Raw genomic sequence first — 220,231 nt, 5'->3', positions numbered from 1 at the left:
TTTTTATTCTCAACCCATGTTTTAGATAGGCTTTGCACTGGAAACGCCAAGACTATAGTGTTTGAGATCTGTCTGCAAGCTGGATTAATTTCCATGTTCTGCATCACTGCTGTTAACACACTTAATTATACTTTTACTTTTTAAAACTCTTGCAGCCTAATTCCTCTTGTGCGGTGGTAGCAGGTTTTTTTTCCCCCCCAATAGATTTGTTCATAAGGCCAAGAGTTTGCAACTTGTGAATCTGTAATGAGGTTCAGAGTCGTGTTTCCTTTGAGGTCAGTTGCTGGTAGGAGTCATCGCCCTGCCGTGTGTTTCCACTTCGAAATAAAGGAGCGTCCGAGTTCTGGACTTGTATTAAAAGAAAAAACCAAGACCCACCACACAAACAAACCCAAAGCTTTAGAGAGCATTTTAAAAGTTAAATGGCGCAGAGAGAGCAGGCGAGGTCTGAGTGGCGCTGCTGCAGCCGGTGCCCGCTTTGCCTCAGCGCCGGGAGGAAGCCGCGCCCGGCCCCCGCAGCCGCGGGTGCGCTGCCCCGCGAGAGGCCGCTCTGCCTGATGGCCCGCTGCCAGCGGAGAGCGCGGCGGCACTGCGGGGCCGCCCTGCCGCGGACAGCGCCGCCGCAGCGCCGAGGGGCGACGCGCCCTTCCAGGGAAGACGCCGCCGTTGCTCTCTCCCGCCCCCTCAGCGCTTCCCGCCGGCGCCGCTACGGCCGCGGCGCTTCCCGCGGCTGCTCAGGAGCCCCGGATCGAGCGCGGGAGATTGTTCCCCCTCCCGGCATCCCCCCGGCCGAGCGCAGCGCTCTCCCTGCGCAGTCCGGTGGGACGCGGCGGGAGCGCAGTGGCGCAGCGGCCGTCTGTGAATAGCGGCCTCCCGCCGCCCCGCGCCATCTTGAACGCCAGCTGGGGGCACCGTTCCCCCTCCCTCTTCAAGATGGCGCCGGCCGGGTGAGTGACATGTCCAGTCACGTGGGGCGCGATGAGCCCCTCTCTCCCCCCGCCTTAAGGGATCTCTATGGTTCAGCCGGACACAGAGGCGGCGGCGGCGCGGGACGAAGCGGCGGCGGGAGCGGGGGACGCGGCCGCGGCGCCCGCCCGCCCAGCGCCTCCTTTGTCCGCGGCCTCGGCAAGGCGAGCGCTTCCCTTCCCCCCCCACCTCGACTCGACCCCCAGGCTGCGCCCCGACGCCCTCGCCGGAGGGCTCGGCTCGTCTCCTCGCCAGGAGAGGCGGCGGAGGCTTCCCGCCGGGCCGGGCGGGGGTCCCTCCTTGGCTCCGGGCAGCGGCACGCCGCCTCCCCAGGCGACCGGGGCTGCACCCGGGGCGCCCCGGCCACTCGCCGCTGCCTCTCTAGGGAGCGGGCGGAGCGGCCTGCCCGGGGCCCGGCGGGCGGGGAAGGCGGGAGGTCAGCGGCGGGCTTGCGGCGGCGGCCTCCCGGCGGCGGCCTCCCCGCCCCGCACCCCCTTCCTGCCTCCCTGTCCGGGGCTGGCGCGGCGGCCGTGTTGCAGGGAGGGGCGGCACAGGGCGCGGGCAGGTCCTGTGCCGCCGCGGTTCCCGCGGAGGAGTGGGCAGGGAGGGCGGCTGAGGCGGGCTGGGGCGGGGGTCGTAGTGTGGGTATGTGTGGGGGGTGTCTGTCTGCTGTGTCTGTCTTCCTCCACCACCCCGTTTCTCTCCTTTCTTCCTTCCCTCCCTCCTTTTCCTCCCCGCCCCATCTGTTATAGGCTTGCGGAATTGTGGCTGTTTGAAATTAAACGTGATCTTTACAGTACCAGCTGGGGTCTGTAATGTATCTGATAAATGAAGCTCTTCCCGTCGGTTTCAGGTCATGCAAGGAAAAGGGCAAAGCTGGGGAGGGAGCTGGGCGGGGTTTCCCTTTGCTTTTCACAGTCAGGCGAGAGGAGTCTGGTTGATGTCTGCAGCAGATAAAGGAGACAAGAGGATCATCAAAAGACCCCAGAGCCCTTTTATCTTTCTGCCGTTTTTCCCTCTGATTTCATTTATCGTTGCTGTGTTGTCTGTCTGCTCGTTTCCCCCCTGGAGAAGGGATCGGGTGCACCAGGGCCCTGGCTGAGGTAGTAGTTTGTGCTGTTGGTCGGGTTGTGACATTGCCCGCTGTGGAGATAACTGCGCAAGCTACTGCCTTGCTAGTGCTGGTGATGATCAGCTGCAGATGAAGACAATGACAATGGGAATCCCCTTTGTTTTCCTGGTATTGCATGCTGCTGAGGTGGCAACAATTCCTTTTCCTCCTACTTCTGCAGAAGGAGTCTAGCCTTGGCCACTGAGATGAGTAGCGGGGTTTGACCCCATCAGTAGGATGCTGCTTCTTTCGCAGAGCTGGATGAAAAAACATTAAGTTTCACACTGTTTGGAGGGCACCTGAATTTGTGCTGAAGAGCAAGTGGCTGCATTTCTTCTCACGCTTAGACTTTACTGTTCACATGGCAGTTTTGAAAGAGGTGGATTTTCTGTTTAGCGAAGACAGAGATAAATGACAGACATGTGTTTTCTGTGTTGTGAATATGCAAAACATGTAAATGTGATACTAAGTGCCTTTCTTTGAATGGTAAAAAAATCTTGAATGCTTATCTAACAAAAGCAAAAATATGTATTGTATACTTACCACATTGGTGAGATAGTCTTTATAGTTGAATAATTGTACTGCTTGGTGCTAACAGTTTGTGAGGTGAACTTCTGAGATATTTTTCCTGTATGTTTTGACTGATTTACTGTGAGAAGCAAACCCAAGAATCCGCTTCTGTGAATGAATTAAAATTGCTGGTGGTGTGTTCATAGAGATGGCTAAGGGTGTCAGTTTTTATATGGATTTCAGTGTGTTGATCACTTATTACAATGGCTTAAACTTGGAATCTATTAAAATACTTACAATAAATGTGCATAACTGTCTCTTACGTTTTCAAAAATGAGTTTTCAGTCTTTGGAAGACCTAACTGAACAAGTTGTGGGTAATCTTTTGAGATTATAGTGAATGTTAAAACTCTAGCTTGAAAATAAGCTGGTACTTCAGGACTTCTGATCTACAGTTCTAATGTGTTTATAATACTTGGAGGAGTTGGGCAAACTTGCAAACTTTAACTATGCCTCTCTGATTTGCTTGAACTCGTGTTTTAGAAGCCATATAAGGGTTACTCTTTGCTCTTGCACCTCTGCTGCATGTAAAGTGCCTTGCAGAACACAGGCAACGTGGTACTTGCTGACAAGTTTAATCTGATGATACTCATTTCTACCCTGTGCAGTGCATTGTTGTGGTAACCCAACTGTGTCATAAACTAAACTTCTTAAAAGCTGGATATTATACTCCCCAACAAGCTGACACGTTCAGTGTTCTGACTAGTAGCTTTTCTTTGAAGTGAAATAGGGATCATGGTTGTTGACTGTCCACAAATTTAAAACATACCCTGTCTTTTTTTTTTTTTCCCTCCACCTTAATTGGAAGGAGCAAAAAAGATGCTATAGTTGCCTGCTTTTCACATCCTAACAATCCAAGCAGAGCCCCTTGAGGTTTGATCTGGAAGTTGGGGTAGTATTTTTACCATCTACCTTCAGGCATCTATTTTAGCTGGATAATCCACAAGTCTCCCTCTCTTCGCTGAAGACAGGCACAGATAGATCCCTGATTTACATCACACTTTTGAGTGCCTTAACATTATTTGATCAGAATTGCCCTTTCAAGAAGCTTGTCTCTGTGTGTTGACTGTTAGGGAGGTGAAGGAGCTTCAGCTAAGCGAAGTGCCTGTAGGTGGGTGGTGTGAAGTTGTCCTCCCTGTTGCTTTCCCTTCTTATGCTCAGGCAACTTGGGTAGAACTAGAACTTTTCTCCCTTTGTAGCTTTATGGGTTTGAGGGAGAGAATCTATGGGAGAAAATGCATTCAAGTGTGCTACTTGAAATGCCTAGCTGATTATCTCCTGTGTAAGATGTCTCCCTTCAACTTCACTTGCCACCTGAGCAATCAATTTTTTGTGCTGTGAACGAGGATTTCAGAGTTCAAGGAACATTAACAACCTGTACTGAAATATTGCAGGTGGGGGACTACTGGTGAGATGTATGAGATGGTTTGTCCTCTTAGGTCTCTGTTAGGTATTGTTGGGAGGTTTGAGGACAACAATTGTGAATTATTGCCTTGAGGAGCTGTGTTTCCACATGCCTGTCTTTCCTTTGGGGACATCCATACATTGCTTAGTTCAGAACACTTCTCAGTCTGGCATTCAAAGTATAGAAATTGGTCCAGACAGGTTCCATCGTTAGCATTGTCCTGGTCTCAACCCTTACTGCCTAACTGTCTAACGTACACAGCTCACTGACGTGAGGAAGGCAGCGACATCATGCTTGGAGGCAAAAAGATTAGTTATTCAGTGGAATGGGGAGCCTGATCTTGGTGATATGGTAAAAGTCAAAGCTGTGTTTCTGAAAATATTGGGAAAACCTAAAATGGAAAGAGTGGCTGATATCTTGCAGATTCAGTGATCCTATATTATGATTTGATGAATTGTTTTGGAAAGAAAAAATGCATCGTGCCAATTAAAAAGCTGTACCGCTGGCACGTTATTTCCATGGCATTGTCTCTTGCTAAAGTTTTTTTTTCCCTTTTGTTCTTCAGAGGTTTCAGTCAGACTTCTTGTGTGAATTTGTTACAGAAACGTAAAAATAGGCGCATGGCTGACTTGATGGAATTTCTGTGCAAAGTTATTTAGTTTATAGTACCCCTATTGTGTATTGTTTGCTGCGCTGGGTGAGAAAGTACTGCAAGAAATGTTCCTCTGTAGCTTTTCTGAGCACTTCTTTTGACTCGTGGAATAATAAAAATGCATTGAGATTCACAGCATAGTCGATTAAGCTTTAGATGCTCTTATTCCCTGGTTTGATGTCTTTTTGCGCTATTGTCTTACCTATTTTGTGAGGAACAGTCACCAGCTGCTCACCCCTCCAGCTACTGTCTGTCAATGCTGCTTCTAAAGATACTGGCACGCATCAACCTAAAATCTTAGATTCAGGGTAGTTGCTTCCCTGCAGGGTGCAGTTGCCCTCCCTGTCACCAAGGAGAGTGCTGTGTTCCCATGCTAGCAACATTGATACTTGAGAACTTGGCTTCACCAGGGACTGGCTTAGGTTGTTCTGTGTTCATAGATCCTGGGCCATGCACCTAACGAGTGAGACCTCCCGCTTACACTGAGAAGCAGCTCAAGACAGTAAGAGGAAGTGCCAGTTTCTACAAAATTAGGTCTATAAATACATAAGCACTTGCTTAAAATACATCAATGCATGTAACAAGTTATACGTGCAGCTTTTCACTGGGTGCCTTCTGTGCTAAATTAACATAAGGAAGTGCTTACAGTAGTAATTACAAACGAAAGTGAACCGCATTCTTTTCGTTCAGATCGTTTGCTTGCACCTTCCACTGTCTTGCACTCAAGTGTTACTCGGTGAAATAATAGAAATTGGGCTTAGAACTTTGCCTCTGGAGGAGGTTTTATATATATTCGTGGTGTATGTCTCTAGAGGGGTGCTTTCTGTAGCAGAAACAAAAGTGTCATTCAAAACAAAAGTGTGAATGTTTAGGAAACTGACTTAAGTATCCAGATTCTGGCTATCTAGAACACCTGGAATATGAGTCTTTTAATATTTATACGTGTTTATAAACTTATCCTTAAGAAAGTACTCTTATCTTTTTACTGAGAGTCAACTACATTAATGTACAGGCTTTTTGAATTTCTATCAAAAAAGAACATGTATCCTGCCACTAAAGGTGTTAAAGGTGGGGCAAGACTGGAAAATGTAACAGAGGGACCTTCACTGGGAATTCAGTGCAATAGCTGAAGCGAAAGCCTTGTGTTTAATGGGAAGGACCTGGAGTGTGCCCTTGGACATCAGTGAAAGCTGCTGTGTTTGGTCTGGGAAGTGAGTCTGAAGGCTGGAAGTGAACTTCTGTTTCTTCTCCCTGGCCAAAACTTTACCTGTGGGAAGGGCTCTTACCTGGCCTTCCAGTTTCCCTTCCCAAGTTTGCTTTTCTGCTGTCCTTCCATTTTTTCCTGTTTTTTTTGTAGCCAGAGTTCTCGCTCTTGCCCTGTTTGTGTACCCTGCTTGTCTCTGCAACCCCAGCAAAACTGCCTATGTCTTCGCAGGCAATGGTGTTTGAGGTTTCCCTGCCCGTTTTAGGCTTCTAGTGTTTTGTTCTAGGCCAGCTGAGAAAATAGCATCTATGATCCCTTCCTGGTCCTTCTTTCTACCCCTTCCACAGTAACTTTTGAAGCCACTTGAAAGGAAGTTGGAAGATTTAAGAGAAAATTACATTCTTCTGACTTCCATAAAAATAGACTTAAGCATCTCATTACTAAAGCGATGTGATATATCCCAATTCCTCTTTCACCTGAAGGGAACTCAGAGCATGCCTTATTCCCTTCTGGAGGGTGCTTTTTCTGCCCTCCGTTTCACCCTTTGCAAGAAGCAAGGATTTTGTCTTGCATTTGTCTTATTCCTTGGTCTTATTTTTGTGGGACAAGGCTTCGCTATGAAAATGCCAGCATTGAACGAGATATGGTCATACTTATCCCACCTTCTCTGTGCAGATTGGTTAGTGTTGTAAGGGAAAGGGGGATAATTTTCCTGTCGGTTAACTTTTGAAGTACCACCTGAGGAGGGATGGTTCAAGTGATGTCCCAGTGACCGAGTGCTGCCTGTGGCGGATATTCCTGGAGGGATGTGTTACTTTGGTGTGACAACTTGACTGGAAAGGTAAGAGCATCATTTGTATGCCACCTGCAAGGAAAAACAGTAGGTGTGGAACCAAAGAAAAAAGTACAGTGACAGACTTCTGGCAGCTTTGAAATGTATTTTTTTAGCTGGTTTCTGGTTTATCTGGTGGTTTGTGCGTACAGCTTATGCTGAGGCCTTGAATTTTGGTGTGAAGCTTGGTTTTCAGTCTAAAATGGATCTTGCTCACTCCCAGAGTTTCCACATGTTCTGGTTTAGCAAGGAGCAGCTTTTGGCTTAGTAACAGGGGGAGCGGGTTGCAGTGAAGACCCAGTAAAGAGTTTGCGGACTCTACCCCGGCTCCTGGGTTCACACCCACCTCTGGCCCGGCTGGGCCAATCTGGCGCCTCTGCCATCACTGTTTAGGGGACAGGAATTTGAAATGCGAGGCAGGAGGTGTATGGGTGATACAAGATGGAGGCGACCACGCGGACCCTTCAGCCAGAGAAGGAGGAAGGAAGGAGGAGCAGTAGACCGGAGACCCTTCTGCAAGCTGTGGCGAGAATGCAGCTGTGCCCCTGCAACCTATGGAGATTCGTGGCAGGACCGAGAGTTACCAGCAGCTCCATGTGAGTGAGCCCGGACGGGCGAGGGACTGTGTGGGGAGACGGCCATGGCCCAGGCCGTGCTGGAGAGCCTGTGTGCCGCAGAGCAGGCCCACACGAGAGGCAGAGAGGAGCTGCAGCCTTTGGAATAAGTGCACATGGGAGCAGCCCGTGCAGGGCTGCCATGCGTGTGAGTTACCCCACGGACTTGCAGGGAGGACTGATGTGGAGTTCACCCGTCCTGAGGAGGGACAAACGGCAGAAGCTATCGGGAACAGACTAACTGAAACCCCCACTGCCTGCCCCCCCGAACCGTTCAGGAGGGGACAGGGTAAAAACCCCGGGATCAGGGCTCTGAGCCCGGGAAGAGGGGAGGGGTGGCAAGAAGGTGTTCTTAAAAAGGCTGGTTGGACTCTTCATTGATGTATTACTCTGTGTTGTTTCGTTTTGGTTATGTTTTGGGTTTTTGGGGGTATGTTTTAGTTGATGTTGCATTAAATTATTTTCTGTTTTCTTCCCCAAACCGAGTAGCCTGGTCTGTTTTGTCCTGAACCTTAAGCGGCAATTAAGCCCTCCCTGCCCTCGAGCAATCCTCAGCCTCTTTGGTACTCGAGGCTAATCGTGGCCTTTGTTCCCTGATGGGCCTAAACCACGACACCACACCATGCCCTCAAAGGACAGGTTGGTCCATGGAGAAGCTTCCAGAAGACTGAAGTAAACCTAAAAGATAGTATGTTTCAATTATCTTTAAAAGCTTTGATTACAGTAGTGAACTATGTGTAAATGTTTGAAGTAGGAAGTGGTGCATATTTTGCTAGGAGGGTGTGAAAGCTCTATCGCTCTTGTCCAATAAAATGGTACTTGAGATGAATTGTGTTTTCTGTAGAGTACTGTGGGATTCATCAGGTGGCAGTGTGTGTAGCCATCTCAGACACGTTCATCTCTGACGGTGGTGGCAAGTGTGGAAGGGACAAAAGCCAGTTTAAAACCCGAGACACTTCTTTTAGAGCCTCTGTTGTGTTTCCACTCTTGATATTGGAGCATGAGATGTTCATAACCTTCTGAGAAATGTAGTGCTGTGTCAGTGACCTATGTAATAGGTACTAATTCAGGTAAGAAAGCCACCACCTGGATCTGTTTTACCATTCCTCTTATGGTTGCAACACAGATCCCACTACTGTGTCTTTCCTTGAATGATTTTTTTTTTTGCAGTGTTGTAGCTGAACCCTAAGTTGCACCAGGAGGAAGATGAGGCAAAGGAGGGAGATGTTTAATGGCATGGGTTCTTTTTCTTCTTCCTGTTCCTAAACTGAACACATGTATTAGAAGCTGAGGAAGGCGTAGGACCAAAGTACAGTCCTCTGTGAAACGCTGTGTTTGTGCAATAGATGCAGAAGCTAAGTGGTGCAGCCTGACACATGTTTGTGAAGCTGTGGGCTTCCTCCAGATTAACAGGTCACTTCTCTACTGCAGGTCAGCAGTTTCACTTTACAGTATGAAACCTATTGCTAAATTTCTTGGCAATGCAGGGTACTGTAGTAAGGAGACTGTTCAACTGCAACTGTTGATCTGTTGCATACCTAAGGGCTACCCCAACATGCACACCACTGTATATAAACTACAGCCCTTCAGCAGGTCTGGTAAAGTTGATTCGCTGCTGTACTGCATTCAGTTCTTGCTGTTTGCATCAGGCTTGGACTGCTGCAAGGCCATCTGTGTTACACAGAAGGGAACAGAGATGTCAAAAATGATCTGATTGGAGCTTACATTTTCTGTTATCCTCGCTTTCAAAAGCTTTTCTGTCTGGAAAGCTGCCTGTACCCCCTTACATAAAGGTCTAGGTCAAACTACAACTTGCCCCTCATTGAGAAGAGGTTTTGACTTAGGTGAACAAGGGAGTATCGATGGCAGATCCAGGATAACTGCACAAGTAGGCCTGTTTTCAGTATGGTGGGTGAAGAGCTGTCACTTTCCATACTGCATTAGTACGTCTCTTGACTAGAGGGCAGCTACCTTCTAGGGAGCCTTGCTGCATCCAATTCTGGTCACCCGCTGGACAATTGCTTTAGAATGGGTGAATCTAATGCCTGAATCCATGTTACTGGGTGGTTTGTGTCATGGTGATGCAAAAACTTACGGCTGCATGGTGTCTTCTCTAGAGTTCTCAGGCTAAGCAAAAATGAAATCACTTCCTGACCTCCACTTTAGCTGTCTGCTTTATCTCATATGGGACCAGTATCTACATACACAACAAGCTGTACTGGATGTGCCATATCTGTGCTTCCTGTGATCTTTTCTCCTGAGGTGATGATCATAACTGTTATCAGGATGTACACATGCATTGCCACTGTCCATACCCATCTCATGCTGCTCTGTGTCATGTAGCCCTATCAGATTTACACAGTGATTTCGGTCAGATGCTGAGATTTGACAGCCTGGAGATCTAGTGTCGCAGTGTAGCAGCTGTTCTTTGAGCTAGGCTTGTTGCTGGTGCCATCAGTATCGCAGTGGCCTTTCATGCTGCAAAACCTGAATGCAGACCCAAGAAGTGCTCCTGTCAGCAAGGATCCAAGAGGTTACTTGTGTGTAACTTCTTGTAGGTTTGGCTGGAGTGCCTAGGTCTGCTTAGGTCTAAGGCAGGTCTGAAATGGTACATGGAATGCACAATGAGAGAGCGAGCACCACTGTACACATTAAATGTTTATTGGTGTGCCAGTCTGCCAGCTACAATGCCATTATTTTCCAGGTCCCTCAGGCTTCTCCCCTCTCTTGTGACCTAGCTTTTCAGCTACTCCTCACCAGCACAAATGGCTTTCTCCTTTCCATAAAGAAGTAAATCTGAAAGATTGCTTCTGGTCCCTGATGTTGTACATGGTCTGTCATGCGTCCTGTACCAGCTGCTGTCTTTGCTGGTTTAGTACATGACTACAGGCTAGAGTAGAAAAGAAGATAGGGAAGGATGGCAAAGGATGGCAGTGCTTGAGTTTAACAGTCTTTTTTTAATGACTGAAAAGTTAAAAATGGTCTAACAAAGTGTAAGACTTAAAAAAAAATTATATAAACAGTAGGATGCTAATCAACCCCCAAGTGAAATGCTCAGTGCAGGATCTAGTGGGAGCAGAGGTCCTTAAATATTTATGCAATATGTTGTCTCCTCCCTTCCCCAGCCTTGTACTACCTACAGCCCTGCTGTTGTAGCAATGTGGTGGTGGAGTGCTCAGGATATCACCCAGCTCCAGACAGCCCCAGCAGGCTGTGGGTAGCTGAAGTCCAAGCTGCAGGCAGCATGCAAACAGCTCAGGTGCCATTAGCGTCTTCTCTAGGAAGCCCTAATGCAGGTGGCTCAGCTGTGTAAGCCTGGCCAGATGGCTGTGGTCAGCTCATGCCAAGGTTGGGCTTGGCATCTGCCCAGAAAATCCTTTATGGTAATTGTGAGGTCTTTGTGGTGCCCTCCATGCCTGCTGTTGAGTGGTGAGGCAGGAGGGGCTGCAGCCAGCTGTGGAGCAGCAGGGCCTGCCTTCAAGAATCGGCAGAGAGTGAACCACTGGAGCTGGGCCACGTACGGGGCTGCTGCCCAGCGCCTACTCCCTCTGGCACGTGCATCCTGAGGCCAAAATTTGCAGTTCTGTATATGGATGCCAGTATTGTTCAGTCCGACTATCAGTGCTCAAGAAGGCAAAGTACCATCCGGAGTGATAGCAATGGGTGGCATGGTGATTGATGGGAGAGCACACGTGGAGCATTTACCATTGGAAAGCAATCCGAGATGTTTCATTAAGTCACAGTCCAACAGATTTAATACTGTTAAATCATCAAGTACTCTATCTACTAGCAAAAAAGTAGGCTAGATCCGCAGGATGTGTTGTAGAGAGACCTAAAAGTAGTTTGAGGTAACAGATGGCAACTCTCGGTCTGTTATATAAAATTATTTGTAAACGTCAGGAAAAAAATAAAAATAGAATTAATTCGGTCAAAAATTCCTGCTGCTTTAAACAACACATTGAGATCGTGTCTGATGGGTGATAGGAGTGTGTGGCAGGAAAACAACTGAGGTGGACACGATGTTTTGACAATTAAGCCTAAGTGGTAGAAGAGGAGGGCTTCCCCGGGCTTCATCTCCTCTGGAATTCATCATTTGAGTAAAGAGATGTGTGGCTTTCAGCTGCTAAGTCAACTCCGTTGTGGGTCACCGCACTCACAGGCTTCTGGGTTCAGTTGTCATGCACTGAAATCCAAAAGTTCTCAGACTAAGCCAAGGCAACAAAGACTGAGGTAATCTTACCATCTCTACTTAAAAACACTGCTCTAGTCCTAACCATTGTCCAAAACACCAGGATTTGGCTACTTGTGATTACCCCTTTGTCTTCAGTTTCTCCCTCTTTTCTAGTCCTTCTCATTTTTGCTTTTTTGCTGATCAAGTCTTGTGTAATTAGTAAAAACCTTGTCTTCTGCAGCCTCGTGACCAGGTAAAAAGCAATGTCTTTGATATGACGACAGTTCTGGTAGAGCTTGAAGTGACTGCAAGATGACCAAACAGCGTGTTCTAATTTGTTTAGCATTTAGATTTTTTCCCCCTCCCTTCCTTTCTTGCTCTATTCGTACCTCCCTTTCAGCTTCATGACATCAATCCAGCTATTTTGATTTGTTTTCCCATCCCTAAAACCACCATTAACACTGTTATCAACATTTTGGTTTGTCAAGGCAGGAGTGGGTTTTTTTTTCTATTTTGTATATGTAAAGTAAGGGGAAAGGGATAAAAATGAAGATTTTGGTTTCCCTTCAAATAATTTGACTGGGTAGGATTTGCCACTGCCTCCCCCACGTTTCTTCATAAAGGGCTCACATGTTGCTGGTGTGGTTGTCTGTAACAGAACTAAGCAGGATGGCAGTGCTGGGCTTATAACCTTGACATTTCATACAGTGCAAGACAGCATTGTGTTAACCATTTTGTACTGATTTTGGCAGTGTATGTGGATCAAGGTAGTCAGCTCAGGGGCTACATCTCATTAAGCAAGGATTTAGAAAAGAGGCCCGTGTCATTGCATTCCCCTTGAAGTGGGCTTCAGCTAGAGAGCTTTAGTGCACAGAAAGCAAGCTATTAAGCTCAACAAAGTGATCTTCCCATCACGTAGCACTTGATTATTGTGTATTGATGGACTGGTCATCTCAATTCAGAAAGAAAATGGGTCTGTTGGAGAGAATTCAAAGAATGAAGTGTTTGGGGAAAAAGTCTCAAGACACAAGCTGTACCCATATTCAGCAGATGAAAGAAAAGGATGGAAAGCAACATAGCAATTCTATATTGCAAAGTAAACTAATTGTGGGGAGCTTTTAATAACCTGTAGAGGCACAGAAGACGCAGTTGTATCTTATGCCATTAATTTCTACAGTCTGAGTGCTGGGAGTGAATACACATTAGAACAGCTGACTGGGAAAACTGGTAGAGTTGAAACATGCTGTAGGTCTTACAGCTGCCTCTGTAAACAACACACGCCAGTCCAGGTTTGATGTTTATCCTTTGAACAAACTCTCTGGCTGTTGTGTAGACCAGGTGATGACAGTGATACTGCTGGGCTGAAGCGGTACCTGGGAACGGCGGTCTTCAGCATCAAACTCCATGGCTCCTCTCGGGCTAAGCCTTTGCAATGATTACACAGCAGATTCAAAGGGTGGTCATCAAAACAGTCATCCGTTTCTATTTGGTGCTATGAGCCCTGGGCCTCTCTTTCTTAGGAGTCAGTAGTCCTGCCATCCTTACTGTACTCCAATTCCTCGGCTGCACTGAGTCCAAAAGGACAATGACCATGGTAATGGTCCTTCTCCTCTTTTCTGTAGTGCAAAAAATTGCAGAATGCTTATAGCTATTAATTGAAAATTTGAAGCCACCGATTTCCTTACTGTTCACTCCCAATGGTGAAGAAAAACAGACTAATTAACAATGCACTGTTGAAGTATCATACACCACCATTTTCTCTATGAAATCCAGTTATTGCGTGCCTGTCACTGGTATTCACAGAATCACAGAAGGGTAGGGATTGGAAGAGACCTTTAGAGATCATCTAGTAGAACCCCCCTGCTCAAGCAGGTCTGCCTAGATCAGAACAAAACAACAAAATCCCTGCACTAGGGAAGTTATTAGTCTCAAATGCTTTTTTGGTTTTGTCTTATTCTCATCCATTCATTCCAGCAGGTTTTATTTTCCAAATTACTGAAAGTACTAGAAACATTCTTCATTCAGCAGTGTGTATTCCATTTAAGTCTCTTGGCTATAGAAAGCGACTGGGGAGTTGCTGGATCCACTGCTGGTATGGTCAGTATCCCTTGGAAGTAATGCAGATCATATGCTCCATTTACAGAAGCATCTGAGCTGCTGCTACAGAAAGAAACTATCACTTAACGTGGGCCATCGATCAGCCTGCATTATGGTCTGCTTCTCACCAATAAAAAAATCAGAAAGGCTGTGATAAAGGCTAGTTTCCTTAGCTTCCTCATTCTCTTTTACACTGATGATACACTTATTTGAAGCATCTGTGTTTGTGCCAACAGATTTTTCTCTTTATCTTAAGAAGTGCCAAGAAATTGCTCTTCCTCTCCAAGGACACTCCTCTGTGGCCTGCTGCGGCATAACCAGCTAAACTTAATCTCTACCGTGTTCAATGCTTTGAAAGGAGCCATTTACAGAGATTTTCAGGAAACACAGACTGAGATTTTTCCAACTGTCCCCAGTGAATTTGAGGAACCAGTGAGAGAACTAGGACTCAAAACCAATGGTATACAGATGAGCCTGGTGCTCTGAAAGAAGTAGGCCGAAACTGTGCCAAAAATGACTAACCTTTTCTGTTGGACCTGTAAGCGCTTGTCTGTGGCCACATGCCACGGTACTGTCACCTGCCCCACAGCCTGGTGCAGTGGCTGTATCCTTGAGGCATGCTGTCCTTATCCCGAACCTGACCCAGGACACGCCTTCCCGTTGGTAATTCAGGTGTGTTGCTGTGTAACGCACCTTGTCTGGCTGCCTTTGTACTTCCAAGGTAAGTGCCTGTAACGCTCTACTTGCCTTAGAACCTATGGGAGAAAAGGTAAAGGGGCAAACAGACTCTCTGTCTCGCTGTGCTATCTGAGGTTGTCAGAAATGCCTGTGCTTGGTAACTACAAAAACAAGCTACAAAAATAGGAACTGCTTGAAAAGCAACTTGTGTTATCGTTTTCTGCCCCTCTCACTTCCACACTCCTTCCCCCCTTTTTTTTTTAACCAATAGCACCTGAATTTGATGTTCTGGAGGATGGGTTGTATATCACAATCTTAATCACACAGAGTCTTAAGGCTTTATATCAAAAAGTATGTAAGTAAGCCAGTCTTTAGTAGTTGCACACACGTAATATGAAAGTATCATCATTTTTGCCAGCAATAATGCCACTTTGTTACTGAGTTTCCATTTTGTGCTGTTTTGTTGTAGTGACAAAGCAACTTCCATTCTCATTCAAGTGATTATGCAGCTTGAAAAAAGGACAGGTCTTTACATACATGTGGGAAATGTTTATTTTTCTTTAAACCAATACATCCCTTCAGGCATTTTTTCACAACTTTTTTTTTAAAAAAAAAGATATTATTTTGACCATTCCCACGGGACTGTTTTCATTACCTTTTTTCCAACAGTGCACCAAACTAGAGAGAATCCTGGGTCTGTGGCTGAAATCAGACCAGTTTCAAACATAATGACCTAATTTGTCTTGAATAAAATGCGTGTTTCTTATTTTTGTTGGAGCTGTATTACCTTACTGTGTAATGAGCGTAAAATATACCTCTTGATTCAGTGTTCCTGTAACTTTAACCCCTTCCTCCTTTTCCCAATTTGATTACTCCTTCCTATCAGGACTATTTCCTGTCTTCCAAGATGCTTTTGTTGATTTAAGGTGGCTTCTTTCTTTATTGACGTGGTACTGAATTTGTAGTGACTCAACTTCTGCTCTTCCCCATTTCAAATAGTGCTGCTGGTAAGAACTTTATTTTCCCTACAGCAGCCCACAGTTGTTAAATGAATACGCAGAGAAGCGTGTTGCAGGAATGGATTCTAGTAGAACACATTTCCAAATCTCCTTCCAGTTAATGCTAAAGACCAGTGCATTTCTTCTCTCCATTAAGCTCCTTTGCCCATCGAAGAAAGCGAGTTTCGTTAGTTGCACTTGAGTTCTGATGATCGGGTTGACTGCTACTTAATTATTGTCCTATTGGTGCTTGAAATCCTGGCAGTAAGCTTAGTATTTAATGAGAAATACTGAACTGTAAGCCTTTATGCACACAGTTTGAAAGAATTGATGTACTTGCCATTTCCCAAAGCTGTCTCTCCTCACCTAACCTGATTATGGAGAAATAATGGTGGATAATTCCAGTTAAATACTGCTATTTTCTGTACTTCTCTATAAGCACGGAGCTCTTCTAAGAGAAATTCTGCCTATGGCTTGTGAAAACAGCATAAGTGTCGATGGATGTTTGAAGACAACGGCAAGGTGGGGGGGAAGAAGATTAGATGGGTGATTAGCTGGGTGGTAGGTATTTACCAAAAGAGAACACTTTGAAAAAAAGGCAAGCAAATGGTAGAAGTGACCTTTTGAATAACTGATGCACAATTCAAATTGACAAGACAGGCTAGTGAAGGAAAAATAAAGTGATAGGTCCTTTCCTTGAGAGAAAAGAGAGAAAGAAAGAAGGAAGAAAGAGCAGCAGATAAGGAGAGAAGGCAAGATCAGTTGAAAAGAGTTAAAAATTCTGATGATAGTGTCTGTTTCCTAAGGAACAGTGAACATGGTAAATGGACTGTGAAAGAGAACAAATGACAGAATGGTTTGCAGACAGAAGAAAGAAAAGATGGGGAATTAAGGAAGGTGCAATTGGCTTCAGCAAGAGGAGATATATGTAGCCAGTACCCCCTCCTAGTAGCTTGTCATGAGAACAGATCCAGAAGTGTGTTTGCCAAGACAAGAACTAGAGATTAGAATCTGAAAACTATAATGATCCCAGTGAAGGAAGTGTACAGATTTTCTAGAAATTTCAGCAGATTTTCACCATTTCCGAGGAAGGAAGAGCAAAGGTGGGATGATCAACAAGAGTCAAGAGCTGGTGCTAAGACTGAGAACAGTACAGAAACAGAATATTTCTTAACAGATATGCGAGCAGTGTGGTTACTTTATGAGATTTGATTCGGACCCGTGCAGGGGTCAATTAAGTTAAGATACAGCTATATTTACATGCAATCTGTGGCTACGTGAACAGAAAGAGATGGGGATATGAAAGCTCATCATGGACTATGGCATGGAGAAAGACAGACATAGTGCTGTTAGAGCAATCATCACCCTAGACAGACTTCCAGGATCAGGATGAAAAAAAGGGGACCATTTTTAAGAAAGGGTTATGAGAGATAATTAGAAAACCAGCCAGGAGTAAAGTCTGTGTTTCCAAGAGCCTTTTCCTATTGTGTGCTCCTAAATGTTTACCTGGATGGTCTCTTAACTGTTTCTCCCGATCCTGTCTCATGACAAGTCTTTTGCTTAACCTTTGTGTTGTAGCATCATGCTGCTGTTACATGCTTAGCATTGCAGCCAAGTAGTTTTTAAGCATTTCAGTCTTCTCCTTGTCTCTTGAAAGAGGAGGGTAAAACAAATCCATAGTCACGTGCTCTTTTGTTCTTTCTTTCTCAAAAGCTTACTCTGCTTTTTTTTTACCAATTACTTTCCTGTGGCTGAGACTTCTAACCTGACTTTCTAAGAAAACGAGGTTGGTGTTATTGTGCACCTACTAATGTCCCCTTATGGACCTTCAGTCCATTTGCTTATTTCATACAGATTTGACCATCAGGAAGAAAAATTAGAAGTACTAAGTTTCTGAAGAAATGATGCCTTTATCTAGACAGCTAGAAGAGAGCCTGCTAGTGAAACAGTTGTAAGAGCTCACTCTTAGCAGTTACCTTAAAATCCACATGAGAAGTGATCTTACAGGAATCCAGAGGAAACCAAGCTTGATTGCTTCAGCTCCTCAGATCCTTCAAACTGCTTGCCACACAGTGGTGCCAGGTGGTAGCATTCATACAACTTCAGCCTAGGAGAACCAGTGTTCTCAAGACATGATTGAGAAACCTCAGCTGACAGCCTGACTCAACTATTACTGTAATGCTAGTGTAGATACTGTGCGGTGGTGGGACATTTAATGAAAATGGCTGGCATAAATGAAGTCTTTGTGGTTGTGCTTTTGAGTATCTGTTACCTTCTCCAGCTGTTCTACAGTTTCCATCCCTCTTGTCCTCCACTTCTGGTGGTTTTCATCTCCTGGTTTCAGAATTGTTGCTACTATAACAATACTCTTTTTTTTTTTTTAGTGTTCTTTTTTAGGGGTGTTTTTTTTTGTGTTCTTCTATTTCCTGGAAAATCCTGGTTTCACTGTTTTGTAGTTTCCAGATTTAATTAGTCTGATGGGGGAGAAAACACGATGAAGACACAAAGAGCATTGTAAGAAAAACATGTGGAACTCACCAGCTTTGCTAAAGTAATGGGATACATGCATGAATCATTCTTGGTCTCAGTTTTAAAGGGCTACTGCTCATTCCCACTGGAGAAAGTATCTACAGAAAGTGTGTTAAAAAGTACCGCAGGGTCAAAAATAAAAAATCCACTCTTAGCAGGAAAGAAAATATGGTGAGAACAAGAATGTTTCATGGTGGTTCTCTCACAAAGTGTAGTTTTTAAGAACATAGGGCAATTATGTTGAAGTTATGACTTGGGAATTTTATTCTTTGGGGTACTTTCTTGAAAACCCGAGTGTCTACCTTTGCTTGTCAGTGCAGATGACAAAAGTGGCCTAATGCTAACCACAAGAAATTACTGTGAATGCAATGATGGTACAAATAATGACATTACAGATGGAACATGTTTCCATTAAAGAGTGAAATTTAAGTTAAATAGCTCTGTCTGCATTTACCACTGATGATAACAAGCAATTAGTTCCTTTCCATAGAAAGGAAAGAGACTGAAAGCAGGAAATGCAGTACTCAGCTTTTTTTCTGTTACATGAATGTGTTCTGTGTATACCATCTATTTCCTTCTCCCCTTCTAAAAAACTGCTTTTATGCATAACTCACACATATATTCTGCAACACTTTTATACCTAATAGCTATAATCCAGCAGGTAGCTCTTTGTGTGTGAGGTGGAGTCCATGCTTTCATCCTGAAAGTAAATAAGATTGATCATACATCACTGATCTTGCAAACCCTTACTTTGTTTGAGAATCCCCAGCCAGTTGTGTACTGCTTTCCATCTGTTGCAACATCATCTGTTTCCCTACTAGCAACTGCTTACTTATAAACATTCTCTCCCAGTGACCTCACCTCTCCTGTTGCTGTTGATGGCATCACTCAACATTCAACACGGTTGCCAGTGACTTTGTGATGTGTTCCTTGGAAGCAAAACTGAGGTTTGTATATGACCTTCATTATTGTCGTCCTGCAGCTTCAAGATTCTGCTTCGAGGCTTTCTCTTACCTCTTAATTTAGGATGAGCATCCTGTACACCTGACTGTTAATTAACAGCTTTTTTTATGAGGGTCAAATCAGGCTGGGTATATTATTGAAATGGATCTTTATTCCAGATGGCAAGTGATGTTAAATCTTTTGCAAAGATAAACAAACAAAAAATTGCCCATCTTAATTCAGTTCTGTAAGCTTTGTTCTTGGGATTTTCCTGGCGCTGAAGCCAGCGTGAGCACAGTACTCATCTCAATTGCTGCTGCTGGCTCCAGAGCTCCATGCACGAGCAGCATGTCTCCAACCCATCAAAACAGGCAGCTGGGTTTGGGTTTGTGTGGCTTCTCTCTACCCAGTGCTCTGTTCCCACAGCCATGGGTGGGCTCACACCATGGCTTCTGTCCCTGTGGCCATGGGTAGGCCTGTGCCATGGCTCCCATCCCCATGTCCATGGGTGGGCCTGTGCCATGGCTCCCATCTCCATGGCTGTCGGTGGGCCTGTGCCATGGCTCCCATCCTCGTGGCTGTGGGTGGGCCTGTGCCATGGCTTCTGTCCCTATGGCCATGGGTAGGCCTGTGCCATGGCTCCTGGCCCCATGGCCGTGGGTGGGCCTGTGCCATATCTCCTGTCCCTGTGGCCATTGGGTGGGCCCATGCCAGAGCTGCCAGGCTACTCCCTGTAGCCATGAGTGTCCCTGAGTGCCACTGACTTCACTCCAAACACCGCCTCATGACCGTGGCACTCGCCAAAGTGGTGGGTGCCGTTACTTTCAGTTTGCATTTTAACTTTCACTTGCCTTTCCTGGGTTTCTGGGGACATGATACTTTGCTGTAAGATGTGTAGCATTTTGATAACAGGATTGCAGAGAGATACTTGCAAAGCCTACTCTATTTATGCCATTGCTCCTTGGGCAGAACTGGACTTTTCCTGGTCACACCACACAGCTTGAAGCCAGTGATGCTGCAAGCAATGTCCTTTCTTCAGCAATGGGTATATTTAAGAGACTTGCAACACTATTTTTTATTGTATTTTTAAATGTAAATATCTAAAAGCGGCTTTAATTGCAGCCTTGGGCAGTTGGTGACTTCCTTCTAGTGCTTTTCAAGAGAAGTCTGCATCTGGTCTCTTGTTGGGAGCCGACACACCATAAGCAGGAGTGGGAGGCTTGTGGGTTGAGCTAGATCTAGGAAGGGCAACACAGAATCAGAGGAAGGGGTTGTCTCTCTCCTTGTTTTAACGGCAAGCATGTTGGCACTTCAGGATCTTTGCAGATTGCTTTAGCAGGAATGAAAGACATCTTTTAATGCAAATGGTTCTTAGAAGTTTGACAAAAAGGAGGAGGACGTGTAAAAGATCACCTCATCGGGCTTGTCAGGATGTTTTTCAGTTTTGGTCATCTCAGATGGTCTCTCTGGCTCTTGCTAAAGCAGAAGTATTTTTGCAAACATAGTAACTTTTCAAAAAAAAAGCAGCTAAATGTTATTCTGTGCAGTCTAGTCCTGAACTGCTGGTGCTTCACTGCTAAACAAGTCACAAAGTTTGGACATGCCTGAAGTGCCAATTAAACTGTCCTCAGGAAATTTAAACAAGAGAACTCTGAGGTGAATAGTATTGCAGGACGGCGTGTGGAATAGAGGCCCTAAAAGAAAGTGCCCTTTAGGTTGTCGTTTCTGTGATGATACATGAAAAAAACCCATTCTTTTAACCTAACCTGTAAGTCTCATTTACATCTATGTATGCCATAGTGTCAAGGGCTAGAATGAAGTCAGTGGGAAACTGAGGGATGAAAAAAAACCCCAGAAAAGGCAATCCATTTGCTGAAAAGCAGTCATTCTGTTAGAAGTGTTTGTGACGTCTGTGCTGTTGAGGATGCTTATTTGTAATGTGCCAGAATTAGCTCTGAACCCATCCAGAATGGGCTTTCAGTGGGGAAAAAATATCTAGCGTTATTTTGGGAGGAACAAAGATGTGTTGGTATGCAGGTCAGTACTCACAGGAAGAAGCTGTATTTTATTTATTTAGGAGACTCTGGTCTTGAGTAAAAACAGTGAGCAGAAAGATTTTAGTGTGCTGCTCACCTTATTGATTAATTTTTGCTCCATAAATTTGAATTTAAGCAGAGCAATACCGCACATCATTTATCAGATTGTCCTAACGTCTCTGTAGTGTGCTACAGAGAGCAACACAAGATCGATGGCAACACAAGATGATGGCAAGGCTGACAAAGAGTGTTCTGTACTCCTCAGGCCCATGACATGGGCTTCAGCTTTGTCTCATTTGCGTGAGGCTTGGGGCTTGTTTTTATAGTTACCACTGGAAGTCTGAACCCAAACCTTTTAGTGAGATAGGTCGCTGTTTATGCATTTGTTTTTCAGTCTCTTGACAACACGTACAAGTTTGTGTTGGGGCTTTTCTACATAATTTTATTGTCTTATGTTGTCTTTTCACTTTCTAAAATAACTGTTATTACTTCACATTTTGGAGTGCTGAAATGTTGTTTTCTGCTTTTTTTCCCCCTATTGAAGGGAGACTAAGTGGTCTACCTTAGTTGGAGGTCAGATAGCATTTCATCAGGATAGAGAAATGACCGGAGGCATTCATCCCCCTGCCATAGATGAAATCCTAGCCTGCAGCATTTCAGTCTCCCACCTTGAAAAGTGGCAAGACAATTACTGAGATCCTTGAGATGGGCTTTAAAGGGTGGGCATAATCCAGCGCCGAATGAAATGCAGAACCATCCAAGTTGGAGACATTTAACCCAACCACACTGAGTCCAGGTGGCAAGATAAATTGATGCTTAACTGTTTCCAACCTGTTTTCCTGGTTAGTGCTTTAAAATACAAGAAGCAGTTTTGGTCCCTTGTGTGTTTTTTGTACACGTGCACGTGCTCGTGCAAACGCACTTTGTTCTTCATTCATATTTTCTGGTGTAAGTGAACTTTTAAAGCATCTGTGTTTCATTTCACACTTCTCTTAAAGACAGTTGTTCTTTCTGGAGAGAGATCACTCACCTTTCCCCTTGCCTTTCATCCTTTCTCCTCTTATTTCTGCGAAGGAATTGCATCACTCAGTTGTGACATTTCAGTAGTGGGTGCTACACTCATTTTAATCAAAAGCATATTCTTCTGAAATAAAACCTAGATGCATTTACTCGTCAACAGATATGCTTTATAACTTCCATCAAGAGGACTGAGTGATAAAAAAATATCAAAATATGTGAAGCATTTAGGTGTTTCTGAAATCTACCCTTAAAAAGGGCAAGAGCCAGCAGTCCCTTGCGCCAGCCTCTTTTATCTCTTCCAAAGCTATTTCTCATTTACTGTAATGATTAACAATTCCATTTCACAGCGTGCTTTAGATTCCCAACAACAGCAAAAAAAGGAAAAAAAAAAGATTACTTGAGAAAAAACAACTTGCAAATCCAAGACCAGGCGTCTGTTTGTGTGCAGTTCTAAATGAAGCCTTACCATTTCTTAACTAATGAGGATCTTTTCCATGTGGAATAAATTCTTAGTACTTAGCAGCATTAGTAATGCTTCAAAAAGAAGAAGAAGAAAAAAAAAAGTATTTAAAGTGGTTCAGTTGCCAACTGCTTTTGACTGTCTCAGTAAGACATTGAAACAGACCTTCTGCTCTAAATTAATAAGGCCAATCACAGCCACACAAAGCCCAGAATGACCGATCATTCTTCTGGTGTCCTCGCTATCTTTACTGAGGTCAGATAAATCACTTTCAAGCTGTTAAATCAATGATCATAAATTAGGGCTCTGTTTTTACAGCGCCTTGTGGGAAATTCTCATGGTTAAATTAATCTAACAGCTGCAGCGAAGAGCACCTCCCACAAGACCATGTCAAAAGTTCTCTTCCCCCCCCCACTTCTTTTTTTTTTTCTTTAAGGTGAAAAAGGGCTTGAATTTTTTGTTTTTACCTAGTGCACAAAATGGAATCCCTCCGTCAATCCCTGCTAATTCGTGTTTCAATTGTACCCAGCTGTTTAAATTGCACTGTGCAGAGATTGCCTTGATCCCCAGGTGCTGGTACTCCATCTGTGCTGCTCTGAGAGACTATTTACAGCAGAGGTTAGGCCAGCGATTGCTGGGATGGAAAACTCATTTCTCAGCCTGGCTTTTATTTACACTCTTATTAAAGATCCTTTCAGTCATGTTGGAATGGCAGCTAGTGGCTGCAGCGAGCGTTTGGCATCGAGCCAAGCAGCAAAATTACCATGTCGATGAAAGATAGCCTGCTTCCATTTTAACCTTTCACTGTTCCCCCCGTTCCATCTATATTTGCATGAAGAAGGATGATTATTAAAAGAGATAGGGGGACAAAGGGATGAGAGAATCCTTGTCAGCCGAGCTTTTCAAGGGATAAACCAATGGTTTGTGACCAATTTGGGAAAATCTTTACTGCCTTATTAATTTTCTATTCCCTTCCCTTAATTGTGATTAGAGTTTATTTTCACACGAAGCAACAGAGCTGCTCGTGCTCTGCTTGTGTCCTTCCCCCACTGCTTTCCCTCTGCCTCGTGAACGTGACCCTGGGATGTGTCTGCAATGTTGAGGTTTCTGTTTCATCCCAGATGCAGGTCACACTGAGCCACAGCAACACCCTCAAAGCACTTTTTTCCCGTACAGATATGCCTCTTAGAAATGAATCCCCTTCCTGGGAGCAAAAGGCTCGTCACACATAGCATGTTATGTTACTGGGGGAGGAGGGCAAGGGAGAGTATGAAGAGTTGCTGGGAGAGGCTGGCACACGCTCATCACCTTATGGCCCTAGGTGCGTTTAAAAAATAATAACTATTTCTCTGGAAACCTCAGCACATTTCTTTTTAGGAGCTATATGGGACTGGTGAAAAGCAACAACATCCCCCTCATCTGTTGTGAGACAGACACCAACATTGTTGAGTGTAGCTATAGCCCAGCACAGCAAGGAAGAGGGCCCAGAACCTCAAGCCTCATTACCAAGCCCCATTTGTGAGGCAGGCCGTGACCTTCAGAGCAGCAGCAGGGCAGGTACCCTGCTTGTTCTCTTCACCTGCTTCCAGGGCAGAAGGAGAGATGAGTCCATTTATTTTCCATTTTCCTGAATAGAGGAACAGGGACTCTACTGAGGGGTCTGCAAGAGTTCCTGGTCTTGCTCCTGAGCCATGTTTTGGGTAGCGTGCAAATACCAGCTGTCATGGTTTGGCCCTGCTAGCACAGCAGCACCACGACAGTCTCTTGCTAGAATGCAGGGGAGTCTCTGCTCCAGCAAACCTCCTCTTCTCTTTCATCACTGACCTTGGAGTCCGCATGGTTGTTTCTCTCACTGTTCCTACTCCTTGCCCCACCACCAGCCAGAAAAAGGGACAGAAGAGGGAAGAATCAGAAAGAAGTTTCCTCTTCCGGCTTCTTCTTAAAAAGTGGTTGTGGAGGCATCTAATTGGCTCAGCCCCAGAAGTGAATCTGGCTCAGAGCTGGGGAGAGTTGTGAGCAACTTCTTACAGGAGCCATCTTTACAGCCCCTTCCCCCTTACCAGAAAAGGCTGCCGTGTCAAACCATGACACCAGCTTTCATCAAAACAAAAAGGGATATATTCTGAAGGATCTAACCCTCTACTTTTAGGGGGTTGTGTCCTACCATCGTTTCAGCCCTGCTTAAGCCTGAAGGTCCCCAAGAACTGTTATCTCTACAACTCACCCAGAGGCTCAGATGGCTGCTGCTGACCAGGACGGGCAACTTCACGGGCCCCAGGCACTTGATGGTGCCTTCCCAGGACTCGCAGGTATGGGAAGCCTTTCAGTACAAAGGTAGCTGTTGACTCCTCCAAAGAACAATCATAGAATGGCAGGGGTTGGAAGGGACCTTTAGAGATCATCTAGTCCAACCCCCCTGCAGATAAACTGAGTTGTTCCCAGTTCAGTTTTCAAAACTCAGTTTTGTTCCCATTGAGACTAAGGCACCTGGAATAAAGGGATGCCTTGCTATTTCATCCCCACTAATCCTCCTAAAGGTTGGAGGGTTTGTTAACAAAGGCATATTTAGCTGTATTCTGAGAAACTGGCAGCTAAAATAGGTGTATTTACAGGCTGCTGCTTGCTCTCAGTTCCTGGAACAGGCACAAACAGATCATGTTTTCCAACATCTTAGTTGCTGTTCAAAGTTCCTTGCCAATTTTTTCCTATATACATGCATTTATTACGTTATAGATATATAAAGTTATAAATTCAATATTCTACAAGCTCTTATTTATCATAACTCAGTCTGTGCTGTATAGCTGCCTTCAGGACTTCAGGTTTGTTGGGCATTGCCTTCATTTCCTAGCTGACCGCCTACCTGAGTGCCATGCTGCCTGCTTTCCCAGTGAAGCCAGCACCAGGGAAATCTTGCAGGAGCAGTAACAGAGAAGCACTACTTGGAAACTTTATGTAAGTGTAAATAATATTTTTTCCCCTCTCCTTCCTTTTTTTTTTTTGTTGTTTTGATTTTGGCACTAAACAGACATTCCCTGAAACACCATTCTTAGAAAAACGTAACCACAGCAAGATTTATTGCCTGAGCATTGTATTTAATATTTTCCCCATTCATAAAATACTTGGATGTCTGGACATGAGACTTAGTTTGAAGGGTGTATTTTGATTCTCGTCTGGCTCATTTAAACTGCTTCTATGCTGGTGCTCGAGCAGACGAGGGGTAAGAATGATGTTCCAGCAATTCTAAATTCCCAGATGTAAAATTCAATTGTACGAGTGCTGGTGCAAAACAAGCACTAAAAGGGGGGCACAGAGACCAGCAAAGTAAATTTGTTTTTTTAATTGGGAGCAAAGCGAACTCAATCCTCAGAAAATGCAGCAGCAGAAGTTTGCATTAGGAGCTCGTGATGGTGTACCTTGATCTCAGCTAGATGAGATGCAGTTGACATTTGGCTGACAAAGCTCTAGGGAAAGCTGGAGGGCGGTAAGAAATAAGGCATTTGGTGCAATTAGCTGCCGTGCCAGCCCAGGAAGGAAAGCAAACAGACACAATGAGGGGATGGGAGGATCTTACAGAATCAAGGTCGAAACTGCTTGCAGAGGTAACAAGTCCCTGCTCTCTGTACATTCTTTAGCACTTCCCTGTTTAATTGGCTTGTCTGCTGCTAGATCCTGGACAACTGCAACTGTATTTGGCTGCTTCTTGTCCCTCCATCCCCATTCCAGTACGTGCTGTGACGCTGCACCGCGCCGGGAAACAGCTGCCTCAGCCCACACCCGCTGAGGCGCTCCAGCTGCAGCGGGATGACCCACTGAACATTACACCCATACATGTCTGAGAGAGCTGGATGGGCAGAGCCAGCCTCAGTTTTTGAAGAGACGGAAACAACTGCAGGTGTGTCAGTAGCTTTTACATCCCTGAGCTTTCCTGAATGTTATGCTGGGTGGAGAACTGGTCTCTGAGGAGGAACAGTTTGTGCTGTTTGATGAGGGAACTGCCCAGCCATTTGTCTTCAACAGGGACTCTCATGGAGAAACAGTCACTTTTCTTGTAATTTTACTCATGGATAGCTTGCAGAATTTCTACTGCAGACATTCTTAAGTGTTACCTTCCTACAGCAAAAACAACAAATTTTCAGGTTTCTTTGCTTAGTCCGTGAGAAATTGTAGCAATAATTACAGAAATAGGCAGTAACCATCACATCAGAAGCTAAATGCTGCATCTGAGCTTGTGTGATAACCTTCAGATCTTCCAGACAGCTCTCAAATTGCCACAGAAAAGTAGTTTCCCCAGAGAATAACGTTGGGGTAACAACGGTTAAAACCTTCTAAAAATCGTTAATGTTTCAAATAGAAGAGTTAGTTAACATTACATGCAGGCAAGTTTTTGTTTGAGGTAATGATCATTGTTTGTGTTAACGAAGAAAGCATTTTCCTTGGCCTGCCTTTGGCCACCCATGGCTCCTGCACTGCTGGGGATGGCGGCTCCACCAGCACCCGCAGGAAGTGAGTGGCGGTGGGGAGGAGGTGCATGGACCACAACTCAGTGACACATCTCAGCAGCTTGAGCAGCAACTCCAAGGAGGAAGGGAAGGGAAAGTATCACCCATAGCATAAATGAGGCACAAAGATGCTCTGTTGGAGTTCAGCCTGTTGGGAAAGGCCTTGATTTACCACAGACAAGAAAAAAAATAACAAACCAAAACCAGATTGGTAAGTCCAGGGATGACTGTGAAGCTCAGGGGGGATGCCAAGCTATTACAGCTGCTTGCAGTGCTGTCTTTACAGGGGAACACCCCTAAGGGATTGCCTTCCATTGTTTAAGAGAATATGTGCTCAGGGGTAAAGATGGGTGACATTTGGACTCTTTGGAGCCTGACAATCTATACACCAAAGAAAAATAAGTACTTTTAATCTAAGGCAGACCCAAATTCATCAGCTTCAGAGATCGTATCTATCTGTGCATCTAAATAATCAGTCTTAAATGAGCTGCGGTAAAGATGTAACTTTTTTTGCCCTACTGCAGCTTCCTCGTTTCTCCCCTTAGTGTTTTGTGGCAGAGTGCTGTATACTATTTTTTAGCTTCAACTTCATGATTAATTGTTCTTAAATGAGTTATTAAGAGTCTCCAAACTGCATGTTCTTTATCTACTTGTAGACACATTTTGTCTGCCTTGACCACACACCTATTAATTAACTCAGTCCTCCTCAATGCACAATTTCCCTTGAAATGATCTTATGTCCCTAAAAAGTTGTGGCATCTTTTGTTTTGCAAAGTGTAGGGTTTTTTTTTTTAAAAAAACCTTTGACTTTCCCCTCTAACAAGAACAGGATGTGCAGTAACTTTGGTTTATATAAGCCTTCCTGGAAAGCATGAGAGAAACTCTGGAATCAATAAACGCTGCAGTGTAACAGCAGAAAGTAGTAAACTTTTTGTGAAGGTACATTGCTCTACGAGGATACATTAAGAAGATGAAACTTCAGGCCTCGGTTTACAGAAACTGTACAAAATACCATAAATTACTGGGATTGTTCCCTTATGTCACTTTAGTTAACTGAGTACATTCAGCAGAATGCCATGAATATATTAGTTGGCCAAGAGCTGATTTAGTGCCGATGGGAATTACAGAAACTGATGTCCGAATCTAAAGAGTTGTATCTATTACCCAAAAAAATGAAAATAACAAGCCTTACTTGACTTGCAAGCTTGCAGAATTTAAGTCATAAGAGAAGTGAAAGCAATGGGATGATACGGAGCAAGCTCCTTGAGATTTGCTTGACGTGCAGCGGTTGTCTGTCACTGCACACTACCAACACTGAATTAGTGAGCTGCCGCCAGCCAGCCGGGTAAAGCTGTGCTCCTCTTTTATTTGCACAGCAATTTGAAACTCAGTGCAGTGGTCAGACTGCAGCAATAAACTGTGGGGCTTCATAGAAGAGTGAGAAGAACCCGAGTCAAAGTAACCCATCGCTTATCTTGGTGCGCTCCGTCGTGCTCAGTGAATACAACACTAGAACAAACGTTTTCACTGCTATTCTACAAAGTGTAAGGTAAAATAGGACTTAGGAGAACCCCTCATGCTGCTTCAATGCGGTATTTCAAAGATAAAAACAGTAAATGCATGACCAGCTCTCATTCTCTTGCTGGCAACCCAGATGGGCATGGCCCGTGGCTCTGTCCTGGCGCAATGCAAAGAGGCTGGTGTTAGTTCCCACGTCTCCAGCACCTTCAACATCTTTGGTTCCTAAATAATCATGGCAGCTTGCTTCAGTGGAATCCATTTGTCCTTGATTTTACTCTAACGTAAATTTAGAGCGGAATTTGAGATAGCAATTCCTAAGGAACTGGGGATGAGGGAAAACTTACCCCAACTATGCTGTCATTGCAAAAATGACACCCTCACGTCTCATGCCATAGAGAGCCGGTCACTTTGCATAGCTCTTCATTGAGTCAGAACATCACAACTGGCAGTCTGAGCAATGAATCATCATCTGATGGCAGCATGCAGCTCTCACAGCTATTCTCCAGCTGAACTCTCCCAGAGCACCTCATAGGGATTTACTCCACTGCATCAGGAGTGAGACCTTTTCTCAGTGAATCATCCACTCCCTGTAAAGCAGAGCATGCTACTTGCTTGTACTGCACAATTAGTAAATACACACAGAGACTTGTGGACGCTTCGGGCCAAAGGCAGAATAACAATGGTTATAGATATAGGTTATATAGTATATAATTTAAAATTTTATTTTAAAACTTTGCACATACAGCTCTTCAGCATCCTCCTCTTTTGTTCATTGCACTGAAAAGTTTCAAAAACCACAAAATATATCCTTTTACTAAACATTTTTTTGTTCTTAGGTTACAAAAAAGATTAACATTTCACAGTCACAAAGCAAAAGTACATTGGTCCGAAACATCTTCCTCCAGCAGGTCCTCCATTCTTCAGGATGTATAAAACCCAGACAGTTGTACAGATGTCAAGACAAGATGACTCGGCCAATGGAGAAAATAAAAAGGTGGCAGCTACTAAAAAAAAAAACCCATGAAATAAATCCCAAATGAACATAAGACATCTATGAAAGAATAAAAATGACAGTGGAGGTGGACAGGAGCATCCTCCTTCAAGTACATCACAGGTAGAAATACAGCAGCACAGTTACAGCATTGTTTGGTCACTCTCTCTATGGTAGCCACATCACTACATCTTCATCTAAGACATATGGAGGAAAACTATTTACACACCAAAAATGTTGGGGAGGAACAACAGTTGCACGCCGTTTGCAATTCATGTTTGAGACAAAAACGTTGGAAGTATCTGTACTGTAAATGCAAAACAAAAGCAAAACACTGAGGCAGGAAGAAACAGCAGATTTGCTTGCATCGTGTAGTGTTCTTTTAAAACTAGCAAAACTTCAGAACAAAATCTAACCAAACATCGAGTGCAGTTCTTCAAAAATACCCCGGAGGCATAGCCGGCCGTGCCTCACTCACAGACCTCTTGTCGTATTTTAACGTGGAAGTAACTTTAACATGGGAATCCACTGCTAACAGCAGACTCTGGCCACTTTTCCTTTAGCATGTTAGCTTTGTTCTTTAGAGTTTAAAAGTCCTCTCTTTCTCTCCTGCATGAGGCCACTGAACAACAGCCCTCTTGGACAAAGTACTTTTGTGTTCACAAAGGAAGCATCATTGCCTTCACGTACTAAAAGGTGGTTGTGTGCCTCAAGACGTGAGTGAAATTTCTACCTACCTTCTTCATCAAATTAAACAAAGATTTTAGGCTGCAGTGCAAGAGAAAAATGTCCAAAATGGCTGTACTACTATCTGCAACAGTATTCACAGGAGAGTGGCAGAAGCTTCTTGGTCTGAACTTCTAGAAAGTGGCCCAGGCAGCAGCCGGCAGCACTAGGCTGCCCTGCCAGCTAACTGCAGTGAACTCTGTGGCATACTGCTGCCGCTCCCTGCCCTCATCCAAGGACGGACAAGAACGTGCCTGGCTCCCTAAGCTGTGCCTATGGAACATGCCTGGCCCTGTGCAACAGCAGGATGAAGACAGGCCGAGCTCTGGACTGAGGCTTAAATGGTTTGGGACATGAAGGGAACTTCACTGGTAAAAAGCCACAGTGGCCTCAGGCAGCAGCTGATGTGCCAAGGCTCTAAATTTTGGACTTGGTGCCTAACTTGCTCCAATCTGAGGAGGTGATCTGTCTGCTTCTAACTGGGGGCTTCACTGAGTGCTGGAGCAGCTGAGAATCTGTGCCTGGCAATATCCATCCCCAGCCTATCTGAAAAATGGCGTGAAGTACCATGGATTCCCCCCCTGCCATCAGGGGTTGCTAGTGCAGTGGTTACCACAATAATGCAACCTATAAAGGGAACTGGAAAAGAGTTACAATATTCTTGCATCTCACACAATACCTTCCCAATAAATGGCTCCTTTTTCCTACTTATATGATGCTTTGGTGTGTCTCTGTATTTATGCTGTGCCTTGAAGCAGAGCACAGACCACAGTGCAGGCACACAAGAAGCTCCTATTGAAAGGAGATAGAAGTGAAAGCCCGAGTACAAGCGCAGTGTCCAGAGATGTACCACAGACACTCTAGGGAGCAAGCATGTAAATGTGTAACAGATAAATTGTACAAAAGCAAAACAAAATGCATCACAGCACAGTTTCAGTCACATACCTCTGAGTAGGAAGCTTTTCATTATCCTTTAAAGTCTTCAGAATTTATTAACTGATGCTAATTGACATTAATTGTTGATACTGTACTTTTGCCCTTTCTGGGAGAGGAACACAGCTCCACACAGGTACAGCCACTGCAGAGAAGCCGAAAAACAAACACAGCAGGGACTGATCCACGAGGCCAAGCTAGTGCCCACAAGACTCTGCTGTGACAAGTCACCAGCCAGTCTGCTCCCGCCAAATGATGCACTCTGCTAACCCATCTCTCCAGGGGTACGTTTAAGAACACTCCCTAAATGAGAAGGTGCATGTTCCATTGCCCTGAAATTTCACGTTTAAATTTTGGCAAATACCATAGGGGGAAATGATTTCCACCACATTGCACTCAGTGGTTTTATAATGTCTGGTACGTGTGTTGATACGACGTTACCAAATAATAAAGACTCACAACTCTTGGCCACTGAAACATTTGACTCAGGCTCATAGTTGGTACCATCAAGCACCAGCTTCTTTGCTGTTCAGACAACCCCACCAGAATTGCCAGCAATAGGTCTTCATGAAAAACTATCTGAATTGCTAGAGGATTACACAACTGCATTGGCAAAGAGACAACAGGAGTTACAAGAGCATGAAAAGCATGTTTACAAGTTTATTAGGCTGAGGGGAGGAAAAAAATAGTGCAAGAGATCTCTTGCTTAAACTTCAAAACATGTGAGGGGTCATGTGAAAAATATTTTAGACTCTAAACCTCTCTTTTCACCCAGCTGCACACAGAAAAAGAGGTAAAAGGAAAAAAAAAAGGAGGAAAGCATAGATAAAGCATGACAACACACAATCAGATATGCCATTGTTTTATGCTGAAGCTCTAGAATATAAAACATCCGTGTTCTGCACAGCTTTACCACATGCAGGCACTGGGGAATGCAGGGAACAGTTTTCAGGCTAAACTCATGCGTTGCACACTCTGCTCTGACCTGACACTCTTACCGGGTCTAGAGATTTCAAGCACGGGTAGTTTAAATCTGTGCGGTTCTGGGCGCCAGGCAGCAGAGCAGCAGCGGGGTGGCCGTAAGGCGCGGGTGCTGCGCCATGGGCCCGGGTGTCCCCAGGGCACGGCAGCCTCCCGTGCCTTTGGGCATTACACAACGCTCGGGAGCCGCCTGCTCAGCGCCCTACAACTGCCTCAGCTCCCTGTCTTTTGGCTCACCTGAGCAGCTCCAAAAGAATGTGGTCTGGGGGCAAATGAGGCTGAACTTGGCTCCCCAGCCAAAATAGCTGCCTACACGCTAGAACCTTCTGGTTGTGTTTTTTCTTCAACTCCTGCCAGCAAAGTAAGATAGTTGCCTGCTTGACGACCAGGCAGCCAGGTTAAGCTGCAGATTTGCTCACTCGTTTCCCTATGGAGACTATTGCTCCAGATGACGTTTTACTCAGATTTTCTTTATTTAAATCGATTTAGCACTGCTAAGAAAAAAAGCTGCTGAAACTAGCCAAGGGCTTGTGTCTGTCCGTGTGATCTTTTGATCCTTGACTCCAGCCCTCGACACCATGAGGACAGAAAGTGGTGAGCTGTCACTTTCTGACGAGCAAGTCAAGCAGGCAAAGGTATACTGAGTAATAAGCGAGGCAGGAAGAAGCGAAGCGACTCTGAAATAGATCACTATCTGGGTATCCAAATTGATAGCGAGAACAATATCACCACTTCAAGTAAACACAACTAAAAAGACACTCAGGAGCCCAAGTAAATTTACCAAACCCCAACAGATGGAAAAGCTGTATGGTCAGGGATCCTTTCAACAAGATAAAGCTGGCAGAACCACTCAATGAATGAAAATCTCTGATCCCAAGGAAACCATGGCCTCCAGGTAAACATCACGTGAAGCTGAGTTTGCGTGCTCTGTATAATCATGGTATACACACAACAGAGTATCTTGACAACTAACTCCTCACAGCAGAGAAAAATCTTACCATATAGGACTGTGACCTATTTTTCCTGAACAACTTTGCAGGTGGCTCTTTTAGCTGCAGTAAGCAGGCACTGTCACATTGAAAACGACTTCGTTTTTCCTACTAAAATACAGGAGTATAGTCTACTGAAGAAGAGAGAGGAGAAGAAAATGGGGGTCTGAAGGATTACACAAGTTTGAACTCGTCCATAGGTAAGTTGAGAATGCAACTCTTTGAAACAAGAAAACTCTTGAGTCTCGTCTATATGGGTACTTTTAAATGAGATGTGACCCAAGTCACCTTCTGGATATCCAGGAGTAGATTTCAGGAGCCTCCTTGGCTTCTGAGAGCCACTTCTACTTTCCCAACTGAAATGGCTCTTCCAAGCTACACGTAAACTGAGGAAAAAAAAAAAAGTAATTCCCTAAGTGGAGGGGCGATAGAATCTGTAAGATGCTAGCAGCATTTACATCCCATTCCTGATAAGCACCACAACCATTTCTATAGGGAAAATGTTATCTTAACTTATCTTTAATCATATACAGTATATGTGCAGAGCCCTACCTTTCGGGCAAAAAAATACCCCTCCAGCATTAGTTTGTAAATAGATTACATCAGTTCGAAGCGTCCTGATCAGATCACCGAAAAACATATTGTCTCTTTCAGGCCCTTCCCCAAAAGATCCCCGTCCTATAACCGCTCTTGATGCCCCCTTCATGACTGTTTGTTGCCATGTATCAAAGGGATGACGTAGACAGAGATGTCATCCCCGGAGCCCAGCCTGTCGTTGGAGATCCGCCAGCCCCGGTCCTTCAGCACGCCCCTGGCGCGCATCACCAGGTCCTGCGCCGCCAGCGTGTACCTGCGGGAAGGGCAGAGGACAGGCAGAGAGTGCTCATCTTGGACAAGAAAGTGGGTGTCACAGCCCGTCACATTTGCCATGCAGAGAGCTACCAGGACAAGCTCCCCAGTGCTTCAGAAGCGGGCAGGAGCAACACGAACCACGGCATACCCACCAGGCAACCCCCTTCCAGCTCATTGGCAGCTTCTGCGTCAGAATCTAAAGTTATCTTTGCAGGCACCGAGCCACCAAAACTCCACTGGTCATTGGGGGTGCCCAGCTCCACCAGTTTTCACAAAAACATTAACATGTCTTAAATTAGCTTTTTAGGAGGAGAGTGCAAAACTGAGGACCCCAAATACACTGCTTGCTGTTGAAAACTACACACTTGCCGACACACCTGAAGGTAAACATGGCTCCACTACTTCAGAGACAAACTGCAACAAAGAAAGTAATCTGAAATCAAATAATAGAGCACTAAAAATAAAGCCCAATTACACCTTAAACCAAGTAGACTAACTTGTCTGTTTTCTTCAGCCATAAGAATGATTTTTAAATCTCTCATTCTGAAAACGGGAAAGGAAACGTACAGTTAATGCAGCCAGATTAACAGAGTCCTACAGTTCTTTCACATTGAAGAGTTAAGTGAAAACTGTGTGAATGTGAGTTGTCAACTGCTTAATTTAGTGAAAAAAAAAAAACAAGCTTCATGTTGCTTCAACACTCCCAGCCAGTGCTGGGCTGACTGGCACTGGATTTATGGGACTTACTGTCTGCCCTGAAAAAGTAACAGATGTTGCTTGGGGGCAGAAGGATGTCAGAGTCCAAAAGGTGGTGCACAGTGTTCCATCATGTGCTTCATCGTGTTCTCCCTTATCATTTGCCTGCTGTTACTAGATCAACACATCTGTGTACTCAGAAGTTTCCTCTGAAAGAAATCTCATTATGAGTGAACAGCTACTGTCACATGTTTTTCTTCACCAGTCTAACAGCTGGCTGAGATGTTTTGAATTTGGTTGGGTGGAGGCAAGCTTTTCTATGAATTGATAATTAAAAATGAATCAGACAGTTAGAAGACTGACAAGAAAAAAACCCTAAACAGTTAAGTATTATGCCTGCCTGTGTCTTATTTGAAGCCTGAATATCAACCTCCAAAATGCCGTGGGGCTCTACAAAGCCAAACACGCAGGCCAGCAGAAGCAAAGCACCTCTGTAGTTTCAAAAAACCAGAAGGGACAGGATGGGTTTGCATTTTGTGACCCCCTTTTCTATGAAGGATGCTTGGCCAGAAGTGATCTCCCCAAATCCTCTTTGAGAAACAGGAAACAACGGTATCTCCATTGATTGGAAACAAGATGGGATGGGGTTTTATTAATTTTCACCAGAGAATGCATTGTTAAATTGCAATTCTATCAGTAGAGACTTTATTCACTGTCTGGGAATAAAAGAAAAGAAAAGAAAAGAAACCCAATTATGATCTATTTCTAGGAACAGATTTACTTCCTCCACGAGAAAGATTTCTTCAATGGAAATAAACCTACATTTGACTGTCCAAAAGGTTTGATGGTAAAAACAAGTAAGGTTGTAAAGAACCAATGCACTGCCTGCTCCTAATGGTACCGAGTGAGAAATTTTCCCTCCCTCTCTCATTTTGTTAATTTTGGCAGTTACTTTGAGCAGCAAGAGGAGGGCCCAGGGCGTGAACTCTGACACACGCGCTCGCATATGCGCTGTCCATGTGTTCCGAGGTGAGGCTGTACCAACGACTTCAAGCTGGAACAGCTGCATGGAACACGAAGCACTGCCTCTAACGCAACATGAAATTGCATTTTCTAAGGGGAAAAACCCAAAACCATACATACTCACACTCCCCAAATCAGATGCAGGGCTATGGAACAAAAGGACTCCACATGGCGAGCAAGAAACAGGAATATTTATTCACAGCATGTCTGATGTCGAGTGAATTTTGTCTAGAAAATCTTTTCCAAGGATTTCTCAGCTATTGTCAGAATTTGAGAAGAAAACACCCATCGTTCTGAGAGAAAACTTTGTCTTCTCCCTTTTTCTAATTAACAAGGGCTTCCCACATCTAAAGAGCGGAAAGAAATGAAGTATTGCCCTTGATTGTGTAAAGCTTTGGCTGCTTAATGCCTGGAGAGGGCAAGATTGGAAAAAAAAGAAGAAGGAATGTTAACAAACCAGAAATTTGCTTGTAGGCAGACTGAGAAACACACAAGAAAACTGGCAGGTCGGAGCAAAGGAAAAGGAACAGGTGAAGGCAGCAGTGAGGTAACGCATTCCTCTCCTTGTGCAGAGCTGAATTGAAGCGATGCTGTTCAACTCAGCGCTGGAGTAGAGAGGGTGAGTCTCTCGCACCCGGAGATGAATAGCGGCAGCAGTCCATTACTGAATACTTTATTCTCCAGCGCTTTGAACTTGGGATTCAGCTGTCGAGACAGCATTAGAGAATTGCTGAAGTAGTTTTAAAGTATCCACTTCCTCCTAATGAACAGCCTCACTGAAATACAACTTTTGTGTTTTAAGAATAAACATCTACAGGTTGGTTTTTTTTCCCCTTCTGCTGAAGTTGTCAGTATTGATCGGTGAGAGTACTGCAGGAGAAATGGTGACAGTGGGGGAAACGTGCTGCTGTCTGAGCAGTCTCTTATCTTCTCACACCCAGCAGAGGTGGAGTAACTCCCCAGCATCCTCATAAATCTCTACCTAGTGTGAGAGAGAGAGAGGGAACAAGAAATGACAGGAGGGAGGACAAGAAATGAAAGATTCCCAAGGTCAGTGGGTAAACCTGCATAAGTACAGCTGAAAGAACTGGGCAAGGAGTCCTGCCTCTCTGTCTTCATACCTCTTCAGAAAGATGATGTATGGAAAGCTGTAGTGTGTCTCTACCACCTGTTCTTCACTCATGGTCCCCTTCATGCTCTTGTCTGCCACAATACCCGTAAGAAACGAGTTGAGTAAGTAATCCAGCCCCACCCCAGCTTCTTCACTCCATCAAATCTGTGCCCATCACCCGCTGCCCAAATCCCCTGAGGCTGTGGCTGCATGGTTGGGTGAAGCCAGACCTGAGGACTTTGCTCTTCCTGAACTCTGAGATGCTCAGACACATGGTACATTTGACAGGATTCAAAGATGTTTTTCTGTGGGTAACAAACACTCAGTTCTGACAGTAAATATTAGCAGGAGAGAGTCCCAAGAGTGCTGCCGAGGGCTGTAAGCTCTTAGCCATCAGGCTATAAAACAACTTCTAATTCAAATGGGAGAGATACTGTTTCCACAAAGAGATAATTACGTAACAGGTAAGTACTCTGCAGCTCTCAAATCTTCCTCTCTAGCTTTTTCTCTCTCGTTTTTACCTATGCTGCTGTCAGGCAGTAAGTAGGCTGCTGGGTCAGGTGGATGCAGGGTCTGCTCCACAGGTAGGTTCTCCGGATGACCACAGCAAATTTACCCAAGGGGCAGATCTCTTATATTCTGACAAGTTTTCTACATCCCTAGAGATTTCATGTTTCCAGCTGATCACCTCACCACAGACTATGTCACTACACCCATCACAGCACCTGATGTTTTCTGGGATAACACCTCCTTTAAACATTAACACTGTAGTACGGCAAACAAGACTCTCCTGTCACCAAGTAGGGAGAGGAATGAATGCAGCTCCACAGTCTGAGCTGCTATACCATTGTAAATTCATTAGTTATACCTCATTTGGACCGCTGTGGAGTAATTACGTAAAACCTCTCAGACAGTACTTTAAACCCTTTAACTATTCTTTACAACCAAGCAGCAAGAGCAATTCCACAAAGGTAATTTTCATAAATATCATTGTAAACTATGTGAGGGACTTGCTCTAATTACCTTTTGCAAGCTGGCATGAGAAATGTCTTGCCACTGCTATTTGTAAGCCTCTAAATGACCTGGCACAAAGTTACTTAAAAGAACAAATTAATTTTCAATTCAGATGTCCATTCATAGACCAGTAGGTCAAACACTAATAAATGTGTTTGTTCTAACTCCATAATACAGCAGGTCAAATTTCAGAGCGTTGTACTCATGCCGGCACAAGGAGGAACGAATCGCCCACAATTACTGGGGCTAAACCAGCATGAACAAGTCTAAATGAAACAAAGAAAATACATTCTTTTTTTCCTTTACCATCTCTGAGTTCTATGAGGGTTTTAAAATGGATGAAAAATTACTCACCTAACAAGTCAAAAAGATCAAACAACGGATTCCAGTTCCTACTGCACCAAATGTGGTGGCCATCACCAGCTTTGGAAAGACCGAAAGGAAAAGGACACACAAGACACCCAGGCTGTATTCACAACACAGGACCAGCTAAGATGGTAGGAAAAGCGAGCATTTCACAGTTTGGAATGGGGGAGAATGGAGGCAGAAGGATCACATTTTACCGGGTGTCTTTGCAAGAGGAGATTTGGGAGTGCAGAAATGATGGCAAAAGTTCTCTATAGAACCTCTGAACAGTGCTAAGGAATAAGTGAAAGTAGATGAGGTGGGTCATCTCCTCTTACCTTAATGGCATCTCTGCATAGTACAGTGCCAGGTGCCCTGGAAGTGTTCCTCACTAATCCTGCCCGATCTCCTCCCAGAATGAGGGCAGAGACACTTCTGTGTCTTGCTGAAGCAGAGACAGCGCTGATTGTCATTTATAGCACGTCTCCTCTTTGGTGCAAGGAGGTGGGGAAGGTCACACTACTGCAGTTGCAGCTTCATGCTGATCACTCATCCTCCCGACGACTGAGTGACTGCAGTGAAACCTCTGTGTTCCATGTTTGTAAGTGTCAGGGCAAGAGAACATTGCTTGTGAGTTACTTTGGAGCTGCTCTCGCTTTAAAACCCAAGTGGCTGTCAGGGTGTCCACACCCAGTTACCTTCCTTGTTTACTGGCGGAGAACAGGGCTGACCCTGTGAAGATGACCACTTAGAAATACAAGAAACACCAATCATCTTGAGATGGGTTTCCCCGTGTCCTCAAGAGCTGCCACATCCTTGTAACTGTAACTTGAGCGCTCACACTGTTCCATGTGTTTTCACTTGCCTGCCAAGATGTGCCAAAGCTCATTTCTGAAGCTCTGCTTTCCACAGGCCAACTGGGGATGCGTAAAAGCTCTTTTCCCCACTCTCAGCCCAGAGCAAGGGCAGAAGACAGCAATGGCCAGGCCTGAATTCAGGAGCAACACACGCTTCCCTTCCCGAGCAGTCCCAAGGGAAGGATAAAGCTCTTTCCACTTTCACAGCCCTCCCTTTTACAAGCAGGAGGCCTCTGATCTCTAGCGTAATGTTTTAATTAATGGCAACACTGAGCTCGGCAGCAGACAGACTGACAGAAGGCAGACAGCGCTCTAGCTCGTTGTCTGGGAACTTGTTTGCTTGATGATGTGTCTTAAAAACAGAAATCGATCAAGTAAGAGGTAATAAAAAAAAAAAGAGGATGAGGTAGGAAAAAAAAGTCAAATGAAACAGGATCCAACTAAATGAAATAGAGTCAGACTTTCCACCTATTTTGTTATCACACCTGTCCTGCAGCTGGTAGCACTGAGCATCGCCTGCTGAAGGTGGGCTTCAAGGCCACAGCGTGACCAGGAATGAGTGGGAACCACGCTGGGCAGTACTTACATGTACATACACAGAGGGAGAGAGATGCTGATGACAGTCCTAGTGAGAAACAATCTTTAGTGCTAAAGGATTATCCAGAGGAGAGTTAAGTGGAAACCTGTGACTGCTGGCAACAGAGACCTGTTACTACCTTGTTCTAAGATCTCAGCCTCCTAGGGTTTCCACAAGACCAGCAAACAAAATGGATCCCTTGCCAAGATACTGTCAGCCCACAACTATTCCTTTGAGATCAGGCAATTCTTTGTTATAACAGACACTCCACACCCCCCAGCCAAGAACACCCACATTTGCAGTGGACGCTCCATCCAGTTTATAAAAATGTCTTCTTGTAAGTGTTCCCTATTTACTAAATGATCATACTTTCTACAAAAATACATTACCAGAAAGAGCTCTTCTGTGGAGAAGATAGAAAATCAGGGATGAGCACAAACCTGTGGGGATCATCAGGGTCACAGTTTGGTAGAAAGTTAGTGACAGCTTCTGCCACTTCTTCATTTAACAGCACATCCCAGAGTCCATCAGTAGCTAGAATCAGAACATCGTCTGGTCCATGCTCGTACTGCAGGAGGTCATAGACTCTCACCTAAAAACGAACAAATGAAAAAAGAGACATCTGTGAAGGAGAAGACTGTCAGACCTGTTTGTGAAACATTGCTGAGTTTGGCTGTGAGTTCACAGGTTGGGCCAGGGCACTAAAATACCTCTCCTGCAGCACTGCTGGGGTCTATGTTCAATTTAGCTCTGGAGATGGCAACCCTTCTTGCCCTGGCTCAGCACAGCTCAAGTGCTGAGCCCAGCTGGGATGGAGGCAAGCATTCCTAGGCAGGCACTGTGCCACCTGCTGCCAGGAGCAGCCTGGTTTTGGAGAGCAAAGCCCTTCCCCATCATTGGTGAGACCAGTCATATGGAAGCTGAATAATTTATTTGATGAATTTTTGATATTTTCTAACAAAATATTCACAAATAATTGTTTTCACTGTTTGTCCAGACGCATTTAACGCCACCAGATAAGTTGCACGTGTTTGGAAATGCTGGCATGGCAGAAGGCATTGCATTCCCTTTTCTGGACCTCAGGCAGCTGCTCAAGAATTGCAGTGAATAATTCCACAAAATGGAGAGAAACTCTTTACTTGCACGGCTGTGGATATCTGTAAGGAGTTCAGTGGGTACAAACCAGTCCAAGATGTGCACAGAAGTGAATGCCCGTGCTGGTCTACAGCTGCTGTCCATCTGACTGCTGCTTCTGCTGTGCTTCTGTGACACCCAGCCCTCAAAACAGCATCCTCTCCTCGGCAAGGCTGGGAGAGCCAGGACGGAAGGGGGCAGGCACAGAGAGTGCCGGGAGGTCTTTGGCCAAGCCAGAATATGAGCAAAGGCCACAGTGAGTGTTTTGAAATGAGCCTTGAGCTGGGTGTAACTTTCATGCGGCACACATTGTGCTCAGACTGGCGGTGCCCGTGAGCACCAGGCAGTGACCGAGAGCTGCTGCAAAGTGCTCGAGGGGAACGTGCAACTCCCGCAGCAACGACCACAGCTGGAAGAAGTGCGGCAACCCGGGCAAGGCAGAGGCAGGAGGAAACGGGCCTTTGTACTGAACTTGATGCACGGTGCAGCTCGTCACACTCCCTGCTCCAGCCTCGGGCTCTGCCAACAGCAGCAGCACTCGGGAAATTCGTTGGGACAAGCACTTGGCGTAACTAGAAAATATGAGCTGTTTTATTCTCCCTCCTGGTGCATTCTCCCCTTAGGAGCCATGGAGCAGGCCATGCACATAAAATGCCTGGACCTTTTAATGTAATTATGATTTTATGGGACTACAACCAGTACCGGAGGAAAAAAAATTGAAATCACCTAGAGCTGTCTGCTAATCCTCACTTGTTCGCCTTTCACTCAACAGCACAAGAAGGTCATTTGTAGAATGTAACCTTCGCTTCATTATCTAAGGTAGCAGCTGAATAAGGACTTTGGAGAGGATTAAAGTCAACGCAAGATACTCTCTTCATTAGAGCATATCTCCTTATTCAGACTGAGTGGGAATGCCGTTACAGAAAAGGTCCCTGCATGCAGCACAGCTCCCCTCTCAAGCCTGTCGCACAGAAGCCAGTAGCTGCTGTACCCAAAATTCAGTTCACCCTCTAACAGCACAGGGTTTCAACTCGGAAATTGTTGGCTGTCACAGCCATCAATAAGCAGCACATGCTTTGGCCAGATCTCTTGGGTACAGGCAAATGTTAGAGAGAGCATCGGCCTTAACACTGAGAGATGTGCTCAGCAGCAGGCCCCTCATAGGAATAACCAAAAATCAGCCCTATGAAAAACATATCTACCATAGCTCACTCTCCCACCCTGGCAAAGCACACATTATACCATTTTTTTTCAGTGTTGGTGGGGTAGAAAGCAGGAAACCAAGATTGTGCATCATTGATTTGAATCCTCCTGAAATGAACAATCTTGTCTGACTGGTGCAGCACTGGTGCAGATAAGAAACTTGTTAAAGATACCTGCAGCTGATTCACAGGTAAAAAGGTTTGAATCCTTGGCACAGCACAGTGCTGTAGCAACACCAGGAAGAGACAATTTTACCACAAACTTGTTTAGTTTTGGGAGAAAAGAAAAACAAACAAACATGCAATCGCTGATTTTTATGGGTAATGTGGGAACATGGTAGTCACTACCTAAAAGCAAACGCTGTGTGAACTGAGAACCTCCAGAAAGGAGTGCCACTGGGAAAGAACTAGATGGCAGAAGAGGTGCAGAGGAGGGTAGTGGGGTGAGCAATAACGGGTGCTTGGCTGGTACCCAGGCTAAGGAAGAGACTGCCAAAGTTACAGGAGGCAAGCTTCAGACAACTTCAGGTAAGATTCTTGTATACAAGGACAAGATGGACACGCAACACCATGTTCATCGAAATGCAGCTTTGTCTGCCTTCCAGTTACCACAGCAGCAACACATTAGGGCAGCCACATCCACATAATAGAATCATAGAATGGTAGGGGTTGGAAGGGACCTTTAGAGATCATCTAGTCCAATACTTTGTTTTTATTTAAGCTCTTTCTTTCTGTCTTTCCTCAGATTCCTAAAATACAGCTGTAGGTGCCTCTAGTGCACTGCTGACAAAAAAAGAGTTAATTTAGAGCTGTCCAGTCTATGGTAGGTTCAGTTTATGCTCACAGACCAGCTTGACCGGGTGCAGAAATGAATCAGGTCCTAACCCTTCACTTTCCTGCTTCTTACGGGGGTCAACAAGGTCTCCTGCAGCAGTGACACGTGCCCTCAGCTGGGCACGGAGCAGCGTGACAGCAGCGCTGCTGGAGGCACACAGCTGGGGCAGCAGCACTGTGGCACGTGAACGGATGCTCAAATCAGTAGAGTCGGCTCTACACGCACCCCACAGCACACTCCAAATACGCTGTACAGAAAAGGCCAGGGACTGTGATAGGTCAGAGTTCCAGAAAGATGAGGAGAAACCCAGGAAGTTATCCAAGTGCCTGCGGCAGCAAGCGGCCCTGCAGCCCTGTAAATCTCATGTGACCAAAAGCAGCTCATTGATTCCAATGTAAAGTATGAATTTAATTTGTTGTTTTTTAATCCCAGAGCCAACCCTGCCAATGACTGCTTTCCTTCCCGTAGCTGTACTTCAGGAAACTGAACAACAGTGAGGTTGAAGTGATGTTCTGTCTGTGGCATCAGTTTGCGCAAAGCTGCCCACACTGCACAAGGGCGACGATGGTTGGCCAGACACCAGCTGGCAGGACAGAGGTTTCCTTCACTGGTGCCGCACCCTTGACAAATTTCATAGCAATTTCACCCCTATCTTCAATCTTTCCCTCACGACTGATTGCTTCCACAGCCAGACATGAATCCTGAGTATGCCACAGAACTTGTGATCTCTGTCCCAAATGCCTTGAGCTACCTGTGCTCTGTCCTCTGCCTCGTGTGCTATCCTGAGGGCCCTGTCAACTTCCTCCAGCCTAGCAGCCTTTTCTGCCCTGCCCTGGCAATCTTTCTCACTCAATCATTCTATGATTCTATCATGTCTCTGGAGGCAGCCCTCAAAGGAGTCCAGTTTGGTCACCATACCTCTACCATCCACCGATGCCTTGACATAGAGCAGCTGACCTATTAACTAGCTAAACTTGACTTTAGTACCCAGAAAACATAAAAAGCCATCTATGGGGAAGGAGCGCCAGAACCTCAGGAGCACAGACACCCATGACAATAAATGTTGGGTTACACTGTATTTTACCCTGCCTGGTACTCCCAGAACCCAGCAGATAGACACCGCTAGAGCCCTCAGTCACACACAGCATCCTCCTGAACACGTGGTTTGTTACACAGTGCCTTCCTTCAATCCAGATATCTGTTCCTCACGTTGCTCACCTACACACAGCCAGGAGCGCTGAGGAAAAACGCTCTGGGCAAGTGACAAACAAATAGGTGGGCTGCTTTTGTATCTGCATTTCAAATGGATGTACCCACCAGCCAAGGCCTGTGTCTGGCCACTGCAAAGGCCCAAGGCAGCTCTGCATTTGCCAGCTCTGTTTCTAAGAGGCAGCCGAGGTGAGTCCCTGCGGCTCAAAAAGCTCTGGCGGAGCCACTCGCATGCCTGCAGCCATCTGAGGTGCTCCCCAGCAGCCGGCCCCCGGGGCATTCCAGCCAAACAACAGCCTGCAGTCACTCGCCTGCACTATTGATCAACTTGGCTACTTTCATAAATTAAGCCCTTTCTTAATTGTATCGAGTCCTTTTTATGCGCAGTGTTACCCGGCGCAGCTTCGCTGGCAAACGACGAGATCTTTCAATACCACCCTCCAAGTAATTTATATGTAAATAATAAAAAGCGGGTCCCAACACTGCTCCCTGCAGCACTCACCAATTAATCTCCTTTTAGCTTTTTACTGCCACCCTTTGTTTCCTGCCCTTTAGCCAATTTCCAGTAGACTGTGCCAACTTTCCACTTAGTCCATAGCTTCATATCTTTTATATTAATAACCTGTGAGGCAGAACAGTTTCTCAAACGTTTTCTGAGAAATCAAAGTGCTCATGCAAGACCATCGACTGAGTTTATGATTTTTTTTTAATTCTCTGGTAGACATAACCCTGAAGGACTTCAAGCTGCTAAAGTGTGACGTTTGCCTCTTGAAACCGCCTTGACTCTCTTTGATCACACTCTACTTGTCTAAATGTCCGCCCTGCTTGTTCCTTTCAATGGTGTAATCCCCAAAGATTTCTCCAGAAGGCAGATGTGAATCTCAACCGGTCTCCTTTGACGTATTTGTGGAGTTGTCAGTAAGATTTTACCAACGTAACGGAACGAGAGAAGTTCTCCCCCGTTCCCTTCTCAGGCTTTGCTGGTGGTGAGGGCCAAGTGCGGTGCCAGCGCCGCACACCTCTGCCCAGAAAACGGCCACGGTGTCCTTCCAAAAAGTTTTGGGTTGGGATCCTGCTTTTTAGCTGCAACAAGGTGGCTCTCGCTGAGCTTGAAAAAAAGCAGAATTTGCTGGCAAAAGCTTTCAAATGAACCGTTCCATTATGAAAAATAAATATTTAATTCCACGCCAGCGAGCCTCGGCCACGGCTTGCCTGCTTTGTGCTACTCCAGTTCATTATAAAAGGCTCAATTCTCTAGAGCTCTCCAACCTGCAGAAGTCCTCCAAATCTGGTCTCGTAACAGCTGAGCCACTGAATGCTGATTACATTTGTCAGTCTTGGCTACATGACTTCTCCTCTCACAGCCTGGCACACTATCAAAGTATCACTTCACACCCCCCTCAAATTACTCTTTATGACTATTTCTGGATGTAGTCCCAGGGACGCTTACCTTTCCTTCAGCTACATTTTGGTGAACATGGCACACTAGAACTTTGTCACGCGGGAAGTAAAATGTTGTGAACACTCACCACATTGCCCCAGCTTGGGAAAGGAGGCTGTAATTATGGCACAGAAACAGAAGCCTTGGAAGACAGAGGACTTGGATCCTCCTCTGTCACGACTCACTGTGTGCGCCTTAATTTCCTGCGCCTCCCCTTTTCCAGGCCTGGAAACAGACATTGTGTTTCCCTACCTCTGTATGAACAATCTGAAATCCAATTCTGCACAAGGGCCAAAGATGACTGCTGCCTGATGCCACTGCCTTTACTTCCAAGCACCAAGCTTCCCAGATGGCATCGTAAAGACGTTGCTCCTCAATGCTGGTTTCTGTGCAAGGTGCATTGTCCATGTATGGACAGAACAAGTCAGGGAAAAACATGAGGAGATAAAGCATTGGGGCTCTCTCTGGGAAGAGAAGGAAGAGATGATTAAGAGAAGGAGGTGCAACAGAAAGTAAGTTGGAGCATATGCTACTTCCTAATAAAATTCAAGGCTTTTTTTTTTTGCCAGTATCTCTAAGTTGAGGTGGCTGGTGCTCCATCTCTCCTCCTCCTGCCCTTGTATGTTTCTGCTGAATTTAGCTGTGAAGGGAACGTGGAAACAAAGCCAATTTTGCTTCCCTTTTCCAAAGCAGTTAAGAGATCCTGAAACGTGGATAGCATATGAACTGGATGTCATGTTCCAGAATTTGAACACGTACAGACACTCCACACACAAATCAGAAAAGCCCATGAGAAGCTTTAGTTTATACACACAGACAAATACTGCAGCAGCAATTGGCAGAGATGATACTGCTGAGACACTGTGCTGCAGCCATTACCTACCCCAGAAACACTGGGGCTCAGTATACCAGAAAGAAAAATAACTAGGTAGAATTGCATCATTTTGCTGGCACTAAACAAATCCATCACAGTGATGGGGGCAGAGATGCTGCCCGCCTGGCTGAGCAGAAGAGAAGCAGGTCCCAAGTGAGGGATACCACACATTCAAAGGGTGGGGAGAGGGAAGGTATTGGATTGACAGATTGTAGATATCTTCCCTTTCTTCAGGGCCAGAACCTCTCAGTACTTGTTCAAATTTCATTTTTAAAATCTGAAAGATGTTCTAAGCAAGGTTAATTTAATAATTTGGTTCCTTCCTGGCAGTATTACGTCATTTGTGTATTTTCATTCCCTCGCACTGGTACAGCCAGCAGTACATTCGAGGTCAAATACTGAATGTGGATAAAACTGCAGCAAGCCAGCTGATAGCTCTCAGTGTTTGGGCCATGGAAGCAAAGCTGCCTCTTTTTGTGCTGTCATCAGATGGTTTGCCCTTGTTTAATATTTTATGAAAAATATGTCATCTGTTCCTTGACAGAGGAACGGTAACGCAGCTACAGAGGGGAAAAAAGCGAGGTTTGCATGTTTCTTGTTAACAAATACATTCAAATCCCTTTGGAAAGCTGGATATCCTTCACAGCAAGGTCTCTGGTGGTCAAAGACTGGAATGGCTAGTGGAGAATGAAGTAAAAATGATGGAGGCATTTAAGCAACCTCGAACACAGCTACTGCACAAAACTCTCTGTGCCGTCATTTGGGAATGCATGCTGCCATTCCTGACATTATTCGGTGTTTACACAAAAGTGCCATCAAGAGTTAAGAACTGGAGGTGAAAAGGCAGACAGATGGAAGCACAAAATGCTCTTCCAATCGCTCTTGGCATTTTCCTGCTTGAGAGCTGATCTAGTATCCTCTGTGTAATGCAGGATACTACACCATGTGGAAGACATCCAGTGGTCTCTTCTGGAGAATCCAGATCTACATCAGCCTCTGCAAAGGAAGCTTGATATAGGCCTCGAGAGGAGTACATGAAGGTGGGGAGAGATGTGTGTCTGTCACACTGAATGGCAAGGCTACGGAATAACCATAGGCCAGGGAGGGAGAAAGGCATCAGTGCTCTGCCAGGCAAGTGGAGTAAACAGATGCAGGGCCCATAGCCAGGGAATCACAGACTCATAGAATCATAGAATAGTAAGAGTTGGAAGGGACCTTTAGAGATCATCTAGTCCATCTCCCCTGCAGAAGCAAGTACATCTAGATTAAGTCACACAGGAACACGTCCAGGTGGGTCTTGAAGACCTCCAAGGAAGGAGACTCCACAACCCCTCTGGGCAGCCTGTGCCAGGGCTCCCTCACCCTCATAATGAAATAACGTTTTCTTATGTTTAAATGGAACTTTTTGTGTTCCACCTTCATTCCATTACTCCTTGTCCTGTCACTAGATACAACAGAAAAAAAGGATGTCTCAACCTCCTGACACCCACCATTTAGATATTTGTAAATACTAATGAGATGTCCCAACAGTCTCTTCTTTTCTAGACTAATCAGCCCCAGTTCCCGCAGCCTTTCCTCATAAGGAAGATGCTCCAGTCCCTGATCATCTTGGTGGCCCTGCACTGGACTCTCTCCAGAAATTCCCTGTCCCTGTTGAGCTGGGGAGTCCAGAACTGGACACAGTACTCCAGATGAGGCTTACAATATTCCTGCTATGTGGATCTCATTCATGTGCTGTACCTTTGGGAAAGGCAACGTGTTACCTGGACCAGACCACAGTCAAAATGAACAATCTGGGAAGAACAAATAAGCACACTAAGTATATTTGTTTCTGTCCCACAAATCTGTTTTACCTCAGGAGATGAGGACAGGAAAGGTTTGATATATATGTTGGAGTCATGCACTTTCAGGTCATGGTCTCCCAGTCCTCGGGTCACTCCAATTGTTGCCATAACTCGAGCCTGGAAACGAAGAACAGCAATGGGATCAAATCTTCTTGTGTCAACGGGGAAAAAAGATAACGTTGCTACTGTGTAACTGCTACAGTCTGTGACGAATTTCCTTTTCTCTCCCTGAAACTCTAGGTTTAACACAGCTAGTCAACTTCAAAGCTTTTCACATTCATGTCATCTCCATTTTCCTCATTATTTCCAGCTTTGTGTCCACATCTCAGTCCCTGTACACACACCTTAATCTGTGACCATCTGTAAAGGACTGGGACTATGGAAATCTAACCCAGTAACTTCACTGTCCTATGCCACTCTCTACAAAAGCATTCCTTCAGCAAATTACACTGTTAGTAAACAGGTTTTATAAGAAGGCTGAGGGGTCTAATTACCCACCCAAGAAACCTGTGGCCTCTTTCTATTGACATACTGCCGTATATTCCCTCCAGCAAGAGAAGGTGCCCAAGGCCATCTTAAATTTCTGGACATACAAGTGACAGTGGCATTGAGCACAATGCCCTCCTCCTCTGTGGAGGAGTTACTGTCCAGGGCAGGTCTGCCGTTAACTCAGGCCTACCACTTCCTTCCCAATATGAGCTGTCTCCCAAGAGGTCCTGGGCTGCTCTTCATTAATGCTTCTCCAAAGGCTGACCAGGCAGACAGCCCGATGGGGAACCTCACGCTCTGCTGTCTCTGTATCCCTTCCCCCAAACTCTAGTTTAGCTGCAGCAGCTTCTGAACAAGAGAGCTCACAGCATCAGTAACAGCGAGCAACTGACTCAAAATTATTTTGCCTCACTAACCCCTGGCTCCATAAGGCAATAAGAAAGTAAATTAAAAAGATGCACATGAAACATTTTTCAAATAACTATAAACCTAACCAAATTCGAAGATAAGCTGCAGGTCTGAACCTTCAAAACTTAGACTAATTTTGAAGAGTGTGTATTTTTGCATTGAGATAAGAACCTAATGCAGCAGGGGAGCACTATTTAGAAACACAGCAAGCATACCAATATTGGCAAACTGACACCACTGCGTCCTTGTATTGATCCTATTGCTGCATCCAGCTAAGCTTGCTGGGATCAGCACTAATGATCTCACTGTTCTTAATAACAGAGCTGGAAACAAAGTACACCCAAACGGAACGGTTTGTTTCTGCCTTTCCACAAAAACTAACAGCGTTCACACATCAGAAAAATTCAACAGTGAGTTCACGTACACTAGCTGAAGACGAAGCAGTTAAGGGGTGTTATACTTCCCAAATCCTGCCCTGATCCTTCCCCGTCCTAAATTAGGGTTTTGCTTCTCAAAGCACTCTAAGATGTTATTAAATATCCTCCTGCCTTGTTTTCAGCAAACATGAGGTATTTTGCTACCTTCATCCGGCCTAGTTATATTTTACAATGAAGCCAGGAACACTGCAAGTCTATTATTTAAGACTGTCTCATTTTAGTCTTCTTACAACGAAAGAAAAACAAAAGCAAACTGAACAGCAAATTACTATGTTTGCTACAGAAATGCTTTTTATAGCATGCTGAGCTCCCCCCACCACCCCCCAGACATGAGACTGATTTGTGACAGAACCAAGATATTCTTTCAAGCTGTCAAAATGATAAAATAAAGAGATATTGAGTGGAAGACACTGCACTGCCACAGGCTAAACTGAGTGGTAAACAGCACAGAATTCCTTCTTCCTTTGGTCTCAGGAAAGCAAACGTGCCCACCTTTTTGCCTTCTCCGTATATAAGGGGAAACTTCAAGTCATCTTCCTCAATGGTTTTGTATGCCCTGTGGGAGGAGGACAAACAACATTTATAAAGCTTGCACTCAATTAGTGACCCAGTGCCCTGAAACAAGCAGCTGTGATTTAAAAAAAAAACAAGCCTCCAAATCAGTATTTTTCCTAGGGATTTGTTTTTGAAACAAGACCTAAACTTCTTTTTCTGTGGATTTTCCCTGAAGAATTGTCCATTTTACCAAAAAGGAAACGGAACATGAGGAAACATCTAACATCCCAAGCTGCTCTGATTGCTTGCAAGGAAAAAGAGATGCACCGGAATAACATTCTCATCAGGTAAGGTATTGTTGGCTATGGCAGCAGCTATACCATAATATAGTGTCATTAAAAAACCCCAAATCCACTAAGAAGCTAACCAATGACTAGATTTACCCTGTTAATATGAAATTGTGAGCAACAGCAGGGCATGTATGCAGCCAAAGTGTGAGATGGCTCTCCGGTCCTGTTCTCACCTTTCAGGACCGCTTAAACCAAGACAAGCTTCATGTGCTGAAGAGTCTTAGTAGGATATTTAGTGCTTATTTGACCTTGACTGCAACAGCCAAGGTTGTCAGAGATTTCATGTTTCACAGCAGCTTTCCCGTGGCCAAGAGACAAGAGAAGTAAATGTTTGTGCTCCGATTCTGTTTACCACATGCCTGCGTACTCTACCTTTTACATGTCCTGCTGTTGACACTGATGAGGTGAGAAGGTGAGCAATTTAGCCAGGGAGACAAACAAACAAGCAAATAAATAGACAGCTGTCATTCTCAGAAGCTGAAGAGTCCTGTGGTTTGTACAGCACACACTTGAGCCAGCCGAGATCTTGGGAAGCGTCTTTGGCTGTCACACCGGAGGGACACGTTCCCCTTCACACCACAAAACCATCCCTCTCCAGCCTTTCCTTGCACGTTGTCCTTCCCTCCCAGCCCATCCCTGCCTAAAATCTGTGTGGTAATACAAAAGTCAAAATACTGTTTCTCAGTAAATGCAGGTAGGGCCCCTATTAAGGTTTAGGGGTGAGAGGAAGGGGGAAGAAAAAAGGAAAAGCAACAGAAATGCACAGAAGAAACAGTAGTGGAGGACTCTGCTCCTGTACTACAAAATGTTATTTCATGTGAAATCCCAAAACAGAACCAGGTGAGTTTTGCAAAACATAGTGGGTGCTTTGTGGGAGACCACATAGTCAAGAACATCCCTGTTGCATAACCACTATACTTCAGCATCTCTACAGAGACACCACAGCGAGGGCATTTAAATGGTATTTTGTACTAGGCAGGGCAAACAGCTTGGCTCTTAAACCAAACAAAAAGGCACAAATTGCTACAAGTAACCAGTGTGGTAACACTTCTCCAACGTTTAAATCCTGGAATAGCATTTTGTCGGGAAGGATGACTCAGTCACGGACTTTGCTCTTGTTCCTTCCTTTATTTCCAACAGGGAATGGCTGATATCTCTGCCTTACTCACCAACTTTCATATCCTGGTTCGAACGTGGAGGAAGAATTTTACCATCTCTGACTGCTCAGGAACGTGTCTCAAAGCTTTCAGCTGTACCTACAGTGTAGGGAGCCCTAGTGAAAACTCCTTGAGGAGAAGTTTGAATTCTTTCCTATTCTTTGCACAGAGACACTTGTGTTTTGGCACCAAAATACATCTCAGTCTATGTTGGGCATCAGAGTCAAATGACAAATCAAACTACAACCCGGACACCAACAACCACTCCTGTATTTTCAAGTTGTTGTACATACTTGTTACAAATACCAAACAAGACTAAGTTGATGGGGCTTAACTATCTGCAATCCCTTTTTAAAGGAAAAATCAAACACATTCTTTATCAACAAAAGAATCTGCAGGATACCTAAAATACTTAAGACTAAAGTGCTCAATTTCCACTGTCCTGTAAGTAGCAGTAATCAGGGACTAAATTTCCTTCCCTCTCACCCCTCCTTCCTTAGTCTCCTGCATAGCACCTCACACTGACTGCACTTTAGAAAGAAGGAAAAAAAAGGGGTGAAAAAAGGCCTTTTGAAGTGTCCTTCAAAAGAATGATCCTCACTGTCAACTCCAGCATCTTTTATGGAACCACCATAAGGGCTATTGTCTCGAGGGCCTTCAACTGTGACAGGATGGTACAAGGATGCTGGAAGAGGCCGTGTTGCAAGGGCTGAAGCTAACTTGTTTCATCAGCAGATTAGGAAGGGCAGCTGGCTAGCCTATGACCTCCTGAAGCTACGTTACCAAGTGAAGGAAGGCCCAGGGGCTTACAGTCATTTGATTTGTGGTTTCTCACAGCAAATCCCCTCTTGGGCTCAGAACTTGGGTGTCAAGACTCATCTCAGACATGCTTTTTCTGTTGATGTTGCTATTGCCTGAAAAATTATCAGCACTTGAATAAAAAAAATCAATGCTCAGAACTGCAATGGCAGCAGGGTAGCTGGCACAGATGCCCTGAAAAGCAACCTGAGACACTCTAGAAAAGTACCTATGTCCTGCATTACTAGTGAAACAGAGCTAATAATATGAGTGTGTGGTTTGCTGCAACAGAAGGATGACGGACAGGTTTTCAGCTAACAGCTTGGCAACTGCACTGAGGAGAAAGAGGGAAGGAAGCTATGTAGTTCATTTTGATTTATGTCCTGTGAAACCTCCTGTACTTTGTATGTGTGTTACAATCTTCTGGACTATTTCTCTTGATTTTTTGTAATAAAGTTGCTTTTATATCTTCGTGTGCTGTTTAGAGTGTGCTGTATATAAAGGTATAATATGGCAGTAGGTATATCAAACACAGACATACAGAGAATTTGAGGGGGTTGTTTGGCGTTTTTAATGGCAACATGGCCTTATTCTGTCACCTATTTAACTCAGTTGAGCTCACTGTTTAACAAGCTACACAGCGTTTCAACTCTCCACTCTCCCCCATCTTCCTTGTCCACATCCTAGCAGGTCTCAGTGGCCACCAGGACACGACAAGACAGGTTATGAAGACAAAGGCTACGCTATTGCTTGCTGCTCTGAAAGAGTCTGAATGCTGTCAAGAGTTTGTGCCACGTAAATCTCTTTTTATCCAAATGGAAAAAAAAGGGGGGCAAAGGGAGGAGTAGAAAAGGCAAGCTTGTGCCCAGCTAGAGCTAGCTGCATTTTTTTTTTCAGTTAACTTTGTTTCTTCTTCTCATTTCAAAAGAATTATGAAATGCTACTGCTGTCCAAAAATACTGAAGTAGGGCTTGACATATGTACCACCCACAAAGTTACATTTGGACTCAGGATCAACATTTTCAAAAACCGGGCCAAATCGCACAGGGAGCCAAAAGAGATGTCAGAAAGAAAGAACTAGGACTGACATGATGTTACTCATATGCTAACTGGAATCTGCTCTAAATACATGGTGCAAAAATCACCAGAAGCTGCTAAATGCACAAGACAATCTACGGCAGAAGTTTCCTACAGCACTGAGGTCATTAGCAGTGCTTTTGGCATTCTTTAAATAAAAGATTATCAGAGTTACCTGCATGTTGCTGGGTCAGAACTTGAAAAACTGGTCAGCTGCCAAATACAGATTTTTGGAGCCAAAAATACTAGATAATTTCTTACATGTGTTATGCATTCTCCTGCCGTATAATTTGTTCTTAAACATCAGCTTTCTGAAAGCACATTGGAGAAGTTGTTGATGACCAAAACCCTAATCCATGTTATATTTTCCTTTACAGCAAACTGTGTAAGGTTACTGGTCATGAAAAGCATTGCCTTGGCATCCTCAGGCACAACAGATGGTGGCAAAAGCACAATGCACCCTGACCTGGAAGGCTCAGTTCTGTGAACAATGCGGGAATCCAGACTCTGTGCTTTGCTTTTCCACAGCACTGGGCTTTAGAAGGCTTGCCCATATTTTACACTTCTGCTAGTGACACCTGATAACAAACTGAGAATTAAACCTAAAGAAAAGCAAAAAAAAAAAAAAAAAAAATGTCTTTACCTTGAATCACAGAGCAAAACCTTCAGAAATATCCCAGTTCATATTAAGTGCAAAGATGAAGGCTATCCTTTGAGACAGGTCTGTGGATTTGGTGCACCTCTAGCATCGCTTTGCTACTACTCTGTAAGAAAACCCAAACCCAGAACCATTTTAAAATGCCTGCCTTCCCCCTCCCTTCCAAAAAAACCCATGCCACAAAATTAACTCAGCTAACTAACCAATCTCTTCCCAAGCTCAGCTTTATTCAGTTGTGTCAATAAAAATCTGTGTAAACCAGATTTTCATCCTTGAACAACACTAAATTTGACTGAAACTGGTTGGTTTTTTCCTTCCTTTCACTCAATGAAACAGTGGATTGGAGCTCACCCTTTGGATAACAGAGCTTAAATCACCAATCCAAAAGCAATTGTTTATCTGTACTACCTATTGAACTACAGGCACCAAACTGGGATAAATGTGTGCTTACTACCAAAACCAAGAGATGTGTAGCACAGGTTATGCACAGAGCCACTGAAAATTATGCAATTTATGTCTCTATCTAGTTGTAACTTTAAAAAAAAAAATGCCTTTACACATACGTGCTTCTGCATCAGGATCTCTAAATCCAAGCAACACTGTCTGATACAAAGTAGCCTCTAGGTAGGTTAGTGTTAATGTTCCAGTGCCTCAGTATCTTTTCCCCTATTATTCATCTGACATAGCTCAATGAGACAAAACTGAGATAAACAAACGTAATAAAAGCACAAAAACTACAGTAATGTTTGTTAAGAGAAAAGATGATGGCAGACTCAAATCTATCAAAGACAACTGATGCACGTGCACATATGCACAAAACAGTTTTTATGGAAAGATCTACTCTAAACCAAGATACTCTCGCAGGGTTCCTTTAGTTAAGAGGAGTCACAGAATGGTAAGGGCTGGAAGGGACAAAACATACAAGTCTTAAAACAGGTGTTTTTCCCAGAAAATTTAGAAATTCTTTCTTCTGAAACTGTGTAATGCTTCATTTTGCAAATCCCAGTTCTGACTACCCATCTACAAATGAAGAAAAAAACCCAAAGAAGTATCTCAGCATGACTTGTACACACAAATAATCTCTAGTGTGGTTAGATCACATTGGTATGTGAGCTCTGGACCTTCACTGTCGTGTACAGTCCTAAGACATAGTCTGGACTTTGGAGAGGATGTATCTCCCAGCACCATGTACTCCTACGAAGTAATTCCTAAGCAAAAGAAACTCCATCTATCTCTACCAGTCCATTTTAAAGATTCAAGCACCAGCATCTTCTCTCAGGCACTTGCTGGAGTGTTGCTGAGTTTTTTAATTCATTCATCTCTAACGGAGCATTAAAAGAAAGTGATGGAAGAAAAGTCAGTTAGAGGGTGGCGAATGATCTAGAGAGATCCTTGCCCACAAAAGAACAAACCAGGAAAAAAACCCCAAACCTGAGGGTATTTATAAGCACACTACCTTGCTGCTTTTGTGCTCAGGAGGCTGTGAGGGACAGAGCAAATGTACTGTGAGCACTTTCACTCACTGCTTGCAACTGGCTGAGCTTGCATTACAGATTCACAGAAACTGTCTGCAGCTGCACATCAAGTGGATTCGTGTTCCGCAACAGTCTCACCAGGCCAAGTGTTGGGGTTTTTTTTCCCCCAATGAATTTGCTATTTCAAGCACTTCTTAGAATTTACTTAATCTCTTCTACTTTTAAAGACAAACAAGAAGGTTTGTCAGCAACTTTCTCTGTAGACAGAGGGGTAATGGAAGTGGGCTGCTAACATCCCATAGGCTTAATGCACTGCAACGGACAGAAAAAACATTTGTAAATTCACATTTTGCTTTACTTCTTGCTAAAAGGATGCAGTGAAGCAGACAGGAGAAAGGCTACACGTTAACATTGCAGTGCCTGTTCCACACGTGCTAGCTGGGATCCTCTGGAAGAAAAACAGCTTGCTGTTAAGGAGTAATCATGAAGCAAACTCTTCTGGGAAAGATCACTGTAGCATAAGATGGAGCAAGCAGTGAGATACAGCAAGCAGAGACTGTACCAGTTCACAGCAATGCTGAAAAGTCCTACAAGGAACAAGAGATCTCCTCCCAGACAAGAGCAGAGATCTAAGTCAGTCCTGGGTGTCAACAGAAAGAAAGAGGATTTCCTCAGGACTCAGCTGATGTTGTGTCAGTTTCATGCAGCTGGGGAAGCTAGAGAAAGCAAGAACAGCGGAAAAGACTTTAGAGATGCTTTCTGTTGGTTTTATCAGATAGAAGATTACCTCATTTCATGCAGGGCCAGGCCTTAGATGGACCACTTCCCAAAGAAGATGCTTCTGCAGGACATGACTTGGCCCAACCCCATTCTCGTCACACTCACTCGGTCCCAGAGAGGGCATTTACAAAGAGCTTTACCATCGACTTTTCTTTCTAGTTGCAGCCCTATTACTTTCTGGTTTCTGCCTTCTCCCGCCCCAAAGACACTGGCTCAGCTCCTGTGGCATGTGTGCACTTGGGGAAAACAGAGCCATTCATCACTGTCACGAGACGTGCTGTACACAGCAGGTCAGCTCTCACCTCCCGCTGCTCCTGCAGCGAAGGCTGCAAATCTTGAAAAGATGCATAACATGCACATTGCAAACAGCCATTCATCACCACAGAGCTGTGCCCCTGACAGCCAGGCACGGCCCAGCAAGCTGCTCTGGCTGCGTACACTCAAGAGGCACGTCCCGTCCTGCTCCTGGCTACCTTGCAACGAGAGACAAGAGCAAAGACACTTTAAAAAGCAAGGCAAGTGGCTGTGGATTATGGTTTCTGCTGCAAAAAATGATAACTCATCTCTCTCTTCTCCAGAAAGGCCCAGTGCTGCAAAGGTGGACCATAATCATTAAATTATGAAAATGTAAGTTGCTGGGAGGAAATTAATACCAGGCATGACTGGGGAAAAGGCTGCTTTCTTGCAAAGTAATTATGAAATTAAAATTTGATCTCTCCCTGGTGATTGTACGAAGGATACGGCTGAGGTCTCGAACACAACAATACAGCCAGGATTTCAACAGAAGCAGCACAGAAGGTTTCACGAGACAAAAAAGCTCAATTAAAAAAGGGTGGGGGGAAAGAAAGGATGACTTTTTGTAAATTACATGAATTTGGCTAAAAGGCGCAATCAAGCAGGTTACGGCCCAGGGTTTGCAGACTTCCAATTACTTTTTACAAGTTGGAATCAAGCTGTTAGGAAATGCAGCTTATCTGAATAAGACTAATAATGCTAAGCTAATTAGACCCACAGGCATTAGCCAGCAGATAAATTCAGGCCGAAAAGAGGGACACTGTCACTTTAAATACTGCCTTGGGATCGGTGCAAAAGCTAATGAGGAGTGTCAGTTGGGGCTGTTTTATTAGGTGGTTCTCCAGAGAATATAGCCTGAGGTTTCTGTAGCAGGGCTTCTGTGCTTGATTCAATAAATCAATTTATATTAAAGGGGGGGTGCAGCGCGGGTGCCTCCTTCATAAAGCATTTCTGTGGCATTTCTCAATCTGCTCAGGCACTCCCTGGGCCAGCTACCTGAACGTGCTGTCAAAGGACATCCAGCCCGGCAATAAAGAATAAGATAGTGGCCGCGTTGGCAATATTTGTTCAAATCAGCTCACACATTACCAAGCAAAACATGTACGTTGGCTCTCACCGGGGTATTCTGGATCCCCAGTAAGTGATTAATGAGAGCCTGGTTTTTGTGAGCCAGTCTGAACCGCAGACGGCAAGGCGGGCTGCACAATGAAAGCAAAAGGCATCCATCCCAAACAAAATGAAATGGCTTGAAAAGTGAAGTTGCTTTTTTAATCAGATGCTTAGAGGCTGAAAGACATTCCCTGTTGGAAAGAAAAGGGTGAGCGCGGAGCAGGCTGGCGGCTGTCCAGGCAGTGGACAATATTGACTCTAAAATAAAATGGGCTTTGCTTAGCGCTCGCCCCAGGGCACTAGCCTCCCTGCTTTGGAATAAATCACGCGGGCGGGTGCTTCCCTGGCATGGGCCGCCCCTGGGGTGGCTATAACCGTATGCCACGGCAAGGCCTCGCCAGGCAGACGGGTAGGGAGCTGGCGAGGGCCCTGTCACCACAGTGTGTATGCGGGCACACTCAGGCACTCGATTCCTGCCTCGCTGCCATCCAGGCCTTCAGCCCATGAGGCGTGGTGGGCATCCTGTCGGCACGGACTGGTTCTGATGGGATGCAGCTCAATCTTGCACGCTCCTTGGAGGGCAAAGGAAGCCTCCAACAAATCAGGCCAAAAAATGGACTTGTGATCTAAGGCTTTTCTGCCACCCTAAAATCAAGTCAAATAGCTAAAGCTCTGGTCTGGAAATGAGCCTTTAAAGAATTCCATCTAAATTCCAAGCAGCAGAAAGGCAACTGGTTTTGTTCCAAGGAGGAGCACAGAATGAACGGAAACCACCAAAGCTGATCACAGAATCACTTTTGTTTGAAAAGATCTTTAAGATCATTGGGTCCAACCACTAACTTAACACTGCCAAGCCCACCACTAAACCATGTCCCTCAGCACTTCATCTACTACACATCTTAAATATCTACAAGGATGGTGACTCCACCACCTCCCCAGGCAGCCCGTTCCAGGGTCTAACAATACCTCTCTCAGTGAAAAAGCTCTTCCTAATCTCCAATCTAAACCTCCCCTTGTGCAACTTGAGGCCATTTTCTCTTGTCCTATCACTTGTTACTTGGGAGAAGAGATCTAACACCCTCGTCATTACAACCTCCTTTCAGAATGCCAGTTGGTAGTGCCTTCTGAATGCCTTTGTTTAAGTACAGCACTGTACAGCTCCCCTGGCACTGCAGGAGGCTGAGAAGGGAACCCTGACAGGACTCACTGTACCAGTGAGGGACACACTAAGGCAGAAAACCAGGTTTTGGAAAGGTATTTAGTACTTGTTCACAATGGATTTACCCACAAGTAAAGAAAATCTGACCCCAACTGAATCTTAACTTCCAAATAAAAGGTGGAGACAGAGAATACTAATTCTGTGCAGTTCTTTAAAGGAACAGTTATCAGGCCTGCTTCCCTTCTGTTCCCCCTATATTCCTACCTCAGGCTACCCACATCCCTTTTCAGCATGGGTAGCACTTTCCTTTCATGACCACTGAGTCTTCCCTGATGCTTCTGTTGCCAAGATTTGTCAAAGCCACCAAAACTACCCTTTCTCCAGTAAGTTTAACCTCTGCAGGCCATGGACCTGAAAACTCCAGCCCAGAGACCCAGCTGTGAAAGACTGTCAGTAACACAGATGTCTGCCAGCAAATTACGGTTCGAGACAGCTCAGAGGCTTGTGTAGCAGGAGACACAGCTTTTAAGATGCTTTGCCAGCTACAGTACACGTTTTGTGATGGTTGCTTGATCACAATACATGTCGGGCAAGGGTGCAGGAGGGGCAACTCCCATCTAAATTGGATTTATTTTAGATACATTTAATACAGTAGATTTCTCATTCCAACTGACACTGCAGTGAAAGGAGAAAGGGTGATAGAGCCGGAGGGAGAAGGGAAAGGCTAGTCTCAAAGCAGTTACAGGCAGTCTGGACTAGTGATGCGGTACACATTGCTAGATCAGTGGTTGTCCTAAAGCTGTGGGGAAACTTGGCAGCTCTGCTACCACTGTGAGCTGTTGAGACAAAGCCAGTGTGGAAACTTCACATGAAAAAAAAAAACCCAAACCAAAAACCCAGAGAAAAAGCAAAAAAAAAAAAAGGCCAAATGCATTATGACAGACCCAAAGACAATAACCTTTTGTAATCCAAACAAGCTGGGCAAGCCAAGCCATTGTTGAGAATCTGAAAAGCTCCAGAGCATAGGAGAAGGGCAAAAATGAAGAAAAACCCCAAATTATACAGCTTCTAATAGAAAACACAGAAAGTGTCCTGAATTTTTAAATAAAACAGTTCATTTTCCCAAGAAACCATCAGAGCAGAGAGAGTGTTAGAGTGGCTGTTTCTTCGTACCATCACCCATACCTCTCTACATGTACGTGCATTTGTCAACACCGTGAAGTCATTGGCCAAAGAAAGGTTCAGATAATTGATCTTCTGAATCATAAGCAATAAAAGTTTGGCAGTGTATTAGTATTATCAAGCTCTGGCTGGCCAAAGCTCCATCTGATGTTTTCTAGAAAAGGAATATATATGCTAATTTATTCTCCATGACAGATATTGTCCTTAGAAACAAATGCAGAACAGACATGTCCTCGGCTGCCGCATCCTGATGCATCAGTTAAATCTAGGAATTACAAAGGGAAGAAAACAGAAGCAAAATCCTTGAAGTAAAAAACAACCACTGTGAAACATCAGCCACCTCAAACCATCACCTCTAAGGGCCCACTAACATCTTGTCCACAATTTCAACCATTAAAACCGACTCAGGCTTTTAGATAAATAGAAACAGATTCCTTTTCCTCTGTTTAGGAGATCACTGCACGCAATTCAATGGAAAACAAGATTCCCTTGGGCAAACGCCCTGCAAAAGGAAATAGATCCTTATTTAGAGGGCTCCAATATAGACACATGTATTGCTATAGAGCAACTCCCTCGGTATTTTATTGTCATGAAGCAAACAAAGAAAGAGGTGATGTGCTAGCTTTGGGATATGGGGCAGCTAAAAGAATATGATTCTTTTATTCAGGACCAAAACCATATCCTGCATCTTCCACGTCCAGACAGAAGTCAAAAGAAATAGCAGGGAGAGGTAGCCTCATCACAGTCTCTACGTGCCTTTGCTTGGCACAGGTCACCCCTTTCTGAGACAACACTGATGTGAATTTAGACTTGAACTTTCAAGTCACAGTTTATGTGTTTATTCTGGAATAACTGCTTACAGCCAGGGATATTTGTTCTAAACTGGTGGTAATTTTTGCATTGACCATATTAGAATCTGTAACTGGATCAACATGTGTCCTACCCTTCAGGAAATTAAAAAAAATCACCAGGAAAATCAACTCTCTTCTCTCCCTTGCCATATGCTAGAGTTAACAGAGTTCACTCACCGGTACTGAAATACAACACATTGAATCAAATCTGCCATTCGTTCAGGGTTACCCAAGCTCTTCTACCTTACTCATTATTCCATATTAAAATTTTGTGTTCCCTCTGATTTATATTTCTTCCAATGCCAAACAGTATTACCTATGTAATAACCACTTAGAATAAGGTGAAGTGCTATGTACAGATTCATAAACAAGGCACAAACTGATATACAGAATTGTCTTTTGGTTTAATTTTTAACCATTACAGTTCTGTATGAATCCCAATATTCCACTGGTGATTTTGACTAGAATCGTTTTTTTTTGTTTTTAAAATAACAGCAAGTAGAACTTACACTCAGCTATTTAACATGGTTCTCAAATTCATTTAGAACCTCTAGAGTGCACAAATCGTTTTCCCTCTCCATGCTTTACTTGGTATTTATCACCACCAAATCTGATCACTGTAAGGCCCATTCATGTAAATCATTAAAGTTTTTGCAGTTCCTCAGAGCCCTCCTTGTTTATTAGGAAAGAAGCCGTGGTGTCACCTCCCAATGCTGCAACCTCAACCATTCCAACCTCATTTCCTTTCTAGACTGTTAACTAACTGGGGAAACACAAATGACTGCCACAAACCTGAAGAAACCCTCTTTGCCTTCCAACCATGATGAAAGAATCTTGCTTTCCCCCCTCCTCTTGGGAAGTTCTTGGCCCATAATACTTCTGTACCTCTCCCACAAAGTAGAAGGGGTTTTTTTGGGTTTTCTTTATTGTTTTCCTTTTTTTTTTTTTTCCAATAGCATCTCACAGCTTGAAAAAGAGCTTTTGGAAGTCTACACAAAGCCATTCTTCACTGATGCCTTCTGAGACATCCGGGAGTTTAATAGGAAAATTCTTTTTGTAGAAACTTGGAGACTATCTCATGATCTTACAAATGTTTTGCTGTTTAAGTCCTCAGTTGATCCAATGTTCTCATTCTGTTCCTATTCTTTTGCTCATGCCTGTAGGCTTTTTAAAATGTGCAGTCATCATTCTCAGGGTAATACTATATATTCTACTAGCAGCTGTTCAAGATGATGGACAATGATGGTTATCCCTCAATTAACACATTCTGCACAAACATTTCAGATTAATATTAAACTTAGCTCATTATTTTGCCATTAAAACATCATTGTATTTGTGATCTATAAAGTATGAGACAAGACAGAAGCATGCGGAGTTGTAGTTGCATGGGAGCATCCAAGCCTTCAAATCTACAAGAGTTCAGGCTTTTTATCTCCCTCCATTCTTTCCTTAAAGGACATTTGTTAAGGATGCCAAAACACAAACATCATGGAAGTGAAGGCCATTTGCATATACAGGGTTTTCGCCTTTATAGGTCATGCACAGATCCCACAACGGCAAGGATTAAGGCTTTTCTAAGTGAATGGGAGTCACTTGACAAGAAGCCCCTTGAAGGACACAAAACAATGAAGACATTTAGTCAGAGACAAAAAACTCATAGTTCTTTCTGTCTTCACTTCATTAAGTCAACACTGTTCATTCAAGTCTTTTCATTTTAGGCTGGCTGAAACTTCTGTTCAGACAGGCCCACCTCTAAAACAATTCCTCAAGGGTTATTCAAATCAGGGGTCATCTGCAATGGAGTATGGGAGGTAGCTCTTCCCTTCTGCAAGCATTCCTCAGCATGCAAAGGCATGACGGCACACTGATCCACATTCTATAAACAGCTACTTCCAAAGACAGGAAAGTTGTTTAGCTTTCAGATCCCCTGACACATCTTCCCCTTTGTGTGTTTGCACCACTTGGAGCACTCACACATTGAAATGAACCGAGGCCCCGGCTCTAGAGGGAGGTCAACTTATTTAAAACGTTAACTTCTAAAAGAAAAATCTATCTGAAAGAAGGAAATATCTTTCCTTTAGTACACAGGCACACACCTCCATGTTTGATGCCGTTTACACTAATCAGAGACACATCGAAAGCAGGCATTGGTTGGGGAGAGGGCTGACCCTGTGCTGTGAAGCACACGTTCTTACCAGCCAGTCATGTTGAAGTCACGGTAGAGCATCCTCTTTCCAACTTCCTTGCGCTGCACCCTCCGTGGAAACTCTAAATGTGTGAACTCATTTCCCAGCAAGTGCGGCTGCATGTAAGCCTGTGGGCAGAAACCAAGCCACAGATACCAAACAAACATCATAAAACAAGGCATCATCTATTTTTAATGAGGCAGCACTGCCATCCCTTCCTGCTCTCTTCCCACATTCATCCCCCCCACTTTTTTTTTTTTTTAAACAAGGACGATGGCAAGCTCCACTTCAGCAAACACCGTGCACAGACATAAGTTCTGATGCTATCTGGTGTCCAGCAGTAGTCTTACAGGGAGGAGACCTCTCGGCCTCAATATCCTTTCACTTCTACTCCCTGCTCCTCAACATTTGGGATCTCTAAGATGTGCCTCACTCATTGACCCTGAAGGAGACCTGCAGGGCTTTGTAAAACAGAATACATCTTTTGTAAGTCTGCGACCCCAGAGAAAAGAACAACCAAAGAATAAAGCCATGGAGCATGCAGAGGCTTAGAGGGGTGCACGTGGAGTGAAGCTCAAGCTTTATGACTCCCAGTTCAGCTTTGCCAACAACGCACACAACGTAATGACACCATGCTGTCTCAAGGCTTTGAGAAAAATCTTCCCTTTTACCTGTACAGTGTACAGCACCCCATCACACGACACTGTAGATAAACACGAGCTGAAGAGCACTACATTTTCTGATTTTCTAACTACTTCCTTCCTGCAGAGCATGTTTTAAGAAAAGCAGCAGTAGTTTTGCATCACAATTGCAAATAACATTTTAAATGGTGTTAATGTTGGAATGCTGCTGCTGCTGTACTTTCTGGAGTGCTGCCCTGCAGATGCTGGGAGGCCTCTGCAGAGCTGTGCTCAAGGCTCATGTTCTCCAGAGTTGACCATACTTGAGACCATCTTAGTCCACTGTGTAAATTTTTGGTTTGAATTCATACTCAGATCACTTGACAGTAGATCAATCCTAAACATACTGTACTTCTTTCCAAAACAAACTTCACTCATTTAAAAAAATAAAAATTGCAAAAACAAGCCTTTCTTCCCCCCTCCGCAAAGCCACGCCATGAGCAAGCTCCTCTGAAGACACAGTCAAATTGGCTAGGAAACTGAAAAAGGTTGTGTTTCTTTACCCTTCTGCAGATAACTCTTTTTCCTTATCCAGCCAGTTAAGGCAATAAAGTCTGTCTTATCTTCAGCAGCAGCTGCCATCAGGGCAGCCCAAATGAGATGGCTTTAGTTTGTGGGTTTGTCATAAATCTAGTGCTCATCAAAGGTGAGCGTCAGGAAGCAGTGGAAGTCCTTATTGATCTACCTGGCAGCTATCATGCAGATAGGTCACAATAAAATGTTTCCTGCATTTAAGACCCGAGCCTGCTCCCACTCAATTTAATAGAAGCTGGATCAAGCTCAGCACATTACAGCACCGACCTTCCATCAGCCCATCCCTGTCACAAGACATTCTTCCAGAAAACACCTCACGCTCAGCTGAAACAGGGCTGAGTGAGACTCCTGTGTGTAGCCAACAAGACTGGATTCTGCTTTCAAGAGGTGGCTTTCAAGCATACAAGTATGATCTTGACATTCTGATCTCTTCCTGGAACAGGAGCTCCATCAAATTCTCTGTGTACTGTTAAGTGAATTATATTTTTTCCTGCAGTCTATGGTCAGCCAAGGTCCCCATCCCAACTCAAATGTTGTTTTCAAGGACCCCCTAATTGGATCACTGTTCCTCATTACATAAATGGTTGAGAAGCACTAGTGACTTTTGAGAGGTCTAGCGGTGTTAGTCCAGGTGAGGCTTTCCACACTCTAGAACTCCGGATTCTTTACTTAAAAATAGAGGTAAAGAGCACTTTTACCATTTATTTTCATTCCAGTCACAAAAAAGATGAAACTTCACTAATGATCAATTTGACGTATTGCTACACGTTGGCAGCAGAGAGTCACACTTTTTTTTGGTACTTTTTAATTCATTCTAGTCTATGGTATTGTAAACCAGTCAGTCTGCTTTGAAAGTGCAATACAGTTCACTTTTAAAATGCACAGCCTATCCCGATTAAATCATTACAAAGCACTTCTAGCTAAAGACTACCGTCTCCTGCCTACAAAACAAGAAGCCTTTTTTTAAAGCAAAAAATCCTCATACCTGACACCAAAATGAAGTTATTTAACCTTTAAGATCAGGCTGGATCATAGATCCAGAAGAAAGAAAGTTACAGGCTTTTAGCTTTTTCCCCCTTGAAAATAAGAATCTCCTTTACTGAAAAAGTAAAGCGATTGGGAGAGACTGCATTTCATAAAGATTTACTTAGATGGAAAGTCTGAGGTCACAAGTGAAATAAGATTAATAAAGCTGGCAAGAGTTACCAGTGGACTGCTAATGTTCAAATAAGATTTCTCTTCTGCAGCCAAGCCTCAATGCTTGATTTACAATCCAGGGATCTTAACTTGATTCTAATATTTTTGGCGTCAGTGGAACAGAGGGAAAAGAGCAATTTGGAAGCTTCTGGTGCCTGCAAGCTGAATTCTTATGTGAAGAAATGGGGGTTTTTACTTGAGGTTAAAAAAAAAGAATTAAAAAGTTATTTCTCTTTTACCCTTTTCTCCCTAAGAGTTATTTTTGATGTTTCCCTGGTAATTCTACAGAGAAAATAATGTTCTATTATAAAACTCAGCTGTGACTTCCAGTTGTGTTTGTTAAGAACTATTCTCCATTTACTACAAGGCAGGACTCTTCTCATTCTAGATCTCAGTCAAACTGCTGGGCAGCAGAACCAGAAAATAAACGAAAAGCAACACTTCAAAAAAAAAAATCTACAGACCTTTCAAGTAGATATACAAGCAGATACCACAAAATTCCTTCAAGTGATCAAACGAGAAACAAAATGGTAAGTGAATTGACTACTAGAATTTCATCTGTGAGGAGGCACCATACTTTCCATTTTTTTTTTCAATTACTCAGTCTTGATTTTCAAGAACCTCAGACCAGAAATACTATTCCAAGAACTTAAAATTTAATAAAAAGAGCGACTATCAAACACTTTCTATATCCTTAGGAGCTATGTTCAGACAATATCGTTATTCCGTATTACGAAACTAGAATATTTTCCATAATTTTTCTTTCAGAAGCTATTACCTCTTCTTGGCATAAATCTGGCATAGTCTGCATTATGTGTTTTTGGTACTCTGCCATTTTATGGTGTGTTTTGTGACTGGATGTATTACATTCAACCTTAGTTGTTTAAAATGGAGTCCACTCAATGAAATAAGCCATTTACTTCCTGCTGTGTTTCCTGGTGATCAGCAAAGAAAACATGAAATAAAGAGACAAACCTAGATTTTACACAGTAGCCTGTCAGTTAATTAGAATCACTGAATCATTTTGGTTAGGAAAGACCTTTAAGATCACTGAGTCCAACCACTAATCTACCACTGCCACATCAGCCATGGCCCTCAGCACCTTATCTACACAGCTTTGAAATACCTCCAGGGACAGTGACTCCACCACCATCCTGGGCAGCCTGTGCCAGTGTTTAACAAACCTCTTAGTGAAGACTTCCTTCCTAATATCCAATCTAAATGTCCCCTGGCAGTGTACATATCTTATTGTACCTCGATAAAACCTGCTGATGCCTTTCCCAGTTCCTCCAATACACACTGCTCTGGGATATCACTGGCAACCAGCAGTTTCACTGTATTCACTGTATACAGTTTCACTGTATGTCAGGAGATTGGGACATCACCTTTTTTCTGTTGTGGAGTCTCCTTCTCTGGAGGTTTTCAAAACCCACCTGGACACATTCCTGTGCAACCTGATCAAGGTGGACCTGCTTTAGCAGGGGGGTTGGATTAGATGATCTCTAAAGGTCCCTTCCAACCCCTACCATTCTGTGATTCTACTCAGTTGTATTTTCAGAATTGCTGTTTTCCCTGCATCAACTATATCTTACAACTTTATCCTCTTACCACATTGTGCTGTTTTCTCCAATAGAATATTCCACTGTATGAGACTGCTGTTCACAGGAGCATGCACAGCACAATGCATCCAGAAGTTTTGCGAATTACTCAGCCGTTATGATATTGATGTGTTTAAGCCAGAGATTAAAACTAAAGGAGGTGGTGGCAGAAGGAAAGAGGGAAATGAGAGCCAAATCCATCCCTGGATCAGTCTCTCCTCTTGTGAAATGCCAAGACCCTTTTCATAAAACCACACACCTTTTTTTTTTTACCACACTAGAGTGCAATGTGTCAGACAGCCAAAGCAATTCTATGCTGGGTGATGCGGGAAGCCGCAAACTGTAAGAGAAGACACATCTCATTTGTAATTGAGGCACCGAACCGACATTTAGGTGATATAGGTTCATTTCCTCTTCAGGCTTAGGTTTCCCAAGCATCCTTCAGCAGGATCACTTAAGGATTATCACTTAATCCTCAACTGAACAATGAAATAACAGGTCCTCTTTGAACCCATGCCTGTTTGGGCTTATGAACCTTTTTCTGAATGGTGCCAAACACAAGGAGCTCCCATGTTCACTGTCACTGATGGCCACCCAGTCTCTGCTAGCAGTAAAGCCTGCCCTGGTAGCAGTAGTGCACCATCTTTGGTCTGAGCTATGGACTTCTAGGGCACTCCCTGGCTGTGCACATGGACACAAGGGCAACTTTGGTAACCAACACATCCATCTGTAATACACTCATTCATCATCATTCATTCAGACGGGTTGGACTAGATGATCTCTAAAGGTTCCTTCCAACCCTACCATTCTATGATTCTATGATGATCATTCTTTTTAAACATGTTTTCCAAGGGAATAAGTAACAAAATCTATGCCATTTACTGTTGCAATTTAGGCTATCATGACTAAAATTAATAGTCTCCTCAGAAGATGAAAGGAAAATTGCCTCTGGTAGTCACTGTCTGTACAACTGCTGAATGTGTCAGAGCAGTTTCTGGTCAATACCGGATTTTGTTTTCTCTCAAGATACATTGATATGGGAAGACAGACCTTTCCTGCAGCAGATGCTGTGTGGAGCTCTCCTGCCACAGTGCTAAAAAGAAAAGAAAGACACAAAAATTCCAAAGAAAAGGAGTCTGTGAATGCTCGCCAGTGGAAGGGAAGCACTATGGTATGCTGAGCCTCTACAGAAATCAATGGACAAAGGGAATACTGATGCAAGGTTTTCATGCCTTACATCTTTAAGAAGTGCTCTGTGATTGAAAGATCAGTTGCCTCCTTTAACACTCTCACAAGTCCCCCGACATAGAGATCGGTCTGTGTGTCAAACAGCATGCCTGAAATATGCAACTGTGTGCTGTCCTCCCATTGCAAAAAACAGAGGGAGCAGGTGGAGATGGAAGGATGACCATGCCCAGAGCTGCACAAAAGTCAGAATGACTGCATAGTCAACTTGTTCTTTGGAGGCTGCCATGCCAGAAACTTATGCCCAAGGTAACTCTTAGATACATGTCAATAAATCTGCATTAAAATAAGAGCTGGTTAGGGAAAAGTTTTTTTCCCCTCGCTCAGTTACTCAACCAGTACTAGCTGAAGCACCATTTCGTCTAAGGGTAGTCTGGAGGATTTCATACAGAGATGCTAATATGACCTGAACAACTTGTTATCCTGCAGATTTCTTTGTAAGAGGAAATTAGGGCCCAGGAAAAGAGGACCTAAACCAACATCCTGTGTTGCTGAAGCAATCAATAGGCACTGAAGCAGAAGAAAGCTCCTTTACCCTATTACTCTATTGCACAGGGAGCCAACACTTGGTCGCCTGCAGGCTGTAAATCCATACCTTCCCATTGCCTGTGTAGTAACTTCCCCACAGTGAAGAGTATCTTTGCACTTAGCAAGTAAAATATTAATGCTAAAATGATTAAGTGATTTTCATCCTATTGTGCAGGAAGAGCAGTGCAACATGTTCGAAACAAAGAAACTCAGTTTTAACTGCAAATTAGAACAGAAATACCAAGTAACTTTCAGGTAAGAACTGCAAAAGAGAGATGTTGACGATGCAATAGACTGATAGCAGAATCTGGGGACAACCAAGGTGAGTAAGCAGAATTGTTTGGGATCTAATCAGTAGGACAGCTGCAATCTTTGGAGTGTAATGTTTATGCCAACACTGTAAGAAATTTGAGGTCACCTTTGTTTGAAGTACTAGAGCAAAAATGTTACTTAGGGAATGTTATGTTTAAAATTATCTCTAATTCTGTTTCACGCTCTCACTGTCTTGCATGTGTTTCCTTTGAACACAATACCCACAGCCCTGGCATATTTGTTATATATAGAATTAAAATAAATAAACAAAGGTAAAGGAATTTTTCCAAAGGAAACGGCAGAAATGCTTTTCAGATCAGCTGCTGTTTGCAAATATAAGCCAGAGAGGACATCAAAAGAGAAAAAAAATCCCTTGTAGGCAACACTTTATCTCATATTTCCTACAGAAGTAGCAGACTCCTCTAGATATTAAAGATACCTTTTATTTTAAAGGCAAACAAATTATTTTTAAATGTAGCTGAACTGTAAATATTTATTAAGCATCTATTCCATCTGGTTCTCTGAATATGAGTATTCCTAAAGCCGTATTTCCTCTGAAATGTTCAGCTTCAAGCCAGTAAATCCAACTAAAAATCAAACGTGACAAGCGCGGAAAAATGTACAATTTTTCTTTAAAACCTTCCACCCCTATCTTCAACCACTGGCATGTTGCTTGCTTTCAAACCACAGCACTCAGGCAAAGCTAAAGATAAGAGACACCTTAGGACCAGGGAGCATCACTAGCTTTGGCCTGTTCACCTCCCATCAGGCAAAGCTGACAGACAGCCTGCCGTGGCTTAAGTGTATATTTCCAAGAGGAAAAAGCAGGAGGCCATAAGCAGCACAAAATAAATCTCTCGACTGTGTAAGGAATAGCGTTTTGACAAACTGCCAACCAACTTCAACCAACCACTGATGAAAAACTTAAGAAGTAACAGGATTGTTTGCATGAAAAAGAAAGCCCCGTGTTTTGACTTCCATTTCTTGGGTTACCTTATCAGCCAAGGCAATTTGATGTATAAAGCACCCTGCATGTTCTCAGCTAGTCCCCCTGTCCCAGCTTTATGGGTGCCTCTACACTAAGCTTTTTCCACCCATCCTATCCTGCAACTACTAGTGCTAACTAAGATTATTTGCTGTGTTGGTTATCTTTTCTCTGATTGAGATATTATTGGCATACTATTAGAGACATGAATAAAGCTCTGTAGTAGTGTTCACACACACACCAAGCATTCTGTGGTATTTTATACTGTCACCTAGTAAACACTGGGATGGATCGAAATACCTCTGTGGCTTGTTAGCCCTATGCCTGAGCTCTCATTATCCAACACCAACAGCTGCTGAAGGTCTGCAGCTGAACAAGGTACAGAAACACAGCCATGATAAATCAATGGCCTTCACAGAAGAGATAGAGTCCCTTCATTCAGATTTGCACCACCAGGCTTTTCTCTCCCCATTTGCTGATGTCAGAGAGACATACAGAGTCTGGCAGTGGTGTTCAGTGGACATGTGGTCTGTACCTCCACTGAGGTACAGTAACTCAGCAGCATGTATCTGAACCTTAGATATTAGTGTGCAATGCTTAACATCAGCAGCATCTGATTTGGTCCTTGGGTCTCTTACCAGATACTGAAGTCGTTGGCGTTCAGTCTCTGGAGTGAATTCTGAAGACATTGGAATGACTTCACCGTTTCGGATTATTATAGCCCTGTAATAGTAATAAAACATCATCAGTACAGAAAAAAAGGAAAAAATGAGTAAAAAATACCCAGAAAACTACAGAGTACAGTCCCACTCCCATTCTCTTTGGAGTCGCAGTAAAATAAAGCCATTTCTTTTCTACTGAAGTTTTCAGCAGAACAGGATAATAATTCCTGCCCTGCATCCTTTAGGCTGGATAACAAAGTATATTTGTATATGCCAAGTTCATTTCAGAGCTCACAAAAACATCCAACCAACAAAGGCTAGAGTTATTTCAGTTGATGTCTACAGGGTATCCTTATTATGTGAAATGCAGACACCCAGAGGAAATGCTGCAGAATCACTGATTGTAGAACAACTCTTTGCAGGTTTTAATCCCAGTTGTGGCTGACACTGTCTAAGCCACTGGCTTCAAATGACTCATGCAAGCACTTTCCAATTATTGATTGGTCATATGTCATGTCAGAACATTTCTACTCCAACAGCAAATGGAAACAGCAGAGCAAATCCTGTTTAACACAAATTTAACTAGTTACGTGCTGAAAGATGACAGGTAATGGAATGACTATAGATCAGCCAGGAGATTTCACATACGCTTCTGCAAATGGCAGAGAGGAAATTATTTCAAACACCTGCCTTTTGCCTCTTAACAATCTGTTACCCTGAATGCAAAATATGGTCTGATTCTCCCATGGTGTAATGCTGCTGGCTGAAACACAGACACAGGAGGGAAGAACTTACTCAGTCTTACTCCTGCATTCTGCAGACACGTAATCACTCACAGAACTGTGCTTTTATATCTTTCCATTATTTACACAGCTCTGTATGTGTAGTAATACTCGGCACTTTTGAAAAGCTGAATGAACTATGTATCATCCTAAAGATTTTAGTGCCCGTTTTGGAGCTGTTTCTCAACCTTCAGTAGATTAATTCAATGTTTGGAACAGTAGTAGCTTACCAGCTCTCCCCTTGAAATTGCACAGAATTTGGTGTAGACAAAACAAGCAACTGTTGCTTGGATTCCAGTTTCTTTATGTTTTAAATGGTCTCATTTCTGTAGTCTTTTCATCCTCTTTATGAGGTATTTATGGGCCAGCTTACTTCTCTTGATAATGTCATCAATTTGATGGCACTACTTCTATGCCAGCTCTTCTGACGGCACTGCAATGCAGCCAACAAATATGGCAGGTACATGAGAACTGAAAACTTAACCTCTATATCTGAAACACAAGCATCTTGAGAAAACCAGCCCAGGTACAAACCAGTTTCTAAAATTAATGGCATTGAATAACTTTCCAAGTATTCTGGATATTATATTCAACTAAAATTGTCTCTGAAGGATCATCTGCTGTTGTCTAGTATGAAAAAGGAGCTGTTCACGTTTCTGAGATTCACGTGGCAGAGAACGGACGGGTACAGCATGGCGCTACAATGGGAGAGGTGGGAAATGGCTCCAGTGATGAGGAGAAAACAGCTTTGCTTTGACAGATAAATTCTCTGCTCTGGACTTCCAGCACTCCCTTGCAAATAATCCTATGTAGAAAGTTGTGGTGGCAAGAATGCAACCTACATCCTGAAGGCTCCCATTGGTCCTCCACTGCTACAATTAAAACCAATATTGTGTGCTTGAAATGAGACAGCCACGGTGATTGCAATTTGTTATCTTCCTAAGAGAAATTTGTGCAGAATTTTTGATGCAATTTTTTTTTTCCTCTTTATAGAATTTGAATATGCTAAAGTCTTACAAAAATGCTGCTCCAATTAAATATAATAAAGGTTTGCTGAAAAGTTTTCTTTTGGATTTTTAAAAGAGTCATTAAAAAAACAGCCAACCAATCAAAAAAAACCAATCATGAATTCTGCTCCTTCTTCAACATCACCTTTGCTTTTATTTTTGCAATTCTTCTTTGAACCAGACTCATTTACCCAAAGACAGTGGACAGCTTTTATAACCTTTTCATATGTAATTTGACTCACTTGAGTAGGCTTCCATTTAAGGAGACTGTGGGTTTAGTACACAGTAAGTACTCTGGCAACAATCTAGACTAGGTTGATCAAAGGAGCTGATCAGACACTAACCAAATTTTACATATTCTTTTAAAACAGTCATAAGGAATCTACTGATCTTGTGCTTGTCTGAAAGAGCTGACATAAAACCACACATTGATAAAACTGTTAGTGTGTCAAGCTAATTTTCTAATTACCCTCTACTTCCCTTTTAATCACCATTTCACAGGAAATCCATATTTTAAGACCCATTCAGACCAGTCTGGGGTTCACCTTTTTCTTTGTGCACGCTGATATACTTCCTATATACGTTGATAGCTATCATTCTCACTTCTATGGGTAGAATTGGGCCCTGAGGGACTCACATCATATAAAAAGCAATTCAGAGGCGAGTGGGTCAACCTTTCATGGTTCAACTTATTTTCACTAGAAATTGTGGCCACCTGGGATGAAAAACACAATGCAGCACAAAAAATCCTCCATCTCTTTGGAGGGGGGAATTAAAGCAGTGCTCAGTTTTATCTTTTTCATTAACGTTTTCAGCAGTTGGACTTTATTCAACTTGAAAGTTACAGCTGCTCGTAAGAGTCAAATGATTTGATCCGAGGAATTAGACAGCTCTAGATATGAGTAACGGGAGGGACACAGACGTACATGCACAGGTCACTGGTCTGAATTCAGCTGTGGTGGGCTCATTATCCTCTTACTGGGCTCTTTACCTTTCTGCCCCAGCTGCTTAGCTGTTCCATGACAGCAAAGGGTACTTCTGACAGCCCAAGTGACAAAACCAGACACGTTTTTCAGCCATCTCACTGGAGAGGCTGGGTGCGAAAGCCTGGCCTGGGAGCCACTCTGCTTGGTGGCATTTTCCCCTGTGGTCAAAGAGGTGTTGAATCGAATCAGGCCCTAATTGGGTTTGGAGACTGAACTGCCCTTTCTGTGACCTCGCAGTGACAGAGCTGCCAAGCACCGACTGAAGGCTTTTCCCACTGAGCAACCTCCAGAGCCCTGAATTCAATAGCCCAAAGTCAATAACCACTCACAGGGAGGGAGCTTGGCTGACACAGCAGCCACAAACAGCCCAGCAACTGCTTTTAGAGACCTATTCTATACGGTCCTGCAGGACAATTAATTTTGACTTTACTCTTCCTAATGGACTAAGCAGCAACATGGTATTATGTGAGCATTATTGCTTTTGCCATGCATGAAAGATGTATGTATGCAATGAAATAGTGCTCTGAAATCATTTAGCTCCCTGTACATTGTGGAAATATGAATGCATTATTTTATACCAGAATACAGTTGTCCAATTAAACTGTCAGAAATGGCTACCTAGGAAGCAAGAAGAACTAAAAGAGATGCAGTGCCCAGAGAGTGTCTGATTCTGCCATGTTTAATAGTGACATTTTAATTTCAGCCACACTGGTGAAACACTTTATAGCAGAGCCACAGGGTGAGCCTGCCAAAGGCAGATGGGTGAGTCATGTTTGCAGGGAACAAGTATGTCAACACTAGCCAAATATTCTGACGACAAGACTGCTTCAGATGCCAATCATTACCTTACATCACCAATTAAGCAGTAATTAAAAAAACAAAAGATTTTTTTTTGACAATAGAAAATTGGGAGTCACAGACCTGCAGCCTCCTCTGTGCACTGCCCCCTGTCTCTGATGCCCTCTCCACACAGCAACATCCACAGAGAGCAAACAGGAGAAACTGCTCTTAAGTCTTGAGGCCACACAGGCCATTCAATCACTTATTTTGGTCCCTTCTAAAAACAAACTATAGATTTTCCTCTCCTAGCTTTTGATCTCAAGATACCTAACTTCCCCCTCCCCCCCAAACTACAGGATTGAACTTGCCCTCGCATTTTACAGCCACTTTCTTTGTCCTGCAGAACACACATGTTCACTAAAACAGAGCTCGTAAGTACAGAAAACTGGTATATATTGGGGGAAAAAAAGTATCCAAAACACACCTGAAAAGGCCTAAAATGAGAGAAACAAAAACCTGGTTTTGTATCTCTCTCTGGCCACTTTACTGAACATTTTCTGATCCAGAGAAGCCATGCCCTGTACAACCAAATGTGAAGCAAATGATGTGCCAACACTTTGGTGCTAAGGAGGGACTGGCAGTCACAGTAAATCCTGGAGCTGGTTCCATCCACTCATTCACATGCAAGTGAAAAGAAACACCAGGGGCTCAGATGGCCGCATGTAGATTCACAGAAACTACTACATTTGTCTTTTGGACCGACATAACCATGTAGCCCATGGTATCAGTTAAATGATCTTTCGAGTATTTCAGCATTCAAACAAAACCTTAAGTATATGGTTGTTTTCTATATTCAGATTCAATACTTTAAACCAGTATTTGGTGCTTTAGTATATATCCCCTTTTAAAATGTGGTGAATGAAGCAACAAAAGGGTAAAAATCCTCCACTGTGTTGTACTGCTGCTCACATACTCAGGAGGTAGCAACGACACTAGCTTAGGGAAAATATCAATACATCAATTGCATTTGCATTTTTAATATGGTTAAAACAGCCACTTCTCCTTGAATCAAACAGGGTTGGGCTTTTTTTTTTTTCTTTTCTCTTTTGTGAGGAACACAATCATCTGAGAATTGCACAGCATCCTCTCTGAGTTTCTTATGAGAAACAAACAGAGGGAACTCATACATTTTAGAGGAAGCTATTGTTGGTTACTCTCATTTAATCATACAGAGAAAGAAACACTTTAGTGAACAAGGTCAAAAGTGTAATTTCACTGCTGTCATGGGTCTACTGGGATTCTGGTGTTCAAAACAAAGAGGCATCTCCTACTGTTAAGAGTATTCAGGGGACACCCTGGTTCCATTACACACTTTTTCAGTCAAAGATGATCTGAAAAGCAACATTAAACTGCGCATTTCTACAACACAGGATAAAAAACTAGTAAAGGTGACAAAGAGAGACCATTCAGAAAACCCCTTTTGACAGCACATATCAATTCCAAGCCACAGGGAGGATGTATCCATTTTGTCAAAAGGTGTTAAGCATTGTGGATTTGGTACAGATGAAGCAGAAGTGTCTGGCCTGTCTGAAGAGGTATTAGAAATGTGTCAATGGAAAAGAAAGAGGGATTAAACTGACAGAAAGAGTAAGGCAGGGTTTTATTACATTCAAAGGGGAATCAAGCAGTACATTTTAATTAGGTGTGTCACAAAATAGCTGAGGAAAAAAAAAAAAGTAAATCCTAAAACTATGGAATAAGCCTAGTTGGGTACTTGTTTACTATGGTAACTAAATACATAAAGGAGCCAAGAAGGAGCAATGCTAATGTCTGGTGAGCTTCAAACCAGTTTTGCTTATTTGTCTTTTCTTAATTGTTAAGATGTGAAAGAAGAAGTGATTATAAAAAGAAAAAAAAGTTTCTCATGTCTTAAAACGAAGTCCTAGAACTTACAACTGTTACAATTACTAATGACTGTTAATACATTCAGCTCTGACACCTCCGTTTCACTTACTATGAACTGAATTACTCTCCCTTAGTCCCACAGTCTCATTTCTCAAGGTTGCTTTAGAAATCAGGTGAACAAACATCTCACTGCACAGGCAATAATCATGGAACTATAATGCAAAACCTTTAAATAATTTCCTTATTTTACAAATTAAGGCAGGCTGAGGATAGTGAAACAAACCAGTATATGATGTTTAGCTGGCATTAAGCCAGGTCCCAGCAATGACATATTCATCGTCATAAAACTCAGGGTGAAAGCAGCAACCCTCAGCAACAGAAACACAACCCCACATCTAGCTGCCTCCCACCCATAACACCCAAGAGATGTTTCAAAATGCCCCAACTCCTGCTTGGCACTGCTACCAAGAAGAAAACAAGCAACAAACCAGGGAAGGTTTAGAGACAACAAAATTGCCCTTGACCTCAACTTTCATCCACTGCCATTCAACAGTTCTGTCACCTGGCTTCTTCCCATTTTTCAGCATAAATGTCAGGCTGTTCACAGAAATACTGTCACAGAACAGAAACACCAGAGCATTTTTCAGGCAAACAAAGCAAACGTTAAGGGGGCACACGCTCTCTACTTGTGGTTCTTCCTCTGACAACGTAGTCTCATCATGTATGCAGTGGCTAAAGCAGGCTGCTCGGACACATTCACTCATCCCTTGGAGGAACTTCAGCTCCCTCAAGTCAATAAAAGGTGTCAGAACTTGCCTTGGTGAAGTATTGCACAAAGGCAGGGTTAAAGCAATTTCCTACAGGAGTATGCTTTGGTATTTCCTGCAGGAACAATGAAAAACCCTCCCAAACCTCTGCTAAGCCTTTCTGCAGACTGCCAGCTGCCCTGGCAATTCCAAGGGCTAACATCTCAGCACAGGAATCGCCAGGTATTTCATTCACAGGCTTCTCTTTCCATGTCCTCATACCAACACAGAGTCAAGCATGCTACATCTCTCCTGTGGCAACACAAGAACCTCCTCCTGTCTTTGAAAGGAGGCATAGAAATAAATTAAGAAATCGGGTCCCCCTGCAGGAAACCTTGAAAGTTGCCTTGCAGTGGCACCTATGAGCACACAAACTGTTTCTGTGCACACACATGTAGAGCTTTACATTGTTTCCAGTTACTCAACTCATTCATGTTTACATTTCTAACACTTATTTAGTGATTCCTGTGGAGAAGGCCTCTGGGCAAAATGAGGCTGCTGACACACTATAAAGCCACTATTCTGGTGGTTCGTTTTTACTAAATGAATTCTACTGTTTTTAAAGGATCACAGATGAGCAACTAGAAGCTGTTCCTCAAAGCAAAATAATATTTGTAGATTTCCATAGAAAGGCTTACTTCTCACCTACCCTAGCACCTGAAATTTTAGAACTGAACTCACATTCCATCCTGTGTATTCAACAAACAACTCAGCAAGCAGCAGCCTCCCTCTGCCCTATATATTGCATCCAATGCTGAGAGGCACTTGGCCACCCCCAACACTGTAACTAAATTATTTCGGCTGTTTCTACATCACTACTCAACTCTACAGTTTTAAATGAAAGATAATACTGAGCTTGCAAATTATCCACAGAGGAGACAGCTGGGAGAAGACACACTGGTCGCTTTTGACCCTGGAGCTGTATGCTTCTAGTTCTCAGTGCTCCTTTGGTTGGCTGCAGCTCCCTTCCCATGGGACTCTCCCATGAAGTCCCTGTTCTAGTTTAAGTCAAGTGTACTGTTTGTCTGATGTAATTTAGGTATGGAGTTACTATTAGTAACTTATTATCAGCAGCTGGCTTTATTAGCTGTTTCATTTTAGTACTAATTATACTCTTTTTTTGGTACTTCTATCCCATCATTAGTGGAATGGCACTGGATATCTGTGTGTGGGTTTTTTGCTTGTTTTTTTTTTAAATCATGAAAGCAAATTTTGTTATGCAAAGTGGTGATTTTGTATGTTTACCTATACACTTTGAATATTGTCTACTCTTGTTCCAGTAGCACTAAATCAAAAGTCGATGAATTGACCTCAAATACCTTATAATTAATTATGTTTGCTTCCATGTTGGTTTACATCTGAACTCACTGATCTCTCAGAGAGGACTTCAGCTGGCTGCCAGGAAGCTATTACAAGTCAGGTTCTGCTGACTTTATAGCCACACTGCTAGCACAAAAAAAGTGTCCACCGTTGCCTCCAGCATCCTTAGCTTGGAGATTTGCTGCCCTTATGGGATTCATTTTGCCCGTGATGATTTCAGTGTGTTCTTCATTTGAACAGCTTGGTCCAGAATTGCAATGATGACACACCACCACATTTCTGTATCACAGCTGAACAACATGCCACCAATTACTCAGGCTGTGCCAGGGAAATGAACAAAGAAGTGCAGTCACATCTCTGTGGCCAACTGAGCCTCAGGACTGGTATCTGTGGAATCAAAGTGTTTTTCCCTGCTGTCCAGGATATCAGATTCATCTCCAGGACAAGTTACTATGGCAACTAAACCTGGGCTTAGTGGATGAAGGCATTGCTGTAGAAATCAATGTTTATTTTGCCAGTAATATGGCTGGGATATGGCTGACCACGTAAGATGGAAGCAGCATGGATTTCTTTCCCCCCTCTGCTCTTCACTGTCTTACCATTGAGGAAGTCAGAAGGACTTTCAGCACCTAAAGCACCACATCTTTCATCTCAGCTTTTTTGCTTAATTTAGCAGCAGTTGCAGGATACTGGAACAAGCTGGACTGAGAAGTAAATGCACACTGAGAGTCGCACTCTCTGTTCACTCTGTGTCAGTGAATTTTTACCAAAGCCCTGCTTCATTCACCCCTGCAGAAGTGACACGGGAAGCCCTTGCTAAAAGCCCCAGGAGCAGGTCTCAAGCTGCATTGGGTAGCTGCCGCTGCAAATGAAAGCTCTGGGCTTTCCAACATAGCAAGAACCACAGCAGACTCAAAACATTCACCAAGCAAGCTTGGGGTGCTTCCTCTGGCCCTCCTCTCATAGCAGAGATGGGAGACAGATGTCCAAGGTGCCCAGCCTGCTTGGTGTGCCTTGGCCCTGGCTCTGTAACGCTGGAATGAAGAACCCGCAGGTGTCTCTGTGGTCAGCTTACAAAAGCAGAGATTAAAAACATGGCTTTCAGCATAATGCACTGCATTAAGAGATCTGGATTCTGGTATATTTGCTTACACCATGAGTTGCCTCTATTAAAGGTCACAGACTCTTTATGCATCAGTAAACTACTGGTACAAAAGTGATTAAAATTACAAACCAGTACGCTTTGCCCAACTCGCCTCAGACACTGTGAGCTCTACAGGCGGCACATGCAACATGCATGCAAAGAGGTTATTACAGTGGGATTTTTTCATTAATCAGTGCTTATATTCACCAATAAAAATAGGCAATAGAGGGATTTCTATTTGCAGTGGCAGCAACCAGCTTTTTTTTGCCTTGCTTGATTAGTTTGTTTGGGTCTTGTTGATTTGGAGGTTTTTTTCTTTCTTTTTTTAAAGGCTGAAAATCTATGAGAATTAAAGTTAATAGAATTCATCACTCCTGGAAACTAATACCAACGATCTGAAGCTTTCCAGTTTACTGATATTACTTGAATAGCCATAATTGAATAGTCAAAATTCCTCTCTCCTCATGTTCCTGGAACATAAGGATTTCATGGCTAGACAAAGTCTGTGTGGTTAGGACCAAAGACTTAACTGAATTTACTAAACATTGAAAATGTTTACAATGGCTTCAACACCTGCTAGAGATTGCCATAGATATTGCTAAGGCATATGTTCAACTCAGGAAAAACAAGAGTTTGGAAAAAGAGGTAGGACATTTGTCTTTCAAAAGCCTATGAACATTTACAGCCAAATTAATAATTTCTGCCAAGTCAGTGCTCGATATGATGTGCCAATGCCCTGGAACTTGTCATCCACTGGATTCCTAGAAAACACTCTTCCTCTTCTCTGCACTTTGAATGCAATGACTTATTTCTGATGCAACATCTTTTTTCCACACCTCACTTAAAGTGTTTCCTGAAGTGTCTCCAAAAGCTTTACCCAGCACACAGCCCTGCAATATCTGTGGTTGCTGCTATTCCCATGAATCCTGTGCTCTTTCCTTTTTCCTGGAAGGAGGCCAGGCAGGAGAAGGGATGCAGAAGTGCTTACTGCAGGCCTGCAATTCAGTCCTCTAAGGAAAAGATGCAGGGGAAACAGGGATGAGATTTGGTGATATCTCCTAAGTGTGACTAAGAGGTCACACTCTTTTCAAAGCATTTTTGGCTAGACAGGATGAGATCTCTCCACTTACCAAAGTGCAGTCAGTGAAGGAGAATGTGTGTGGAAGAGACTTGCTTTGTCTTAAACTCAGTCTCTCCTCACTACACAGGCTCCTAAGCAGACCAAGCTTAGGTTGTTTGTTGCCCTGAAATGATCAAACATTTATTATTTTCAAGTGATTCTGTCAAAGAATTAATAATAATCTAAAATGGAGATGTGCACATAGATTGGTCAAAATGTAATCCATAAGTGTTACTCTCGCCTCTTGGGAGGCATCTTTTGCTATGTGGAGGAATGAGAACTTCAGAGGACAAAGAAGAATCACCACAGATGGCATGGTCCGAGGTGAAAAGGCCCTGGGTGTAAAAAAAGGCCTCAATGGTAAAAAATAAAGCTTTTCCAAATATTGCAGACTGGGGAAGCTTAGTAACTGAGCCTTTCCTCTGGAGACCCCCAAGTACCAAGCATGAAGCACGTTTATTGCTGTTTATGCAGACACAGATGTAAGGAGATAGAGTGGGCTTAGGCAGATCATTCAAGGAAAACAAGGAAAGCATACACCATCGAGACTAAAAGATGGGTAGTTAAATAAAAAATAAATCAGAAAAGACAGTTTCTTTAAAGTACTGTAAACCAAAGACTTAAGCAAACTAGCTCTGCAGTAGTAATCTACTAGAACACTTTTTGGTGCCCATCCTTACACAGTGTTAATGCTTCTGGCAAAAACCACCCTGCTAGATTGCCTTGAGGAAGAGGATACCATGAACCACAAAAATGGGTCAAAATCACCAATTCTGACTTCTCAGAAGTTAAGCTCCATTGACAGCCAGCAGCTACATGGCTATTTCCACACCTCTCACATTTACTTCATGAAAGCAAATTAATCCTCCAAATTTGACTTCCTACAATGAGAGCTATGTGTGAGGGAAACAGCTGACAAGCACCATGACAGAGAAGAAGAGGAAGCATAAATGTAGTGAGATTCAACAAAAGCAGCAATTCCGGAAAGAACTGAAACAATAAACAAAGCTGTTTTAAATTCACTATTTTATTACACTGGGAGAGGTCAGTGTTGTAAACACTCTCCCACAACTAGGCACCTGAAGCATCAGTGAAGTTGCTTAACCTCCACCCACAGAGAAGTGCCACAAAAACATCCACTCAATGAGCGGCTATCATTTAACAATCCCAAATGCCTTATCATTAATTCTACACTTCCAAAAAGGAGGAGAAAATCTATTCTGCCCCTGAGGATATGTGTTCAAGCAGAGGGCGAATATGCCCTGAAAACATAAGCACAGGGGAGCAAAAGCAAGGAGACAAAAAGATGATAAAAAGCTGATGAAGCAAAGCAAAAAAAGAAAAAAAAAAGTCCAGTGACCCTGCAAGTCTGTGAAGCCTCCGAAACATCAGGCTCTTTGCTTTGATCCCATGTTCTGCCAATAAATCAAAAAAGCCCAAGAACCCATTTGCAGATTTAGTGAGCGTTTCAGGGCCTATGGAAGAGTCAAATCAACTTGTGGTGTTCTGCCTCTCGTATAATGATAAAAGCACAGCTACCCTACATGGCTTCAAGCACAGCACAAAATGGTAGTGCCTGCAGTCTCTGAGCAGCTACTTAGCCAGACAACATGAAAGCCAGAACACTCGCACCAAAGATAGTTAATATGATCATACTGCATTACAGTCATTGTAGTGATATTGGGCAAATGTTAGATTGCATGAGGCTATACAATAATTGGGCAGCAATCAGTAAAAACATTAAATCTCTGTTTTACTACTGCTTCATCACTAGCTATAAAACAACATTTTAATAAAAAGCATAAAACTAAAAAGAACTGAGATTAACAAGGCATGTTATGGCAGTTTAGAACTAAAAAGTCACTTTAGCAATATAACATGGAAAAATACTATTTAAGGAATGAGCAGAGATTTACTATCCTGCATTAAAAAGTGGCTATTCCAGGCCTAGTCTGGCCTAGTTACCATAATGTATATGTCAAACCAGTAAGCAAAGCACAGTGTCTCAGTGCTCTCCAGAAACACACTACGTATTGGATGGCTGACTCTAGCACTGTCAGTCCCCTAACTGGATAACCTTGCATGGGCAATGCTAACCACTGAGAGGAAGAAAGAAACAGATACACACATGAGGAAAAGCTTTTCCCGATATTCAGACATGAATTTTGACTGTGCTGGTAGGTATATCTATGGCAGAGTCTAAGAATGATCAGACAAGCCGTTACAGAATGAAAGCATCTCCCTCCAAGTTGTTTTTATCTGGCTCTGAATATATCACCTCATTTTTAGCAGGTTCTGGTATCATGTGCAGTTAACATATAATTATTAGAGGAACTGTGATTGCATCGTTAGCAGAAGTTTAATTATATCGTTGACATTAGTGATGCCATAACATCAAGCTCAATAATAGTTCATAACAAAACCTACAATTAGCACAATTTTTCCTCCCTTTTACACCAAGCAAAAGTGTTCAGCTTGGAGAAGCCTAATAGTCCATACAGAAGTGAGCTAGGGCTGAACCTGAAAGGATTGCTGGCTGGTAATTTAGTAATATGGTAATTAAAGTCTTTTCATGATGTAATTACACATCAACTACAAAAGGACAGCTGCTATACAACACTGCCAGGGTACGTGGCATGAAATGATTAGATTTGAGAAGCTTTGGTGGTTAAACTGAATACCACAGACATAAGTCTGAGGTATAGCTGACACTGCATAGCACATTATTATTCAAGTCTCACACTTGGCGTTTTCTTAATCTCATTGTGATAGTAACAGTTTGTTGCACACACCTTGGTCCAATGACAGCAGAAGCTGTTCAAAATCCACCTCTAAAAGCCTCTGCTGTTTTGAAGTTGCGTGGAATTAAAAGACCTAACCTTCTCCTGGACAGAGACAGAAAAAAAAAGAGGTCTGTGTGAACCCGTAACATTTGTTTCTCAAAACCTCTTCTCACAGAATCTAGTCTATGGGAAATGTATCTTGATTTATTTGTAGGCTTTTTCCAGTGGGGGAGTGGAGAGGGGTGAAGGAGGAGGATAGAGAAGAGGCACAAATGAGTAGGTGAACTCAAAGAAACTAAAGCTTGGCTTCAGACCAGAGTGTTTCAGCACCTAGTTCCAACAGCAACAAGCACAAGTCCCTTGCTCGGGTGAAAAAACAAACCCCACCCTTCTTCTCAAGAGCAGACAAACCCTTTTTTAAGTAGTTTCCTTATTGTATTTTTCACCACCCTCATTTGTATCTGTACAAACCACGGAGCTGACAACACAGGGCATGAGACAGCAAAAAGGAACATATTTTTCCAACTAACATGAATAAAACTTCTTGGCTACGTGACTGGGCTCTTAAAATACAGGAATGCAGTGTGCACTCTGGCAGTAGGCAGACAATCTCAGAGCTGCTTTCCCAGTCCTAAAATGTCCTTAGAAGCAACTTAGATGTTTTGAAATAGTTGGTTTTCTTCCTTTCTGAAACATGGGAAGTGGGGATTTGGTAGGAGAGAGGCCCAGATCAACTGATCTTCTGCATTTCAACGCTTTTATTTTCTTGAGCTATGAAAATCTAGAAGCAGACTTATTCAAAAGTGAAAGATTTTTGGGAATCAAGAGAATTCTCTGCGGAATGACGAAGGTTCCCATGAGGTTCATTTGGAAAGTACAAAACCAAACTATTTTGGATTTGGAGGGTCCCTGTAACCCTCCAAAGATATGAGGAATGAGTAGAAAATTTTGAGTCCTGGTTCAAACAAGACCCAACCTTGCCAATGGCTTCCTTTCTGCTTTTCTGAAGAGATGCTGTTTATGGGCTTGATGAACATTCCGAGCCTACTTAAGATACAATGGCTTTAACTACAGTGGGCTAATTCCAGATCTCCATTGATGAGTTTCTTCCCATTTGGTATCAGAGGCTGCAATGGAGCTGAGGCTGTTCTCAAGAAGCAGAGGAGGAATCCTGGTGGAACCAGAAGCAGTCAGTCATTTAAGAACAAAGATCTCTGCTACTCAGAAGTAGGTCCTGCATGGCCAGTTCTACACAGTACACTTTTAAGAGGCAATAAGGCAATTTAGCCAACCCAACAGAAAAGATTCAGTTGTATTTCAAATACAATAGGACAAGAAAACGTGATTACTTCTAATATGATAGCAAGAGAGCTAAAATTTTGGGTAGATGGTTCTGATGACTAGACAGGTGGTCTGCTTAAACATGTTTGCAGCTACCCTCTGTGAGGACTCATTTGACATTTGATGTGAAAAAAATCAAATATGTCACTTGTCAAGAGGAACTCAGTGAACGATTTGCAATATAAAGAGCAAATGCAGCATATTAAGAACAATCAACCGGAAAAGAATAGGAACTTTATGCACAAAAGATTAATCTCACTTCCTACACAGTTAAAAGCAGCAAGGGGCAATAAAAGTACTAGATTTAAACTACCAAACATTTTGGAGTTGACTGCTCTCTGTAAATACATTGTGTGCAGACAGTACAAATATGTACTGTGTGCACACAAACCCAAAACACATAGACATAACCTCAGCAGTCTTCACCTAAATACAAGGTGGTTCAGTATCTTTGCAGACTTCCATTTGTCAGCTGCTAACTAAGAGAACACAACAGCAGTCTGTATCAAGTGGGAAATTACTCTCCCTGGCCTGTTTATGCAGAGCACTGCCAAAAGAAATGTATGAAGTATATGAAGAAAATGTATGAAGTCTTGTAAGATCAGCCTCATTATCTCTCTCTGATGGTGGTATGGGCAGAGAAGGAGAGAGAGCAAAAGAATGCAAGTGAGAGATGTCCAGAACACACCTAGCTTTAGCTAAATCAGAAGAAAAAATTTCTCATCATGAGTCTTCAAGCATCCAGCTTTATACACATATAACAAAACAACAACTCCTGAATGACAGCATTCAGTTCTGAGAAACGGACAAGTACACGAGCTAGAATAGGACACAGTAAGAATTCTAACCAGTGATAGTCCCTCTCCCTCTACTCCATCCTATTGCATGAGTAGCAGTTATTTCCATGTAGATCATTATCTTTAATTATATCAACTATTCTGAGAACCAAGTGGCCTTCACAAGACTAATCTTGAGGACAGGAGCCACAGGACTTTTTCCTGAACCAGTTTAGCCCTACCAGCTGTTCCAGATGCATTCCCTTTGTCACCGTTCAACACACAATTCTACTGAACACCCAACACCTGTTTCACTGGTTCTTTATCGCCTTTCCACTTTTCTGCAGCCATCAAGTCATTCAGAAACTGCTGCAAGGTCAGAAGTGTCATCAATCTCTCTGACTGCAACCACCACTCCAGGAGATACTGGAAGCCTGTCTCTACTATTTGCATTTCCATTATGTCCAGCCAAGAAACAGAATTCTCTTGTGACACTATTTTCAACAAAGGAACTTGGTAACACCAGATCTGGCAAGTCTAGGGTGGAGAAATAATCGTGGAGACATCACACATACTCACCTGCTATCACCAGCGTTTGCCACGTAAAGCTTCCCCAATAAACACACCACAACAAGGGCTGTGCAGCCACCAGAAATATTATACACAGTCCTCTCTCGTTCTATTTGCAAATCCTATGGGAAAAGAGAACAACATTTATAAAGACAGCATGGCAATTAACATTTTAGAAAAATGAAGATTCCCCTAAAAAGAATAAATGGAGTCTTAAACTGCATGTCCCACTGGCTTTCTTTAGTGTTGCAGCTAAGGTAACATGGCCAGGGAGAATGGAAAGTTGAGGAGTACTTGTTATTTATGATATAAAGATGTTCAGGAAAAACTAAGTCAGGAGATTGTGAAAGAGGGATGCAAGGGAATTTGCTACGGAAAAAGCCCAATGAAGGCAAAGATAAATGTAGCTTAACAGTAGGTATCTGGTGGTATAATTGGACAGTGCTTTACATAGACAGCAAATAACTAATGAGACCTAGCTATGACATAAATAACTACTTGCTCTCCAAAGAGGATACTAGGATAGTGAAGCATATACCTTTACAAACAGCAGCAAGACATTCATACCACAAGGCTGTCCTTCAGAAACAGAGGGAATGGTTGGATGTAACTTGTTTTCAGCTGGGGGGGGGGAAGGCCAGTAGAACAGTATTTACCAAAAAATATTAGGCATTCACAGACTTTCCAGGATAAACCCTGTGTATTTAACCCTGTGTCTCATCTAACTGCTTTTATGAGGTCCTGAAAAGACACTTTTTATGCATTTGCACAGACACAAACTTTAGCAGGTACATACCTACTCAAATGGATCTTCCTGTGTTTAGCTTCCAGCTCATTCTGAATGTAAGAAATATTGTATGTAAAAAAGTCCTGCTGCTTAATATAAGTGGAGAACACAGGTCTCATCTGTCTTCAACAATCAATCAAGCCAAGGAATGAGAAAGTACATATATACGTAAATATATATAGATAGATAGATACAGCCCCAGGAAAGCTTGGAGACCATATGACACAAGTAAATGAACTGTTTTCCAGTATTCCATACGTTTAAACAAAAACCCAAGTATATGCCAATGTTCTGCTGCTGCTTCTTCGTTTAATTTGGGTTAATAACATAGCATCTTAGAAATTACCCTCCTCTCCTGTGTCCAGAATTAAATCCAATTTCAAACTGGTCTTTCCTTGTAATACCAGATTCAAACAGGGAGCATCATTTAGCATTGCTATTGCAAGTATTTGCAGATCTTTTCAGCTAAACCCTGCCTACTTGTATGTGTTTTTTATTATGAATATATTTGTTTGCCTCTGTGCCTGCGCATACACACACAGAGCTATACTTCAGACATTTTCATATTTGCACAGAGCACAAACAGCTCAAATTGTCCACGCCTTGGGGTATGGGATTTAAAGCTTTATTTTAGAGCTAAATTTATCTGAGGAAAAGCACCACAACAAATGCAAACCATGGCAGCTGCAATTTGATTGAAAATCTTCAGGGTTGGAGGAGCCAAGAGACCACGCTTTGTTTCCTACAAATTTCAGGAGAGGGAGGTGACCTGGAGCAGCATGAGGAAAGAGATGCAATGCTCAGCAGCTCTCAGCTGCTCTCCTTGAGCAGGCTGGGCAGAGGACTGAGTGATGCCCTTTGTGCCATGAATACAGTACCAAGGGGGGTGGTGTGGCAGGGGCAGCAAGAAACATGCAGCGCTACCCGACGAGGCCATTCCCAGCTGCACACCCGCACTGCACATGGCTGCCCAACAGACCTGGGGTTTTACTCCTGCTTCTTAATCCATGTGTTCATAGATTGTGGTGTTCCTTTTTCTTTCCTTTTGGGGAAGGAGGCTGTGGGGTGTGTAGATCAGGAGGAAAAACACCTCCAAGCTAAAAATCAAATCTCACAGAACCTTTGGTCACAGACATGGACCTGTTATAAATGCCTCTTTATCTAATCTTGCCATAGAGAAGCAGATTTTCCTCCCCATGGTTTCTATATATTTTTAAATTAAGCTGAAAAGAACAGTTCAAAGGAAGCAGACGTTTCTCACCATCAAAATAATTTAAACTTACAAATACTACAGTGGATTTTCCAGGCATTGCCAAGAATTTTAAAAAACCTTCATCTCCGCAGCTCAGAGTATCCTCTGAGACCTTCAAACAACATACAATTCTTCACCTGGTTTCAGCTCTGTCATAGGTACATTTTGCAAGTGCTGGAATGCCCAAATTAAAATTTATTTTTTTCAATAAGCAGAATCCAGGAGCATCTATTATAGGAGAGGAGACGGATAATCCTTAGGGCCTCATTTTCAGAGTTTCCTTGACTTAAACTACATCTGTGTACTCAATTTTTTCAAATCATTGCTGTTCACAGGCTCTTGCATCTAGCTGATGTTCAGAACTTGAATTTACTACCATGACTTGCCAGAGTACATTCAATGCCCTGTTTAATTTGATATTACATACTTTGTCCAACATTTTCTTTTTTAGGGGGAGGAAGGACTGAAAGGCTTTCCTACAGGTCAACAAGATCTGAGTGGAACAAAATAAACCAAAAGAAAATAGCACCCATCACTGTCATTAATTTTTTCTGATGCAGAAACGCTGGCTTTTGGTGAAATATTTTATAACAGAGCTGCTGGGAAGTAGTACAGCACAAACAGAGGCAGAAAGCCCCAAAAAGCCTCTGAAATCTTAGGAGTGTAAAAGGGTTAATTCCAGACAAAGTTGTATACAGAGCCTTCCTCACTTTCAATCTGGAGAAAGACTTTAGAGCAAGCTTTTTTTTTTTTTTTTTTTGGTCCTTTTCCTTTTTTTCCTCCTCTTTTCTGAACAATACTGGGTGGAATCAAACAATGCACCTTGCAGCCCAAAAGATTTCTGTATCCTCATTCAAAAGCTACAATTTCCTGCCAAGGAAGCAAGTAATCTAGCCTGTGCTCTGCTGCCCTTTTCAGGAGGCACACTGCAGTGGCAGGTAGAAGCAAGGTGCACACAGGGGTTGTCTAATGCCTAATCCTCCTGGTCTCCCTTCCTCGGGTGGAAGAGTGCAGGGAGAATGGTGCAAAGCCTGTAAAGGACATGACAAAGTGCCACAGGGTACATTTCCAAAGCAGGGGTTGCTTTTTCCCCCGATTACAGAAACAACCTAAGGATGTGGTGTCAGCCCTGGGGCAGACCGTCCCCACCATCCTGACTGGTCAGGTCTGAGCGCCCGCCTGGCCAAAGCTCGAGTCTGGGCTTTCCTGCTCAAAAGCACGAGTTCATCATGCTAATTAACAACCTCTTCCAAAAAAATAAAAAAAGAAACGGAGGAAGGCGACTCCGCAAAGCCATTGCCATCCACTGCGCTGCAGGCTCCTGGAGCTCAACGGCGGCTTGCTCATGCCACCTTGTGGAGGCCCTGCGGAGGCCGCAGGCACATGGCGGGCCGCGGGCCTCCCTGCCGCCTGTGCCACCCCTTGGTCCCACGGCCCACAGGTGCTGGGACGCCGAGCCAGGTGGGCTTGGGCCGCTGCAGAGGCAAGGGGGGGGCACAGCATAAACACAGCAAGCGAGGCAGCGGCACAAAATGTGAGTGCCAGCTGTACTCGATGCCATGTTTTAGAAATTGAGGCCCCTAAGGAATAGAAGTGGACACATACAAACTGCAGTATCAACATGACAACGTTGTCATCGTGCAGCAACTGATATAACTACTTTTCATCTATGAACATCCTCAGACTAGAGGCCTTTCTTGCAGGATCTCAATTTTGCCATAACAGAAAGCATCTTCACTCCCTACACACGCAGTATCAGGTATCTGCTTAAAAGAAAAAAAAAATCAAGTTTCAGAAGGCATAAAGACAGAATTAAGGCCTTACTGTGCTTTATCTCTATCAGAAAGACATTAAAATGCCTGTAACATTGGTTTAACCCTCCTCGTACTGGCTACTTAATCAAAAGGAAAACCATACAACATAGGTCGCTTTCTCAAGATTGTTCAAATTAAAACGGCACCAATCTTGCAAAAGCATCTGAGTAGATTTCATCCAAGTGAAAAAAACTCAATGAAGAAGAAAATCGTGATATAAATGTACAAAAACTTTCACCTTCCAATAAATCAGCCAGTTAGTTCTGTGCCATTTTCTCTCATTCCAAATTAAACAGGGTTCAGGGTCGAACAGGTGACCACTCTCCCCTTAATCTTTCTTTCAAATACATGCTATATCACACAGATGTACACAAGGTTAAATACAGGGAAGGGATTATAGTTTGATGCTTCTATCCACGACAGAACAGCACTTGGAAAAATCCTTCCTGACTCCATAGAACTGAATCTATAAATGTGCATCTTAAAACTCAATAGATGAAAATTAGAGGATTTAAGATTCCTTCAGAACTTGAGCTTATTGATTTCCTTTTAACGGGAATAATCGTGATGACTGGCAATTACTGACATTAAAAAATAAAGAGGTGCAAATGGGAGAGTAAATTACCTAAGAATATAACACAAACTTCCTAATCCAGTTCCAACACAACCAGAAAGGACAGTGTAGAAGTACTACAAAAGCAGGACAGCTTAATTGTTAAATTTGTTAAATTGTTAAGTTTGGCAATGATTTGGTCTGTGTCAGCTTTCCACAGTGCTCTACTGCATGGAGCTCTCAGACAAGTATTGTCCAAAGGAAGCCACACCTAATAAAGAAAAAATAATTTTAGAAAGCCTTTTGAAAGGGATGAATTGGATTTTGAGACCTGAGACAAAACCAGGGACAGCTTAACTAGAATTCAAAAGGCAGTTGGGGTAAAAAAGCAACGGTATGCTAAATGCTCCCAGGAAAAGAGGACAAAACCATCATTAAATAAACCTGTCATGTTGGACTGTTAAAAAAAAAGGTACCAGTATCTACTCAGCATTTTCACCAAGTTCAAAGGGCTCCTTTGCAGTGACAGGTGTTTGAGGAAACACCATCAAGAAGTCTGCCTATGTGTCCAGGAAACATGAGCTTTCACCAAGTGCCAGGCAAAAAGATACACTGCTGGCACAAAACCCTTGTATATTATGCACATCTTAACTGCACTGACCTAACTCAACAACATCCCTGATGTTCCAGTACAAAATAGGGATGAATGCACAATGTGCTGTGGAAAAGGCACAAAATCTTCACCTAAAGAGTACTAGGAGTATACACTAGCAGGAAGTTAGACTGAGGTAGAGGGAAGATCAATCATTGCAAGCATAGACGAGACTCAGGAGTGTTGATCTTATGAACTGCTTCCTTCTTTTTACAAGACTTCCTTTTTGATGTGAAACTTAAAACTGAAGTTACATTGCATTGTGGTAGACACAAAGTCATTTATACAGCAAAGACAGACAATCAACTTCAATCCTCTGACAAATAGTAGAAGTGGAACTTTAGGTATCTGACCTAAAGTTGATATGAAGAAAGCACATGAAGAAAGACATAGGGAGGAAAATAGAAAATTCTATGGACTTCAGTTTAGAAAAAGAGAGGAGATATTACTATGACCTATATACATGGAATACACAGACACCATAACTGTAGATAAACTGCATTTATCACTCTATCCATAAAAGTTCTCCCAAGCAGTCAGGTGTGTGCACATGAACTGAGATGGTCTTCTGTGTAAATACCTACCAGAGGTGTGAACTTATAACTAAACAGGGTAATAACACTCCTGCTTCCTAAGATGTGTTCAGGACAGAAGCAATGGGTAATGCACACGCTGCTTGAAAGGGTCCTTCTTTAGCTCTCTTACCTTCGCTTTCCAGTCCTGTGAAACTCCACTTTTCACCTCTCCTGCACTAGGAACCAATTTCAACAGGGGAGAGAAAGAGTGTCGTATCACACACTCAGAGCCTGACACTCTTTCGGCCTGAAAATCTCCCCAGTTGAAGCATGAAAATGGTGTTCCCCCTCTCAGGCATGCTCTGAACCCACTAGTGTGTAGTGCTTCTTTCTTGACAAAGAAGGGAGCAAGCTGGTCCCAGTTTTCTGAAAAGGACATGCTAAACTGACAGGAGACTTTCATGCATCCTCCTCTTTTCAGCTAGCAGAAACTGAGTCCCCTGTCTGTGGCACATAAATCTGCTGGCATGCCCCACGTTGAATGATGCCTAAGCCACAGTGGTGGGTCCTGCTCCTGAACCTACCCATCCTTTAAAATCCCAAACCCTGTTGGTGTCACCTGCACTTCCTTCAGGAGAAAGGGCAATCCAGAAAAAGAATTGCTACTCAAAGTTCAAAGTGAAGCATCACTTTGTTATAACATCTGTAGTCCCTAATTAGATGTATGTACTAACCAAAAATCACACATATAGGGAAAAACAATGATAGAATGGTTTTTTTTCAGACAACAAATAAAATCTCTGGGAAACACTCATTAGCTCAAAAAACTTCTGCTCAAACAAGACACTCTTCTAAAAACAAACGGAAGAGGAAGAGGAAGAGGAAGAGGAAGAGGAAGAGGAAGAGGAAGAGGAAGAGGAAGAGGAAGAGGAAGAGGAAGAAAAATAACATGAGGAGAGCTCCCAAGACATGATCTGTACATATTGGCAGGCCAGGCCTCTCCTCTGCCTGACGAGAATTATTTTTAATAATGTGAAGAAATGGAGAAGGAAGGTGTAGAGCAACTACATCAATTACAAAAGAGAAAAATCACAGTCTTTCACAGGGAAATTGATGCATATTTTGTTTCCATTGAGTCATGATCTCCTCCTAGTCGCTCATACCATACACAACTCAAGCCTCACTCGCCCACACCCAACCCGCCTCAGTCAAGAGCTGCACACACACTTTCTTGTCACTACTGTACTTTGAGAGCCACCCCAACACTAACATGAACTATGGGTCTTTGGATCAAGGATGCTGCTCCTCACCCGTGTCCCTGATGTGACCTTTTGTGACCCATTTGTACAGTTGTGGGCCACATGAACAACGGTCTGTGTTGTGAGGGATGCTGAGAGACTTTGCTGCTGTTCTGGTACAGCAATGAGACTTTGTAAAGTGCATGCCCATAAACACAATCTTACTATAACAGACAATGTCAAACTCTGCTATTGTGAGGCAATATTCAATTTTTATCATTAAAAAAGGAAGAAAAAAGTAAAACAAGAAAGAAAAAAAGAAAAGGGGTAACAAGCTCCTGAGAGTGGTGCCACCTGGGACTTAAGATGCATTTCCTGCCTCACAGGGATGTACTAGGTAAGCTGCTGAGGCTCTTAAATAATTCTGCTCACATACAGAGGGTGTTTAAGTAGAGGAAGAAAAAAAGTGAAGAAAAATCCCAAAATGTTCATCTTTTCCAGGCCATGAGACTCATTAATGTATGCAATAATGAGTTCAGAGCCCTGAGACATACATACCATTTCCTTGAATGCACTTTCTATGGCCCCAATAACCAGGCACTCGTGTGGGATTTTCTTCTCCGTGAAGAAGCGTGTTGGGGGAGTGCTGGGTGAGCCTGGGGCCCCCACACCACCACGCAGGGAGGCCGCCCGTGTCAGCGTCCTGCTGTTGCTGGTTGGGTTGTCAGGCTCCTCTCCGAGGCAGGTGGGTGGGAGCAGAGCTGTGTTCCTCAGGATGTCCACAATATCCTGCAGTTGCTCCAGGATATGGTGCTGCAGCAGTTTGGAAGCGACCACAGCTGCCCCTGACCCAGCATGTCCATCGAATAGCGACCAGTAGTACAGGTTGATCCCATCTGTGTCCTGTAGGAGAAGCAGGGGGAAGAAACAGAGAGAAAAGAAAAGAGATGGTCACCATTACACAGCCACAAGTGAGGTGACTGGTGGCACAGGGATGGCTGGTAAAACAGTTAACTTTCCCAGAGGTAACCTTCTTTCTGGAATGGAGAAATACTCACTCTGTTAATAAGCTCTGGTAGGAAGGAAAGATGGCTATTTTTGCCACACACCCCCATCATTAAAATTTATTTTTCTTTTCCTTAACCTCCTTGCAATTCCTGAACTTGCAATCTTTCTTACCTTACAGCCATCATAGGATGCACTGATGAAGCACAGCTACCACTGTGAGACTAAGTTAAGTTCCTAATGACTGTGTAGATCAGAAAAAAAACATGCAAAAATCATACCATTTATCAAATTATCATACCACCACAGAGACCAAAATTCTACACAAGACAGCATCTGGTAACTTTTATGATAGACTTCTTTTTTTTTAACTGGGCACGAGACAAAGGACCTCAGTTTGACATCTAATAACAAGACGTGATCCCCACCTTCGTGACTGGTAGATAGAGTCTATCCGTGTGGGCAGAAGAGACAGCTCAGGCTTTCCCTGCCTGTACCTTCTGATCAGAATAGCTATGCAAGTGTTTTGGTATAGCACTCAGCATTATTAGTATGCTTTCAGATCTTATATTTTAGCTCAATCCATAGCATGCCAGTCAGCACAACTGCTCTCATACAGGTTGAGTATCCAGGAAAAGTAAACTTTGTAGACTTCATCATTAAAATTAAGGTATATATCATAATGCTGTAATTGTTCAGCAGTTATCAATTACATGACTTTCAAATATTTCTCCCTTTATGCACCATACAGTGTTCTCTGACAGGTGTAAGTCAGCTCCAGTATTGCTCTGACATATGCAGAAACAATGTTTTGGTTGGGCTCCAAAGTAAGCCTCCATCAAAGACTGTATTAGAACTTTTCAGAAGATAAAAAGAGATTCACTGTCATTATTATGAGCACAACACTGGATATATCCTACACTGAACAAGCCTCAAGTGAACTTGGTAATCAAATAAGGTGTCATCACAGACTGGGAAGATTTAAAACAGACCAGAACAATGTTCCACAAAAAAAAAAAAAGAAACTGAAACATTACCGCTTATTTCATTCAAGCACAAGTTAGGACTGAGAAGTTCACATGGGCCTGAGTTGCATTCTTGGGCTGTCACTGACATGAACATGGCCATGTCAGCCATGGTGGTTCTTCTGGAGTTCACTGATCTGTTCCTTTTGGACTAGTAACTCAAACAAGATGGTATTGCTACTAGTTCAGACATTTACATTGCACACCTCCAAGATAGTTCTCTAATTTGCCCATATATTCAGAGAGAAAAAAACCCCAAACCCTGCATGTTCAGACTGCATTCCAAAGAAGATTTATTTATCCTTATTAACTTCAGAAGTACCCTAGATAACTGAGAAGTCTGTGTTATATGCATATTCAGTCAAGGGAGATGACTACCACAACACTGCTCTTACACACACGTTCTGTGTGAGATGCTCTAGGGCTTTGCTTTCAGTTAGGATCTGCAGGCATTACTATAACCTAAATATTAGTTTCTGAAACCTTGTATGTATTCTTATAAAGCTTCATTTACTTTTGAACTACCAAAGAGAGTATAACCACAAATAACCTATGTCCAGCTGTCTAAAAAGGAAAACAAAAATGGTTCCTCTATTTAAATGAATTCTCCCAAATCATACTAATTTGATGACAATAAATATATGGTGTAAATAAAGCATTGACTCAGAGAAACGAGCAAGGGCTGGCAGTCACGGCACACAAATGAGACAAAAGCCACAAAAAAGTCCCTGCTTTTCATCCCACAGCTGAGATGACCTCTGTAGCTACCAAGTGACTACCTGTTTTGGTGTGCATATGCACAGCTGTTCTCTCTTTCACATTTGAGAGCTTGAACTTCTTCCCAAAAGTACTGACATTCTGAAAATGAGAACAAGACATTTGTTTCTGCTGGCTCTGGCAGTATTCTGTCAAAAGGAGTCTTTCAAACATCAGTCTCCATTTGTTCTTTTAGCTGGACAGAGCCCTCAAGTGGGAGTATGATGGGTCAACAGAGTGATTTATTTTAGATTTTCTTTCAGAAGATTCAGATTTAACAACATTTTGAATAGCTACCAGACACATGAAGAGCAAACAGATCCTTCACTGCACTGACCTTACAATTTATTTCCAGAATGTACTAGGAAATTTAATAAGCTTCAGGCTTCTCAACTGCTGACCTCACTTTCAGGAAGGTTCAGCAGCCTCCTGGGTTTTGTAATTGTAAAATGTAATTAAGACATGCAAAGTTTTGGGTCAAGCAATGGATGAAAAATTATGAAAGAAAATGCATACAAAGAGACATGCAATCTGAGTTGAGTTATAAAAAAAAAAATGGGGAGCCTTGGCAATATATATTGATCAATTTGGAACAAATTTTTCAGGTAAGCTAGACAGTGTCCCACACTGCAAACCTTCAGATTTTTTTTAAACAAAGCTAATTCCAAATAGGCAAATAAATTTTAATTGCCAGTAAACATTTATTCTAAAAACCACAACACACCCCAACTATTATTATTACAAATAAGATCCACACTGACAAAATGCATTAGAGAGCATCTGGGTGGGCAATTGCCACCCTATCCTCAGGAAAAAGTCCTCCTTATGTTACCAACACATTCAGCTACCTGTGGCAAGCAATCAGACTTGTGTCACACAAATACTATGTCCCATCTTTGTGGCAAAGAAAGCTGCAGAATTAATAATTGTATATCCTCACATTACAGTGACAATTAATAATGCATTACATTAAGCTCTGCAACCTGATGGTCACTATGGCAATATCTTGGCATAAGATTCCCATTTCATCCACTGATAACTTTCAGTATTTATCAGCAAGGTACCCCATAGTTAAAGGCATTTTAAAAAAGTACCAGTGAAAATGCTGGAAAATTTAAAGTGAATGCTCCTGAATGGGGACAGAGGGCAATACGATTAGTCAAGCAGCACTGAAGTGAGGTGAGGGGAAGGGGAGAGAATTAATTTAGGGTTGAATTTACAGAGTCTTTCCCTTCACTGCTATACTCAGTCTATCACCTGCCTTTTCAAGAAGAGAATTGTATTTATGCTATGTAATAGGGTTCCTTGGATTTTTGGGTGTGGTGGGGGTAAACAAACATTCACTTCTCCATCTCCTCATTTGTGGCCTATCACCTTCTACTCCCTATCTCTGGAAGCTCTGCAGAGTCGACACACACAGTCAGGACCATGACAGCACTCAACTCGTGGATCTCCGACTCCCTTATGCTCCCTTGCCAAAGTGTGGGGCTGCCTTGGTGGGGTCAGCATTAAACAACAATAATCACACAATTTCAGATATAACCATCATTTAAGTTCATAAGCTTCCCAGAGAGCAGAGTAAAACAAAGATGGCATGTAGCCTCAAAGATTCTGAGGATGGTGAAATAGATTCTGTTAAATCAACAGACAGTTTTAAGTTCCAGTTCCTACTTCTCTTGTGCTCGACACTCAAAACAGCTAAACAAGAACAGAAGAAATCTTTCTTTTCATTGGACAAGTACTCAATAACAAACTGCTTCCCTCATCCCTTCTTCCTTCAATATTTCTACAAAGGCTCACCACTCGGAGACAATTTCAGATCACATGTTATGGTGGGATTTCCCTATGAGGCATTTACAGTACTCAGCTTCTGGCTTTCTTACTAAATACTTACTGGAACCACATTATACTGTTCATTGGAGTGTCTCAAGCCTGTATGTATACATCTTGTTGATACAGAGTAAGTTGCACCTTCATCACATTTAACACCAAACTCATACACTCATTAAAAAATATTTGCCAACAATGCTGTGAGGGCAAAACACTGTATTATACTTCACAGTGTAAAAATACAACACATTATAGAAATGTGTACATCTTCTCTTTCCTGTTTTAGATATATTCAGCCATTCACAAAAACATACCAAGGAAAAAATCCTACTAACTGCTAGTGTAAGACTGCCCTCTAGTAGAAAACTTTCTCCACAAATATGATACCTGTTTTAGGAAACTATACATTTAAATTCACAAGCTGTGTTCTAATAACATGGTAGAATAGGTTTTACACAGCTAAATAATGAGTGTGATAGCACTCATTCAAGTGTCATGTGGAAAACAGAAGTAAATCTGTAGACAAGATGAAAACATATAAAAAACACTGTAACAAGCAGCATGAAAAAACAGTATACTATATATTATACAGATCGGTTGGCTCCTCACTTCAGAAATCATGCTCATATGCCAGAAACAGAAGAAAGAACAGAAGATTTGAAATAAAAATGTTTCTCTCAAGAAGCTTGAAAGGGAGTGGCTGTTTCTTCCAAAACTAAGATGAAAGATACAGAATCAAAGTAGGAAACATACTAGCGAAGAGAGGAAATCAGCAAATTCGGTAAGATACTTTGCATAACACAAGGTAATTGGATATTTAATGAGGCTGACAATCATTAAGCTTAAAATGGATAAAAAGAATAGCTTTCAAAAATATGCAGCCAGTTTACAGACTGCCATTGTTATACCATAACAGTATGATGACCATAATGACAGATACCACCAAGAATGGTGAAAACATCTTTCCAGTAATGAAATAATTTTATATCCCTTGATTTTCACTGTAATCTAAACATGTACTACATTTGTTTGGACACAACTTCCTTCTGAGGAAGGGGATTAACCACACAGTATAGTATATACAACATAGCATGTCTTTTGCTCTTGAGAAGCATTTGATACCACTTGAAGCTGGAAGTTAACTGGACTTTGTGAAACAACACTACAAAGCTTTTTATGTCTCATGCATGCCCCCCAAAAACGAAAATGTAGGTAAATTCAGTACAGCAATATCCACCTACATTCCAGATGCAGAAGCCTCTAACCAGACATCTCATATGGTAGGCCTGGAACTTAAATGTAGTGTTAGACCAAAGTTAGTACCTCTGCACAGCACCTAAACATACCTACCCAGGCTGGTGTCTGCACTGGGGTCTTTGCAGTATGCTGTGTGCATGACAAAGCTATGCCCTTTGTGTTAAAGAAGTTATTAGCTGGACCAAGAACATTGTTGCTTATCCTAATGTATTTTATTTACAGGAATAAGTACTATGGTCAAATGCTTGCTTCATTAAACATATTTAATGCATACAAAAATTAAATACTCTCATGGAACCAAGCATCTGCATGAGCCAATAACAGACAGTTGTATGGACTTTCTAAGAAAGACTTTTTAAAGCATAGACAATTAAGTCAAAGTCTGTTTTGCCTTGCATGACTGTACAGAGAATTCCTAGTCCCAGCAAGTACACAGTGCACAAGCCTTTATCCAAGAGTTTACAAGTATGCACTTGAAAAACAAAATCATGGCTGAATACAACAAAGAACATCAGAAAACAGGAACTGGGATAAATTATTTAAGGGAAGATATGAAAGTGGAAAGAACAGGGCTATTTGCAAACCTGGAAAATCTGTCAGTCTGGAAATGTTACAGCAATAATGAAATATGAAACAGAACAGGAGGAACAAGAGTTGGTGATGGACACAGTCAAGAGGATGCTTGCTGCTCAGGACCCCTGCAATCATCAAGCATACCAAGCCATGGGGTTTTGGGAAAGACTGAAGCAGACTGCTAATAACAACCTGGTTTAAAATAAAAACAAAAAAAACACCAAAAGAGGGTACTTATAGTACCCTCTTTTATAGACTAATTAGCACTTAGAGAGAACTTATGTTCTCTCAGCAGCAGAAAGACTGCATATCCACATTGTCCATCTCCAACATTCAGATAGGGCATTTAGTGTTACATGGCTAAAATGCCTGAATCAAACAGACACTATCAATCATTGCTGGAGCCTGAGCTCATGCTTAAGGAGCAGCTGAAGTAATTAGCCAGTCAGGAAACAAGACAGATGAAGAATAGCAGATGATTGCTAGTAGATAAGTGCATGAAATACATCACTCCACACAAAGAGAGGAGCCATAGTCCACAAAAATCACTGAATTCACTGTGGTAGATGGCCTTACCTTTCCTGTATAAACCAGCCTTGCTACACACAATATTGCTTCAGTGAGAAAAACCCAAGTGACAGTCTAACCCTTTAATAAAATGGTATGACCGCCTAAACAATGATACTGCTATGCTTACAGTGACTGTCACTGGATGAGTCAACTGCAGCCATTAAACTCATAGTATTCTGCAGCAGTGAATTTCTCAGCATTATATTTTCAGAAACAAAACAAAAAGGAAAATTCAAGGAGTATTCCCCTCCCCATCTTTAAATTAAAATGTCTTTGATGCAAAGAGTATTTTTCAATGCAAGAAATAAAAAAAACCCACAAGTTGTAAAGCTAAGAAAAAGATAATTGTGTTCTGTATTTAAGCAGACATAACTAGAAGTAACTGAAAAGATATGAAACACTCAGTAAACATCTTTCAGTGTCATATTGCCACATCCTTTTTCTATTTATTTTGTGCTTCTCCACTGTCAAGATAGAGAAGTCTGCATACCGAATTATCTTTCAGCTGGAGACCTTCTCCATTGGGCAGTGATGACCTCCGTTTTGTTGAAGAGTTCTTGTTTGGTGTAGAAGTAGTGCCTCCAGCTTTCTTCTTGACAAAGAGGACTTCACAGCTGGCTTGATCTTCATTGTGCGTGCTCTTCCCTGCATTTATTACCCTAAGAAAAATAAGAAAATAAAAAAAGAAAGAAAATAAGAGACATATCCAAGTCAGAAAAGCACAGAAGCCTCTATTTGTATCTCATATGTGAATGAAGATGTATGAAACCATAGTCCAGAAAGTATTGCAAGTACCAACTGAATTAAAATACCTTCTCACACAAATATATACATTCACATACACATGATTATTTGTTTATTTCCATGTACCTACACATGTCATAACAAAACAAGCATTTTTCACAGAACTATATGAACAAGAACCAATGGTATCATGAGCATATTTTACCCTTAGGCATATCATACTCTTCTTTAAAGATGGTCAAGGCTGATAACACTTACATCTCCTGGTTGAAACATGAGATCTCCAGTTGCTTTTGTACTTGCCAGTCTCTCTGCTATTGTGAATAATGAACCTATTGGCTAAGGGTACGCATTCTATCAAGTTCCTAGACCTGCACAAACAAAACACCTGCTATAAATCTAAAAAGCTGTTACAGCTAAAGACACAGAAGTATATGCAATCGTTATTAGTCTGTTTAAAGGACATATGATATAAATGCTGTGACGGAAATAAAAAGGAAAGTTTTTTCCTTATATTCCAATATGCAAGTCAGGCTTGCTTGTACCACAGCAACACAAAGATGCATACTAAACACATCCCTCTAGCACTGCAGAACAACATAACCCTCCCTCTTCCCAAAACTCTAAACCCCTTACATCTCTGTTCCCCCTGCAGTGCAGAGAGCAGAAGATATGCATCAAGAGCTACAGGCATGCAGAAACCAGCACTAAGAACTCAGTACAAGCTTCAGACAGCCAAAGGCATCCTGAGACTTGCCCCACAACTGCTCATATTCCATCAGTGATAAAGCTGAAATAACAGTGATTCCAGTACCAACATTTTAAAACCCTAATCAGAAGTTTGCATTATCCAAGATACTACGGTTACTATAATTCATCTCAGCACAGCTAAGGTCAAACATGTTCTTCACTTTCTATATCACAAACTGACTAGTTTTGCATCAGTTGATAGAGTGTTCAGTAAGACATGTGCTTTGACAGTCCTGGGATCACTCTGGGAAAACCTGAGTCCATGTCTAGCTCTGACCAAGCAAAGGCATTGCCACTTTGATGTAAGGATGTCTTCTTCCAAAAACACTTCAAACCCACTCTTCTTTACAAGGTTTGAATCACCTAATAAGTTAACCACTAGTCAGAGACTGCATTTCCACTACTGGACAAACACTGAGTTTCACATCAAGCACATGATGTCTTTAAAAAACAACTGCTGCCTTCCCAGAAAGTAAAACAGTTTGAAGGCACATCATAATCCTCATGAAAAGTTTGAGACATATCTGACTTCTTAATCTCTAATGTTTTCATTACAGTAAAATTTTACATAATATGAAACACTTGCTAAAAGTTGTTGAAATGAAGACAAAACAAAAACCAAAGGAAGGCCTACAGGGGACTCTGCCCCTGCTTGCCTGCTCTTGCCATAAATGTAATTTCTGTGTCAGCCTTCCTTAAACGTAGTACATTCTTCTGCCTTTCTATAAGCAACATGATACTGTGACATGCAAATGAGTATTCTTCTCTTCTTCTAAAAGAATGTGTATCCAACTGTAATTAACTCCTTTCAGAAACTGAAAGTTTCCTTGTGGTGCCAAATGTCACACACTGAAGTTTGACATCTGTATCCCCAGTACTACTGGCTGTTTACAGGTATTTCTTGTAAATAAACACCAACTGTGGCTAAAATTATCTAGTGAAACACACAGAGAACAAAGATGAAGGAGCATCTGGTAGCGAGGCACCTGTGAGCAGTTTAAGCACTCACTCCCATAGTGCCTAACCTTTGAGCAACTGGAGATCAAATACTGAGATGCAATAACATTCCAGTCTGAAAACTCAATGTTTTCTGGATGTATTAGGAAAAATGGAAGCATATGTTCAGAAATAGGGTGGGGGTGAAGCACAAATACAAAAGAATATATATCAGCTGACCAACACTTCTTTAGTTTGAAATGCTGCAACCATGATTACAATATTGCAGCAACACAGAAAAAGTAGTTTTATCATATGAAGACCTAACTAATGCTCAGTTTAGCTGATCACTCTCCTCATTGATGCTAATTATCTGCAATCCCATTAAAAAAAAAAAAAACACAGAGCACAAGACAAATACAGACAAAAACAACTCTTTGCAAGAATCACTACCTTTCTCACCACCTTACCTTTCATCACTCAAGTATTGGAGCTGCTCAGGCTTCTAAGCCAGTGATGGGCTTCAGGGCTTGTATGGTAAGAGATATTCAGATATTTAAGTTATGCACAATATGGTTCAGTGCTAGGTTAGTGGTTGGACTTGATCATCTTAAAGGTCTTTTAGATGATTCTATGATCATTTTCTAAAGCTCTTGCCAAGAAAAATTATCAAGGCACTGAATACATCAGAAAGACTACAAGAACAAAGTGACACAACAGACTAGCTTGGCAGTCAGCTACCATGAAACGCCTGGAATGCATAAAATGCCTGTGTACTAAACACCCTGCTAGAAGACGATATAGGCAAAAGGAACCTGGCAAAACTGATACTGAGAAGACATGTGGGTTGGGGTTATATTCCCTCCCAGAATTCCACTTTATCTTCCTGTATTGGGTTTGTGGGGCATGGTTTTGGTAGTGTGTGGAGCTATGTGGGTGGCTTCTGTGACAAGCTGTGAGAAGCTTCCCCTGTGTCTGATAGCCGACGCCAGTTGGCTCAAAGATGGACTCACCACGGGCCAAGGCCAAGCCCATCAGCAACAATAGTAGCAATTCTGTGATAACATATTTAAGAAGGGAAAAAAAAAAACCTGCTGAAGGAACAATAGCAGCAGAGAGAGATGTGAGAATATGTGAAGGCAACAGCCCTGCAGACACCTGGGTCAGTGAGGGAGGAGAGGAGGTGCTCAAGGTGCTGGAGCAGAGATTACCCTGCAGCCTGTGGTGCGGCCCATGGTGAGGCAGGCCTTGCCCTTCCAGCCATGGGGGCCACAGGGGGAGCAGAGATCAATCTGCAGCCTGGGGAGGACCCCATGCTGGGTGAAGAAGGCTGTGATCCTATGGGAAGCTCACACTAGAGCAGGCTCCTGGAAGGACCTGCAGACCCATGGATAGAGGAGCCCACGTTGGAGTACATTTGCTGGCAGGACTTGTGATCTCATGGGTGATCCACGCTGGAGCAGCCTGTTCCTGAAGGACTGCACTCCATGAAGGAACCCACATGGGAGCATTTCACGAATAACTGTAGCCCATGAGAAGGACTCACATTGGAGAAGTTCATGGAGGACTGTCTTCTGTAAGAGGGACCCCATGTTGGATGAGGGGAAGAATGTGAGGAATCCTGTCCCTGTGAGGCAGAAAGAGTGGCAGAAACAATGGATGATGGACTGACCATAACACTCATTCCTTGTCCCCCTGTATGACTGAGGCAGGGACGTAGAGAACTCATGACTAAAGATGAGTCTCAGAAGAAGGGAGAGGTGGGGAGTAGGTCTTTTAAGATTTAGTTTTTATTTCTCATTGGTCTACTCTGATTGAATTTGTAATAAATTAAGCTAATTTCCCCAAGTAGAGTCTGTTTTGTCTCTGACAGTAATTGGTGAGTGATCTCTTCCCACTCTTAACCCGTGAGCTTTTCATTATATTTTCTCTCCCCTATTCAGCTGAGGAGAGAAGTGATAACAGTGGCTTTTGTGGGTGACACTCAACCAGGGTCAACTCACCACAGGCCTGAAAATCCAGATTTCTTCTCTCCAGCAGATGATTAATGTGGGCAGTCTTCTACACTCAAATCCCATCTCTTCCAGACTTTGGAAGAGGACTGCACTGAAGCCCTGAAGTTTTTAATCCTAAAGCTTGAGCTATGTACCTGATACCAACCAGCTAGTTACACCTTCTACTCAGCCTCAAACATCTGACTTTGCTGCCTTTTAAAATTCTTTGCTCTCTGCAGCTTCTTAAATGTCTCTGAGCCAATTCTTTCAACCAGCTGTCCAATGCTGATTTTACTGCTGTCTCTCCTCCTTGCTCTCACAGACTGTAAACACAGTTAAGCTGCTTATACAAATAACAAAGCAAAACTAATGAGATATTTTTATCTCCAAAAGGTAACCCTTAATTAGACCTCTGAAAATTTTAATTGAAAGCCTATCTCCCTCCTCCTTCCATACATAAAGTTCCTCAGCTTCCTAAGCCTTCAATTCCTCTTCATATATCTTTCTGTCTTCCTTGAAAAGTGAGTTATCCTCCAGTAAAGTGAACAAAATGAGATAAAGCACTACCTTCTCACAATACAAAAACACCCTCCCCACTAAAAAAGCTGTCCAATCATACAGTTGTCCTCACTACAATTTCACCATTGATACAAGTAATAATACTAAATTTTGGAGAAAAGGGAATTTAGGCCAAATTTTTAGGAATTTCGGAATTGAGGCCTATATAATCCTCCAGCTTTTACTCAGAGACATGTTTTCAAGGGAATTCTCATGTTTGTTTTCTCTCCCAATAACAACTCTTCAAGGAACTGTTTGATGAGACCTATTCATGATTAACTCCTTTCAATGTATTCCTTACTCTCCCCCATTACCAGTTTGTCTCCTATCCAATCTTTTACAAAGTTTAAGCCAAATAATTCTATCCAAATATCTCTAATTTGGATCAGAAGTTCCTCTTTTTACAGTATTAGCTGTCACTATTGTGTCAAACATACTATTCAGTAAAAAAAGAAATATTCATGAGGTTTAGTTCATGGTATAGTAGTGCTAGTAAAAATACATTCTACTTTGCAAACAGGAGTAACCTGAACAGTGAGGTGGTGGGGTTTGGTCACACCTGAAGATGTACTTGCATCAACCTTGATGATCAGTCCTTCCTGAGACTGATCTCAAATATGTCCTTAGCTGAAAGCAAATCTTCCAGATAAGAGCCAGCTAGTTTATTTGGTTCACAATTAGCGTTCTGCTGGTATCTTGTGAGACTCCAAATCCTATCTGACTGAATGGAAATGTAGGTCATGTTGTACTTCTGTTCTTCATTCAACAAGCAAAGATCAAACTCCTGTGCCAAGAGCACGGATTACAAAATACTACATTTATCTTAAGGAAAAAAAAAAGCAGACCAGACCAGATGAACAAATACAACCTGGGTTTTGATAGCAGTTTCCTGACCAAAAAAACCCCAACACACTTTACCAAAAACCCAACAGAACTGCTCAAGTCTTTTGAAGCTCTCTATTTTTCACATCTATATCAGTGCATATACTCTTTGGTTGTTTTACTCCTCCCTATATTGTGCTTGTTGAGATCATGTTATTTTGTATTTGCTTCAGCAAGAGTTGCAAGCTGTGCTGTAGGAAGAGAGTTTTACCCAGGTCTAAATCTCAAACTTAAAAAAAATTATAGCCATAATTAAGTTGTCCAAGTACTTGCATTTTTTTAAACTCAAAATCTAGCAAAATTTTGAATGTAATGTATCTTGATAAAAACAACAGGCAAATGCAAAGAGCTCAGCAGAAATTCTGAATGGTGCATGACAACAGCAGTGTGCACAAAAAATGCCTTTTGGAATATAAGGACTGAGAGTCCCAACTCCTATCTGCTTCTCCACCACCAAAGCACAGTTCCTCTGCAGTAATGGAGAGCATTCCCACCTCTGTTTTAAGACTTGTTGCAAGGGTCAAGACGTCCTACACAAGCACTTCCAGTGCAAGGGTCTGAGCAGCCTGGGTTTTTAATATGTAGGTTAAGGCTGAGGTTGTATTATGTGTGTAGACCTCTGTGTCTGGCACTGGAACATCAAAATGCCTGCATGTGTTTCAAAAAGGAAAATGTCTCTCCCCCTTACCAGCTTACAAGGGACCAAACGCTTTTGATAAAGCAACAGATAGCAAAGCCATAACCAAAACACCAGCTGATAGTCCCAAGTTGTTGCTTTCTTAGTTAAGATCTCTTACCAAAAGATGCTGCCAAATGCTTATCTCTGCAAACACCAAGCTGTGCCAGGTTTAGATTGGATATCAGGAAGAACTTCTTCCTGAGAGGGTTGTTAAACACTGGAACAAGCTTCCACTGGAGGTGGAGGAGTCATCATTCCTGGTAAAAGATGTGTAGATGAGGTGCCATGGGACATGGTTTATAGTGGTGAGCTTGGCAGCACTACGTTAGTAGTTGAGCCTGATAATTTTAAAGGTCTTTTCCAATCAAAACTATGATTCTATGTTAAAAAAACCCCCAAATCTGCTCCAAAGATGAAAGTCTCATAAGGTATTAAAAAAAATCTGTATCTTACAAAAATTCCTGAAAAATAATGCATGCCTTTCAGAAATTGGTTTTTTATAAAGAAAATGTCTCTACCACCAAACCAAAATTTTCTTTTAAACAACGTCTTTATCTTTCTTTCCCCAGGAAATTTCATGTGTTGAATCAGCAGACATATAATCTTAAAACATTTATTAAACTATACAACACTGAACACATTCCTTGTTTCTCTATTATTGTTTTTCAGGTTTCAAACAACATAGTAATACCACTCACTGGGGAAGTAAACAATTCTTTTGCTAGGAAACACAGGCTGTCTTAAATAATCATGAGAATTAAGAAATAATAACCAAGGGCTGTTTTTGAGGTGCTGCATTTATTTACTGTGAACAAAAGTGACTTTCTGCAATTCTTGCCTATACAAATTTCTGAAATAAATACATTAACGACATTCCCGCTGTTCACCAGGTATAAAGAGGATAATGGCAAAATGTCATGCTCTCATATTCCCAAAAAAACCCTAATCAAAAAACCCCAATGCAGTTGCCTTACATACTTGGAGGAAAACATAGCTCACGATAGAAGCTTAAAGCAGAGTCTATGAGCTGAGGTGATGGCTCACTGCTTGCAAGATGTCTTTACTATGGGAACCTGCTCTCATTTGAGCCACAAAAACTTCAGTTTGTTATCCCCAGGCAAATGCAAAAGCTCTTCATCTCCTCCTTAAAGCTTGGGAAAAGAGAGGTAGAAAAAGCACATATACCCATGTGCAGTTTGTTTATGGCAATTTTTTATTTAAGGCTGGGGGTTCAGTGTAGCAGTGGGCACCTGTAATTGTTTTGACAGTGAATAAATCAACTCATGAGGCAGCACAGAGCCCTTCCCTCCTGCTGCCTACCTGGCAGGCTCCAGCCGCACATAGGAGCCAAAGCCAGCCTCTCTTCTCATTGCAGCTGTAGTACACACGCACTGTCTGCAACCGTGATTGTGACACCAGCTTGCATCCAATCCAACCAACCACATAGAAGTAACCCTGATGAATGAACAACATAAACAACAGCCAATTTGCTCCTACAAGTTTCATAATTTCAACAGTCCTAGAACGATGATTAAAGATACCATTTCATACGAGTATTGGTGGCTTGTTTGCTCTCCCCCACCCCTTTTTTTTTCCCCCCTAATATATTAGCATGTGAGTGGATGCTACTGCCTTTTTCTGTGACATCCCATTTATAGTCTTAGATTTCCAGGTAGGTGGCTGTTTCCCCCCCACTGTTCACCCACACAAGATACGTTTCTTCACTGGGAACTGACTTTAAAGAGATTTCCTCCTGGCTGTTCATCTCCTCCCGCAGATGAAAGGCAGCTTTTCAAGCAGACTAAACAGTTTCACTCATTCATTACTTCAACTGTGATATTGCTCACATCAAAACCAAAACACCCGCTGCTATTGTCCACAGCGGGCAGAAAATAAAGTCATCCCTGAATCAATTCTCTAAATCTATAGGATTGAATAAAATCTTCGTTTTATTAACCAAGGAGGAATGTTTAGCCATAAAGATGAGCCTTGCAATGCTCCAGTGTGAAAATACAGGTTCTCATATCAGTAATCATACTGGTATACTGAGCCAAGTGCACTTTAAGACTCAAGTTGAAGCTGCTATGCCTGTCAAGCTGATACGGACTAAATAAGGGATTAAAATAGGCAAGACCCAAAAGTAGAATCCTATTTATGCTGTAAATACAAAATACATTAAAAAAGTCAAAAACAATGCAAGGAAAGAAGTTCTAAAATTTTCTGCCACATGTTCAGTGTAAATGAAGATAAATCAGTACCTTTGCTTGTCTTTGGAGCAAAGTCAATGGCATCTTGGAAGGGAAGCCCACTCTGATGTTATTTGTATGGGCTTCCCAAAATGCTATTGTGTGGCATATCATCTAGCTATACTTTCCAAAAAAGATGAAACACTAAGCCACTATAAGGAACAAGACTGTTCTAGGTCACAGTAGTAGAGCAAGCTCTGTGATTACTACACCAGGATGAGCAACTCTTTTTGGTAATTAGCATGCATGTATTACATGAGAAAAGTAATGGACAGTGAGACCAGAGCAGATGCTGAACCAGACTGGTGGGACAAAAATGTGGTTAAGCATGATTTCACTTCAGGGCTGAGCAACCTCATCCACAGCTGCCAATGCTAATTGCCAAATTTTCCTTCCTCACTCCTTCTGTACTATCAACATCAGGTGAGAAGAGGTTGCAAAAGCAAAGATGAACTTGACACTAAGAGACTCACCATTTCCTTCCCATAAAGCACAGTGAAATTGCAGATAGACAGCTCAGACTGTTCATTGTCCTATTTAAAGCAACTTTGTCTGGCTGTCTGCTCAAACCTTGCTGAAAAAGCTAAGCAAGAGACCCAGAAGCCAAAGAGGACAAACAGTGTTGACCAGTGTCCTTCTAGTCTAATTTCCACTGACATCCTGTCTTCCACCTTTTTCTTCTCCTCAACAAGAAATTTTGAAACCCTGATGATCTGGGAAAAATAGGTCTGCACTTATTTCCACAGTATAGAGGAAGAAGTTCCCTTGAAAGTTCTCCAAATAATGCTTCTTATGTGAACAAGGTACATTCAGACTGCTGGTCATCCTTCAGATGGGTATACTTGCACAAAAGCATTGACATTTTTACGCATCACTAGATTTTTCCAGATTTTTGTTGTTGATAAGGCAATATCAACAAAGAATGCTTACCAGCATTGACTGGTACGACAACTTTAGAGCTTCAGAATGAAACAGAGAGCATGATAAACAAAATAGGTGCAAAAAGGAACTTTTCTACAGAATATACTTTGTCATGGTTCATTAACCTGTGAATTGTCCTTTGACTTCACTTTACATTTTAGGACCAACAACTGTTGAAAACAAGGTACCTGGTTCAATCTTAAGAAAACACTTTATTCCCAGTCTTTTTGTCACACATATGACACTGCTGCCTTAGCCTTCAAGGGTGATCCTGAAAGTTCATTGATGAGCAATACTTGGCTATTGGCAGCACACTGAGATATCCACATCTATGGATAATGATTTTGAGCCGCTTTTTCATGAGAAACATCTTTGGGTCTATCCTTGAGCTCACATTCAAGACAAGAACTCAAGTTCTACCAGTCCTTTCCTTCTAACGCAGGGAAAGAGCAGTCAGTTCCATGCCTGTTCCCATGAGGTGTACACCTCCCCATGTAGAGGCTGAGGGTAGTCTCAAACACAATCACTCCTCATAAGGAGGACACAGCAGATATGCAAGTCTGATAGAAGAATGGTTGCATAAGAGGTCCAATTGTTCCCCACAGAGCTATGTGACAGAAATACACAGATCATACTAATTAAAATGATCAAAGTGCAGGGACAACAGTCTGCCCCTAATCTTTACAGCAAAGGGTATTTGGGACTCAGAAGTACTCACTGTGCCTACAAGCTCAATACTACTATTATTTCTACACCAACTGCTACTACTACTCCTCAAGAAAACCACAATCAAATGCTCAGTTTGAATTTAGAATATTTTAATTTTACTGTAGATACATAAATGAGTGTTTGTATGTGCCAAGGATTCATCATGAAAATACCACTCCCCCCACTCCAATTTCCTTCCCAAAGTTGTACTTTTGAAAGTAAACCCTTCCTTCCTTAGAATACCAACAATATGCAAATAAAAGCTCTCCTTATGCTTACAAGGAAGGAACTTACGTGTTTGAATTACTTCAGTAAATCTCATGCCATTAGGCTATGATGCTGTAGACTGCAGTCTCATCTCTCTCAGGTTTAAGAGAAAATAAGATAAACGGTTTATGCAAATCTGGTCCAATCTTTAAAGAGAAGAACCCACAAAACAACCCTTTCATATCTAGCATGTGTGAAAGTTAACCACAAGAGTTCGAGGGTGATGGTATTAATCCCTTTTATACAGTTGTCAACTTAAATTAGCCCGAAGATAATCTTTGCAAGTGTGACAGAGTGTACACATTTACGCAGATAAGCACTAATGCCCTATTCACAATATCCCCCTGCTGCAGCAGGTATTGTAAAACCCCTATAACCTGAAAGAAGTCAATTTGCTAACTAATTCTTAAAAAGTCATTAGAGCAAACTGTGTATGTATGAAAGCTGTCATATGCAAGACAAGGAAAAGAAAAAAATAAAGCATTATATACAGCTTTATTACCAAGAATCCACAAGTAAAAAATTAATTCAAAGCCATTCATATGTTGGTAATTTTTAAGAACAGCTTAAAGAAAAGCTACACCCTGCTGCTGTAGTTTTACATCCATCATTTTTCATCTGAGAGAACATTAAATATCAGATCTGCAGTAAGGGGCCACGGGCAAAAACCACTACATTGACTCTTTGCCATAGAAACGTGTCTCAAAACTCCAGCTTATACTTCTATGATTAAAATTACTTCTCTAGATCTTATCTTTGAAGCTGTTAAAATATAAGCTAAATATAATGCAAATGAAACACCAGCAATCCTGAGCCTGAAAAGAAAAAGGCTGTAGGAAAATGGCAGCTACCTTAATCTTGACAGATTCTGATCCATTAAAACATTCATATAACGTTTATTCATTCCACATGAGAGTAACAGCCAAGTCAAAAATTATCTTTCCCAAATTGAAGGCATTAAAAAGTCATAGTATTTAACACAAAACAGGATTAAGAAAATAATGCAGTACTTCTACTTATGTCTCACATGTATGTACATTCACACTTCTGTACGAAAGTCTATGGTTTTTCTCAGGCAAGCTATTCGAAGTTCAGTTAAATGTTTTGTCATTGCAAACATGTATTTTTTGTGCAAATTTAGGTCAAAGTGCTAAATATCTTTGCTCAATTGTTAAGGCATCAAGTGCAGTGATAATTTGGAGACAAAGTAAACAAACTCAGTTAAAAACAGAACCAGTAAAAGAAGAATCACAGCACATACAGCAGTGAGTGAAAAAGTGTCTGCACATGTGCATAGAGCTTGGAGACAAGGGTGTCCTTTCCAGCCCCAACTGCTACCTTTATCCAGAGGGAAGGCACTCGAGCTCTGGGGTTTACACACCACCTGTTACCACAGTATGCCACAACACGTCTTAGGGGTGTGCTGCAACCAGTCCCACTGTGCCTCAGATGGCAAGGATGTGAGCAGTGGGTTGGTACTGGGGCTGAACCTCAGGGCAAATAGTCCCTACAGGCTCCCACTGCCCTTGCAGAGGGGCTGGGATGGAAAGACATGCCCCCATCCAAGGGCAGAGAAAGCACAGCAGGGTTAGGGAGTAGTTTTGGAAGGTGCAATACCAGAGAGTCCCAGTGGTTGAGCTTGGAAAAGGAACTCTGGAGGTCATCTGGTCCAAACTCCCTGCTCGTGCAGGGTCATCTAGAGCTGGTTGTCCAGAATCATGTCCATATGGGAACTCAGAGACAGCAACAGGGATCTACCTTGCCTGGTGTGTGCACAGGATCTGGCACTGCACAGGAGCTGCTCACTGCCACTTTGCAGCTCTGAAGGGAGTGGGAGCAGCTGCACAGCTACTACCAGGTCATCCTTCTTCAGCACTACTGTTTCTTCTACTTGTGCTGCAAATCTGCCTCCATTATCAATCCTGCTCCTTCCAAAGTCAATAACAAAAGCACCACTGGCTCCTATAAAACCTCACTCCAAGTCTTTACTTGAATGCATCCAGGCACACTAGAAAACCTATAGACTGGCAAATACTTCATACAAACTTGTAAGCACAAATGCAAAATACACACTAAGGCAGTGACTGAAACTTAAAGTTTGAATTTCTTAACCCCTTGACAAGACTATAAATAAGCATTAAACAAAGCTATATGTGGACTGAAAAGAGAAACCTGCAGAACTGAACAGCTAAACAATTCAGAAAATAAGCAAGAGAGCTAACTTTGACATCCCTTTTTTCTATAGTAGCTAGCAACAGGACAAGGTTCCTATGCGACCTGATCTAGGTGAACCTGCTTCTGCAGGGGGGTTGGACTAGATGATCTCTAAAGGTCCCTTCCAACCCCTACCATTCTATGATTCTCTCTCTTGGCTTTCCCAGTGGAAGCAGCCTCCACTTGTCAGTGTGCTACCCCACATGGACACATGTGCAGCCAAATTAATTTTTTTTTAAACCCAAATAAACACATTGCCACAACAATATTCAGCAAAACTGAAGAGACAATATGGAAGCAGAAATAGCAGACAATAGGAAAGAGAGGTCCTGCTTCAACTAACTTAAAAAAAAAAAAGTTATTAAATTGCACCTTACAAGTCTAGGAAGCTAGTAATGAAAAAGAGATGGCGCACCACAGCGGAATGCTGCATCAAATACTGATCTGTCTCTTCCTTGGGAAAATTCACTCACTTTTGCCTTTGGCTTCAAGAAGTCAATCCCAGAGCACCTTCACCCTGGCACTTGCAGTGGCTCTCCATCAAGAAGCCAGGTATCACAGAGTCACAGAATGACAGGGGTTGGAAGAGACCTCTAGAGATCATCTAGTCCAACCCCCTGCTTTAGGTTAACTACTATTTCTAATCTTCTTAGATGTCTACATCTGCCTACAGTCACCTTCATATGACAGCTGCTACAAGTATGGTTCCCAGAAGTGAGACCTAGTCAGATGTCTATGGTGCAGACAGCTAAGTCTGAGATAATCATCCAGACTTTATAAGCAAAGAGAAAGAGGTCATTTGGAGACATGATTCATATGACCTGTTTTAGCTCTCTACATTAGCATGAAATGTCTGTTCCTCTTTGTGGACAATAAAGTTGAGCCTGGACACTTACACAGCTGACTACCAGCATGGGGTCAAATGATTGTCACCTTAAGTGCCAGAGCTTATGGGGGTGGAGAAAAAAAATCCACCCCTCCAACTTCTCTTTCAATAGATTTGCAGTGCATTTTCTTCACAATGTATCTTTGGTATAAAGTCCCTTGGTATGACTAATAATGCCACCCGGTGCAAAGAATCAAGGTGGAAAGGGAAGTAGAAGGAACAATTAAATGCAACAAAAACTATTTTTAAAACAATGGCCAAGGACAGATTACCAGGTAACTGAAATTTAGCATTATAAGATTGTGATGTTTAGCATGGTGCGGCAATTGAAATGCATCTAAAACAGCTGGTGAGATTCTCCCACAGAAAAGGAGATAATTGTCAACCTTATTCACAGCAATTAAATCTGTATGGGCTAAAATAGGATCTATTGTTCCCCCAAAATACTGGGATTGGAGCCAGAAGTAACTTCAGCGGAGCAGAAAGTTGGCAGTTTGGAAAGGGGCTGAAAACTGTGTAAATCTCTGGCATAACGTGGAAAAAATCCAATGCACAACCAGAAACAGAAGACAAGTTCAGAGATTTTTAGAAAAAATAATTTCTCCTCTTCTGAAAGTACTAAGGAAACATCAGAAATTAGTATTGAAATAGATGTCCAAATAGACTTATCACAGTGTGTACTTCACACAAACGGAAGTATATCCAGTAATTTCTTCTGCTGACTGAAGAGAAGAAAGCGAGGGATTATTATTGCTATATTTAGACATTTGCACATTACCCAGATATGTTCCTTTGGAGTCATCAGAACACATGATATTTAGACAAGCACAAGAAAGCTGGATAACTGTTATTAAGAGGCCAATGCTGCCACTAGGGAAACAATCATTAATCCACTCTCAATTCAAAATGATCAACAAGGGGCAGCAATGGATTTTCAGATCATTTGCCAAGGACAAAATACATCCAGAGCAGCATCGAGACATGGCTGTTAGACTGGGAAAAGCCACAAAGAAGTGGGGCCAGGATCCTCAAACCAGTGCACAAGCTGTCCTGCATTCATCAGCATCTTCTAAGGAGACCAGTGTTCATGCTAGCTGGGATGAAGGCAGTAAAGGCAGTACATGAGAAACCCGTTTTCAAGGTAGGAGGGGAAGAAATAAATCCCTTTAACTCGTCTGAGAACATGCTTCTCTCCTGACTGACAACCTGCAAAACCCAGATCAGGGGAGAGACAGAATATTGGGGTGCAACGAAAGATCTTCTGCTTGGTAATTCTGCATGCAGCTTCCATTCACTTCTTCACATAAAGTATATTAAAAAAAACTAAGACTTCACATCTTTTTAAGACTGACAGAATGGACTGATAGAAGAAATGCAAACTTCCCCTGACTGTAGGCTGGAAGATGTACAAAAGCTCCCTCTCCCACATTTACATTCATCCCTATGACTAGGCCATGCTGCAAAGATCTCCAAGGGCAGCTTGTGGACACATTTGGTCTCATCCTCTGCCTCAAGGTCCTGCCCTCGCCCTTTCCCGGCCGTTTCAGAAATTCAGTGAGCCCAGCAAAAGGCTGGAGACTTTGAGCTCAGTGAAGGAGAAGCACTATGGCTGCCACAGCCGGGCATCAGCAGACTTTACTCCACTGTGCAAGCCTGCTCCTGGGTTACACCTATAGTACTACAATACAACTGTCCTTTCTCCAGCCCAGAACTGAGTGTCTGTATCCAAACTGCCCAGTGCTGCCCAGGCTGCTCCTGGGTACCATCTGAAAAACTGACAGTTTTCAAAGGTACACCTGTGCTAGGCACCCACTAAGATGCAACATGCACAAATGCAAGACAAGCACTAAAGCCAACAGTTCCCTCACTAGTATTTTCTAATACTAGTATTTTCTAATGCTATCCTGGCAGCCAGAACAAAACCTGTAATGTAGGGCAGTTTATCCCAACCTGCAGACTTGGAAATTCCTGCATAGTCCTGTAAGGTCTCCAGTGCCAGACACTGTCAGATGGGATGTTTGACTGCCTTTCTAGTTGAGAAGTTCTCAGGAACCTCATAGAAACAAACAAGCAAAAAATTAACTCATTTTCCTACACACTTTATCCTGAAAAGGAAAACAAAATCCACTCTTACTTCACCACACGATTCACCTGGAATATAATTCTGTAATAAAAGATGAGTACAGATAGCTGCTCTTATGCACCACAAACACCATAATTAAAAATCATTCATCTTCAAAAGATCCTTCTCCAAACCTTCAAACGTGTTGCATTATTCATTGAAAAGACTTCTACTGCACTCAGGGAAAAAACAAACTTAACCATTCTTCCGCAGCACGGGTATTTGCTAATGCCAAGATTGTTTTGTGCTGCAGAAAAGCTCATGTAGTTTTTGAACTAGCTAACTGGGATGTTGGTTAACAACAAGTCCCACTGACTTGAAAATTTCAGGACAGCAAACTGGCAAGTCCTAATTCTGTGCAGAGACAACAGCACAGCATCAGCATTGCAGCAGTCATGGCAATAGCAGGGTGAGAGCCATTCTGTTCTGAACACCACCCTTTTGGATTGCCAAGGCACTAGCAGAGATTCTTGAAACACCTCTCGATCTTGGGCTGCTCTAAGTCCTGGTTGTTACCAACCCACTGCTGGCAGATGTTCTCCTAGCTGCTGTGTGGCTCTGCATGATCATGCTCCCAGTGCTGTGCCCACACTCTCTCCTCAGGGACATGCAGCACTAAGGTGTCCATGTAATTACCAACCCAGCCTAAGGGACTCTCCAAGCCTATTAGCTAAACCAAATCTGATAAAGCCTAACCCTGCCTCACATGCTCCAGGCCCCCAGCAAGTTCTCCAGGGTTGAAATGGATTCCTCTAGATATCTCTTCATCACTACATGTAACTACAATGCTATGTTGAGTATCTTTTTTCTTTTTTTTTTTTCTTTGAATTTTCTGTTTCAGGTTCCTCTGCTCCTGCCAGGCGCCTTGTTTAAAAGAGATAAAGTTTTACCCAAGCTTTCCATCAAGCTTTCTGACCCAATTCTTCAATCTTCCTTTTCTGGTTCTTGTCCTACCACCAAAAATCTTGGTTATCTTTTCTAATTACTATGAACTTTCTATTCCTGCACCACACCTCTTGAAGGGAAACTGAAGAAGATATTTCCCACTTTCAACCAACACTGCTTGAAGATGCTGACACTAAAAGAAAGAAAAACTCACAATCATATAGTTTGATAACCTACAATTAATAGAAACTTCATAACAAACTAATGCACACATTACTCTTCAATTGATTCTCAAAATTTTTCTCCAGTTCTACAAAATTGTCTCCTAGTATAAGAAAATACAGCAGCTTGTTATGTCCCGTCTTCAAATTTCTTAATGCTTGTACAATAGAGTAGAATGATACAACATCCAATAGTTCTTACATATATAGCAAACAAAACTTGGAAGCATCTACAAAGAGAACAAAAAGAAAACCGTTTAAGAAAGGCAACAGTTTAATAAAAATTAGTATCTTTATACAATATTGCATCTATGTATAACCAATGAGTTGCAATCTATCTTACATATAAATAAAAATATCTTTAACAAGTGAAACAGAACTTTCTGTATTTATATTGGATTTTTCACTTCTAACTGATGAGATCATGACAGTAATATAATTTTCCTTCCCTTTACACAGCACCTTAGAATATTCACCTTTTCCCATCAGACTGTGTATGTTGGGGGTAAGTGTAATATTTCAATGGAGAAGAAGATCTTTTACTCCACAGACTCAGATAGACACAAAATGTAGCCACTCAATCACCTACTGTACAAGTTTAAATATGTTTTTGGAAGCAGTTAAATCACCATAGTTCCTTTATCTCTGTCTTCTTTGGAGACAGATACACCCCTCCACGTATATTTCAAACATATAAACCTATCTGGTTAGGACCTATTTTATTTACCATGCAAAGATCAAGAAACCCCATCTTAGAGTGTTGAAATAAAATACCCTACAGAATACAGGAGTAATCACCATAGCAATTAGAAAAGAAAGATTTAAAACACAGAGGAGAAAAAAAAAAAAAGTCAAGCAAAACATTTCCCATTCCTCTTAAACACTGACTATATCAGTATGTACAAAATTCAATCTTACAAAGAAAAGATTTTGAGCAGTGCAATTCTGAACAGAAGAAAGAGGTCCTTCTGTAGCTGATAAATAGATGGTGGTTGCAGCAGGAGCAATGATGTCTCCTGACATGCTACCTGCTCTTACATACCACCCTCCTTTAATGAATAAATTAAAAATTGTGTGGTCTCACAGTGTCCAACAAGGGAAAGAAGCACACCTGAGATAAGGTGTGTTAATTGACCTCCTCCAGAGCTATTTTACCCTTTACTAACATTCCTTTCCCACTGCAGTTCTGCAGCCAGAGACCTCCGAGTAAATGCCAAAAGAATTTCCTGCTTCCTTCTTGACAGTCTTCTAATACATATGATTGTTGCTCCAATCTCAGTTAATCACATTTTATTACTTTAGCTGGGATAAACAGGGGTCCCACAAATGCAACTTCTTCCCTTCTTGTGAAAGTTATTTTGGATGTCACTTCTTGCCCTTTATGAAGCAGAGAGGTTTTTCCAGGAGGTTGGATACTGAAGGGAAATTGCCTTTTTTTTTTCCCCCCAAGCATTATTTCTGCTTATGAAGGTATTTTTTTCAATTACAGGAAAAAAAAGGTACTAAAATTTGCTTAATCCTCTTATTTCCATATGTGTGAAACTTTGCATGGTCTTCTGGATTTACTGTACTTTTGAGACCAGAACTACTCATTGAATATAAACTGCATTTCTGCCATAAAGACATCAATGGGAGGCCAAGAGATTAAGCCATATGCATCTCACCTTTCCTATTTATATAGACAAGCAAAAACTTCACTGCACTGTATTTTCTTATCTATTTGACAACAGTTCTGCTTTCCCCATCCCCAATTTTGCTCCTGCCTGCTGGCACAAACTGAACTATATGGAAGGAAAAAAAGATCTAAATGCCAAATTAAGACCATGAAATACTCCAGTTGGTAGTTGGCATCATTGTATATAATATTTTTTTGCATTTCCTTCTTCAGCTACCAGATCTTTGCTATAATGTGCTGTGAAGCATAGCAACTAATATCTACCATATTTTGACTGTGACCCAAACATTTAGTAGACATTTTCTCTAGAGATGAAACTTAGAGTCCAATTAACATTTTTAATAGCCTCAGTAACTACTGCAAAGAACACTGCGATGATAATTGCATCCATTAGACTTCTGTGCTTCAAGCATCTTTCTTTGTCTGCCTATGACTCCACAGTGGCCTTCAACTGGGCTTTAAATATCATGATAAAAAAAAATAAACAAGAACATCATTACAGTTAATTCACAATAGTACAGACTTTCAAAAATATCTTTGATTAAGGTAGGATTGATGATTTTTACCCTACAACAACACAGAAATGCATTGTTTAGGCATAGGAACCATACTCCTCAAATTGTTCAGTCATCTCAGACTTTGACCTTTACAAACTGTCTTCCAAATGTGAGGAGTGTTATCATCTGTAACAAAGGCACTATCACTTTATTAACAGCACAAGAAAGCATGGAGACAAGGATCACATTCAGTTTATTTGCTTCAGGAATATTCCTTGCATCATCACCTCTCTACAGGCATTTATGAGACTCAATGATTATAATACAGCTAAATTAAGACTCAGTTTCTGGGGCTGTTCTATATAACATTTAAATACGTCACACACTGAAAACTCAACTCAATCTATTTTGAGTCTCAAATATAACATTGAGGCTCTACTAAGCTTATCTACCTAATAATTGCTCTTTTAAAAATAAGGAGACTTTTGTTTTCATTCTATTTTATGATGTCTGTTTAAATCTTAAAGAAAGTATTTCTGTCACTGTAAGAGGAAAGAGACTATACTGACTATATCTTGTCAAGTGAAGGGGTGGGCATGTTTCTAAACACTATCACTTGGGTCAGAAGTTAATGGAAACAAGCAACAGCTCTGAGATAGGTACAGAGCTCGAGTCATCTCTGCATTGTGCTTATTCCTCACCTTCCTGGCAGTCTGCAACTCACAGCTCTTCATATCTTTAAGCAAAAAAAATAAACAAACCCAAACTGCACAGAAGCCTGAGATACCCTAATAAGACAAAAAGCTCTTCTTCCCAGACCTGGCAGATTACAAGAATAATGAAGTTTCCAAGCCTTTGGGCACTAAATAAAAATAATAAAACCTCACAAACTGTCTTGGGCAAGTATATATATAAATAGATGCACAAAAAAAGAGCTTATAAATAAAAACACAAATAAAATGTTTTCCTTCTGTGCTTCAATGAGTGCAGGCTGCAGGACTGCTGCTCATAGAATATGTCAATTTATTCCTAATTTCAGAATATATTCCAATGATCTGTCACATACAAAATCAGAGGAGAGCTTCACTTATATTTACTGCTGAAAGAAGGTGGTGAACACAAGAGAACACAGCTTGCAAGCACAGCCAACACCAAGATTCCTGCAGGAGCTCACAGCACAGCTCAGGGCCAGCAGCCCATCAGCTTGGTTTGTCCAACACAGACGAGCTTTACTGATAGTACACACATCTACAGGGGTTTCCATGGAAGCAATGGTTCAGTGGTAATATGCACAGTAACAAAAAGCTCCCAGTCAGCTACAATGCAGCAGAACACAGGCAAGTCCATTCTATAGTAAAACCAGCATCTATATAGAGCTTTCTGACATGAAGCTGGCACAGCAAAGAGGAAAAAAACGGTATGAGGAACGCAAGCCTGTAACACATGAATGGATCTGATAATGCATTAAGTGGAAGGTCAGAAAGTTAGAAAGGGCTTTTAATTTTTTTCCCCCCCACATATTACAGGTGTCTTTAAGTGGAAAGTAAGTTTTGCAGACTGGTGCCATCAATCAGCATTCACAGCAATTAAGAAGCATAGTACTCTCAGTGCTTAATTGCAGTTTTTGATTTAGAGTACATCTCTAAATCTGCAATTTTGCATTTAACTACTGTTAGTTTTGAAGTACATAGTATTAATCAGAAAATAATCCCTTCACATCTCTCGGAAGAGAGAGTATTGTAAAAACACATATTTCTTTCTGACTAAGTCTTCTTCATGCACACAGAGCTGTACAACATCTAGCCTAGGTGAAAAGACAGAAAAGTATGCCCCTATTCTAAACCTCCTGTCTCATCCCCACCTTATACAAAGCTAGTAAGGCTTCTTTACAGTACATGGAGTTTCCCTTGTCTGTGTTAAGGCCCCTAGGCAGGCAGTTTAGCCAAATATATTATTTCAGGAATGTCGCTTCTGAGGTCACTGCTCTTGTTCCCTGGGGGTTTGTTGGTGAAGCCAAGTTGGGAAAGGAGCTTAAGGGCAACTAGGGTTTTGCTCCCTGGTGGCTTAGGCCCCGAATTCTCTGGTGTTACACTCTGTAGGTGTCCCCAGCCTGAACAAGGATACATAGTGAGGGCAGTGACACTGAGCTTATGCTCAGCCCACAGCAGTTTCCGAAATACAGTTTCCTGCTTTCAAAACTGGAGAAACCAGTTCCACAGGTCTGCATTAAAGGATGATTCTGCCATCAAAGCTGCTAAGGGCTGAGAGGTAAATCTTCAACAGCTTCAAAAGCAGCAATTAAAAAGGCACAAAGAGAGGGATATGAGATACTTGATTTTAAATTTAGGACTTTTTCCCCCCACATAGTACCCTGGAAAAATCTTAGTTGCTTAGTCATTTACAAGAAGTTTCCTTCCTCACAGCTACCAGTAAAAATAATTAAAAATACAGCATTAAATAGAAATGGCTGATCCATTTTTATCCCATTTTGTAGCAAAAGTTCATCATCCCAGAAAAGAACACTTTCTGGCAAATAACTGACAGAATGAATCCCTGATCTCCAAAAGATCCCTAGTACCCAAACTGCACTTATTTCTGCAAGAAACTGGAAGACTAATTTAGAGCAAACCTTGAAAAGCAAGTGCTTTTCCTGAATGCAGTTCTACACACATCTGAGATGTGAACAGTTAACTGCTGTCCTACATCTATCCAGAGAGTTCATACAGCTCCCTGAGAAGAACACATGCTTGGTTTACGCAGTGCTTCTCCTTACCCTTTTCACCTCTGGCCCTCGGCTGCAGTAGTTAAGCCAAAGGAAGACTGGATGACATAAATATTGAGAAAGCTTGCTATCTGCCTACCTAGGACAAATTCCAATGCTGCAGAAACCAATATTAGCACTATTTTTTTAAAAAAGGAAAAGCTGGCTCCCATTCAGCATCTCATTTATTAGGAGATCACAGATGTTCTCAACATACATTGGCAAAACAGGATAAAATCAGCAAAATGCATATATAACTGCAAGCAGCGTGACATTGAAAAAGGCAACACCATTTTATGTCACATCAGTTAAACCTACAGAGGTTCACCAATCACAACCTGAAATCACACTGAATGTATTGGTTGCCTTAGGCAACTGCTGTTTTTGCCTCAGCAGAAGAGATAACCCAGGTATTGCATCAGATAAACTGTAATTTTGGTTGACAAAAGCCCAAACATCAAGCTTTTATCCTCTTGTCAAATCAAGAAATAATGGTGCTGAACCAAAGGCTTGGGGTTCAGCTAAAGCAATAAGCCCTTGTGAAGCCAGGCTGGTGAACCCAACTCGTCAGCCAAGCAAACAAGCAGCTGAGCCTTGACCACCCTCTGGGTGTCTTTACCATCTCTGCTGGGGTTTACTGCTCCTGCTGACTCTCCACAAGCTGCCTCCAGCTCTCTGCCTGCTCCCTTGCAGCCACATTGATCTCTTCCACTGACTGATGCCAAGCTGCCAGCCAACATGGCCAAGCTGCAGGCACAACATTATCCTAATGACTGTAACAAAACAGTTAATCTGGTGGACAGCACAGGCGGGCAGCTCAAAGCAGGCTACCTTAACACTGCATTAGTTGGATACACTAGCTGCTTGAAAGCTTTTCCTTGACTCACCAAAGCATGAAGCAGTACAATGCAGTAAAATGCTAGGTCAGGTTGAGAAGCCTACTCCCACTTTCAACTCCGTGATACGTTGGCTGTGAGATTTGGAGAAAGGTGCTTCCATTCAGGACAAATCTCCAATTTATAACTTTGGCAAAAATGGGCAAAAACTGTATCAGTAGGGCCTAGATAAGCCAGTCACAAGAAGAGTCTCAGTCCTAGTGTTGACTCTAAGATCTTTAAGTAGGAGTGTCAGCAGACCAAATACAAAGTCTCTATCACCTATAAATTCATGCTAAAATAACATAACAGCTTGCCATTTTGTCTTCTTTTTGGACAGTAATGTTTGTATGTACCACAGGAAGAGCGAGTTAAGGAAGAAATGTTTTAAAACTGTCATTCCTCCTTGAATTTCTGCCATAATGTGCTTTCAGGAGGTGAAACTACAAGTTTAGTCTCAAATGTCATTTCTCTATAGCTGAACTTGGTAACAAAAAGCACCTGTGTTATCTTGGTGAGATCTTGGAATGTGAGAAGGTGAACTAGATTGTTAATAATGTTAACTCAGTGTCTGATCAAAGACTCACAGAGGAGAGAGAGGCATGAAGAAAGAGGAACTAAAGATGATACAAAAGAAAAGGATGCTTCAGATTCGTGTTGGGGTTTTTTGTTGTTTTGTTGCTGGTTTTGTTTTAAGTTGAAACTTAAGGCATAGCTTTGTTGTACCTTTGTCCTGAATCCTATGCCATCTCCCACTTTGACATACATAAAAAACCAGAAAGCATTCTAGTCACATCCAGCTCAGTGTAGCTGGCTCATTAAGGTAAATTTACACTAGGATGTTTAAGCGTAAATCAGCACTGAAGACACAGGAGCTCTTTCCAGTTTGCTAGCAGTGCTTTGGGGTTTTATTCAAGTCAACAGCCACGTTCCGGCTTTGCAGGCAGGTTTTTCAGCTGGCACTGAGCCTCAGGCTGCCCTGACCACAAAGCATTTACCTGGGTAGCTTTCTGCCAGCTGCACTCTGCATGTGACCTACATGAACCTTGATATGGTTTCTCCACTCAGAGAAACACAGGGTGAAAATCTGAACTATGCAGCAGCATGGGGCAGATGCCGGACATGGATTTAAGAGAGCTATCTCATACCACACAAGATTTATCGTGTGCAACTTTGGTATCAATCAACTCTTGGAACATTTCAAGATAGAAGACTTCAATATGAACAGTAGAAAATAAGTTTGAGAGATAATATGCTGGTCAAAGTGCCTTTTTAGCTTCTTGGTCCTCACTTGAAGCAGCAGCTTCTTTCAGAGGGTACTGTTCAATTTTTAGAAAAAGCGATCAAGGAGAGGTCACATGGCAAGTGGCTTTGCCATTTTGCAAGCTAAGGAATTTGAACAATTCCTCAGAGTAAACCTGCAATTTTATTGTCTGGGGTCTTTCATAATAAGAGCCCGAGCAATAGTCTCTCCCCAAAAGGCTCTACTGATACCTAAAAAACCACAAATGCAAGTGCAATAGAAAGTCCAAAGTTGAAAGGTATGTGACATTTCCAGCACCTGATACCCAATAACCACTCCCTACACAGTCAGTATTTCATTTATTTTACATGTTTCTACAAAACACGTAGTAACTGACAAACTTGGTTTGAAGCCTATTGTACATTTTCAGCCAAGAAAGATGTACACAGAGCATTCACAGAGACCTTGCTTCCATAGAAAACACAGTAAATAATTAATCAGAACAATGACAAAGACTAAATAAAACAGAAGAGTAGTTAGTGCAGATGAAACTATAGATCTAAACAGGAATGGCAAGTTGGTTTCTTTGTGGTGGGTTTCGGGGTTTTTCTGTTTGTTAAAGAACTAGGGGAAAACTAAATGGAAACTAACCCAGCAGATAACACCAGTGCAGCGTTAATAGAGATAACATCCAAACCACTAAGTTTCAATGCTTTGCTTTTAGCTTCCTTTGAAGCTTAAAAAGGTTTCATCAGAAATCTGATATCCACATACATTTAGACACAACCAGTACCACAACAGATTCAGCATGATGCAATTTGTCTAAATTCCTGGTGCTCATTTGCACATTTCCTTGTTGAGGATATGCACCTAAACAATTATAGACTCTGTCTTGTACCTCAATTAAATGGAGCAAAAATATTGTCCAACCCAGAAGAAATTTATATAGCTCATTAAAGAAAAGCCACCTGAGAGTTGCACTCTTTTCTCACACTGTCACTTTTTACAAAATACTCTTAATGGTATCCCAGAAGGCCCTCCACCTCTTCTCAAAACTAACATTGCACATGGCAGGAAGAGGTTATTATTAACACTCAAATTTTGCTTTGTAGTAATCCATTTGGTTTTTAGATGCTGCTCATGAAGGAAACAGCTACAGGCATATTAAGTTGAACTCAACATATTCCAGACTGTTAAAATGGAGTATGGGATGACAAACATTAAATGCACAATGTGCCTTGTAAGTATCTGAGGTCCAGAATGTGAGATGTGCTAGGTGAGGTACTCAACTTTAATCAAAAGAGCCTCAGGAAATGGAGGGAAATTAATTCATCTCTCACCATGAAATATAAGGACAGTGTTTAGTGAAAGAAAGGAGGATGGGAAAGCCAGGACTTTAGTCAGTTCTAGGCAGGGAAGGGAAAATAGCTCAGAAAGACTCTTACAGTAAAACAAACAAACAAACAAAATTTATATATCAGCATAACTCTAAAAATACACTTTGATGTGTCATCTTTTTATGACTTTAAAAACAAACTTGTCCTGTAGTGGATTACATAAGCATATTTTTAACCCTAAATCTTTACTTAGAACTAGTCTGACCTCTGGACATCTGGTAAATGACAAGGCACACACTACTGAGGACATGAATGATTCTTATGATGCTCAAGTCCCAGCTGAGTTCAAGGGTTCTCAGAGGACAACAGTGTGCTCTTTTCCTAAACTGTTTGGGTCACATGGGGATTGCACGGGTCATTGCAGTGATCTGGGTGGAAAACAGCAGACCACCTCCTTAGTACTCAGCAGTTTACCCTAAGCACGTCTAAACCTCAAGAGTCCTCAAGGAATTCTGAAATGAACACGAAGTTGGCATATGAGTCATCAAAACACTGCACAGGAGCGAGCTCTTAAAATTCAGCTACAGACTGATTTCAACTGCCATTTTCCTTTGGTGACCATAGCAAGCTGAGAGATATATATATAGAGAGATATATATACACATACACACACTAAGATCTACATTGGTTTTACCATTAATAGCTTTATGTTTCTATCAGGTTGCTGCCATAGTCCAGAAATGACAGTCAGTTTAGAAAAAAATGAAAGGGAAATGAGAAGATTTTTGTTTTGAGGTAACATTTGTATTGTAGGAGAAAATCATCTCAGAGTCTATTCAGAAAAATGTACAGTAACATACACCGATGAGACAGAGGCAGATATGTCTGTCTTTAGTCATATTTAATCTTGTTTAGAATTACTCACTGAGCGGAAAGGCACAGCAATCACAACAGCAAGAAAAGTCAAAGTAGGATTTCCTACTCTTCCTCCAATGTTTTTTTACTGATGATCTGGATTAACTGTTGTCTTCAGCAACGAGTCCCTTTCCAGAATACAGAAAACAAGAACATACACTTTTCTCTACATTTCAGCTAAAAGACTATCTAGAGTAACAGGTGTTGGCATCAAATGTTCAAGTACTTTGCTGACATTAGAACACAATGTACTGTTTAATCTGTCAGATAAAAATATCCAAATTACATAGAATCACAGAATGATAGGGGTTGGAAGGGAGATCATCTAGTCCAACCTTCTGATAAAGCAGATTCACCTCAATCAAGTTGCATGTAAATGCATCCAGGAGGATTCTGAAAAACTCCAGAGAAGGAGACTCCACATCCTCCCTGGGCAGCCTGTGTCAGGGCCCTCTTACAGGAAAGTTTTTCCTCATGTTCAAGTGGAGCTTCCTGTGTTCTAGCTTGTGCCTGTTACCCCTTGTCCTGTCATTGGGCACTACAGAAAAAAGACTCATCCCATCCTCTCAATATCTGCCCTTCAGGTATTTATAATTTTTATATGGTTCCCTCTCAGTCTCCTCCAGGCTATACAGCCCCATCTGTCTCTCTTTCCTCATAAGAGAGATGTTCCAATCCCCTGTTCATCTTTGTAGTCCTCCACTGGACTCTCTACAAAAGGTCACTAACACGCTTGAGCTGGGGAGCCCAGAACTGGACACAGGACTCCAGATGAGGCCACACCAGGGCAGAGCAGAGGGGGAGGAGAACCTCCCTTGACCTGCTTGACACACTGTTCTTAAAGTACCTCAGGATGCCATTGGCCCTCTTGGCTGCGAGGGCCCATCACTGGCTCATGTTTAGCTTGCTGTCCACCAGCACTCCCAGGTCTCTCTGCGCAGTGCTGCTCTCCAGCAGGTCAATCCCCAGCCTGTACTGGTGCATAGGGTTGTTCCTCCTCCAAATTCTTGTGCTCTTGAAGTCCACATACCCACCAAACAGGAAGCCTGTTAGCACTCACTCAACACACTCACTGCTCATGAGCAGTGGTTGGTTAGTGATAGCAGATTCACATCCCAGCTTGAGAGGAGATATTTCCTCTCCCCAAGAATAATTCATCACTACTAGTCAAAACCTGATGCTTATACCTTGACGTGATAGAAGGCTTGTCCAATGACCTTGAAAACTATTTTCTTACGGAATTACAAAACCTGGAGTTAAGACAATGTATGTTGAATAAAGGGCAGAAATGCAAAAAAAGAAGAAATTCATTGATCATCAAAATAGGAGAGTGAAAGTTATGCTTCCAATAAATAAATAAATAAATTGGATGCTTCCAATAAATAAGACACTGCATATTATAGAACATAAAACAGAATTATGTTCACTTGCCAGCTAAGTGAACTTTCTGTTTATACTGCATTGTAATTCTGATGCATATACTCCATCTTAAAACCACATAAATATATCTGGCATTGGAATAAAAGGAAAAAAAAGTTTCAGCATTCACACTCATGTAATAATACCAATGATATCACATTAAAACAAACAACTCCCTGCCAGATAGATAAAGGAACCTATTAGCACTATTAGATCGAATCCTAATGGGTTGATTTGATAAGAAGCTAAGAACCTCAGGACTATCAAAGGCAATATATAACCATCCACACATCAAAAGTTCAGAACAGCATCTTCCCAGGCAAAATTCACAACATCAAACTCAGTGTTGAAACATACAGTTACTGTGGAGGTAACTATGAGCTCTGAGGAGCCGAAACTGTGCCCAGATGCAGAAGGACACGAGTCTAATTACAAATATTCCTCCACTTTCCTCCTCCCCTCCATTCCCTAATTAAATGAAACAAAGCAAACACAGCTTGAGATGGAGAGAAAGGAGCTATCAAGTTCCACAAAACCACCTGTCTGATAGCATGGATTACGGCAGCCATCTTTCCCAAACTGGTGGGACCGGCAGCAGATGCCGGTAGAGGAGCATAGATGAATATACCCTCCTGAACTTCAAACTTTTTAATTAAGTCCAAATTTTAGGATTTTGCACCACATTACCTTTTGCTTCTGCTATTGGAAACTGTTTTAAATTAAACACAGTAAATTTGGAAGCTGCAGTGCTACATGTCAAAGTCAGGTCAGTAAAAGACTAATCCTGTCCACAGTGAGATGACCTCCTCCCTGAAGAAAGACAGAAAAGTCATCTCCACTTCTAGAGTGAAAAATAGCCACTAGCAGAGGGTGCAGATGAGACAAAACTGGGCAGATTTATCATGAATCCCAACACAATTTTCACATTTCAGTAAGTATAGTATAGCTCTAAAATGTGTAAGACTGGTAAAACAGAATAAAATCAAATGACCGTGAGTTTAAAGTTAAGCAGTAGTATCAGTTGACCCTGATATAACTAGTATACTTCCACTTAAAAAACAGTAAGCAAATTTAATCAAGATTCAAGACTCCTGGAAAGCTTGATCTGCTCCTACAATATGCAGCAAACATAATTTGACAAGCTTACATGGAATCCGGTGTAAGACGACACATGAGATTTATCCTGTCAGTGAAAAGGCTATTTCATTGTAAAACTGTTAAAAGAGAGACAAGCAAATATAGCAGCACTGACATTACACTCAGTCCTGAAGATGAAGAATATGTATTACCTGATAGCATGCAAGAAAACTTTTAAGTCTGGGGGTGAAAAGGAAAGCCCATTCCCCAGTTTTCTCTGCCTCTCAAATTTTTAATATTAGGTGAAATGCGTGTTTCAAGCCCATTGTTTTAAAACAAAAAGGAGAATACAGCAATAAGCAAATGACTTTGCAAAATTATCTCAAAGAGTGTGGCTACGCAGTACGTAGACTGAGCTCAAGACATGTGGGAAGAGGGTGTGGGAGAGTGGGGAGGGGCAGAACTTACCTATTAATCATTTGTTCACAGCAGAAAAGTGAAATACAGAAATATTCTCCTTCACTTGGAGATTATTTTTAGACTTTTAAATTAGATTTCTGTTTAAAATATTCAGCCCAAATCTGTGCTGAACTAGGAGACACAAGTGGAGGCTTTCCACACATGGAACAGTCAGAAGCCTTCACACCTCTTCATAAAACTTCAAGTTGAAGAACCTGCTCCCATAATTTTCTCTTTAAATAATGCATTAAAGAAAAAAAATCCAGCTACCATTTATTTGCCAGTGATGAGCTGCCAAAATCCTTGGGCTGATTAATTTCTTTGCACTGAAGAGATGAACATTATAGGACAGAAAAACTAAGTTGACGCTGTGCACATACTTCATATTTATCTAATTGAATAGTGACAACCCTGCATAATTACCCTGTATTTCATTCCAAAACAAACTTCAAGCAAAGGATTGCAGGTAACAAGTGAACTCACGTTTTGCTACAAAACTCTCACAATGTTTCTCAAAGTAAATGACTCATCTCTATTCATGCTTTCATGATCCAGCACTTTCTAAGCAATTGCCCTTTTTAAACCTCGGAAGGATACAATCTTCAAGTGAGATCTCATGAAGCCCGTGATGGAGACAGACATATATACCCATTCAGATTGCACATGAAAATTAAATTGGCCCTTACAACTCTGCTGTTTCGTTTTTAGAACTGTAACTCTACAACCTAAACCTCAAGATTTTCACAGGAGCCATTTCTGATTGATTGCCTTTGAAAAGTTACAAACTACTCTATGAGCACACTTAATGGGCTGTCATTTTCATTTTGTCTTAACTGTGGAGCGTTGTTTGACTATATCAGTTTCATTTACCAAATTTGAAATTGAAGAAAACATTTAAGAGGTCACTGATCTGTGCCATCTCTTATAGTTTGAATTGTCCTCTTTACTTTGAAGGAGTAAAAAAAAAAACTCAAGGTGAAAAAAAATCAAGACAAAGCCTTTTGTCAGTAAATACAGACTTGCTAAAATCATAATGAGAAAAAATCCTAACAGCTAAATAAATTTTACACAGAGAAGGTGAGAGGCTTCAACTAAGCTGCAGATAAGCACAAAATGAAAATCATTCTTTGCTGGTACTAAGTAACCCTGTAAGAAATTAGGAAGGAGTAATATTCCAGTTGATTTGAATATTGGATTACACAACATATGTTACTGCTTGATTAACAGCTTATGGATATCACTGAATATCAAACATTCAGTAGGGATTGACATATCCTGGCAGTTAATCTCCCATGCTAACTAACATCCAAGAGATGCAGCATCATTATCTGTGTATCTGGCTCCCCTTCTTTGTACTGGGAATTGGGAGTTTACTAGCCCCAGGGTCATTTATGGACAAATATTAAATGTCTGAAGTACTATGTCCAGTTTTGGGCTGCCCAGCTCAAGAGGGACAGGGAACTTCTGGAGAGAGTCCAGCGCAGGGCTACCAAGATGATCAAGGGACTGGAGCATCTTCCTTATGAGGAAAGGCTGTGGGAACTGGGGCTGTTCAGCCTGGAGAAGAGTCGACTAAGGGGGGACCTCATTAATAATTACAAGTATTTAAAAAGGTGTATGTCAAGAGGATGTGGCAATACTTTTTTTCTATAGTGTCCAGTGATAGGACTAGGGGTAATGGGCAAAAGTTGGAACACAAAAAGATCCACCTAAGGAAAACCTTACTGTGAGGGTCAGGGAGCCTTGGCACGGGCTGCTCAGGTAGGGTGTGGAGTCTCCTCTGCAGGTTTCAAAACCCACTCGGACACATTCCTGAGTGACTTGATCTAGGTGGACCTACTTGAGCAGGTGGTTGGACTAAATGATCTTTAGAGGTCCCTTCCAATCCCTACCATTCTGCGATTCTGTGTGATTCTGTGACTAGAACTAGCAACACAAGGTTATACCACCAAAGCCTCACTATCTATTCACTATCCTGTGAAGCCATTAGGCTAAACAGATTAGTCAAAAAATAAAAGCACTTTGTCCTGAAAAATTGTAGCTTTACAAAACTTTAAAGTACAGTCACCTCAGTTCACCACTGTTGCACTGTATCTAGTACAATATCAAGCATTTTCCAATCTGTAAACACATACCTGATGATGGTGTTCAACATTTGTGCAGCGCGAAGGTGGAAACCACACCTCCTAACACCAATTTTTAAGTCATCAAACATCAGGAAGTGTTCCTCTCCAAAGTCTCACAAGATTCTGCTGCTGCTTAAACCTGACAAATTTTTCCCATGTGAATTATTGCTTTATGATTTGCTTTAAAAAAAATCAAAAGCCTGCAAGGCATTTAGGCTGTTAAAAATTAATGAACAGAGGCCTTTTAGGTCTTACTTTGTACTCAAGTATCGGGAGGTCTTCTGTGAAAGATTTCATTAATCTGAGCAGAATTGATGGAAGCTGCCCACACACTCTCTCCTTGCCAATTACAAGTGTAGCATAGTAATTGTATGAACACTCAGTCCCTTCCACATGATTTGCAAGTACTCTGAGCTCAGATGGAGAAGCACCCAGATCTCTGTAACTGCCTGCAGGTATATCCTTGCTACTGAAGAAAAAGGCCTCTTTTCTCCTAACTCCCAGCATCCAAACACACTCTGCATGCTTAGCTGCAAATGCTTCAGTATTAAGTCATGAATAAAGACTTAATTGGGGAACTCTATCTTTCATATTATTCAAATAATGAAGTTAGGCAAGATGTTTCAAAAAATAAATTATTTATCATAAGTATGAATACCTAAGGGATGCATTCATAGGCTAAAAGCAGATCAGTGTAGAGATACTCTACAAACAGGAGAAAGAAAAAAATTAATAATCAATGTACACTCCTCTCCTCAATATCCTTATGGTCCCCTAAATCAGTCAAATAAGACACACAACTACCTTAATTGAAAAAAAAACCAAACAACAACATTTGTGGATCCTTTCTCCCTCTCCATGTTCCTGTCCCTCCCAGCAACACCTACACAGTAGCTACATATAGCAATGCATAAAAATTTCAGGACTGTTTCTGCCTGCAAGAACAGCAGGCAAAAACAGAGGTAGAAATAAAGCAATAAATAAAAAACCCAAAATTTATTTAGACCAGCATCCCTTCTGTCCTTCCAAATCACAAACTTCGGGGCTGTGTTTTAGGACCTCTTCTATATCTGTTGGAGAAGAAGAGGCAAGTAGCTGTGAGCTCCCTGGGCCAGCCCACAAGCTGTGCCCGGGAGTATGTGCCATGGTTCAGCACTGCCCTTCCAGTCCATGCGTGGGCCTGGGCGCAGTGCAAGTGCGGAGCTGCCAAAAGCTTCCTTCACTATCATTACTTCTTTCTGCTGGAATGCATTCTCACTCTGAACTTGTAAAATAGGTTGAAAAGTGCCCTTTGCAAATATATCAAGTGCAGTATTATAGTTCTTGCTTGGGACAAGGGAGTACACTGAAGCAGCCAGCAACTGACACTCAAGTACTTTGTCCATCAATACCAGCATTCCTGTAGAGAGGGACAAAATGAGAGCTGACTCCTAGTTTAAAAACACCAAATCCTACAGCTTCACAGCTGCGGGTGGGCATGACAGCGAGGTAGCCAACAGCATCAGCCACATAAAAATGGATACACTGAACTTACTCTTTCAAGTTCAGACTACACAGTTTATCTGTCTGTCCTCTCCATGTCCAGCCAAATAGTCAAATCAGCTTTTTTATTCACTCATTTGAGATGTCTAGTCACAAGACGTTAAGTTCTGCCAACTGGGCTTTTAAATACAGGCTCAACAAGACACGTCTCGAGGGCTGACATGATCTGGATCTGTCACTAAGCCTCCCAATTCCTTTTGAATTTCATTCCAGGTCAGGAAGCCAGCAGCTGGCTATAAAGCAGGAGCTCATGCCAAACACAGGCGGCAATCTTCATGCTTTGCATGGGATGGCTTCTACGTGGAGGAAGAGCTCTGCAGGAGAACATCTGCATATTTCCAATTCAGAACAAATACTAGGGGAAGTAAGTTTTTGTTTTCTCTTTTTTGTTTGTTTTTGGTTTTTTTTAAACTATCTTCAACGTAAAGCAGACAGCAACAAGGAGACCTACCAGACGATAGTTAGCCTAGAAAATCCCAATCAAACAGGCAGCAGCAGTAAAATATGGATTCCTACAGAGATGCAGACCAGCAACTCCAGGTACAGGTGACCCATGTTCTGGCCTAGCTGGTCCGAGCTCAGTATATTACAACCATCAGAGACTCTCTGACCAAGGCTTTCTGGTTCCTCTGATGGCTTCTTCACCACGCAGATAAATAGCTTCAAGTCAGTCAAAGATATAGGTGAAGAACTCATTTGTATTAAAAACAATACTGAACTGCCAGTATCAACCCATAAAAATGCTATCACTGGTAGTCGTGTAGGTTAAAATAAAGCTCTACCTTTGCCTAATTTTTTTTTTGACTGGTAACTGTCTATTAACATCAGATTGCTGCAGTAGTACAAAGCAGCTATGTCTAGGTTAAATACTGCAGAATAACTTTGTCAAGGCCAGTGGTAGTCACAACTGGAACTTACAGTCAATTTTTTCAGAGTTCAGTTATCTAGATTTCACAATAAAGACAGAAGAGGAATGGTAATAGTGAAGTCAGCAGATAACTGGCAGGGATGTAACATTGGAGAACTAATAAAAACAAATAGTCAATAATCAGGTCAAACATGCAATACAAAGGCTGAGCATGTGTAGTCCATTGTCTGGCTATGAAAAAAAAGTTAATCAGATAAATATATAAAGCTTCCTTTTATCTTCTATTTTTTTTTAAAATGGCCTTTAAAATAGATGTTTAAAAACTACAATACATTTTTGTCTTCTTAAGTGACACAGTGGATCTCAGGATTAACAGGTTCCTCCCTAGGAGATGTTACTGTTTCTGAAACAACTGTACATGGTGCATTACTCCTTTGAATGCATGGCAAAAAGAGCAAAGCAATAGTCCTACTGCCAGTACTTAACATCTGCTATCACACAAATCACAGATAAAAAGTAATCTTTCTAATAATTTCAGAAACCTTCAGATTAAGATTTCTGTAATTAGTGTCAAAGACTAATTGAGTGGAGAGGTCAACAGTCTCAAACACTGCATTTAACTTGCTCTCTAGTATAAGGGAGAAAGTAGTACATAGTCTAGAGATCTAAAGATGCAGTGCAATTAATCATTATTATCAAGTCCTAGGCAAAAAGAGATCAAAGACTGCACTATCAAGAAGGATAATGCCTCGAATACCACAAACACAACCCAAGACAGTGCAGCACAGCTCACAACAGTGAGGAATACACAGAGACAGAGGTTGGTCCCATTCGCTGGTGCCTGGGGTTGCAGGGCAAAGTGGGCTGCAGCAGCAGGAAAGAAAAAAATGTGCATGAGAGAAAGCCAGTGTCTATCCACAGAAATGGCTACGGAAATGAGTGTTTCTCATACCCTTAAAAAAGTGTTAAAGGAGTACAAAGACGCACCTGCTTGAAAATAAAGTTCTTTTCTTTAACACAATCAAATTCACTGCACAAGAGCTAGGTCAGAAACTGAGAAGGTGCTGAGTTAGTAAAGGAAATAACCTCACAGAAACAGAAAGCAAGCACCAGGACTTTTCATCAAATACAAGCACTCTGAAAAATAAGCAAATTTCTAGCTGCAACAGGATTGCCATTTGTGATCAGGACACTCACAACATTGCTTCAAATCACAAAAGTTTTAGAAGAAAAAAAGGATTTGGCTCATTCACCTATTTTTCCAAAGGACAATGGGCAAGTGAAACAATGACATTAATCCCAAGTTCCTTCTCTCCATGCCTGCTATTCTTGACCACATAAAGGATTGGGCTGAAGAACACGCACAGGAAGAAGCAAGGCCCTAATATGATGATAGCCTTAGCTGGTGCAACAGAAAGGGAATCGGGATGATTCATTCTTGACAGAGAAAGCAACACTTTTTTTGTCAGCTCAAAAACCATGTCCCCACAGCATGTATTTGTTTATATGTTATAAGCATGTATTATTGAAGTTCTGTTTTCCCTCGTGCACCCCAAGGGATCACCTCGCACACTCCATTTTGGAGACCTTTAAAGAGAGCTTTACAAAAAGACATCACATAGTAAGATGGAAATGTATCTAATAAGGTACTTCTTTTCTAGAGGTCTTTCAGTTTCTCCACAGTTTCTGCACAGAAAAACTGATCCTACAAAGATTTTTCCCAGGACTTGTCAACAGGCAAATATGATGTCCCAAGAATCACCCAAACTAGACAATGTTTGCATTTCTCCCCTGCAATACTGCCTAAACATGTGTAAAACAGAGTTTCTACTGTATCTTACATCCAGACTCTCCCCAAAGTTCAGGTTCCTGGCTTTTGACTCCCAGCTATACTACATTCTTGAACTGAAACACTGGATCAAAGTTTTACCAGCAAAAGGACAGTACCCATAATCTAGACATTGCTCTCTAGCCAAAAAAATCCCAAACAAAAACATGTCATACACTGAGTCCATGGTGAAGTGTTGCATCATTGTATTTGTGAGTTGTAGGGAAAACAAAATACCCTACTTAGCTCTTTTTTCTTTGGGTTTACAGATGATGATTCTGTTTTCAAATTGCATGTTCCCTTCACATAGGATTTCACTAGCTACAGTTGTACTACAGAATTTCTCACTGAACCATATAATTAGGTTACATTTTTAGCTAACTATATAAATTAACCTTCAGATACAATAACTGCATGTGCAGACTGACATTTGGGACACACACAGCCAGTCTTGGCTGTATCCTGCTTCCACTGAAAAAAAAGGCAATGCTTCCTTTTACTCAGTAATTAAAAAACTGCTTCTATAGAAGAAAGCACAGAAACCCTAGCCAAAGAGCAACAAACTAATAATACTACTTAAATTCATTTAAGGAAACAGAAGTAAATTCAGTGAAAACTGCTGGTGAATGGCAATTAATGACCCTGGGACAAGCACCTGATTGTTGCAGGAATTGCGTCTACAGTTACAAGCCTTGCAAGCCATCAGATAGACCCAAGTATAGGGTTCATCTAAGGTTTTGATATCTTTATTGGTGTTTGCAAATCATTTTTGAAACTAGTTGGCTTCATAAGAATAAAAGGTTGTTGTAATTCTTTGTCTCAGACTTATTCCTACTGCAAATTAACCACATTTTGAAGACATAAAGATGCTTTTCAAACTCTTCTACTAGAGAAGAGAAAGAAATTACTCTTTTGGAGTAACTAAACTCTTGGATTCAAATTTAGTCTCAACTATAAGACTGTTCAAGTTTAAACACAGACTTTTTTCTTTTATATAGTTATCACAGATATTTGCAAATTGAGTCATCTAATAGGAGCCTCTCCATAATAAATAACATCCCCTTCAAGGATTTAAAGTCTGTGGCATGTTGCAGTCTCTTCCTGCCTCCACAGACCAGCTATCTTCTGTGTTCTAGTAACAGCCAGAAAAGTGTTCAGGTCACTTCACTAAGCATTTCTTAGACTTACACAAGAAATAATTAATTCACAGCTTGATGAATGTTTCTCTGTGGCCTATATTCCTCTTCACAAGAACCTATGAAAAGGCTTTTCTCAGTACCTTGAATGAGTAAAGACATTTGTTCTTAAGACACTTTCTAAAACCAGATTGAGATCAAGTGACTCCAAGTACCACATAAATCTGAAATTCCCAAACCAGTCTCTGCAATATCGAAGTGATAACTCACTGGGTTCTGGACTACTAAGGTATGAAAGATGCTTTTTTTCCCCCCACTTCACGAGACCAGTACAGACCTGAGTCCATCCACTCTGTTCATCAATTCATTTGTCACTACTATGCCAGTAATGGTGCACCAGCAGGTGTTCTGAACTCAGAGCTCTCAGAGTTCATTGGGATTTCAAGGCAAAACAAGGCATGAGCAGGATATGGCCTTTCTAAAATAAACAAAGAAAAGGGGAAATCTCAAAGCATTTCAGGCTCAGCAGCTCTTGTAGTGTATGTAGCCATTCTAACAGCCTGGAAGGGACTCGGAGAACTACACTATGGCCTTGCCCAGGAGCACCAGATGGCACAGCCCACATCTCCCAGGCACTCCTGACACCTGTGGCACTTGGCTCTGAGCCTTTCCATGGCACCACTCTGCTCAGCAGCACAAGTCACCCACAGCAAGAGCCTTGCGCTTGCAAGGCACCACTGATGACTTGGTTGTGCCAGTCACCAAGTTGCCTCCCCCTTTGTGTGCATCACCTTCAAGTTATTTTAACACATACCACATGGCCACTCATTTGTTCCCCACTCTGCATCCCCTTGCTTCCTCCTCTTCTCTCCCTGCTCCTTAATGACAGGAAACCCAGTCTCCTCCTCAAGCCAGCCTGTCTTGTAGGCTTTGCAGTAGCATTAACAGATTTCAGTTTTTAGCACCTCACCTCAGTCTGCTCATTTCTATTTTTGCTTCCATAGCTCTGCCTTGTACTGCTCCTCTGTGTCTTTCTGCTTTTGCTATCTCATCACATGTCTGTTGCCAGGCAGACTTTTTAACTTCTGCACTGCAATTTATAGGATAAACCCTCTACCCTCCAAAGTAAGGAGCAATAAACAGATGCAACTTCTTTGCAGCAAGACCTTTCCTTTCACCTGGTACAGAACCTGCAAGGTATTACAGAGGAAGTCTTAAGGAACCAATCAGTTTATTTGCTATTAGGAATAACATTGAAACAGCTCTGAAACTTACTTTCCAGCACAGACTGAACAAAACCAGTGATTAGCAAATCAATCCAGCAATCACCAGCTATCATCCAGCTTGTGGATCACCCCACATAACAGCTACTTGTGACCTTTGACACCATCTTTCTGACACTGCTCATAGCCACCATGTTCTTTCCCACAGTCATCTCTCAAGCGTCAGATGCTACTGACTAAAGCAAGGCTTCCATGAGCCACTTCATCTCCTCCATCTGTAGCTGCTCAGTTTTCTCTTATTTTTATTACTTACATCTACATATATTCTATATTAGGAGAAACACTGCCCATTTCTTCTAGGAAGTAGAACATTTTCCCCCTCCCTCTCCCCCTATTCAGTTGTGTATAGCATCCCACAGCCCCAGTCAGAGTTCTTACTCCAGATGAATGGGTGACATGAACCATGTTTTCAGCTGGGTATGGCTCACCTGTGGATTCTGATCTGTGACTTCAAAACACGTCTCCACTGACATACAATACCTGGTTATCTGGGCACGCAGGAGAAAGAAAGGAGAATACTTCTCAGGATGAGTTTGTTTTAGAAAAATCTAGCCTCCAACTCTAAAGCTTACCAGATGGTTACTACAGCACTGGGTGCAGGCTTCCAGGGGCTAACGCAGCCTCAATGTGTGTGCAGGGACCCTGCAGGCATGCAGCCATCACAGCCACACAAGCTGGGAAGCCCAGAACAGAGGGCTCAGCCCCACCAGGACACACTTTCCATCATCTCCTCTCATTCCCATCAGGCCTGTTATGTCCCCCACTACATCAGTGAGTACTAGTCTCACCTTGGAGCCTTTCCTGATCTCTGGCAACAAGTGTTAAGATTTTGGACATGTTTTGTTGTTTTGCCTCTGAAGAAAAGCTTTTCCTCTCACCAGTTCTCCAATCAAACACAACCAGGGTATGACACTTGGGCTGGCCAGAGCCCTTCACCTTCTCCAAACCCTAGGCAGAACCATGACATCCACATCAGGCTACCACTTACTTAATCAGTGAGGACAAAGCAAAACCTCAGTACACAATACACAGCTGACACATACACTTCCTGTACCTGGAGGGTTTCCAGTCTCTGATAGCCACAAGTCAGCCTCCAGTCACCACCACCTACAATGGTGCCATCTGTCACCCAAGTCCTCCCAAACATCTCCCATCACTAGTTTCATTCCAGTATCCCCCCTAAGTCAGTTGTGGCTCTTCTGGTCACAGCTCAAGAAACTCTTTTCGATGTTCTTATTAAAAAGATTGAAAAACAAACAAAAAAAAGGGTAGATTTCTGACTTTCTAAAGATGACCACAATCAGCCCTCCAGCAACACAACATGTCCCATATTCACACACCAAATGGCACGCTGTGCTACTAAACTCATTTAGCATGCATATCAGACTAGTTCCAAGCACACACTGGACGATACACCACCTCAAAACCAGAGAAGCTCCCTAAAGAACAAGAGCTGCCTCACATGAGCCTGGCCAGTGATACCATGCAGAGCATCACTTATGGAACAATTAACGCTACACTCCTGTGCAGCTTTGGGACTTTAATATTAAACCACATATATCCTTTTCCAAATTCCCAATTAAACATTCACTTCGTAATAGCAATCTATTAGGGAGAAAGAAACAAACAAACAAAAAGAAACACTGAGGATTTATGTACAGAGACTAGAACAGATGCTACCACGTGTGCAAAAACACTTTTACCTTTGCTGACTTTTCAGGTAATACAAGTATTGTGTTGGGTTTGTGTGGAGCTGTTTCTGGTAATAGGCAAGGGGCTGTGTCCTGTATAGAAATTGCTTGAAACTTTGCCCAGCCCTAACTCAGACTCACCTCCCTGCTAAGCCAATTGATTGCTTCCACAATCACTTTTTAAGAAGCAGTAGGAGGATGAGGGTTGTTCTTTCTGGGAGGTGGTGGAAGGAGTTGGATCAGAGAGAAGTGATTATGCAGACCTCAAGGTCAGTGAGGGAAAAGGAAGTGTGCTGGAGCAGAGACCGCCCTGCATCCCATCATGAGATGCCTGCTCTTCTCCTGACACCTGTGGAGGGTGATGGTGAAGCTGAGACCTGACAGCAGCTCATAGAGGACCCCATGGTGGAGGGAGTGGCTATGACCAGAGCAGCCGTGACGTGGTGGGGAGGTGGTGTTGGACCAGAATGTGCCTGGAGTTCTGTGGCTGTGGAAGAGTCTGTGCTGTGAGGAGCTGCAGCCCTTGAGAGGGATGAACACCAGAGAAGTTCACTAGGGACTGTATCATGATGTGGGAGGGACCCTGTGTTGGCACAGGGGAAGAATGTGAGGAGTCCCCCCTCCAAGAAGAAAGAATCGACAGAGATTATCTGTGATGGACTGACTGCACTCCCATTCCCTGACCCCTGTGCTGCTGAGGGGAGAGGAGGTAGAGATACCAGGAGCAGGTAGCTGAGCCTGGGAACAGGGGAGCGGTGGGGGAAGAAGTTCTTCAAAGTGCTAGTCGGATTTTTCTCACCATCCTGCTCTGGTTTTGCTTTCTATCTGTTCTGTTTCTAGTTGGTAGTAGGTTAAACTGTTCTTGTACCTCAGTAGTTTTATCAGAAAAAATGCTAGTCTCTCAGCTCCCAAAAAGTCATATCCCAGCTCTTTTGCATGGAGGCAAAGAATAGCAAGACAGTGTCAAAAAGCACAGCAACATCTTTGTCTCAAATCGTACACCAAGTCAATTCCTCTACTGTAAGAGAATTTTTAAGAGGCAATGTTAGACTTGCAGCTTTTCTGAAATTTAGAGATGTCATGAATGTCAAATCTGGCTGGAGGAGATTAAATTCAACCTATCATACCTGATGTTCAGACTTCCAAGGCAGATTGGCAGCATCAAACTTTCAAATCCTTACTAGCATGTTGGATGTCATCACTTTTGGTAAATTTTTATAAAAAGACTATCATGGACAGCATGGATTTTATTGCATATTTTGTTAGCTTGGTTTTAAATTCAGGAAGTCCTGCATGGGATATATGACTTCAAAACCACAGGAAACACCAGTATTCAAAATCACCTACATGCCTCAAGAAATAAGCACTGCAACTAAAAAGAAAAAATACCCTTAGCAAAACTGTTTAGGCTTCTAGTTAGCTGATGTCTGAGTTCAGATGGAAATGCTCAAAATAGCATTTTGGAACAAGGGATTTTAACAGAAGTAATTATAAGCAATTATCCCTACCTTTTTAACTCTGTGGGTTTTGCATTTTTTTCGTTTTTGCAACTTCATTTCTAAGTTTTTTATCAGGAAGAGAAGAGAGACTGCAACCTCGGCATTTTCTTAAGACCACACAACAAACTGGGACACCAAATGTGTATTCTTTCCTCCTTATTTTGTAGCATACAGAACATCTTTTCACTTAGAACCACTGAAGTGCTATAATCAATATTTTTAAATGCTCACCCTAGCAAGTTATAAAAAGAATTCCATTAAGAACAGACTACGCTTCAACATAATGCTAAAAAAGCTTATTTCCAATATGTTTTCCAATATTTCTGCTCTGTGACAACAAATGGCCCCTGCTTTAACACATCAATAATTAGGAACCAGTGCATTGATTCTCCTGTGAAGGTCAATAAATGGCTTCTGCATCTCAGAAGACTGGAATGACAGCAGCAGAGCTGATGAAACTCAGTTTCTTGCATCCTTATGCCTCTTAAAGCACAGTAACACTATACTTGTCTCTGTCCCTGCTATCGCTGCAGCCCCTGTGTTATCCCTCTCTCTTACGAAACAACGCTTAATCTTCTGAGATTATTTCCAGCTCCTTTTGTACATCCTTCCTTGCAGAGGACGAGTCAACTTGTGTTACGCCCAATTCTCAGCTAAGCACATGCTGACTCACTGGCCAATATGCCCATCCTGACTGACAATCAGGCCTGCCCAAAAAGAACAGATCAATCAAGATATTTTCAAGAAGTCTGAGTACTCAACTCAGAGCCCTGCTCCTTGGACAAGTTTGCCTCATATTTTCCTCCACAATACTTCAAGCCACGGACCAACCCCTGAGAGATAAGACAGACAAGAGAGCATTGGTCCTTCAAATCACTGGTCCTCATCTTGCCCATAAAGTTATAAGGGAGTTTTTGTTTAGTCACGTCAGTTTCATTTTAATACACATTTTGAAACTGGCAAACGATACTACACTATCTTTTCACTCCATTTACAGAATTTTGATATCAGTTATCTAGAGCAAGATAATGGGAAGGAAGACTGGTGATGTGAAAACCCAAGTCTTCACAATGACAGCTCAAAGGCAACACAAAGTAGAGTAGGCAAGTTAAATTGTCTGCTCTGCCTTGAGCCAGCTGTTCTGAAAAGTTTCTCTCTGCCCTCACCATGTGAGGTATCCAAATAGCTCATTCGCATGGTCTGTCATATTTTGATGGAAACTTGCTCTAAAACACGTGTGTATCTGTTATGTATAAACACATATATACAAATATTCACATACACAGAGACATTTCATATACCTATAAATACATAGTTATATATATATTTAGAGAGAGGGAGACACAAAGACACAGAGATCTCTATGCATTGTTTCTCACAGAGGATCACTGCTTTCTTTATACATTAAATTTAGTAGGCTTTTCTTTTCAGTGCTCATGTTACCAAATGCTATATATATATATATTAACGTAAGGAAGAAGAAATTTTATTAATACAGTCACCTGACAATTACATACATATGTTGATACAGCAGAAAGCTGGTAGATAATTTATAACTCCTTGGGGGCTGAATAAAATGAAATCAAAGGGAGAAGGAAATGTAGTGATGCAAATGCTTGCCTTTAATTAACTAGAATTAATCAAAATACAAGTCAGTGTTCTTCTTGCAGTTAAAGCAGCATCAGTGTAAATGTGACCTTTTAGTAAACAACCCAGCAGATACATAAGTGCTCCAACTACATTAATCCCCCAATTTAAATGTTTTTTTTCAAGACTGTAAATCGTCAAAGATATACTTTTGCATAATCCTTTCTGCTATTTTGCAGACCAGTTATGAGAATCCAGCTTCAAGAACCACATTTCAATCTCAGTCCTGTTAGTCTGAAATTGTGTGCAGCTGCTCCTCTCAAGCTGAGAGGCTGTCCCTTTGCAAGTGGCAACGCTGAGAGCCTCACTGCCAACACATGCCTCCCCAGCTGCTTCTCCTGGGCTAAGATACAGTTCAGCCTCTTGCAACTCTGTTACCAGGTATGAGGACCACCCAGCACATCTATTTTGTATGCATGCACATGGTATTTGAGGGTTCAGCCACTGCTCAACTAACTGGCCACCTGCTTAATTACAACCCCACGTGAGATAATCTTTTCTAAATGGGCGAAAGCGCAGAGCATCTCCATAGCTACTAATAAGACTGTCACAATCTCTAATCAGAGCAGTATAGGCAATACCAAGTAGTTATATGTGAAAGCCCTTAGCCAAGTACTGTAACCAATGGAGCCAATTGCTGTGAAAATTGTTACTTTTTTATTTCTTTAGCTGGAGAAGACTGAGAGGGGACCTTATCAACACTTACAAATGCCTAAAGGGCAGGTATTGAGAGGATGGGGCCAGTCTTTTTCTGTAGTGCCCAGTGACAGGACAAGGGGTAACGGGTACAACCTGGAACATAAGAAGCTCCGCTTGAACTTAAGGAAAAGCTTCTTTACTGGCACACGCTGCCCAGGGAGGGTGTGGAGTCTCCTTCTCTGGAGGTCTCCAAAACCCACCTGGACATGTTCCTGTGCAACTTGATAGAGGTGAACCTGCTTCAGCAGGGGATTGGACTGGATGATCTATAGAGGTTACTTCCAACTCCTACCATTCTGTGATTCATCCAAGTGTTCTAAATAGTATATTTATAAATAAAGTTCTGAAGCCAGAAGAGAGAAATTAATTATCTAGTCAGACCACTAATCTACCACAGATCCTTAAATGTGATTGAATCAACATTGTCTTTTGTGTTTGTAGAAATATTTGGTATCTCTGGAGCATCCACTTGTCAAGTTAGGACGGTTTCCCTGAGAGAGTCTTGAATTACCCATCACCTCACCAAAGATCTCTGCTTCATTTCTCATTTAAATTATCAGTTTTAGCTTCCAGGCCTCATGTTTTTTTCTGCTTTTGTTCAATAGATAACAGTTCCTTCACAATGCATTTTTCCCCTAAATATTTTTATAACTAATTAGCTCATTCTCAACATTTTTTTTTGTCAACTACAGAGATTACATAGCAGTCTCATCCCATAAGGCACTTTATCTTTGGAATAACTTCCACTGCCCTCCTCTTCATCCTGCAGCTCTTCCAACATCCTTTAAGGATGCTGACATGGGAACATCACACAGTGCCCCAATGGGATACGTGGAGGCAAAACCTTATCCACACTGCAGTTCTGGGGCATGTTACAAATGCAACAAAGAGATATGGCCAGGCTGCCTGTAAAGCACAGGGCGTTTTTTTTCACAAACATCTCAACCTTATTGCAGGCCCAAACTACCAAAACCCCAAGCCCTTGAGCTCTGCAACCTTCTATGTTGTCTCCTCTTTTACTCTCTCCCCTTTCAGAGCACACCAGCTTGATGACCTCATGCTTCTGGAGAGCTGAAGTCTCCACTGGAAACGACTTGCTGTGTTCTGCACCCACTTCCATTGAGTATGTCCCTGTAATTTTTCTTTCTCATTCCAGGATGTGTGTTGACCACCTTAAATTTTGTCAAGGTGAGAAAAGAGTGGTTTGTGGCTTCAAATTACAGTATTAAGTAGTAAGCTCTTCATCTGTACTCTGCCATCTGGAAATTTCAAAACGTAAAAGAAACCCTGTAAACCAAATCTTGTGTTATTTTAATAGACTTCCTTGCTAGCCACAGTCTCTGCAGATTTATAAACCAATTTGGCAGCAATTTTAGTGACAGTGTTGCTACACAACAATAATTACAAAAGCAGGAAGCACTCAATAACCTGGAAATAATACACTATCATTGCAAATACATATCTTTCATGTGAAGATAGAGATGTTTCTTTTCATCCTTTTCTTAATATGCCAAACAAAAAAACACGAAATCATCACTGCATGAGACTCTCATCACAGTACTCCACACTGCTGGTAAACACCACAAGGGAGTCGGGGAACCTCTAAAGCACCCTTTGAGAGCAGCTATCAGACTCGTCCAGGCATTCAACCCTGGAATAATAGGCAATTCTGCAAAGCAGATACCTTGCCTATAGGGACCAAAGAGAGAGAAGGGCCAAATTCAGCCCTTAACAAAGCAGCAGCAACAGTGATGCTCTCACATCACCACAGGGTTTTATTTTTATTTTTTCAAGAGAGCATTTCATACACTGCCACCTTCATGTAAAATGCTCGCTCAACCATTATCACAACCACTTAAGGGTATTACGTAGTTTATACAGTATTTTTAGTTACTTAGTACAAGAAAGGCCCAAATTTGATCTACGAAGTGATGACGGTTTGACAAAATCTCCTAAGAAACAAGATTTCTTAAGCACTGAATTTCTACCAATGCTTTCCCATCTGCAAGAACAGCACAGAAGTGAAAATATATTATAAGGAGTTTTACCAGGCTCAAACCATGGAGGCTATGAAGATGATACAGTGTTTGTAGCTGGAAAATCATAATATATCTCTATTTAGAATATGCATGCGTGCCTATTTGCTCTAGATGCATGTATAATCACCCCTAGTATAAATTAGAAAACATATGAAGGATTAAACATCAATTGCCTGTCCTCCTACACTTCCCATCCCTCTGCCAGGTCCTGGGAGAAACAGAAGGCAGGGTAGCAATGGTTAGAAACAAACTCTGAAATTGGAATAAAAGAGGAAAATACTAATTTTCTTTTTGAAGCAGAAACAAAACCTGTAAGAATCACATCAGTGTTTCACTCTCAACAAATGCCACCATATTCTGAAATTAGGAAATCCTGCTAGTTTTAAAAGGATCTTAAAGATACAGCATAAATAAAGAACATGGAAATCTGAAGATACGATAATTACATTTGACAATGGAAGTTACAGTATTATGCAAATAATTTGTTTAATATTACTCAAGCATCCCACATACTATAACTATTTCTGGGTGACTAGAAGAGTTTCATGAAATCTCACAAAAGTGTAATCTTTTGCTAGCTTCACCATCTGGGAGTGCACAGACAGTGCTTATTCCTACTGGCTTTTTTCCAAGAGACTTACGGTAAGTCTGTGGTATGCCCTTCTTTTAACAATCAAATGAGGAGGTTATTTCATTTTTATTGTGACTCAAAATAGCCCACTATCAAAATAATATTAGGGGGACCAGATCTCCAGAGAGCATTAACAACTTCTATGAGACTAGCTGAAAGAGCTGAAACTTTGCCCAGTGTTTTCACTCAGGTATGCATAAACTTCTTTAAAAATGAACAAATGCAGGTCAACCATAAAGAAGTAAGTTGGTGGCAGACCATGGGGAAGTCATAAGACACAAAGGGCTTTAGCTGGTGAGACAATGGGAGAAGGGGCACATTAGGAATGGCAGAGACAAAGCAGGAGAGCAAGACATAATTACAAGCTGAGTCATAAAGCCATTAGACATATCAAGCGATATCCCTACCATTTTGCATACGTGTATCTCTACTGTCTTCCATCATGCATATCCCGGAGAGTTACAACAAGTTTCATTTCCCACGTTCACCTCTATAAAGCTTTTGTTTTGTTTTTTATTCTGGATTTTTCTGGGGGAGTTTGTTCTAAAATAACTCAGAAGGATCAAGGCCAGGAAGATGATGGGAAGACACAAAAGATGCTTCCTGCTGAAAACAGAGTGTTCCAGCCCTTTGTCAACTGTCTGCAGGAGAGCATCTGGGTGTAGAGTCACCCACACAACTCCCATGATAGCACTATTGCTCTGGATAAAGTCTATTGTATTCAAAGCATACATAGATTTCAGGAATCGCTCTGCCCTCTGAAGCATTTATTGTAAACATGTGCTACTCTAGCACAGCTTGGTTTCACTTGCAAGTTTGAGGTGCAGGTTTTTTTTCAGTCCATTGGAAGTTTGTTCCTTGTGAAGACTCGAGAAATGCATGCAGAAAAGGAACGCAAGTTGAGAATAAAGAAAAAAACTTCTTTCAAGGCTTGGTCTTCCAGTTCTGACTGCAAAATACACATTGATCTATCGTGGTCACAGAACAGGATGGTAAATAAAGGCATGAACAATTAATAAGAATTTTTGTTCCAAATGTTTTAGGATACATGGGCACAGCTTGACCAGAGAAACAAGAGCGTATTCTTCAGCTCTCTCTAGAGTGCTACATTGGTACCTGAGTTGTATACAACATTTTATTGATGTATTTCAGATGCCTGCTGGTTTTGGGGATGAGGGTTTCTTGGTCTGTGGGCTGGACCACAAAAGTTTGGCACAGTCTGAAGAACTGAAGTGTGATGACAACTTTCTTGTCCCCCAACACTCCACAGGTCAAATAGACAACATGGCCACACAGGACATCACAGACTGCAAACTAGCAGAGGAAATTAACATTGGCTCTCTTTAGCCATACCTCTTATGTTTCATCTCGATTTGCCACACAATTAATTAACAGGATCAGTTATCAGGGAGAAACCCAATTCACAAAATATAGCTATAACACTCCAAGATTAGTCCATCTGAAAAGTAGAGCAATGTTGCTTTTTTATCTCAAACAGTACTTAAGAAAGAGTGGCAGCACTCCTAGATAAGGATATAATTAGAAGTTTTCCATCTCATCCAACTGTTGAAAACAAACAGCAGGGGAGTTCAAGTGAGCAATTTGATGGGAAGGGCCAAAGGAAAGTAACAGGCAAGAGAAAACAAAACACTCTGAAGAACATAAATGAATCCCAGCATGGCAGCCTGCTGGGCATGCTCTGAAAAAGGAAAGGCTTTGTTTCAGAGAAAGGTGGTGGGTTTGTTTTCTTTAAAAAGCTGTCTAAAATGGCTTTCCTCAAAGCATGATCTAATAGGTCACTGCCAACACATACTCTCAGCTGTAGTACACATTCCCCACTTGCCAACACCAGGTAAGGAAGCTGCTTAAGCACAAAGCCTCTATTTGTGGCAACACTAGTGATGGCCTTAAACTTTGTGAGTTGGCAAATTCTTATTTTTCAGATTTCTAGACCAAATTCCTATTCAGAGCTGATCAAGTGGAAATGTATTTTCTTTTCAAGTACCTTGTCAGACTACTCTGTCATTCAGTAGCCACATTTTGCTCTTCTATCATAGAAAACATGGAAGACAAGGTGGATAGAAATCAGTTTTGCAGTCACATCACCCTTTCACACTGGAAGGAGATCTGAAGACATCCTACAAACTGCATGGAGACTACAAGAAGCCAATGCTTTCCATAGCAATTCCTTCCTGACATTAGCTGCTGACCACCAGAGACAGGTCTATTCCCTCACTCCAGCACCATGCTACCACTAGCTCACTTATCCACAAAATCAATGCTTTTGTAGCTCTGCATCTCCCGTTGCTGCAGGGCAGCTAAGCACTGGGTGAACAGACACCAGAAAAAAAGGGAAGACCTCTCCTACAACCCATTCAATGCAAATCAACTTCTCTGCACAGGGACACACAGATTACAAAGCTACCTGGATATGGTATCTGTCCAAATTTCAGTTTCCTAAAACAACTTGTTGGAACTCTTTCACCTTCACTTTTAAGTCTCCAACTATGTTTCCTCCCATATCCCCATATATTTAATTTTTACATAGCTAAATTCACACAGTTTTATCAGGTTTACTTTCTATTTGATTTACAACCGAGCTTGCTGAAGAATATTGCATAAGCTCTTATCTGCAGATATGCACAATGCCCATTTCACTGCTCCAGATGTAGAAGAGTAATAGTAGCTCATGAAGATGTTCTAGCAGCAGTGTTCCCAAACAATGCTTACTTTGCGTCTCCTGTATGAAAGCCCTCATCTCTGTGTACACATTCAAACATCCTTTTAATTTTGGATAAGACAAGCTCTCCTGCAAAATGCTATGTTAGCTCTGTACATGACTTACGCCCCCCTCACTACGTGACACAGTATTGTGAATGCCAGGTGCCTTTGTACTGCAAGTGCTTTTCTCTGTGTTGAGAACAAATCCTGCCTGTTTCACATTGCTTGCAAGTATGACTGTTTCACTGTAGATATTTTAGTTCCTTCAGGTGTTGTTAAAACCCCCACAAGGGAAACAATTTCCAAACTCCATTCTTATTTTCAAAGTCAAGATCACCTTGCCGTTCCTTCAGGTTGAGCTATTTGTTCTAATCCGTTCCACGTAAATAATCCATTTGCTACTCACTGATCTTTTGTGCCTTATAACCTGTCTGTAACAATGCCTGACTGTTTACTATAGCAGCATGTTCACTTGCTTTTGTAAGGCCTTTTCCAAATTGTTCTCTGGCAATGCTGGCAAAGGTAGTATAGAGCTCCACAGTGATGCTTTTGGAGGGCTGAGACTCTCAACAAGAGATTCAGAAAGAGAGGAAAAAAACCAGATGTGCATATATTTCTTCTACCTTTGTTTCAGCAAAGAGGGCTAAAATACTACATAAGAACTGAAAGACAAAGATGTTACAATGGCCAATCATAATTATTTTTCTTCTTGGTGAGGTGGCCTTACTCAGTTCTTCTCTGGGAAAAAATTCTTACTTTAGAATACCATACAATGAGCATATCCACTCTTGAACAAAAGAGGTTGCTTTCTGCAGTGCTTAAATACAGACTCCTAAAATGAAGGGACTCTCCACTCTTAAAAGAGCTTTTGTTTTAAAAATAATTTTCTCTCCATGATGAAAATCTACACACTGCTTTTTTTTTTTTTTTTTTACACACTTTGTGCTGCTACTTTCAATTTCTATTGCGGTCTCCATGGAAGCGCCTTCTCCCTATTTTGTCATTTCCTCTGTGTACTTGTTTTGGCTGAGATCTAGTTAAATTTCTTCATAGTAGCTTGTATGAAGCTGTGTTTTGATTTTGTGCTGAGAACAGTGTTGAAACCCTAGGTGGTCCTGCTCCGGCAGGAGTGTTGGACTAGATGATATTTCGAGGTCCCTTCCAACCTTTAAGATTCTGTGATAACACAGGAATGTTTTAGTTACTACAGAGCAGTGCTCACACAGCATTAAGGCCTTTTCTGTTTCTCACACCACCTCACCAGCAAGCTGGCTGGAGTTGCTCAAGAGGTTGGGAGGGGACACAGCTGGGATATCCCAGACCACATGGTATTATGCTCAGCAATAAAAGCTGGGGAAAGAAGGAAGAAGGAGGGACATTCAGAGTGATGGCATTCATCTTCACCAGTAAGTATTACTGTGATGGAGCCCAGATTTCCTGGATATGGTTGAACACCTGCCTACCAATGGGAAGTCATGAATTAATTCCTTATTTTGCTTTGCTTGCACATGCCGCTTTTGCTTTACCTACTAAAATGTCTTTATCTCAATCCACGAGTTTTCTCACTTTTACTTTTCCGATTCACTGCCTCATCCCACCAGTAGGGAGCAAGTGAGCAGGACTTAATTGCTGGCTGGGGTTAAACCATGACAGTGGATTGATTATCATTCCAAACAACAAACTACAACCCCATTTTGGAAGAATATTCTCAGCAGCTCAGTTTGTACCCCACTAATTGGACTGCTTTCTGCTGTAGAGATGAATTCAGATATTCTAGGTGGAAATATGAGATAAACCAAGTTAATTCAGGAATTAACCCAACAATAGCACAGCAATCCTCTTAATGCCCAGTAGAGACCTCTATCATGCAGCAAAGCATAACAGGTTCTGTCTTTATTCTGAGACAAAAAAATTAAAGACTCTGGGTTTTCATGACACCTATCTCTAACTTTAAATACTTTTAGATCCAAGGTCTCAAGGCTTCCTGAAACAGAAGACAGTGACCTATAGTTGTGAAAGGTTTCTCATGCAATGAATCCTGCCCATATACAGAGTTACACAGGAAAGCATTGTCTTTTATCACTGTTGTCAGCTTTTTTGTTTTCTCCCATAGGACTTTCTATTCCTGTTAAACTTTCCCCCCCCATATAAAAGTACTTAGCCTGCCTTCAGTGTGTGTTCTGGTTTTGTAGGCTTCATTTTTGCTCCCTCTCTCTTTCAACCTCAGTTTCCCACTTTTTTTTTATAGTCATTACTCACTCTTTTTAGCTTTGTCTATAATTAAGGGTAAACACAGTCTTCTCCACAGTGTTTTAATGGCAGACTTTTACAGAGACAATCAATTTTCTACTATCACATCCCACCTCCCTTGTACACTGTCATTTTCTTGGGCTTTTTGACTACATGCTGAGCAACTGTTTTGATGTGCACTCCAAAAGGATACCGGAGGGGTTACAATAATTTCAAAATACATACCTGTGTAACACTAGTTCAAATTACCCTTGCCAAGCACCACTATATTTCACCAAGGAATATCATACCGTTTCAAAGGGTAGGATAACAACAAAAATTTCTTCTTTAACGATTTGATACTGCAGGAAGGTTTGAGGGCTTTTTGTTGTTGTATTTTAAAGGCACTCATTTATTTGATAGCCTAAAGAAGTTTTCTGACCTTAGAGAAAGCTATGAGAGCACAGCAGTTATACCACATACCAAAAAGTCATGATTGTAAACAAGTACTAGAGGCATTGTGCCTTACACTATAATTAAACTAAGTGATAGTTTTTGTTTGTAAACAAGGTAGTCTCACTCAACCTCTCAAAACACCAGCTCAATTAAGCCTGTAAGTTTACAGGATTAGTATTGCATCATTTTATCACTACAGCATCATCTCTCCCCCCTCTCCCAAACATTTGAACTACTGTGACAGGATCAATACCTGAAGCCTGCTCAACACAGAAGATGAGTGAATAATGCCCGTTTTTCAGAGAATTTACTCCCACGTTGCAGTTCTCTGGTGAGTTGAATCAAAAAGCTATCCTTCAGCTTAGGCCAGGGAGCCCTTCCAGCAGCACCTGTGTGCTCCTGTGCTACCTTGAGACTCTCAGGGCAGCTGCCAACTGGACCTTCCTGTCCAAGGTCCTGATGCCGCCACAGGGAAAGCCTTAGTTCACACAATTTCTCATAATTGCAGTATCTAAAATTAGCTGTTCAAACAAAAAGATAAGTCAGGTCCTCAGATCTCATCCTTCTCCAGAGCTGTTCACTCCAGAGAATTCAGGCAGCATTTGACTCCAAAAGCAGCCACATGTATTTCCAGTTTCTCCAGCAAACAAGATAAATACAAGGTATTTTTCTGCCTTCTCTCCTTTACCCTGGAAATAATAGATAGGCTGAGTCTGTGAGGGCAACGCTTCCTCCTCCCGAAACAGGGACCATGGGGAGCACCAAACCTTTGAACACAACTAATCTGCTATGAACAAATGATGGCATTGAAATTCCTTCATCTGAGGCTGTACTTTGCCTTTCACACAAGAAGATGCCCTTTGTCCCCAAAGTGGTATGTTGTGTTCATATGCTGAAGCAGGCCACAGTGTGTTTCACTCCATGAGGGGTTCTGCCTATATCCCTTTCCAGTAGCCAAGAATATTTCAAATGCACAGAAGTTAGTGTTGCTGTTCCTTAACACTGAAAGGAAAAACGAGTGCCTCGAGAAAAAAATCCCCAGATCGTTCACTTTGGGTAGAAGCTGCAGCTTTTATTAGATAGCTTTGTCCCTGGCCTGCATTAAACCAATCACACCACCACTTTCAGCAGCAGCACCAACGTAACAGCAATAACAAGATCCCAATGTAAACCTTTGGGCCTACAAGGCCTTGAAGAGCAATTTGCAGGTTGTTGCTTGCCTGTGTTTATACATTCCTCTAGATATCTGAAAGGATTATGCTCCTTTTGTGTTTCCACTTACAAGCTCTTTTTTTCAAATTTCTAAATTATGCTGTGCAACAAAAACTAGAACCTCACTGTCACCTATGAGTTTCTTTTTCCTTGCTTCCAGTGTTTTTTTCTAAAGCAAATGAGCTGAGTACCAAAACAATTCCCCATCCCCTCCGCCAAAGCACTTCACTGAACTAGCTTGCAATTTAAGAATCAGACACTTTCCTAAAACCAAGCAAGAATGGGATTAAAGCTAATCACATTAGCCTGTAACTTTTTTTCTTCCCTCTAAAAGCAGGCTTAAAGGCAGAGATGGGGAACTTCCCACATTCCTGCACACCAGCTGCATTCTTCCAGGCTCAGTTTGCTGAACAGCTAATAGAATTAACATCCATAGACGTAGGATTTTCAGGGATTACTCTGGAGAGGTTACCAAAGGAACTTATTGGGCTGTAATTCCCAGCTTTGCACTACTGGAGAGGGACAGAGAGACCTTAAAATGACATTGAGAATATGTGGGGGGAACTCCTCGTCTGTGATTAACATGAGAGGCAACAAGGTAAGGGAGAGAAAACCTCCAAGTCTGGTGTAGACTTATATTTCTTTAATAAAAAGATCTGTGTAAGTTTTAATGTCTTACCAATTCCTGCATTATGGTTGAGAGCACATGTGACAGATTTAAGTTCTCATGCTCAAATTACACATGGAAATGGTTGAAAACCAGTTCTTTCTGGTGTGAAGGACAGGAGGAAGAAGTGAAGAAAAAACCCTACTTTCTGCAAAATGGAAATCACAAACTTTATGATCTATGTGATAACATAAAGAACAATAATCACTGAAGTTAGCTTTATGATCAATATTTTACACTTTTAAATGCTTAACTAATATCTGATTATAATAGACATACTCCATCCCCAGCAGCATCACACATACAATGTAGGTTTCACTGTATGACTCTTAAATTTCTAAAGGATAAGTATTTTAAGTTTGAACTTAGTTCAAGTCCTTGGAAAGAAATGAGAGAGAAAAATCTTTTCATTTCCTTTTTCAGTCAAGACACCTACAAGTAAGTTCAAACAAATGTAATTACTAGCCCAAAATTTAGCATTCACTCATGAAACAAAGACCCTTAATACAGACTTGGAAGTACAAAAACCACTTTTTCAAAAATGCTGTTTTAAAAAGCAATTATAACCATCAATTTAGGGAATCTGCTTTTACTGCACAGCTTCTGCAAAGCATCACATACTGCTGAACAAATAAAAACAAGATGACCCACACTCAGCCTGCCAAGGCACTTGCACAGGCACGGAGCCAGTGGAATTAACAGTAGGAGGACAGGACACAAAGAGGCACTAAGCTTTCCAACACAGCCAACAAAACCATCAGAGGTGCAACACTCTGCACTCCTGACTACAAGCAGAGCTGCTCAGCTGCTTTCTGAGCTTGGTCTGCAAGGCAAGGATGTGGTAGGTTTTATGTGGTGGCTCTTGCCTTTGAAATAGATCATTCAACACAATTCTGAACCTGCTGGAGAGGGCTCTATTCTCAGCTACAATGCTTGGGCCTTTTCAGGATTTCAGGAGCGCTCTTCCCAGCCAGAAAATAAAGGAAGGTTTGCATGCCATTATTAAGTCTCCCATCTCACCTTTTCCTCCCTATGGGCAGACAGCATGGATTATGAATAAAAAAAAAAAAAAAAAAAGTGCAACCTAGGACAAAAAACACCTTACAAGAGAAAGGGAAAAGAATAATCACAAAAAATAGTAATCATTTTAAAAACCCCAACATTGACACTTTGGGCAACTTCTTTGTCTAGTACTAACCTCCCTTTCATTCAAAGGGTTTCAAAACCTAACAAAACCTATCTGAAATCAAAGCAGCAAATGTCTATAATATTTTCTTAACCTTCAAAGACCTATGTCTTTTTAAACATCACACCTAAACAATAGGACAAAACCCTTGCCCAAGTAGCTCGTCATGGAAAGGATCCTGTTTTACCCCAGAGAATGGGTATCAAGTGTTTAACGTCTGGGTAACAGGCTGAAACTGCCATCTCGGGAAGAAGGGAAGGATGAGAGCTCAAAGCAGGTCTGTCCACATCCAAAAAATATAGAGATATCTGGAGAATGACAGAATGTTTTTTGGTTTGGTTGTTGGATTTTTTTTTCTTTGTAAGGCTTCTCCACAAAATGGACCACTGTTCAATTTTGAAGAGACAGAGACCCATCCTCAATCCCACTTCCAACATATAACTGCACCAACGACTAGACTCTTAGTTCTGTCTGACAGGTATTTTACAGCATTACAAATATGCACTATGCATCATCTGTTTCTAAGGAGGTCTCCAACACTTCTTCTTAATCTAAAGATAGACAAATCATACTTGGCCTGAATGAATCAATGTTAGCTACAAAAAAAACACAACAACCAAAAACCACAAACCTGCTGCGGAGCTTGGCTGGAGCTGGATCTCTTTTCCCTCTCTGCAAGGAGTCCGGAAAGTAGAAATTATCACAAGAGACAATAAAGGACAGATGAACAAACCAGTGAAATTCAGAAGGGCTCAGAGGGTGAGCATAGTACCTTTAAGCAATGGGGCAGATAAGCAGACAGGACAGCAAAAAGGGCACTTAGCCATTGGGACTAGCAGACTTAATAAAGGAGAAATTAAATGGGAACATTTTGGAAACTGAGACATACCTATGAAAGGATCCCTAGACAACCTCACAGACTTCTAACATCCATCCAAGGGCACTTTTCTGCAGTGGAATACAGGACATCAGAGCACAATCCAAAAACCACCACAAGCTAACATCCAAAAAGCACATATTGTTCTTTCACCCCAACTCTTACATATGCTGCTGGGTCATTGCCCCTTGAAAAAAAATTGTTTACGGTGTAAAACAAAAGTAGCAAAAGACATAAAGCTCGATCTGTTTTTTCTCTTATTGTCACAGAAAACCACCACAGAAAGCATACAGGTCATGGCATGTGGTTTCCCACTCTTTTCCCCACCCTCTTTCCCTGAAATTAGGCAAAGTTGACCACCCTGAATCACAGTACCACTGTTGACATTGCTGCCTGCAAAGGAGCCTGAAAAGCATCAAAACCAATCAGTCAAGACTGACTACACATTATGGCAGCACTTCAAAAAGAAGCAGCAGGGAGGGGGTGGGGAAGAAGAGATTGGAAATAGTTATTCACATTTCAGCCTCAGCCACCACCAGGACCTGAGACCTGCTTACAGGAGAAGGAAAGGTGCAGAGCCTACAGAATGTGGCATTGGTCCTCCTCCTGCAACCTGGCATTATGACAAGTGAAATCAGTTAACAGACAGACCTCCCCATACCAGAGGAGAGAGCAGCCAATTTAACACCACTGTCTTTCCCCTTGGGGGACTAGATTCACTTGACTCACAGACACATCTTGGGGATGCTGAATATTTTAGGATAAGCATTGCCTTGGCCATCAAGACTAAGGCCACACAAGATTCAAGTGTTCATGTAACGCTTCATATCAAAGAAAATAAAGACGAGGAAATTAATTGAAGTTAAACACAGATGATAAATCACTTCAGTGAACAGCACTGGCAGCTTACTATTATGTTTCTTTCTTTCTTTAAATAAAACTCACTTCTGTCAAGCCAGCAAGTCTCCGAGAACACAGCACTGCCCATACCCCTGTGTCTCAGCAGCCCTGGACTCCCACAGCAGAATCTCTTCCTGTTAAAGTCTCACCATGTTGAATACAGATCCCAAACAACTGAGTGAAGCTCTAGATTTGCCACCCTGCTTTATTCCAGAAAGGCCTGCCCACCACAGCACACTAAAAAACCCCAAATTTAAATAGGAAGAGGTTATCAATTATCAAGAGTGTTGAGTCACGTACAGGATCCCTATTTTGCTGTTCCCCAACTACGCGTTGCCCACACACCTTCCTGCTCAAACCACTGCACTTGCCAATGTTTTCTGCCTCGGTTTGAGGTTATTTTTCTCCTTTCCCCTCTCAGACTCCAGTAATTAAATCATGTGGTGATCAAGAACCAGAGATGTCTCTTATGCTGGTTTTACCCCACCATGGCTTCTCCCCAAGGAAATACCGGGTGCAATATTTACTTGGAGAGCACTAAACTCACATCAGCCAAACGGCCGCAATAGACCTGCTGGCCGCCTTCTGCATGCTTGCACCTCTGTAATTACCACACAATAAAACTCCAGCCCCACGTCTGTTGGTTTGGGGAGGCAGAGGGGCTCGACACAAGCTGGGATTTCTTTCGTCAGCTGTGCTAACTCTTTTGCAGTCTGAGCATTTGAAACTGAGCCCTTATACTCTACCAAACCTATGAGCATGGAAACCACTCTGCATAGTATCATGTATTGCAACTGGCCATCCCAGACATATACCCTACCATGTAAATGTACGTGGCCAAGTGGGAACCAAGTCTCACAAGTCACCTTCCTTCTTCTGTTTAACGGGGAAGGAAAAAAAAAAGAAAATCCTTCAGCATTTAAGAGACAATAAAATGCACAATTAATACAGAACTGCTGCTTCCCAGTAGGACCTCTTGCATTTTAGAGCAGTAAGTTCAGTCAGAACAGAAATTCAAAATGGAGCAAAAGCTCAAGGGTAGACATTGAATCATAGAATGATAGTGGTTGGAAGGGACCTTTAGAGATGATCTAGTCCAATCCCCCTGCAGAGGCAGGTTCACCTAGATCAGGTCGCACAGGAGTCTCTATTCCCCCCACAAATGCTGCTCCAGCACACACACGTATCACCTATTCCTACTCCAGCTCCATGCCACAGCAAAGTTACTGCATCTGCTCTGACTAAATCCATCCAAAGATATCTCCCTCTATTCATTAACAGTGTTCCTCTACTCCAAGTGTTATTCAGGATGCAGCCCAGAGTAGAGCTGACTTAACCTGTTCTTAAACCCACAAACTACATTTCTTCCTCCCATGATACACAGATCTCATCACAGGAATGACCCATGCTTTGCAGCACTGCGTCCTCTCAAGGTTGAACTGAGCATATTTCATTTGATCACTTTCATAGGCTCAGAGCACACTAAGGGGGACAGTCCAGTCAGATTACAGCATAACTCCACCAAGCCATTCCCAGTTACACCTTTCCCAAGCAATGCAGCTGCATTCAAGACAAATGAACAAAGCTGGAGTATTTGCAGGTAACATCCGCCAAATGTCACCAGTGCCAAGGCAGAAGGGGCCAAAGTGACGCTGTCTGAGAGGACAGTCACCCTCTGGTTTCAGAAGCTGGGACAAGGCTCCAGTAAGCTTTTCGGAAATGAGCATGAGCTCATGGGGTGGACTACTGAAACAAGACAGCTTAGAGGGATGAATTTCATACTTGCCTTACTAGGAACCACACATGTGCAATATAGACTACATTAAAAATACCAGACCATTTCATTTATCCTTTGATTTTTTTTTGGCCCTTTTCTCCTTTACTCCCATTAGTTCTAAGAAATCAGTGACCACATAGGAAAAGCCAAGGACATAACAGCAGGAAAAAAAGACTAATCCAAGCACAGAACCTTAAACTCAGGATTTGTTCTCCACATTAGTATCAAACCTGCTGCCAAACCTTATCCTGACTGCCTTGCTTTTTCACCTGAGGAACCAGAACATTTACACACGTACATTTTGCTCCAAGGTTATTCTGAAATTATTATTTGCAAGACACTTGGCAGATTAGAGGCATTACATAAATATTAGATGCTATGGTATAAGCTCTTACACAAAGAAAGGGATTTTCGAAGCTCTTAAAACTATCATGAGATTTCTGTATGCTGTTCTTTATAAGCTCAGGCTTAAACAAGAGTCTGGCAATGTGTATTAGAGTTAACATTACATTATGAATAGAAGAATAATTCATACACAGGATGAACACTTAGTTGTCTTTAGGTACACATATGGGATTTGAATTCTTAGCTTATTCATCATGTCGTACTCAGTCTTACATTCTGACCTAAAGAAGGAATAAAGGAACGTGGGTTTTTTTTCCCAGACAAACAGAAGTGTTTTTTAAAAGTTTAAAAGTAATTCATGATTTGTGTGTACCTAACCTGAGAAGACAGACAAACAGAACAAGACAAAAAAGGTATTCCTTTGCCCAGGCATACTATCTTCCTCAAATTTGTACCAAACAGAATACATACAAGAAATATATTTACCTATGGGGTATGACTCATGTTCCCAGCAGACAGTTAGAAATGCTAACTCCCAGAAATGAGAACGTAACTTTCAATTCACAGAGGCATGACTCCAGAGTTACCTTCTGTTAACAGCAGGCAATGGGGATTAGAATAGGAGATCATTAGTTGCAAGTCCCATGCTATCCTCCAACACATGGTCCAACTTGCGAACAGCGATTTCTATGCTTTGGTTTAGCTCATCTCACAGAAGTGGTAAGCTTTCACCTGCTTCAGACTATTATTAAAACACTTAACATTTGTATAAATAGTTTGGCCTAGATAGAACACCAAAAGATACTTTACATAAAAATATTTATGTGTTTATAGAACACCAAAGATACTTCACATAAAAATATTTATGTGTTAACTTCCCAAAGTCAACAAATTTTATGTTGATTGTGTCAACCTTAAAATCTATGATCATTGAGAAAGGCTGAAAAGCATTTTCACAAAAACTTCTTGTCAATTCTCATGCACATTCATTTCCTAGAAGCTAAGTAACACAGCATGAGAGAATATGATGCAACATCACCAGCCTTGCAAAACAAACAGTACATAGAGTAGGGGAAAAAAAAAATCCATAAGCTTCCCCTCACTGCTTTTCACACTGAAGTTACTGCTGTAAGAACATGCCACTGTAATAATGCTGCAGGAGGACGCAGTCATCGTACTTCACCTACAACTCTGCATTCATTAAGGGTCAGTAGTCACCACACCATAGAGAAAATGTAATTGCTACTGCAGGCCTGCAAAGCAGAGAAACTACAGCATCTATGAAACGTAACATTATGGAAAAAAAGCCTGGATTTAGCATCTCATCAAATGAAAGGTACCACTGGGACAAAAAATTGACTTCACAAGCCAAGAAACACACACATCCCACCAAAGAGGAATTTCTGGCTACCTAATATAACTTCGAATTGCACAGATACCCAGGTAATTTAGAAAATTACTTAAAATGTATTTGAAAACACAGGCAAAACTGTTATTTGCATAAGGTCAGAGACAACACACAATTGAGACCTTCCCTATTTCCCTTAAGCGTATTTACTATTACCTTTTGACATTCTCGGAAGAGATGGAAGAAAGACAAGAGGAAAGAGAGGAAAGCATGTGATACAGAAACAGCTAGCTAGGGTCCCATCCTCATGATCCATACAATTTAGAAAAGTGACCATAGCATTGAATTCTGGACTACCAGGAATATACATTCAAAATAGATGGAAAATGACTAGACTTGTTCTTCTACCACAAATTGTTACTCAGTTGCAGTTTCCCTGCAATTCCAGCAGCACAGGCAGCAGGCTGGTACTTTGTTATTTGCAAATTTAACATCTATTTTGTCCAGGTAATTCAACCAGAAGAGGAGCACTCTGCTCCACTCTCTTCAGCCCCTACCTTCATGAGGGGAACAAGATAAAGCAAAATAGCAAAAGGTGAAAAATTACTTTCTAGGTAGAGTATGGATGCAGGTGAATACTGTCCGAGTCGTTTCATGTTATATACTCCATCTATGCTACTGCCTCTGACGGTTGCTTTCAGAGTTTAGCACAGAGACTGAGTGCAGCTTAGCAGAGGCTCTGCAGGGAAGAGGTCATAACACACTGAAAACAGCACAGAAAGGAACTAGACAAGAAATTTCACCCCCCCCCCAGTAACAGGGCAGTCCAAGCAGAAGCTCAGAAATCAGCTCGCAGCTCAGAAACCAGCTGGCAGCTCAGACAAGGAAAGATCTGGAAGAGCCCTGTGGGCTTGGGAGCACAGCTGCCTGCAGGGTGGGGAGAGAGGGCAAGGAGTAAATAAAGTGACAGGCAGGATGCCCCTCACCCTCCTTCCTTAAATCACTTAACTTTTCAGAAGGCTGCAAATCTCCTTACCCCTCTGGATTAAAGGCAGACTTAAAGGAATGTTTGTCCCCAGACTACTCTCCCCCTGGGTCATTCCTGCCAGATATCAGCTAGCCACATGGAAGAAAACTATGTTAAGGATGCTCTTGATTAAAAAGGAAAATTGTATTTCTCAATAAAATTAAACTTTTAAAGACAATTAAAAAGCTTAGTGGATGTGGGATACAATTTCCATTTTGTTTCTACAGAGCTCGGCAACCATCAGAAAAAGACCTGTGGTATAACAGTATCTCTTTGAAACATCTACCAGCCTTTTGCCATCCTGTAGTAGTAGATGAACTGAAATTCAAGGTCTCGGGTCTCTGATGCGGCTAAGAGACAGCAGTACAGTAATTTCAGAAGACAATTTCCAGGCTTCTCACCAACTAGGGAAACCTGAATCCCTATGGGATTCCCACTGAAATTTCAGGAAGCAAAGATGTTTTATCCTAGCATCAAGTGTGTTTTTGAAGATTTCATTTGCCTGCCTACATGCTTTGCATAATGATAACACTATTAAAAGAGGGGAAGCTAATAATAAAAAATAAAGGCTCATTTACATTTCACTGCATAATACCACAGAGCTAAGTAGGTAATTTAAAAAATAAGTTAAAATATATGACATGGAAGAGCAAAAAATATGGATTGCGAAAAATATCCATTACAGTTCAGTACAAGAGAAGCAAGAAAAAGAGAAGTGCTTTTTCCAAGGGAACAAGTCAGATGAACAGGCATAGACCACAGATGCCTTCTTTATCATTACCTAAGTTATTAAGAAATCCCTGTTCTCAAGAATCAAAGGTACAAGAGGAAGTCCCTGAAAAAAACCCATATAGTTTGTGGAGTCAGACTGCTTTCATCCTGCACAGAAAGCAGGTCTAGCTCTGAAATACCTTCTCCAGCTCAGATGAAAGATCAACATGATGACATCAAGGAGCTCCATTATCATCAGTAAACTGCCATGTTTTACAACTAAAGAACATGAACATTGCATCCCCGAGCCAAAGCCTCCAGGTGATCTATTCGCAGAGCCAGAATTTGTCACTAAAGACAGCAAAACAGATGCTGGTGTTGGGTATGAGCATTATCTACAGACTGAAATCCCACTGTGCAAATGGCCCATGACATCAGGGCAGACGCAATAAAGGTGGCACATGCTCTCTCCTTACACATTGTGGGTCAAAACCCCCACCTTCTAAGCCTACAACAAACCTCTCTTTAATTTCGAGTAGTAAATATCTCAGTGCCCAAAGGCATCCCCACCAACAAAACACTGGAATCACTTTTGCTAATTTGCTGCACTGTGGAAGTGTGGGAAAGCAAACAGCTCAGGGCAGCTGGACCTCGCAGCAGGACATATATTTTTTTGATTCCTTCACACCAAAGCAAACTACTAAAATGTGAGTTAAATGGCTGACTTCATGCCACAAGCTCCTTGTATGGACACGAAACTTCCTCCTAACATTCTTGAAAGGGCTCACTTGCGCTGTAACAAAAGGCAAACACTGCTCTGATAGTTTCCTTAATGTAGACACTAACACAACGCTAAATAATAGCAGAAAAGTACTTCATCCCCCTCTTTCCCTCAAGCAAACAAACTTCAGAATATGTGTAACAGTAATTTGATCTTTCTGGTATTTTTCCATTTCTTTTCCCTATACAACTCACATGTTTTCCAAAAGGAAGTCAGATCATTTTGAATGTATACCTCCAAGCAAGTATCTCAATTATTTTCAGAGAACCTGGTAAAAGCTCAGTAAGGAGTAAAGGAAAAAAAACCAGAAAAAGTCATAATTGGTAAACCCAAGCTTGTCCTCCTTTCCTTCTTTCTCTTTATTCAGTAATGGCTATTATGCTGATTTGCCTTCAGAGAACCATGCAATTTCTTTAGCACTGCTTTCCTCTTAGCTTATGCATAGCGAGCATTTTGACAGAGTTACAACCAAATTCCATTTGGGAAGATCATATAGATGGTTCTGGGAAGACCCTGGCAACAGATTCACTAGTTCTCTCACTAAGGAGGAGGAACTTTCATCAGGCTCTGCTCCACCATCACTAGAACCAGTAACTGCCCTGGAAGGAAACAGAATCATCAGGGTGAGGGAGCAGTGGAACAGGCTGCCCAGAGGGGTTGTGGAGTCTCCTTCCTTGGAGGTCTTCAAGACCCGCCTGGACATGTTCCTGTGCCACCTGATCTAGGTGAACCTCCTTCTGCAGGGGGGTTGGACTAGCTGATCTCTAAAGGTCCCTTCCAACCCCTACCATTCTATGATTTAGGTTGCAAAAAACCCACTGTAAACTTAATACTGCCAACTCCAACACTAAAGCCAGTGACTTTTACGCCTCCCAATTAACTGAACTGCTCAAAGTTTGGAAGAATTGCAAGCACATGGAAACAATCCTAGCACATTTTTCTCCTTTTCTAATCACCGGAGCAATTTACTTTTATCTCCAAACACTCCCTCACAGAAAGTTTCATCTACAGAGTCAACCTGGGCTTCTATGTTCTGACATCCATGTTATTCCCAGTCATTCCCAGGCAAAGCTTGCAGGCAGCAGTGGATGCACATACCTGGGACCCAGAGAACCTCACCTCCCACTTTGTCACCAACTTGCAATTAGTTACTTGTTGAAAACCACAGCATCTCACGTAAGCTAAAAATAGCAGCACTTACTTGCTTTGGTAAAACACTCCTTTTTAAGAACCTATTATAGTACCAGAACAATTAGAGCTTACTTGTAAACACTTAAACTTATACTTCCTGGGGAATTTGCTCAGTAGTCTATTCAATTCTTTAATAATCTGAACAGTCCAATTTTAAATTCTATACTTCTCTTCCATGTTGGTATCCCCAATGATGTAATAACCTTTTAAATAGAACTAACAATTACTCATTAACAACGTGAAGCCTTCAGTAGAGTTTTTGCAGGAGCTTTGTTGGGAATTCATGTACACCTGAAGAGATAGTGCTCTACTGCAAAACAGCTTGTAGCTTGGAAGTGCTCTTTTAGTCAGCTCCTGTATTCTGAGAGTTGGTAGCAACATGGATGGTCAGATATGCTCAAGGTAGAAAAACAAATACCGAGTCCTGCTCCCAGTATCATCAAAGAAAATAATGTGTGTACTGATACCGAAAGCAAGAGCAAGGACATGCCTTTCCTCTGCAGTTACTCCCGCTGCCAGCGGGATGAGGATCTGCATCAAAACAAACACTGTGCTTTGCCCAGCTGGTATCTGAGGTGCTACGTGTAATCATTTAGTTTGATTGCACTCAAGATCACAACCAGGTCCTGACCAGACCACCCTCTGAAGTGAATACCATGACAAAAGTGAGTTGGGGCAATCAACTGCTGTGAAAGCTCAGGTTTTCGGTCGGCCAATGGATTTTTCTTTCGGTTTGGAGGTCAGGTTCCTCAAGCGTCTCCCCGAAACTGGGAAGCACTTAGTGAATAAGGGGCCGACCCACGTCAGTGAGCATGACGGCTGCCAGGTCCTCGGGAAGGTGCGCCGAACACCACACATTTCACCACTTATGGGCTGCGGGACACAGCTATGCACGCACAAGCTAAACCGTGTCTCCTATCAATAGCCCTTTTCACTCCCGAGTCAAGAATGGAGACAGTTGTTCACCGGCAGAGACCCCGTTCTGGGCCCCTGCGCCCCCGGAGCACCCACTCCGGGCGGCAGAGCTCCGGTGCTGTCCGTTTGCCATCCTTGGCCTGCCGGGTACCGGCCACTTCCGCGAGGACTTACAAGGACAGGGACAGTTTGCATCCTCGGCCTCCCATAAACGAGCTACTCGAGCTACGGTAGCACAAGGCGCCGTGGATGCCACCCCCGCCCCCGCGCTCCCGCTGCCCGCGGCGCCGCGCAGGCCCGGGACGGCGCCTCCGGCACACGGCGCGGGGGGCCAGCGGCCGCGCCGCCTCTCGCCGCCCGTGTGCCCCGGAGCGAGCCCAGCCCGGCGCGGCTAGCGGGGGCCGGCCGCGCTCCACCTGCCCGCCGCAGCCGGGGCCGTACTCACTCCGCGTAGCCCGTGGTCCAGGGCAGCCGCCGGGTCTCCTTGCTGAGGATGAGGATGGGGCGTGCGATGTGGTCGGCGGAGCACTCCACCTCGTCCGGGGACAGTCCCAGGAACTCGGGTCTCCCGTAGGGGAAGCGAAGGGGCAAGTCCGCGCCGCTGCCGTGGTCGGCGCCCGCGCTGCCAGCCATGATGCCGCCCATGAAATTGGCCACGGCGGACTTCACCCGCGTCAGCATAGTACCCCCGCCGGCGGCGGCAGCAGCGCCGGGGCCGCCGCGCAGGGCGGGGAGCGAGGCGCGCCGCCGGGCAGCGCTGCGGCTCTAGCGGCGGCTCCGGCAGCCCCCGCCGCGCTTCTGCAATGAGGGCGCCGGGCCGCGCGGAGCCGGGCGGGGGTGCGGCGCGGCGGGTTCAACGGCGGCCGCGAGGCCGCGGGCTCATTGCAGCGGCGGCGGCCGCAGGTTTACCCCTCCCTCCCGGCGCGGGGCGAACTCAGCCCGGCGGCAGCGGCTGCTGAGTCATGTGATAGCGAGGCTGGATTTGCCCGGGCGCTTCCTGCTCCTCCTGCGGCACCGGCGGGCTCCCGGCACACGCCGGGCACGGGCGGCCGCGCCCCCGCCTGCCTCCCGCCCGCCTACCCGCGTCGCGGGCAGCGGGGGCGCGGCAGCGGCAGGTGCGCGGCGGGCGGGGCGGGGCGGGGCGGCGGTGACGGTCCGGGCTGCGGCCGCTCCTGGGAAGAGCTGCCCAGGAGGCGTCGCTTGGCGGCCCCGGCGAGGGTTCTTTCCCGCGGGCGGGAGTTAGGTGCCTGTAGTATGCACGTCGCTGCCGCCCTCGGGGTTGAGCCAGCACAGCCCGACCAGGACGCGCCGTCCGGGCCCCTGGCAGAGCCCTCTCATTATGTGGCTTGAAGGATTTACCGCCCTCCTTCTCCTTAAACATGTCAAGGATAATTTTCCTACGAAACTAGTTGCTAGAAAAATAAAAAAATACGTGCAAGTGGCCTGGCCGTGAGGGCGGGCGGGGCAGCGGCAGCGGCAGCGGCCCACAGCCGGCCCGTGTAGCCGGCCGCCTGTCCGTCCCACGTCTGCCTGGGAAGCCGGGAGTCATGCGGGACGGCCAGCCGGCAGTGGCGGTGGGGCAGTCCCCCGGTGCCTCCGCTCACAGGCGGAAATTTAGGATGCTGTCATGGAGCGAAAGTGAAAAGACAAGCCTGACTGTCTTCGAATTTGAGGGCATAGATGTTTTAAGACCTCCTTCTGTAGCTGTGTCGTATCGATCATGTCATACTCTTTACAAAAACAAATTGGGAAGTCTGCTGCAAGTAGTGGTCGCCCAAATGTGCAGAAGGTCACAGGTCTGAGTGTGCCAAGCTCCAGGAAAACAAGAGTGAGAGGAACATAGCAAGGGTATGTAGGAAGCCTGTGCTCTGTAGCAAGGCTGTGACTGTGCCCTGTGATGTTGCAGTGCTCCTGGGAGCTGTAAGTCTCACTGAAAGACAGAGTGACCTGTGAAATAGAACATATAGGTACGGCAAGCTGTGAGAGTAGCATGGTATTGGGACTTGGGAGAGAAAAGCTGATTAGTCATCATACATGGCTAGTGGAGATGATCGTCTGTCATCTAGCTGGCTTGTATTAGAAACCAACTGGCATACCACTGAACACACAGTTACACAGTTTGGGAGATGAAGCCCCTGAGTTCGTTCAATTTCTGATGAAACAAACAACATCCTGAGAGCTGAGTTCCAACAATGCTTGGGTTTGCTCCAGCTTCCTTGTGTACAGCCATGAGAAATGTAAAGATGTTGTAACACTTGACAATTTTTATGATAAAACTATATATTAATAAAATCTACAGAGCCAAAAGTAGATTTCATAGATTAGGAATGCTATGAGTATGTTAAGTGCTACCTGGAGCTGGAAAAATATCCACCTCAAATTAAACATTACAGATATACCTCCTTTGGGAGGAGGTGGTTATTTTTCCTGTCTCTTAATTGTTTCCAAAGTTGATATTATAGATATTTGGAGGAACAGTAAACCTCTCTTAGGTCAAAAAAAGCCAAACAACTTGACATTAATAACTCACCATTTGATTACAGTATAATGGAAACCTTATTGTTCTTCCTTTTATGCATTTCTCTTTGCTTCACTTCCTGGTTATATCACAGATGTCATTAAGAAAAAAAGAAATAAAAGGAAAGAAAAGGATTGCTAAAATTCAGGATATTTTGTGTTTTTGGTTTTTTTTTCCACAGGCCCTGTGTCTGGGTGCTGTAGCAGGCAGCCATTCATCCACCTTCAGATGTTACAGGGGAAAGCATGCCTGAAGTGGTAGCATTCCCAAAGCCCCTTGACTGCTCTGGTGGCCTGAACTGTATATGATTTGTTTGGTCCCAGTTCATTCCCAGTCCCTTCCACCTGAGATCAACCCCTTATACTATCTTTTCTCTGTTAGACAACCAGTGTTTTTCATCAGACAGGCACTCCAAGTGCCCGCTTTCCTCACTAATGCTTAAGAGCAAACATGCAAGTGGAGGGGCATGGCAGAACTTTATATCTGTCCTGGAGAGGCTCATTTTTTCCATGTAAAAGTAGAGCCCCTCACAGGTTATCCCATACAGTCCTGGAAAGGCTACACCAACACACTACATTTTGCAGTTTGTTTGACCCAGAGACTTTGAAAAATGGGATTGACAAAAACTGAAACAGAGAGGATACAGCGTTTGTCCTCCTGCCCCACCTGGAGTCACCATTTTGCACAAAAGACAAGTGAGAAATGTAAGGGAGTATCTGTAGGCTTGTTAGAGTTTAAATGATTATCTCTGCAAGATGACAAAGAAAAGCTCAGATCAGACATATGGGGAGACAGCTTAAGGGCTCACCACTCAAAACAAATCTGTGCTGCTTTCTGAAATTCTATGGATGCCTGCCTCTGGCACTAGAATGCTGTCAGAATGCAACAGGTAGGATGTGACCTCTTCGTGCTGAAATGTATACAGATGCTTCAATTTCAGTTCTCTTTGGAGAAAGAGGATCGTGTTTTTCACTTTTGTGTCAAAGGTGAAGCCCCACTTCTCAAGGGAAGTAATGGTCAGGCCTGGCAGATCTCAGCAAGTTCCTCAAATCTCCAAGCCTGTGTTCCATCCAGGCCTTTGGTGGTGGGCAGACATCTAAAGGTTTAGATACTGACTTCAAGTAAAATTCTGAGGCTGAATTCTCTATGTAAATGTTTGAAAATTGACTCTGTGCCCTGCAATCTCATGACTAATTCAAAGGAAAGATGACAGGCTGGATTATTTTGTTTTAAATGTGAACTGATATGTGATGTTGGGATAAATATACTTTTCTCTCAGAACGGCTAACTACAATATGGAACTAGTGAGGCTGTGTGTGGGACACACACACATTCATATGAGCTCTTTGAAACATCTTCATTATGTTCTGCCACCTTGCCAGGCATCATACTCAGCATTCAAAAATTTGAAGAGAACTTCAATCATGATGAAAACAGATTTAACCAGAGAATACCCTAAAATTGTATACAATGATAGAATAATCCTGATTGGAGATACTTCTGAAGATCATGTGCTCCAGCTTTTTTTTCAAAGGAGGGACAACTTTAAAGTCATATTACATCATCCAGAATCTTATCCAGTGGAGTTTTCAGTATTCCCAAGGATGGAGATACCACAGCCTCTCTGGGCACCAGTACCAATCTTCAACCACACACCTATGATTTTTTTTTTTCCTGCTTTTATCTATTTGGGATTTCTGTTGTTGCAGTTTGTGTCTGTTCCCTCTCATCACTATTCACCTCCAAGATGAATATGACTCTTTCCTCTCTCTACTATTAGGTGGTCAAAGACAGCAGTAAGGTTAGACTTTCCTTCTAAAGCTTAAACAAATCAATTTTTCTCAGCATCTTCTTGTGACGTTATTGGTGGCCCACTTCTGGACTCATTCCAATAGGCCCGCTGGTAAGCTCCAAACTGGACACATTTAGAAGGTTGTCTTCACCTCTCTTGACTATTGCAACCCTTCATTGCTGCAAAGACACGCTGGTGATTCACACTCACTTTGTTGTCTACCAGGAGCCTCAGGCCTTGACAGTCAGCCCTCCGCATGGGTTTACCGCATCCCAGTTGCAGGGCTCTACCTATGTTCTTGGTTCCTGTTAGCCCATTTCTGCAGCATGCTGAGATCCCTCTGGGTGTGAGCCCTGCCTTCCAGCTATCAGCTTAGGCAACTTCCCCTATAACCTGAGGGAAAGGGAACAAATACTTACAGTCAAAAAAACAGCTTACAGCTATTGTAAGCTCTCTGATGTTACTCTTTATATATAGAATCATAGAGTATCTCAAGTTGGAAGGAACCCATAAACAGCAGGGAGTTCAACTCTCTGCTCCTGGCAAGACTATCTAACACTAAATCATATGACTAAGAGCATCATCTGGATACTTCTTAAACTCTGAGGACTCTGGTTCTGGCTCTTGGGTACTTGAGCAGAGGGTATATTACATGAAGCAGCTGGAAACATATCCAATGAAAGTGTGTTTACTCGATGTGTTTACACATTTTATGATAATAAAAAATAACTCTAGTGCAAGCCCTGTGCAAGCCCTTTTTGATTTTTTGTTTTTTTTTTTTTACAAAACATGAAAATATTTGGAGCTCTGCCTCACAGGAATATGGATTTTCTTCAGCAGTGTAACTTGCTTGTATTTTGTTTATACATTACGTTGCTTACTTGCTTTAATTTTGCTTTCCTGTGCTTTTCATGCTCTGAGTGAAAAAAGGAAAACTCTCAAAGGCTTCAATGGAAGCAGTAGATCTAATGTGAGATGAATGTAGCATTTTTGCTGGCATGGACTTCTGTGTTATTATGATTGCAGATATGCAGAATATCCACAGGTATGAACTCTGCTCCTGAATTAATTTGGAGAGTATATAAGAATAGATGTCTGATATTATGATGATAAGCCTGTATCTGCAATCGAAAACCAGTTTTAAAGGAAGAATTGGTTGCTTTTCTCTGTTAATCCCCCAAACAAAAACACTTAGAGCTTTATTTTTGCACATGATTCTGCTTAGGAAGATCACCATGTCATGTGACGATCAATGAAGTTATTCTTACCTTTCAAAAATACTGTGCAACCTTTAATAAGCATGAGGAGGCTCTTTAGCTCTGGAGAAAGGCCCTTCAGACGCACAGTGCCTGAGGCATCATAGTGACGTGGAGGAGAAAATGTCAATTTATTAAGACGTCAATCCTACTTCCCACAATACCACATCTCCTCTCCATGCCTCCAGCAACTCCCAGCATTTCCAGGCTTATCAGAGGTGACATGATCAAAGTCATTGATGCTCTTACTAGTTTGCAAGCAGGAGCACCAAGTAAATTTACGAATAAATAAATACTAGCAATACTCAGTGACATATTTCCTCTGCTACACCTGGTTTCTACTGCACTATCCTCCAGTCAATATTAATTTCACATATGGATTTCTTTTTGAGAGATTTCTGGGACTGAAGTTCAGAGAGAGCATCTCCAGTAGTAGAACATGGTTAGTGTGATTGTTCCAAGTCTTCATGGTCCAATATGTTCTCCCAAAGCACATGAATCGGGTAGTTCCACTGAAGGCTGCAGGCTACCCAAAGAGGCCAAATCAACAAAAGGATATTAGGGCCAAACTCCCATATATTTCATTCTCAAGCAAAACATGTAGGGCAAACTGTTCTTTTTCCAATGCTATCCTAACCACAATGAGACCCAAGCCTGTACTGTAACTTTGACAGTCTGCAGGAGCTATAGGTGGCTTTACCTTTCATGGCAGGGTGCCTTTCATCTGTAGGTCCTCTTGTGAGCTTTGCTTGTATGAGAGACCTGCTGGAGCACAGTGTGGGTTGGGAGCATGGGGGGGGGCAAGCAAACATTCAAGGTGTCTTTGAGACCAGGGTGAAACTAGGGATTAAACTTCTTTATGCATGGGTTTCACGCTGATATGCGACCCAGACGTGCTAGGAGTCTTGGGGTGGGAGTTAGGAATTGGAGCCAAAAGTAGCTACCTCCTCCCAGTTCAATATACGTGGAGAACTACCTTTGTTCTTACTCAATCTTGAATGGCTAAAAGCCTATGCTTTTAGGCATCAAAAAGCCAGAGATTCCTCTCACCATCAGCACTTCACCTAGAAGGTACTTTCAGAGGACAACTACTGTATTGAATCAGGATGGGCTTTAACAAAGCAGGGACTGGAAACCAGGTGTCCCGCTCCCTGACAGAGACTCTCCCTCCTGCTTTTTGCAGACTCTTTCTCTCTGCCTCTTCCCAGAAACATTTAGGAGGCGACACAAAACAAAATACTATTTCAGACTTGTCTTGACTCAAAAATATGCTGTACAGCTGAGTGGTATTCTGAGCAGCAATCATGCCAGACATATAGGTTCAAATCCCTTCTCATAGTGGAGGACTAATAAGTGCAACATCCTGTGCTGCATGAGAGCAGCCTTGATTTAGGTGCCTAGTAAAAAAAAAAGGCCCTGAAGAGGGATCTTAATTGACTGGCAATCACAGTAAAAGATGTCACAAAATCTGCTTTCAATAAATAAATAGTTTAATGTAAGCTGCCCATAAGCTCATAAGAATTTGTTTGCCAAAAACTACAGAATTACTTTCTTCAAGAATCTATCTGCAAGTACCTGAAAATAAACTTTTAATTTCACATTAAGCGTCATCATCACAATCTTGCTTTTATAGCCTGTTCTTACTTTCTATTGTCTGCTCCTTTTTAATGCCTGTAGCTAAATCTGCTAATAATGCCATGGAATAGGGATTAGCTTGTTTATGGATGCCTGTTGGTGGCTTTTTATAGAATGGGTGGAGCAAAATGATTATATCCTCTCTGGAGCTCTTTTGCCCTGGCTCCTGTGAAAGAACATCTTGCCCTGATGATGTTGTGAGATGCTTCAAAATGTCACTCAATTGCAACACTCTTGCTATTGGTCTCAGCAAAAAAAACCCTGAAAGTAATCAAATAGGTCGCAATGCAGAGACAACAGGAAAATGAGCAGTAAAAGACTGTATGGGTATTTGTAAATGCTTGGAGTTGTGGGACAACACTAAAAGCTTGGCTGAGCACAGGTACATGTTTTTTAACTGTCTCAGCATTTTGGGTTGAGTAGGAGCGTGTTTCCGAATGTAAAGTGGTCTTGGCTCGTGCCTGAGTTAAGCATTGGTTAAACATACAGGGAGGTGATTTATATATACCAAGTGAGGGGAAATTTTTTAGTAACCTGCTTGCTGCCCTTGCTGCAAACACTCCTTAAATGGGGCTGTTTTAAGAGCAAGCAGGATGGGCGGGCAAGGGGTTTCTTGTCTACCAATGGTAGGTCAGGAGTAGATGGCAAACATCAAGAAGGATCCTCTCTCTACACCTAGGCTGCAGCTTCTGCTGCACAAGCTGAGGCCAGTCAGGCACTAGCTTTCAGATGTATGTCGTTGGGGGTCTTGTCTGCAGTACATTTGAGCCTTAACTCTCATGCCCTGCTTAGAGTTAGGCAGTGCTTTTAAAAATTATTATTTATTATTTTTCTTCTTCTTTAAAAAAAATATATTACTTAAATGAACAGTTCTGGCAGAATTTCAAGGCTTATATGTCAGCTCGGGCATATGAAATTCCAAGTGCCTTATGTGGCACTCATTCTCAGCCAGCCTTTCTAAGGAAGGAAGTGGGATCTTTGAGCAAATTATCAAAAACCCAGGCTTCTATACTTCAGGCTGAGTTTACCAGATGTTTTGTGCTGTCAGAAATTCAATCCTTGCTATATTGAACGACGGCAGAGAGAGTTAAAGAAATTATGCTACTTTTGTATTTAGCTCCTGGATATCTGCTTACCTGCTGCAAGCAGGACTATGGAAACTTTTTTTTTTTTTTTCCATTCATTTTTTTTCTTTCCATCACTGCTTATGAAGTGATGGTGGCCTGGCATAGTCAGCCTGACTACCTGCTTTCCTAGATAAATGTCCAGGTAGGTCTTGACGACCTCCAAGGAAGGAGACTCCACAACCCGTCTGGGCAGCCTGTGCCACTGCTCCCTCACCCTCACAGTGGAATAGTTTTTTCTTACATTTAAGTGGAACTTTTTGTGTTCCAGCTTCATCCCATTACCCCTTGTCCTGTTACTAGCTACTATAGAAAAAAGGGATGTCCCAACCTCCTGACACCCACCCTTTAGATATTTATAAATGTTAATAAGATCTCCCCTCAGTCTCCTCTTCTCCAGACTAAACAGCCCCAGTTCCCGCAGCCTTTCCTTGTATGAAAGATGTTCTATACCCTTGATCATCTTGGTGGCCCTGGCTGGACTCTCTCCAGCAGTTCCCTGTCCCTCTTGAGCTGAGGAGCCCAGAACTGGACACAGGACTCCAGATGAGGCCTCATCAGGGCAGAGTAGAGAGGGAGAAGAACCTCCCTTGACCTGCTGCCCACACTCTTCTTGATGCATCCCAGGATGCCATTGGCCTTCTTGGCCACGAGGGCACATTGGTGGCTCATATTTAGTTTATTATCAATCAATATTAATCAATATGAATATGCTGTCATTCAGATTGCTACAACTAATATGCAGAATCTTGTCAATAGCCAAAGAAAGAAAAACAAACAAGGAAAAGCAGGTGTTTAGAATTTATTGGCAATTCTAGAAGTCTTATGAAGTGGTAAAGTGTGTATAGAAAAATACATGAAGCTGTGTTACAGTGGAAAAAAAAAGGCTCTCCTGGTTTAGTTGTGTGATAAGATACTATAAATTTTGTTCTTTCTTCTACAGCATCCTTCAATGGTCTTTTGTTATTGTATCTGCTGCTTTTTCTGTAAAGATCTGTGTCAGTAGTGTAGGATTTAAACCATTTTTCACTTGGACAAGCACATTGCTTTTTTTTCTTTTCTACAATTGTTTTATAATTTGACCACTCACTTTTGTTAATGACAGTTGTATTTTTTTACTTGTCATTGGTTTTTACTTCCTTTTTTTGTGGACTATGGCTTTTAACAGTCTTTTGTAGAGTCAATTAAAAAAAAATTAGAAAAGTAATATTATTTTTCCGTGCTTATTCCTAAAATAGATTGCCCAAGGCACTAAAATGTGACAATGATATCTGTTTTGTTTCTCCCAGTGTGAACTGAATCATTAACTAAAACCCATAACTTCATTCCATACCACAGTGCTGCCAGTTGAGGGATAGATACGTAAGAGTGCTAGCAATTTGTCAAATGTGGTCATCGTGTGTACAATGACACTGAGGGGTTTCAGTGGTTCAGAACTGGGACCATTTCAGTTGTGTTGAAATGTATCCAATGGGATAACTTAAAGGGTCTTCTGAGATGGCAGAAATGGGCTTTTTCAGAAGTTATTGAAAAAAAAAACCCCTAAAACACAAATAAAAAACCCCAAAAGAGAATAGACTTAAGGCCTAAAATAAATCTGAAAAAATTGCACCAGGGAGAAGTCAGTTCAGCTCCTGAGTGGGCTAGTGGGGAAAAAGTGCAAACAGGATTGTCTAAACATCTCTGCTTCCGCACTGGGGGCAGCCACGGGAAATGCCATAAGCAAACACTTTGTCACAACAATAGGCAATCTGCACAACCTCTGCTTGCTCCAGTTGATGTATCTGAAAATCAAATTAACCTTTCACATTTATGGGTCATGGTCTTTCAACTATTGTATGCAACAACCTAAGAAACCAGATAGAAAAGATGCTTTTAAACATATTTAAAGCAATAAAGCAAACCTCATAATCTTCCACAAAACAGCTGACATAGAATAAATATGCTGACCTTCTGGAAATTTAATTATTTGTGATTGAACATTTGTGGTTACTTTTTTTTAACACAAAGTGTTTTTAAAGAAAAAGTCAATGATTTCTATGCAACTGTAGCCTCATTTGAGAGTGACACATGCACCTAAAATACTTCTAAGCAATGAGAGTAAAGAACTAGTAAGCCATAACCTAATGCTGCTTGTCGCCAATCATTTCTCAGCTTGGCCACTGACAATTCTCACCACAGTGCAGTTGAGTTCCCTTTGGCCCATGTTTTCTGACTCCTTTCACCTCTGCTTGCTAAGCTTTGCCTGAAGCAGAGCCTGAAACAGATGCCAAGGGCTGGCTGCCTGCGGCACGCACAACAGCCCTCTGCAAACCCTATGGCCTCTCAAGGCTGTGGTGCAGTGCTGGTACCCCATGGCTGGTCCAAAACTTGTGCCAGGCTAACTAAAACTGATTTTGGTCTCCCTGAAGATAAGAGGAAAATAACTCCACCAGTGCTCGTGGTCTTCTCTGGCCAAGTACAGCATGGAGCTGACAGTGAAGGTGATTAGACAGTTTTGGGGCCTGCTCAGCCCAGTCCTGGTGGCTCCACTCCTTAGCCAACCATCTTCCTGCACCAAAAACCAGGAACTATGATGACAGCTACACCCACCTGTCCTTTGCACTTTGTCTTCACTTTGCTATCCCAAACCAAAAAGTGGTTCTCTCTGTGGGTTTCAGTATAGCAAAGACTGTGATATTTCCATTTGCACCGTTATAAAAGGACTTGCTGAGCTACAGTCCCGTAAAAAGACCCATGGTTAATAAAAGTCTGTAGAGATATTGCCTATATTTATGTATTATTTATTAATAGTCTGTAAATGTATCATCTATCTTTATGTATTATTTAATAATGAAGGACTCGTGGGTAGGAAGCACTGTAAGATGCTCCCCTTCACAGTTCACTCAAAACAACCTGTCGCTGGTCAGACCCCCATTTCATCAGCAATTAGTGAGGAATGCAGGTCTGGAAGTCAGGGTCAAGAAGTTTGCTGGCATGATAGCAAGGAGAGAAGCTGCAGCTGAGAAGGAGCCTGAGGAAAAGTGTTGATACCACAAAGACAGCTATGTTGCTCCATTAAAGCTAATGAAGCCTGAAATTCAAAGCTGGTAGGAAAGGCTTGTGTAAACTGCATAGCAAGCACTTAAAAATGCTGATAAGCAGATACCTCTCTGGCCCTCTTGGCAGCCACATTGATACAGCTGGTTTTCAAGGGTGGAGTTCTAAAGAAGTTTCCCAGGCAGGTTCCATCTGTCAAATGCTTTCAGTCAAAACCAGACACTCCCTGAAGCTTAAGCAAACATGTTTAAGGAAAACAGTACAAGCACTGTGCTACTCTGTTCATCAGGCTGTTTTCATGTGCTCCTCACAGGGTGATTTTGTGATATGGGATTATAGCTCATACATACAGTTATTGTTTTATTCCACATGTGATAAAGCCATGTAGTGAGAGTCTATATCCATGGTTGTTTTGGTTTTTTTTTTAACAAAGGGCTGAAAATAGTCTTTGGTACTGCAGTATGCCCCCTCTCTGGGAGTATGCAGAGGGCTCGCCCAAGCAGAGAAGTGACCATGCCCCAGGATGGTACCTCTGCCTGGAGGTTTGTCCTAAGGCAAGGTTTCTTTTCTGAGTACAGACTTGCAAATAACCAGAAATCCTCCTAAGGATGGAAACAGGGAATAGTGCCTCTATGGGGCACATGTCTCTACCCCTCCCTGCAAAGGAATGAGATGTTCAAGACAGGATGAGAAGCAGTTTGTGGGGGATATCAGCTACCTCATAGGGGAAAATGTTTGAAGTTTTAAGATGAGGCAATGGAGAGCTGAAGCAAGGGAGGAATGAAGGAGGTGTCTAGGTGAGGTGGGAAAAGCCATCTGAGAATCATAAAGATATTAATTCAGTAATATGGATTATGATAATTTTTCACTTTTATCATAGTAATACCATTATTAATGATGTTTCAGCAAAGACTGGAGTCTTTGCTGATAATGAGGTTTGGAAACTGCCAATTTAATGAATAAAAAGTAATTTGGAAGGTCGTAGTAAGTGCTATTGATGTAAACAACATTGTAATGTTATAGGCATGTATTCAATATCGTTATGGAGACCTTGTTGCAGGCAATTCATAGCTGTTTAAGCCACCTTGATATTGTTACTCTACACAAGACAGTCATGAGAATTTAATGGAAACTATGAGGTTAGAACTTGTTTCCGTCTGCTCTTAAAGTTGGCAAGGAAAGTAAATCTGATTTTTTAGAAAGCTCTTCCACTTGGCTTTGGTTGCAGCTACCTTTTAGCTTCAGCAAAATTTGTGTGTGCTTAGCAACCTTGAGAAGCCATGCATTTCCATCATGTGCCCACAGCTGTGTTTGGGATGTGGAGTTAAGCACATGATTCTGATGTTCTGACTAAATAGTAATTTTTATAAAAAGTGATGGTGATTGTAATTCATCAAAAGATGAGGGCTCATACTGCTGCCTTCAACACTCATCTTTTCCTGATATTTCCTAGTGTACACATCATCAATTATACCTTGAACACCGATTTGGAAAAATAATATTGTATCATAATAGTAACACTGCAAGAATGCACAAAGTCAACTAAATTTTATATGACAATTTGTCAGAATTGCTCACCCATGTAAAATTAGCGATGTGCCCACATTGTCAGGATTAGAACATAATCATAATTTCTGTCCTTTTTCTTTTGTTGATAGTTGTTATACCAAAGATAGCTGTGCAGGCGATCTGCAATGCATGTAGTTTTAGTTTTGATAGGCTGGGTAGTAGCAATGTCACAGTGAAAGGAAAAAATGAAGGTCTCTGCACAACAGAGATGCTGGAGAAAATATCCAGCATTATTCCTGATAATCTCTGCACAACCTGGAGCCCAGTTGCTTCTCCCCAGTTCAGCTAAAGTCCTCTCAGCTAGGGCTACTCTGATGAACTCATACTGCTTGGATGCAGAGCCAGCACATGCTCTCTGTGACAGAGAACGTGAGATCCCAGCAACTTGTGCACTTCAGGCTTGTAGACAGTTACCTTTTGTAGAAATACAATGCTCAATACATTTTTGTATATCATATGTGTCTTCAGTCTGTTCCAAACAAGTTCCCAGTGTCTCTACATACCACTTGTAGCCAGCCATTAACAGAGCTGTTGCATATCTAGTACAATGAAAAGTGTGTATGAACTTGGGATGCTCTTAATAAAGCAGAGATTAATTCCATAACAACAACAACAATTAAATCTATGTGGAAAATAGTTGCCTTTACAGCAGAGAGAAACTTTATGTGAGAATCTCCTTCAGGGTGGTGAATCTTTTGATATTTTTTCATGTAAATGTCTCCAGACTCTTTTTTCTTTTCCTTTAGCAGAAATAAAAATTTAAAAATAGCCAGAGGCAAAATATTAACACGTTTTCAATTGGAACAAGTTCTTCTGGTTTCTTTCATAAATACCATTAATGCCAAAAGGGAATTCTGCTCTTACGTTCTAAAGCATAAATGTGATCACAGGATTCACACTAAAAATTCAAACTGAATAGCAACATTTTAATGTGGCATAAGGAAAAAAAGCTGTCCCTAGGCTGGCACCTTCTTCTTATGAAGTTTTTCCTCATGTTTGAGTGGAAATTGCTGTGTTCCAGCTTGTGCCTATTACCCCTTGTCCTGTCACTGGGTGCTACAGGAAAAGGACTCACTTCATCCTCTCAACACACCCTTTTTGTAAGTTTTGATAAGGGCTCCCCTCAATCTTTTCTTCTCCAGGCTGAACAGCCCCAGGTTTCCCAGCCTTTCATTGTAAGAGAGATGCTCCAATTCCCTTCTTGGTAGCCCTCTGCTGCACTCTCTCTGAGGTTCTCTATCACTCTTGAACTGGGAAGCCCAAAACTGGACACAGTAATGAAATATGGCCTTACAAGGGCAGAGTATCAAGTACAGGGAAAAAACTCTCACTGAAGGAAAGTTAAAATAGTTGTGTTATACACATGCATCCATATGCCTGCCTACATAGTTTGTGTAAAGCACGAACTATAGCTTTTGTAGGTGGTATATGACACTGTAACATAGATTTCAGTGGAAGAAGGAGGTTACTGGTGTGAGTGGTATGATGCAGTCTGTCCTGGTCTGAACGAATGATGTCTGAATGCATGCATCCTGTCCCTGTGGTGCTGTGGCTACTGTCTTGGCACTCTTCTGGTGTACACATTGTCTTGAAGAAAACTTGCTTTTCAGTAAGCAGCCCAATTCTTCTCTATTGGAACACGATTTACATCAAGCAATGCAAGTAGATTGATGCACAATGGGTGTACAAATATAGAGTAGGTCAGAATCAGGCTTGGGATTTTGGTTTCTTCTGGTGTTGTTGCCAGCAAAGCACTATGATTTGCAGGGGAAGTTGCCACAAGTGTGGGCTGTCACAAAAAAACATAGCTGTTGCGTTGTGGAAAAGACTGGGTCCACTCTCAGCTTCTTGCAGCCTCTATCCACCTTCCTGTGTGACTCAAAGTTGCATGTGTGATAGCATCCCCCAGGGAGGAAAAGAGACTTTTGAAATCAAAAGATATCAACTGTTTCTTGTAACTGTTTAGCCTTCAAATTTCCCAGACAACTGAATGCTAAACCGTACCGTGCTGGGATTTCGGTGTATAGAGTGAGCTGTATCATCTCCTGATGTCGCATAAGGCTCAGCACAACCATTGCTCACATAGCAGGCTGCATCCAGAAGCACCCATTGCACCATCCTCAAGGACAAATCCTGACGCCTATGCGGAAGAGAGGACAGCTGGCAGAGGCAGGTCAAAGGAGCTGCTGTTTTCCTTCCCACAAACTGAGCTGTGGCCCCATCCCTTGCAGGCCTCACTGAAGGTGCTCCCATGTGTGAGAACACCAACCCCAGTTTCTCAAGGTGCTCACATTGATATGCATTCTTGGGCTTAACTGTTCTAAAATTGTGCATCTCAGACTTTGGCTGAGGTTTTCAAGAGCATTGTTAACTCCATATGTGTCTTTTTGGCTCACTGCTTTTTGTTTCTGTGTTTTATTTGCTGGCATCCTTGGAGTGTTAAAAGTTACATTTAACCCTGTCAAAGGAGGACTGTTTCTATTTTGAAATGAAGTACTTTGTGCACCAGTCATATTTTGCTTGCAGAGTTTCCTTATGGCTAAATGTTGTTGTTGGAATTCCTAAATGATAACACAAAAACAGTCCAATGAGCTGAGGAAGAGCAACTTCTGTTCTGGAAGCGAGTTTAATGATATCCTCTATATCTTGTAACTGAAAGCACTTTATAGGCAAGGCAAGGGAAAGAATGTCAGCAATATATACTCAGTGACAGATTTAGTCTTTCTCTTTTTTCACAAAATTTTTAGGAGCATATAATGATTTCTTCCAATTTGTTTGGTGAAATCTCTTGGATTATTTTATTGTGCAAATTCACTCCTATAGAGTGAATGAGAGTTCTCAGGCTTACACATCAGCTTCTCACACTCTGATGAGTAGCTGACATTGCTGAGGTGAGTTGCACATACTGTTCACTGCCTGTTTAAATGTGTTCTTAACCTGCTTGGGCTTAATTAAAACCCAATGTCAATGTGCAACTCTAAGATCCACTTTCTTCTCGACCTTCTAACTAGGATATTTTTCCCAGAAAATCAGGGTTTTAACCATAAATGAAGTCCTGCAAAATGGCAAAAATTACCAAGAAAATATAAAATTTCCAAACTTGCTGCACTGAGAAAAAGGAAATAAACCAGATTGTTTTGGGTTTGTTTAATCTGAACCACAGTCCTTCAGGTCTTTGTAATAAATATGCATGCTGGCTGTTACATGACTGTACACCCAGTGAACACTTCTGCATTTCTCAGCTGAAATGTTTCGTGTTTTCTTCCCATGAAAATCGGTTCCAATCTGATACAGTACAAATACAGAAATATCTGAGTCACCCCAAAATGAAAGTGCTGTTTGCTCAGCACTCGTTCCTGCAGATATTTATACAATGAAACTGTAAATAAAGTTAGTGCAAAAATAAATAGCAGTGACACAAGCATGACGAGGCAGATTGAAGAGAACATCAGCATCTGTTTACAATGCTTTCTAGTATTTTTCCTTCATCCGATTTAATTTCTGTTGGGAACTGCTAAATTTATACAAAAGGACTACAAAAGTGTCCCAAAGTGATCTTTGCCCTTCAGACTTGACCTTGAATTGAATGCATCCTGGTAAATTCGGGCCATTGTCTTTCAGTATTAGGAAATAAAATACATATTTCTTGAAGTGCTTAAAATATTTTTGATCATTGGGGTATGTTAATAAATGCTACTGTCAAATGAACATTTAAAACCAAAATTGAAGCTATTGTTAACTGTAAAAACTACTAGAAGCTATTGTCTCTGCCTAAATAGAGTGGTAACAAAGGAAACTAGAAATATCTTTGATGCAAACTCATCCTCATCCCTTTGAAACAAGCAACTACTTAATGGAATAGCTGTTCCTTTATACATCTTCCTTTTGAATAGAGATACTGAATGCATCCTCATTATCTATTCTTTCAATAGTTATTCTGAGAGGGAAAATACATGACAGGTGAGTATATACATGAGAGACAGATATTATTGTGTATTTGTAATCCTGTACATCAAGGTCCTCACCTCAGCTGGGACTTGACTTGATAAGGGATATAGAAGAAATGATAAAGATCAGTCCTTTTTCTTGAATATCTCTGTGAAAAAAAAACCCCTGTATATTACCACACAGATAGCAATACAGCTGCATTATTTTCTCTGCAGAAAAACTCTGGGTAAACAGAAGCCATTAATAAATGAGACCATTTTCTCCTAGACTGAAAAAGATATTATGAGTCCAAGATTGTTCAACTGATGAACCTGTAATCTGTTTCTGATAACAATGTTATAACAGTACTGAGCCTATGCCTATATGACAGATATTAATGATTACTTCTGCAGCAAAATATGAAGTAAAAGAACAGCTCTCTGAAAAGAGTCTAATTAATCTTGTGTTTCAAGGCACTAGTGGGGATGTTACAAACATTTTATTACATTAAAATTAAAACTGATTACTATGAGATGAGTAGAACTGAAATTTGTACTGAAAACATCATGCATTTGTCTTTTCTTTAAACTATGCTTTTCAGATGCCATTATTAGGACTGTCTAAACCTTTGATTACCTCCTTTTTCAATTGCTTTTCTTTGAGAAACTTCAACTGATTCATTCAACCATACTTTCTACCTGATCTCTAGCTCACACTGAATTTTAATGTTGAATGTGATTTTTAATAGTTCAAATATAATTGAATAGAATGCTAGGAATAGGAAGCAGATTTCTCAATATTCAATATTTTTTTCCACTATAAAGTACTTGTAGCAACCCTCCAGTTCAGAGGAAGAATATTAGATTTGGTAAGGGACTTGGTCCTAGACTCGCTAAGCTGCTGATATTTCTTTTGGGAAAACCTACTTGTATTAGAAATCCCAGCAAATCTCAAACTCTACAGCCTTTCCTGCATTTGTTCGATGCAGATGAAAATTATATCAGCCTTAAAGCTACTTTACATTTCCTCTGAGAGACTCAATCTTCTTGCAGACACCCAGCAAGCAAGAAAATGCAAGGCTGAGCATAGTTGTTTCACATATGAATGCCTCTGCACGGCATTCTCAGTGCTCTCTCTTCTGCATCATGCATTCAGCATATATTTCGTAGTTTTATAGCACGTATTGCTCCATCACAGTCCTGTGCAAGGACTGCAAGCCACATCGGCCATTGGCTGTTACAGCAATGGAGGTCATTTGCTTGCTTTTATATTAGATGACAATGATAAATCTGTCACTCCATATGCAAGCAATCTGTGCTTCCTGCCAGAAGAATAAAAGCACATTAAAAATACAACTTGATAAGCATACTGATTAATGAACACTTGCCATAGTGCAATTAGAAACTTAACTCAAATTTGTTACAATTCTGAGTGCTACGCAGTATGTACATAATATCATAATTCATGACTGTAACTAAACTATTAGAAACCAGGAGAATTAGCACATTGAAGCAGCAGGGTGTCTGAATCACACTGACAGCACATGATGGCATGGTCATAATATTTTTTTTTCCCTGATAACACACACAAAAAGATAATTATAGCATTGAATGGTCAAAATGATGAAGCAACATGGGTTTGAAAGGATTTGCACTTCCTATGTCACACCAAATGGCTGACTTTTGGAGTGTCCTAGTTAGTCAGTCTCTCTTTACAGGTTTCAGTACGATTCTAAATGGTTCTGCAAAAGTTTGGGATTGAACCTTCCCAAAAATCATGAAGCTAAGGTACAAATCATAGTAAGTGTCATGGTTTTATGTGGAGCAGTTTCTGGGAAGGGGGAAGGGGCTGTAAAGATGGCTCCTGTAAGAAGTTGCTTGCAACTCTCCCCAGCTCTGAGCCAGACCCACTGCTGGGGCTGAGCCAATTAGATGCCTCCATGATCACTTTTAAGAAAAAGAAGACAAAGCCAGAAGAGGAGGGTTCTTTCTGTTCCTTCTTGTTCTGTCCTTGCTTCTTTTCTGGCTGCTGGTGGTGCAGGGAGTTGGAAGAGAGAGAGAAAGGACCATGCAGACCCTAAGGTCAGTGAGGGAAGAGAGGAGGAGGTGTACTGGACCAGAGAGTCTCCTGCATCCTGTGGAAAGGAGTGGTGAAGCAGAGGTTTGTTTGCAGTTCGTAAAAGACCCCATGCCAGGGGTAGTGACTGTGCCCAGACGAGGCCATGTCCCGTGTGAGGGACCCTATACCCATGTTAAAGCACTTCTGGGTTAGTGGAATGTTCAGGTGCTGTGTGCTCCTCCTCACTGCCCAACCTGGTTATGATACATTGTCTGGGTCCCTTCTGCTGTACAGGGTGGCCCTCAGCGAGGTGCTGTGTTGCTTATGGACAACATGTGAGGTGTATGGTGGAATTCTGTGTTGATGTGCACCATCCTCTCCCTGCCCAGTAGGTTTTTTTTGGAAAGAAATCTGTTTACACAATCAAGGAGGGAGCCAGGGTGGATCCTCTGGGCAACACAGTGTGAACAAGGCTATTGGGAATGAAAGTCATTGAGTTGTGACTTCAGTTTCACTTTACTTGGAGGTGTAACTCTCGCAGACTTCTCTTCCTTTTATCCTACCAGCATGCAAAATTTTATAAAAGTGATCTCTGATGGGAGAGAATCCAGGGATCTTTCTTGGGTTTTGTACATTTAATATTGTTCTAGTGAAATTACTTTAGGGAGATCATATTAGTCAGGGGTAAAGTCCACTGGAAAAAATGTGTTATGCTTTGGGAACAAAACATAGATGTTAATATACTTTCTACCAAGATTTAGAAGCAGAAGTGGACTCCTAAGAGCCATTTCCAACTCTGTTTTTTGGTCCTGTCAAACAACAGAGAGTGCTGAAGGCTTCTCAGCAACATGGGCACAGGGGAGGAGTGATGGCCTGAGAGTGGGCATTTCCCAGGAGAGAAGGATGGGCAAGCTTATGGATAAACCTCATGTGGAAGGTGAAAGAGGTTAGGGAAAGCCTTTTTGAGATGGATTTGCTGCCACTTAAGAGATTGAAGGAGTTGAGACAGCAGCTACCCCAACATCTCTCCACCACCTCATCCATCCCTCTGCAGCAGAAGCCAGATGAGCTCTCCAGAGCTGTAGCTTCACCACATTGAAGAGAGGATAAAGCTTCTTGGCCACCCCCAACATGTTGATCTCTGCTGCAAATGCCTACTTTTCTGATGCAAAAAGCCAATGTGGGAAGGATAGCTAGTTATGTCTGGCATCTGGTCGGAATAATAGAGACACACTGAAATTATCCCAGGGAAGTATCTTGTTACCCATTTACAGACTGCACACATTTCATATCTGACAGTAAGACAAAGCACTGTAAAAATACCCCTAAGAACGTGAATCTCTGGTCTGATTTGCACTTAAAAGGCAACATCTGATTAGTGTCTGTGTTTTATTAACAGAAGACTAGAAGGATGAAAGACATATTACTTTTATGGTACCAGAGATTTTAGATAGCATATTGTGGAAGAAAATGCCACATTTCATTTAAGTCTATCATTCATATACCACCAAGGATTTGGCAGTTTATAAACCTATTGCTAATTTTCAGTGTTACCTATTTTTCAGTCTATTAAGATTCTTTTAAAAAATGCTTCTGATGACCTCTGAATCAACTAGTGTTCACTGGTCTGTGTGGGGATGTGTGCTGTTGAACACCAGCTGTGGGGTTGCTTTTGGTATAAGCAGCTCAGTTGCTGTGTCAGCAATTATCACACTGTTTAATTTTAATAGACTTGGTTAAACAACACATTCTTAGACCTTCCAGCTGTGCCTAATGAAAATTCATACTGACACTCATTCTGGTCTCACTGTCCCCCTTGGTCTGGTGTTACCTTATTATTTTTTCATTATTCAACTTAGAAAGAGTCTCAATGCTCTCAATATATGAAATGCCATATATATGTGTGGTGGTTTAGCCCTGGCTGAGTGCCAGATGCCCACCAGGTCTTTGTATCAGTCTCCCTCCTAAACTGGACGGGAGAGAGAAATATAATGAGAGGTTTGTGAGTCGAGATAAGGACAAGGAGATCACTCAGCAATTAGTGTCACGGGCAAAACAGATTCCGCCTGGGGAGAAAATGTTTGATTTATTAATGAACAATCAGAATAGAGCAGGGAAATGAGAAATAAACCCAAATGTTAAAACACTACCCCGCTACTCTTTCTTCCCAGGACTCTCTTTGCTTCCCCCCAACGGCGCAGGGGATGGGGGATGGGGGATGGGGGATGCAATCAGTTCATTACAGATTGACTTTGCTGCTGCTTCTTCTCAGAAAGAGGCCTCAGCACACTTCCCACTGCTACACTGTGGGGTCCCTCCCCAAGAGAGAGGGTCCTACACGAACTTCTCCAATGAGGGTCCTTCCCATGGGCTACAGTTCTTCACAGATTGCTCCAGTATGGGGCCTCTCATTGGGGCAGCTCTTCACACCCTGCCCCAACATGGGTCATGCATGGAGAGAATAGTCCTTCAGGGACAGACTGCTCCAGCCTGAGTCCCTCACAGTATCACAAGTCCTGACAGCAAACCTGCTCAGATGTGGGCTCCTCTCTCCCCACAGACTCCCAGGTCCTGCCAGGAACTCGCTCCAGAGTGAGCTCCCCATGGACTCACAGCCTCCTTCAGGCATCCACTCACTACGGCGTGAGCTCCATCATGGGCTACGAGTGGACCTCTGCTCCCCAGTGGCCTCCATGGACTGCAGGAGGACAACCCACTTCACCACGGTCCTCACCACATATCACAGGGCACTCTTTCTTTCGGGGCCTAAGCACCCTCCTCTTTCTCCACTGACCTTGGTGTCTGCGGAGATGTTTTCACATTCTCACTCCTTGTTTCTGCTGCGGTTTAGCAACTGCCCAACAACTTCTTCCTCTTCCCAACTATGTTATTCATAGAGGCACTAGCTCAGTCACTAATGGCCAGGCATTGGTCAGTGGTGGGTTCATCTTAGAATTGACTGGCATTAGCCCTATCAGCTACAGGGGAAGCTTCTGGAAGATCTTTGTTTAAAGAAGCCACCCCCACCACCAAAACCTGGTCTAGGCAAAACCACTACAATATGTTGAGAGTAATCTCCCATCACTGCAAAGTTTCTCCTCTGATAGTTCTCTTTGCATGATTCATTTCATCTGTTTGCCACCCATTAGAAAGGGTAGTGAAACATTTGGTTCTTGAAGGGCTGAGTGCTTCATTTTATGTGATCTAACTGCATCAGTGGAGCAATAATTTACAGTGAATAACTTGTTTGGCAGTCTTAGGCTTTTTTCATGGACTGTCTTTGAACATATTGCAATTTTCTTGACTTTATTAATTATTCAAAATGTTAATGACTTAGGGGGATTGATTGTGAGCAGTTTTATGTATTTGATATGCAGTACTCCACTTCTAGGGCCATTACTTTGTTGTGTAGGTAGATAAAGGCACATTGTGCTTACTCTATTTTGTTGACAGAAGTTGCTGAAAATGTCACGACAATTTTGCTCAGACGGTGAGAGTTTAGGGAGAGACAAAACAAAAAAGATCAGAACATTTTCACCTAAAATCCTGGCTAGATAATTTTTGAAATAAAGGAGATTATTGTCAGATTTCTTTTATTTACTTACGAAATTTTAATTCCTTATGATAACTTAACACAGAAGGTAGTTGGATGTGTGGTTGTAGTCCCAGTAGAGGTATCCTGCACCTCAGGTCATGATTGCCTTGGGCTTCAGTGAAGGGAATGTTTCTCCATACAAAATATTCTCAAAGTACAGTTGTCATCAGCTTGAAAATGTCTCTCAAGGTTATTTGTGAAGGTGAAGGTGACTGTAGGCCATTTCCAGCCCTGAAGACACTCGTGATGTTTACTGGTCTCCTAACACTGCCTTTCTCTTTCTACTGAAGCACAAAAGGTTTCAGTTCACCTTAAATGGGCATTTTGTGGGATAAAACAGAATCACAGAATCAAGGAATGGCAGGGGTTGGAAGGAACGTTGAGATGTCATCTAGTCCAACCCCCCTGCTAAAGCATATTCACCCCGATCAGGTCACACAGGAACACATCAAGGTGGGTTTTGAAAACCTCCAGAGAAGGAGACTCCACACCCTCCTTGGGCAGCCTGTGCCAGGGCTCTCTCACCCTCACAGGAAAGAAGCTTTTCCTCATGTTCAAGTGGAACTTCTTGTGTTCCATCTTGTGCCTGTAACCCCTTGTCCTGTCACTAGATACTACAGAAAAAGGTGCCACCCCACCCTCTTGACATACACCTTTTAGATATTTCTAAGTATTAATGGGATCCCCCCTCAGTTTCCTCCAGGCTGAACAGCCCCAGTTCCCGCAGCCTTTCCTCATAAGGAAGATGCTCCAGTCCCTAGATCGTCTATCCTGATTATTAGTTGGGTAGAAAAAGAAAGGAGAAGCAAAGGCTATACACCTTAAGGTTCCCACAAATGATAGAAATTAATCCGTTTTAAACTCCTCACATCATTTAAGCTTTTTGGGCCAGGGATTTGTCTCTAAGTCCCTGTAAAATATCATGTCAAATGCATTCTGCTCAATAAAATTAATACAAAACATTATCCACAAAGCTCAGCAATCATGCCAGAAATCTATGGGGCATCTACATTTGGTTTGCATTGTAACCTCAGTAAACCCAATCTAGTTCTGCACAATAGGCCCTAAAATGAAAACTCATCATTAGTGCTCTGGCACTTCCCTGGCTACAATTCAGAACCAGGCTGAGCTGGGTATGGTTTATTGTGATGAAACACAGAATTCATTTAATTATCTTCAGACTTATGACTTCCAAAATTAAGCATCTGCTTGTGAGCTGAGAGCATGATGCAGTTGCTTGACTACATGTTTCTGGAGCAGCCAGATCTGCTAATCTGCTGAGCTTTGTTTATCTGAGCCAGTTACCCATGCAGACTGGGCAGCTGTGACCCATGGGAGGCCCATGTGCCTCTGGAGTGGCAGGGAGAAGCTGGGTGGGATCACCTAGTGCATCTCACATGAGTGGCATTTGACATCTATCTTTACGCAATTGAATCAGCCTGTAAGTATGTAACTTCCCATTAAAGTCAGTGCACATTTATTCAGTCTAGAGGAGAGAAGGCCGAGAGAGCAATGCAGTCACCCTAAAGTGGCCACCTAACTGCTTGGATCATTTTTTGTCATCTCACCATCAGCCTCCTTTAAAGCTGACCAGAACCTCTCCCTCAAATGTCAGAGCTGGGTTGCATCTGGCCAGAGGGTAACGAGCCAGTGTGGGAGGTGCAGAGCACTTCTCCAAGCTCCCTTGGGTCTGCTGTGTTCACCAAGCCTGTTTGGCTCACAATTTTCTAGTTGCATGACACAGAGGGCTTACTAGACCTCAGATTTTACTCTTTCACAAATTGCTATTGCAACATAGTGTTATTATGTGTGTTTTTCCACACAAGGAAGAAGGTAAGAGAGCAAGAATGTGAAGTATACAAGCACGTACATGTGATTATGGCATACCAAGGCTGGAAGGAAAACAGTAGTTTCTGATGTCACTAAAACTGTTTAATAATTTCCATTTCCTTTCTACAAATGTCTCTGGAAGTGAAGTTTATATGAGACGAATCTTTGTTTGCTAATTCTGAAACAAGCTTTCTATTGATTTGACTTCCTGGGCTGTAAACTCCTGCTTCTTCTGTACATGTACATCTGGGCCAACTGGAGGTCAACAGATATTTCCTAAGAAAGAACTGGATGGCTTTTCTTTTCTTCTCTTGAAATGCATGGCAAAGTTCTCTCTCTGAACCTTACAGAAAAGTACAGTGACAGGAAAGCTACAGGGAAAACAGACCCCTGAATTTAAAGATAAAAGTCAGGAATAATCTCTTTCTTTCTGGTATGGAGAACACACAACTGGCCAACAGCATGAGGCTCTGGAATGCATTGAAGTATCGGCTGAGGCTTATTCTTTGTCACTTACTTTTAACTTGACAAGATCCTCAAATGTATTTTTATAGTTTCCTTCCTGGCATGCTCTCAGAGATAAGTACTTTCTTGAAGTAAATGTCAGGCCAGAACTAGCTGGAGGAAAGCTTCCACTTACATTGTGCAAAGGAAACTATAGAATTTGTTCCTAATTCCTTTGTTGAGCCAGTACAGTTCATAAAAAAGCTCAAGGGTAACATATTTCTAACACATATTCCTGGTACTCTGCAAGAGTTCGTATACAGAGTAATAGCCATGCAGTTGGTTGTGGACTTTGGTAAGGAGGGAAGCATTAGGAACTGTGAAATAATTCTTTTGTTTGTTTGTTTCACATGAGAAAATATTTTCTGTTTCATTTATTATATTGAGTTTTCCTGCATGAATATTCCTAATCCAAGTCTGCTGTGTTCCTCAGCTCCCATTCACAGACACATCATTTAAAATGCAGCCATTTTTTTTTAATCTCAATCCTTTTCAATCCTTCTGATACATTTTAAAAATTATTCTTGCAACAGCAATACTCAGTGAAGCTACTTTTTAAAGCAGTTTGCAGTTTTATTTATCTTATGGGGAATAATACATAATAAATAGTGTCTGAGAAATAACTAAAAAACAGTAGACACTACAAACTTGCCATTCCCCTACAGCTGCATTCAGTGTCCATATACCCACGGGTGTAGTTCTGCTTCTCCTGCCATTACACAAGCACCATGTGGTGTGTAAATTGACATCAAAGGTCAATGTCTTTGTCTTTGGTGGGGCAAGTGTCTATCAGTAAGGCTGGTCCTGCACATGGGCCCCAGCAGCCTGCTGGGATGCTGCCTCTGCTTTGCCCAGCCTCTCCATGTCTTCAGCATTGTAATAAGCAAACAACAGGGAGGACTCACTGATCTAAATTCCTTGATTTCATGGTTTTTTAAGTACTAAATGACTTGAGTCATTAGCCAAGGGGGACAAAGACCACTGACATCTATGGAAGACTCATTGATTTTAGCAGACTTTGGATAAGGCTCTGAAAGAAATCTTGGATCACTGATCATTAAAGGAAGGTAAGAGACAAATGGCTTTAAAGGGAACCATACTTTGTAGCTTGTGTTTTTACTGAAGAAACTTATCTTAACAAAAGCATCATCAGCTAGAAGTTAGCATGAACACTATTTCCCATAGAGTTACACAGTAATGTTTGCTTAGGAAAATGAGACAGACTGGTTAAGAAACATCATTTGAAATTAGAGGAAGGTAAATAGAGCAAATGCCTGCAAATCACAGAATGATACAGAACCATAGGGGTTGGAAGGGACTTCTAGAGATCACCTAGTCCACCCCCGCTGCTAAAGCAGATCCGCCTCAATGAAGTCACACAGGAATGCTTCCAGGCAGGCTTTGTAAACCTCCAGAGAAGGAGTCTCCACAATCTCTCTGGGCAGCCTGTGCCAAGTCTCCCTCACCCTCACAGGAAAGACAGTTTTCCTCATGTTCATGTGGAACTTTCTGTGTTCCAGCTCGTGCTCCTTACCCCTTGTCCTATCATCAGGCACTATAGAAAAAAAAAAGACTGTCCTCATCCTCTTGACACTCACCTTTTAAGTATTTGTAAGTGTTCAAAAATTAGAACATTCAGAACATCCTGGTTATACCAAAAGTTAAAACCAGACAACTTCCCACTTCTCTGGAAAGGCAGCACATACACATTTAGAAACATCGACGTAGCACAATCTCCATCATTAAAACCAAGTGAATTGCTACCATCTTCCTGAATCGATATTATTTTACTTTTTCTAATGTCAGGTTGAATGTTGCCTAATGCAGTATAATTAAATGCAAATGAAATTGTTGTAAGGGAGAACACCCTGTTGTTTTTGTCAACGATCAGTTAGAAGGTGTGCTTGTCTGGAGAAACCAGAAGGTTGTTAATCACATCTCTATGATGAATGACATGCACCTTGAAGGGGCTAAGGGAACTCAAAGATGAGCAGATACTTGCTATTTGCCTTGTCAAGATAGCAGCTATGGAACACATAACCATGGAGAAAGTAATCAGAGATCAATTAAAAAAGATACTAAGAAGGAATTATGAACCTCCTGAAATCTGCAGAAGTAATTTGAAAAAGAGGTCTGGAAAACTTTCATAGAAGATATTTAACAGTTTCAGCATAGAAAGTGAGTATCTTTATATATAAGCAAACCTAAAGTCTTTAGGTTTAGGAACTGAGAAGAATCGGCTTCTATTCTCAGACCTTCCTTGGACTTCATAATGACCTCAAAACCCTCCATGTAGTAGGCTGATCCTAAATTAATGAATGAAAGTCAAAATACCAGGCCAGGACAGCTGCATGTCTGAAGTGCTCCTTAAGTGTTTCTTAGAAAGCTAAGTAGCCTTACATTATGCCCTTGCATAAAACGAATTTCACACTGAGTCCGCTAAATACTTTGATACTGCCAGGCAGAAATCACTATAGGAAGGACCTTCATATAATTGCAATTCAATAACCTTTTTATCAGCCAGGGAGAGCCCATTCCTTTAGGTTTAGGTTACAATTTTAACTACCGTCTTCCCTTCTAGAAAAGGCTATAAAGTGTGTTACTGTGCATGTGGCTCAATGGTGAAACTGAAGCGTTTGGAAAAAAGAGATCAAGGGAGATCCCACATAACTCCTCACAGAGCCTCTCCAGAGAGAAGCAATTTCTAGAGAAATAACTTAGTACTTGGAGATGTTGGTAGTCAGGGCCATGAAAAAGTCCTTTAAATAGGAGCTGAGCTCTGTCACTATAGGGTTTTGAACACCATGCGGATTTTATCAAGCTAATCCAGCCAGGGAAAGTCAAGGAGACCAGATTAGATACATGTCCTCTTCAGAGAAAATACATATCATGGTTTGTTTCAGCAACCGTGTTGGATGGCCCACTAGAGCAACCGTTTCTGTAGAGGAACATCTCTATAGCAGTAAGAGATGAAATCTGTCCCTCCTGACTTTGCCATCTAAAAGCTAGGCACTGGGTATAAAGGAGTTAAACAGGCATTCTCTAAACTCAAAGCAGTGAAATGTAAGCCTTCACTTGACTGAGTGATTCATTGCAGTCTTCTTTAGACTGAGACAAATCATTTGCACCCCGGAGAGGCCTCAGTCTCTCCACTGATAATAGAGGGAACTGGCACAACAAGCACAGATAAGGTGCTAAACTCTGAGGCTAAAATTAAGAGTCAGAAATCCTACCTTTCCTGAACAAAGACTATATTTTAGTGGAAATCATTTAAGATGTAGCACAGACACACATGAAAAATGAAATATAAAATATAAAGGAGGAGAAGTCAAGGATATTTCCCCAGGGATACGGGATTTAGGAAGTAATGTACTTAAAAGTCTATACATGAAAATATTAAGCATACAGCTCATCATGTAAATAAAGAATCCAGTGGATTCTGCTTTTTTAGCATATTCAGCTGCTGCCTGGAAGCCACCCATCCAGGGCCTCATTGTGGAGGAGGCCATGGTATTCCTGTCAAGGAGCACCTCTCCGTGTGTCCTAGTGAGGGGAGAACCTCAGACAGGGTCTTATGCCAATTCTGCCACTGCCTCAGTGTACACACTATTAGCAGTGTACATGGTTTATTAATTTTTAATTCAGCTGCTTCTAGCCAGGCTTTGTGGAGGAAAGTCTCTATACTAATTATATCTCACATCATCTACCACTTTCCCTTTCCCTTTGCTCACATTCCTATTGGCGTGACTTCTGCCATAGAATCATAGAACTGTTTCAACTGAAACAGACCTTTAAGATCCTTGAGTCCAGGCTTTGTCCCAGCTCTATCAACCACTAGACCATTCCCCTAAGTGCAACATCCAACTGTCTCATAAACACCTCCAGGGATGGTGACTCCACAGCCGCCCTGGGCAGGCCATCCCAATGCCTGACAACTTTTCAGTAAAGGAATTCCTCCTCCTATCCAGCCTGAATCTCCCCTGTCAACTTGAGGCCATTTTCTCTTGTTCTATTGCTTGTTACTAGGGAGAACAGGCTGACCCCAGCCTCGCTACAGCTTCCTTTCAGGTAGTTGTAGAGAGCAGCTTCTCTGCGCCTTCTTTCTTCCAAGTCGAACAGCCCCAGATCTCTCAGCTGTTCCCCATATGAGATGTGCTCCAAATCCTTTACTAGCCCTTCGCTGCGTCCTCTCCAGCACCTCAATGTCGTTCTTGTAGAGAGGGGCCCAAAACTGGACACAGTATTTGAGATGCAGCTTCACCAAAGCCAAGTACAGGGGAATGATCACCTTCCTCCTCCTGCTGACCACACTGTTCCTGATCCAGGCCAGGATGCCATTGGCCTCCTTGGCCACCTGGGCACACTGCTGGCTCATGTTCAGCTGCTGTCAGACAACACTCCCAGGTCCCTCTGCCTGGCAGCTTTCCAGCCACTTCTCCCCAAGCCTGTAGCACTTCTGGGGGTTGTTGTGGCACAAGTACAGCACTCAGCACTTGGCCTTATTGAAACTCATGGCATTGGTCTTGGCCCAGCCATCTAGCTTATCTATATCTCTCTATAAAGCTTCCCTACCATCAAGCAGATCGACACTTAACCCAGCTTGGTGTCATCTGCAGACTTACTAAGGGTGCACTCTGTCTTCTCATCCAGATCATTAATAAAAGTGTTAAACAGGAGTGACCCCAATACTGAGTCCTGGGGGACACCACTCCTGACTGGCCGCCAACTGGATTTAACTCCATTGAGAGCGACTCTTTGGACTCAATCATAACAGCCTGTCAATCCAGGCTGTTACATCATGTAACCCTAAAATAAACATCTCTACAGAGATCCATATGTTTCAATGGAATCTAGAGGCTCTCAGCTATCCACAAATTAATGTTTTCTATATTTATATCACCTATGTATAGGTCTCTCAAATAATTAATTTAATTTTTTTATGTAAAAATGCAAATAAACCTACAGGTACTGCATTAGCACTTCATTAAAATTCTTTTCCTCTCCTGAGTGGGCACATGCATTATAAAAAAAGGGTAAAATGCTGACTTGCTCATTCACAGGAAAATCTTCAGACGATACATAGGTGATTAGATGTTGAATACTTGTTATTGTTAATGTGAATGGCTGTTTTAATTCCCTTGCTGTCACACTACAGAATTACCCTTGACATGATCTTCTGTAATGTGCTGAGCATTATTTTATAGACTGTATTTCTAATGAATTTTGTGTGCTGAGACAGACAGTGAAAAGAAAAAAAAACCTAAGCACCTCTTTTCCATGCATGATTCCCTCTGCATTTTCTTCTTGAGGTAATGTCTGGATTGTGATTTCTTTGTTGCTAGTGTGGTACATTAGAAATCAGCTAATGTAGCATTAACTAAACACTAATAGGCCATTAAAGACAAACTTTCATGTTGGAGAAAACAAAAACGTTTCAAATGTAAATATAAGTCAATTTTATATGCACAAATTTTTGCTATCTGGTGCCATTTATATTAATAATTAATACACGTGTTTCATCAGGATATTATCAGCCTCAATAGATATCCAAACTTTCTTGGCTTAATATTATTTCTTTTCCTTGCAAACAGTGCAAGAGTTCATCATAATGTTGGCTAAAGCTTTATCCTTCCCTACTGACACGATCTGGCACAAGGCTGAACTCAACTAAGTAATGATGGTGGCAGCACTACCAGAAGCAAACAGTTGACAAAATGTGTCATGCTGTCTGAAGCCCTCAGAATCCACATGACAAATAGAAAATCATTTGTCATATTTAAAGGCACAGAGTAATAGTCCCATTTTATTTATTTGAAGTGCAGAGAGATGTGCAGCCATTCTGGGAAGCCTTGTTAGGCACACAAACACACAAACCTTTGCAAGTGCAAAGTCCTTTGCGGTTATGGTTTGAACTCCCTTTCTCTCTACAGTGAGTGCTTATCATTCCAAAATGACAGAAATGTAGAGAGGAAGGGTCCCAAATGTAACACAGTCACCCCCTGCTTGAGGCAGAACTCCCACACCAAAGTAATCAGGTCAGCCATGGCTCTGTCAAGAGCCTCCTGGGTCAGAGGGTCTCTCCCCACTGAATAGCCAGCCTCATGTTACGCTGCCCACCCTGTGTCCCCTCATCTCTGCTGCCTTCCCAAGAGGCTGCAGGCATCTCCTCCTCATCTGAGAAAGGAAGGTTATTCTTGAGGTTGCCCCTAGCCAAACATCCAAGTGTGAGTCCCTTTCTTTAGCACATTTGCCAATTTTTTTTGAGAGTGGTTTGCTAGGAATAATTTCCCAACTAAAACTTTGGAAAAAAACCAGTCTCCTGTTAGTGGGGGACTCCTGTGTTACTCGTGCATGTACATTACAAATCATGCACTATAGCTAATGCTTTCTGATGCTTTACTAACCTTCAGTCGTCTCTTCTGCCAAGGAATATACAAGGCAATAAAAGGCCAACTGGTTTATGATCAGTGATAAACCTCTTGGGAAGAAAAGGCCTTGTTCTCCTTTCCAGTAAGGATTAGGACCACCGGGTCTAACTAGACCAAGGGTCTAATCATACCAGGAGTTTTGTTACACTTGTCCTTATTTAGGATTCTAGACAGTGTACTGGAATCAATTGGAATATTTGCTGGGCCTAAACTTACAGATGCACAGTGCTTTTATGAGATCTGGATTTATGGCAGATATAGTTCAAGAGATTATCTTTGAACTTATCCATCTACACAGCTGTTGAGAAGAGAAGAGAATGAGAATAAATGCTGAAGGTGTTGGCTTCCATCTCCTAGAACAACCCTCCAGATAATTTCCTAATGAGGAATTCTGTTTGAGCTGTTGCAACTACATAAGCTATTGCATTTTGCTTTGGTATAGATAATAATGACAATAATATCTGCCTGTTGCAAAATGCTGTAGCAAGGCAGGGACATGATTTCCATCTGTCTTTCTCAGCTACTTTTTTCTTTTTTTTTAGAAAAAAATCCCTTCTTTCAGATAGGAGCTGCTCACACACAATTGAAGTCCAACACGTGTTTTCAGCTTTAGTCTACTAATTTTGATCATTCAGTCACTTGCCTTCCCTACACTTGGGTAGATCTCTATTTCAGAGAGGTATCAAAATAATTTCTGTAAGCATTTAAGTGGCAATTTGTGCATATGTACCACACAACTGGAAAGAGGCAAGGGGAATTTTTTTCTTTTTTTCCTCATAGAGAGGGTAAACAGCACATCAGAACAAATTTCTTGCTCCAATCAGCTTTCACTGTGGGAGTCAAATATCATTTAAATCAAAGCACAAAAACAACTAGCTCATTTTTGGTACTTGTACGTCATCAACTCATCTGGTCCTAAACAGGAGACACGTCTGGCTCAATGCTCAGAGGCAGCACTGTTTTGAGATGGTTTTGAAGTGATAGAATCAGGATTCCATCTTTTAGATCCACATGAATCTAAAAGTCTTGTTGAACATACACTTTGATTATTGTTTTTTCTAATTCTTATCTATATTTAATCGAAATGAACTCTGATGACACAATACTTAGATTTCAAAATGATGTTCTGATAAATGTTTTCTCATCTTTGAAGTATCAGTGTAATAGATGTATTGTTCATGTCTGAAAAAGGCAATTTTTACATGTGTCACATTTGGAAAAAGAATCCATTCCTATGCCCCCTCAAGGCTGCATTAGATGATGTTAAGTGCTCTCATTTTCCTGCTCCTTAAGATATTTTTAACTGGATGAGTCATTAGGTATTCTGGTCACTCCTCTTACAGATGCAGTTATGATTTTAACAGGGAAAATGTCAATTCTGTGAAATCTCTCTGTGGTAATCGTTCTCATTGCAGGGAATGTTTCAGTCACTGCAGAAAATGGAAAACAGCCCTGGCAAGGTATTTGAGAGGTCATGTAGGTCACTCCTTGCCCCAAGACAGTCTCAGCTCTGCCACGTCACTCCTGGCAGAGGCTGGTCTAATGTGAGATCCCCCATGTCTGTGCCTACAACTCACAGCCCCCTTGGCAAACAGTCCTGGTGCTAAGTTACTCAAAGTCTGTGGTGTTCAACCTAAATCTTTCATGGGGCACGTTTAAGGACCATTTCTTTTCATCCTGTGATCCATGGTCTGCAGAATGTTTTTACAAATGTCAAAGGTGCTATTATGTATCTCCTCAGCTTCCCCTTGTCTAAGTGGCCAGTGTTCACAGTATCACCTCCAACGCTAGTGTATCAGCATTTAACCTTGCTGCTTCTGCCATTGTTTCTCTTAAACTAACTCTATCCTTATTAGAGCTGAGAAGTTACTACTGACGAACATGGCAGAACATAGCTTGCGTACAGCTCCTTTGTTTCTGCATCCTGCTGTTAAGTTGCATTTTCACAGCAGTGCAACATTACTGAGGTCATACACATCCATGTGCTCTTGTGCTCTCCAGAGCTTTTGCTAAAACACAGTTGCTTAGTCCACAATTTCTCATCTTGTATTCATACTGAGAATTTTACTACCAAAACTATTTATTTCAGACCACTTCAATTTTTCAAAATACTTTTGTATTCCAGTTGTGTCCTCCAGCTTGTGTCCTGTACAAGAGAGCTATGTTGTCTAGTGTCCAAACCATTAAATATTGAGTAATACCAGACCCTGGAGAAATCCTAGTGCAGATTTTCTTGTCCTTTTCTCTAGAAGCATAGTTTTCCAGACAATTGTACAACAATTTCACAGTGGTTTCAGTAAAACTGTTTCCTTAACTTGCTTATGAGACTCCACTGGGAAACAAAGTCAGAAGCAGTGCTACAGCCGATATAAAGAAATCTACTGCTTCTTCCCTCATTTCCTACCTATATACAATATTAACCTTTTTTTTCTTGCCCTTAGCACTGAACCATTTTTTCCTTGCCTTCGTGTTCTAACAAATGTTCTTTCAAGGTATTTTTTCTGTTCTTTTTTTCTTGTTACCTCCTGTGTTAATTCTATTTTATTCTATGTCTTGGCCTTTTTGATTTTGCCCTTGTAGATTTGTGATACTCTTACATATAACTTCTTAGTAACTTGACCTACTTTCCACCCTGAATAATTTCCAGGTCACTGAAAAAACCAGAAATTAGCAAAAGTGGTTTCTTACTAAACTTCCTGTATCTCCTTTGTATTCAATAATCCTTGCATGTCTTTTTGAAGCTACCTTTTAAAGAACTTCTTTTAAACTCTATTTTCCCTTCTGTCTTTCTTCTCTCTCTTCAAGTTGAGTGATGCTTCCTTTCTTCAAAGCCTTTATTTTTTATTTTACTGCTTTCTTTTCTTTCCTTGCTAAATGCCAGGAATACCACTCTTTATGATCCCCAACACAGGGTTTGCCTTCTCCCTTCACCCTTTGGACCAACTCCTTTTTGCTCAGCAGAAACAGGATCCAAAAGAGCCTTTCCCTCTGTGAGAACCAGATATCAATCTCCACTGCAGTAAGACTGCTTCCCCTTCTCTTTTACACTCAAAGACTTTCAGCAGCTCTGCTGCTTCCAACTGCCAGCTTTCATGGCAGGCATAGACAAAAACCATGTGTGCCTTGGAAACATGCCTCTTCTCTCCCCCTGCCCAAAGTAAATCACAAATGTTATCACGAATTTATCATGTCCATTAACCTATCAAATCAGTTAATAATAATCCTGATTGTGAATTAAATGCTTCCAATTTGTTTTCAGTGTTTCTTTTATTAGTGTATAGACCTCCAAGGTAGTCATCCCACTATTTTCTTTCTTGCCCCTTTTCACTTCTGAGGGTCTTTAGGGCCCTCTTTTCAGGACATGCATTATCCACCTCTTTACTAATTTGCTCAGTCTGTGCTTGATAATGTCCTCACTTCTCTGCACGAGACAGGTTCCTTCTTCAGGTATTATTGCCTCCTCACTGGGAAGCTACAGTCTTTGTTGAGTCCTGTTTCCTGGCTACCCCATCCTCTCCAGACACTGGTTCCTGCTCCAGCCTTTGCCCTCAGCTGGAGGGGCAGGGTAGGATTATCCTCAGGCCTCCTCCCTGAGTCTCACAACAAAGTACTCTCAGTGGTTCCAGGGGCTTGTTAAATGGGAGACGTTTTATTCCAGCCCTGACCCAGGCTCTCAACAGGCACTGTTCCTTCTGGGATGTCAGGTTAGATCTGCAAACAGACATTTCTGTCACCTCTTGCCTGGGCAGAGTGCCAGTTTTGCACATCTTAGACTAACAAAGTGTGACCGTCCTCAAACCTTACTCGTGATGAATCCTCACTAGGTACCAAGGCAGAGCATGCAAAACTATGTATATTGTCCAAAAGAATGTTATTAAACCACAACAATGCAATAACATCATAATCGGACTCTACTCTCCCAGCTTTCATCAACACCAGAGTGGTTCTTGTTGATGGTCATGTCACTTAATATTTTTATAACAGTGGACATTTCTATGTCACTGATTCATTGGGATATATAACTCTAAACACAGATCATCCCAGCTGGGCTACCAAAGCCAAAAATGAATGTCTAAAAGATGAACTTATGCCCACTGTTGATCTGAGTCTAGGCAAATGGCAACTTGTAGAATTACTTTTATAAAAAAATAACCTGCTCCACCAAATTCCATGAAAGGGTTTTGTTTTAATCCTGTTACTTGAAAATGAATTCTGTGACTAATGATTTTGAACTGTTTATATTTGCCATAGTGCCAAGTACATTGCAGGATTGAGACCATTAGCCGAAGTGGTCCATTCTGACATATTTTCTTACCTGCCTGCCAGAGACAGATAGAGAAAGAAAATAAGTGCAATGAATAACCTAGCCAAATGCCATTCATCTTGGTGGTCACTTGCTGGACAGCTGGCTGTGAAAGCAGAATCCCTCAGCAGGCGTTTAATGTAACGTTATGAGCAGAAGTAAATCAGACTCGTCATGGAGCTGAATCAAGGCCATCATTAAACTGCACACTGCAGAAAAGCATTTCTCGTCATTATTCATTGTCATTCTCATTCTCACTTGGAAAGAATTAAGCTGCTGTATTAAGTTATTCAGTCAGTCAAATAAAAAAAGAGGCAGTTTACTGCTGCCTTGGCCACTTGTGTTTTATCAGCCAGTAGCAGTCTTCTCAGAACGTAATCAAACCAAGGGCCATGCTCTGGGGAAATCCACTATAAACATGTGAAAGAAAACAACCCTACTATTTTCCTAAATGTCCTCAAGTCCTGGAAATCTCCAAAGGAAAGAGCTATTACAAGAAAACATGACTCCAATATTTCAAAATGTGGATGATCTAATTATGATTTAAAAATGAAATTTTTGGTTTATTTTGTTCTTTACTATATTAAAATAAAAAAAGTACTGGAGATGTCTCATTTGCTTTTCCCCCTGCTTGAAGAAATCTTTTTGGTCACTAGGAAGGTGTACAGTACTTTAAAATAGGTTTTGCTTTCTGAGGAGATAAGAGGAACTGGTTAATAGTTGGAGGGGCTTTCTTTTTATTTTAGGAGCAGCTCCATCCCTCCTAGTAACAGAGCAGAGCAGAGCAGATCGCTATGAGCAACCCTGAGGGATTCTGTTTCTTCCAAGAAGCCAATGGCTCCCTTGGGTGCCCCAGCACGTGGCAGTGAAGCTCAGAACTGAGCACAACTATAATGTAAAGTCATAGAAACCTTTGTGGCAGCTGCAGCAGTTGTTTACATAGGATAATAATATTGGAAAGTACTCACAATGAAGTTGTAGCATTTAGTGTGACTTAGCAGCTCAACACAAGGAGAAGCACTTTCTCAGTGTGGTAACCACTTCTCTCAAGAATAATTTCTCTCTCTTGTAAAAATTGTTTTACATCTGTCTATCCCGACTGACAGTGGAGTTGTTTCTTACAGTCTTTGACAGTAATTTCTAGGTTTGGGTACAGCATCTGTCCTGGCAGCAGACAGATCTCACCACTACTGGTCGAAGTAAGATGATTACAAAACTGCCTGCTGTTACTGGATGATTCTTGTTTGGGCTGTAGAAAACTGGGACCAAATGACAGGCCCCAACAACTGAGGATGTTCACCAAAATCTGAGATTTGCCATATAGCCTACCTCTTCATCATCTCTGGTGCTTTTTGTTATTATTTATATGGGCAAGGCAGATTGGAGGCCTGGTTAAGGCACTGAGCTGACAGCCCATTGTGTCCATGTTAAGCAGCTGGGATCGGTGTGGGTACCACAAACTGACTTTGAGATTGCCAAATATACACATGTAGGAGAAAACTATGTTAGCTGCTTTTTTTTTTTTTTTTTTTGCAAAGATATAGAGGCAAAACACTGAAAGTTAAAACTGTTACCACCTGGCAAACTGAGCTCAAACTTCTGAACAGCTGTACAGGCTGCTACTGAGCGCTGCCGAATAGTTAATATCGACTCAGATTTTTATTCGTGTTTCAAAAGATTGTCAGCATACAGCATTCAGAAACACTGGATCATTTGAAGTGGTGACTAGCACATATCTCTTTGGGTAGAGTTTGGTATTTTTTAACCTTCTAAACAGTTTCACTAAGTACAGAAAAGGAGCTGGAGACACTTTCTTACTCAGGGGAAGATGCTTTTGCTATATATTGATGAGAAAATAGGATTCTCACTATGGTATCGCTCTCAACATACCATAGCTGATCTCTCATGCCAAGGGCTGTAAGAATTAACTGGTTTCTTTGATCCACTTGATGTGAAAGCTGAAACATGAACACCTCTTCCCCATTTAGGGTGGTGTCAAGGATATTGGAGTGACCATGGCAGGGAGCAGAGAGAAGCACACTGCTCACTGTGAGCATAGCAGATGCAGGCAATCTCAACACAGATACTTTAATTTACAACCACTGACCTCCTCACCTTCCCTCTCCAGCATTACCTGTGGAGGCAGAAGTGTAAAGGTGCTGCATCCAGACACAAAGAAGCAGAAGAGCCTGTGGGGAAAAATGCAAATCCCTTCTGTATACTAAATTTCTAAATGAAACATTTCCAAATGAAAAGTATTCATACTGCTGTGCCTTTTTTCTTCTCTAAGATGTAGGCCTTAACAGATGGTGATGAACAGTTTGGAATTAAGCTGTATCCTGCTGCATTTCTAGATGCCTTTGTACAGTGCTATGCTCTGGGCCACATCCTCATCATTCACACATACTGGGAGGTAATTTTTAGCTGCTCAAGTAATTATTGCCAAAATAGGATTTCAGCTATAGATGCTGTTTCTTCCAAACTCTCAGATGTCTGCATTTCCACAAGGAAGCCCACTGGAGAGAAGTGAGTGACTAGAGCCCAGAAATATCACACTAGGTTCAAGTTTGTGATTTACCTATGGAGAATGAAAATACATTTCAGGAGTGGCAGGTCCAGCAAACATTTCATTATCAGAGTGTATAAAACACTTGAAAAGTAACTACAGTGAGTAAAATGCCTATGAGAGCTTAACCACCCCTCAGGTTGCCCATGGTGAGCCCCTGTCATGAGCTAGGGAACCAAAACTTGCCTTTTCCATGAGCAGCTATTGTTGCCAGAACGACCCAGACATCACTGAAAGAGGAATCATTTATAAGAATCTTCAGTTTATTTCCTTGTGCCCTGATTGATGGATTAAACTGGAAGAGTTTATAAATCGGTGCAATTTATTTTGTTGAAATAATTACCTCCACCATCTTATTAGTTTAAATAAGTAGACTAATAAAGTTCTTCCTTCAGATTGTGAACACTGGAAGCAGTCAGCACTCAGTTATCCCTTGATTGACACTTTGCATTCTGGTGGCATGTTAGAGCTCCTGCTTGGGTGCAAGGATGCTTTCACTTCACCCTTAGGATTGCATGACTTTTCTAGCCACTCAGTGGCTCCAGATCGATTACTGTAGTATTTTAGGTAGCCAGTTTGCCATGGGCACCTGCTGCTGAGTGTCAGAGTCGAGTGGTATCATGCAGAGAGAAAATACCCCTTGGCTGGGCTACAGACAGATGTGCTTTTGGAAGTAGAGCGTTCATGCTCCCACTTTGAGCTGTGTGACAATCAATTTGTTCCCTGGGACTATTTCATTAGATAACTTTCAAACAGCTTTCATTGACCATAATGCCCCTAAATGGTTGAAGATGTGCCAGAATGTCAGCTATGAGCTGGCTGCAGAGTGTTTATTACTCTATGACCTCATCTGAGGGATGAGTCACAGCTGTGTCCACCTGAGCTGCAGCTCATGTGAGGCCAAGCCTGACCTGCTTTTCACGTGTGTCACTGGTCTGCAACTGGTATGTTCAAGGGTTGCAGCTCAGCTCAGAAGCATCACCTGTGGAGAGAACAGACAAGTACATGGGACCACTGGGCAGACCCCAGTCCCTCTAGTGCTGTCATAGCTGTAGCTAGGAACAGACACTTCCACATCCAGCAGATAGTAGAACCCAGCTCTCCTGGAACATGGATGTGAGGCTCTGACCCCAGCCTTCAGCTGGAGCACTAGATGCTGCAACAGTCATGCAACAGGCTCGGATGCACATGGCTTTCAAACCTGTCCTGAGTTATACAGAGGAGTTTTGTTCCCTGGACCAAACTGTTCCTGGGCAGTGCAGCTAGGTCTTCACTCTGCCCTGAGTGTGTTGAAAAGCTCAAAATTCATCATTAATACTTTATGCTGAAATGAGCTATATTTTCTAAGACAGTCCTCTAAAAACTGAGGCAAAAGGACTCGGGCGTTTCTTCTGCCCAGACAAGGAGATACTGCTTATGGTAATTGACAGATTTCACTTAAAAGCCAAAGGAGAAATGATAATTATTCCGTATGTCAAGGGGAACAAATCAAAGAGGTTTGGGCAAGCTGGTAACTTTTAAGAAAAATCAAAAGTGTCAAATTTAGGGAAGAAAAGAGAGCATACAATAAAGTAAATTCAGTCCCTCTTCTTCATAACAAAGGAAAAAGAAAGGATGTTACAGGATGAAGGAATGTTACAGAAGGGATTTCTGCCAGACATATTTAACAAGATTTGTACAAGACTGTAATTTGTACAAGACTGCAGGTTCTTTACACAAAATATTTCCCTCTTGTGCCTTTATTTATAATTAGACTCAGATCTATCAACTGGCCCTAAAGATATATTCCCTTTGTTTGGATTTTTTTCTTTTCTGCATTGCTTGATGATAGTGATTGATGGATAATGAGTAAGACTATTGTGGGCCAACACAAATGCAAATTCCATTTTCAAGAGAAAAAAAAGATGATAAGAAGCAAATCAACTAGACCACTCCAGAAAAAAATCCAAAAAAAATTAGAGCAAGTAAGTGATAACTCCTGATAACTGCAGCCAGAGATGCACCAGGGAAAACCTAAAGATCAAAAGAAGTACCATTCATAAGGAAAATGTGTATCTTATCAGGAGGGATCAGCAGCTTCAAAATGATCGGTTAGCATTTGAAATTTTGGATTATTAAAGGTTGACAATTAAAGCTATGTTTTCCCCGTCAGGATGTCAGATGCTGTTCCTGAGAGGCCTGACTCATGAGATAATTGTTTGAGATAGTCAGTTTCAGTGAAACTGTGAGCATGAAATAAGCTTGGAGCTTAGCAGAGACATTAGCTGTTATTGGAGTACAACTTTTAGTTTGATTCCTCAGTAACTCACTGAATGCAATAAGAAATCACCAGCCTTTTTCCTTCCAGCTCTTATAATGCTCCCAATTGGCACCAAGTAGTAAGTGATTATGAATATGCCTTCTGATCTCTTCAAACTCCTGTTAGAGATTATAAGCATGCTGGAAGCCTGTCTGTGGGCAACCTAAACCAACAGCAAGGAAGTTGAGCCACTAATGACAGACTACCAGCTCTAACATGCTCTGGCTGCTAATGGTGTTTTCAGGTTGTTATCATTCAATTGCACAGAATAAAAGTAATCATGGAATCATAGAATCACTTAGGTTGGAAAAGACCTGTAAGATCATCAGGTCCAACCATAAATGTAGCACTGCCAAATCCACCAGTAAACTATGTCCTCAAATGCCACATTTTTTTAATACCTCCAGGAATGACGACTTGGCCACTTCTGTGGGCAGCCTGTTCCAGTGCTTGACAACCCTTTCAGTGACAAAATGTTCATAATATCAAATCTAAACCTCATCTGGTGCAACTTTAGACCATTTCTTCTCATTCTATCAGCAGTTTTTACTTGGGAGAAGAGACAAATATCCACCTTGTTAATGTAATGTACATACTAAGGGGCTACAAAAGGGGAAAAAAAATGATATGACTAAAGGAGAAACAGCTGTCCATCTAAACTGTCTTGCCAGTGCTTATTTTGCCAGTGCTGGTTTATTAATGAGCTTCCACACAAAGTCAAGAGTCCTTCTGCCTCAGCAGCCAGCTTGGACTTGCTTCTGACATTACAGCATCACAGGGGACTTGCACTGCTACAAAGATGCAGCAACATCAGAAAATCTCCAACAAATTTCTCTGAATCTACCCATTCAAAAGAGATAGTCTTAACACTTTGGCCATTTCTACAAAACCAGGTTCCTTAGTTTCTGAATGTTTGTGTGGAAGATGTGGCTGTAGCTGTCTGTTCCTTTGTCTTCTTCTACAGCTACTCAGTGTATGTGGATGGACAAAATGTGCTGTCTTCCCCCAAATGGACAGTCTCTGAAATATCTGAACTGGCTATAACTTTGAGCAGACACAGCAGACACTTTTCCTCTTCTGCCTGACCTGCAGGAATGTACTGAGCTGCTCTGAAAACAAGACCTAGCTGCGGATGTTTATTCTGCCCTCCCTTCCTGGAGATCACACTGAAAGAAAGACATTCAAAAGTAAGAGCTGAAGGGAATTTTTAAAAGTTGAACTGAATTAAACTGCTCTGTGTGATATTTAAGAAACTAGAAATAGCAAAATACAATGGTTAAGCACACACAGATACACATATATGTATACATATATCAATTATTTCAAAATTCAGTAAAGACCCTTCCCTGGTGTTATCCTATGTGTTGAAAATATGGTGATGTTTTCACCATGTAGAAGCTAAAGAGCAGGCAGATTGTCTTCCTTTCAGTGCCAGATGTACCAGCTGTGCAAGTGGGTTTTCTGTAATCCTGCATCAAGATAATGCACTTCTAATCTTACCCTTTAAGTGTGTCTCCTGAAAAAGGACAGTGCATCCCCTCCCTGCCAATGTATTTTCTGCAAAGAACTATCTTCTTCCTTTCATGCTTTAAAATTACTGTGCTGTCCTGAAAGATCCTTGCATTCAGAGGGTTTTAACTTCCTAACAAAAATGATCATTATTTTACAGTTGCAATGGCATATATACAATTAGTTCACATGTGTGAATTACCTAAATACAAAAGTATCCTTCCAAAGTGAAAATTAATTATGACTTCTTCTTCCACATGCTTAGAATACTGACCCTCATAACCTGATAGTAGAATCATTTTACTCACATTAAATTGTGATTTTCTCAGAAGAGATTAAGTCCCAAACCTGGTCTACAGTCCTTAATCACAGGATTAGTCACACTGATTTAATGACTTTCTTACCTGTGTAATGACAGCAAAATTAAGCTACTAATTTGTTTTTTATTCTGGAGTGACAGCAGTAATATCTTGGATACTCCAAAATTCTTTTTACATTCATATCTCTGCAGCTAGTCCTATCTGTAACCTTTGAATCTGTGTATTGGACACACACTCAGCCTTGCTGAACTGCATGCACAGGAAACAGTCACAGTCAAGATCAAGCTACTGCCAAGAGCCTCAGAAGCATTACCAGCATAGCCCTCCCTATCCCCCAGGTTATTCCTATGCAACTTAATCCCTGTTAATAACAAGAGTCACTCTAACATCTCAAATGGTCCAAGCCTCCAAGTGATACATAAGTGAAAAAGAGGACTTAAGAGTAGGAAATGATTTTCGGACTTAAAAGCCTTTTGAGGCACCTCCTAAATCTCTTGTGAGATGGGCCCACAAACAGCCTGGTTTAAGCATTAAAAATGAAAACATGAACAGGGATTTTTACTAAAATGTACAGAAGTCCAGTGAGGTTTGGAAATGAGAGTTCCTCATTCCACTCTTGTGATGGCTCGTATCTTACTGTTTTCCTTTGCCAAAACTTGAAGTTCATTTACATTCAGAAAAAGCATGAGATATGAAAGTATGACCCGTAGAACTCCAGAGGTGAACAATGCACCAATCGACCAAACTTGGGATTATGTTTCATCAACATTTTCTGCTGTTCATGCAGGCCCAGTATACCAGCACCATTGCTAGGTTCAGCTACTTTCCCACATTGAGGCTTCCCAAAGCACCATTTAAAACATAAGATAACATTGATTATGGAGACCGGTAGCACAGAGCCCAGGTACCAGGGCCATCAACAGTGGTGCCAGCAGAAAATGTAATTAAAGGTCTATCATGTAAAATTTTATCCAAGAAGCTGAAAATTACTCCCAGCCTTTTTGATAGCTGCAAATTCCAAGCACAAAAAGACCTAGTGCAAACCAAAATACAGATGTTCCCCAGTTGATGTGCATGGATGATGGAAGCTGCTGGTCCTGCAAACAGGTTTTCCTGGTCAGCAGCAAGCTTTGCCTGGATCAGGAGGAGGACAGGGAGCACAGCAGTTGGCACTGCAGTGAAGGCAGTCGATCACTGCCTTGCTGAGGGTTCAGTGGGAAGAAGCTGTAGCTACTCAGAAAATCTGGTTAATTCCTTGAATTGATTTATTTGCACAGCCTCCAGATGAGTGCACATAACATTGCCTTTGGAAATGATCCAGCCCCTTGCTTAAGGCTGAAGGAGAAGCACAAAGCTCTTTTCTTAGGCCATGGCTGCCTGTTAATTTGCTTCTGGAAGTGATGGGGATGATGGCCTGGCCACGTTGCAGGGCTGCCCAGGTACAGTCTACCATGCCAGCCTAGTGTGCAGTGGTATCTTCTCAGTCCTGAGCAGGAGCAACAGGGCCTTGAGTCTCCAGCTGACTTGAGTGCTCCTGCCTGAGCTCTGCAGAGGAACCCTCTGTGTTTTCTGTGTGGTTTGTAAGTGTACCGTGGTGTGAATTGGCCATTCAGTAAGTGCTATTCTTCCCCTGAACTGGAGAGGAAACATGGAGGAATGCCTGAGGAGACTCCAGTGAGCCCTGACTGGATACACAGGAGACAGAGGCCCCTTCAGGGTAGCAAGAAAACAGAAATTTAGCAATAAAAATGATGTGAGAGCCTGCAGAAGGAGCCAGGGCGGCTGCTGGGTAGCAGTGGACATGTGCACACAGACACACAGGCACACTGCTTTTCCAGTTCCCAAGTTTTCCCCAGGGGAACCCTCCATCAAGCCAGAGCAAGCAGAACAAGCATTGCCAGTGAGCCCACTGGTTTGGTTGGCCTGGATGAAGGCCAAGAATAATAAAAAGAAATCACTGGGGTTCCAGTGAACACACCTGAGACACTGGTCCTTTTTGCAAGCTCGTCATTGGAGACATAACTACAGTCACTGTCTTCCCAGGCCTTGAGTAAATTGACCAAATGAATTAAAAGTGCCAGCAAAGGGAAGATTTCTCTGGATGCTTGAGGGGGAAAGAAAGTGCTAACAGAGGGCAGGGAGATATGTGGAGTCTGAGACCTGTCAACTGAGCAAGGCAGCGGAGGTAAAACGTTTGTGAAGGAGACAGAAAGAAGGGCTGTGGAGGCCTTAGAGAAGGGAGATAAGGATGAATAGGAGGGAAGTGCAGGGAGCCCCAAGCAAAGAGATCTCTAGCCCTTTTCCTGTAAGGATGGTTTATAGTGCAGTGAGTCCAGGCCCATCTGTAAAGTTTTAAAAGAGGAGAAGGGGAGGAAAATGCATTCCTCTTTCTTTACATAGAATTGATTTAGAAAAGATAGAAAAGGAAAAATAAAATGACAGAAAAGCTGTATCAACAGCATAAAGTCTTGATAAAAGCTGACATTTTGCAAGTTGCCCGAAGGATTTGTATTTGCAAGTTTTTCATGATACAAAAATTGTGGGGGTGAAAAGGGGAAGAAATTAAATAAATGTTGAGAGGACAATAAAATGAATGCTGTGGAGTCTCCTTCCTTAGAGGTCTTCAAGATCTGCCTGGACATGTTCTTGTGTGACCTGATCTAGGTGGACCTGCTTCTGTTGGGGGGTTGCACTAAATGATCTCTAAAGGTCTCTTCCAACCCCTAACATTCTAAGATTCTATGAAGGTCCCTTACTAAATCCCAAGTATCACATTGCATGCTTCATTTTCACTTAATGTCAAGAATTAAGTTTCTTTTGTTCCCCAATATTTCAAAAATAATACAAGAACTTTGGTTACATGGTTACAGATGAATTTATTTTTTATGACCTGCAATGGTAGGACTGCAATTAATCTATGAGATTAGCTAGTATTTTCCCTGCATCAATCACAAACTCTTATCTCCATATATTTCATGTTATCAAAACCCCAAGCATTCTAATGGAAAGAATCTATTATGGGCTTCTCAAATGTATCCAGAGTGCAGAAAACTCCTAAGTGATTTTGTCATTAATGCTCTACTGTTCTGCTACTGTCAAGGCCATTTCTTCTTTCATGATCAGGAAAATCAGTAAAAATCAGGATCTCAGTTGCAGCAGCTGGAAAAAAGGTGCTGGAGGTACACGACTGTTGTATTTCTATGTATCACCCAAGATACCGATCCTACAAAATTTTCCATTGTGCTGCTTCAGAGACAACATTGTTTCAAAACAAATGGCAAAGCTCAAGCAGTGTGCATTCCTCATGCTTCATTACTCTTTAAATCATGCACAGTAGCTGAGAAAGCTGTGAAGACCTTCATTACTAACTGAACATACTCATAGTATTTTAAATGTTAATGGCTCCCAGCACACCAAGTATGTGAAAGAAAGGAACAAGTAGGCAACACGAGAATGTAGGCTCATGATTTCAGCATTTAGACCTGTAGTTCTGAAAAGAAATGGAAAGAAAGCAAATGCTTAACTCATGCCATCTGTAAGCTCTGGGTGAGGATTTGTGCTACAGAAAGACACTAATTCTTAATAGCTAGGACAGGTTATTTAATGTGTGTGAAGCAAGAGACTTATTTTGATGGTCTACTCAAGGACAACGTAAACACCAAGGGGAGATTCACCCATACTTGCATGCACCCCTATTACTAAGCATCTGTCAGCACCACCATTTAAGCCTCGTGTATATGACATGACACAAGGGATGCTCAGCAGTTACATTACCTTTACAACTCCAGAGAATATCAGAGCATGTCCTAAACTAGGTCTTAACGGTGCAGTAGTACATGTAAGAGAGAGGTGGAGACATTAAATGGCTGACCAAAAGTTATATATCAAACTAGAAGCCAAATACAATTAATTTTTATTGCCTGCATAATCCTAGTCCACTGAGTCACTCAACTTCTCCACAGCTGTACAGATCTAGGAATCATATGCTGGAAATGGGTTCTCAAGACTTTCCCTCCCAGACTAAAGACTTAATACTGCTTGGAGCAAAATGCTTACTGTTGTCCTTTGTAGGCAGTAAGAGATGGACAAACTGATGGCCAATTGCAGCACAGATGTAGCACAGTCAGGTTAACATGTGCCCAGAGCTAAGCTGAATGCAACTTGGACAGGTCTGTTTGAGAAGCTTGCTGTGATTACAGCCAGCTTTTGGGCTGCCTCTTGAGCCATCCCTCTCAGGGTATCCAGCTGTTCTCGTCTCCTCCACCTCTACCTTCAGGCAGTCCTAATAAATGGTGTAGTGTCCAGAAATGGCGAATCCTCTCAGCTCAGAGTGTCTTCTGGCACTCTGGAAATGGGCTTATCCATCTTTGGGGAAGCGTAGCTGACCTAGACATGGGGCTGTCCTCTCTTCAACTGCTCACAAGTCCAAGTTGGATTTGAGAAACCACATCATGGTCTGGCTAGGAGCAAGCACCCTTGGCAGGGGTACATACTTCAGAATCACCTAGAAAGCTTGCCAATCTATGTCCATGAGGAATAACTCCAAAATAGGAGGACACAGAAGACTTGGTTAAAGACTCGGGAGCGTAAGCACTTCATGAAAGGACAGTGCAAGTCACGTAACACATACGTCTGGGTCTGAGAGAAGCTTTCAGAAGCCTCTGGCCATGACTTTGTAACCCCTTTCTCAGATGAGCAGGGCTTACTCAGGCAAATAATTGCTTTTAAATCAATGAGAAGGCTGGTCTGATTAGTAGATTTCAGCTCTTGCAGCCAATATGTGCTCACATTTTTTACACTGTATTGTAGGCCTTGTGTCCCAGCATAGTGAATGCTGGACACAAGCAATGCCTGGACAACCACGTCTGCTGCAGGCAGAAAGTTTCTTCCTGTAGGGCCAACTGCCCACCTCACGTCACAGTATTGGGGGAAGAGCTGGACAGTTCACAGAGAAATGTCAGGAGTGATTTGCCTTGTGCTCATACATGCAGCTGCAGTGCATGAAAGCAGGGTGCGGGAAGCAAATTGTTATTCTGTGTCTACAATGTCTCTCTTACACTGGCTCAGATCAATATGCATTGTTTCAAATATGACCTTCATGGTGGATACTGCAACACAAAGAGCACATGATAGCTCTTGCATCAATAAACAAATGTTTAAATAGCAGCTTTCAGCTGTAGTCATCAGTGTATATTATGGGGTTTTTCCTGAGGCTGTGTTGTTATCTCATCCAGTCTTCTCTATTAGCCACATAGAAACTTCCTACTTAGTTGATGAAGTTTCTTAAAATATCTACTCTAAGTGATGAAAACAGAGCTGATGATGTGTTTTATCTTCTAGCCTTTTAATGTGATGTGCTATCTTCTAAACCAAAACAGATTATTTTTTTTTTTGCTTCTATCTCTGGTTGTTTTTTTGCCTTTTTCATCCTAGTCTCTACTTGTCCTTTTTTTATCCACGCTATGACCCAGATATCACATTGCTTAAAAACCATGTCTGACTTGAGTTCTGAATCTGTGTTATTCGAGTGACTTTGCTGTTCCCATGAAGTAAAATGATTTAGTTCCAGAGCTCTTCATTAGAGAAAGTGAAAGATCAAATCATTTGTCATTGAGTTAGGATGATGTTAAGGGCCATGATACTTATGGAGAAGAATTATGGAAATGTCACATACACCAAGCTTTTTGTTAGCTTGACAGTCTTGCAGCATTCTTCACTATTAACACAGATGATACATTATTTACAAAAAAAGAAACAACCAAAAACCCAAACCACACAATCCACCACTGAAATTAAAGGAAGTCATTGAATGCTCAACACTTGCATTCATCAGACTAACTGTTCCTGAGCCTGGACTGAAGTATATGAAGCTCAGCCTCTACTTTTGAAGAAGAAAATCTGTCAGTGTGCTGTCCTTGTGGGACAGGGGCTGTGCAGTGACTCAGCAACCTTGTTGTCTACTTTTTGCAGGGCACTGTGGAAGCCCCTACCTTCCCTTTAGCTTCCTTAGGGGTGATGGCAAAGTCTTTCCTTGTCCCACCAACACTGCAGTTACCAACACAGTGGGGTAGCCCAGCCTCTCCTCAGAGGGAAGAACCCCTTGCTGACACACATTTTGTTTCAAAGCAGAACACTATTTCTGGATGCCACGGGGCTGACTCACCAGCCTGAGTTCAAATCCCCAACCGCAGGATTCAGTTCCTTTTACTTTACTGCTTTAGCTTTATTTCTTTGGAATAAAAGAAGAAGCTTCTGAACACATGCTGAACATATCCTCAATGTCTCTCCCTTCCATGCTGAGCACAGGCTCAGTAGAAACTTTGCTCTGTGCTTATTGGCTTTTGGAGTCGGGAGAAGATTGATCTCTTTTTCCCCTGCTTCATCCCAGGACTACAGTTTCCAACAAAAAATACCTGAATCATAAATAAAGAGGGTTCTTCCCCTGTCCAAGATCCATGTTTCTTGTTGATATAAAGCTCACCAGTAAGCCATGATCTTATATTGTCTTTCATGTAGGCCTTGGCAATCAGCTGTTAGTCAGCAGCTGGAAGCCTTAACTTCATCACTGAGGGATTCCCATGAAATACTGTGCGAGCACACATGGCAGACTTGGACCCCATGGAGCTGTTCTTTGAAGCTCTGTTTATAAAGCACTTTTAAAGGGGTCTGGCTTCCTAAAGATCCTACAGGCCTTCTGGATCACGGATTCCAAACCTCTCCTGTTATGGGCAATCACATCTTGTCATTTCTTTAAATAACAAAGGTTTACATTTTAATTATTCATTTGTTACCCAGGAGAAATAGAGACATTTGAAAGACCTGGAAATATTTTCCTGAGTTCCAGCCTAAATTTTATTTAAATGCAATTTTTACCCATCTGTTTTTGTGCCAAGTACATTCTTCATCCTGAATAGCGTATCTTTCTCCTCTATGCTCTCTCCTCAGCGTATTTATAGTCAACTGTCGTAATTATCCCCAGTCTTTATTTTGCCAGCTAGACAAGCTGTGCTGTTTTAGCTTCTTTGCTTTTCTGTTGATCATCACTGTGGCCCTGTCTATAGCCATTTGTATTTTGGGTGTTCTTTGTTGCCTGCAAGTCAGACTGTCTGACATGGGACTGCAGGCAACTCTGATGGAAGTTTCACGCTGGTTTTATACCATGTTATAAACACCTTTTTACTGATAATATTCCATTCAGGTTGGCTTTTGTCTTTTTGACAGTGACATCACACTGTCAGCCTAATAGTCTCCCTGTAACTAAGGGATCTGTGTCTGTCTCCTCTCCTAGCATGTTCTTGTAATGAGAGTGAGCGTGTACATCAGGGGATGCGCTTCACCAGACTGGTGCCCACATTCCTTCTATTTAAGGGAAGGACTTAGGCTTCAAGGTTAAGATTCATACCAGGTAACATGTCAGCCTGACACAGCAAGCTGTATGGTTGAGAGGGATGTGCTTGCATGGAGCAGGGAGATGCCTCCAGGCTGCACGTGGACACCCAGGAGCAGTAAAATATGAAGAGCTGGTTAGCAAGTTTGAGTAATCATTAGGGGCAGTATACATCAAGTTAGCTTCAGATAGGCTAACAGAAGATTAGCAGCAAAATGTTGGAGTGAGAAGGCTCAGTAGAGAAATTAGCCTAAGCTTTTCTCTGTTAGGAGTCAGAAAACAAGATTAGTTTTAGCTAGTCAACAGACATATTATTTAAATTGCAGTGATTAGAATCAAACAGGACAAGGGGTAATGGGATGAAGCTGGAACACAAAAAGTTCCATTTAAACATAAGAAAAAACCATTTCACTGTGAGGGTGAGGGAGCCCTGGCACAGGCTGCCCAGAGGGGTTGTGGAGTCTCCTTCCTTGGAGGTCTTCAAGACCCACCTGGATGTGTTCCCGTGTGACCTGATCTAGGTGAACCTGCTTTGGTATGATGTTTGGACTAGATGGTCTCTAAAGATCCCTTCCAACTCCTACCATTCCATGATTCTATGATTAAATCTTGTGCAGTTACCTTATTTAGATTAAGAGAATTTCCCGTTAGTGGCAGTATTATATGAGGAATACTATAATGTTTTTATTCCCCAGCATATGTGTGTAAATCAGTATTTCCTTGAACCTTTCTCACTGCAGTTCCGCTGCTGTGGAACTGGACAGACAAATCCCCAGGCTGAGAGGGAAGCACTACATAAGAATGTAACTCTGCAGCATAGGTAGTCGTTACACATCCATGTACGAGGAAAGCATTCCCTCGTTCTGCCTCCCGCTCCTGCATCTTGTATTGGGCACTCATCTGTTTAAATTTTTAAGTGACTGAAATAAGGCTTACAAAGAAAACACCAACAAATTCTGAAGGATGTGGACTCATTTTCAGCTGTGCTCATTTTCCGCTGAAAGGTAAAATTTTACTCTTAGAATCCCTATTCTGGACTCTATTTCACTCAGCATTTAATTCCAGAGCTTAAAAAATGCTGTAATTATTTTTATCATTCCCTTGTTTCTATTTTTTATAATAATAATTGAATGCAACAAACTGAAGAATAACCTGGGATTTACTGACCTCTAACGGCTAAATGAAAATCTTCCCCCTTTTGTTTAAACGTGCCACTGAAATGAAAAAAATACATTCAAGATCTGCTGCTTTTTGAGCCAAGACACTCTAGCTTCAAAAGCACACCTCCTCCCTCTGGTGGTACAGAATTACTTATTCTTTCAACTGGGGTGAATAACGTTTTTGGATGAGGTGAGTCAATTCTCAGTCATTTACCCGTAATTAGCATGACAAGGGGAAAACAAGAAGCTGCCTGGATTAGTGGTTTTTAATCAATTTTCCATGCCCTGATAAAGGGGAAAAAACCAATTACCCTCACCAATTTTAACCTGTTTTCCTGTGAACAGGTTAGGTTTACTGTATAAACACATTATCTGGGCAGCTTCACAGAATATTCATACGAAAAGGAAATCTGGACTGGAAGAGGTGAGTTGTGCATCGTAAGCAGGATTTTTGAAGACTTTGGCTTAGTCTGACCTCTGGTGACCAAAGATGCAAAACTAAATCCCAGACAGCTCAGTGCTGTGCCTTGTCAGAGCCTTGTGTCCTGCCGACCTCTGTCTGCAGGCAAAGGAGGAGGCTAGTGGGAGGCTGAAGACATTTTATCCTGCCCGGATTAAAATCAATTAAAAATAAAGCTTGATATCATTATAGGATATAGCTACTTGCAAATGCTTTCAGTGTAAGCTGCATTTTCCCCATTAAAGTCAGGAAAGAGCAAGTCAGACCTTGTCTACCATTTTCATCCTCTGCTAGAAAACAGCCCCCCAATGAGACCACTGTTTGTCTGGTGTCTAATGCCTCTCAGCTCAAAAAATGGCAAGGTGTGGTTTGTGTTTATGGTGCTGGCTCATACTGTATTCTCCTGTTGCCAAGGAAGAAGACAGAAAAGATTACAAAAGAGGCAGATAAATATTATTGAAAGTGGGATAACAAATTATACACCATAGCTGGGTACCATCTAACACGCACCATTGTTTCTTAAGCATTGTGTTTCCTCTTGAGGATTTAACTGCATAGCCAGAATGAGCCAATCAATCACAGATAACCCTCAACTATCAATTTGCTTCTACTGTTTTTATGACAAAGCCCTTCACAGCATTAACAACATTTTATTACTTTTTTTTCTATGTAATACATGGGTGCCTTATTATATCAATCTATTAATGAGTTGGAATAGCAAAAACTGTGATCACATGATAAAGTAGTTTATCATAGGGATTAAAATCCCCCACTTTTATCAAAGTATCATTCATCATACATCCGAGTTATCAATTATTTTATTTAAGACTGCTTTCTAGAGCCAGCAATATGCTGGTAACCTTTTAGTTCTGGAGATCCTATGTCATCCTCATGGAAAGAAAGGGAGCAAAGATCACATTTTGATTTTTGCCTATCTCCGAGCATCAGATTTTCACAGATCAATGGTTTCACACAGCTCTGCTTATCCACATCAGATCCCACAGGTAAACTAATATCTCTTCATTAGCAAGTGCCCTCAAGGCTGTTTATTGAACTATAATTTCCTTGTGAACATATGGTGAAGGTACAGTTCTCATAGAAACCTACAGTACAAACCTCTGCAATGGAGCGGGTCCTTAGGGTTTTTTGGCAGTCAACTAAAGGTGGTTTTAGAGTGCAGGTTTCTCACCTGTTTTGGACATCTGTTTTTTAGGTGTACAGACTTGATGATCTCCTCCTCTGAGGAAGGCAGCTCTGCTCTGTAGGTGTCTATTAGCCTCCAGAATTCAGAGTTGCTAAGTGACCAGCCACACAGTTTTGAGCTCTGAACCTTTGCTATGTGGATATGGGTGTATGATATTGGTGGCAGTGGAATGGCCTGTCCCCATATCATGCAGAGACAAGTTGAACGTCCTTCTGATATTATAATGAGTTCTCAAGCTCCAGCTGTGTCACTGCACTTTAAAACTGTGCCAAAGAAGTGCCTCTCCCCAGTGCAAAACAGTGCTACCACAGGGTCTGGCATCGATTCAACCAACTGCCAAGGCCCCCGAAGAGTAATGGGAGAGAGATCTTCTTTTCTGGCAAGTCAATATAGTTGATTTTCTTTTTTTATTTATGGTCATCAGGGTTGAATTTTGCCTCTGATTTTGAACAGTGCCCTTTCAATTACTGAAGAGAAACAGCTTCTCCTGGTGTTGTCCAGTTCTGTGCTTAACGTTTTCAGTATCACCAATTTTCCCTGTATGATATTGTCAATGGGATGAGATCAGAGCCCCAGGAATAAAGCTTATGGAGCCATCAGTTTCCACACATGTTGCATTTCTCTCTCCTTTTTAGTTACTGTGCTGAGAATGCAGACCTGGACAGAACAAAACGATAAGCTGTTCAGTAGCAAGACAGGCAGTAGAATGGGCTTTCAAGCACAGCAAGGCTCGTTGCACTTTCTCTGCTTTTTTTCTACTTGGTTTGGTCCCAGTCTTCTGCATGAGGAAAAGCAAAAGAATACCAGCACCTGGAGACCAGCACCAGTACCATAGTACAGAAACAATTCTTTCCTGTAGCTCTTAGTGCAGTTTTAACATTTCTAAACAATGACCAACTCTGTTTACCTGTAACCATGACACGTTCACTAAGCCTCTGCATGTTGGAGATTGCCTGTTGCATACCATTCACAGTTACTGGACTTAAAAGCAGTGTCTGCAGAATTCACTGTGTTCTCCGTTGAGGTACTTGCAGTCTGGCAAACACATACCTGAAGTGATACTTGTTCAATGTTAAACAGTAGATTCCTTATATCATTAAAAAAACCAATCAGGCCAGGTGGCAGGGGTCCTTTCAGCCATATTTCAGTGCCTACATCACCAAGAAGAAAATGTTTGTTTGTTTTGGTTATGATTCTCAGGTTTTTGATGCATAGGTCTGCTTCTAAAAAGTCTTTTTTTTCCCCCCTGTTTACAAAACCACCCAGTGGTGAAATAATTTCTCTGGAAAGGAGATGTAACTCTAAAAAGAACTTCTTTGAGATCTGTTGTATGTAGCTGTAGTGAGTATTTTCTGTGTTTCTGCTTTGCACTGTGTCTGAGATGTATCTTCAGTCAAAATAAAACAGTTCTTCTTTTAGCAGATCTGTATCATTAGTCCTGCTGTTTTTTCACTGCTTTATTACCAGATTAGATACTGATTTCACAGGCTGCTTCATTTACATGCAAAATCCTGAGCCAGGGCTGCAGAACAGCCATCAGCTAATCTGCTTTTTGGTTAGGTTCCTGAGGTCGGTGCATCAAGGTCTGAAGCAGCAGGATGCCATGTTTGCTTTGCCTTAGTTATTAACTCAGGTCTGTTGGAGGTAGGAACACGTGGCAACTCTGCACTCTGAATTAAGCTATGAAATTTGCTGCTCAGTCTGTATCTTAGCACTTAAAAGAAGACTAAAGAAACACTGGTTCCCTGCAGAGTGCTGATAGTTTTATTTTGTAGTTATTGGTTCAACTCTCTGAGACCTGTCTGTGAAGAATACTGTATAAATATAAACAGCTAGAGTACCTTCCCTCAAGCATTGTCTGATCTTATTGAAACCTTCTTAAATTATAAAATTTACATTGCTTCCTTTGGGATGCTGTCTCACAGTCTAACAAACTTCTGTGCCAAGCAGTTCCTGAGATAGCCAGGCACACGTTCACCTGCACACTTTGCCCTGTACCTCTAGCGATTTGTCACTCACCTTGATGTTTATGGCCTACAAATATTATATGCTTCAAAGAGAGAGCAAAGTAAAAAAAAAAAAATTATAATATAATGGGAGGATCATCTACAGGTTACAGAAGATAAGTGTTTTTTCGTGGCTGACTACAGTGGTGGTGGTTACATAAAGCCCTTCCACCTAGGACAGAATCATCTGTCTATGAAGTGCAATGCTTTAGAAATTCATTGTAAATTAATCCCTACAGCCCCTTAAACTCTTTTGCTCTTTCCATTACTTTCAGGGTACTTAAATCTCTCTACTACTTAAGTGGTTAGGACTATAAGCAGCTTTTAAGGGCAATCTCATGAGGGAAGAACAGATATAGTCTATTCCCTGTTGACTAAAGCAATTACTCCAGACTGCAATCTTCAGTTCTGTTTGCTTTTCTTTAGCCAGCAAGACATTTTTGGCATGAGGAAAAAAAGGGGAACTTAGAAACAAAAACAGCAAGCCACTGTATTCCAAATATTATTAAATCAGGATCACACAGTTAACAAAAAATGGTGGGGAAAGTCTGTTCTTTTCCTTTTGTCAAGTGCCCTCCTATGTGCCCTCCTTATTTAATCCTCAGGTCTTTACTATGCTGTTATTGGCTAATACTGTTTTATGATTAATTTTTTTTTAAATGAGTAAAAAGGAACACAAGCAAGCAGTAAAGAACTACAATTTCAGCCATTTTCTTGTTGGGACCATCTTTTCTAGATTTAGGTTTAACATCTCCCATATCAGCTGTGAGCCTTATCTCAATGTGTATCACTGACAAATAAACTTTCTTGATTTTGTTTGAGTTCATATAAATATTTTACAGAGACAGAAAAAAAAAAGAGACATTATTACTAATCCATATGAAATAAATAACAGTATTTAGTTGGAAAGAAGCAATTCAGTAAGTAGTCTGGAAACGGACAAACTATAATTCTTTAAATAGATACCACTACTTCTTTCTGCTTATCATGGTTTGCATATAATTCTTCTCTGTAGCCCCTTCCAAAGTGATTTTAGGATATTGCTTCAGCAATACTAATTATTTGGACAGTTTGGCTGTGGAAAAAGAACATGAAGATGTATCAGTACATATTTTCCCTACGTTTTACTATAACTGACAGACTCCTTTGGGAGCAGGATTTTGGTGGAACAGCTTTCTATCAATATTATTGTAATGAGCTTTCATATTTAAATCCTGTTACAAGGTCTCTGAATAAACAATTACAAGTTGAGAACTTTTCCTCATTATATTATGAGGCCTTTTCTTCCTTTTCCTTCCTCCTCTTCTTCCTAATGTTTATTAGTCTATGTGAGTGTTGCCTGTCAGAGGCAGCTAGCTGAAATGAGCCAGGTGCATGGAATGAACGTAACCACATTAACAAGAGACA

General features: G+C 42.0%; 1 protein-coding gene across 1 annotated transcript; it reads right to left on the bottom strand.

The window, feature by feature from the left end:
* Window positions 1-31,596: 31,596 nt before the first annotated feature.
* PPM1H (protein phosphatase, Mg2+/Mn2+ dependent 1H) lies at window positions 31,597-165,077 on the bottom strand. The gene is made up of 10 exons (XM_062016848.1): window positions 164,781-165,077; window positions 100,223-100,391; window positions 93,275-93,619; window positions 85,915-86,027; window positions 70,562-70,646; window positions 62,854-62,972; window positions 49,765-49,828; window positions 47,948-48,055; window positions 39,840-39,991; window positions 31,597-33,774 (listed from the first exon to the last, which is right to left on the bottom strand). Exons 1-10 carry the CDS (start codon window positions 165,014-165,016, stop codon window positions 33,627-33,629), a joined length of 1,539 nt encoding a protein of 512 aa, XP_061872832.1. The 5' UTR covers window positions 165,017-165,077; the 3' UTR covers window positions 31,597-33,626.
* Between the last annotated feature and the right edge of the window lie 55,154 nt (window positions 165,078-220,231).

The sequence above is a fragment of the Colius striatus genome, chromosome 1, assembly GCF_028858725.1.
Source record: "Colius striatus isolate bColStr4 chromosome 1, bColStr4.1.hap1, whole genome shotgun sequence".
In the NCBI taxonomy this organism is placed as follows: domain Eukaryota; kingdom Metazoa; phylum Chordata; class Aves; order Coliiformes; family Coliidae; genus Colius; species Colius striatus.
This window is presented reverse-complemented; position numbering and strand designations above follow the sequence as displayed.

What these genes read in the sequence shown, in the direction of transcription:
- PPM1H (XM_062016848.1), bottom strand. Translation starts at nt 165,016, where the DNA reads ATGCTGACGCGGGTGAAGTCCGCCGTGGCCAATTTCATGGGCGGCATC. An exon ending in GACTTCAACATGACTGGCTG is followed by an intron (nt 49,829 to 62,853) that starts GTAAGAACGTGT and finishes CTCCTCCCACAG; the next exon opens with GGCATACAAAACCATTGAGG. An exon ending in TATACGGAGAAGGCAAAAAG is followed by an intron (nt 48,056 to 49,764) that starts GTGGGCACGTTT and finishes CTTCGTTTCCAG; the next exon opens with GCTCGAGTTATGGCAACAAT.